At 43.7% G+C, this 287,743-nt stretch overlaps 2 protein-coding genes across 6 annotated transcripts in view; both read right to left on the bottom strand.

Annotated features, from left to right (window-relative positions):
• LOC137377770 (U2 snRNP-associated SURP motif-containing protein-like) overlaps nucleotides 1-5,831 on the bottom strand; it is an 81,989-nt gene extending 76,158 nt beyond the window's left edge. For 2 of the 3 annotated variants that reach the window (XM_068047797.1, XM_068047799.1), the window contains exon 1: nucleotides 5,722-5,831. The gene's annotated coding sequence lies outside the window, so the exon portion shown is untranslated. Of the gene's footprint in view, nucleotides 1-5,710 lie in introns of all 3 variants that reach the window. The other variant, XM_068047798.1, reaches the window with a different exon arrangement.
• A 46,605-nt stretch (nucleotides 5,832-52,436) lies between these two features.
• pls3 (plastin 3 (T isoform)) lies at nucleotides 52,437-205,976 on the bottom strand. Of its 3 annotated transcripts, none has more exons than XM_068047794.1 (16): nucleotides 205,845-205,976; nucleotides 133,696-133,808; nucleotides 131,440-131,603; nucleotides 121,206-121,335; nucleotides 116,134-116,266; nucleotides 110,128-110,209; nucleotides 99,789-99,954; nucleotides 95,801-95,943; nucleotides 93,571-93,663; nucleotides 82,805-83,000; nucleotides 78,651-78,729; nucleotides 55,669-55,783; nucleotides 55,446-55,579; nucleotides 55,034-55,157; nucleotides 54,106-54,230; nucleotides 52,437-53,704 (listed from the first exon to the last, which is right to left on the bottom strand). In XM_068047794.1, the coding sequence occupies exons 2-16, from the start codon at nucleotides 133,760-133,762 to the stop codon at nucleotides 53,572-53,574; spliced, it is 1,884 nt and encodes a 627-aa protein (XP_067903895.1). In that variant the 5' UTR covers nucleotides 133,763-133,808; nucleotides 205,845-205,976; the 3' UTR covers nucleotides 52,437-53,571. The 3 variants fall into 3 exon arrangements, with proteins under 3 accessions (XP_067903895.1, XP_067903896.1, XP_067903897.1); XM_068047795.1 differs by lacking the exon at nucleotides 205,845-205,976 and adding an exon at nucleotides 142,379-142,485; XM_068047796.1 differs by lacking the exon at nucleotides 205,845-205,976 and adding an exon at nucleotides 138,181-138,204.
• Between the last annotated feature and the right edge of the window lie 81,767 nt (nucleotides 205,977-287,743).

Here is a 287,743-nt window from a genome sequence, read left to right as displayed (position 1 = left end):
GTCCACATCTCTTTCCTGGGCCTGCTGCAGTGTTCCTGTGAACATCAACGCACGCTTGAAGAACAGCACCTCAATTTTTGATTAGGTACGCTCCAGCCTACCAGACTGAACATTGAGTTCAATAATTTCAGAGCATGACTGGCCATTTTTTTATTTTATTTTGTTTCATCCTTTTTTTGTTAACCATGTGCCTGCCTACTTTTTTTTTCATTTTGTGCTTTTGGTTAGGGCTGCTCATTATTCTGTCATTAACACTCCCTCTGCACTAATGCTTTGTCTTTTACCACACCATTATCACACTCTTAAAACCTAATACATTTCTAACCTTTGCCAGTTCTGATGAAAGGTCACTGACCTGAAACATTAACTCTGCTTTTCTCTCCACAGATGCTGCCAGACCTGCTGTGTATTTCCAGCACTATCTATTTTTATTTACTGGACAGCCGTCTGGATCAGCTTTACAGGAACTGCAATTCAATGCTAAAACGATCTTTGAAGGGTGGATGGCTTTTACGCTCTTTGTAGTGAATACAGACCATAAGTAGCTAAGTGCTACAGACACGAGACTTATTTTTAAAGAGTCAAATGCCAGCTCACTAACCACATGCCCTTTGTACCTCACCTGTGGCCATTATTCATGGGGTAGAGAAAAGTAGTGGAAAATTGTTTTTTCCAATTCCTAATACAATGGATGCTGAAGCCAAGTGCATCAGCTGCACTACAAACCTAGATGTTAAAGGTAAACCTGAACAAGTTGTATCGATGAAATAACAGAGTTGGAGGGCAGTGCATTTGATGTGTACATGGACTTTCAAGGCTTTTGATAAAGCACGAAATAATAGGCTTGTTAGCAAAATTGATGACCATGGGATTAAAGGGGCAGGGGCTGTGTGAATACAAAATTGGCTAAGGGAGTGAAAACAGAGTGGCAGCTGTTTTTCAGACAGCAGTGAGGTGTACAGTAGTGTCTCCCAGGGCTCAGTGCTGGTACCACTGTACTTTCTGATATATATTAAAGAACAAGGCTTAGTTATATAACTTTAAAGTTTGCAGATAACATGAAACTCAACATGGTTAACAGTAAACAGACTTCAGGAAGAAGCGACTGGCAAAACAGGCAGACACAGCGCAGATAAACTTTAACACAGCAAAGAGTGAAATGATTCATTTTGGTAGGAGGAATGAGAAGCAAGATAAACTAAACGGTACAATTTTATACAAGGTGTTGGAAAGACCCATGGGTGCACATACACAAGTCTTTGAGGGGAGGGGGAAGGGGGGGAGGGGGGGTGAAAAGGGGGGGGTGAAAAGGGGGGGGGGTGAAAAGGGGGGGTGAGAAAAGGGGGGGGGGGAGAAAAGGGGGGGGGGGAGAAAAGGGGGGGGGGGAGAAAAGGGGGGGGGAGAAAAGGGGGGGGGAGAAAAGGGGGGGGGAGAAAAGGGGGGGGAGAAAAGGGGGGGGGAGAAAAGGGGGGGGAGAAAAGGGGGGGGAGAAAAGGGGGGGGGAGAAAAAGGGGGGGGGAGAAAAAGGGGGGGGGAGAAAAAGGGGGGGGGAGAAAAGGGGGGGGGAGAAAAGGGGGGGGAGAAAAGGGGGGGGGAGAAAAGGGGGGGGGAGAAAAGGGGGGGGGAGAAAAGGGGGGGGGAGAAAAGGGGGGGGGAGAAAAGGGGGGGGAGAAAAGGAGGGGGGAGAAAAGGGGGGGGGAGAAAAGGGGGGGAGAAAAGGGGGGGGGGAGAAAAGGGGGGGGGGGAGAAAAGGGGGGGGGAGAAAAGGGGGGGGGGAGAAAAGGGGGGGGGAGAAAAGGGGGGGGAGAAAAGGGGGGGGGGAGAAAAGGGGGGGGAGAAAAGGGGGGGGGAGAAAAGGGGGGGGGAGAAAAGGGGGGGGGAGAAAAGGGGGGGGGAGAAAAGGGGGGGGGAGAAAAGGGGGGGGGAGAAAAGGGGGGGGGGAGAAAAGGGGGGGGGAGAAAAGGGGGGGGGAGAAAAGGGGGGGGGAGAAAAGGGGGGGGGGAGAAAAGGGGGGGGGGGAGAAAAGGGGGGGGGGAGAAAAGGGGGGGGGGAGAAAAGGGGGGGGGGAGAAAAGGGGGGGGGAGAAAAGGGGGGGGGGGAGAAAAGGGGGGGGGGAGAAAAGGGGGGGGGGAGAAAAGGGGGGGGGGAGAAAAGGGGGGGGGAGAAAAGGGGGGGGGAGAAAAGGGGGGGGGAGAAAGGGGGGAGAAAAGGGGGGGAGAAAAGGGGGGGGAGAAAAGGGGGGGGAGAAAAGGGGGGGGGAGAAAAGGGGGGGGGGAGAAAAGGGGGGGGGAGAAAAGGGGGGGGGGAGAAAAGGGGGGGGGGAGAAAAGGGGGGGGGAGAAAAGGGGGGGGGAGAAAAGGGGGGGGGAGAAAAGGGGGGGGGAGAAAAGGGGGGGGGGGAGAAAAGGGGGGGGGAGAAAAGGGGGGGGGGAGAAAAGGGGGGGGAGAAAAGGGGGGGGGAGAAAAGGGGGGGGGAGAAAAGGGGGGGGGAGAAAAGGGGGGGGGAGAAAAGGGGGGGGGAGAAAAGGGGGGGGAGAAAAGGGGGGGGAGAAAAGGGGGGGGAGAAAAGGGGGGGGGAGAAAAGGGGGGGGGGAGAAAAGGGGGGGGGAGAAAAGGGGGGGGGGAGAAAAGGGGGGGGGGAGAAAGGGGGGGGAGAAAAGGGGGGGGGGAGAAAGGGGGGGGGAGAAAAGGGGGGGGGAGAAAGGGGGGGGGAGAAAAGGGGGGGGGGAGAGAAAAGGGGGGGGAGAGAAAAGGGGGGGGGAGAGAAAAGGGGGGGGGGGAGAGAAAAGGGGGGGGGGGAGAGAAAAGGGGGGGGGAGAGAAAAGGGGGGGGAGAAAAGGGGGGGGGAGAAAAGGGGGGGGGGAGAAAAGGGGGGGGGGAGAAAAGGGGGGGGGGAGAAAAGGGGGGGAGAAAGGGGGGGGAGAAAAGGGGGGGGGAGAAAAGGGGGGGGAGAAAAGGGGGGGGGAGAAAAGGGGGGGGGAGAAAAGGGGGGGGGAGAAAAGGGGGGGGAGAAAAGGGGGGGGGGGAGAAAAGGGGGGGGAGAAAAGGGGGGGAGAAAAGGGGGGGGGAGAAAAGGGGGGGGGAGAAAAGGGGGGGGAGAAAGGGGGGGAGAAAAGGGGGGGGAGAAAAGGGGGGGGGAGAAAGGGGGGGAGAAAGGGGGGGGGAGAAAGGGGGGGGAGAAAGGGGGGGGGAGAAAGGGGGTGGGGAGAAAGGGGGTGGGGGTGGGGGAGGGGGAGGGGGTGGGGGAGCGGGTGGGGGAGGGGGTGGGGGAGGGGGTGGGGGAGGGGGTGGGGAGGGGGAGGGGGTGGGGGAGGGGGTGGGGGAGGGGGTGGGGGAGGGGGTGGGAGTGGGGGAGAGTGGGGGTGGGGAGGGGGGAGAGTGGGGGTGGGGAGGGGGGAGAGTGGGGGTGGGGAGGGGGAGAGTGGGGGTGGGGAGGGGGGAGAGTGGGGGTGGGGAGGGGGGAGAGTGGGGGTGGGGAGGGGGGAGAGTGGGGGTGGGGAGGGGGGAGAGTGGGGTGGGGAGGGGGAGAGTGGGGGTGGGAGAGTGGGGGTGGGGAGGGGGGAGAGTGGGGGTGGGGAGGGGGGAGAGTGGGGGTGGGGAGGGGGGAGAGTGGGGGTGGGGAGGGGGGAGAGTGGGGGTGGGGAGGGGGAGAGTGGGGGTGGGGAGGGGGGAGAGTGGGGGTGGGGAGGGGGGAGAGTGGGGGTGGGGAGGGGGGAGAGTGGGGGTGGGGAGGGGGGAGAGTGGGGTGGGGAGGGGGGAGAGTGGGGGTGGGGAGGGGGAGAGTGGGGGTGGGGAGGGGGGAGAGTGGGGTGGGGAGGGGGGAGAGTGGGGGTGGGGAGGGGGGAGAGTGGGGTGGGGAGGGGGAGAGTGGGGGTGGGGAGGGGGGAGAGTGGGGGTGGGGAGAGTGGGGGTGGGGAGGGGGGAGAGTGGGGGTGGGGAGGGGGGTGGGGGGGAGGGGGAGTGGGGGAGGTGGTGGGGGAGGGGGAGGGGTGGGGGTGGGGGTGGGGGTGGGGGAGGGGAGGGGGAGGGGGTGGGGGAGGGGGTGGGGGAGGGGGTGGGGGAGGGGGAGAGTGGGGGTGGGGGTGGGGGAGAGTGGGGGTGGGGAGGGGGGAGAGTGGGGGTGGGGAGGGGGGGAGAGTGGGGGTGGGGAGGGGGGAGAGTGGGGGTGGGGAGGGGGAGAGAGTGGGGTGGGGAGGGGGGAGAGTGGGGGTGGGGAGGGGGAGAGTGGGGGTGGGGAGGGGAGAGTGGGGGTGGGGAGGGGGGAGAGTGGGGGTGGGAGGGGGGAGAGTGGGGGTGGGGAGGGGGGAGAGTGGGGTGGGGAGGGGGGAGAGTGGGGGTGGGGAGAGTGGGGGTGGGGAGGGGGGAGAGTGGGGGTGGGGAGGGGGGAGAGTGGGGTGGGGAGGGGGGAGAGTGGGGGTGGGGAGGGGGGAGAGTGGGGGTGGGGAGGGGGAGAGTGGGGTGGGGAGGGGGAGAGTGGGGGTGGGGAGGGGGAGAGTGGGGGTGGGGAGGGGGGAGAGTGGGGGTGGGGAGGGGGGAGAGTGGGGGTGGGGAGGGGGGAGAGTGGGGGTGGGGAGGGGGGAGAGTGGGGGTGGGGAGGGGGAGAGTGGGGGTGGGGAGGGGGGAGAGTGGGGGTGGGGGGGGGGGAGAGTGGGGGTGGGGGGGGGGAGAGTGGGGTGGGGGGGGAGGGGGGAGAGTGGGGGTGGGGAGGGAGGGGGGGAGTGGGGATGGGGAGGGGGGGAGTGGGGATGGGGGGAGTGGGGATGGGGAGGGAGGGGGGGATGGGGAGGGAGGGGGGGAGTGGGAGGGAGGGGGGGAGTGGGGATGGGGAGGGAGGGGGGAGTGGGGATGGGGAGGGAGGGGGGGAGTGGGGATGGGGAGGGGGGGAGTGGGGATGGGGAGGGGGGGAGTGGGGATGGGGAGGGAGGGGGGGAGTGGGGATGGGGAGGGAGGGGGGGAGTGGGGATGGGGAGGGAGGGGGGGAGTGGGGATGGGGAGGGAGGGGGGGAGTGGGGATGGGGAGGGAGGGGGGGAGTGGGTGGTGGAGAGGGAGGGGGGGAGTGGGTGTGGAGAGGGAGGGGGGAGTGGGTGGTGGAGAGGGGGGAGGGGGGGGTGTGGGTGGTGGAGAGGGGGGAGGGGGGGTGTGGGTGGTGGAGAGGGGGGAGGGGGGGTGTGGGTGGTGGAGAGGGGGGAGGGGGGGTGTGGGTGGTGGAGAGGGGGGAGGGGGTGGCGGAGAGGGAACGGGGGTGTGTGGAGAGGGAACGGGGGTGTGTGGAGGGGGAACGGGGGTGTGTGGAGGGGGAACGGGGGTGTGTGGAGGGGAACGGGGGTGTGTGGAGGGGGAACGGGGGTGTGTGGAGGGGAACGGGGGTGTGTGGAGGGGGAACGGGGGTGTGTGGAGGGGGAGGGATAGAGGAGGGGAGCAGGTCGCAGTCAGTAATTTTGGAGACTTCCCCCTGCCACATCTGGCCCGTGTCGTCCGGCCGCCTGGCTCCCACAGAGCCGGCAGCTGCCACCCAGGCCCTGGCTCAGCTCGTAGGCAGGTGTGGCCCTGCCCTCGGTACTCGGTCGGGCAGGGCCCCTGCGACACCGCTCAGCTTCCCTCCATCAGAAAGGCCCGACACACAGGCTTGTCCGGCACCCGAGCCGGGGCGTCTATACTCTGTCTCCGCAAACCCTGATAACCTAATGTATAAATACAAACGCTCCGCTACCGCTGACTTGCCCTTTCCACGGTGCCGATGGCGGGTCTCCAACTCCGGCCGAGGCCTCAGGCTCTGTCTCCTGAACCGCGCGCACAGGCCCAGCCACAGTAACTGCGCGTCACCCACTGCCCGTACGCATGCGCGGTTAGTGCTAACGCGCCGGGAATTTCAAAAATCCTATCAGAGGCTGGAACTTGGAGCAGAGGGAGAGGGAGACAGGGCATACATTTATATATCGCATTTCACTACATCACAACGTACTAAAGAGCTTCACTGTCAACCAAGTACTTTTGAATTGCAGTCACTGTTGTAATGTAGGAAATGCAATGTCCAGCAGCAAATGACCAGATTACAACAAAAACAAGAAATGCTGGAATCACTCAGCAGGTCTGGCAGCATCTGTGGAAAGAGAAGCAGAGTTAATGTTTCGGGTCAGTGACCCTTCTTCGGAACTGACCAGATTATCTGTCTTGGCGATGTGTGTTGTGGAATAAATGCTGACTAGGAAACTAGTGAGAACTTCATTTCTTTCCTTTGAGTAGTGCCATGTCAGCTTTTACATCTGCCTGAAAGGGCATTCTGGACCTCAGAAGATGGCACCTCCGACAGTGAAGTCCTCACTCTACTTCGTTGAGACATCTACCTGCATTATGTGCTCAAATCTCTGAAGTTGAACAGAAAACAATGTAGTAATTTCATTTTGGCCAATTAATCATTTGTTTACCATTCAAATCTTGTTTTTATCTAGAAAAAAGTTGTAAAACGTTGAACATTTGTTAGTTGTTGGTAGCAATGGTGTCTTTCAGTCAGAAGATTGAAATTCAAGCTCTGCTCCAGCAACCAGAACCTATGATCTGGAATAAAATAAAAATAAAGTACTGCAGATGCTGGAAATCTGAAATAAAAACAAGAATTGCTAGAAATACTCAGCAGGTCTGGCAGCATCTGTGGAGAGAGAAGCAGAGTTAATGTTTCAGGTCAGTGACCCTTCATCAGAATTCTGCTTCTCTCTCCACAGATGCTGCCAGATCTGCTATAATCTGTAATGCTGCTTAAGGTCCAGAATTTCCTGTATTGTTTTAGCATAACTGTGTAAGAGCAGCAATGCATCATTTTTCTCAAGAAAATTTCCACGTAACTGATTTATGCCAGTTTTATGCTGAAACACTGGTACGCATGGGTTTCATAGGAAATAGGTGCAGTAGGCCATTCGGCCCCTCGAGCCTGCTTTTTTTTCCTCGATCTGTTGCACCATTTCTGAGAAATGACTACTGAAACCCACTGACACTCATTTGCATAGCTCCACTCCCCATGCAAAAGACTGAATCATATCACAGAATTGTTACAGCACAGAAGGAAGCCAATTGGCCTGTCATGTCCATACCAGCTCTCTATAACAGCTACTCAGCTAGGCTCACTCCCCTGCCTTTTCCCTTTAGCCCTGCAAACTTTTTCTCTTCAGATAATTATCCAACTCCCTTTCGAAAGCCTCAATTAATTTTAAATACACCGTGTTTTTAGCTCCCGTTGGTGAATCCTTGTTCAGCGCTTTCCAATTATAAAGCAAAGAAACCAGCACAAACAGGCTTACTTAGGTTTAAAGAAAAAAAGTTGAAATTTAATAAACTTAAACTCTAATTCGGTTAACGCCTACGGATACATGACGCACCCACGCAAGCATGCATATGCGTTACTGACATGCATATCGAGACAGAACAGAGCAGAAGAAAAATAAAGTGGAAAAGTTTGAGGCAATATCTGAAGAGTTTTTGTTATGGTTCTTCGAGCTCACTGTAGAGTCCTTGATTGTAGGTAGATCTTGCTTTTCGTTGGGGCCCAGTATTCTTCTTAAACCTTGTTTGCTGTCTTGGGTTTCATGTGGATTCAGAGGCTCGTGAGAAAGAAATGGGAGCAGACAGGAGAGATCTTCTCAGTCCAGGAGCAAACAGACTTTCCAAATTCAAACTGTGGGTACAATTTAGAAAACCCAGGTTGCCAAGCAGGTTAGTCATGTGACTAACTGGTGTGACCATGTCTTGGATTGGATCACCTTAGCAATCTCTGGAATGCTCCTCTTGCACACAATACCTGGTGATCAAGGTCCATTGTTGGTTGAATGTGTCAGGGAATGGTCCTTTGTCCTTGCAATCACTGTCTGTTAATATGCAAATGTCTTTTCCAGCCACAGCTGGTCTGTTTAACAAGTCCTTTCTTCACTCCAGTAACAGGTTAAAATCAATGTTCATGACAAAATTAATGTGCCTCATTCTTGGCAGGTGGGGGCCTGGCATGACAACTGTGTGCCCTAGTTCTAGTCTCCCCCACAATGGGAAACATCCTTTCAGCATCCACCCTGTCAAGTCCCATCAGGATCTTATATGTTTTCAATAAGATCACCTCTCATTTTTCTAAACTCCAATGGATATAGGCCCAACCTGTCCAATCTTTCCTTATAAGATAACCCCTTCATCCCAGGAATCAGCCGAGTGAATCTTCTCTGAACTGCCTCTAATGCATTGATATACTTTCTTAAATAAGGAGACCAAAACTGTACACAGTACTCCAGATATGATCTCACCAATACCGTATAAAACTGTAGCAAAATATTCCTATTTTTATATTCCATTCCCCTTTCAATAAATGACAACATTCCAATTACCTTCCTAATCATTTGCTGTATCTACATACCAACCTTTTGTGATTCATGCACCAGGACACCCAGATCCCTCTGTAACTCAGAGTTCTGTAACCTCTCTCCATTTAAATAATATGCTGCTTTACTATTCGTCCTGCCAAAGTGGATAAGTTCACATTTTCCCACATTATACTCCATTTGCCAAATTTTTGCCCACTCACTTAACCTATCAATATCCCTTTGCAGACTCCTTATGTCCTCTTTACAACTTACTTTCCTACCTATCTTTGTGTCATCAGCAAATTTAGTAACCATACATTCGGTTCCATCATCGAAGTCATTGATATAAATTGTAAATAGTTGAGCCCCAGCACTGATCCCTGTGGCACTCCACTTGTCACATCTTGCAAATCCAAGAATGACCCATTTATGCCGACACTCTGTTTCCTGTTAGCTAACCAATCCTCTATCCATGCTAAAATAAAAGCAAAATACTGTGGATGCCAGAAATCTGAAATAAAAACAGAAAGTGCTGGAAATACACAACAGATCTGGCAGTTTCTGTTGAGAGAGAAGAGTTAACGTTTCAGGTCTGACCTTTCAAAGAACAAAGAACAGTTCAGCACAGGAACAGGCCATTCGGCCCTCCAAGCCTGCACCGATCATGATGCCTGTCTAAACTAAAACCTTCTGCACTTCCAGGGTTCGTATCCCACTATTCCCATCCTATTCATGTATTTGTCAAGATGCCTCTTAAACGTCACTGTCCTACCTGCTTCTACCACCTCCTCCGGCAGCAAGTTCCAGGCACTCACCACCCTCTGTGTAAAAAACTTGTCTCGCACATCCCCTCTGAACTTTGCCCCTCACACCTTAAACCGATGTCCCCTAGTAACTGACTCTTCCACCCTGGGAAAAAGCTTCTGACTATCCACTCTGTCCATGCCACTCAGAACTTTGTAAACCTCTATCAGGTCGCCCCTCCACCTCCGTCATTCCAGTGAAAACAATCTGAGTTTATCCAACCTCTCCTCATAGCTAATACCTCCAGACCAGGCAACATCCTGGTAAATCTCTTCTGTACCCTCTCCAAAGCCTCCACATCCTTCTGGTAGTGTAGCGACCAGAATTGTACGCAATATTCCAAGTGTGGCCTAACTAAGGTTCTGTACAGCTGCAGCATGACTTGCCAATTTTTATTTTCTACGCCCCAAACGATGAAGGCAAGCATGCCGTATGCCTTCTTGACCACCTTATCCACCTGCATTGCCACTTTCAGTGATCTGTGGACCTGTACGCCCAGATCTCGCTGCCTGTCAATACTCCTAAGGGTTCTGCCATTTACTGTATACTTCCCAACTGTATTAGACCTTCCAAAATGCATTACCTCACATTTGTCCGGATTAAACTCCATCTGCCATTTCTCCGCTCAAGTCTCCAACCGATCTATATCCTGCTGTATCCTCTGACAATCCTCATCGGTATCCGCAACTCCACCAACCTTTGTGTCGTCCGCAAATTTACTAATCAGACTAGCTACATTTTCCTCCAAATCATTTATATATACTGCAAACAGCACTGATCCCTGCAGAACACCACTAGTCACAGCCCTCCATTCAGAAAAGCACCCTTCCACTGCTATGCTCTGTCTTCTATGACTGAGCCAGTTCTGTATCCATCTTGCCAGCTCACCTCTGATCCCGTGTGACTTCACCTTTTGTACCAGTCTGCCATGAGGGACCTTGTCAAAGGCTTTACTGAAGTCCATGTAGACAACATCCATTGCCCTTCCTTCATCAATCATCTTCGTCACTTACTCAAAAAACTCGATCAAGTTAGTGAGGCACGACCTCCCCTTCACAAAACCTCCCGAAGAATCCTCTCCAATAATTTCCCTACCACTTTCATCAGACTGTCTCCGGTTCCGACTTATTCCACGTGGATTCCAACTGAAGTTCCATCCTTTATGTTTTGAATCCACCCAGGATTACAGGTATCTCCAAGATATACCACATTCCTTGGACTGCTGGTCTTGCCACACCCTGAGATCCACACTCAGTGCCATGTGCCGCCACATGTACACACTTGACCTCTCTCTCCAAAAGCACCGATTGACCTTGTCTCAAATCTGTCCTGTTCTGCAGTTTCATTTCATCCTTTGTCTTATCCGACGCAATAACAGAAAACTTATTCTCTTCCTTTCAGTGTTAAGGAATGCAAGCTACAGCAGTTCATGTGTTACAGCACCCCTCCAGATCCTTCTTCCCTTCTCCCAATCTTACCCCTTGATGTCTATTCACAATACCCTCTTCCCCTCTCTGACGCTGAACGATCTGTACTCAACAAAGGACTCAGTTTTATCCCCTTACGACCCCACCTCAATGAATTTCACGCTCGGCATGACATTGAGCTCTTCTTCCATTGCCTTCGTCTCCAGGCTCACATCTTTGACCAGGAGTCCTCGCCCTGACCAGCAGACCCATTCACCCACCTCCAGCATTCTCCCTCCACCCTCTGGCCTCTTACCCACTCTTGATCTTTTCATTGAGAACTGTTAGCAAGACATTGGCCATCTCAATTTCTCAGCTCCCCTCACTCACTCTAACCTGTATCCCTCCGGACTTGTTGCACTCCGTTCTCTCAGGTCTAACCCTGGCATTGCTGATAAGGGTGGTGCTGTTGTTGTCTGGCGTACCGACCTCTACCTTGCAGAGGCTGAGCGCCAACTCTCAGACACTTCTTCCTACCTCGTCCCTTCCCATGCAATTGCAGGATATGATACCAGCCCTTTTTATTCTTTTTAAAAAGCAGTTCTGATGAAAGGTCAGAGACATGAAACGTTAACTCTGTTTCTCTCTCCACAGATGCTGCCAGACCTGCTGAGTATTTCCAGCATTTTCTGTTTTTATCTCTATCCATACTAAAAAGAACAAAGAACAAAGAAAATTACAGCACAGGAAACAGGCCCTTCGGCCCTCCAAGCCTGCGCCGATCCAGATCCTCTATCTAAACATGACGCCTATTTTCTAAGGGTCTGTATCTCTTTACTTCCTGCCCATTCATGTATCTGTCTAGATACATCTTAAAAGACGCTTTCGTGCCCGCGTCTACCACCTCCGCTGGCATCGCGTTCCAGGCACCCACCACCCTCTGCGTAAAGAACTTTCCACGCATATCCCCCCTAAACTTTTCCCCTTTCACTTTGAACTCATGACCCCTAGTAATTGAATCCCCCACTCTGGGAAAAAGCTTCTTGCTATCCAACCTGTCTATACCTCTCATGATTTTGTACACCTCAATCAGGTCCCCCCTCAACCTCCGTCTTTCTAATGAAAATAATCCTAATCTACTCAATCTCTCTTCATAGCTAGCGCCCTCCATACCAGGCAACATCCTGGTGAACCTCCTCTGCACCCTCTCCAAAGCATCCACATCATTTTGGTAATGTGGCGACCAGAACTGCACGCAGTATTCCAAATGTGGCCAAACCAAAGTCCTATACAACTGTAACATGACCTGCCAACTCTTGTACTCAATACCCCGTCCGATGAAGGAAAGCAAACCGTATGCCTTCTTGACCACTCTATTGACCTGCGTTGCCACCTTCAGGGAACAATGGACCTGAACACCCAAATCTCTCTGTACATCAATTCTCCCCAGGACTTTTCCATTTACTGTATAGTTCACTCTTGAATTGGATCTTCCAAAATGCATCACCTCGCATTTGCCCTGATTGAACTCCATCTGCCATTTCTCTGCCCAACTCTCCAGTCTATCTATATTCTGCTGTATTCTCTGACAGTCCCCTTCACTATCTTCTACTCCAGCAATCTTAGTGTCGTCTGCAAACTTGCTAATCAGACCACCTATACTTTCCTCCAACATACTAATATGTTATCCTCGACGCCATGAGCTCTTATTTTGCTTCGTAAGATTCGATGTGGCACCTTGTCAAATGCCTTTTGGAAATCTAAGTATAGCATGTCCACAGGTTCCCCATTATCCAGTTGTTTGTTACTTCCTCAAAGAAATCCAATAAATTAGTCAAACATGATTTCCCTTTCGTAAAACCATGTTGACTCTGCCTGATTACATTGAGATTTTCTAAGTGTCCCTCTATAACCTCCTTCATGATAGATTCCAGCATTTTCCCTGTGCCAGATGTTAAGCTAACTGGCCTGTGGTTTCCTGCTTTCTGTCTCTCTCCTTTCTTGAATCGAGGAGTCACATTCACAATTTTCCAATCTGATGGGACCTTTCCAGAATCTAGGGAATTATGGAAAATTAAAACCAATGCATCTACTATCTCAGCAACCACTTCTTTTAAGACCCTAGGATGAAGTACATCAGGACCTGTGGACTTGTCAGCTTTTAGTTCCAATAATGTTTTTCGTACCCTATCCCTGGTGATTGTAATTGTTTAAGTTCCTCCCTCCCTTTCAACTCCTGATTCACAATTATTTCTGGGCTGTTATTTGTATCCACTATAGTGAAGACAGATGCAAAATATCTATTCAGGTTATCTGCCATCTCCTTATTTTCCATTATTAATTCCCCAGACTCACTCTCTAGAGGACCAGCACTCACTTTACTCATTCTTTTCCTTTTTAAATACCTGTAGAAACTCTTACTATCTGTTTTTATATTTCTAGCTAGCTTTCTCTCGTACTCTAATTTCTCCCTTCTATTAACCTTTTAGTCATTCTTTGCTGTTCTTTATATTCTGCCCAATCTTCTGACCTGTCACTCATCTTTGCAGAATTATACACTTTTTCTTTTAATTTGATACTACCTTTAACTTCCTTAGTTAACCACAGATGGAGTGTCCTTCCTTTCAAGTCTTTCTCACTGGAATGTATCTTTTCTGAGTATTCTGAAATATCTGTGGGAAGAACACGGAGCGGAGAGCTGATAAATACAGCCCGAGGATCATGGCCTAGAGCACTTTCCTTTCGGGAGAGCAGCGGAGAGAAGTCCGCGTGCGCTGGAGTTTGAAAACAAAGTGAATAATGACATCATAGGAAAGCTGCAAGGTGATTGATTGGTGAGTAACTGCTGTTAGGGAATAACTCTAAATAGCTGGGTTAGTAGACTACTGTTCGTGTACGTGTGTAAATAGCTTAATAATGAGAAACAAGTGAATCTCTGGTATTTTTTTGAGGAAGGTTTATTTTAACGAGTGAACTGTATTGATTTTTAGTAGGATTCATCAGTACTAGTAAGGTTTTATTAATAATTCTAAACTGTTGTAGTATTGGTAAGTTTTTTTAGCAGTAGCAAAGGGTCAACTAATAAATAAGGGAATGGCAGTGTTGCTTCAATCTTGAGAGTGCACCTCCTGTGCTATGTGGGAGCTCCAGGATGCTTCCCGTATCCTGGAAAACCATTTGTGCAGGAAGTGTCATCAATTGAAGCAGCTTGAGCCCCGTGTTTTGGAGCTTGAGTGGCAGCTAGTGACACTGCGGTGCATTCATGAGGATGAGAGCTACATGGATAGCACGTTTATCGATGTGGTCACTCCAAAGCTTAAGAGTATGCGGGAGAGAGGGAATGGGTGACCACCAGACAGTTAAAAAGAATCAGACAGGTAGTGCAGGAGACCCCTGAGTGCATCTCACTCTCCAACAGGTATTCAGTTCTGAATATTGAGGACAGTGATGCTTCACCTGGGGAGTGTAGCCAGAGCCAAGTCCATGGCACCACGGGTGGCTCAACTGCACAGGTGGGTACAGGGAAGACTGGAAGAGCCATAGTGATAGGTGATTCAATAGTCAGGGCACCAGACAGGGATTTCTGTGGCTGCCAACGTGAATCCAGGATGGTGTGTTGCCTCCCTGGTGCCAGGGTCAAGGATGGCACTGAGCGGCAGCAGAGCATCCTGAAGGGGGAGGGTGAATAGCCAGCAGTCATGGTCCACATCAGAACCAACAACATAGATAGAAAAAGGGATGTGGTCCTGCAGTCAGAATTTAGGGAGCTAGGGAAGAAATTAGCAAGCAGGACCTCAAAAGTAGTAATCTCTGGATTACTCCCAGTGCCAGGAGCAAGTGAGTATAGAAATAGACGGATAAGACAGATGAATGCATGGCTGGAAAGATGGTGCAGGACAGAGGGCTTCAGATTCTTGGGACATTTGTACCGGCTCTGGGGGAGATGGGACCTGTACAGGCTGGATGGGTTGCACCTGAACAAAACCGGGACTGAGTTCCTTGCGGGTCGTTTTGCTAGTGCTGTTGATGAGGGTTTAAACTAGTTTGGCAGGGGTAGACTCAGCTGGGAACAAAATCAGAAATTAAAATGGAAGGCAGAAAAATTAATGCATGAGTTTGGAAGACAGAGGAAACGAGAGTTAGAAAATAAAAAAAGAGTTTGGCAGTGCTTAAGGGTATCTATTTAAATTCAAGGAGTGTAAGAAATAAAGCAGATGAGCTGTGGGCACTGATAGACACGTGGCAGTATATTACAGCTATTACCAAAACATGGCTTGAGGAGGGACAGGAACGGCAGCTCAACGTTCCTGGTTACAGGGTGTTCAGACGCGATAGGGAGGGGGATAAGAAAGGAGGGGGAGTGGCAATTTTGGTCAAGGAAACTATTACAGCTGTGAGGAAGAATGATATGTTGGAAGGTTCATCAAATGAGGCCATACTTCAAGTGCCGTAAGCTGAAGGGCTACGCACCAAATGCTGGAAGGCGGGATTAGAATAGGTGGATCGTTTTTGGCTGGCTCAGACACGATGATCCAAGTGGCCTCTTTCTGTGCCTTGAACTTTCCATGATTCAATGATTCTTTTTCCTTAAATCTCTGCCACTGCATCTCTACCGATATTCCTTAACCTAATTTGCTAGTTTACTTTAGCCAGCTCTGCCTTCATGCCCTCATAATTGCCCTTATTTAAATTTAAACACTAGTCTTAGATTCGGTCTTCGCTCCCTCAAACAGAATGTGAAATTTGGACATATTATGATCGCTGCTACCTCGGGGCACCTTCACAATGAGGTCATTAATTAATCCTGTCTCACTGCACAGTACCAGATCTAGTATTGTCTGCTCTCTGGTTGGCTCTAGTACATGCTGCTACAAGAAACTGTCCCGAAAACACTCTATGAACTCATCATCCAAGTTACCTTTACCAATCTGATTAGTACAATCTATACGTAGATGAAAATCACCCATGATTTTTGTTATACATTTCTCACAAGCCCTCATTATTTCATCCTGTATACCCCGTCCTACAGCATGGTTACTGTTACGGGGCCTATAAACTACTCCCACAGGTGACCTTACCTTTACTATTTCTCATCTTTACCCAAACTGATTCTACATCTTGATCTCCAGAACTAAGGTCATCTCTCTCTATTGTACCAGCGCCATCCTTAATTAACAGAGCTACCCCTCCATCTTTTCCTAGCTTCCTGTCCTTCCTAAATGTCATGTACCCTTGAATATTCAGGTCTCAGTCTTTGTCATCTTGCAGCCATGTCTCTGTAATGGCTATCAGATCACTTGTATTTGTTACTATTTGCACTGTCAATTCATCTGCTTTGTCATGAATATTACGTGCATTCAGATACAGAGCCTTTAGTTCTGTCTTTTTACTATTTTTGTAACCTCTCGTCTTATCTGCTGGTGCACTCCTAGGTTTGTATACTCTGTCCCTTCCTGCCACACTCGTAGCATCATTTCCCTTATTGCTACCTTGCTGTCTTGCCTTGCCTTTTCTACTTAACTTCTCACATTTTCTCAATCCTGATTTCTTGTTTCCACTATATTCCTTCGACAGCACCTTCCAAACCTGCAACCTCTACCATCTAGAAGGACAAGAGAAGCAGATACATGGGAACACCACCACCTGCAAGTTCCCCTCCAAGCCATACAGCATCCTGACTTGAAACTATATTTCCGTTCCTTCACTGTCGCTGGGTCAAAATCCTGGAACTTCCTTCCTAACAACACTGTTGGTGTACCTACATCCAAAGGACTGCAGCAGTTCAAGAAGGCAGCTCACCACTAGCTTCTCAAGGGCAATTAGCGATGGGCAATAAATGCTGGCCTAGCCAGCAATGACCACGAATAAAAAAAAATTAGCTTAAAGCCCTCTCTATCGCCCTAGTTGACCCTCCAGAAGACTGGTCCCAGCACGGTTCAGGTGAAGACCGTCCTAATGGTACAACTCCCACTTTCCCCAGTACTGATGCTAGTGCACCATGAATCAAAACCCATTTCTCCCACACCAATCTTTGAGCCACGTGTTTAATTCTAATCTTATTTACCTATGCCAATTTGCTTGTGGCTCAGGTAATAATCCAGAGATTATTACCCTTGAGATACTGCTTTTTAATTTAGATCCTAGCTGCTCATACTCCCTCAGCAGAACCTCTTTCCTAGTTCTACCAATATCGTTGGTACCTACATGGACCACGAACACTTGATCCTCCCGCTCCCACTGCAAGTTCTTCTCCGGCCCAGAGCAGATCTCCTGAACCCTGGCACTGGGCAGGCAACACAGCCGTCTGGACTCTCGCTCTCGGTTGCAGAGAACTGTATCTATCCCCCTGACTATGCTATCCCCTACTACCACTACATTCCTATTAATTCCCTCCATTTGAATGACTTCCTGTACCATGGTGCCATGCTCAGTTTGCTCATCCACCTTGTAGCCCCTGCTTTCATCCATACATGTCCTTGAGCAGCTAGTGGTGAGCTGCCTTCTTGAACCGCTGCAGTCCTTGGGGTGTAGGTTGCAAGAATCTCAAACCTGTTAGAGAATTGCAAAGGCTGAGGCTCCTCAAATTCTACGTTCTGGGTCCCCATAACTGCCTCACTCACAGTCACACCCTCCTGTCTCTGTTCATGGACCAAATCAGAAGACCCTATCCTAAGGGGTGTGACTGCCTCCTGTTGCAAAGTCTACAGATAACTTTCCTCCTCCCTGATGTGTCGCAGTGTCTGCAGCTCGGCCTCCAGCTTATAAACATTGAGCCCAAGTTCCTGCAGCTGCAGACACTTACTTTTTTTTTCATTTGGGGGATATGGGCATCGCTGGCTATGCCAGCATTTATTGCCCATCCCTAATTGCCCTTGAGAAAGTAGTGGTGAGCTTTCTTCTTGAACTGCTGCAGTCCTTGGGGTGTAGGTACATCCACGGTGATGTTAGGAAGGGAGTTCCAGGATTTTGACCCAGTGACAGTGAAGGTACTGCGATATAGTTCCAGGTCAGGATGGTGTGTGGCTTGGAGGGGAACTTGCAGGTGGTGGTGTTCCCATGTGCCTGCTGCCCTTGTCCTTCTATTTTCTTCTCTCTATATTCTCTATTTTCTTCTCATTTCTTTTTTCCCTTTCCCTCCGAACTTTCTGCATTCAGCCTGGTTCTCACTTGTATTAACAACCCGACATCTGGCATTTTTCTTCTGCTTCATCTTACTCTCTATCTCTTTCATCTTCCAGGGAGCTCTGTCTTTGTTTGTCCTACCTTTCCCCCTTGTGGGAATGTACCTCATCTACGCTTGAACTATCTCCTCTTTAAAAGCAGCCCATTGTTCAACTACAGTTTTGCCTGCCAATCTTTGATTCCAATTTACTTGGGCAAGATCTGTTCTCACCCCATTGAAACTGGCCCTCCCCTAATTAATTATTTTCACTCCAGATTGCTCTTTGTCCTTTTCCATAGCTAACCCAAACCTTATGATACTATGATCACTGTCCCTACATGTGCCCCTACTGACACTTGATCCACTTGTCCCACCTTATTTCCTAGAACCGGATCCAGCAATGCCTCCTTCATCATTGGCCTAGATATATACTGATTTAGAAAATTCTCCTGAACACATGTGAGAAACTCCTCCCCCTCTCTGCCCTTTACACTATTATATAAGTCTATATAAAGATAATTAAAATTGGCCATTATAACTACTCCATAGTTTTTGCAACTCTCTGTAATTTCCTTGCAAATTAGTTCTCCTGTCTCTTTCCCACTAGTTAGAGGTCTGTAGAATAGACCCAGTAACGTAATGGTACCTCTATTGTTGCACACCTCTAACCAAATAGATTCTGTCCTTGACTCTTCTTGGACATCCTCTCTCTCCATCACTGTAATATTATCTTTAATCAACACTGCCACCCCTCCTTCTTTCGTTCCTTCCCTATCTTTCCTGAACACCTTGTATCCAGGGATACTTAGTACCCAGACCCGCCCTTTGTTGAGCCAGGTCTCTGTTATCACTATAAAATCACACTCCCATGTGGCCACCTGCACTTGCAACTCATCAACCTTATGTACCGCACGCTATGTGTTCACATACATGCACTGAAAATCTACTTTAGACCTTATTACATTTTCTCTTACTCTGACCGCACCGAATACCTTAATATTTCTTACTCTACTGCTATCTGTTTCACACAATTCTTTATGCATATTGTATTTCCTCTCCTGGTTCCCAGTCCCCTACCAAATTACTTTAAACACTCCCTAATAGCACTATAAACCACCCCACAAGGACATTGCTCCCGGCTCTTTTCAGGTCCAACCCATCTGATCTGTATTTAAAGAAACTATTCAAAGGGTTCAACAAAAGTACATTCCTTTCAAAAACAAAAACTCATCAAGAAAAACCCATCCGTGGCTCACTCAGGAAGTTAAGGAGAGTATTAGACAAAAAATAGTAGCAAGTCTGAGGACTGGGAGTGTTTTAGAAACCAACAAAGAGCCACCAAAAAGTTGATAAAAAGGGAAAAAATAGAATGAGAGTAAACTAGCTAACAAGATAAAAACAGATTGTGAGAGCTTTTATAAAAACGTAAAAAGGAAGAGAGTAGCTAAAGTCGACGTTAGTCCCTTCGAGGCAGAGACAGGAGAAATCATCATGGGGAATGAGGAAATGGCAGAGGCATTGAACAAATATTTTGTGTCTGTCTTCACAGTAGAAGACACAAGATCCAAACCAGAAATAGGCAGTAATCTAGGGGCTAAAAAGTGTGGAAATTAAGGATTTGTAATCAGCCAAGAAACAGTATTAGAAAAACTTGAAGGACTAAAATCTGACAAGTCCCCCGGACCAGATGGCCTATATTCTAGGGTTCTAAAAGAGATAGCTGCAGAGATAGTGGATGTGCTGGCTATGATTTTCCAGAATTCCTTAGATTTAGGAATGGTCCTGTCAGATTGGAAGTTGGCAAATGTTACACTGATTTTCAAGAAAGGAGGTAGAGAGAAAATAGGAACTACAGGCCCGTTAGCCCAACATCAGTCATTGGGAAAATGCTGGAAACTATTATTAAAGAAGTCTTAACATTGCACTTGGAAAAGCATAGTATGGTTGGAACAAGTTAGCATGGTTTTACTAAAGGGAGATTCTGTTTGACAAATTTATTCGAGTTTTTGAGGATGTAGCTAGAAAGATAGATAATGGGGAACTGGTAGATGTAGTATACCTGGATTTCAAAAGGCATTCAATAAGGTGCCACATAAAAGATTAATAGGCACGATAAGGGCTCATGGTGTTGGGGGTAATATATTTGCGTGGATAAAGGATTGGTTAAGACAGGAAGCAGACAGTAAGCATAAATGGGACATTTTCAAGTTGGCAGGCAGTGAATAGTGGGGTCACAGAGGATCAGTGCTGGGGCCTCAGCTATATACAATCTATATTCCTGACTTGGATGAAGAGACAGAAAGTAATGTATCTAAGTTTGCTGATGATACAAAGCTTGGTGGAAAGGTAAGATGTAGGGAGGATGTAGAGAGGCTGCAGAGATCTAGACAGGTTAAGTGAGTGGGCAACAAGATGGCAAATGGGAAATAGAAAAGCAGAATATTTTTTAAAAGGTGTGAAACTGGTAAGTGTTGATGTTCAGAGAGACTTGTGGATACTTGTACAAAAAATACACAAAGTTAACATGCAGGTGCAGTAGGCTATTAGGAAGGCAAATGGCACGTTGACCATTATTGGAAGGGGATTGGAGTACAGCAATAAAGAAGTCTTACTAAAATTGTACAGGAATTTGTTGAGACCGAACCTAGAATATTGTGTGCAGTTTTGGTCTCCACATTTAAGAAAGGATATACGTGCACTGGAAGAAGTGCAGCGAAGATTTACTAAGATGAGGAGGTTCTCCTATGATGAGAGGCTGACTAAATTGGGCCTATATTCTCTGGAGTTTAGAAGAATGAGAGGTAATCTAATTGAGACATGCAAGATTCTGAAAGGGCTTGATAGGGTGGAAGCTGAGAGATTGCTCCCACTGGTCAGGGAATCTAGAACACGGGGACACAGTCTCAGGATACGGGGCCAATCATTCAGGACTGAGATGAGGAGAAAGTACTACTCTCAAAGGGTTATGAATCTTTGGAGTTCTCTAACCCAGAGGGTTGTGGATGCTGCAACATTGAATATATTTAAGGCTGGGATAGATAGATTTTTGGTCTCACAAGGAATCAAGGGATATGGGGAGTGGGCAGGAAAGTGGAATTGAAGCCCAATATCAGCCATGATCATATTGAATGGCCGAGCAGGCTTGATGGGCCATATGGTCTATTTCTTGTGTTCTTGTATAGGTACCATCTTCCCTAGAACCGATTCCAATGTCCCAGGAATCTAAAGCCCTCTTTCCTGCACCATATCTCAAGTCATGCATACATCCTGTTACGCCAATGTGTTTTGTTGAATGATAGTTTTCTTTGGTCCACTGGCTGGAGATCTGAATTTGTTTTTTTTTAAAAAGACAAGATGCAAGCAAATTCATCCTTTCAGCTTAAGATGATCACTTAATTTGCAATAATGTATCCTACATTGCAATGCTTGTGAGGAGAGAGATGAAATGTTTAATTTCCCAGCAAGAACTAAGACCAATGAAGTTTAAAGGAACTACCGGTTGTCTCAGCAAGAAGAAGAAATACTGCTAGCTGCTATGTTTGAATCACTGAGTGAATGTCATGTGACAAGCCCCTCCCCATCTGTGGTTTTAAGCTGTTTTTTTTCTCTGCAGCAGTGGAGAAGCAACTGGACTCTGACATGAACAGATCCTAAGTGGGGATCCCTCTCTCTCTCTCGCACTCCATTCCAGCTTGAAAGCCTTCAAATCCTGCTTGTTGACTGACTACCTTTGCATACTCCGGCTACAATCATAAACCCTGTAGGAGGAAATCATCCGCATCGCTGTCTCCAAGAGACTCACCGAACTAGTCATCTACCTTTTCAAACTAAAAGCCTCAGGACCACTGAATTCTGCTAGAAGCCAGCCGAATTAGCAAATGCCACAGACTGTATACCTTTTTTTCCAATGGACTCGAACTCAACCAATCTACCTTTCCCCACTCTGTAACGTAATTGTGTATGTGTAAACCTCTAGTTTGTGTGTGAGTGAAAGTTGGCATGTTGTTTATTGTTTTATTGGTTTGGTTTAAGTTAAGTTAACCTCTTTCTTTGTTAAACTTACAAAAACCTGTCCGATTGGTTCTTGTTATGATTATAACAAGTCATTAAACACCTACTGAATCGGCCAGTATATCCATTTAAAAAAAGAATTAAATCCCCTGTTGTGGTCAAACAAAGAGGGCTGGATTTTGTTCTCCCCCAGGTGTCAGGTTCCGTGGTAGGGGAGGCCTGAAGATGGCTCCAGATGAGGCCCTCCACCGATCTCAACGCCATAAGGACTTGGCCCGATCCTCCCATGGGCAGCGAGGCTCCATGGCGGCCCCCCACCGCCGCTGGACGATGGGACGACAATTAACATATTCAAATGAATAAAATTATTATATTAAAATAGGCTTATTTGCGATCTTGATGGCCCTCCACGAACTCTGGCGTGATGTCGAGCTTTTTGAGTGTTATTGCAGTTGCACTCATTCAGACAAGTGGAGAATATTCCATCACTACTGATTTGTGTTTTCTGGATGGGGGACAGGTTTTGGGAGTCAGGAGATGAGTTACTCGCCACAGAACACCCAGCCTCTGACCTACTCTTGGAGCCACTGTATTTATGTGGCGGGTCCAGTTAAGTTTCTGGTCAATAGTGATGCCCAGGACGTGGATGTTGGGGAACTTCAGCAATGGTAATGCCATTGAATATCAAGGGGAGATGATTAGATTCTCACTTGTTGGAGATGGTCATTGCCTGGCACCTGTGTGACACAAATGTTGTCCGGGTCTTGCTGCATGCAGGCACAGACTGCTTCAGTATCTGAGGAGTTGCGAATGGCACAGAACACTGTGCAATCATCAGAAAACATTCCCATTTCTAAGCTTATGATGGAGGGAAGGTCATTGATGAAGCAGCTGAAGATGGTTGGGCCTAGGACACTACTCTGAGGAACTGTTGCAGCAATGTTCTGGGGCTGAGATGATTGGCCTCCAACAACCACAACCATCCTCCTTTGTGCTAGATATGACTCCAACTAGTAGAGAATTTTCCCTGATTCCCATTGACTTGAATTTTGCTAGGGCTCCTTAATGCCATACTCGGTCAAATGCTGCCTTGATGTCAAGGGCAATCACTCTCACCTCACCTCTGGAATTCAGCTCATTTGTCCATATTTGAACCAAGGCTGCATTGAGGTCAGGAGCTGAGTGGCCCTGGCGGAACCCAAACTGAGCATCGGTGAGCAGGTTGTTGCTGAGTAAGTGCTGCTTGATAGCACTGTCAATGACCCCTTCCATCACGTTGCTGTTGACAGTGGACTGGCGGGGCAGTAATTGGGCAGATTGGATTTGTCCTACTTTACGTATACAGGACATACCTGGGCTGTTTTCTACATTGTTGGGTAGATGCCAGTGTTGTATCTGTAATGCAACAGCTTGGCTAAGGTCACGGCTAGTTCAGGAGCACAAGTCTTCAGTACTAAAGCCAGGATGTTGTCAGGACCCATAGCCTTTGCAGTATCCAGTGCCTTCAGTCGTTTCTTCATATCACATGAAATGAATCGAATTATCTGAACACTGGCATCTATGATCTTGGGGAAGTCAGGAGGAGGCCGAGATGGATCATCCATTCGGCATTTCTGGCTGCAGATGGTTGCAAATGCTTCAGCCTTGCCTTTTGCACTGACATGGTGGGCACCCTCATCATAGAGGATGGGGATATTCGTGAGCCTCGTCCTCCAGTTAGTTGTTTAATTGTCCACCATATAAGGTGTTTGGATTTTCAGAAAGCATTGGATGAGGTTATTACTCAAAATGAGGGGTTAGTGGATTGGGGATAATAGCACAGGTTGAGGATTAGCTAAAGGTCAGAAAACACAGAGTACGATCAAATGGGTCATTTTCGGGTTGGCACGCTATAACTAGTGAGGCACCGCAAGGGTCAGTGCTTGGGTCTGACCTATTTACAATCTATAACAATGACTTAGATGAAATGACTAAGTGTAATGTTTGCTGATGATACAAAGTTAGGTGGGATATTTAGCACAAAAAGGCTGCAGTGGGAAAAAAAGGAATATAGTATTGGGCAAGAAGGTGGCTGATGGAGTATAACATGGGGAAATGTGAACTTATTCATTTTGGTAGGGAAAGTCAAAAAACAGAATATTTTTAGATGGTGAGAGACTGGAAAATGTTGGTATTCAGAGGAACCTGGGTGTCCTTGTACACAAAACATAGCGAATTAACATGCAGGTATAAGCAAGCAATTACGAAATCAAATGGTATATCGGCCTTTCTTACAAAAGGATTGGAATATAAAAGAAGGCTTAATGCAATTATAAAGGGCCTTGGGAAGACCACATTTGTAGTACTGTGAGCAGTTTTAGTCTCTGTACTTAGGGAAGGGTATACTTGCCTCCGAGGGAATGCAACAAAGGTTCACTAGACTGATTTCTCGGATGAGGGGATTGTCCTATGAGGAGAGTTTGAGCAGAGTAGGCCTATATTCCCTAGAATTTAGAAGAATGAGAGGTAATCTCATTGAAACATACATTTCTTAAGGGGATTGACAGTGCAGATGCTGGGAGGATGTTTTCCTGATTGAGGAGTCGAGAACTAGGGGGTCACAGTCTCAGTATGAGGGGATGGCCATTTAGGACTGAGTTAAGGAGAAATGTCTAAACTCAAAGGATTGTGAATCTTTGAAATTCTCTACTCCATAGGGCTGTGGATGGTCAGTTGCTGAGTATGTTCAAAACAGAGGTTGTACAGTAATACAGTCATCATGGGGGAATTTCAACGTCAGCCAATAAGGGGAGGTGGTGGCAAAACAGTAATGTCACTGGACTAGTAACCCAGGGGACATGAATTCAAATCCCATCAGGCAGATGAGGAAAAATTGAATTCAATTAATCTGGAATTAAAAAATTAGTCAACCATTGTTGTAAAGATCGACGCAAATGCTTCAGCCTTGTCTTTTGCACTGATGTGCTGGGCTCCTCCATCATTGAGGATGGCGATATTTGTGGAGCCACCTCCTCCAGTTAGTTGTTTAACTTTGATGTGACCCATTGTTTGTGGGATCACTTAGCCCTGTCTGTTGCATGTTGCTTCTGCTGTTTGGCATGCAAGTAGTCCTGTGTTGTAGCTTCACCAGGCTGACACCTCATTTTGAGGTATGTCTGGTGCTGCTCCTGGTATGCCCTCCTGTGCTCTTCATTGAACCAGGGTTAATCCCCGGCTTGATGGCAATGATAGAGTGGGGATATGCCGGGCCATGAGGTTACAGATTGTGGTTGAATACAATTCTGCTGCTGATGATGGACCACAACGCCTCATGGATGCCCAATTTTGAGTTGCTAGATTTGTTCAAAATTTATCCCATTTAGTGGGTGGTGTTGTCACACAACAGGATGGAAGGTATACTCAATGGGACTTCATCTCCACAAGGACTGGGTACTGTCATGGACAGATGCATCTGCAACAGGTAGATTAGTGAGGATGAGGTCAAGCAGATTTCTCTCTCTTTTTCGCTCCCTCACCACCTACCACAGACCCAGTCTAGCAGCTATATCCTTTAGGAGTCTGCTAGCTCGATCAGTAGCGGTGCTATCGAGTCACTCTTGGTGATGGATGTAAAAACCCATCTGGTTCACTAATGTCCTTTAGGGAAGGAAATCTCCTGTCCTTACCTGTTCCAGCCTACATGAGACTGTGGTTGACTCTGAAATGCAAGCCACTCAGTTGTATCAAACCGCTACAAAGCCTAAGAAAAGGAATGAAACTGGACAGACCATCCGGCATCGACCTTGACACTGGAAATAACAAAGGCAAAACCCAGCCCTATCGGCTCTTCAAAGTCCTCCTTACTAACACTGGGGGCTTGTGCCAAAATTGGGAGAGCAGTCCCACAGACTAGTCAAGCAACAGCCTGACATAGTTGGACTTAGGAATCATACCTTACAATGTTCCAGACACCACCATCACCATCCCGGACAGACCCAGAGGTAGCAGTACAGTGGTATACAGTAGGGAGGGAATCACCCTTGGAGTCCTTAACCTTGATTTGGGTCCCCATGAAGTCTCATGGCATCAAGCCAAACATGGGTAAGGAAACCTCCTGCTGATTACCACCTACTGCACCACCCACCCACCTCCCCCCCACCCCCACCACCCCCAGCTGATGAATCAGTGCTTCTCCATGTTGGACACCAATTGGAAGAAGCACTGAGGGTAGCAAGGGCACAGCATGTACTCTGGGTGGGGGACTTCGTCCATCACCAAGAGTGACTCGGTAGTACCACTACTGATCGAGCAAGCAGGCTCCTAAAGGATATAGCTGCTGGACTGGGTCTGTGGTAGGTGGTGAGGGAACCAATAAGAGGGAAAAACCTACTTGACCTCATCCTCACTAATCTACCTGTTACAGATGCATCTGTCCGTGACAGTACACAGTCCTTGTGGAGATGAAGTCCCATTGAGTATACCTTCCATCCTGTTGTGTGGCAACACCACCCACTGTGCTAAATGGGATAAATTTTGAACAAATTTAACAACTCAAAATTGGGCATCCATGAGGCGTTGTGGGCCATCATCAGCAGCAGAATTGTATTCAACCACAATCTGTAACCTCATGGCCTGGCATATCCCCCACTCTACCATTACCATCAAGCCGGGGATTAACCCTGGTTCAATGAAGAGCAGAGGAGGGCATACCAGGAGCAGCACCAGACATACCTCAAAATGAGGTGTCAGCCTGGTGAAGCTACAGCGCAGGGCTACTTGCATGCCAAACAGCAGAAGCAACATGCAACAGACAGGGCTAAGTGATCCCACAAACAATGGGTCACATCAAAGTTAAACAACTAACTGGAGGAGGAGGCTCCACAAATATCGCCATCCTCAATGATGGAGGAGCCCAGCACATCAGTGCAAAAGACAAGGCTGAAGCATTTGCAATGATCTTTAACCAAAAGTGCCGAGTTGATGATCCATCTCGGCCTCCTCCTGAGGTCCCCAGCATCACAGATGCCAGTGTTCAGCCAATCCAATTCACTCCAAGTGATATCAAGAAACCACTGAAGGCACTGGATACTGCAAAGGCTCATGGGACCGCACAACATTCCACCAATAGTACAGAAGACTTGTGCTCCAGAACTAGCCGCACCCCTAGCCAAGCTATTCCAGTACAATACTGGCATCTACCAGGCAATGTGGAAAATTGCCCAGGTATGTCCTGTGCATAAAAAGCAGACAAATCTAACCCAGCTAATTACTGCCCCATCAGTATACTCTTGATCATCAGCAAAGTGATGGAAGGTGTCGTCGACAGTGCTATGAAGCACTTGCTCATAAATAATCTGCTCATGGACACTCAGTTTGGATTCCGCCAAGGCCACTCATTACAGCCTTGGTCCAAACACAGATAAAAGAAATGAGCTCCAATCATCTCAGTCCCAGGACTTCACTGCAAGTGTTCCTCAGGATAGTGTCCGACGCCCAACCATCTTCAGCTGCTTCATCAATGACCTTCCCTCCATTATGAGGTCAGAAGTGGGGATGTTTGCTAATTATTGCACAATGTTCAGCACCATTCGCGACTACGCAGGTGAGGTGAGAGTGAATGCCCTTGACATCAAGGCAGCATTTAACTGCGTATGGCATCAAGGAGCCCCAGGAAAACTGGAGTCAATGGAAATCTGGGGGAAAAAGCTCCGCTGGCTGGAGTCATACTTAGCACAAAGGAAGATGGTTGTGGTTGTTGGAGGTCAATTATCTCAGTCCCAGGACGTCACTGCAAGAGTTCCTCAGGGTCGTGTCCGACACCCAACCTTCTTCAGCTGCTTCATCAATGACCTTCCCTCCATTATGAGGTCAGAAGTGGGGATGTTTGCTGATGATTGCACAATGTTCAGCACCATTTGCAACTTCTCAGATACGGAAGCAGCCTGTGTCCAGATGCAGCAAGTGCTGGATAACATCCAGGCTTGGGTTGATAAGTGGCAAGTTACATTCACGCCACACAAGTGCCAGGCAATGACCGTCTCAAACAAGGGAGAACCTAACCATCTCCCCTTGATGTTTAATGACATTACTATCGCTGAATCCCCCACTCTCAACATCCTGGGGGTTACCATTCACAGAATCACAGATCACAGAATAATACAGTGCAGAAGAGGCCCTTCGACCCATCGAGTCTGCACCGATACATTAAAGACACCTGACCTGTCTACCTAATCCTATTTACCAGCACTTGGCCCATAGCCTTCAATGTTATGACATGCCAAGTGCTCATCCAGGTACTTTTTAAAGGATGTGAGGCAACCCGCCTCTACCACCCTCTGGGTAAAAAAGTTCTTCCTCAAATCCCCCTTAAACCTCCTGCCCCTCACCTTAAACTTGTGTCCCCTCTTAACTGACCCTTCAACTGAGGGGAACAGCTGCTCCCTATCCACCCTGTCCATGCCCCTCATAATCTTGTACACCTCGATCAGGTCACCCCTCAGTCTTCTCTGCTCCAGTGAAAACAACCCAAGCCTAACCAACCTCTCTTCATAGCTTAAATGTTCCATCCCAGGCAACATCCTGGTGAATCGCTTCTGCACCCACTCCAGTGCAATCACATCCTTCCTATAATGTGCCAACCAGAATTGCACATAGTACTCCAGCTGTGGCCTTACCAAAGTTCTATACCAGTCCAACATGACCTCCCTACTTTTGTAATCTATGCCTCGATTGATAAAGGCAAGTGTCCCATATGCCTTTTTCACCACCCTGTTAACCTGCCCTTCTGCCTTCAGAGATCTATGGACAAACACGCCAAGGTCCCTTTGTTCCTCGGAACTTCCCAGTGTCAGGCCATTCATTGAATACTTCCGTGTCACATTACTCCTTCCAAAGTGTATCACCTCATACTTTTCAGGGTTAAATTCCATCTGCCACTTTTCTGCCCATTTGACCATCCTGTCTATATCCTCCTGTAACCCAAGACACTCAACCTCACTGTTAACCACTTGGCCAATCTTTGTGTCATCCGCGAACTTACTGATCCTACCCCTCACATAGTCATCTATGTATTTTATATAAATGACAAACAATAGGGGACCCAGCACAGATCCCTGTGGTACGCCACTGGACACTGGCTTCCAGTCACTAAAACAGCCATCTGTCATCACTCTCTGTCTCCTACAGCTAAGCCAATTTTGAATCCACCTTATCAAGTTTCCCTGTATCCCATGTGCATTTGCTTTCTTGATAAGTCTCCCATGTGGGACCTTGTCAAAGGCTTTGCTGAAATCCATGTAAACTACATCAACTGCACAACCCTCATCTACACACCTGGTCACATGCTCAAAAACCTCAATCAGATTTGTTAGGCATGACCTCCCTCTGACAAAGCCATGCTGACTATTCCTAATCAAATTTTGCCTCTCCAAGTGGAGATAGATTCTCTCCTTCAGAATTTTCTCCAATAGTTTCCCTACCACTGACGTGAGACTCACTGGTCTGTAGTTCCCTGGCTTATCTCTACAATCTTTCTTAAATAGTGGGACCACATTAGCTGCTCTCCAGTCCTCTGGCACCTCCCCCGTGGCCAGAAAGGAATTAAAAATTTGGGTCAGAGCCCCTGCAATCTCCACCCTCACCTCCCACAGCATCCTGGGACACAAATCGCCCGGACCTGGAGATTTGTCCACTTTTAAGCCTTCCAAAACCTCCAATACCTTGTCACTCCCTATGACAGTTCGCTCAAGAACCTCACAGTCTCTCTCTCTGAGTTCCATATCTACATTCTCTTGAGTGAAGACAGATGTGAAGTATTTGTTCAACACCCCACCAATGTCCTCTGGCTCCACCCACAGATTTTCCCCTTGGTCCCCAATGGGTCCTACTCTTTCCCTGGTTATCCTCTTTCCATTGATATACTTATAGAATATCTTGGGATTTTCCCTACTTTTACCAGCCAGAGCTTTCTCATATCCCCTCTTTGCTCTCCTAATTGCTTTCTTAAGCTCCATCCTACACTTTCTGTACTCCACTAATGCTTCCGTTGATTTACTCTCCTTGTATTTGCTAAAAGCATCTCTTTTCCTTCTCATCGTACCCTGAATGTTTCTGGTCATCCGTGGTTCTCCGGGCTTGTTGCTTGTACCTATTACCCTGGAGGGAACATGTTGGGCCTGTACCTTCCCCATTTCCTTTTTGAATGCTCTACTGTAGATTTCCCGACAAGTAACTCTTTCCTGTCTACCTTGGCCAGATCCTGCCTTATTTTACTAAAATTCGCTCTCCCCCAATCCAAAACCTTTTTTTGCAACTTGTCTATTTCTTTCTCCATAACAAGCTTAAATTGTACCATGTTATGGTCGCTATCACCAAAATGTGCTCCCCCACCAACACATTAACCACCTGTCTGGCTTCATCCCCCAGAATTAGGTCCAGCACTGCACCCTCCCTTGTTGGATCCTCTACATATTGAGCTAAAAAGTTCTCCTGTATACATTTTAAGAACTCCACTCCATCTAAGTCCTTAACACGATGACTATCCCAATTAATGTTGGGAAAGTTGAAATCACCTAATATAATTACCCTATTATTTTTACACACCTCTGCGAATTGCACACATATTTGTTCCTCAATTTCCTGCTTACTATCTGGGGGTCTATAATAAACACCTAGCAATGTGGCTGTCCCTTTTTTATTCCTAAACTCTCCCCATAAAGCTTCATTTGATGCCCCCTCCAAGATATCATCTCTCCTTACTGCAGTAACTGACTCCTTAACTAGTATTGCAATGCCCCCTCCTCTGTCTCGCCTGAAGATTCTATATCCCGGGATATTAAGCTGCCAATCCTGCCCCTCCCGCAACCATGTCTCCGTGATGGCTACTATTTCACAATTCCATGTGTCAATCCTTGCCCTTAACTCATCCGTTTTACCTGTAATACTCCTGGCATTAGAGGCCATCCATCCTGGTCTTACTCCCTTGAAACTTACTTCCGCTATATTCCCTCTGACTTGTTTGCTTTCCTGTGTTTAGCTGTGTCCCTATTCTGCTAGGAGTCTGCGTCCCCTCCCCCTGCCAAATTAGTTTAAACTCCTCCCAACAGCACTAGCAAACCCACCAGCAAGGATGTTAATCCCCCTCTGGTTCAGATGTAGACCGTCCCGCTTGTACAGGACCCACCTTCCCCAGAAACGGTCCCAGTGGTCCAGGAATCTAAAACCCTCCCTCCTGCACCAACTCTTAAGCCACGCATTCATCTGTGCTCTTCTCCTATTTCTATACTCGCTAGCATGTAACACTGGGAGTAATCCAGAGATTACAACCCGAGAGGTCCTGCTTTTTAGTCTACTGCCTAACTCCCTGAATTCTTGATGCAAGACCTCATCCCTCTTTCTACCTATGTCATTGGTACCAACATGTACCATGACCTCTGCCTTATCACCCTCCTTCTTCAGGATGCCCTGCAGCCAGAAATTGACCAGAAACTGAACTGGACCAGCTACATGAATGCTGTGGCTACAAGAGCAGGTCAGAAGCTAGGAATTCTTCTGCAGGTAACTCACCTCCAGTCTCCCCAATGCCTGTCCACTATCCACAAGGCACAAGTCAAGAGTGTGATGGAGTGATCTCCACTTGCCTGGATGGCTGCAGAAACAACAATACTCAAGAAGCTCACACCATCCAGGAAAAAGCACCCCACTTGATTGGCACCCCAACCACCACATTCACACCCTTCACCACCGACGCACTGTGGCAGCAGTGTGTACCATCTCTAAGATGCACTGCAGCAACTCACTAAGGCTCCTTAGACAGCTTCTTCCAAACCCACGACCTCTACCAACTAGAAGGACAAGGGCAGCAGATGCATGGGAACACCACCACCTGCAAGGTCACCTCCAAGTTGCACGACATCCTGACTTGGAACTATATTGCCATTCCTTCACTGTCCCTGGGTCAAAATCCTGCAACTCCCTTCCTAACAGCACTGTTGGTGTACCTAAACCCCAAGGACTGCAGCGGTTCAAGAATGCAGCTCACCACCACCTTCTCAAGGGCAATTAGGGATGGGCAATAAATGTTGTCCTAGCCAGCGACACCCACATCCCACGAACAAATAAAACAAAACATATAGACTGGGTGAACCTAATTAGCACTAATGCTGTGGAGGCCAAATTCCTGGAATGTATACAAGATGGTTTTCTGGAACAGTATGTTGAGGAACCAACTAGAGAACAGACTACTTTCGATCTGGTATTGTGCAATGAGAAAGGGCTAATTAATAATCTTGTTGTAAAGGAGCCTCCAGAGAAAAGTGACCGTAATATGATAAAGTAAAATTCTAAGTTTGAAAGTGATGTAGTTCAATCCGAAACTATGATCTTAAATCTAAACAAAGGAAACTACAAAGGTATGAGGGGTAAGTTAACTGTGATAGATTGGGAAAATACATTATAAAGTATGCCAGTAGACAGGCAATGGCTAACACTTAAAGAATTCATCCATGGCTTACAACAAATTTACATTCCTTTGAGGCACAAAAACCCAGCAGAAAAAGTGATCGAAGAGAAATTAAGGTTGTATTAGATCAAATAAAGAGGCTTATAAAGTTGCCAAAAAACGTAGCAAGCCAGAGGATTGGGTGCATTTTAGAATTCAGCAAAGGAGGACCAAGAAACTGACAAAGAAAGGAAAAATATAATACAAAAGTAAATTAGCAAGAAACATAAAAATGTAAATTAACTCACCTCCGGTCTCCCCAATGCCTGTCCACCATCTAAAATGCACAAGTCAGGAGTGTGATGAAACACTCTCCACTTGCCTGGATGGAGTGCAGGCCCAAAAACACTCAATACGCTTACCACCATCCAGAACTAATCAGCCCGCTTGATTGGTACCCCATCCACCACTTTAAACATTCACTCCCTTCACCATTGATGCCATTGGCAGTAGTGTGTACCATCTACAAGATGCACTGCAGCAACTCACCAAGGCTTCTTCGACAGCATTTTCCAAACCCACGACCTCTACCACCTAGAAGGACAAAGGCAGCAGATGCATGGGAACACCACCACGTGCAAGCCACACACTATCTTGACTTGGAACTATATCGCTGTTCCTTCACTGTCACTGGGTCAAAATCCTGGAACTCCCTTCCTAACAGTACTGTGGGTATACCTACACCCAAAGGACTTCAGCGGTTCAAGAAGGCAGCTCACCCCCACTTTCTCAAGGGCAATTAGGGATGGGCAATAAATGCTGGCCTTGCCAGCGATGCCCACTTCCCACGAATGATCAAAAAAAAGCTTCTATAGGTATGTAAAATGAAAAAGATAAATGTGGGCCCATTATAGACAGACAGGGTAATTTATAATGGCAAATAAGGAAATGGCAGAGAAACTAAACAAATACGTTGTGTCTGTCTTCACGAAGGAAGATACAAAAAACCTCCCAGAAATACTAAAGAACCAAGGTACTAGTGAGAATGAGGAACTGAAATAAATTAGTATTAGCAAAAAAGTACTAATGGAGAAATTAATGGGATTGAAAGTTGATTAATCCCCCGGACCTGATGATCTACATCCCAGAGTGTTGAAAAATGTGGCTGTAGAGATAGTGGATGCATTGATGATCATCTTCCAAAATTCTATAGACTCTGGAGTGGTTCCTGAAGATTGGAAGGTGGCAAACGTAACCCCATTATTTAAGAAAGGAGGGAGAGAGAAAACAGGCAACTACAGGCCTGTTGCCTGACGTCAGTGGTCGGGAGAATGCTAGAATCTATTATTAAGGATGTGATAACTGGACACTTAGAAAATAATAGTAGGATTGGGCAAAGTCAATCTGGATTTATGAAAGGGAAATCATGCTTGACAAACCTGTTGGAGTTTTTTGAAGATGTAACTTAGCAGACTAGATAAGGGGGAACCGGTGGATGTGTATTTGGATTTTCAGAAGGCTTTTGAGAAGGTCCCACACAAGAGGTTAGTTTGCAAAATTAGAGCTATTACGGCCAGGTGAGGAGGGGGTCTCAGGCTCCCTCTTGCCCCCTCCTCTTATTTGACCGCAACAGCGTTTATTCCTTTTAAACAGTGGTTGTGCATACGACCTCTGTGAATGTTTTACCTTTTCCTTTTACTGAGATTGTGAAAAAAACAATTGGACAGGTTTTCTTGAGTTTAAACAACAGGTAAGTTTATTATACTTAACACTCTAACCCAATTTAAAAATACTAAAATATACGTACACATTCACACAAGAATCAAACACACACAAATAGATTACAGGAGGGAAAATAGATTTGGTGGTTAGATTAAAATCCAGAATAAATGGAATTTAAATATAGTCTGTAAAGTGGTTGATCCAGTAGTCCTCGGCTGAAGCTGTCTTCTTGAAGTTCTTGGTTGGTCAAAGTGTATTTTGACTGCTTGCTTTGCTCAGGGTTTTCCTGACAGCAGAATCTGTAGTTGGTTCTCATCTGGTTGCTGGCTGTAGCCGTCTGTAGGCTTGGAGGATCTCCCAGTCGCAGATGGTTTTCACTTGATGTTTTCTGGGGAGTGAGAGAGAAGAGAGAGAGTGACGGGGGAGCAGCAGCCTTCTCAGCTTCTGTCCACCCTGTTACACTGTCTGTGTAACAAAACTTCCAGTTTCTTCAGAGATGAACAGACATGTTTCTCTCACTTCCCTTTGTTTTTAATGAGGTCCAAAGTCTAAAACCCAAAACCTCTTAGGTGGGGTTGGCAGTGTTTACCCCTTGGAGGAAAGTCTCCATTGATGAATGCCTCGAGATGGTTTGCAATGTCCCGCTAACGAGGGTGATCTGGCTAATCTACTCAGTTAGCCAAAGCATTGTTCTGCCTGGGCTTCTTGAGACTTTTTGTCTCCACTTCAGTCTCCTGGTATTTCAAATATAAATTGCAGTGGCCATCTTGGCTGCTAGGTTTTTAAAAAGTTAACTTGTAGGATTTATTTCCATTAAGAGTCTAAGGCAAGTTTCCAACCGATTAAATTACTATTTCCCATTTGGCATATAGGGTTTTCCTGACAGAGCACATGAGATTGAGGTTAATATACTGGCATGGATTGAGAATTAGTAGGAATAAATGGGTCATTTTTAGTGGGGTACCGCAAGGATCTGTGCTTGGGCCCCAGCTGTTCACAATATATATATAAATGATTTGAATGTGGGGACCAAATATAATATTTCCAAGTTTGCTGGTGACATAAAACTCGGTGGGAATGTGAGTTGTGAGGAGGATGGAAAAAGACTTCAAGGGGATTTAGACAGGCTATGCAAGTGGGCAAGAACATGGCAGATGGAATATAATGTGGAAAAATGTGAAGTTATCCAGTTTGATAGGAAAAACAAAAATGCAGAGTATTTCTTAAATCGAGAGAGATTAGGAAGTGTTGCTGTCCAAAGGAACCTAGGTGTCCTTGTTCATAAGTCACTGAAAGTTAACATGCAGATGCAGCAAGCAATTAGGAAGGTAAATGGTATGTTGGCCTTTAATTCAAGAAGATTTGGGTATAAAAGTAAAGACGTCTTGCTGCAATTATATAAAACCTTGGTGAGACCTGCAGCATTGTGTGCAGTTTTGGTCTCTCTACCCAAGGAAGGGTATATTTGCTATAGAGGGAGTACAAAGAAGATTCACCAGACTGCTCGCTTAGATGGCAAAATTGTTCTACCGAGGAGAAATTGAGGAGACTGGGCCTTTAGAGTTTTGAAGAATGAGAGGTGATCTCATTGAAGCAGACAAAATTCTTACAGGTCTCAACAGGGTTTCTGCAAGAAGGATGTTGCCCCTAGATGGGGGGTTAGAGTAGTAGAGTTATACAGCGCAGAAACAGGCCCTCCAGCCCATTGTGTCTGTGCCGGCCATCAAGCACCTAACTATTCTAATCCCATTTTCCAGCACATGGCCTGTAGCCTTGTATGCTATGGCGTTTCAAGTGCTCATCTAAATACTTCTTAAATGTTGTGAGGGTTCCCTGCCTCTACCACCTCTTTAGGCAGTGCATTCCAGATTCCAACCACCCTCTGAGTGAAATTTTTTTTCCTTAAATCCCCTCTACACCTCCTGCCCCTTACCTTAAATCTATGCCCCCTGATTATTGACACTTCCGCTAAAGGAAAACGTTTCTTCCTATCTAACCTATCAGAATTTTTCCCCCCCCTCAGCCTTCTCTGCGTTAAGGAAAATAACCCTAGCCTTTTCAGTCTCTCTTCATAGCTGAAATTCTCCAGCCCAGGCAACATCCTGGTGAATCTCCTCTGCACCCTCTCCAGGGCAATCACATCCTTCCTATAGTGTGGTGATCAGAACTGTACACAGTACACCAGCTGTGGCCTAACTAGCATTTTATAAAGCTCCATCATAACCTCCCTGCTCTTATATTCTATGCCTCGGCTAATAAAGTCAAGTATCCCATATAATATAAAAGCAAAATACAGCAGATGCTGGAAACCTGAAATAAAAACAAGAAATGCTGGAAATACTCAGCAGGTCTGGTACCATCTGTGGAGAGAGAATCAGAGTTAACATTTCAGTTCTGAAGAAGGGTCACTGACTATAAACAGCAAGGGTCCCAGAACCGATCCTTGTGGTACACCACTGGTCACAGGTTTCCACTCGCAAAAACAACCATCGACAACTACCCTCTACCTCCTGCCACTAAGTCAGTTTTGGATCCAATTTGCCAAATTGCCCTGGATCCCATGGGCTCTTACCTTCTTGACCAACCTCCCATGCCCGACCTTATCAAAAGCCTTACTGAAGTCCATGTAGACTACATCAACTTCTTTATCCTCAGCAACACATCTAGTCACCTCCTCGAAAAATTCAATCAAGTTAGCTAGACACGATCTACCCCTAACAAAGCCATGCTGACTATCCTTGATTAATCCCTGCCTCTCCAAGTGGAGATTAATCCTATCCCTCAGAATTTTTTCCAATATTTCCCCACCACTGATGTTAGACTCAGCGGCCTGTAATTACCTGGTTTATCCCTGCTACCCTTCTTGAATAATGGTACCACATTCACTGTCCTCCAATCCTCTGGTACCTCTCCTGTGGCCAGAGAGGATTTGAAAATTTGTGTCAGAGCCCCTGCAATCTCCTCCCTTACTTCACATAACAGCTTGGGATACATCTCATCTAGGCCTGGGGATTTATCCACTTTTAAGCCCGCTAAAACTGCTAATACTTCCTCCCTTTCAATGCGAATATGTTCAAGTATATCACAATCCTGCTCCCTGATCTCTATACCTAATCGTCCTTCTCCATTGTGAACTCAGATGCAAAGTAATCATTTAAAACCTCAACTATGTCCACCAGCTCCACACACAGATTGCCACCTTTGGTCCCTAATGGGCCCTACTCTTTCCCTGGTTATAGAAACATAGAAAATAGGAGCAGGAGTAAGCCATTCTGCCCTTCGAGCCTGCTCCGCCAATCATTATGATCATCCAACTCAGTAGCCTGTTCCTGCTTTTATCCTCTTGTCCTTAATATACTTATAAAACGCCTTAGGATTTTCCTTTATCTTGCCCGCCAGTGTTTTCTCATGTCCCCTCTTCGTCCCCTAATTACTTTTTTGAGTACCCCCCTACACTTTCTATACACCTCTAGTGCCTCCACTGTTTTCAGTGCTCTGAATCTGCCATATCCCCGAAATGCTCCCCCACCGATACTTCTACCCCTTGCCCGGCTTCATTCCCTAGGATTAGGTCCAGTACGGCCCCTTCTCTTGTAGGACTTCCTACATACTGGCTCAAAAAGCTCTCCTGCATGAATTTTAAGAATTCTGCCCCCTTTAAGCCTTTTGCACTAAGACTATCCCAGTCGAAATCCCCTACTATTATTACCCTATTATTTTTACACCTCTGAGAGTTGCCTACATATCTGCTCTATCTCTCCCTGACTGTTTGGAGGTTTGTAGTACATTCCCAGCCAAGTGATTGCCCCCTTTTTGTTTTTAGGTTCTACCCATATGGCCTCATTTGAGGAACCTTCTAAAATATCATCCCTCCTTACTGCAGTAATTGACTCCTTGATCAACAGTGCAATGCCGCCTCCTCTTTTATCCCCTCCCGTCTCGCCTGAAGATTCTATACCCTGGAATATTGAGCTGCCAGTCCTGCCCCTCACTCAACCATGTCTCTGTGATAGCAATAATATCACAATCCCATGTGCTAATCATCGCCCTCAATTCATCTGCCGTACTAGTAAGACTCCTTGCATTAAAATAGATGCAATTCAGCCTTGCATTTTCCACTTGTGCCTTAACAGGTCTATATTTGCTCTGCCTTCCAGACTGACTCAGTTTCTCTTTTATACTTGGCTGTGCATCACCCCCTACTGTACCTCCACTCTGTATCCAATTCCCCTGCCAAATTAGTTTAAACCCCTCCCAACAGCACTAGCAAACTTCCCAGCAAGGATGTTGGTCTCATTCCGGTTCAGGTGCAACCCGTCCAACTTGTACAGGTCCCACCTTTGCCAGAAACAGACCCAGTGATCCAGGAAACTAAAACCCTCCCTCCTGCACCATCTCTTCAGCCACGCATTCATTTGCTCTATCCTCCTATTCCTATACACACCAGCACGTGGCACCGGGAGTAATCCAGAGATTACAACCTTTGAGGTCCTGCTTTTTAATCTGTTACCTACCTCCCTAAATTCTTGTGGCAGGACCTCATCCCTCTTTCTACCTAGGTCGTTGGTACCAATGTGTACCACGATCGCTGACTGGTCACCCTCCCCCTTCAGAATGTCCTGCAGCCACTCTGTGACATCCTTGACCCGAGCACCAGGGAGGCAACATACCATCCTGGAGTCATGTTTGCAGCCACACAAATGCCTATCTGTACCCCTTACGATAAAATCCCCCATCACTACAGCTCTTCCACTGCTTTTCCTCCCCTTCTGTGCAGCTGAGCCACCAGTGGTGCCACAGACTTGGCTCTTGCTGCATTCCCCTGAGAAGTTATCTCCTCCAACAGTATCCAAAGTGGAAAATCTGTTAGATAGGGAGATGGACCCAGGGGACTCCTGCACTACCCGTCTAGTTCTTCTACACTGCCTGGCAGTCACCCACTCCCTTTCTGTCTGAACAGTCTTTATCTGTGGTGTGACCACCTCCCTGTACGTGCTATCCACAATGATCTCAGCCTCCCAGATGCTCCACAGTGTCTCCAGTTGCCGCTCCAGATCCAAAATGTGGATTTCGATTAGCTGCAGCTGGAGATACCTCCTTCACACGCGTTCGCCCTGGACACCGTAAGTGTCCCTGACTTCCCACATTGCACAGGAGGAGCAGTCCACGTTACCGAGCTGCCCTGCCATGACTTACCCTTAATTTATCCCCTTAAATTACCCAACAATTAGATTATTTACACTAGGGACCTTGATTCCCTAAAAAAACACTACCTACTATATTAAAAAAAACAGTAGACCTTTCTCTTTACTTTTAGTTACTTACCCAGCTATTTATAGAGTTATTCCCTCACAGCAGTTACTCACCAACCAATCACCTTGCAGCTTTCCTGTGACATCACTGCTCACTTTGTTTTCAAACTCCAGCGCGCCTGGACTGCTCTCCACTCCGCTCCCGGAAAGTAAGTGACTGGGCCTCGATCCTCAGGCTCAATTTATCGGCTCCACTCTTGGCGTTCTCCCCACAGGTCCACTCCTCTCCTGGAAGGTAAGTAACTGGGCCTCAATCCTCAGGCTCAATTTATCGGCTCCACTCTCTGTGTTCTCCCCACAGGTCCATACCTCTCCTGGAAGGTAAGTGACTGTGCCTCGATCTTCGGGCTCAATTTATCGGCTCTGCTCTTGGCGTTCTCCCCACAGGTCCGCTCCCGGAAGGTAAGTGTTGTCTAGAACCAGGGGTTGCAGTCTCAGAATAAGAAGTAGACCATTTAGGACTGAGGTGAGGAGGAATTTCTTTACTCAGAGGGTGGTGAATTCTCTACCCTAGAGGGCTGTGGCGGCTCAGTCATTGAGTATGTTCAAGACAGGTATCGATTGATTTCGAGATATTAAAGATATCAAGGGATAGGGGGATAGTGAGGGAAAACGACTTTGAAGTAGAGGATCAGCCATGATCTAGTTGAATGGTGAAGCAGGCTCGATGAACTGGATGGGCTACTTCTGCTCCTATATCCTATGTTCCACTGTTGATAGATTCATGGATATTAAGGGGATTCTTGGATATGGGGATAGTACAGGATGGTGGAGTTGAGGTAGATCAGCCAGGATCACATTGAATGGCAGAATGGCAAAGTGTATTCGGAAAGGGGGGGTGGGGGTGGGGGAGATCAAAGGTAGCTCAGAGAAAGGGAGGACTCTTCCAAGACCTGGGCAATGGGCAGGACTGGGGCCAACTAGCAGTTTGAGATTAAATAATTTGTCACAGAAGAATTGTGCAAACAGAGGCATAATGTCTCCACTGCCACTTGCAATTGGCAAGACCTCCTACCCTTCTGGTCAATGTGGGATTTTAAGGGGGAAACCTTCCTGCTTTACCTATCTAACACAACTTTCAAGATGACCCAGGCAAAAGGAGAAGCCTCTTTTTCATCCCTGCCCACGCCTCCCGCAGGCCGCGTTACATTCTTGCCTCGCACTGAGCCGCAGTCTGTAAGGATTAACCTATGTGGTTGTGGATAAACTTTTTGCAGGCAGCTAAGAAAAAAAAATTACCTCTGACTGCAGATGTTTGCTTTGCAGCATCCTTGTTGAAGCTGGTCCCACACTTTCTCCCCTTACAATAGGGTATCCGCAATGCTCAGTTTTACAGAATTACAGTATGTGCTGGGAAGGGTTGGCAGACTTTTACATAGAAAAGTTGAGTTAACAGCTATACACACTGCCTGTTTACATATTCTGGATGTCCACATTAAAAAAAATACAAACTCTGATCAGATAGTTCAACTGGTTCTTGTATCTAACACCTCCTGTAGAATACGGATTCTGGTCCCGGAGATGCATCTTCAGTATTTTGCTTATTGTTTTCTTTCCAGGTTCAGTGACAGCTCTCTTCCTCCCTGCATATAGTTTTACCATCGTAGTAGACTGCAAGCTGTCACAACTCTGGAGCAGCACTCCAACTTGTAGTTGATCACAAATCTAATAGAGGATTACTGATACCTGGAATGAGCGGATTGTTTTATGAGGAAAGGTTGGACAGACTGGGCTTGTTTTCACTGGGGTTTAGAAGAGTGAGGGGAGACTCGACTGAAGTATATAAGATCCTGAACGGTCTTGACAAGGTGGATCTGGAAAGGAGGTTTCCTCTTGTGAGGGAGTCCAGAACTAGGGGGCACTGTTTTAGGGGGTCGCCCTTTTAGGACAGCGATTAGGTGAATTTTTTTCTGTCTGAGGGTTGTACAACTTTGGGACGCTGCCTCAGAAGTTGGTGGAGGCGGTGTTATTGAATAATTTTAAGGTGGAGGTAGATTGATTCCCTTTCCTGACAAGAATCTAAGATGATCAGGGATAGATGGGAGTGTGGAATTCGAGACACAAATGGATCAGCCATGATCTTATTGAATGGCAGAGCAGGCTCGATGGGCCGAATGGCCTACTTCTGCTCCTAATTCATATGTTCAGAAAGGTCATTTTTACAGACTCCTTCTGATATCGAAGACAAGAACATTTCTTTTTAATAGCTTGGTCCCGACTTTAATTTCCCTCTTCTAATTTCACCCATATAAAATCGGATGTGGTGGGCTTCACTTTTGAACAAGAATGTTTCTAGATTTTAGGTTCTGCCCTGCCCTAATCAAAATCATAAATAACATCCTCTGGAGAGCTCACAACCTGCAAGCCTCCAATTTTGTTGAGCTCGTTGTGGAGTTCACAATTAGGCTGCAGCTGTCAAAAACAAAGCAGGGAGCTCGTGAATGCATTGCTCAACAGTTTTGAGAAATGCGGGATTAAAACTCAGCTGCTCGACCAGTGGCAGAGTTGCCATCATTGATGCTGAGAGGCTTGCATTTGTGAACAGTGAGAGGTTGGACTCTGGAGAGGGATGTGAGGTTTGCTGGCATCACTTGGGCATCAGAGGTGGCTGGAGGAAGTCCTAGTAAACCAACAAGTGGCAGATGAGGGAGCTGAAATGGGAGACGGCTACTTTGACATTGGACAGAGTAGCGAGCAGCTTCAGCAGAGGCATCCTCCTGGTCAAGAGGAGGCCAGAGGAGCACAGAAAGGAGCTACAAGGGGAAGGCGGCACTACCAAAAACATTGGGTGTACTGCCCAAGAGTCAGCTACCTGAAAACGACAGCACCAATGCCACAGGAGACTGCACCAATCCAGGCAGTTGGTCTCAGACAAGTGTGCTCTGGTCCACTATGACCTGATGCCTCACGGCCCCCACGGCAATTCCCTACCTGCAGCCATCAAGATCACTGAAGCGCTGAATTTTTTATTCATCTGGGTTATTCCAGGGATCAGCTGCAGACCTGGGTGGCATCTGACAGTTAGCAGATCATTACACCATCAGGGCCAGAGGGCAGGGGACTGCATCCATTTTGAGAAAGATGGGCCAATGTAGACACAGAGGACACTGGGCTTTGCTGCCATTGATGGATTCCGTCAGGACCAGGGGTCATTGATTGTACACTTGCTGCCATCAAGGCACCGACAGACCAGACAGCTAGATACCTGCACAGAAAATTCTTCCAATCAACAAATGTCCAGTTGGTCTGTGACCACAGAAAACACATCTTGCAGGTCAGTGCTCGGTTACTGGGCAGCTGTCATGATGCCTTTATCCTTCAAGAGTCCCAGATGCCACACATTTTCAAACCGACATTCAGCCCCCTGGATAACTGTGGGGTGATTAGGGTTATCCCCTGAAGACTTGGCTTCTGATGCCCATCAGCCACAGATGCAGAAAGGTGCTGCAACTAAAGCCATCTACTAACACGTACCTGCATTGAACAGACAATTGGCATCTTGAAGATGCGCTTCCATTACTTTGACCAGTCGGGTGGGGCCCTTCAGTATGAGCCAGCCAGGGTGTCTCGTAGTATGGTCAGCCGCTGTACGCTGCACAACATGACTATGCAAAGAGGCCTGGAACTGATGAAGGAGGAGGACCTGGTACACCACTCTTCTTGGAGAAGGGCGAGGCAGTGGTGTAGTGGTATTATCACTGGACTAGTAACCCAGAGACCCAGGGTATTGATCTGGAGATATGGGTTCAAATCCCACCACAGCAGAAGGTGGAATTTGAATTTAATTAATAAATCTGGAATTAAAAGCTAGTCGAGTCTGGCATAGATAGGGTAGATAGCCAGAGTCTGTTTCCCATGGTAGGGGTGACTAAAACTAGAGGGCATAGATTTAAGGTGAGAGGGAGGAGGTTTAAAGGGGATCAAAGGGGTAAATTTTTCACACAAAGAATAGTGGGTATCTGGAATGAACTGCCTGAGGTGGTGGTGGAGGCAGGAACAGTAGCAACATTTAAGAGGCATCTGGACAGGTACTTGAATGAGCAAGGCATAGAGGGATATGGAATTAATGCAGGCAGGTGGGATTAGTATAGATTGGCATTATGGTCGGCATGGACGCGGTGGGCTGAAGGGCCTGTTTCTATGCTGTACGACTCTATGACTCTAATGATGGTCGATTGTTGTAAAAACCCATCTGGTTCACGAATGTCCTTTAGGGAAGGAAACCTGCTGTCCTTACCTGGTCTGGCCTACATGTGACTCCACAGCAATGTGGTTAACTCTTACATGTCCTCTGAAATGGCCTAGCAAGCCACTCAGTTGTACCTAACCGCTACGAAGTCAATAAAAAGGAATGAAACCGGACGGACCACCCGGCATCGACCGAGGCACCGGAGACTACAACGGCAAACCCAGCCCTATTGACCCTGCAAAGTCCTGCTTACTAACATTTGGGAGCTTGTGCCAAAGTTAGGAGAGGTGTCCCACAGACTAGTCAAGCAACAGCTTGACATAATCATACTCACGGAATCGTACTTTACAGACAACGTCCCAGACACTACAATCACCATTCCCGGGTATGCCCTGTCCCAACGGCAGGACAGACCCACCAGAGGTGGTGGCACAGTGGTATACAGTAGGGAGGGAGTTGCCCTGGGAGTCCTCAACATCGACTCCGGACCATGAAGTCTCATGGCATCAGGTCAAACATGGGCAAGGTAACCTCCTACTGATTACCACCGACCGCCCTTCCTCAGCTGATGAGTCAGTACTCCTCCAAGTTAAACACCACTTGGAGGAAGCACTGAGGGTGGCAAGGGCACAAAATGTACTCTGGGTGGAGGACCTCAATGTCCATCACCAAGAGTGGCTCGGTAGCACCACTACTGACCGAGCTGGCCGACTCCTAAAGGACATAGCTGCTAGACTGGGTCTGCAGCAGGTGGTGGGGGAACCAACACGAGGGAAAAACATACTTGACCTCATCCTCACCAGTCTGCCTGCTGCAGATGCTTCTGTCCATAGTATTGGTAGGAGTGACCACCACACAGTCCTTGTGGAGACGAAGTCCCGCCTTCACATTGAGGATACCGTCCATCGTGTTGTGTGGCACTATCACCGTGTTAAATGGGATAGATTTCGAACAGATCTAGCAATGCAAAACTGGGCATCCATGAGGCGCTGTGGGCCATCAGCAGCAGAATTGTACTCAACCACAATCTATAACCCCATGGCCTGGCATATCCCCCACTCTACCATTACAATCAAGTCAGGAGACCAACCCTGGTTCAATGAAGAGTGCAGGAGGGCATGACAGGAGCAGCACCAGGCATACCTCAAAATGAGGTGTCAACCTGGTGAAGCTACAACCCAGGACTATCTGCATGCCAAACTGCATAAGCAGCATGTAATAGACAGAGCTAAGCGATCCCATAACCAACGGATCAGATCTAAGCTCTGCAGTCCTGCCACATCCAGTCGTGAATGGTGGCGGACAATTAAACAACTAACCGGAGGAGGTGGCTCCACAAATATCCCCATCCTCAATGATGGGGGAGTCCAGCACATCAGTGCGAAAGATAAGGCAGAAGCATTTGCAACAATCTTCAGCCAGAAGTGCCGAGTTGATGATCCACCTCGGCCCCCTCCTGAAGTCCCCAGCACTACAGATGCCAGACTTCAGCCAATTCGATTCACTCCGCGTGATATCAAGAAACGACTGAAGGCACTGGATACTGCAAAAGCTATGGGTCCTGACAATATTCCGGCAATAGTACTGAAGACCCTAGCCAAGCTGTTCCAGTATTGCTACAACATTGGCATCTACCTAGCAATGTGGAAAATTGCCCAGGAATGTCCTGTACACAAAGAGCAGGACAAGTCCAACCCGGCCAATTACCGCCCCATCAGTCTACTCTCAATCATCAATAAAGTGATGGAAGGCGTCATCAACAGTGCCATCAAGCAGCACTTGCTTGGCAATAACCTGTTCAGTGATGCTCAGTTTGGGTTCTGCCACGGCCACTCAGCTCCTGACCTCATTACAGCCTTGGTTCAAACATGGACAAAAGAGCTGAAATCAAGAGGTGATGCGAGAGTGCCTGCCCTTGACATCAAGGCAGCATTTGACCGAGTATGGCATCAAGGAGCCCTAGCAAAACAGGAGTCAATGGGAATCAGGGGGAAAACTTTCTGCTGGTTGGAATCATACCAAGCGCAAAGGAAGATGGTTGTTGGAGGTCAATCATCTGAGCTCCAGGACATCACTGCAGGAGTTCCTCAGGGTAGTGTCCTAGGCCCAACCATCTTCAGCTGCTTTATCAATGACCTTCCTTCAATCATAAGGTCAGGAGTGGGGATGTTGGTTGATGATTGCACAATGTTCATCACCATTCGCAACTGCTCAAATACTGAAGCAGTCTGTGTAGAAATGCAGCACGACCTGGACAATATCCAGGCTTGGGCTGATAAGTGACAAGTAACATTTGCGTCACGCAAGTGCCAGGCAATGACCATCTCCAACAAGAAAGAGTCTAACCATCCCCCCTTGACATTCAATGGCATTACCATCGCTGAATCCCCCACTATCAACATCCTAGGGGCTCCCATTGACCAGAAACTGAACTGGAATAGCCATATAAATACCGTGGCTACAAGAGCAGGTCAGAGGCTAGGAATCCTGCGGCGAGTAATTCACTTCCTGACTCCCCAAAGCCTGTCCACTATCTACAAGGCACAAGTCAGGAGTGTGATCGAATACTCTCCACTTGCCTGGATGGGTGCAGCTCCAACAACACTCAAGAAGCTCGACAGCATCCAGGACAAAGCAGCCCGCTTGATTGGCACACCATCTACAAACATTCACTTCCTCCACCACCGACGCACAGTGGTAGCAGTGTGTACCATCTACAAGATGCACTGCAGCAACACACCAAGGCTCCTTAGACAGCACTTTCCAAACCCGCGACCTCCACCAACTCGAAGGACAAGAGCAGCAGATGCATGAGAATATCACCACCTGCAAGTTCCCGTCCAAGTCGCACACCATCCTGACTTGGAACTTTATCGCCATTCCTTCACTGTTGCTGGGTCAAAATCCTGGAACTCCCTTCCTAACAGCACTGTGGGTGTACCTACCACATGGACTGCAGCGGTTCAAGAAGGCAGTTCACCACCACCTTCTCAAGGGAAATTAGAGATGGGCAATAAATGCTGGCCTGGCCACCGACACCCACATCCCATGAATGAATTAAAAAAAAGAGGAAGAGGAGGACGAAGGTGGTGCTCCAGAGAAGCCTGGTGCCCAGGCATTAGAGGAAGTCCGCTGAAGCTATCCCAGGGCTCGCGGCGATCGGCAGTTTGGCACTGCCGCAATTGCCACACTAATTCAGCAACGTTCACTTGAGTGGCTCCCAGCCCTTATGACAGATAACTCTAACACACCTTGCATCAAAGAGAGAAATTATCCAGCAAACAAACATATGAATAATCCCATTGCCACCCACTTTGATTGAAAATGGGGTCTCCACTGCCAAGAATCTCCCCCAACACAGACCATTGCACTGCAGCAAACACAGCACCCCCCCCCCCCCCCCCGCCCCAAGCCCTTCACTCTTTGGCCCTTTTGACATCAAGCAATAAAAACACACAAGTTTGCTTGTTGGCATAGTCAATAATATAATAAATGAAAAGTCAGTGAACACAAACTCAGAAGTCATTACTCAAATGATCCATAAAGTATATCTAATTACATGGTGTCTTGCATTCACGTCCACTCCTAAAGGGTACTCCTCCTGTGGCTGAGGATGAGGTGGAGTCAGCCTGCTCTCTTGTCTCTGCTCGTGGTTGAGGCTCCCGTCCTTGTCCTGCCAGTGGGGGGCAGCACAGTGGTTAGCACCGCAGCCTCACAGCTCCAGAGACCCGGGTTCGATTCTGGATACTACCTGTGTGGAGTTTGCAAGTTCTCCCTATGACCGTGTGGGTTTTCGCCGGGTGCTCCGGTTTCCTCCCACAGCCAAAGACTTGCAGGTTGATAGGTAAATTGGCCATGGTAAATTGCCCCTAGTGTAGGTAGGTGGTAGGAAAATTGATGGAAGGTGGGGATGTGGTAGGGAATATGGGATTAATGTAGGATTAGTATAAATGGGTGGTTGTTGGTTGGTACAGACTCGGTGGGCCGAAGTGCCTGTTTCAGTGCTGTATCTCTCTATGACCCTTCCATGGTCTGCTGCGCCTGCATCATTGCAGGTACAGCCTCTCTCAGAGAGCCTTATTGCATGGCTAGTTCCTCAACCAGAGGGGCTGAGGAGGTGTCGGTGGCCCCCTCATCAGCCTCTTCAACTGTCTCAGCCTTTTCATGGTTCCCTTGCATGCTGGATGAGGCCATCAACCAGGATGCAGCTGGCATCCACTCCATGCATCCCTGTGTCATCAGTGACACAGAGTGGTCAATGCTAGAGAATATCACTCTATGCATTTCAGCACACTGCCCCTGCAGCTACTCAGAGTGGTGCTCATATGGCTCTCCAAGAGTATGGCCACTCTCTCAGTGGAGGAGCTCATGCGCTCACAACCCTGACATAACAGAGCACATGTGCTGGCTGCATGGACTCCTCCATTGTTTGTCCATGGCTCTGCAATGCCTCGGGGATCTTCAGCATGAGGGAACTCATCCACCTGATGCTCCAGAAAGACCCTCTTTGTGTGTGAGAGACACGTGAGGCTCAGTATCTCCACCCAATGGCTGTGACGTTCCTCTGAAGGAACTGTCTACCCTCCTCCTCCTGCTTATTTGTGAGGTGCAGTTCACCAAGTGCTCCCCATTCTAAGTTAGACTGAGGCCCAACCGAAGTAAGAACTGGTGGACGGTGCTGCTTCAGGGACATCTCTACCTGCCGAGGAGGGCTGGCAATGGCTGAACAGCAAAATCTTGCTCCTCCTCTGCAAACGACCCTGTGAGAAACACAAGGTGGTAGTAATGAGAACTCGGGCTACTGAGCAGGTGCCTCAGCATAACCAACCCAATCCATGACAGTGGTTGTATAGCCACAGTGCACATTGGGCAGGAGTTTCCTCCGTCCCCTTCACATCTAGATTGAGCTATCAAATGACACTGCTCTGGATAACCTCCCATCTCACCACACCCACAGCTTGGTGTGATGGCACCCTCACCATCTCCAGGGCTGCCTCCTCCTTAGGGATCAGTGTGTGGAGCTGTGGCACACGACCACCAGTCTGAGCCATCTCTCTGCAATTATGCACGCTCTTCTACATGAAGAAAGATTTATAAGAAGGCTGCCCTTCCTCACCCAGTCATTGAGTTCTTTTTTTATTCGTTCATGGGATGTGGGCATCGCCGAATAGGCCAGCATTTGTTGCCCATCTCTAATTGCCCTTGAAAAGGTGGTGGTGAGTTGCCGTCTTGAACTGCTGCAGTCCTTAGGGTGTAGGTACACCAACAGTGCTGTTAGGAAGGGAGTTCCAAGATTTTGACCCAATGACAGTGAAGGAAGGGCAATATAATTCTAAGTCAGGATACTGTGTGGCTTGGAGGGGAACTTGCAGGTGGTGGTATTCCCATGCATCTGCTGCCTTTGTCCTTCTAGGTGGTAGACAGAGATCGATAGATTTCTCGATATTCAAGACATCAAGAGATATGGGGATAGTGCGGGAAAATGGTGTTGAGGTAGATACGACCATACGAATTAGAAGCAGAAGTAGGCCATTCAGCCCGTCGAGCCTGCTCCGCCATTCAATAAGATCATTGCTGATCTGTTTTTGTTTCGAATTCCACACTCTCATCTACCCCCGATAACCTTTGATTCCCTTGCCGAACAAGAATCTATCTACCTCCACCTTAAAAATATTCAATGACCCCACCTCCACCACCTTCTCAGGCAGAGAATTCCATAGTCGCACAACCCTCTGAGAAAAAATTTCTCCTAGTCTCTGTCCTAAAAGGGCGACCCCTAATTTTAAAACAGTGCCCCCTAGTTCTGGACTCACCCAAAAGGGGAAACATCCTTTCCACATCCACCTTGTCAAGACCGTTCAGGATCTTATATACTTCAATCAAGTCTCCCCTCACTCTTCTAAGCTCAAGTGAAAACAAACCCAGTCTGTCCAACCTTTCCTCACAAGACAACCTGCTCATATTCCAGGTATCAATCTAGTAAATCTCCTCTGAACCGCCTCCAATGCATTCACATCCTTCCTTAATTAAGGAGACCAAAACTGCACACCGTATTCAAGATTTGGTCTCACCAATGCCGTGTATTAACTGAAGCACAACATCCTTACTTTTATTTTCAACTCCTCTTGTAATAAAGGATAGCATTCCATTAGCCTTCTTTATTACTTGCTGTACCTGCATACTAACCTTTTGTGACTCATGCACTAGAACACCTAGATCCTTCTGTACCTTGGAGTTATTCAGTCGTTCTCCATTGAAGTAATACACTGCTTTTATATTTTTAATGGCATTCTGGCTGCTGACCTTCATGTCCACCTCTGTCCCTGCCGTCTTGGTCTGGCTGGGAGGAATTCTTCTTCCGGATGGAGGGAAGAGCACATCTCTACTCTCAGAGACAGTGTTCGTCAAAGCCTCAAGGGTGGCATTGGAAAAGCATAGGCCCGATCAGGGACTCCTGCCCAGGCCAGCGCTGGCCCGCTGAGCACCCTGCTGCTCTATTCCACCAGGCAACAGCAAACCCACTCATGGCTGCCATTTGCATTTTAAAATCACCCTCCACCTACCTCGAGGCTGTTCCCGGCAGTGCAAATTGGGTGCTGAACTTGCCTATGGGCCAATTAGGACTCTTGCATTTTAAAATAAAAATCGCATTGTGACGTTGATGCGGCACGGGGTCAGGACCCGGAAATGACCTGGCCGTCAAGTTCCCGACCACGGATTGAAAATCCAGCCCAGGGTTAACTGGCTAATGGACCATGCAATGATGTGCACTAAAGCCCGACTAGATGGGCTAATTTGTGGAAGGGCACAACTAACAGTCTACTTCAAACCTAGACGATGAAGGTTAATTGCAGTCAGAAGATTAAGAATTCAAGCTCCACTCCAACCTAGACTGATGCTACTGTACCTGATTGAAGTGGTGCTGCCTGGTGAGAGGCATCATCCTTTATATGAGACACTCAGATGAGCTGTTATCTGCCTGCTGCAGTGGTTCAAGACATTACTAATCTCAAAATTATATTAAACGTGTGAAAAAAATCTAACTGTTTTGGAGCACACATGGATACAATGGTAAAATATTTTTCGCTTTGCCCAAACATAAAAAGGAAAGTAATTAAATTGAACGTTGGTCTAACGTGAGAGTCTGGGGAATTAATAATGGGAAATAAGGAAATGGCAGAAGCATTGAAGAGATATTTTGCGTGTCTTCCCTGTAGAATAACATCCCAGAAATGCTCGTAAATCAAAAGGTGAAAAGGGAGGGAGGAATTTAAAACAATTACAATCACTAGGAAAGGGTACTGAGAAAACTATTAGAACTAAAGGCAGACATGTCCCAGGACTTGATGGCCTGCATCCCAGGATCTTAAAAGAAATAGCTGCTGTGATAGTAGATGCATTGGTTGTAATTTTCCAAAGCTCCCTAGATTCTGGAAAGGTCCTATCAGATTGGAAAATAGTGAATGTAACTCCTCTATTCAAGAAAGGAGGGAGACAGAAAGCAGGAAACTACAGCCAGTTAGCTTAATATCTGTCATAGGGAATATGCTAGAATCTGTTATTTAGGAGCTTACAGTAGGGCACTTAGAAACTCTTCGTGCGATCAGGCAGAGTCAACATGGTTTTATGAAAGGGAAATTGTGTTTGACTAATTTATTAACAGCTCTTTGAGGAATAACAAGCAAGGTGGATAAAGGGGAACCTGTAGATGAGGTGTACTTGGATTTCTAAAAGACATTTGAAAAGGTGCCACATCAAAGGTTACTACACAAAATAAGAGCTCATGGTCTAGGAGGGGAACGTATTAGCACAGATAGAAGACTGGTTAGCCAACAGGAAGCAGAGAGTAGGGATAAATGGGACATTTTCAGGTTGGCAAGCTGTAACTAGTGAGTGCCACAGGGATCAGTGCTGGGGCCTCAATTATTTACAATCTATATCAATGACTTGGATAAATAGATCAAATGTAGGGTTACTAATTTTTCCAATCATACGAAGATAGGTAGGAAAGTAAGTTGTGAAGAGGAGAAAGAGTCTGCAAACGGACATAGATAGGTTAAGTGAGTGGGCAAAAATTTGGCAGATGGAGTATAATGTGGGAAAATGCAAACTGCCGGAATGTCGAGCACCTTGGCGGGCAGATATTGGTTTGTTAGGACCCCATTCCCTCAAAAAATAACTGCACCCAGTGGAGAGGAGGCGTTCATAGTCTGCCTCTATTATCCACATTTATGGGAGGTGCAAGAGAGACGGAGGGGGTGAGAGACCGAGAGGGGAGGAGGAGAGGAAGGGGAGAGAAAGAGATCAAGATCACTACTGGCAGGTGGACATCTATCTGGAATACTCCACATCACTACATCAAGTGTGCAGGCAAAGATTGAGTACTTATGTAAGAACAATGCCAGGTATATCGCAAAATCAGTGTTCAACATAGTGACGAGAAAGTAAGTCAATAAATTATCTTCTCATTTAAAGCTTCCTCACAAAAATGCACGTTCGTTGTTCTTTTGATTAATGGTAAGCTAAATTTTTTAATGCCTTTATTTTTCCAAAATTTTCTCACTGGCCCCCTATATAGGACAAAAATTGTAATGTGGTCCCCCACGCGAAAAGTAGTAGGCCATTTGGTCCCTCGAAACTATTACACTCTGTAATAAGATCACGACTGAACATCTGCATCATCTCCACTTTCCTGCCCTATCCGCAAATCTTTTGATTCCTTTACTGCTCAAGAATCTATCGATCTCAGTCTTGATACGTTCAGCGACTGAGCATCCAAAACCCTCTGGGGTAAAGAATTGCAAAAATTTACAACCCTCTGAATGAAAGATTTTCTAATCTCAGTCCTAACTGGCTAACTCCATAATTCTGAAACTATGACCCCTAGATGAGATACTTTAGGAATGCTTAGGGTCCTAGTGGCTGTCAAGTTTGTGAAATGGACATCAAGTCGGACAATCTTTGAAAATGAACAGACACTGGAGATAAAACCTGCTGGATTATCTGTTGCTTTTCTGCTTAACTTGGAATAGGCAGAATTTTTTACACACTGGGGGGAAAAAAAAACAAAAATCATATACGTATCAAAACTTTTATTTTTGCCAACTTTGCCACCATTTCCATACAATATTAATGAAAGCTTTGCTGAGCAATTAAAAATTTAGGTTAGTAAAATGCTAAATCCCAGGACTTAACACACCTCAAACATCTCCGGAGTTTCCTCTTTGGGAACCCTGTGATGAACCAATGAACCAAAGCACCTCAAAGGTCCTACTTTCCCAACAATTCTGATGCAGTTCTCTAAACACAAGAACTTTGGCACTTTTCTGCATAAAATGATTGCATAATATTTTAAATAAAATGTATTGATCTCTTGTGCAGCTTCTTTGTTTTCTTTAAAAAAGCAAATTTAATAAGATATCAAGATACATAGTAAAATGATTCATAATTATTAGGACTATGGAATGTAATGAAATCTATATCGAGAATGGAGAGTTAAAGGGTTATGTAATCTTTACTAAAAATGAAAATCCACACAGAAAGTGCTTCAACTACATGTGTCAGTCATCACTACTAAATAGAAAAAAAACAAGTGAATGGTTTTGGTCTAGAACCTTCATGGAAACTTTAAAAAAAATGTAACTTTTATACTGAAAATTGTGTTGCAACACTGAAAAGTAGCAATGTTGATAGAATATATACAGTGAACAGTGTACATACATCATGGGAAAAAAATCACACGTTAGTTATATGGAAGGTAACAAAGAGCAGTGATTGTCAATATCTGTAAGTGAGATCTTTAGTTTTCATTCAAAATTTACCACCACCTGATAAACCTCAATTACAATTACCTCAAAACCAAACAGTCGAAAAGCAACTTAAAAAAAGCCCAGAATAATCCATGTCCAACCATAGTATAGGTCCAGTGCTCTAATTAAAAGGGAACAACTTGATGGTGCTGATCTAACGCAGTAGGTCGGATTTTTCTGTGTTTATATATGAATACATTTCATTGTGTACCTTGCTAAATTAATGGATTACCACTTCAGGGAAAAGTAATATATGCAATTCTCTCCTCCCCAAGCACCTTGTTCTAGTCTTGGAAAGCAGAAAAACAAAACTAGTTCTGCCAACAGCATATTTCAACCTGGAAATATCTGAAAGGCCAATCATTTTCTTGTGGTGACATTTGTCATCATTCATCATCTTTTTTTACACTCTCTTCATTCCTCTGCCCATCAAGCAGGCAAAAACAGTCATAACCATCTTAGACTTCACTTCAACCAGGTCCTCTGGAAGGGCGTATACGCGAGCTCCAATCTTTCTAGCCATTGATACAGCATATCTGTTGAGAAAGGCAACACATCACTCCATTGTTTAATTTTCAACTGCATCACTTATTGCACTTAAAACACAGCTCTTATCCATTTGCCAACTAATGCGAGGACACAATAAATAGCTTGCATTTAAGCCACTTAGCACAGCTCATGAAAACTCCAAGTGCAGATACTGCATGTGGAAATTATGCAAGTTTTGCTTTTGCACAGTCAGCCTTTTTTTTTTTAAGTGCTCTGTACGCACTTAGATTGTAAAGTTGTTTATATGGTTTTTTCCGAGTAGTGTGTGCACACTCAACCATTTCCAACAAAAATCTAATTTATACCAAATACATCCACAATCAACTTTATACACGAGATTACAACAGAAACGTTGTCACAAAGTAGCAATCAAATTCAGGCAACATACTTGGCATTTTCTAGCTTATCCTCATCAGAAAGGGCTCCGGTCTTCACCAGCTCATAGTTAATAGAGTCAGGTTGAATAGCATCAATCAAATCCAGTATAGGCAAACTTGAACTCAAATTCTTGTCCTGTGTAAAGTAGTTTTTGCATTAGTTATGAATTATTGCAGTCATTGTCCTTTTGCTGCTACACTGCTATTTTCCCTTGTGCCTCTTTGACACACCACGTGACATTTTTGTACTTTAAAAGTTGCTATATAAATGCAAGTTTTTGTTGTTACATTCATCAAGGAAAACAAAAATTGCATTTATAATACTTTTCCCAAATCAGGACATCCCAATGTACTTTGCAGCTAATGAACCAACTTTTGAAGTAAACTCTTTGTGTAGGCTAACGCAGCAGCCAGTTTTCACACAGCAAGTTCTGTCAAACTCTAACTAAGTTAAATCATAAAATAATCTGTTCTGATTGTGCTGGCTGAAAGATAAATCTTACCAGGACACCATTAGAACGTCTTGCTCTTTGTGGAGTGGAGAGGCAGGAGAGGGTAGAGAGGGAAGAGAAAAACAAAGAAAACAAGAATGCAAGACACATACACACACACAAACAGTGTAGCAGTTGCTGGCTTGTATTACTGTTATTGGTTATTATTAAATATACTTTGTTCCAAATATATGACTGTTTGAAACTTTGTTTGGAGAAAGCTGAATACATTTATCTGATGCTCACACGGGTCTTCACAGCAAGCCCACCACAATGACCTAGGTGTTCACCAACTGAGGTTACTGAATTTGTTTGGAAGCATTTTCCTGCACCTCCTAGCCACTTACTGAGAAGGAATAGCCTGTGAGCAAATCATCTACTCAGCCTCTCAAATAGGGGTTGGTGCATGGAAAGATACAGCAGTGACTTTAAAAAAAAACCTGCTTACCTTAAAACCCTGGATGGTAGTTGACTTGCCTGCTTCTCTCAAGGTCTTATTCACCCAATTGACAATAATATCATCGTTGACTTTCTGGCCATCACCCAGATCTTCAAGAACATTCAGTGTATACCTATGAATACACAATTGTAATTTCAGAACAGTTGAGAAAATAATTAACGCTTAAGCTGAGACTTCCCAACTGCCATTGTTTTAACACAGACAGTAACCTGCATGTTTTAAATAAGTTGGTATTGAAGTATTACCAATTTGAAAATCTGGGTGACAACATATTTAAATATAAAGTCACAATGAAGCCACCCATATCTTACTGGCACATCAACTCATCACAGTGAAATAATTTAATCGTAGGTATGCTGTTGAAAGCCCTTTTAGTGGCATTTTGTAACAGTATTAGTACCTTCTCATCAACTGCCAGACCAAGGCTAAAGTTAGTGTTGAGTTTCCATCATTCAGATCCTTTCCATCAATGCCCACAAGTGAAAACTTTGCTCGACTCTTTCCCAAGTCAACTGCATAATTGCAATTTTCCAGCTAAATAAAAGTAACATGTATTTAGAATAATAAAGCCAGTTAATTTTGCTAAATGTTCTCTTCTGCCATTAGGGCACAAACTCACTTACCTTTTTCATGTTCGCACCTAGTTTGGGAAATGGTGGCTTGTTTACTTTGCTCCAGTCAAATGAGACCTTGATTTTTTCATACAACTGTAATATCACGAGAGCATCCACTAAGTCACTGTAACAACAAAATTCGCACAATATTTCAAAAATGCCAGAACAGGCCTAAAAGGCAAATAAAGCTTTCTAGAATCCATGCGAAAAGTTCTGGCTCAACCAGATCTGTCACCCAATCTCATTGAGGAATCACAACTTAATGCTAAGTTGTCTAGGCTTCTGTTTTGCAGCAGATTTCCCATCCACACAGCCCAATAGCATCCAAGAAACTTTTCCAGCTAAGAGGCTGGGAGGAATCAGCAAGTCAGAAGGGATGCACCCTGCTGTAGAATTCTACATCTACACTTTGTACAGCAGTGAATTAGAAGCAATCCACTCTCCTCAACTGAACTTACAACCAAGAGAGAAATCTACAAACACCTCAGGCCTGCAACCAACGAGAACTTGTCTTCCAAGAGAATTTAATAGGTTTACCATAACTCCTGAAACGTACCCCCACTTAAACCCACTTGCCCCTTTTCCTCCCTATGTCTCTTGTGTGCGCTAATGAATGAGTGAGTAGATGCGGTTACGATAATTTCGGGTTAAGGCGCAATAAGTAATTGATTTTCTGTTTTACACCTACAGCAAACCTGTTGCTGTTTATTTGCCAAATAAAACACAAATGGGTTAAACACTAATAACATAACACACCTGGTGAAGTGAGGTGGAAGTTGAACAGTGGGAATCACCCAAACCCCTCATCACATGACTAACAAATTGGGGGCTCAAAGCCAGGATCTTAACAACCAGAAAAACGAGAGATTTGAAAAACGGAAGGAAAAGTGACCTCTAAAATTGTGGAAAAATAAACAAACAGGTTTTCTTGTATTCTTCTGTTTTTTCTTCACGGAAAAAAGAGATGGCCATATTTAATGCGAAAGAGTTTGTAGAGCAGGGTGAGATATTCCATGATAAGTTAAACAAATTAAGTATTGAAGACTTAAAAAGTTTAGCTACAGAGGTGAGAACTACTTTCAAACAGAAAGCAATGAAACCTGAACTGGTGAAGAGTCTAGCTAACCATTTTAAACTTATCCCTGAACCGGAAGACGACAGCATGGAATCAGAGTCTGAAAAAATAATTCTAGCTAGAATCCAGTTGCAGATGAAAAAGGGAGAGAGATTTTCAAAAAGAAAAAAAAGGAAAGAGCTACAGTTCAAAAGGGAGGAGATGCAGTTTCAGGGGGAAAGAGATGCAAAGAGAGGAAGCAGACAGAAAGTTTGAGCTCGAAAGGCTAAAGGCACAAGGTGCGCACACTGCCAGCCACTCAAAACTTATCCCCAATTTAGAGCAAAACATTGATCTACTGAGACACTCAAGACTAGTGCCAAAATTTGAGGAGGAGGTGAAGACAGATTTTATCTCCCAGAAGAATTCTGGACTCTCCTCTAACAAGGCCAGTTCGTGGGTAGGGCTCGTGAAGCTTTTTCCCTGTTATCAGAAGAAAGTTCTTCTGACTACGAACAAACTAAAACTGCAATTCTAAATGCATATAAGCTATACCTGAAGCATATAGACAGAAATTCAGGCACACCAGGAACAGACCCGCACAAACATACATGGAGTTCCAAAGGATTAGACATATGGTTTTTGATTGCTGGATACGATCCCTCATGAAAATTTGAGAGAAGTGATGTTGCTGGAAGAATTTAAAAATAGCATCCCAGTTAGTATAAGGACCCACATCGAAGAACAAAGAGACACAAGGGTAAAAGAAACAGTAAAAAATAGCTGACGATTATCAGTTAATTCACAAATCCCTAACTCAGAATAAATTTGTGTCAAGCAGCTCTTCCAAGCTAGGGAGAGCAGCGATGTAGAGGAAGCAGAAATGGGCTCGAAAGAAAAGGAGTGTAGGAAATGAAAACCAGATCAATCTCTAAATTTAAAAAGGAACTTAGGTGATAAACCAGTAGGGGTCCGCTTGACATGTTTCCAGTGTGGCAAATCTGGACATGTCCAGGCAAATTGTTGAAAAGCCAAAAAAACAAAAGGAAGTGCTGCAGTCGAGCCCATGTCTGTGGCTATGTAAGTGGTAAGCCTGTGTTGTAATATAACTCAAGAGTAGAGCACTTTCCAGAACTTCTAACAAAAAGGAAAATTGACTCCTTTTGTGTCCCAGGCACCAGACAAAGGTATCAGGCATACCGGTTGTTTTCAAACTATACTGGCAGCCAAATTTATGGAAATGCCACTTGAAAGCAGAACAAATACTACAGTATAGGTAAAAGGGCTTACTGGCAAATGCTCGAAGGTTCCTTTAGTTAACGTTTATCTACAGAGTAAGTTGGCCACTGGGTTAGAGACAGTTGGGATCATGCTGAGCTTACCCTTATGGGGTGTAGACCTATTGCTTGGCAATGGCTTGGCAGTTCTGGACCCTCTGGGTGCAATACAGTCCATGAGGTGGGAGAAACAGGGGAAGAAACAAAACTCTGTACAGCTGCAGAGGGCTGAGAAAGTCCCAAAAATCCCATTGGGGAGTGAGGGTGGGGTGGGCAATGGAGCCAGAAGAATTTAAAGTGGCCAAGAGAGAGCCAGGAAAATTTAAATGAGCCAAAATAAAAGCAGCAAAGTATGAAGGAAAAGCACCAGATATACAGTTGGCCGAAACCTTCTTTAAAGATTTAAATAGGGATGAGGTAGTTCCCAAACAGGAAAGCCAAGAGTGAGGGAGATGCCTCACCTAGTTAAAGTGCCACAGGGGAGTGCAGTGGAAGCTGGACAATCACCTGTGAGCGGTAGTGTCCCAGAGAACATGGACAGATTAGGGAAAATCTATCTCTGAAGTAACAGGAAAAGGGAAGGTAAAATACCCTAAAGTAAACAATACTTGTGAAAATTGTAAGAAAACTAAAAGTGAGGTCAACGTGGTTCTACCCGCTGAAGAAGCAAACGATCAGATTCTGAATCTAAAGCTAATCTAACCCAACAATTTAGATTCAGAACTCAGAAAGAACAAGGGGCAGGAGCAAATCCCAGATGCTTCGTAGGGGTTAAAAAAACAAATTATCACCCACTATCACCCTAGAAATAAGAACTATCAATGTGCCAGAACCTGAATTGTTAACCCATGTGTTGGGGGAAACAGCAGTCAAGGGGTTAAAAGCTTGTACGGGCAGGAAAACTTGCCACCAGCAGTAACAGAAATTTGCATACTAAAAGCTTCACCACAACCACATTTTTATTGAGATTAGGGTTCCCAAAGTACTACATACTGGTGCTAGAGAAACTCTAACCCCATTTGACAAGTCATAACCAAATGAAATGCATTTTTTTTTTGAAATGGTACCTCATCCAAAGGAAGGGTGATGAAAAAAAATCAAAATTTGAACATGAAATGACGGTTACAAGCAATGCCAGCTGCAGCTGTTGCAAGATTGAGAAGTGAATGAAATGAAAGTGTGTTAGTCTGACCCTATATCTTCTTCCTAAAAACAAAAAACAAAAAATGAAATCCAAAGAACTTCATTCTTGCCCCCTTTTGTGGGAGGTGTCACACGTACAAGAAGTGCGACAATGAAAAATTACAGACGAGATCTGGGGAGTTATAAAAATTAACTGTCTTTTAAAAAAATAGAACTTTCTTACAAAAAGTGAACAATTGGCTCCAAAATGGCCACCAAAGGTGAAACGACATGGCATTTGCATATTCAAACTGTCTGACAGGGACAAAGGAATATTTTCAAAAGTAAGAGTCAATTGCAGCCATTCTGAAATATTCCCGAATTGAATAGGTTCTTCTGAAACAAAGAAACATCATAAACACATTTTTTCTTTTTTCTTTGGCCTCCTTGTCTCGAGAGACAATGGGTAAGCACCTGGAGGTGGTCAGTGCTTTGTGAAGCAGTGCCTGGAGTGGCTATAAAGGCCAGTTCTAGAGTGACAGACTCTTCTACAGGTGCTGCAGATAAAATTGGTTGTCAGGGCTGTTATGCAGCTGGCTCTCCCCTTGCGCTTCTGTCTTTTTTCCTGCCAACTGCTAAGTCTCTTCGACTCGCCACTCTTAAGTCCCACCTTTATGGCTGTCCGCCAGCTCTGGCGATCACTGGCAACTGACTTCCATGACTTGTGATCAATGTCACAGGACTTCATGTCGCGCTTGCAGACGTCTCTAAAGCGGAGACATGGACAGCCGGTGGGTCTGATACCAGTGACGAGCTCGCTGTACAATGTGTCCTTGGGGATCCTGCCATCTTTCATGCGGCTCACATGGCCAAGCCATCTCAAGCGCTGCTGGCTCAGTAGGGTGTATATGCTGGGAATGTTAGCTGCCTCGAGGACTTCTGTGTTGGAGGTACGGTCCTACCACCTGATGCCAAGGATTCTCCGGAGGCAGCGTAGATGGAATGAATTGAGATGTCGCTCTTGGCTGACATACGTTGTCCAGGCCTCGCTGCCGTAGAGCAAGGTACTGAGGACACAGGCTTGATAGACTTGTGTGTTCCGTGTCAGTGTGCCATTTTCCCATACTCTCTTGGCCAGTCTGGACATAGCAGCGGACGCCTTTCCCATGCGCTTGTTGATTTCTGCATCGAGAGACAGGTTACTGGTGATAGTTGAGCCGAGGTAGGTGAACTCTTGAACCACTTCCAGAGCGTGGTCGCCGATATTGATGGATGATGCATTTCTGACGTCCCGGCCCATGATGTTCGTTTTCTTGAGGCCGATGGTTAGGACAAATTCGTTGCAGGCAGTTGCAATCCTGTCGATGAGTCTCTGCAGACACGCTTCTGTGTGGGATGTTAATGCAGCATCGTCAGCAAAGAGGAGTTCCCTGATGAGGACCTTCCGTACTTTGGTCTTCGCTCCAAGACGGGCAAGGTTGAACAACCTGCCATCTGATCTTGTGTGAAGGAAAATTCCTTCTTCTGAAGACTTGAACGCATGTGAGAGCAGCAGGGAGAAGAAGATCCCAAACAGTGTAGGTGCGAGAACACAGCCCTGTTTCACACCACTCAGAATAGGAAAGGGGTCTGATGAGGCGTCGCTATGCTGAATTGTGCCTTTCAGATGGTCATGGAATGAGGTGATGATACTTCGTAGCTTTGGTGGACATCCGATCTTTGCTAGTAGTCTGAAGAGACGTCAGCCGACGAGGTCAAAGGCTTTGGTGAGATCAATGAAAGCAATGTAGAGGGGCATTTCTCCTGTAGCTGGCGAAGGGAGAACAGCATGTCAATGGTGGATCTCTCTGCCCGAAAGCCACATTGTGCCTCAGGGTAGACATGCTCAGCCAGCTTCTGGAGCCTGTTTAAAACGACGCGAGCAAAGACTTTCCCCACTATGCTGAGCAGGGAGATTCCACGGTAGTTGTTGCAGTCACCGCGGTCACCCTTATTCTTAGAGGGTGATGATATTGGCATCGCACATGTCCTGTGGCACTGCTCCCTCATCCCAGCACAGGCAAAGCAGTTTGTGGAGTGCTGAAAGTATAGCAGGCTTGGCACACTTGATTACTTCAGGGGTAATGCCGTCCATCCCAGGGGCTTTTGCACTGGCTAGAGAATCGATGGTATCACTGAGTTCCGATTTTGTTGGCTGTTTGTCAAGCTCATCCATGACTGGCAGAGACTGGGCTGCATTGAGGGCGGTCTCAGTGACAACATTTTCACTGGAGTACAGTTCCAGGAAGTGCTCCACCCAGCGGTCCATTTGCTTGCGTTGGTCAGTGATTGTGTCCCCTGATTTAGACTTGAGGGGGGCGATATTCTTGATGGTTGGCCCAAAAGCTCTCTTAATGCCATCATACATTCCTCTGATATTTCCGATATTGGAGGCCAGCTGAATACGACTGCATAGGTGTTGCCAGTAGTCATTTGCGCAGCGCCTGGCTGTTCTTTGTGCAGCGCTTCTGGCTACTTTAAGTGCTACGGATGTTATCTCGCTGGGGGCTTTCTTGTAGTTCAACAGTGCAATGCGCTTAGCGGCTATGACAGGTTCCAGCTCTTCAAAGTGAGATTGAAACCAGTCTGCATTCTGCTTCACACGTTTGCCATAGGTGGTCCTTGCTGAGGCATAGATGGCGCCTCTGATGTGGGCTCACATGGTCTCTGCATCCCCTGTAGGAGTGTTTTGAAGGGCTTTTTCAAGTGAATTTAGAAACTTATGTAACAGCTGTGGATAAGAAATTCTGTTAGTGTTGATGCGCGGGCGGCCCTTCTGCTTGGAGTGATGCAGCTTCTTTGGTTTGAGTCTAACGTTGTTGCACACCAGGGAGTGCGTGTGATTTGAACGCTGTTTAAAGAGGCTCGCCTTGTAGCGATGAGGTCCAGCTGGTGCCAACGACGTGATCTTGGGTGCCTGCAAGAAACCTGATGACAGGGTTTAGTATGAAAGAACGGGTTGCTGATGCGGAGGTTGTGATAGGTACACAACTCCAGCAGTCTCTGTCCATTCTCATTCATCCTTCCAACGCCATAGCACCCAAGGCAGGAGGGCCATGAGTCATGGTCGGCCCCAACCCTGGGGTTAAAGTCCCCCAGCAGGAACAAATTTTCAGTATTGGGAATGTGACGAATGATATTATGGAGTTCCTCATAGAACTGGTCTTTAACTTCAGGTGGGGAGCAGAGTGTTGGAGCATAGACACTGCGTAGGTTTACTGGACCAGAGGCGGTGAGCTGTCGGATGGACAGTATGCGTTCCGAGCCATTTGAAAGTGGCTCTATCATGCTGAGCAAAGAGTTTCTGATGGCGAAGCCCACTCCATGCTGTCTTGGTTCTTCAGGATCCTTCCCCTGCCAGAAGATGATGTAGTCTTGCTCGCTTAGAGATCCGCTCGCAGGGAGGCGTGTCTCCTGAAGTGTCCACTTTCAGTCTACTGAGCTCGTTGTTAATGACGGCGGTCTTCCGAGAATTGTTGATTTGTGTAAGGATAACCGGATTATTCTCATCTTAAACCCATCAAGAGACACTACTGAATTGAATGGTTTCCTCTGAAACAAAGAAGGTATGAAGTAGCCATATCCTAGGCCATTGTCGATCACTACAGCGAAGAAAATACCTGTCTTCCAGCAGAGGCAAGATGTAACACATCTTTACCTTAAAAGGCAGCAGAGAGAGAATGAGCGAGACAGATCCAAGAAGCTTTTCCAGCTAACAAGATGGGAGGAATCCAGCAAGCTAGAAGGGATATGCCCTGCTGTAGAATCCTACATCTACACATTTTACACCAGTGAATTAGAAGTAATCCATTGTCTTCAACTGAACTTTCAACCAAGAGAAATTTACAAATATCTCAGGCCTACAACCAACACCAGCTTGACTTCCGAGAGAATTCAACAGGTTTACCATTAACCTCACCACCACCCCCCGCAAAACCTACCCCCACTTAAACCCACTTACCTCATTATCTGTCTCTTGTTTGTGCGTTTGTGCGCAAATTAAGTGAGTGAGTGGATGTGGTTTCGATAATTTTGGGTTAAGGCATATTGATCAATAAATAATTGATTTTCCATTTTAAACTACAAGAAAACCTGTCGCTGTCTGTTTATTTGACAAATAAAACACAATGGGGTTAAACCCGAATACCAAAACACACTTGCTGCAGTCAGGTGGGAGTTGAACAGTGGGAACCACCCAAAATCTGAAATAAAAACAAGAAATGCTGGAAATACTCAGCAGGTCTGGCAACATCTGTGGAGAGACAAGCAGAGTTAACATTTCGGGTCAGTGACCCTTCTTCGGAACTGACCCTTCCGAAGAAGGGTCACTGACCCGAAACGTTAACTCTGCTTCTCTTTCCACAGATGCTGCCAGACCTGCTGAGTATTTCCAACATTTCTTGTTTTTATTTCTTTTATAAGCAGGCTATTTTGTAACCGTTACAGTTACACTCGAGCTGGTCCAAAGTCTCAGCTACAAGAGGCCACCTCTAGTTTTATATTTGCTTGGCTTAGTTCAAATTGGGGGACTTGATTTCTGAGCTATGCTATTTTCAGGAGGCCAAAAGCCTGAATTACATTACCCATCATACATCAATGCACTACCCATTCAGCAGACTTAGGGCTGGACTATATTAGCTCGTTGCACATCGCGGCAGTGTGCTTTGAAGTCGGCAGCCTTCTGAAACAGAAACTCCCATGATATTTCACGCGGAGGCTCATTTAAAAGGAGGCGGCGGAGCAGCCACCTCTGATGATGTAAAGGGGGCAGCCTGTCCGGCCCCAGCAATGGCATCCGGCACCACTGCACAGGCAACAGCGCCATTTTTAAAGGGCTTCAAGCCGTGAGCAAAAATTTGAATTTTTAAAGAGAAAAGATTGTTAATTGTTTAAAAATATTTCAAAAGCTAGAGGCCCTTTCCCAACACCCCCAGCCACAATGGTTGTTTTATAGGCCAATATGACAAACAATAAATTTATTCCCACCTCGAACTTCTCCCCAACCTCGTCACAGTTGCCCTTCAACCCCTTCCCACCATCCCCACAGCCAATAAAAACGAAAAGGTTTTCCCTGCTCCCCCCACTGCCCTGATAATTTTAGTCCTCCCCCCTCCCCACCAGTGTCCCGTCCCGGAACTCCACACGCAAGTTGCGACTGGTGGCCGTAAAATCTGTGTGGGATGGCTGCCGGGACAAGTTAAGTTAATTAGCATCTTAATTAATTTTAATATTTAAATGAAGACCCCGGGGGGGGGGGGGGGGGGGGCGCACCGAGGCCTCACCACAGCCGGGTAAAAGGTGGCAGGGCCTTCTCTGCGTTGGGAGTCGTGGTGGGCTGCTCTTGCAAGTATTTTAGAATCATAGAAATCATAGAAAGTTTAAGGCACGGAAAGAGGCTATTTGGCCCATCATGTCTGTGCTGGCCGAAAGCGATCCACTTATTCTAATCTCACTTTCCAGCATTTGGTCCGCAGCCCTGCGGTTTACAGCACTTGAGCTGCATATCCAGACTCCTTTTAAATGAGTCTCTCTGCCTCAACTACCCTTTAAGGCAGTGAGTTCCAGACTATCACCACTCTCTGGGTGAAAACATTTTTCCTCATCTCCCCTTTAATTTTTCTACCAATCACTTTAAATCTATGCCCCATTGTCACTGACCTCTCTGTTAAGGTGAATAGACCCTTCACCCCCACTCTATCTTGGCCCTTCAAAATTTTGTACATTTCCATCAGATCTCCCCCCAGCCTTCTGTATTCCAAGGAGAACAACCCTATCCTATCTTTCCTCATAGCTGCATTTTTCCAGTCCTGGCAACATCCTCATACATCTCCTCTGTACCCTCTCCAGTGCAATTACATCCTTTCTGTAAATGAGGTGACCAGAACTGCACACAGTACTCAAGTTGTGGCCTTAGCAATGAGTTATACAGTTCCAGCATAACCTTCCTACTCTTACATTCTATACCTCAGCTAATAGAGGAAAGGATTCCATATGCCTTCTTAACCACCTTATCGACCTGTCCTGCTACCTTCAGGGATCTGTGGACATTCACTCCAAGGTCCCTTACTTCCTCTACACTTCTCAGTATTTTCCTATTAATCATGTATTCCTTTGCCTTGTTTGTCCTCCCCAAATGCATCATCTCACACTTCTCTGGTTTGAAATCCATTTCCCACTTTTCTGCCGCCCATCTACCAGACCATCAAATATCTTCCTACAGCTATCCTCCTCGCTATCTACCACACGGTCAATCTGTGTGTTGTCCACAAACTTCTTGATCATGCCTCCTACATTTACATCCAAATCATCAATATATGGCACAAAAAGCAGGGGATCCAGTACTGAGCTCTGTGGAACACCACTTGAACACGACTGGAAACAGCCCTCCAGTCGTTAAAACAGCCATCAACAATTCCTCTTTATTTCCTGCCACTGAGCCAATTTTGTATCCACCTTGCTGTATTTCCCTGGATCCCATGGGATTTTATTTTTTTAATCAGTCTGCCATGTGGGACCTTGTCAAAAGCCTTGCTAACGTCCATGTAGACCACATCAACTGCACTACCCACATCTATCTTCCTTGTTACTTCTTCAACAAATTCGATCAAGTTGGTCAAACAAGATCTTCCCTTAACAAATCCATGCTGACTCTTCTTGATTAACCTGTGCCTTTCTAAGTGACAGTTTATCCTGTCTCTCAGAATAGATTCCAATAATTTGCCCGTTACTGAGGTTAGACTGACTGGCCTATAATCATTCGGTCTATCCTTTGTTCCCTTTTTAAGCAGAGGTACAACGTTAGCAATTCTCCAATCCTCCAGCACCACAACAGTATCCAGTGAGGACTGGAAAATGCTGGTCAGACCCTCTGCTATTCCCTCTTTTGCTTCTTTTAACAGCCTAGGATACATTTCATCCAGCCCTGGTGATTTATCAACTTTCAAGGATGCTAATCCCATTAATACTTCCTCTCTCCCCATGTTTATCACATCCAATACTTCACACTTGTCCTCCTTAACTACAATATCTGCATCGTTCCCCTCTTTTGTGAAGACCGATGCAAAGTATTCATTAAGAACCATACCAAAATATCTTCCACTCCTACACATAGGTTACCTTTTTGTTCTTTTATGGGCCCTACTCTTTCCTCAGTTATCCTCTTACTTTAATGTATTGATAAAACATCTTTGCATTCACCTTGATTTTGCTTGCCAATATTCTTTCATGCCCTCTCTTTGCTTTCCTAATTTCATTTTTGATTTCACCCCTCCACTTTCTTTACCCCTCTCGGCTTTCTGTAGTATTGAGTTCTCTGTGTCGGACATATGCTTTCCTTTTCTGCCTTATCTTACCCAGTAGGCTCCTTGACATCCATGGGGCTCTTGATTTGACCGCCTCACCCTTTTTCTTTGTGGGAACATGTTTACCCTGAACCCCTTGAATCTCCCCTTTGAATGCCTCCCACTGTTCTTACACTGATTTCCCTTCAAGTAGCTGTTTCCAGTCCACTTTCGCTAAATCACTGCTCAGTTTAGTAAAATTGGCCTTGCCCCAATTGAGAACTCTAACTCATGCCCTGTCATTTTCCATAATTATGTTAAAACTGACTGAATTATGATCACTATCACCAAAATGCTCTCCCACTGCCACCCCTTCCACCTGTCCATCTTCATTTCTTAAAAATAAGTGTAAAACTGCACCCTCTCTTGATGGACTTGCTGCATACTGGGAAAAAAAGTTCTCCTGAATGCAACTCAAGAATTCTGCTTCCTGAATTCCTTTCACACTAAAACTATCTCAGTTAATATTGGGGTAATTAAAATCCACTACCAATACTGCCCTATGGTTCTTGCACTTCAGAGATTTGCGTACATACCTGCTCTTCTAACTCTCTGACTGTTTGGGGGTCTATAGTACACTCCCAGCAGTGTGATTGCCCCTTTATTGCTCCTTAGCTCAATCCATATGGCCTCATTTGATGAACCTTTCAACATATCATCCCTCCTCACAGCTGTAATAGTTTCCTTGACCAAAATTGCCACTCCCCTCTCCTTTCTTATCCTCCTCCCTATTGTGTTTGAACACCCTGTAACCAGGAACGTTGAACTGCCATTCCTGTCCCTCCTTAAGCCATGTTTCGGTAATAGCTGTGATATCATACTGTCACGCGTCTACTTGTACCCTCAGCTCATCTGCTTTATTGGCTATACTCCTTGCATTGAAATAGATACTCTTGAGGACGGCCAAACTCTTTGTTTTAAATTTCCTAACCCTTGTTCCCTCTGTCTTCGAGACTCATCCACTAATTTTCTGCCTGCCATTTTAATTTCTGATTTTGTCCCAGCTGAGTCTACCCGCAGGTCCCCAACCCCCAGCCAAACTAGTTTAAACCCTCCCCAACAACGCTAGCAAAACGTCCCGCAAAGAACTCAGTCCCGGTTCTGTTCAGGTACAACCCATCCGGCCTGTACAGGTCCCATCTCTCCCAGAGCCGGTTCCAATGTCCTAGGAATCTGAAACCCTCCAGTCTGCACCATCTTTCCAGCCATGCATTCATCTGTCTTATCCTTCTATTTCTATACTCACTTGCTCCTGGCACTGGGAGTAATCCAGAGATTACTACTTTTGAGGTCCTGCTTGCTAATTTCTTCCCTAGCTCCCTAAATTCTGACTGCAGGACCACATCCCTCTTTCTATCTATGTCGTTGGTTCCGATGTGGACCACGACTGCTGGTTGTTCACCCTCCCCCTTCAGGATGCTCTGCCGCCACACAGTGCCATCCTTGACCCTGACACCAGGGAAGCAACACACCATCCTGGATTCACTTCTGCAGCCACAGAAACGCATGTATGTTCCCCTGATTATTGAATCACCTATCACTATGGCTCTTCCAGTCTTCCCTGTACCCCCCCCCCCCCCCTGCAGCTGAGCCACCCGTGGTGCCATGGACTTGGCTCTGGCTGCACTCCCCGGGTGAAGCAACACTTTCCTCAGTATTCAGAACTGAACACCTGTTGGAGAGTGAGATGCACACAGGGGTCTCCTGCACTACCTGCCTGATTCTTTTTGACTATCTGGTCATCACTCATTCCCTCTCTCCCTGCATACTGTTAAGCTGTGCGATGAACACATTTATAAATGTGCAATCCACATAGCTCTCATCCTGATGAATGCACCACAATGTTGCCAGCTGCCACGCAAGTTCCAAAACCCAGAGCTCAAGCTGCTTTAATTGACGATACTTCCTGCACAAATGGTTCTCCAGGATACGGGAAGCATCCTGGAGCTCCCACATAGCACAGGAGGTGCACTCTCGCGGTTGAAGCAACCCTGCCATTCCTTTATTAGCTGACCCTTTGCCACTACTTAAAAAAAACCTTACCAATACTACAACACCTTAGAATTAATAAAAAATTACTAGTACTGATAAATCGTACTAAAAATCAATCATTCATTAAAGTAAGCCTTACTCAAAAAAAACCGCTATTCACTTGTTCCTTATTATTAAGCTATTTACACACACACCCGCACAGTAGTGTACTAACCCAACTATTTACTGGTACTCCCTACCAGCAGTTACTCGCCAACCAACAACCTTGCAGCTTTCCTGTGACGTCACTGTTCACTTTGTTTCCAAACTCCAGCGCGCCTGGATTCTTGTTCCGGAAGGTAAGTGCTCTAGGCCGCGAACCTCATGTTCTATTTATCCGCTCCCCGCTGCGTGTTCTTCCCGCCGTCTGCTCCTCTCCTCTGATTACCCAGCGGGGGCCCCCCCCCCAACCACGAACCCCGACTTTGAGGGGCTGGTAAAATTCAGCCCTTAGTATCTGAACTACATTTACGTTATAGATCAAAAAAGATTCTAGCTTTGCATCAGCCCAGCATAACTTGTATACTAATAGGACTGAACTTTGTTAACAGGACATCATATTGAACCTTAGGCAAGATTGTAATGGCTTTTCCAATGCTAGTATTTAAAATGCACCTTAACTGAATGCTCATGTCTCAAACAGTCCAATCATGGATGAATCTGAAACATCGTTTCAATAAGGACAGAACTGTCAAGGGCTGAGGGGAAATGTGACACTTTACTTCTTAAAATGCAACTCCAAAACACAAAGAATAGTTTTCGCTCACTGCAGCATTTATTTCAGCTTGTTGATTGCAATGCAAAAAAAAAGTACCTTTAACTGAAAATTGAGGTTTGCCTGTCACAGTAGCACGAAGTCCAACTCGACAGAGTACTGCTGTGACAGAGTATGTAACTGGGGATTTTGGCAAGTGAGGGATTTGGCGCAGTGAGGAGAGAGATGCTGTTCTAGTCTTTTACAAAAGAAGTAGTGGTCTGAGTGAGGGAGCAGGAGACAGATAACTGGCAGCAGCAACGGCAGCTGATAAATCAGAGCGGGGTAAGAAAGGACCTTCCACGGCGTTTTCCAGAAAAAGCAGGGAGTGCCATCAGAGGATAGCTGGTAGGTGATTGGTTGGAGATTTTTAAAGGGTTTTTCTCCTCTCTAATCTAGGGTAGTTGTTTAAACTACCATTGGGAAACTAAAATGTATTGTATTAAATTTACAGCTTAGATTAATTAGTAGAATCCGAAACTGGTGTAAGTATAAGAGTAACTGAGTAAAAGTACTAGCAAAGAGCAGAACTAGAGCCATTTTAATTAAAATTAGTAGTTTTTACAATGTATTAACTAGATTATAAAAGAGGAATTAGATATTTTTCTTAGACCATGGATGGGCAGCTAAGACTTGTTGCTTGCAATTCCTGCACCATGTGGGAACTTCAGAGGACTTCACCTCTTGGGAAACCACGGTTGTGGGAATGTCTCCAGCTGCTTGAGCAAAAGCTCAGGATTTTCAAGCTTGAGGGGCAACTGCAGTCACTTCGGAGCGTTAGGGAGGATGAGTTTCCTGGATTGTATGTTTCAGGAGGTGGTCATCCCAAAGGCAGAGAGAGTTCAGAATAGTAGATGAGTGGCCATCCAGAAGAGTAGGAAGAGGGAGTAAGTACAAGAGTCTTTGGGGTGTCTGCCACTCTCAAACTCAGCATTGGAGACTGCTGGGAGTGATGACACCTTGAAGGAGTGCAATCCAGACCATGGCGCCAATGGGTAAGGGACTGTACATGAGGGAACAGCAAAGAGTAGAAATGCAGTTGTTATAAGAGATTCCATAGTTAGGGGGAAAGACCGGCATCACTGAGTCCTTTATGGTGTGTTGCCTCCTTGGTGCCAGGATAAAGGAAATCACAGATCGGGTGCAGAATATTCTGCAGATAGGAGTGAGCCAGATACACATCAGTACCAATGACAGAGACAGCAGGTATTGAGGTCCTACAGTCAGATTTTCAAGAGCGAGGGAGGAAGTTGAAAAGTAGGACCTCGAAAGTTATAATCTATGGATTACTCCCAGCGCCACCAGCTAGCAAGAGTAGAAATAGGAAGGTAGGGAGAATCAATGCATGGCCCGAGACATGGTGCAGGAGGGAGGATTTCAGATTCTTGGGTCATTGGGATCAGTTCTGGGGCAGGAGAAACCTACTCAAAAGGGATGGGTTGTACCTCATCAGGACTGAGACCAATTTGCTCACAGGGAAGTTGATTAGTGTGGTTAGGGAGGATTTAAACTAAATTGGCAGGGGGATAGGCACCAGCATATACAAGTAGAAAAGAGGAATAAGGTGCATAAAGGAGTGAGAGTGTTGGATAGTACTAGAGAAGGAAGTGGCACCATATTAGATAGGAGCATATTAAGGAGGACTATGAGGAATACAAAGACAGGTGTAAAATGCATGTATGTAAACGCACAACGCGTGGTGAATAAGGCTGGTGAGATCCAGGCACAAATAGCTGTGTACCAATATGATATAGTGGCAATAACAGAAACGTGGCTTAAAATGGTGAGGACTGGGCGCTTGAACATTCAAGGATACAAAGTATTCAGAAAAGGTACAGAAGGAAAAAATGGAGGTGGGGTGGCAATACTGATTAGGGAGGACATTGCAGTGTTGTAGGGGGAAAAGACAGAATCTATTTGGTTAGGGTTGAGAAGCAAAAAGGATATCATGTTACTGTGAGTATTCTATAGGCATCCAAATAGTCAAGGAGAGATAGAGGAGCAAATTGGCAGGGAGATGACAGATATGCAACAACTATAGCATGGTGATATTGGGGAACTTTAATTAGCAAATATCGATCAGGATAATGTTAGAGTAAAGGGAAAGGAGGGGAGGAATTTCTGAAAAGTGTTCAGGAGAACTTCCTTGCCCAGTATGTTCTCAGTCCAACTAGGAAGGAGGCATTACTGGATCTGCTGCTGGGGAATGAGGCAGGCCAAGTGGGACCATGTGTCTGTGGGGGAACACTTGGGTCAGACTGATCCTTGTATCATAAGGTTTAGATCAGCATTGGAGAAAAGCAAGTACCAGTCTAAAGTAGAACTTCTAAATTGGAAAAAGGGCTAACTGCAATGGGATGAGGGGGAATCTAGCCTGGATAAAATGAAAAAAAAAAAATCGAGAGAAAAAGCTGTAATGGAGCAATGGGGCAATCTACAAGGAGATGTTTCAGGTACAGGCTAGGTGCATTCCAATAAGGGCAAAAGGTAAGGGAACAAAAACTAGGGCTCCTTGGATGACAGGGGATATAGAGAATATGATGAAATAAAAAAAGATGGTGCATGATGCACGTCAGGTAAGTTCTTCAAATGAGAGCCAGGCCAACTACAATAAGTTGAGAGGCGAAGTGAAGAGAATATGAGAATAGAAGGGCAGTTAACTAAAAGGGAACCCAAAAATCTTGTACCGGCATATAAATAGTAAGTGGGTAGTATCACGCCATTGCGCTTTGTTAAATGATAATTTTCTTCCATCCACTGACTGGAGATCTGAATTTACATTTTTTTTGAAAAAGAAATTTAAAAAGCAACAGATAAAGCATGACTTTGCTAGCAGCTTAAAATGCCATCTAATTTGCAACACTGTATCCTACATTGCAAGGCCTGTGAGGTGCAGACAAAATGTCTGCTCATCCCAGCAAGAACCAAGACCCTGGAAGTTTAAGGGAAATACCTGTTTTTTAAAGAAAAGAAACACTGCTATCATGTTTGAATCACTGGGTGACTGTCATGTAACAAGCCCATCCCCATCTGTGGTTTAAAGCCGGTGTTTCTCTGCCGCAGCAAGGAGAAGCTTCTGGACTCTGACACATGCAAACCAAAGTGGCGGGGTGGGGGGGGGGGGGGGGGAGGGGGGGGGGGGGTCCCTCTCTCTCTCCATTTCAGATTACAAGCTTCGAACTCTGCCTGTTGACTAATCACCTTTGCATACTCTGCCTACAATCAGAAACCCCATTGGAAGAAATCATCCACATCACTGTCTCCAAGAGACCCACTGAACCAGTCACCTAACTCATCAAACTAAAAGCCCCAGGACCACCGAATTCAACTAGAAGCCAGCCCAATCACCAAACCCCACAGACTGTATTACCCCTTTTTCTATGGACTCTAACTCAACCAATCTACCCTACCCACTCTGTAACCCATTTGTATGTGTATAAACCTTGTGTGTGTGTGTGTGTGTGTGTGTGTGTGTGTGTGCGTGTGTGTGCGTGCGTGTGCGAGAGAGAGAGAGAAAATTGGCAAGTAGTTTATTATTTTCATTAGTTCGGTTTAGGTACAATAAAGTTAACTTCCTTCTTTGTTAAACTCAAGAAAACCAGTCCGATTGATTACATACTTGCTATGATCATAACAAGAACCAAACACGTATTGAATTGGCCAGTACATCTACTTAAAGAAAGAATTAAACCTGTTGTGGTCAACAGTAACAGTAGCAGTGACCGTAACAGTAGTAAGAGGTGGAGTGGGTCCTATTAGAGATGAAGAGGGTGAGGCACAAACAAGGCTAGAATACTTAATGAGTACTTTGTATCAGTGTTCACTAAGAAAGAGGATGCTGACAAAATATCGGGAGAAGCCGAGATGGTAGAGGTAACGGATGGGTTGAAAATTGATGTGCAGCATGTACTGGAAATGTTGGGTATGAATAGAGTGGATAAACCGCCTGGTCCAGATGGGTTGCATCCCAAGTTACTAAAGGAAGTGGGTGTGGAGATAGAGGAAGGACTTCCCATAATATCCCAAACTTTGTTAGATATGGGGAAGATGCCAGAGGACTGAGAGTGGCAAATGTGGCATCCTTTGTCAAGGGTGTAAGGATATTCCTAATAACTACAGGCCAGTCAGTTTAACATCTGTGGTGGGTAAGGTTTTAGAAACAATAATCAGGGGGGAGTAAAAACAACAGGCACTTGGAGATGTTTGAGTTGAGTAAGGAGAGGCAACACAGATTTGTAAAAGGCAGATCGTGTTCGACTAATATAATTGATTTTTTTTTGATGAAGTAACAGGGCGAAGATTGATGTAACCAACATAAAAGGTTGTTTACCAAAATTGAGGCTTATGGAATAGGAGGGTCAGTGTCAGCTTGGATAAAAAATTGGTTTAAGGACAGCAAACAGCGAGTCATGGTAAATAGTTGTTTTTCAGACTGGAGGATGGTAGATGGTGGTGTTCCCCAAGGTTTAGGGCTAGGACCACTCCTTTATTGATATACATAAATCACTTGGATATTGAAAATAGGGTAAAATTTCAAAATGTTCCCATGATACCAAACTTGGAGGTGTGGAGTGAGAATGCTACCAATCAACTGTAACAAAACTAGCAGAATGAGCAAATGGGTGGCAGATGGAGTTTCATACAAAGTGGAGAGAGGAGATGCATTTTGACAAAAGGGATAGGGAGTGGCAATATAGACGAAATGGTACAGTTCTAAAGAATGCACAGGATCAGAGGGACCTGGGGATTCATGCGCATAGATCTTTAAAGCTAACAGGACATATTGAGAGTGTAGTTAGCAAAACATATGGTATCTTGGGCTTCATAAATAGAGGTATTGAGTATAAAAGCAGGTAAGTTATGCTGAACATTTATAAAGCTCTGGTTAGGCCATAACTGGAGCAATGCATCCAGTTCTGGTCCCCACACTTTAGGAAGGATGCAAGGGTCCTCAAGTGGGTGCAAAGGAGATTTACCAGAATGGTTCCAGGGATGAGGGAAATTAGCTACAAGGTTAGATTGGAGGAACAAAGGAGCAGGAGGAGTAGGCCATTCAGCCCATCGATCCTGCTACACCAATTAGATCATGGCTGATCATCTACCTCAATGCCATTTTCCCACACTATCCCCATATTCCTTGATCTCATTAGCAACCAGGTATCTATCAATTTCTGTCTTGAACATGCTCAATGATTGAGCTTCCACAGCCCTCTGAGGTAGAGAATTCCACAGATTCACCACACTGAGTGAAGAAATTCCTCCTCATCTCTGTGTTAAATGGCCTGTCCCTTATTCCGAGACTATGTCCCCTGCTTCTAGGCTCATCAGCCAGGGGAAACATCCTATCTAGATCCACCATCACACCCTGTAAGAATTTTGCAAGTTTCAATGAGATCACCTCTCATTCTTCAAAACTATAGAGAATACAGGCCCAGTATCCTCGATCTCTCCTAGGACAATCCCGCCATCTAGGAATTAGTCTGGTGAACCTCCATTGCACTCCCTCTATGGAGACCAGAACTGCACATGATACTCCAGGTGCAGTCTCACCAAAGCTCTATACAATTGCTGCAAGACTTCTCTACTCCTGTGCTCAAAAGCCCTTGTGATGAAGACCAACAAGCCACTTTCCTTCTGAATTGCTTGCTGCACCTGCATGCTAGCTTTTAGTGACACACGAACAAGGGCACCCAGGTCCCTTTGGACAGCAACACTTCCAAACCTCTCACCACTTAATAAATACTCTGTCTTTCAGGTTTTCCTACCAAAGTGGATAACTTCACAATATATTCCATGTTCTTGCCCATTCACTTAGCCTGTCCAAGTCCCCTTGAAGCCTCCTTGCATCCTCCTCACTAAACCCACCATTTTTTGAGCTCCCCCCTTAGTGAATCCTTGTTCACTAACTTCCAATGATAAGGCAAAGAAACTACCAAACAGGTTTTCTTAGGTTTAAAGAAAAAAGGCTGAACTTTATTAAACTTAAACTCTAATTCGGTTAATGCCTACGGATATGCGACACGCACACGCTAGCAGGCATACGCGATACACGTGCAGAGAGAGACAGAAGAGAGAATAAAGTGGAAAGGTTTGAGGCAATATCTGAAGATGGTTTTGGTTACTCTTCGAGCTCACTGTAGAGTGCTTGACTGTAGGTAGGTCTTGCTTTTTGTTGGGGCCCAGTATTCTTAAACCTTGTTCGATGTAGGAGACTTTACTCTCTTACGGTTCATGTGTCCTCAGTGGGTCCAGAGGCTTGTGAGAAAGAGATGGGAGCAGACAGGAGAGGTTTTCTCACTCCAGGAGCAAACAGTCTTTCTCAGTTCAAAAAACCCTGCACCAGCCAGTTAGTCATGTGACCAGCTGGTTTAACCAGTCCTGGCTTTTGTGGATTGTTTCACCTTAGTAGTCTCTGGAATGCTCTTCTTTACACCTCCAATGTCTGGTGATCAAAATCCATCATGGGTTGATTGCGTCAGGGAATGGTCCTTTTGTCTCCACAAGCACTGTCTGTTAGCATGCAAATGTTTTTCAGCTAAGTGTCTGGCAGCCCTTGTAACAGGCCTTCTCTTCTCAGCAAATTTAAAATCACTGTTCATATCACAAAATTAATATGCCTCATTCTTGGCAGGTGGGGGCTGATGAAACTTCATTCCCACCTAGTTTTGTGTCATCAGCATATCTGGAAATATTGCATTTGGTCTCACCATCCAAATCACTTATATAGATTGTGAACAGCCGTGGCCCCAGCAATGATCCTTGTGGTACCCCACTAGCAACAGCCTGCCATCCTGAGAATGACCCATTTATTCCTACTCTCTTTTCTTTCCGTTAACCAATTCTCAATCCATACCAGGGGCTCTAATTTTGTTTACCAACCTCCTGGGTGGGACCTTATCAAAAGCCTTCTGCAAACCCAAATACACCACATTCACTGGTTCTCCTTTATCTATGCTACAAATAACATTCTCAAAAAACTCCAACAGATTTTTCAAACATGATTTCCCTTTCATAAATCCATGTTGACTCTACCCAATCATATCATGATTTTCTAAGTGTCTAGTTATCACATCCTTTGTAATAGATTCTAACATTTTCCCTACCACGGACGTCAAACTAGCAGGTCTGTCATTCTCTATTTTCTCTCTCCCTCCTTTCTTAAATAGTGGGCTTCTATTTGCTACTTTCCAGTCTGCAGGAGCCTTTCTAGAATCTGTAGAATTTTGAAAGATAACCACCAATGCATCCACTATCCCTATAGCCACCTCCTTCAACTCTCTGGGATGTAGCTCATTTGGTCCAGCGGATTTATTAACCTGCAATCCAGTTAATTTTTTGAATACTAACTCTTTATTAATACTAATTTCTTTCAGTTCCTCATTTTTATAAGTCCTTTGGTTCTCTAGTATTTCTGGGAGATTTTCTGTATCTGCCTCCATGAAGCCAGACACAAAGTAATTGTTTGGTTTTTCTCATTTCCCGATTCTCCATTATAAATTCTCCTATCTCCGCCTGTGTTGGGACCCACATTTGTCCTTGCTAATCTTTTCCCTTTCACATACGTAAAGAAGCTTTTATAGTCCACCTTTATGTTTCGCACTAGCTTGCATTCATATTCTCTTTTCCCTTTCTTTATCAGTTTCTTGGTCATCTTTTGCTAGATTCTAAATTGCTCCCAATCCTCGAGCTTACCAATTTTTCTGGCAACCTTATAAGCCACTTCCTTTGATCTAATGCAATCTTTAACTTCTTTTGTTAGCCACGGTTGATTCATCTTTCCTGTTGGGTTTTTGTGTCTTAGAGGAATATATATTTGTTGTAGACCATGCAATACTCTTTTAAATACTAGCCATTGCCTGTCTACTGTAAAATCTTTTTGTGTATTTTCCCAATCCACCATAGCTCACTTGCCCCTCATACCTTCATAGTTTCCTTTGTTCAGATTTAAGACCCTAGTTTCAGAATGAGCTATATCACTTTCAAACTTACTTCAAAATTCTATCATATTATGGTCACTATTTCCCAAAGGTCCTTTACAGCAAGGTTACTAATTAGCCCTTTCTCATTACATAATACTAAATCTAAAATAGCCTGATCCTTCGTTGGTTCTTCAACATGCTACTCCAGAAACTCATCTAGTACACACTCCAGGAATTTATCCTCCCACAGCATTAGTGATTAGGTTTACCCAGTCTATATGTAAATTAATGTCACCCAATATTACTGTATTACCCATGTTACATGCACCTCCAATTTCCTGATTAATACCATGCCCAACACTACCACTATTGTTTGGTGGCCTATAAACAACTCCCACCAATAAACAGCTTCCCCTTGCTGTTCCTTAGATCCACCAAAATTGATTCTACATCTTGATCCTGGAGAAGCTGGTGTTGTTCTCCTTGGAGCAAAGGAGATTGAAGATTTGATAGAGGTGAACAAGATTCTGACAGTTTTGGATAGGGTAGATAAAGAAAAGCTATTCCCATTAGCTGATGATACAAGGACTAGGTGACACAGATTTCAAGTTTTGGGCAAGAGATGCAGGGGGTACATGGTGAAGAACTTTTTTTTTTATAAACACAGTGACTGGCAACAACCTGGAACTCGTTGCCTAGGAGGGCGGTGGAAGCAGAGATGATGAATGATTTCAATAGGCAATTGGATGGACACTAGAGGGAAATAAACTTACTGGGCTGCATGGATACAGCCAGGTTATAGGACTGATTGGATTGCTCTATAGAGAGCTGGCATGAACTTGATTGGCTGAATGGCTTCCTTCTGTGCCATTATAACTCTCTTACTCTGACATATCAGATGCCACACATGGTGAAACAAGCAAATTTTATTCACATTTCTTCCAAAAAAAATTAAGTCTCTGTTGTTCTTTTTCTGACCGTCGCAAGAAGCTGAGTATTTGCTAATCCACAGAGGTACCACTCCAGTGCATGAGGTGACCCTCGAATTGACCTCAGATCAGTCCAAAAGCAATTAGTCTCTATTGCCCTCTAATGAGAAGCAATGCTGGGGAGAGGTTGGGGGTAGAGGACTCTGACTAGCCAGCAGCAGCACAGAATATCTTTTGATCCTCCTGCCCCACCGAAAGGAGTTTATTTCCTGGCTGCTTCCTGAGCAGGCTGGCCTGGTCTCAAAAAGGCCCTGGGCAAAATGTGTGGAATCAGAGTAGGAATGGGGCAGTACGTTCATCACTCCAATTTTAGTATTACTGTTCCCGCTCGGCAGAGTTAAAATTGATCCCATTCACTCTGATTTTAACTCTTGTAATTGATAGTTGAACCCAACCATTAAACCAAAACTACATTAGTCATCTCTTCATTTTTGGACAATTCTACGGTGAAAATATTTGCACTTACCTGTACAGATGGTTCACTGCTGGATTTACACCTTGTGAGTTCATCCAGTTACGGAAGGTTCTTTCTTCACGAGTTTCACCTGAAATACAAAAAGGTGTACGTCTTTTAGGTAAAGAAAAATGTTGCCAAGAAATTCATCATTTCCATTTGAGCAATACTAAGATAACATTCCCCATGACCACCCCCAGCACCATTTGTGGAAATTTTAATGTAACTGTATGCTTGAAGAAATACAATGAAGCCTTCAAGTTTCTTACTAGTAGACCTCCTGTGGCAGGATTAGTCTGGAAGCAGTCACAATGTTCCTCTGCTAAAATGGAATAATCCCTTTAAAGCTGCTCCTCATGCACTTGCTGTGTGGAAATTAGTTTTAAAAAAAGCAAACGCAGGTCATCGTAGCTGCTTCTTAAACTCTTGTGGTCAAATACAGGGTAATGGTAAACATCTGGCCCAGAATGATCCAGCAAGAAATGCCTGTTTTTTGCTGTTTGTTTTAAAATTAAAAAAAATGTATTTATAACTTTCTATGTGGTTCTGTGAACTTGGTTGAACATGTTGCAGAATATTGAGTGCAGATCAGATGTAAAGTTTTTAGATAATAGATAAGAACAAATGCTTATCAACTGGACCACTGATCAATTTTCCTTCCTCCAACATATTAGGCACCTCCATGCCACAACCTGATTTTTCAAGTTTTGACATACACTCAGACCTTTCACAATTCTCCACAATCTAGCTGATAAAATTTCATTTTTGTTTCCAGAATGTGGACAATGTCAAGAAAACTGCATTTTTTTTTTTACCCACCCTAGGTGCTCGGCGAAGAGTGGTGGGCCTTCTACTTGAAGCGTTGTAACCCTTGCAAAGATTGCACTCAGATTCATATTAGGTTAACTTGTTCAAGGAACATACCAATCAAGGGGCAGCAACATAAAAGTGTCCGTGATTTGAAGATGATGCCTTTTCCCTGACATTGCCACTTGTTGTTCTCGGTGATAAAAGTCATAAAGCCTAGAGATGCTATCAAGGACATCAATCTTACAGCCAGTTGTAATAGACTATGGTCAGTGTTCATGTGGCTGGTCCAGTTAGGCTTCTGGTCAATGTTGTCCTCCAAAATGTTGATGGTGGGGGCCTTGGCAATTGTGGAGACCTGAAGGTCAGTGGTGATGTGGTTGGGCTTTTTTTTTTATTGTTGCAGATGATCAATGTTTGGCACTTGCATAGCGGAAATGCTACTTGCCATTTCTCAAACCAAGCCAAAATGTTGTCCAAATCCTGCTGTAGGCCAGAATGAGCTTCTTCATTAACAGAGAAGTTAATGTCAAATTGTGAACAAACAGCCCCACTCCTAACCTTATGGTTGAGGAAGGCTCATTACTGAAGCATCTGAAGTTGGTTGGGCTGAGGACATTTTTAAGGAACACTTCCAGCTATATCCTGGGGCTGTAATGACTGGCCTCTGACAACTACAACCATTTTCTTTTGTTTCAGCTATGGCCCTTGCCATTGGGGGCTGTTCTCATTAGCCTTGGTTTTATTATGGCTGTTTAATGCCATATTCAGTCAAATGTTGCCTTGATGTCAAGGACACTCAATTTCACCTCCACCTCTGGCTTTCAGCTCTCGGGTTTATGTTTGGATCAATGCTGCGACTTGTAGGTATCTGAACGTGACTGGAGATATTCTTCCTCCCTTTGAGGAAGCAGCTGCTACTACTCAAGGGATCTCCTGACAATACGGCAAGTGACTGGAAACTTGCTTTGAACCTTCCGGCGTAAATCCAGACAAACAATGTTAACTCTCCCAGTGGGAAATTGAAAGGCTTGGAATTGGCCACCCATTTACATCATGCCTGACTTTATTGCCCACTGATTTCAAAGGAAAATAAAATTGGGTCGAATGTAAAACAGATGAACCATCCAAATCTGTCCATTTTCCACTGGCTGGTTAGGTTCAAACTATTCCTCAAATTCCACTATTTTTGAGGCACTGGGGTAACAAATTTATCTAAGTTATGACTCAACAGCCTTAAAATTACCTTGTATACAGAGAATCACGGAATTGTTACAGCAGGAGGCCATTAAGCCCATCATATCTGTACCAGCTCTCCAAATGAACAATTCACTTAGTGCCATTCCCCTGCCTTCTCTCCATAACCCTGCACATTCTTCTTTTTCAGAAAGCAGTCTAATTCCCTTTTGAATGTCTCGATTGAACCTGCCTATACCACACGCTCAGGCAGCGCATTCCAGACCTGAACCACTCACTGTGTGAAAAAGTTATTCCTAATGTCACTTTTGCTTCTCTTACCCATTAACTTAAATCTGTGCCCTCTCGTTCTTGATCCGTTCACAAGTGGGAACAGTTTCTCTCTATCTGCTCTGTCCAGACCCCTCATGATTTTGGAAACCTCTATCAAATCACATCTCAGCCTTCTCTTCTCCAAGGAAAACAGTCCTAACATCTCTAATCTACCTTCATAACTGAAATTCCTCATCCCTAGAACCATTCTCATGAATCTTTTCTGTACTCTCTCCGATGCCCTTACATCTTTCTTAAAGTGCGGCACCCAAAACTGGGCACAATACTCTAACGGAGGCCGAGCTCGTGTCTTATATAAGTTTAACATAACCTCCTTCCTATACCCCTATTAATAAAGCCCACGATACTGTATGCTTGGTTAACCTCTCTCTCAACCTGTCCTACCACCTTCAATAACTTATGCACATATACCCCAGGTCCCTCTGCTCTTGCACTCCCTTTAGAATTGTACCCTTTATTTTATATTGGCTTTCCATGTTCTTCCTACCAAAATAAATCCCATCACATTTCTCCGCATTGAACTTCATCTGCCATTTGTGCACCCATTCCACCAACTTGTCTATGTCCTTTTGAAGTTCTACACTATCCTAACAGTTCACAACTGTTCCAAGTTTTGTATCATCTGCAAATTTTGAAATTGTGCCCTGTACACCAAGGTCTAAATCATTAATATATCAGGAAGAGCAAGGGTCCCAACACTGACCTCTGGGGAACTCCACTACAAACCTTCCTCCAGCCCAAAAACCATCCATTAATCACTACTCTCTTGTTTCCTGTTACTTAGCCAATTTCTTATCCAGGTTGCTACTGTCCCTTTTATTCCATGAGCTATAATTTTGCTCACAAGTCTGTTGTGTGGAACTGTATCAAATGCCTTTTGAAAGTCCATGTACACCACATCAACAGCATTGCCCTCATCAACCCTCTCTGTTCATTCCTCAAAAAACTCCAACAAGTTAGTTAAAGATGATTTTCCCTGAAGAAATCTGTGCTGACTTTCCTTAATTAACTCACATTTGTCCAAGTGACTATTCATTTGATCCCGAATTATTGTTTCTAGAAGTTTCACCACTAACGAAGTTAAACTGACTGGTCTGTAGTTGCTGGGGTTATCTTTACATCTTTTTTTGAACAAGGGTGTAACATTTGCAATTCTCTAGTCCTCTGGCACCACGCCTGAGTAGGGAAAACTGGAAAATTATGGCCAGTGCCTCCGCAATTTCCACTCTTACTTCCTTCAATATCTCTGGATGCATCTCATCGGGCCCTGGTGCTTTGTTAACTTTAAGTATAGACAGCTTATCTAATACCTCCTCCTTACCAATTTTAAATCTTTCTAGTGTCTGGATTACCTCCTCTTTCACCATTGCCTGGGTAGCATCTTCTTCCATGGTAAAGACAGCTGCTAAGTATTCATTTAATACCTCAGCTACTCCCCTTGCCTCCATGAGTAAATTCCCCTTTTATTCCCTAATTGGCCCTACTCCACCTTTTACCACCCTTTTATTATTTATGCACCTATAGAAGACTTTGGGATTCCCTTTTATGTTAGCTGCCAGTCTCTTTTCATACTCTCTGTGCTTCTCTTAATTGCCTTTTCACTTCCCCTCTGAACCTTCTATGTCCAGCCTGGTTCTCCATTGTATTATCTACCTGACATCTGTCATAAGCACACTTTTCCTTCTTCATCTTCATCTCTATCTCTGTAGAATAATCAAAATTCCCATAATTTTTTAAAAAAAATTAATAATCTCCCGAGGTCTCAGAGATGTCAACACTGAGTTCATTCATTTTCTAGAAATGCACGAAATTCATCTTTGTAGTTTTACCTTCCAGCAGACTCCAATCGATGTCTTGATCTACAGGCTTCTTAAGTGCTGGATATTTGTTGAACAGATTCGCTACAAAGGCCAAGTTCAGTTTAGGGTTCCCTTGGACAACATCTGCTGGGGTGACAAACTGTCTGCAGCCCAGTTTGTCTGCCTCCTGCAACATGTGCTCAGCCCGCTTCAGGTCATCTTTCTCCTACAGGAATTAAAACAGCAACGTAAGTAACAATAGTGAGTCTTCCACATATCAGTATTTATCATTTATCAATCTGATAATCTTAAAATAACACATTAGGACCACCTTCAAAGTTTATATATTTTTTCTGTGGCATTACTCATTAGTTTAGGCTGTTGAAAAGGATGGGTGATGCATATTGCCATGGAAAAGACTTGGAGTGAAGTATATAACAGTTTGTCCCAGAAAGAGTAAAGTGCATTTGAATGATCCCTGGGAAATAAGTAAATAGCATTTCTGTTATTTAATAAATTTAGATAAATAACTTGGGTCACTTTACAGATGCAAAGTAAGAAATCTCATACTAATTAGGCGCAGGAGTAGGTCACTCGGCCCCTTAAGCCTAATCCGCCATTCAATAAGATCATGGCTGATCTGATTGCAACCTCGACTCCACATTCCCGCCTACCCCCAATAACCTTTCACTCCATTGCTTATCAAGAATCTAGCTACCTCTCGCCTTAAAATATTTAAAGACTCTGCATCCATTGCCCTTTGAGGAAAAGATTTCCAAAGACTCACGGGTCTCAGAGAAAAAATTTCTCTGCATCTGTCTTGAATGGGTGACCCCTTATTTTTTTTTTTTTTTAAAGACAGTGACCCCTAGTTCTAGATTCTCCCACAAGGGGAAAATGTCCTTTCCACATCCACCCTGTCAAGACCCCTCAGGATCTTTTATGCTTCAGTCAAGTCACCTCTTACTCTTCTAAACTCCAGTGGATACAGGCCTAGCCTGTCCGACCTTTCCTTATAAGAAAACTTGCCCATTCCAGGTATTAGTTGAGTAAACCTTCTCTGAACTGCTTCCAACGCATTTACATCCTTCTTTAAATAAGGAGACCAATACTGTACACAATACTCCAGATGTGGTCTCACCAATGCCCTGTATAACTGAAGCATAACCTCCCTACTTTTGTATTCAATTTCCCTTACAATAAACAATAACATTCTATTAGCTTTCCTAATTACTTTCTGAACCTGCATGCTATTACAACTGAGGCGGGAGGAGTGCACTGTTTATTCTAGTCCCACTTCTCCACAGGACACAACATATAAAGTCATAGAGACATAGAGAGATACAGCACTGAAACAGGCCCTTCGGCCCACCGAGTCTGTGCCGACCATCAACCACCCATTTATACTAATCCTACATTAATCCCACATTCCCTACCACATCCCCACAATTCTCCTACCACCTACCTACACTAGGGGCAATTTACAATGGTCAATTTACCTATCAACCTGCAAGTCTTTGGCTGTGGGAGGAAACCGGAGCACCCGGCAGAAACCCATGCGGTCACAGGGAGAACTTGCAAACTCCGCACAGGCAGTACCCAGAATTGAACCCGGGTTGCTGGAGCTGTGAGGCTGCGGTGCTAACCACTGCACCACTGTGCTGCCCAAAATATATTTTAAAATTTTCCCACTTACTGATACAGTCAATCATATACTCTATTTTTCCCAGATTAGAACACACTAACCAGGTTTCTTTAATGAACAAAATTATTAGTTTATTATAAAACAAGTTTTAACTAGTAATGACGTAAAACATAACCTCCCTACTTTTGTATTCAATTCCCCTTGCAATAAACAATATCACTCACGGAACCTGCTATACTAACTTTTTGCAATTCATGCATGAGGACACACAGATCCCTTCGCAGCTCAGAGCTCTGCAATCTATCACCATTAAGGTAACTTATTTTTTTATTCTTCCCACCAAAATGGACAATTTCACCTTTTCCCACATTATACTCCATTTGCCAGATCTTTGCCCACTCACTTAACCTGTCTACATCCCTTTGTAGCCTCCTTCTGTCCTCTTCACAATTTACTTTCCTACCTATCTTTGTCATCAGCAAATTTAGCAACCATACCTTCAGTCCCTTCATCTAAGTACATAACTTGTAAAAAGTTGAGACCCCAGCACTGATCCCTGCAGCGCACCACTCATTACATCTTGTCAACCAGAAAATGACTCATTTATACCTACACTCTGTTTCCTGTTAGCTAGCCAATTTTCTATCCACCCCAATATGTTACCCCCTACACCATGAGCTTTTATTTTCCACAATAACCTTTGATGTGGACCTGATCAAATCCTTCTGGAAATCCAAGTACAATACATCCACCGGTTCCCTTTTATCCACAGCACATGAAACTGCCTCAAAGAACTCCAATAAATTGGTTAAACATGATTTCCCTTTCACAAAACCATGTTGACTCTGCCTGATTACCTTGAATTTTTCTAAATGCCCTGCTATAACGTCTTTAATAATTAGCTTCTAGCATTTTCCACAAAACAGATGTTAAACTAACTGGCCTGTAGTTTCCTGCTTTCTGTCTCCCTCCCTTTTTGAATAAAGGAGTGGCTATTTTCTAATCTAACGGAACCTTCCCCGGATCAGGGAATTTTGGAAAATTAAAACCAATGCTTTAACTATCTCACTAGCCACTTCTTTTAGGACCCTAGGATGAAGTCCATTAGGACCCGTGGACTTGTCAGCCCGCAGTTCAAGCAATTTGCACAGTACCACTTCCCTGGTGATTGAATTAGTTCCTCCCTTCCATTTATGCCTATGATCTGTTTCCTGTTAGCCAGCCTGATTTACAGCTATTTCTGGGATGTTACTTGTAACCTCTGTCGTGAAGACTAATGCAAAATACCTGTTCAATTCATCTGCCATTTTCTTATTTTCTCTTATTAATTTTTGTTTTTGTTTTTGTGGGATGTGGGCGCCACTGGCTAGGCCAGCATTTATTGCCCATCTCTAATTGCGCTTGAACTGAGTGGCTTGCTACACCATTTCAGAGGACACATTTAAGAGTCAACCACATTGCTGTAGGTCTGGAGTCATATGTAGACCAGATCAGGTAAGGATGGCAGATTTCCTCCCCTAAAGGACATTAGTGAACCAGATGGGTTTTTAACAACAAATAGACAATGGTTTCATGGTCACCATAGACTAGCTTTTAATTCCGAATTATTTTATTAATTGAATTCAAATTTCACCATCTGCCACGATGGGATTCGAATCCATGTCCCTGGAGCATCAGCCTGGGCTATGGATTATTAATCTAGTGACATTACCACTACACCACCGCCTCCGCAGACTCATCTTCTCTAGGACCAACACTCACTTTGTTAACATTTTTCTTTTTAAAATATCTATAAAATCTCTTACTGTTTTTATATTTCTAGCTAGCTTTCTCTAGTACTCTATTTCTCCCTCGTCATCAATCTTTTAGTTAATCTTTGCTGTTTTACATTCTGTCCAATCTTCTGACCTGCCATCCATCTTTGCGCAATTATACACTTTTTCTTTAAGTTTGATACTATCTTTAACCTTTTCAGTTAACCAAGGATGGTGGGTCCACCCCTTGGAATTTTTCTCTCGTTGGAATGTATCTATTCTGTGTATTCTGAAATATCCCCTTAAATGTCTGCCACTGCACCTCTGTTGACCTATTCCTTAACCTAATTTGCCAGTTCACTTCAGCTAGCTCTGCTTTCATGCCCTCATAATTGCCGTTATTTAAGTTTAAAATACCAGTCTTAGACCCATTCTTCTCTCCCTCAAACTGAATGTAAAATTCAATCATATTACAATCGCTGCTACCTAGCAGCGTCTTCACTATGAGGTCATCAATTAATCCCATCTCATTGCATAATACCAGATCTAGTATAGCCTGCTCTCCAATTGGCTCCAGAACGGCTATTCTAAGAAACTAACCCAAAAGCAATCTATGAATTCATCTAGGCTACCTTTGCCCATCTGATTTTTCCAGTCTAGATGTAGATTAAAATCCCCCCTGATTATCGCCATACCTTTCTGACAAGCTCCCATTATTTATTCCTTTATTCTGTCCTACCATGTGGTTACTCTTAGGGGGCCTGTACAACGCTACCATGAGTGGCTTCTTGCCTTTATCATTTCTCATCTCTACCAACCTGCTTCTACATCCTGGTTTCCTGAACTTAGGTCATCCCTCTGTAATGTGCTAATACCATCATTAAGTCACACAGCCACCTCTCCACCTTTTCCTAGCTTCCTGTCCTTCCTAAATGTCATGTACTCTTCAATATTCAGGTCCCAATCTAGGTCATCCTGCAGCCATATCTTTGTAATGGCTTTCAAATTGTACTCATTTATTTCTATTTGCGCTATCAGTTCATCTGTTTTGTTTCAAATGCTATTTGCATTCAGATAGAGCCTTTAAGTTTTGTCCTTTTATTATTTTTGTAACGTCTAGCCTTGACTGATTTACTTATATTTGTAGTCTTTATCCCTTCCTGTCGCCGTCTTTTGATCATTTCCCATATTAATACTTTTCTCTCTTGCCTTGTCTCTACTCTTTGATTTATCACATCTTCCCAAATTTGATACCTTGCCCCCACTCTTTAGTTTAAAACCCTCTCTACTTTCCTAGTTATGCAGCTCGACACTGGTCTCAACACAGTTCAGATGTAGACTGTCCCAATGGTACAGCTCCCATTTTCACCAGTACTGCTGCCAGTGTCCCATGAACCAGAACCCACTTCTACCACACCAGTCTTTGAGCTACGCATTCATTTCTCTAATCTTATTTGCCCTATGCCAATTTGCACGAGGCTCAGTTAATAATCCAGAGATTATTATCTTTGAGGTTCTGCTTCTTATATTTTGTGCCTAGCTTCTCATACTGACTATGCAGAACCACCTTCCTTGTCCTGCCTATGTCATTGGTACCTATATGGACCACAATGACTGGATCCTCCCCAGCCCTGAGCAGATGTCCCAAACCCTGGCATCAGGCAGGCAACACATCCTTCTGGACTCTCGCTCTTTGCTGCAGAGAGCAGTGCCAATCTCCTTCACTATACTGTCCCCTGCTACAACTACATTCCTTTTTGCTCCCCCCCCCCACCCCCGCCACTTGAATGGCTTCCTATACCACAGTGCCACGGTCAGTTAGCTCTTCCACCCTGCAGCCACCACTCTTACCTAAACAAGCTGGAAGAACCTCAAACCTGTTGATCAATTGCAAAGGCTGAGGCTCCTGCACTCCTGTCCTTTGGTCCCCTTACCTGCCTCAGCTGCAACCACACTCTCCTGTCCCTGACCAAATCAGAAGACACTATATCCTAAGGGATGTGCCACCTCCTGGTACAAAGTGTCCAGGTAACATTCCCTCCCTCCCTGATGTGTCTGCAGCTCAGCCTCCAGCTCAAGGATTCTGCGCCAAAGCTTCTCAAGCCTCAAACACTTACTGCAGATGTGTTTGCCCTGGATCACACTGGCATCCAGGAACTCCCACATGCTGTGGACATAACACATCACCGGTCCGGTCATCCTTAATTTGTTTTAATTAACTACTTAATTATTCTATTCAATTATTTATTTTCCTTTTTTATGTATTTTATTAACCTTACCACCAGCTCCCGTACTATTTTAAACCTTAGGATTAGAATAGACCTTAACCACTTACTAGATACTCAGGAAACAGCTGGCCTTTTCCCCTGTAGTCGAGTAAGAACCAAATCCTATGGGGAGAAAGTTAGAAAAAGCAAAGGAGTACCTCCTTCCCCCCTCACCCAACTCCCTCAACTCACCAAACTCCTAGTACTCTGTTCAAGTCGCACTGAGATACCTGTATTTATATGTTCTGAAACTAAAGGGAATAACTGAGCCCCAGGTCATCTCTGAAGAAGTATGTGGCATCTACCCTTTAGTTTTACTGACCATTGGTTTAGGTAATGGTTTTTAAAATACTGACATCAAGAAATATGAGAAAAATTAAAATCAACTACTTTGCATCTGATTCTTTACTAAATAAATAAATGTTTACAGTCAAAAGTTTTTATTCAGAACTTCCCCATAAATTTGAATAATAGTCCGTTCAGAACTAGCTACTGTTTGCACCAACTATGTAGTTTCTGATTTCCAAGTATAATCTGTTATGCATTAAAAAGGCTAAGTGATCACGATATTGTAATGACCTTGTGTCGTTAGGTGGTGCCACGAGCACAACGTTATGCTGCCAACTGTTATGTGACTATCCACTGAACTCAAATTCTTAATGTAAATTTTAATTGTGGTACTTAATATTCACCACACAATGGCACTGTGGCATTTCCCAGAGAACAGCAGGCATTCACAAAGGCATTGGGCCAGATCTTGCTAAAATAAATAAGTGTTAGCACACACCATTAAATAATGTGAAAATCAACAGCCGGGGATTAAGAGATACAGTATGAATTACAAATCTCCATAAATTGATCAATTTACATCTCTATGCTATTTGCTTTGCACAAACAGCATTTCAGCCTTTCCCCGCCCTGTTAAGAACTTGCTGTACTTGCACATTAATTACCCGTTAAACTTGCTGCACAAAGTTAAGCTTGGAAATTAACACCCAAAGAACCTTTTTAGCTGAGTGATAATTTTTTAAAAATTCGTCCTTGGGATGGGAGTGTCGCTGGCTTATCTTCTCATGTAAGCTATGTACCAAAGCAAACTGCACACAAAGTTTGCATTTGCTGCCCATCCCTAATTGCCCGAGAAGCAGTGGTGAGCCACCTTCTTGAACCACTGCAGTTCACGTGATGTAGGTGCCCCACAGTGCTTTTATGTACGGAGTTCCAGGATTTTGACCCAGCGACAGTGAAAGAATGGCAATATAGCCTTGACGAGTCGCTGTAGTGCATCTTGTAGATGGCATACATTGCTGCCACTATGTGGCAGTACAAAGGAGTGAATGTTTAAGGTGGTGAATGGCCTGCTGATCAAGCAGGTTGCTTTGTCTTGGATGGAGGTGGATCTTTTGAGTATTTTTGGAGCTGAACTCATATAGGCAAGTGGAGAGTATTCCATCACTCCTGACCTGTGCTTCGTAGATGGTCAACGGGCTTTGGGGAGTCAAGTAGTGAGTTATTCGCCACAGAATTCCCAGCTTCTGACCTGCCTTGGTAGCCACAGTATTTATATGGCTGCTCCAGTTAAGTTTCTGGTTAATGGGAACCCCCAGAATGTTAATGGTAGTGCTAGAATATAGGGTGTCTAGAGTATTTTGATAAGCTCTCCCAAGAGGAGATGGGTGAGACTGTTCATCGCAAGAGTTTGAGTTAAAACATTCCACATTGGACAAAATGATGTGGAGCTATTGACCTGGATTTTGCAGTTGTAAAGATGGCAAACACTATTACGACTGTGAAACTGACAACAACTTCCAGCATCCGCACATGCACAGTCGAACACTGAAATCCAGAAGCTGCTATCAGTGATTCCGACTCCTCAACAGGGTGCACTGTTGAAGTTGCTGCAGATGGAAATCTTTAGAAATCAATTGAATTGACAAGAACTTCCTTTTTTTTTAATACTCGTATCTTGCTGTAAAACCCCTGAAAAAGTTATGGCTTGTGAAATGAGATGTAACTGGGTTTTTAAATGGCATACTTACTGCTGTCATAATTACTGATTAATACCTCCGGCCCTGAAAAATCACTTAATATTTTTGGAATGTCTAATTTCTAAATAAAAATTCCATAGGCTATAAGTTTTTTTAAAACTTTATGATATTTCAGCTTCTACATTAATCCCATGCATATGTCCCAATCTTTATTTCACTCTTTGTAAAATGATTAAAAAGTGAAGGATAATCAGTGCATTTTACTTGGTTTGCTGTCTGCGGGAATTCTTCAATGTGATTCGCTGCTTAGCTTACTTGATAACATCACTGTTGCTGGATGCTGGAGAGCACCTATAGTTGACGCCGGATTCAAATTAACAGAGATTGCTAGATCTCTGTGAGCAGCTTCCTTTGAGGCCAGTGGCGAGCACCATCACTTCGTTGCTGACTGCAAAATCCAGGCCATCACGGTCTTTCTTCATGTCATCTATCCATCTGTCAAGGGTCACTGTGCCAACACAGTGATGAAAGGTGACCAACTGCTGGCTCTCTTTCTTCCAGCTCTGACATTTCCTGGCTCCCGTCACAATGCAGGAATTACATCACTTCCAATGGCTTCTCCTTCTCTGTGCGGCTGTGCCCCAGGAATCTATCCTTAGTCCTCTTATCCTCATTTATATCCTAACTATTTATATCAGAAAGCATGAGGTCAGATTCCACAAATATGCTTGTGGCACCTAATTCCAACTCTCTACTCTCCTATCTTGACCCTAATGGGGAGACAGGGAGGGTGCAAGAAAAGCTTGATGAGGCTGGAGAGGGAGGGAGGGGGCTTGGTTGGAGTGTGGAGAGAAAGGCGGCAGCAATCAGCAGGGAGGGAATGATTCATCAGGCCGGGGGAGGGGGAGCCGAGAGGCTGCTGATTGTGGCAGGGGCTAGAGTGTGACCAGGATTGGCAGTTGGGAACCCAAAGACTTCCTTGAATAGTCAAGAGTGTCAGGCGAACCCCGCCCACCCCTCCCCCCCGAGACTGAGGCACACATGATTTCACCACATGAACATTAAAACTTAAAATTGCAAGCCCCTGACTGGAAATAAATTTGCATTGTAACCGACAGTGTTGCAACAATGGGGACCCAGTCATTGCTTCCCCAATACACAGAAGTGGTCAGACCAATTTTTTGGTCACATGACTGATTGATGGAGGTTTTGAATTTGAACTTCCAACAGAGGATTTGAACTCAAAAGCGCGTGCTCCCGGTTGGAACAGAACTGCCTCTCCAGTCCTGTCTGCCTCCATCTCTTTCCCATGGAACTGAATCTTGTGAAAACACGGGAAACTCAAAGAAAGAAAAATCTCCTACGTGAACAAGGTTTAAGAAGAACACTGGGCCCCGATGAACAGCAAGACTAACTATAACCAAGTGAGCTCGAAGCACAGTAAACAAGAAACTCTTCTGATATTGCCTCAAACCCCACTCTACTATATTTTCCTCTCCTCTTTTCTGGCCCTATTTGCATGTATATCACGTGTGTATGCTAGCATGGGCGCGTCATATATTCGTAGGCATCAACTGTATTAAGACTTTAAATCTAAGTTTTAATAAATTTCACTTTTCTCCTTAAACCGGAGAAAACCTGGTGTGTTGGTTTCTTTGCCTTATAATTAGAAAGCTGTGAACAAGGATTCACACAAGGGGGAGCTCAAAACACTGTTTAAAATATAAAACCCTGTTACTATAAGACCAGGTAAAGACAGCAAAAGACCCCTAGACACGTTTCTCACCTGTTCGTAACAGGAGGAGTACTCCTGCTCTCCTCCCCACAGGGCATGCTGTGAAAATAGTTTATCTTCTCACGTAAGCTATGTACCAAAGCAAACGGCACACAAAGTCTGCATATATGTTCTATGTTCTATAGGAGAATGATGGGGTATAGATTAAATTGTCCTTGACAGAGGACAAAGGATCGGCACAACATTGTGGGCCGAAGGGCCTGTTCTGTGCTGTATGTTCTATGTTCTATATGACATTCAGCAGAAATGGACTTATTACCAGACCAAAAGCTATGGCGTGTCAAAATCACACCTGCCAATCAATCATCATTAAAATATCCTGGTCTTTGTACCTCTCCCAAGTTCATTCTCAATCTTATAAATGGAGCAACAGAAATGAGTTTTACAACTTTCTCACTGCGTTCTTTTAAAGTGAGGCCATGCAGCACAAATAAGAAGTTTGTGAAAGACTGTCAAATGTGGTTTCACAAGCTTTAAAATTGTGTGGGAGAATTAGCTGGACAAGTTGATGGCTCTGACACAAGTAATGTTAAAATGCTCAAGCATACAGCTAACCACTTATATGGTCATTTCATCTTTCTATGGAGACCCATTTCGGGAATGCTTGCTCCACTGGGAACCATTCCACTATTGGCCTCAGGCACATCTTCATAGGAAGCCCAATCGATCAGCATTAGGCCGGTTTCTGATTGTAAATGATTATGCATCTGAGCTTCAAATGTTCAGAGTCAGCTGAGTTTTGAGCTTGTATGTACTCAGCTCATTTCTATGGGAAGAACTATCCTGTTTCAAGTTGATTTCCATCCAGGACTGGAATACTGATCACAGGCGACGTTCCTCATTTCCCCTCAGTACGGCAGCTCTCTGTAGAGAGGGGAACCTCACTCAGCGTGGGGTACAAAGCCCTGCTTACATGATTATTCTACGCTGCTTAAAAAAAATTGAAGAAACATTTTCTTCTGCATATTAACTTCATAAAAACAATGATCTCAACAGTTTTTATAGCAAAGTTTTATTTCAATTTGTTCATGGTATCTGGGTGTTAAAAATTCAGATGTTATCATGTGAACTCAGAGGTTCTAATTGTTTAATCAGTACACAAACCTTCTAAGACGACAGAATGCCTTAAATCTTTGCACAAGTACTGTACTCCAAGGACTCTTCGTCCAAGTCAGATCAACAAAACACTAATTAGTAAATTGTAGATTTGTTTAATTGAGTGCATAATTATGCAGTTTACAATGCAATTTAATTACTGTAATAAAATTTATGGAAGTGTCATCAGCTCTTTGTGAATTATTTTTCATTTGTTCAGTGTGTTACTATAAAGAAACGCTTGGTACTTACATTTAAGCCCCACATTTTGATGTCAATACATCGTTCTTCTTCCTTGCCTTTTGGTGAAATCTGATTCAGAAGATGATAGTAGGCCCTTGAATCCTAAAAACAAACAAAATACATCAAATACAAAGACTGTGCTCACAAAAATAGATATACTGAAATAGAAATGGCATAATTTAAAGTGATGCCATTTATTGAATCATGAAAAGTAGCTACAAAAGAGTTTGCATATATTCAGAGCCAATCATGTCCTCAGGACATTCCAAAGCGCTGCACCATCATTGAAGTACTTTTAAGTCTAGTCACTGTTTCAGTGTAGGAAAAGCAGCAGTCAATTTGCACACAGGCTCCCACAAAGAGCAATGTGAGCAACCGTTTCCAGTGGCAAAAGGGTCGATAACCAAAGGGCACAGATTTACGGTGATTAGCAAAAGAACTAGTGGCGACAATGAGGAAAAACCTGTTTACACAGCGAGGAACCAGATAATTTGTTTTATTGATACTGGATGCCAGTTGAAGGATAATTGTCTTTTTTTTAAAATTTGTTCATGGGATGTTCATTTGGCCAAGACACCAGAGAGAACGCCCATGCACTTCTTAGGGCAGTGACATGGGATCTTTCAAGTCCACGAGAAGGCAGACAGGACTTCGATTAAATGTCTCATCCAAAAGACTCCCTCAGTACTGCAATTAAGCATTAGAACAGATTATGTCCTCAAGTCTCTGGAGAGGAACTTCAACTCACAACCACTGAGCCAAGGCAGATTCCTCTCAATTGAGGATGTCAAATTAAAATTTTCTGGGGATGAAAGAAGACAATGTAGGTAAAAATTAGGCCAAAGCTGTGACCGAGTTGAGGTCCCTATAATCAGAGTAGCCAAATGATCGTAAATCCAGAGAAAACATTTAAAGCAACGATTTACAACCAGCATCATTTTTACTTATCATAAGGTGGTGCTGTCTTCTTTGCAAATCTAATCAAAGAACTCTGCAAACATGACAACAACTGCAAATGGTTTATCATTAAAGCAAAGACGTCCCTGCTGATATTGATATAATCATAAAATGTAGGTAACGGTTAATAATTCACTGATACATTAGCAAGAAAAACACTCATTAATGGTCGACTCAGTCAGATAGTGGAGGCAAAACTCAATGATTTTGTGGTGTAGATCGCAGGCCCTGTGATGGGATGTGGAAGGGTGGGGGCATGGTGGGGTGGAGAAATTGCAGAAGGTTTTGATAGGGTAGTGTTTCCGTTGGCTGGAGGACACAGAATAAGGTAACTTTCAAAAAGAACCAGAAGGCAAATGAGAATTTTTTTCAAATAACGCATTGGTAATTTGCTAGTTATCTTTCATCTGTGTCCTCTGGTTACTGGCCCTCCTGCCAATGGAAACAGTTTCTTCCCATCTACCCAATCAAAACTGTACAACTATTGATTACCAGAGGCCTTGGAGAAATAGTGCAGATTACATGTACATGGTGGCACAGCAGATGTTAAGAGGTGCTGCTAGGAGAGAAAAAAGTAAACCTAAACATTGGGACTTGGTGCTATCTTAATAATGTAAATTGAGAATGACATCTAATCTGCAAACTGCCTGTGCATTTTACCCAAGTGTCTAAGCATCATTAAATGCTGACGAATTTCCTATGTGTAACAAAATTGCAAGCTTGTTTACAAAGAACAAGTTTACTACATATTGTACGTGATGAGCGCTTCCCACATTTGCATCTGCAATTCTTGAACCATTCTCTCTACATGTTTCTCCAAACAGGATAACCATCTTACTTCTCCCCCCTGCCCCTCTCATTCACCAGCCAAACATCATTAAATGAGTTGCATCATTTTACTGACCACACGGTGGCACTGCTTTTCTTCTAAATCTGGTCAGAGAACTCTGCAAACATGACAACAACCGCAAAAGGTTCGACGTTTAATCAAAGGTATTTGTACAATAATCATAGAATTTAGATATGATGGTTACTAATTTGTTGCCACATCAGCAAGAAAAATAAGTTCTTCTCTTGTAAATTCTACACCCCAAATAATTACTTCAGGCAAATTTACAGTAATATTCAGATTAGCACCTGCATCTTACACAAAAACATCAAGTTTTAACATTTGAAATTGGTGATCACAATCGGCATACAATTAAACCCAGAATGGAATCATTTCCCATAATCTACAGCAGGAATGCTTTGCACTTATACATCATTTCAAAGGTGCAAGTACCTTGATATCTGAGTGGAAGTTGTTGATTTTCTGGTAGCCTGCATTCTCCAAATGGTAATTAGCCCATCGTAACAGCAGCTCTTCTGGAGACAGTTTCATCAGATCCTCCAGACTCTCTCCATCACGGAGCAAAGCAACCAGCGCTAAGGAAGCAGATTCCAATTAATCAAAGACTCATCTCCAACAACCATTTTTCATGGTTTTATATGGGGGCCAAATATTGACGTATAAACTCAATGTTGCAACGGAGGCGATTTTCTACTTCAACGCCTGGGAACATAGGGATTGCTAGCAGTGTTCCCTCTTAATTTTCCTTTGTGTGAGTCGCCTGTTTGTTGCAATGCATGGTCCCTTTAAGATTGCTACATGGCCACACACACTCACACTTTAAAGGGAATGTTGGTTGTGCACAGCCTGTTTGTTGGCTGTGCAGTACGTTCGGATTACAGTGCGATCTCACACCCACCAGCTTACAGGAAACTTTGATTGCTAAAAAAAAAAGACCAAGGCCCATCTTTTTCACTTTCAACCTTGCCGATTGGCGGTCACGATACAATAATGAAGGAATTAACGACTGATCATAGCAATCTATTTTTATCAAATAGTCCACAACAGACCCAGACACGAGGTGAGGAAATATCCAATGGTGGAGTGTTTGGGGAGACCTGGCCAATAACTTGGAAGAGTGGAGCACATGTTCTTTAAAGAACCTGCCCGACTTCAATTCCATTTAATTTTGGAGGGGTTCTATGGGCAATCTGCCAGGTCACCCCCCAGGTAGCCACATTGAAAATTCCCCCAAATATGTTTACTCACTACAATTCATATCTTATTGTTCCTTCTCATACATCAGGCTTTAGTCACCTGCACTGAAGGCAATTAACTTCTTCTGAACAGTAAATTCTGTATCACAGCACTCTTTCATCTGAAAGATTTTCAAATTGGGATCTTTTGAGCTGATTTTGGAGAAACCAGAGATTAGATTTCTGTCCTTGGCTTATTTACTGGCAATTTATTTCTACTGCTGTTCACTAATTAGAAATGCTCTTTGCAGTGGTATCACTGTTTTACTTTGGGCTACTGACACTGTGGACCAGATCTTGAACTCCTCCGGAAGGTGGGTTTCATGGTGGTGGTGGTGGAGCCGGAGAATCAGAGCCATACCGCGCGCCACTGAACACAACGCTGGGATTCCCAGTTCCGATTCTCCTGAGGGTGGGATAGGCTGACGGCAACCTTCCTGGCCAGAGACCAATTGAGGCCCTTATGTGGCCCGTTAACAGGCCCCCCAGAAACAACTGCACCCCTCGGGAACCTCTCCCCCAGGACCAAACCCCACTCTGGAGCCTTCCACACTGGCCCCGGCGACCACGTCTCACCTAGCTGTGTTCTGGGATTCCACCGCGAGGCCTGGGTCCGAGGTCTCTGTAGTACTGGCAGTGGTCACCACTCCCGGTGTCACTGCCAATATTGGTGAGCTGCCGGCCCTCTGATTGGTGGGCAGCTCTTGGAGGCAGGATTTCTGTCTCTATAAAGTCTTCCCGCCTCTTAAATCTTTGACCCCAAAAGACTAGAGCATCACTCCGGGCAGGGGGGGGGTGTGGGGGGCTGAAAAAATGCAAAGGCTGAGATCCCCCCACCTTTTTGGCCAAGTGCCAAGAGCCCCACCTGCTGCACAAAACCCAGCCCTTTTTTTTTTAAAGTTAGAGCCGAGAAGCCCAAAGAACATGTCACTATTTGCAGGAGGTGCTTCACATTGACAAGTCTCAAAATCAGCACTTTAATCTGAGCAATGCACTTTTAGTCAATTTTTCAGCCTTCTTAATTTTTGAATGAGGACATAATTTAAGACCTAACCTAGCACCTTGTCCAAACTCCACATATTGAAGTAAAGTAAATAATAAGGTGGCTGACAAAAATGCATTGGCAGCAAAAATATTCTGATCATTCAATAGTGCTGGATCATTAATAAAATGACAGCTGCATAGATCAGAAGTGAACAGATTTAATAATCATTTCAGATTCACATTAAGACTCAATTTGTACAACACTGAACTATCATTACACCAATCACAACTGAATTAATGTTACTGGCAGCTTAACCATGGCCTCGCCCCATTTCTAACCTCCTCCCTGTAACCCTCTTAGATACCTGTGCTCCTCCAATTCTGGCCTCTTGTGCATTCCTGATTTTAATCACTCCATCAATGCCCATGATTTCAGCTGCCTCAGCCCCAAGCTCTGGAATTCCCTCCCTACCTTTCGTTCCTCCTATAAGTTGTTCCTTAAAATCTACTGCCATGACCAAGCTTTTGGTCATCTATCCTAAAATCTCCTTATGTGGCTTAGTGTCAAATTTTGTTTGTTAACGTTCCGTGAAGTACCTTGGGACATTTTACTACATTAAAGACGCTATAGAAATGCAAGCTGTTGTTGTTGCAAACAGGTTTCTTTTGAGCTTGCAGCTGACATTCCAGGTCTTTGCTGCAGTGAGTCTCAGTCACGTTTATGGAAAAACTAATATTTTAAATCAAATAAAAAATCATACAGCCCAAGAAAAATGCAAGTCAAGTTTCAAAAAGCTAAATAACTGAAGTTACATCCATCATTACAAAATAGGATCTTATAGCATTCAACATTGTGACAGAAATAATTCACAATCAAGGTTCTCCATTGTGAAACAACTAATACCACTGTGAGTAATCATAGGAATATAGGAGCAGGAGTAGGCCATTCACCCCATCGAGCCTTTTCTGCCATTCAGTACGATCATGGCTGATCATCCACTTCAATGCCTTTTTCCCACACTATCCCCATATCCCTTATGTCATTGGTATTTAGAAATCTGTCAATCTCTGCTTTAAATATACTCAATGCTTCCACAGCCCTCTGGGGTAGAGAATTCCAAAGATTCACAACCCTCTGAGTAAAGAAATTTCTCATCTCTGTCCGAAGTGGCTTCCCTCTTATTTTGAAATTGTGTCCCCTGGTTCTAGACTCCTTAACCAGGGCAAACATCTTAGCTGCATCTATCCTGTCTACCCCTTCAACGAGGTTTCAATGAGATCATCTCTCATTCTTCGAAACTCTAGAGAATACAGGCCCAGTTTCCCCAATCTCTCTTCATGGGACAGTCCTGCTATCCCGGGAACAAGTCTGGTGAACCTTTGTTGCACTCCCTCTATGGCAATAATATCGTTCCTAAGGTCAGGGGACTGCTCTGCCATTCAATATGATCATGCTTGATCTTGGGCTTCAACTCCACTTTCCCGCCCACTCCCCATCACTAATGGAGGAGTAATTAGTAACTGTTCCATCTGCTGCATGGTGAAACTCCATTGACTGTAATATAGAGAGAGAAGCACCAGATATAGCTGCATGTCCAAGTGTCTGGTTGGACAATATAGAAACATTAAAACTGCCCCAATAAAATAAAAACAAACGTAAAAGTTATTTTGTTCTGTTAGCACTATAACCCCCCTCATTTCCAACACATGCTGATGACCTCTATAACTGAGTGACCATTGTAGTTGCTTTTTCTACACTGACTCCTGAACATGGAAGCCTGAATGGACTCAGTGTTGGAGCCCCAGCTCTAATACCAAGATCAATTCCAATTAACCCCTAGTTATGATGAATGAAATACAAAATTCTCAATTGGAAGGGGTGTTGTTCATTTGAATTAGTTTATCTGCTTGGTCTCACTCCCAGGTCTTACAATAGTCAGTTTACATCATGTATCATGACTGACACCCATTCTCTGCTCCAGACTTCCCCAGAACTAAATGGCATTGGAGATGATTATTAAAAAATATCACCACCTACATATTGGGGACGGCTCAGTTAAAATGTTTCAACTTCTTATTTGCAGATCATTTATGTAGGAAACAAGATGCATTTTAAAATTATCTTGCGGCTTAAGTTGATACCCATTGTTGGACTATGAACTCAAACCAACTGCCGCTTTAATGTACTAGTTGGTTCTTACCTTCATTTTTACTGAGTTCGATGTCAGCAAACAGTCCAATCTTGATAATCTGCCAAAGAAGTCCCAAGACCAAATGCGGTTTCCCTTCTCTCAAGTCTTGGGCACCAATATTGACAACATGGCAGCCAATGGCAGAGGCTGAGTTCAAAGCAAGATTCAGGTTTTCCTATGTAAATGGAAATGTTCAGATATCTTATCAGACTGTACATTAAATTCAGAACACAGTTTAGTGTTTGACTGTTCCAAAGTTAAAAGTGGCACAGAGGTGCACACCTGTGCAGTACAGCAGGACACAAGTTTTTGCTCACAAACTCCAAAACCATCCTGGCCCGATTCCAGTTTCATTGCTATGGACAGGAGCCAAGTGGAGGACAGGTCCTAGTTTTAGAAACCACCAAAGAGCCTGAACAGAACCAAAGGGTTGGGAGACGTTTGAAAAGATCCTCAACGTCACAGTTGGTGACTAAGAACATAAAAATAGGAGAGGTAGACCATACGACCGTCGAACCTGCTCCACTATTCAATATGATCATGGCTGATCTTGGACTTCAACTCCTGCCTGCTCCCCGTAGTCCTCGATTCCCTGAGACACCAAAAAACTGTCCATCTTAGTCTTAAATATATTTAATAATGGCACATTCAAAACCTTTTGGGGTAGAAAATTCTAAAGATTCACAGTGAATGAAGAAATTTCTCATCTCAATCCTAAATGATCGACCCCTTTTCCTGAAACTATGCCCCCTTGTTCTAGATTCTGCAGCCAGTGGAAATAACTTAATATCTATCCTGTAAACCCTCTTCATAATCTTGCAAGTTTCAACAAGATCACCTCTCATTCTTATAAACTCACAAATATAGGCCCAATTTACTCTCATCACAGCACAACCCTCACATCACAGGGACTAATCTAGTGAATCTTTGCTGTACTGCCTCCAATGCAACTATATCGTTCCTTTGATATGAAGACCAAAATTGCACAGTGTTCCAGGTGTGGTCTCACCAAAGCCTCATACAATTGTAGCAAGACTTCCTTATTCTTGTACTCCACACCCCTTGCAATAAAGGTCAACATATCATTTGCTTTCCTAATTGCTTACTGTACCTGCATGCTATCTTTTTGTGTTCCTTACACGAGTGCACCCAAGTCGCTCCGAACATCAACATTTACAAGTTTCATGCCTTTTAAAAAATATTCTGCTTTGCTATCCTTAAAACCAAAGTGAATAACCTCACACTTCCCGACATTGTAGTCCATCTGCCACTTTGTTGCCCACTCACTTAACCTGTCTGTATCTTTGCAGCCTGTGTTCTCAAAGCTTGAATTAACCATCTAGCTTTGTATTGTCAGCAAACTTAGATACATTAATCTCTGTCTCTTCATCTAAGTCATTAAGATAGATCATAAATAGCTGAGGTCCCAGCACTGATCCCTGCAGCACTCCACAAGTCACAACCCGCCAACTTGAAAATGCCCCATTTATACCTGCTCTCTGCTTCCTGTCGGTTAACCAATTCTCTACCTATACTATTATATCACTGTCAACTCCATGAGCCCTTATCTTGTGTATTAACCTTTTGTGTGGCACTTTGTTGAATGTCTTTTGGAAATCCAAGTATGCTACATCTACTGATTCCCCTTTATCTACTCTATTAGTTACATCCTTAAAATCTCTAATAAATTGGTCAAACAGGATTTCTCTTTTGTAAAACCATGCTGACTTGTTCGAATCATACTATGCTTTAAGTGCACTGTTCAGACTTCCTAAATAATAGATTCAAGCAATTTCCTGATGACTGATGTCAGGCTAGCTGGCCTGTAATTCCCAGTTTTCTCTATCCCTCCTTTCTTGAAGAGTGGTGTTACATTTACTAACTTCCAATCTGCAGGGACTGTTCCAGAATCTAGGGGATTTTGGAAAATCACAGCCAGTGCATCCCCTATCTCTGCAGCTCTGATGAATGCCATCAGTTCTGGGAGATTTGTAGGATTTTAGTCCCTTCGAGTTTCTCCAGTACTTTTTCTCTCCTGATATTAGTTACCTTAATTTCTTCACTCCTATTAGCCCCTAGGTTACCCTCTATTTCTGGTATGTAACCGGTCTTCTACTGTGAAGACACAAAATAATTGTTCAATGTTGCTGCCATTTTCTCAATCCCCATCATAATTTCTCCTGTCTCTGCTTCTAACAGACCAATGTTTACTTCAGCCACTCTCTTCCTTTTTATAATACTTGTAAAAGCTCTTACAATCTGTTTTAATATTCCTCGCTATTTTACTCATATTTTTTCCCCTTATCAACTTTTTGGTGGCCTTTTGCTGGTTTTGAAAACATTCCCAATCCTTAGACATACTATTTTTTGCAACATTATAAGCCTTTTCTTTTAATCAAACATCCTTAACCTCCTCATTAAGTCATGAATGGATCTTACTCAGAGTTTTTGTTTTTGAATGGACTGTGTTTTTGTTGAACATTGTGAATTGTTTCTTTAAATGTTTCCAACTGCGTATTTACCATCATACCGTTTAGTCTATTTACCCAATCAACCTTAGCCAGCTCTCCCCTCATACCTACGTAACTGGCTTTGTTGAAGATTCTTGTTTGTGATTGGAGTATGTCATTTTCAAACTTAGTGTGGAACTCAATTGTATGGCGATCACTATTTGCCAGTGGATCTTTTACTATGATAGCACTAATTAACCCTGCCTCATTGACAATACTAGATCTAAAACAGCTTTATTCCGGGTTGGTTCCACACATATTGCTCCAGGACATCATCACAAAAGCATTCTACAAACTCATCTTCCATATAAACATAGGAGCAGGAGTAGGCCATTCGGCCCATTGAGCCTGCCCCACCATTCAATATGATCATGGCTGAACATCCACTTCAATGCCTTTTTCCCCACACTACCCTCATATCCCCTTATGTCATTTGGATATAGAAATTTGTCAATCTCTGCTTTAAACATACTCAATGACTGAGCTTCCACAGTCCTCTGGGGTACAGAATTCCAAAGATTCACAACCCTCTGAGTAAAGAAATATCTTCTCATATCTGTCCTAAGTGGCTTCTCCTGTATTTTGAAATTGTGTCCCCTGGTTCTAGACTCCCCAACCAGGGGAAACATCTTACCTGCATCTACCCTGTCTATCTCTTTAAGTAGGTTTCAATGAGATCACCTCTCATTCTTCGAAACTCAAGAGAATACAAGCCCAGTTTCCCCAATCTCTCTTCACGGGACAGTCCCGCCATCCTGGGAACAAGTCTGGTGAACCTTCATTGCACTCCCTCTAATGCAATAATATCCTTCCTAAGGTAAGGGGACCAAAACTGCACACAGTACTCCAGGTACGATCTAACCAAGGTTCTATACAATTGAAGCACGACTTCAATACTCCTGCACTCAAATCCTCTTGTAATAAAGGCTAACATGCCATTTGCCTTCTAAATTGCTTGCTGCACCTGCATGTTAGCTTTCAGTGACTTACTGAGAAGGACACCCAGGTCCTTTTGTACATCTACACTTTCTAATCTCTTACCATTTACGAAATACTCTGCATATCTATTCCTCCTGCCTAAGTGGATAACCTCACATTTTTCCACATTATATTCCATCTGCCACGTTCTTGCCCACTCACTAAGTCTGTCTAAATCCCCTTGAAGCCACTGTGCATCTTCCTCACAACACACATTCCCACCTAGGTTTGTGTCATCGGCAAACTTGGAAATACTACATTTGGTCCCCACATCCAAATCATTGGTATATATGGTGAACAGCTGCGCCCCAAGCACTAATCACTGCGGTGCCCCACAAGTCACAGCCTGCCAATGCGAGAATGACCCGTTTATTCCTACTCTCTGCTTTCTGCCCCTTAACTAATCCTTAATCCATGCCAATATATTACCTCCTATCCCATGTACTTTAATTTTGCTAACCAACCTCCTGTGAGGGTCTTTATCAAAAGCCTTCTAAAAATCCAAGTGTACCATGTCCACTGACTCCCCTTTATCAATTCTGTTAGTAACATCCTCATAAAACTCCAACAGGTTCATCAAACATGATTTCCCATTCATAAATCCACGTTGATCAAGCCCAATCAGATCATTATCATCCAAGTGTCCATTCATCACATCCTTTAGAATAGATTCTAGCATTTTCCCAATAACTGATGTAAGGCTAACAGGTCTGTAATTCCCTGTCTTCTCCCTCCCTCTCTTAAATAGTGGGGTGACATTTGTGACCTTCCAATCTGCAGGAACTGCTCCAGAATCTATAGAATTTTGGAAGATCACCACCAATGCATCCACTACCTCCATAGCTACCTCTTTCAACACTCTGGGATGTAGAATATCAGGTCCTGGGGACTTATCAACCTTCAGCCCCATTAATTTCTCCAATACAACCTTCTTACTAATACTAATTTCCTTCAATTCCTCATTCTCCTTAATCTCAGATTTCTAATTCTGGGAGGTTTCTTGCATCTTCCTCAGTAAAGACAGACATAACGTAATCAATTAGCTTCTCTGCCATTTCTCTGTTCCCCATTATAAATTCTCCTGACTCTGCCTGTAATGGACCACATTTGTCTTAGCTAAACGTTTCCTTTTTATACACCTATAGAAGTTTTTATAATCTGTTTTGATATTTTTTGCTAGCTGACATTTATATTCTATTCTACCTTTATGTTTCTTTGTCCTCCCAATCCTCAGGTTTACTACTACTTCTGGCAACTTTATAGGCCTTTTCTTTTAATCTTATACAATCCTCAACTTCCTTTCTTATCCACGGTTGTCTGCCTTCACTTTTGGTTTTTTTTTGTGCCTTGCAGGAATGTATAGTTGCTGTAAACTATATAATATGTAGAACCATAGAAAAGCTATGGCTCAGAAGGAGGCCATTCAACCCGTGCGTCTGCGCCGCTGAAAAATCTAGCCACCCAATCTAATCCCACCTTCCAGTACAGGGTAGATGCAGTAAGGATGTTCCCGATGGTGGGGGAGTGTAGAACCAGGGGTCATAGTCTAAGGATACGGGGTAAACTTTTCAGGATTGAGATGAGGAGAAATTTCTTCACCCAGAGAGTGGTGAGCCTGTGGAATTCGCTACCACAGAAAGCAGTTGAGGCCAAAACATTGTAAGTTTTCAAGAAGGAGTTAGATATAGCTCTTGGAGCGAAAGGGATCAAAGGAAATGGGGGAAAGCGGGAACAGGTTACTGAGTTGGATGATCAGCCATGATCATAATGAATAGCGGAGCCGAATGGCCTACTCCTGCTCCTATTTGCTATGTTACCTGATATGTACCCTTGCAAGTTACAGCACTTCAGGTGCATGTCGAGGTAACTTTTAAATGAGTTGAGGGTTTCTACCTCCAACACCATTCCTGGCAGTGAATTCTAGACACCCACCACCCTCTGGGTGAAAAAGCTTTTCCTCATGTCCCCTATAATCCTTCTACCAATAACCTTAAATCTGTGCCCCCTGGTAACTGACCTCTCCGTCAGGGGGAACAGATCCTTCCTGTCTACTCTATCTAGGCCCCTCAATTTTGTATACCTCAATTAATTCACCCCTCAGCCTCCTCCATTACAAGGAAAACAACATTAGCCGATCCAATCTTTCCTCATAGCTGCTACATTCAAGCCTTGGCAACATTCTTGTAAATCTCCTCTGTACTCTCTCCAGAGCAATTATGTCCTTCCTGCAAATGTGGTGACCAGAACTATACGCAGTACTCCGGCTGTGGCCTAACCAGCGTTTTATACAGTACCAGCATTACATCCCTGCTTTTGTATTCTATACCTCGGCCAATAAAGGAAAGCATTTTATATGCCTTCTTCACCACTATCTACCTGTCCTGCCACCTTCAGGGACCTTTGGACATACATTCCAAGGTCTCTCACTTCTTCTACCCCTCTCAATATCCTCCCAATTATTGTGTATTCCCTTTGCTTTGTTTTCCCTTCCCTAATGCATTACCTCACACTTCTCTGGATTGAATTCCATTTGCCACTTTTCCGCCCACTCAACCAAACCATTGATATCTTTCTGGAGTCTACAGCTATCCTCTTCACTATAAACCTTTTATGTTATCAGCAAATTTCCCAATCATGCTTCCTATATTTAAGTCCAAATCATTAATATATACCACAAACAGCAAGGGTCCTAGCACTGAGCCCTGTGGAACACCACTGGAAACCGCTTTCCATTCACAAAAACATCCACTGACTACTACCCTTTGTTTCCTGTCACTGAGCCAATTTTGGATCCAACCTGCCACATTCCCTTGTATCCCATGGGCTTTCATTTTTCTGAAAAGTCTGCCCTGTGGGATCTTGTCAAATGCCTTACTAAAATCCACGTAGACCACATCCACTGCACTACTCTCAACAATCCTCCTTGCTACTTCCTCAAAAAACTCAGTCAAGTTATTAAGACATGACCTTCCCTTAACAAATACATGCTGACTATCCCTAGTGCCTTTCTCAGTGGCAGTTTATCCTATCCCTCAGAAATGATTCTAATAATTTACCCACCACCGAGGTCAGACGGACTGGCCTATAATTATTTGGCCTCAACCCTTTTTAAACAACGGAATAACATTCACAGACCTCCAATCCTCTGGTACCTTGCCCGCATCCAGTAAGGATTTGAAGATGATCCACAGCGCATCCGCTATTTCCTCCCTGGCTTCCTTTAACAACCTGGGATGCAATCCATCCGGCCCTGGCAATTTATCCACTTTCAAGGATGTCAGACTCTCGAGTACTTCCTCTCTCATTATGCTCATCATATCTAATATTTCACACTCCTCTTTTACTACAACGTCTACATCATCCCTCTCCTTTGTGAAGACAGAGACATAAAACTCATTAAGAACCCTGCACACATCTGCATCCACGTGCAAGTTCCTTTGTACATCTCTGATAGGCCCTACCCTTTCCTTAGTTATCCTCTTGCTCTTACCATACTGATAAAACATCTTTGGGTTCTCCTTGTTTTTAACTGCCAATAGTTTTTCATGTCCTCTCATTGCTTTTCTAATTTCCTTTTTTACGTCACCCTGCACTTTCTATACACCTCGCGGCTTTCTAAAGTATGAAGTTTTTTGTGATCGTCCATAAGCCTTATCTTTAAAGTCTTTAAAGACTATCCATTGCCTATGTATTGTCATACCTTTTAATGTCTTTTCCCAATCCACCTCATCCAATTTGCCCCTCTTATCTTTATAATTTCCTTTGTTCAAATTTAACACCCTGGCTTCAGATTGAACTACTTCACTTTCAGACATAGAATTTTACATCATCATATTAACGTCATTCATCCCTAAAGGTTCTTTTAGAACAAGATTAGTTAGCCATTTCTCATTACATAATACTAGATCTAAAACAGCTTGTTCTCTAGTCGGTTCCTCAACAAACCGCTCTAGAAAACCATCGCTAACACACTCCAGAAACTCATCCTCCGTAGCATTAGTGCTCATTAGGCTTACCCAGTCTATATGCAGATTGAAGTCACCTATGATTACTGTATTACCCATGCTACATGCTTCTCTAATCTCCTGTTTGATGCCATACCCCACACTACCACTACTAGATCACCTCTGCCAATTTGATTGGCCTTGTCTACATGCATGACCTGGGCAGCCTGCAATTAGATAGTTTTTATCTTCAGATCAATACTAGTTGCTGATAATTCACCCACTCAAGACTGCCTCCCAACAAAATGACCCACAACTTAGTTACTACATAGCATAGAGAATAGCCTTCCTGAAATTGTTATCCAATGCTTTGTTCTTGCAGTGCTCAAATCACACTGGGATATAGTTCCAGGAACGACAGTCATCCAGTAACTTGTCCTAACTATTTGTATATAGGAGACACAAGATCCATATAGGGTGCATAAGATCCAAGTTCTTAGAGCATCCCTTACAAGACCATCTAACACATCACCTAAAACACCAAACAGAATTGTTGACAGTGCCAACCTTGCTTCACTTGGCTTCATTCCATGGATCTAGGAGCTGGAGAACACATCTAGGATAAAATCCGAGATTTAGTCATGCTCTCCCATACCTTCCAGCTTCAAGAAGGCTGCATGGGGTGCTAGGTAGCCTGTGATAAACAGTGAAGGGGTGTTTCTTTCAAGCTGCATTTTCTACAGCAGTGTACTCCTGATCAAGCAGGATTATAATAAAATTTTATGTGCATCATACTCTGATAGATTGTGCAGCTTACTGAAAAACTTGCACATATATAGCCTCTTTTAACATAGAAAAACGTCACAAAGCGCTGCACAGGAACGTAACTAAAATAAAATCTGACACCGAGCCAAAGCAGATGATATTAGGAGGGGTGGCTAAAGCTTTCTCTGAGAAAATACAGGACCCCTCACTTTATTAATAGAGTAATAGAAGCAAGGAAGTTAGGCTGACCCTTTATACAACACCAGTTAGGGCCCAGACTATTATGTTCCATTCTGGGCACCACACTTTAGGGCAGATGTCAAGTTCTTAACAAGGAAGGATGATTTACGAGAAGGATACCAGGAATGGGGAATTTCAGTTATGTGGAAATACTGGAAAAGCAGGGGTTGTCCTCCTTAAAGCGGAGACGATTATTAGAGATGTTCCGTCAAGAATTGTTTTGGCAGAGTAAATAAGAAGCAAGTGTTTCCAGTGGCAGAAGGGTCAATAACCAGAGGACAAAGATTTAAGCTGATTGGCAATAGAACAAGAGGCATGAGAAAACATTTTTTTGTTGTTACACAGTGGGTCATTGTGATCTGGAAAGGTGATGGAAGCATCTTCAATAGGAATATGCAAAAGGCAATTGGATAAATACGTGAAGTAAAAAAATGTACAAGGCTATAGATTAACAGTGGGGGAGTGGGATTAATTGGAGAGCTCCACCACAGCGTTGGCACAGGCACGATGGGTTGAACGGCCTCCTTGTGAGCTGTAACATTTCTGATTCCATGATTCTAAGGAGCATCTTAAAGGAGGAGAGACAGAAAGGTTTGAAGAGGGAATTCCAGAGCTTCGGGTTTAGACAACTGAAAGCACAGCCACCAATGGTGGGGTGAAAGAAGTGGGGGATGCACAGGTGGCCAGAATTGAAGGAAGAGTTTTTGGAGTGTTGTAGGGCCAGATGTGGTTACAGAGATAAGATGGGATGATTATGGTTCCAGTGGATAAAAGCCTTTAAGAATGACATTTCATGGCAGCTGCACAATTCTTGTCTTGACACAGCAAGCTTTATTAAAATAGTTGTGCCTCCCCGACTGGACAGGCATCAATCCCAAGCAGAATATTCTCTCAGGACTTTGACACCATAATATTAGTACAAGCAACAGTTGATCTAAAGACTGTTTCAGCACTGTCTAAAGGAACGAAGCCCATGGACTCCAGCAACCGGAGGGAAACTGGCTTTCCGAAAAATGAGTCAGGCGTTTCCATCTTCTTTCAAATGAGGAAAAGGGAAGTGGACAATGGAAGGGGTTCTCAATCCAGAAACTCACTCCAGCCCCAGGGTGGGGGTGTGGACAGAGTGCAATCCTACCATACCTTATCAGACATGTATAATTTGAGGATAGACTGCTCAGTTGAGCATCCAGCATAGGCACACCTATTACAACATCCTCCCTCTATCTGAGGAAGGCACAAGATTGGAGATGGGGTAGGTAATGAGAGCATGGGAAGAGACAGAGCCCCCTACAATTGAACATGTGGTTGCAGATCTTGATGAATGCTTTGGTGAGTGTTGTCCATGTTCATTCAGATCGAACTAGGTCACAGCAGGCTATTACTAAAAGTGACAATTAATTATCAAAAGTGCAAGCATTTGCAAATTAAACTCCAAAAATCTATAGAACAGGCTGATTAGAACTTTATCTGGTGTGATGACAGAATAATCAGAATCTTACAGCGTTGATTCATCCATTCATTCAGGCCATTCATCCCATCATGCTTGTGCCAGCTCTTTGAAAGAACTATCCAATTAGTCTCATAATTGGAATCTCATTGATTCTACTGCTGATGAGAAAAAGAACCAAGTGTCCCCACCCAGACAAGGCTTTGTCTGCAGCAAAATGGACAAAGATCTGATTGACCAGTGAGAGAACCCCCTGACGTTACCATGTCCCAGGTGATTCTGTTACCTACCTCCCTCCGAAAAACAAGGAAACCAATTTCCATCTGTAAATGGAAGCTGAAAAAACTGGGAAGAATTGATTTTTCTCATAAAGAAGTAATGTGTTGCCAGAATACCATCACACTACAAACACAGCATTCATGTGTGGCTGAGATTATTTAACATGACAACCATTAATCTGTTACCTGAATAGTAAATGCTGTGAGCTTTTTCTTGTTGATAGTTCTTTCGTCAATTGTATCAGGCACAGAGAGGTTGATCATTTTGCTGGAAGTGAAACAGGAGATCATTAATATCAGATCACATTTCCCAACATCTGACCTCTAAACAATACTGCAATTTGCAGTAGCTGGCAGAGGCAGTCGCACATGGTCGTAATGCATAATGTTTATGTCAACAAATTCGAATTTTCAAAACCACCCTACATATCTTGACACACATCACTTCAGTTCCATCAGTTCATCTGAAGTATTCACTTGTATTTGAACTTCTATAGTTGGTGAGAAGCTCTGATGCTGAAAACAATAAAAACTTTGTCACTTGTGGGCTCGCACTAGAAAGAAAGTGACCACAAAAGCTTCCTTTGCTTTAAAATACATTTACTAATCTCCTCCAGGGAAGGGAACTTACCAGCCCTTTTCAGTCTAGCCTACATATGACTCCAGTCTTATAATTCGTGTGGACTCTTAATGAACCTCTGAATTGGCCTAGCTGTCCATTCAGTTCTGACGGCACCTTGCTGCTGAAAAGGCCCACCATAACCTGCACAGGGCAATAAACAGAAATGTGCACATCTCGAGGACAAGTAAGTAATTTGTCATGCTAGGCCCCCACCTGCCAAGAATGAGGTACATTAATTTTGTTATCAACATTTCTCACCTGGTCGTAACAAATTTTTAAAAAAATGCTCATCTTAATTCAGATTGAAAGTGTGTTTTCCAAATTTAATTAGTGCATTCTCAAGGGCTACGATCACAATTCTGCAGCAGTTTACACAAGTCTCTCAATAACAGGCTTACTAACAATCAGAACCAAGCTGGTCAAATTATAATTGTCAATGACGATTGCAGTATTTGAACAAATCTAAGCTGCTCTCTATCATTATCAAGCATTTCACTAGGCTACAAAGTTCATTTTACTTTGCAGGTTTGTCAACACATTGGATAAATATGCTGCTACAGGTCCCAATGTTGCAATATTTACTGTGATAACTACTTTGATCAGATTCTGCATCTGTCTGAAAAATCTGCTGCAATCTTGGCAGTGAGCATGAATCAAAAAATCATTGAAGGTAAAACATTCTCTGCTGCATCATTTTAAGTATTTTCAGCAAATTACCCCAGGTATACATATTTCCATATATTGAGGCATATAAATGCCGATTTTTGTACAATAATTTTACCAAATCTTATGTCCCACTTGGGATACTAAACACTTAACTCTCAAAGCATTCTAAACTGTCCATAGCCAATCAGGAACTCAAATCAAAAATTGGATCAATTATTTAGATAGGTTAGTTCGGACCAGGGGTCAGAATTTCAAATTATGCAAAGTCCAGAATTAGGTTAGATGTCAGGAGGTGGTTCTTTTCTCAGAATAGTGAACCTCAGGATCAGGCTGTCAGCTGGTGCGGTGGGCACTGATTCACTGAATACCTTCAAGTGAGAGCTGAACCTGTTTTTGGCTGGGACACTCAAACCAAAACCAACATAAATTACACATGAAGCAGACAGATCACGTATCTGATAGAACGTATCTGATATTGACCAACAGAGATAGGTCTCTCAGTTTCCCTGGGCAGTTCACCCATCATATACAACAACAATTCCAGTCACACAGTTCTTCACAACTCTGAAGTTCCTCAGCCAGATTTTCAGCTCCTTTCTTCAAGGATTTGGCCGCTGTTCTTCCGACAGCAGTTCCCGCTCAATCTGAGCTCCATGGCTGTGGTCTTCACCACAAGGTGCACTTACATACATACAAACATATGAATTAGGAGGAGTGCACCATATGGCCCCCAAGCCTGCTCAACCATTTAAGACCATGACTGATCTGACTGTGGCCTCAACTCTAGTTTCCTGTGTACCTGCTATAACCTTTGACTTCCTTGTCAATCAAGAATCTATCTAGCTCAGCCTTAAAAACATTCAATGACCCAGCCTCCACTGCTCTCTGGGGTGGGGGAGAAAAATTCTCCTCATCTCTGTCTTAAATGAGAGACCCCTAAATTTTAAACTGTGTCCCCTAGTTCTCGTCTCTCCCATAAAGGGAAACATTCTTTCAGCATCCACCTGTCAAGTCCCCTCAGGATCTTCAATGTTGCAATAAAACACCTCTCATTCTTCTAAACTCCAATGGACCAACCTGTTCAACCTTTCTTTATAAGACAACCCTTCATCCCAGGAATCAGTCGAGTGAATCTTCTCTGAACTGCTTCTAATGCAATTATATTCTTTAAGTGAGACCAAAACTGTACGCAGATGTGGTCTCACCAATGCCCTAAACAACTGTAGCAAAACTTCCCTGCTTTTATATTCCATTCCTCTTGAAATAAACGACAACATTCCATTTGCCTTCCTAATTACTTGCTGTACCTGCATACTAACATTTGTCAATCATACACCAGGACATCCAGATCCCTCTGTGCCACAGAGTTTTGCAACCTCTGTCCATTTAAATATACTGCTTTTCTATTCTACCTGCCAAGCGGATAAGTTCACATTTTCCCACATTATACTCCATATGCCAAATTTTTGCCCGCTCACTTAATCTCTATCCCTTTACAGACTCTTTATGTCCTCTTCACAACTTACTCTCCTACCTATTTGTGTCATAACACAAGAATTAGGAGTAGACCATAAGGACCATCAAGCCAGCTCTGCCATTCAAAACGATCATGGCTGATCTTAAGATTCAACTCCAATTTCCCACCCACTCGCCACATCCCTTGATTGCCTGAGACACCAAAAATCTGTCTATCCCAGCCATAAATGTATTCAATGATGGAGCATCCACAACCATCTGAGGATAGAGAATTCCAAAGATTCACAACCCTTTGAGTGAAGTAATTTCTCCTCATCTCAGTCCTGAATGATTGATCCCTTATATTGAGACTGTGCCCCCATGTTTTAGTTTCCCCGACTAGCGTAAATAATCTCAGTGTCTCCTCTATCCAGCCCCTTTAGAATCTTGTGTTTCAATGAAGTCACCTCTCATTCTTCTAAACTCCAGAGAATACAGGCCCAATTTACTTAGTCTCTCATCATAGGACAACCCCCTCATCCCAAGGACCAACCTAATGAACCTGTGCGGTATCTCCTCCAATGCAAGTATATCCTTTCTTAAATGTGAAGACCAAAACTGCACACAGTATTCCAGATGTGGTCTCACCAAAATCCTGTACAATTGTAGCAATATTTCCTTATTCCTGTACTCCAATCCCCTTGCAATAAAGGTTAACATACCATTTGCCTTCCTAATTGCTTGCTGTACCTGCATGTTAACTTGCTGCATTCCTTGTAAAAGCACACCCAAGCCTTTTTGAACACTGACACGTACAAGTGTCACACCTTTTAAAAGTATTCTACTTTTCCATTCTTACGACCAAAGTGCATAACTTCACACTTTTCTACATTATACTTCATCTACCGTCTTGTTGCCCACTCACGTAAACTGTCTATATCTCTTTGAAGCCTCTCTGCATCCTCCCCACAGCTTACCTTTCCACCTACCTTTGTATCAGCAAACTTAGATACATTACTCTCCCTTCATCCAAGTCATTATAGATTGTAAATAGCTGAGGCCCCAGCACTGATACCTGCAGCACTCCACTATTTACTGCCTGCCAACGTGAAAATGCCCTATTTATTGTTGTTTCCCGTCCATGAACCAATCCTCTATCCATGCAAATATATTACCCCCAACTCCATGAACCCTTATCTTGCCAATTCATCTTTTGCGTGGCACCTTATCAAATGCCTTTTGGAAATCCAGGTATACTACATCTACTGGTTCCCTTTATCTACCCTACTAGTTACATCCTCAAAAAACTAATAAATTTGTCAAACAGGATTTCCCTTTAGTAAAACCATGTTCTAATCATACTTTTCTTTTTAAAGTGCATCATTAAGACTTCCTTAATAATAGATTCCAGCCATCATGTCGTCAGCATATTTAGCAACCCTACATTTGATATTTCATTCAAGTCATTGATATACATTGTAAATAGTTGAGGCCCCAGCACTGATCCCTGTGGCAGTCCACTAGTTACAAGTTTGCCAACCCGAAAATGCCCCATTTATCCTGGCTCTTGACTTCCTGTTAGCTAACCAATCCTCTATCCATGCTAATATGTTACCCCCTACATCATGAGCTCTTATTTTGTGTAGTAACCTTTGATGTAACACCTTTTGGAAATCCAAGTACACATCTACAGGTTTCCCTTTATCCACATTGCTTGTTACCTCCTCATACAACTCTAATAAATTAATCAAACATGATTTCCCTTTCACAAAACCGTGACGAATCTGCCTGGTCACATTAAGAGGTTCCAAGTCCTCTGCTATAACCTCTAGGTGCTCCCTCGCAGGACCCTGAAGGTAAGTGAAGTCTCCAGAACCTCCTCAGTTCTACTCACAGCAGTCTTGATGGCATGGAAGTACTAGTCTTCCTTTTATCTAAGTCCTTCAATGACAACCTGTGCACTGTATGGCCGGGTCCGGTCAGTCGGCTACTTTTAGGTAACAGAAACAGCTTCTGGATTCAGTCTTCATTTTCTTCTGCTTGCTGCCAATCCACTCCTGCCTGATCTGCCTTATCTAGGGGGGGGGGGGGGGGGGGGCGGGATGGTGGTGGTGGGTGGTGTGGAAAACTCCATCTCCTTATATCTGTTTCTAACCAGTGTCAGTTTCCTCAGAAACCTGAAGTTGTTTTTCCATATTCTTTTTCAGTTCTAGCTCCCCTCTCACTTCGGGTCTTTATAAAACAAAACAAGCTTTGCAACCACGGATTCCATCACAAGTAACAAGTTTTGAAAGGCAATTAGGTATATAAGTGAAAAGATTTCGGGGCTATGGGGAATGGGCAGAGGAGTGGGACTAATTGGATAGTTCTTTTAAAGAGCTGACATAGGCACAGTAAGCCAAATGACAATCTTCTATGCAGTATGATTCTATGAACAGACATTAAGTGAATGTGTTGTTGGGAAGGATTTGAAGCTCAATGGCAATTTTTTTTTTTAAAACAGCAAGCAAGCTACAGTGGAGACTGAACAGGGTTGGGTCACTACTGTGCCAAATGGCATAGTAAACTACAAAGTTAACTCAACCTGAAAAGTAAAGCTTCCTTTCAAGTAGCCCAAAGCTACAAAAATAAATTCAATGCTTTTCTGGTGTGGAAGACAAACAGACCTGCTGCCAGCAATGGCTGAATAAGAACTAAAGAGAACTAAAGACCCCCTGTGCAGAGTTGGGGGTAATTACCTGACTGCCTAGGTTACAGCTTCTTTACATGGATGTTACCTGTGGGATTAATTTCTTTTGTTAATGTCACAACGAACAAAACATACTGTGAAACCAAATGCCAATAGCAGATTAAACATTTACACTCATCAATTCCCTTAATCTTCCTACACTAATTATACCAGTGGAGTTCCAATGCAAGAAATTCTACCTATTCAATTACCTTTGTGCTTGTATCGTAAACAATTGCCAAATTCCACATTTTAATCAAGGAACTTAGGCTGTTTTAAGCAGCCGTGCATAGCAAAAGTAGTTATTTTAAAAATATATACTTATGATTCAAAAACTTTCCCAAAGCAATAATCGAGTGAAATATTAAAGGTTTGGTGAGCAGAGTGGGATTAAACTAAGTGGCTGATGGACGAAAGCATCAGTGCTGACTTGATCCATCCAATTGTAACATTCTCCAATTTCTAGGGCTTCTCAAGGTAAATGGGAACAAGTACAGTTGAGACAAAAAGGTAAGGAAAATAAGCTGGGAAAAATATTCATTATGTGCACAACAATGAACAATGGGTAAAATAGCCTAGAGTTATTCCATACTTTGTGTTATCAAACAAAACCTAAAAAGTTCAGCAGTCGCCAGAGGCACACTGGGTTACTCTTGACAAAATAAAGCAATAATAAATTAATTGTACTAACTGCATTACTAATAGAAATAATAAGACTCACCAGAGTACAATGCCATTATCAACAGCTTTAAACAAAGCATTTGTATTGGGATCCATAGGCAACATACTGTGACAATCAGGATCACTTTCCAAGGCTTTATTTATCCAGTTAACAAACGCATACTTCTCTTCCTCTAATCATGTAAAAAAAAAGTTCACAGATCAATTTGAGATATTTCACAGTGCCATATATGATACTAAACTTAATGTTTTAAAATATCAGCTGAGCAAGCAATTAGATATTAAAATTCACTTATCTGGTGAGAAAGCTGCATGTCATGAAAACAGAACATGAAAACTTCTTGGGCTTCTCAACATTAAATGGGTGTGTTAACGTGCTTAACTTGGAAATGCTTTTTTTTTAAACTTTCATGAGGCAAAGAGGAGAAAGATGGTGGAAGCGTTGGATGTTTGTATTCACCAACAAGAGAGATGTCAGAAATGTATGGGAAACACTTTGACACCCAGTGTTGGCATCAATTATTTCCCAGTTTACAGCTGAGCCAAAAGCACAGGAAGGCAATTACCTAACCTGTAGCACAACCCCTGAATGGCACCCCTACAAATGCAGGTTTCCCTACCGCCAACAGCCACCTCATGACCCGAGCAAGGCTGCAATTAGGCAACTCAGTCCTGTGGGCCCACATCATTAGGAACTGAGCGACTGTCTGTTCAGCCTGACTAGGATTCAATTTTATTGGGCTGAATTTTCTCGGTTGGGTCGCGATCCCGATGTCAGTCATTGTCTAGCACTTGAGTGGTGTGAATGTTACTCGATTCAAATGCAGGAAAAATTCTTCCAGTATTCCAATAACGAGATGTCTGTTCAAGGAGAGGTGAAAACATTAAAAGACCCAATGGAACTTGAAATTGATCATGAACGCAAGATGATAAATGTCCTGACTGACATTTCCTCGTAGTATTCACAAGTTGGGACATGAACATGTGCGCTTGCTTATATATATAAAAAAGTTGCAAGTCATAACTTAAGACTTCAACATAAATTAGCTGAAAGTCCTAAACAAGCCGAAAGGCCTTAAAATTAATAAACCTCTAGGGGTAGTGACAGTTATTCCAGTGTTGCGAAGGAACTAGTGAGGAGACTTTTGAGGCACTGACAACTATTATGAGTGAGACACTGGGGAGGTACAGTCAATTGGAAACAGGCTAATGTGTTTTTTGAACATGGGCACCAGTCACAGGCAGCTACATGGTCTTATGTAAAATGATGGAATCGATCATCAGGAATAACGTTGAGGATTGTCTGAATAACAGCGACCAGTAAACAGCAGTCAACATGGGTTGAGAAGGTAAAGGTTCTGCCTGACCAAACTCCTCCAAGGAATGACATCAGGAGGTTCTCTTTTGCACAGAGAGTGATTAACATTTGGAACTGATTTCCAATCAGAATGCTTGGGGCAAAAACAGTAACTCACCGAGGCTTCTTAGGCAGCACCTACCAAACCTACAACCTCTACCACCTAGAAGAACAAGGGCAGCAGGCAAATGGGAACATCACAAACTCTCAGTTTCCCTGCAGGCACATGCCATCCTAACTTGGGCACAAATCCTAGAATTCCCTACCTCACAGCACTGTGGGTGCACCTTCACTACACAGACTATAACAGTTCAGGAAGGTGGCTCACCACCAGCTTCTCAAAGGAAATTAGAGATGGGCAATAAATCCTTGCCTTTCCACTGACACTCGTACCCCATGAATGAATTACAAAAAAAAAGCACTTATGCCCAACTGAACTAGTTCCAAACACTGCCTTAAATCAAGTATATTTTGGCACATTTGGTTGCATCACTGTTATCCAGCTTGCAATACATATTCCAATATCTAACTTTCTTAACCAAATAAATAGCAATAAGGATTAATTATAAGGGAAGGCGTAGTTTATGTTCAATTAGATTTAGTAAAGGGTTTTGTAGGGTTTCAAAAAAGCTGAGCCAGACAGATTAACTATTTATAAATATTACATTTTCTTTTCTTCAGGTACTGTAATTTTGGAACAAAGAAGAGGGCTAATGAATGTAGGAAGCAAAGAGAACATTTTAAAACAGCTCACTATTCTCCTGTTCCACTGGAAATCAGCTGACTGATTGCAGCAATTAATGGTTGGACTTTTGTACATCAGCAGAGATTTACTAGCATGGTACCAGAAATAAAGGACTTCAGTTACTTGGAGAGACTAGGTATGCTGGGATTGGTCTCCTTAGTGCAAAGAATGTTAAGGAAAGATTTAATAGTGTTCAAAATCATGAAGGGATTTGATAGAATAACTGAGAAGGAACTGTTTGCAGTGGCAGAAAGGTTAGTAAGCAGAAGACAGAGTTTTAAGGTAATTGGGCAAAAAAAGAGCCAGAGGTAAGATGAGGAGAAAATATTTTTACACAGCGACTTATAATTAAGCATGTACTGCCTAAAGGGATGGTGGAAGCAGATTGTTACAGACAAGCAAGAAATGATAAGGGTGGTTTCCCTTTTCACCTCTCAACTGACTGCAGATAGTTTTTTTTATATTAGTTTGTGGGATGTGGGCGTCACAGGCTAGGCCAGCATTTATTGCCCATCCCTAATTGCCCTCAAACTGGCCAGGCCATTTCAGAGGGCATTTTTAAGGGTCAACCAAGAATTGTGTTTTAACCCTTCAGCACTTTAATGGTTAATAAAACAGACAAAAGGCAGGTTTTCTGGTAGGTTTAAAGAAAATGTTTACTAAACAATAACCCGAAAATTTGCAACACACAGAGCACGCGAAGATGATATGCATTTAGGTCTGGTGTTCTTTGGGAGGAAAATTTAAACAATGCAGGCCTGCTCTTCCTTTTCTCCTGGTTCACTGGAGTCAAGCTTTGCAGAGTTTCAGTTGGACGGATGCTTGGCTGTAGAATTCTTCTGTTAAATCACAGTTACAGTCCGATGACAAAGATCCTATTTCAATCTCTCAGACGGACAAAGGTCACCTTTTCATCTCTGCCTCTGCGCAGTTTTTTTTAAAGATAGTATTCAGCAGGGTCTTCTTCTTGGCAGGAACAGATCTCGCTCAGCCTCCTGGCTTTCAGTCTCTGTTCTGCCTTCTGCACAGAAGTCTTTTTCTTAAACCCTTATCAGGCGAAGGTTTTTGTCAGGTGACCAAAGTTGCTCTCCCCTAGTGTCTTCATACAATGTCTCTGAATGTGTGTGGCCATTGTTAGACAATCGTGTTTGAATGTTGCTCATCTTCATAACTTTGTGTTTAGTCACACCTATTATCCTGAGTTTGGGTCTGGAGCCTCCAGGTCTGCAAAGGCCATTGTTAGTCCAACTGGTTGAAAAAGATAGCTATGACACTGAGTGGGGCCATTAGCATGTCTACTGCTTTCTTCAAAGTCTGGTCCAGATGTGATGATGGGTTCAGTCTCCAGCAGTCACCATGTATATTCGCAGTCCCGGACCTCTTACTCCATTTTGTCTTGTTGCAAATGTGTGTCCATTTTTGGGAGGTTAGTTCATCAGCTTATAGTTCATAATTGCTCCTTGCATGAGAGTGACAAGATTTAGTAACAACTTTCAAAATTGGATAAACACTTGAAGAGGAAAACTTTGCAAGACTGTGGAAAAAGAGCAGGGGAGTGGGACTAATTGGATAGTCTTTCAAAGAGCTGGCACAGAATGAATGAATAGGCTAAGGAACATTAGCTTATATACGTTTTTATTTCAACCATCACATATAAATGAACAAGCAAACAGCCAATCCAAGAACAACCACTGAGACACTGCTCTTTGAAAAGCCTGATGATGTACATTGAATATTTGGTCTTGTCACCCCCATCCCCATAAGTTAAGTCTTGGTTTGGAATCATACCTCAATTCTTGAGTATGTTTCTAACAGGGAGAACCAAAAGCTAGGTAGGTAACCAGCTTTTACTGAAGGCTAATTTTAGTACAAAGAATGAGGAATAATAACTAACATTAACAATAAAATTAAGTGAGTGTTATATTCAAGAAAGCCAGTTGGTGAATGATAGGACTGGAGCCCATCTTTACAATCATACATCTCATAACACAACCACACCCCAGTTTCAGTAGCTGTCTCTTTATATCTGCTCAAGAGAAACCCCAATTAATACCCGCCACTTATATATGTAATTAAACACAACTGATATACAATTGCCTCAGTACTTTGCTCTATGGCAGCGAGGCCTGGACAACGTATGTCAGCCAAGAGCGATGTCCCAATTCATTCCATCTTCGCTGCCTCCGGAGAATCCTTGGCATCAGGTGACAGGACTGTATCTCCAACACAGAAGTCCTCGAGGTGGCCAACATCCCCAGCTTATACACACTACTGAGTCAGCGGCACTTGAGATGACTTGGCCATGTGAGCCGCATGGAAGATGGCAGGATCCACAAAGACACATTGTATAGCGAGCTCGCCACTGGCATCAGACTCACCGGCCGTTCATGTTTCCGCTTTAAAGACGTCTGCAAACACGACATGAAGTCCTGTGACATTGATCACAAGTCATGGGAGTCAGTTGCCAGCAATTGCCAGAGCTGGTGGGCAGCCATAAAGGCAGGGCTAAAGTGTGGCGAGTCGAAGAGACTTAGCAGTTGGCAGGAAAAAAGACAGAAGCGCAAGCGGAGAGCCAACTGTTTAACAGCCGCGACAAACAACTTTTTCTGCAGCACCTGTGGAAAAGTCTGTCACTCTAATATTGGCCTTTATAGCCACTCCAGGCGCTGTTCCACAAACCACTGACCACCTCCAGGCGCTTACCCATTGTCTCTCGAGACAAGGAGGCCAAAGAAGAAGATATACAATTAACAGTGAGTTGGTGGAATTACAGCAAGTGCAGTTCAATGAAAAAAGAGAGATATTTCTAGATGAAAAAAGATCTATACATACAGCAGCACTGACAGTGGGGTGAACAAAGGGATTTGGGGTCCAGATACATGCCATTCATTGTGCAAAAAATTATTTTAAAAAAGTATTATTTCTTCACTCATTCTCAGGATGTGGGTGTCTCAGTAAAAATAGCCAGTCCCTTTTTGCATGAGCAGCAATATATCTGAGTAAAAGTTACCTGAATAAGAATGCTGGGTTCCTTCACTGGACTGAAGAGATGTTCCACCAATAGCACAGATGCCCTCCCTCCTGTTAATGGCCATTCTGAACGTTTTAGCAACATGGCTACTTTTCAAATCTTGAACAATCTGTGAATTAAACAGTTACATGAGAGTATTTCAGTTTAACTGAATGCTATGATTCATGGTCTTGAACGTGATTCGCCTAGCATCCATTTAAAATGTTTCACTTGTGGCAGAAGTACAATTGTATACTAAATGGCATGTCATGACAACATAATAATCAATATATCTGTGTCAGGATAATTTCACTCGACTCAGCTGATTCTTGTTTTAAGTTAATAAAGTGATAGACAAATAGATTTGGTGCCCATTATTTTAATTAGCGACAAATTTCCAATCTGAATTACAGCATTGCTGAAGTTTTCTACATTCACCCAACCATTAATCAACTTGTCTGTAAACCAGCTCAATCACAGACAGTCTCAATGGCCAGCAAGAAATGCATACCTCAAGAAAAAGAATCCTCTTAAAAGATTTTTGTGGCTCAATCATTCAACTTTTTTATTCTTTCACGGGATGGGAGTGTCACTGGCAAGGCCAACATTTGTTGCCCATCACTCATTGCCCTTGAGAAGGTGGTGGTGAGCAGCCTTCTTGAACCACTGCAGTCCATCTGGTGTAGGTACATGCACAGTGCTGTTAGGAAGGGAGTTCCAGGATTTTGACCCAGTGACAGTGAAGGAACAGTCATATAGGTCCCAGTCAGGATGATGTGTGACTTAGAGGGAAACTTTCAGATTGTGGTGTTCCCATGCATTTGCTCCCCTTGTCCTTCTAGGTGGTAGAGGTCATGGGTTTGGAAGGTACTGTAGAAGAAGTCTTGGCGAGTTGCTGCAGTGCATCTTGTATATGGTGTACACTATTACCACTACAATGAAGGGAGTGAATCTTTAATGTGGTGGATGGGGTGCTGATCAAGCAGGCTGCTTTGTCTTGGATGGGGTTCTGCTTCCCGAGTGTTGTTGGAACTGCACTAAGCCAGGCAAGTGGAGAGTATTTCATCACACTCCTGACTTGTGCCTTGTAGATGGTGGACAGACTTTGGGGAGTCAGGAGGTGGGCTACTCGCCACAGAATTCCCAGCCTCTGACCTGCTCTTGCAGCCACAGTATTTGTATGGTTGGTCCAGTTAAGTTTCTGGTCAATGGTAATCCCCAGGATGTTGATGGTGGGAGACTCAGCAATGGTAATGTCGTTGAATGTCAAGAGGGCAGATAGTTAGATTCTCTATTGCTGGAGATGGTCATTGCCTGGCACTTGTGTGGCACGATTATTACTTGCCACTTATCAGCCAATTATGCAGCTAAACCTCTAGCAGAAGCTTACAACAAATTACAAAGTATGAAAAAACCAGATTGGAAATATTTTACACAAATATTACACAGAAATGGATGCAAAGCTAATAACGTCTTAACTTCAATAAAAGAAACATTTACTTATTTCCGATTCTTGTGTATTGTGCGTGACTTGTTCCTGCTCTGATGCATTAACAGAAGCATTTGCGCATGTTAAACAGCCTGTGTTTATACAAACACTTGCCAAAGAAAGCTTTGTGCCAAAATTAAAAGGTAAACAGTACTTTGAAATTATGTAACACCACCACATCAATGCAATTTCAGTACCTGTAATGGTATCCATCTAACCTGTTACAATAACAGAATGACAACTCCCAGGACACAGATATAAAATTTGGATACAAGTGTAATAGTGAGTTCATACTTCTCAAAATTGTGACAGAAATCACACCTGACAAATGGAAACATATTAATTTTGTCATTTGGAATACTGATTGAAACTTCTACTGGGCATTGCAAATAACTTTAAAATGCAGAACTGAACAGTTCAAAAATGGCTGCACATTTGCATTCTGAGAAGACAGAGCCTGGTTGAAAGACTGAAGGAAATTAATTAGTCTCGCTAAAACAATGGGAGTGCTCCCTGATCCAATTAGCGAGATTGGTTTTGCCAATCGGGGTAATCAAAAGCCATCGACACCCCTTTGACTTTGAACGAGCCATACATCCCCCTACCGAGTATGTCTGATGGACTCTGAAGTTCAAAGACCCCTCTAGAAGTTGCTGTTTCAAACAAAGGTCACATGACATACCTGCTGGTAACACCGAGTTTTTTGAATTGTGCTTCAGGTTGAACTAAAGACTACAAATGGACTGGCAGAGAAAGATCTCTCTCGCTCTAGCAAAGTCCCAGGGAAATCACGGTGGCAGCTTTTAATCTTCAAGACTGTAGAACTTTACAGATGACCACTAAAAAGACAGTTGAAACCTGCCTTCAGCCTTCTGGTACCAAAGAAGCAAGCCTGAAATTGTGCACGTGAACGCAGTGAGGACACCCAGACTTTAACTTCAATCGAGGACATTACATCAAGGACACTAAAGACAGTATCTGTATTCCATTTACGGTCAACTCTACTTCAACCTCCCAATTCTTTCTTCCCCTCTGTATCTATGTGTATGTGTGTATACCTCTTGCGTGCATGTGAACGTGGACACGTCGCATATTTTAGTAATTTTAAGCGGGTTAGAGTGATAAGGTTAATAAACTTACATCTTTCTTGTTTAAATCCGAGACCTGTCTGATTGATTCATTTGCAATTGTAATGAAAGTGCAGTGAGCAAGGGCTCACTGAGGTCGTAAGCTAAAATCACTGTGCTTAAAAAGATAAACCCAGTTACAGCCAAGCCAGAGAAGGGGCAAGTGGGGTGCCTGAGGCCCTGTCCTCACCTGGTTTTAACAAAATCCACAGTTTTATTACAGCAAACTCCAATGACTGAGTTTTTGTGTTTCTCTGCCCTTTACTCTTTCAGTAAGCCCAATGCTCTTGCTTGGAGTTTAGTTTGCCATTTAATAGTTTTACTAACCTCAACTGGAATCTGACATTCTCAAGTTCATAGGAACTGTCCATACTACAGGACATCTTTGTGGATCAGAAAGCAAACATGAACATGTGCACTCAATCATTTCTACCACTGGTTTATCCTCCAGTTCGATATCCCTCTATCCCACCAGCCACCACCTAAGCCCCCAACATCGAGCACTGCTGAAAATTAACACTCACTGCACACAGTCACCCACTTGACATTCTTTTCCAATACCTCAAATTAATGGCACCCAATCTTGACATCGTCTGATCAGTTCCTTCATTTATCTTATTTTCAAGCATTACAGTGCCCTGCTTTGACCATTAATGTCAACTGGAAAGTTTTGCAAGTATATTATATATACTAGTCATTCTCAAAAAGAACAAAAATTGGATGATGAACAAGTAGACTCGTGATAAATAATGCTGGATGTCCGCATCTTCCTTCCAATAGAGTGCGAAGTGAAACAAGACAGCCTTCTTCTCAAATGCTAACCTACCCAATGAGCCTTTTGTTTCACAAAGACAAAGACCATGTTAGCATTTGGTTTGTATAATATTTCAGCTGTCAGCGGCTGGATTGCATTTTTTGGGGCTAGCCATCTGCTAAGTCACCACAGATTGCACACCGCATACTACCAGCTGCCATCTGTTATCACTCTTCCATTCAGGTTTTATTAAAATTAAACCAGTGCTTCTCTGCACCTAATATGTGTGATTTCATCTCATGGTCCAGCCTTGCAAGTACATCGGTTTCAGATGTGAGGATCTTGCACAGAAAAACAACTGCCCAGCAGATTCAGTATCTGAAGACCAATGTTGTCCAACAGATGGCCCGCAGGCCAGAATCTGTCCCACCAAAGGTTTCCATCGGGCCCTCATATGTATTTCAGAGATGGGAAATTTCCCATTGTCTTCTTCTACCAGATCGACTTTTAAAAAAAAAAGCAAGGCAAATGGTGGGGGGAGAGTGGGGGGGGGGGGGTGCAGGAGCGGGGACACAGGCGGAGACACAGAGCGAGAGGGAGCGCGAGAGCAAGAGAGAGATAGATAGAGAGTGATCATTCCTGACAGATGGGCATCTGTCTGTAATACTCCACATTGCTACAAAAAGTCTGCAGGAAAACACTGACTACTTGTGCAAGCAAGAAGATACCTGGTATTTCACTAAATCAGTGTCCAACATAGTGGCAAGAAAGTCAGTCAATAAATTAATCTTCTCATTTAAATCTTCTTTACAAGAATGCACATTTATTTTGATTATTAAGATAAATTTTTAATGCTTCTGTCTTTCCAAAATTGTCTCACCAGCCCACTATGTAAGACACAAATTGTAATGTGCCCCCCACCCCCAACACGAAAAGGTTGGATAACCCTGCATTAGAAGGACAAATGGTAGGTGTAATGCAGGTCCAGCATTTCACATCAACGAAATACTGAGGCGATGAGCCCAATAACAAGAAATCCAAGGGATATGACACAGTACATCAAAGCCATTGATGCAAAGATATTAAAAGGTGCACACTACATAAATGGGACATGTCACATATTAAGACCCTCCTGATCCTTTGAATTGAAAAATCACCATTATTTAAGAAAGGTGGGAAAGGGGGAAAAAAAGGAAAATTATAGATCTGTTAGTCCAAAGTCAGTTGTGGGGAAGTTACTAGAATATGTTGTTAAGGACACAGTGACAGCACTTTGACAAATATGAACTGATCAGAGAGCTAATATGGTTTTGAAACAGTTAGGTCACGTCTGGTTAACTTGGTTGTACATTTGAAGAGATTACTAACATGGTAGATAAGGGAGTGCCAATGAATGTTATTTACATAAACTTCCAGGCGACATTCGATACAAGTTCCACACAAGAGACAGTTAGCAAAAACAAAATCACTTTCAATTGGAGGTAATCTATTAACATGGGCATGGAATTGTTTAGGGGGCTAGGAGAAAAAATAGTTGGGATAATTGTAATGTATTCCAATTGGCAGGATATGACTCGTGAAGTAGGGGGCACAGTTTAAAATTGAGGGGTCTCCCACTTAAGACAGAGATGAGAAGGCATCTCTTCTCTCAGAGGGTCATTAATCTTGGAAATTCTCTTCCCCACACAGCAGTGGAGGTTGGGTCATTAACTATATTCAAGGCTGAATTAAACAGATTTTTGATCTACAAGGGAGTCAAGGGTTACAGGGGACTGGCAACAAAGTGGAGTTGAGGCCATGAGCAGATCAGCCATGATCTTATTGAGTGCCAGAGCAGGCTCAAGGGGCTGAATTGCTGACCTCAGCTCCTATTTCTTATGATCTTATGTGTCCCCCAGGGATCTGTAATGGGGTCTCAACTATTAACCATACTTAACAATGACTTAAATGAGGGAATAGAGAGCCATATATGCAAGTTTGTTGATGGCATTGAGTAAGGTGGCACAGTACACAGTGTAGATGGGAGCAGAAAGTTGCAAAGGGACGTTGATAGATTAAGTAAGCAAAAACTGTGGCAGATGGATTCAATGTGGGAAATTGTGAGGTCATCCACTGATGGAAGCCATCAACCATGTTGCAGCTCAAAGCTAGAAAGTAACTCACCTCAGACTAAAAGCTAAATGAAATTATTCTTCGCTAATCTACACAGATTTGGGTGTTGACTACTGGCACAAGGAGCTTCAGTTTGGATAGAGAATGAGATCATTTGAACTTTGCAGTCTTGCACTTATCCAATGCTGACCTCAATGAACGAGTCCACTTTAATCAAGTCTGAGGCAACATTACTCATTTATTACCTCATTAAATAAAAGGCAGCGAGGAGCCTCAGAACCACTGGGAATTAACACAAGTAATAACCACCCCAGTTTTTCTGGTCAATCAGATTTCTAAACACTTTTGAGCATATTTTATCAGTTCCTTGATTTTCATCGGATATGCAGTGAAGTCAGGGGTAGGAAAAAAATACCAATAGTGACTGCCTGAAAGTTTGGCTGGAATTTAGATATCTACATTTTCTTGACAAGCTCATTGGAGTAGTACAAACACAATGACGTTTAGCGATGAGCAAGCTTGAGAACCGGAAATCCAGAGACTCGCGTCATAGGAAGGGAAAACCATGTGTGCGAGAGCATGAGATACCATGAAATACTGCTTTCCAAACGGTGCTCAAAGGAATTTCATGGTCATGTTGGAAGAAAGAAGTGGGAAAGATGTTCCATCACTCACTGTCAGTGCCAAGTACAGTCAGATGAAGGATCGAGTCCTGATACTTTGCTCCAATAATAAACCTTAACCCAACCTCATGCATTACTGCACAAGTACACAGACTGCCATTTCTACTTCTTTTGCCAACTTAGTGCCAAATTACAGATAATTTTAATCCACAAATCCATGCTCACAAAGAACAGTTTTGAAACTGCTCAAACTCATTTCCTCTCCAGCCAACAGAGGAGACTCATCATTGCATCCGTACGGACTCAAAAGAAGCTTGACTTTAAGATGTGAATTGACATGGTGCCAGCTTACAGTGCCACCCAGCTTCCGACCAGTCGGTGTGAAAAGGAAATAGCCGAATTTCCTCTATTTGTAAGTTACTGATGTTGGCACATGAACCAGGATATGTGGGTAATAAATGATAAATGCTTTAGTGCTGCAGGATTATTAAACTGTATTTAGAAACAATATAACTTGCAGGGAGATGGAAAATTGCATGCAAGTGCCTCTTTAAGTTCACTATTACAATCTGCATTTGGGACTTTCCTGCCCTTCTTTAGAGTAGATACTAAAACTTCTGTTTTTTAAATTACTTTCTTAGGTAAGTCTTAGCTTCTTATGCTTTAAAGAGCATCTTCACTGGCCCTGATAGAGGCACGCTCCTAACAGCAAGCCAAGGACATTTAAGAAAAATCTCATCAGTATATTGCTTTAGTTACAGGGTCTACCCTGAGCCCCCATAGGACCTTAGTTACATATTTGAAAAGTGGTGGAGCATCGTGCCATCAGATCTCATTTTAGACTTAAACAGTAAGTGGAAATATTGCTCAAAATATGCAGTGAATGTCTAACTGACAGCAAGACTGACTGTACCCACCTCTCTATGAAAGCTTCAACTGACTGGACACAATCCAACTCAGATGGATGCCCAGCTTTTTAAATATCTTGAAAAACAATTAACGGGGGCTCCTGGGTTTAAATAACTATTAGAAAGCTTGAGTGTAGAGTGAGTTGCACAACAGTTGCAGCTGCTTTGAAAACTCCATAACATCGAAATTCCTGGTGGGACACATCACTACACAGAGAAATCTCCCACCTAAATGCAAAGCTCACAAACCCAGCAAAGAGAAATTTATATTCAATTTTTTTTTTAGTTTAAATGCACTACAAGAAATAATGAATTTAAATAAATCTGATTCAACTTTGGATGGTGACACAGACCTGATATTTTGATTCCTTGGGGAATTTTCCAGGCATCTTTCAGTAACCACGGTACCAATGATTTCAACTGAACTTTTCAGCAAAGTGTGTGTTGACAGGCAGCAACAGCTCTTCACACCTCTTGGATAGGTGATTTGCATACTATATCTGAGCATGAAGCATCACTGAGTTATCTTCACAAAATAAAAAGGGCATCTAGGACACTAGGTTAAAGGGCTAAACCTGCAAGGCCTAGGAAAGAGTACAGGCGCAAAGCAAGGGACTGTGGAAATCTTCAGACATCAAAAATCTCCTGTCTCGCCTTATGAGTGAAGACGGAACAGTATCCAACTCGTTTTAGATTGACCCTAGAAATCAGCAGCAACTGATGTTCCATTTTCTCTGAGACTTGGATGTGCTCTTCCAATGAGCTGGAATCCAAGGTTTCTCTCCATTGAGTAACAAACCAAAGCATCTAACAAATCTGAATGATCCTCTTGCAATGAGTTAATCTGGACCTTGATGCTTAGTTTACCATGGGCTGTATACTATGGAAATCATATGATGTTCACAGACAGCAATCAAGGGCTGCCTCACGGAGGTGGAACACAATATTTGCTGTCTATCTTTTAAAGAACATTATAGTAGAGACGGATCCCTGCTTGGATGACAATCTATTCATTTACAATGTGAAGGTCAAATGAACAATGAACAATACAGATGACCTTTTGCATAATAAAAGGGTTAAGGCATCCACATTAAATTGGGTATTAACGTCCAAAATTTTATTAATTCCCACTTCACAGATTTCCATTCAAAACTGAATTAATAGATTGCACTGCTCAGCCATTGTGGTCACCCATTAGGAAGGCAGGCAGATCTGCCTCTATAAAGTGTGTTGTGTTTCAAATGGCCCAGAGCGTTTTACAGTGAACCAGCAGCCTTGAAAATGCTGATGATTTTTGTTGCGTGGGCAAACAAATTAAACTTTTTTGACAAGAGATCCCAGCAATGTCACAAGTAATTTTATACAATACCTTTAAGTATCTACAGAACCTAAATATATGTTAAAAATATTATGCATGCACTTCCTATCCAACTTTCAATCCTCACTATTTTTGAGCAATTTTATGCTACATTTAACACTGAAACTGCCTACGTAAACATTTAGGCCCAGAAAGTGGATTGTACAGTGTCTGTTTTTTGGATAGAAAAATGGACAGTAAAGGTTCCATTATGCTGAATTGGTTAGGACACTCCAAGAGTTGTCAACTAGTGCTAGGCCTATTGCCTATGCAAATTCCAGGCCCCTTTGGGAATTAGCCAGCTTTTGCTGGTCAAAAGTAGCTGAACTAGTGGTTCTTAAAAGGCTGTGCTTTGATTCTATGGACTGCTGGAGACTGCCACCAATAAAAACAAATAATTTGATTATGGAGCCTGGAGGAACAGGAGTGTTCCACATTGAAACGGTGAGTCACTTCCAGCCACAGCCTGACAGCACTCCACCCACTTCCTCACCTCACCCCCAATCTGCTCCCCTCCTCCACACACCACCAAAACCTCCCTCCCCATACTTACATAGGCCCAGTATCAACATCCTCCTCTTTGTCACCATTGCATTGCCTCCTGGGATGTGATGAGCAGCCCCAGCACATTGGTCGGTTGCGTTCTGATGATGCAAGAGGACCAATTTCGCGTGGTCCTGTTGCACAGCAGTTTTGCGGTCGAGATCGCTGTTGCGTTTATGCAAGCGATTGGACCAAATCCAATTTTTAGGCCTTAGAGTGGAAATCTGTAAACAATTGCCTTTAACAGTGCAGTTGCAGGCTCTGGCCTGGAAGTGGTGATCCAAACAAAGTTTCTGCTGCTTCTCTTCCAACTGATACTAATTAAATGACTATGGGCAAACTTGCTAGTTTGACTGAAATGTACAGCAGCGGGGTCAGTAACCTTTAGCTATCCTTGAAAAACACAGCGGAAGTAAAAGGATACAACAATCTTCGTGAGGCGAAACAAGAGGAAAGAGAAAGATTCCTCACCCCACTCAGCACCGGCATAAAACATTTGATAATCACACTTCTCTGCAACCAAGCACAATCCAAGCATTCCATAAACATGTTGGAACTGGATGTAAACATGCAAGTAATGCTTAAAATGGAGCAGTCATGAACCACAAACATGCAAAAGTGCTAAGAAGAAAATAAGACTTCCTACACAACCAAGAAAATCTAAACAAAGAGGGCTCAAAGAAATGACAGTGCAAAAGAAAATGTGAAGAGATCACATACAAGTACCACATACAAGTATAAAACCTACTGAAAAAACAAAGATAGATTGATAAGAATGTCGTTGTACCTTAAATATCTTAAATTATACACAACAGCAGTTTCATATTCTACAAATTTTCAAGCTTTTATCACTTTCAGCTAACGGTAACAGTTACTATTAATTTCAAATTTAAATTTTGTTTTCGGTTCATGAAAAAAATTACATATAATGAAAAGGAGGAATTTGAAATTGTCTCTGTTTATCAAGTTTGCTGGCATATTTACAGCACATGGTGAATAAATAAATCATATTACCAACAAACAGACCACACTCGTACTCCAGGACTCTCTACTAACTTGCTAAATCACATTGCTCTGTAGCTGAGCACAAATATTCTGAGAATATCAAAGCAATGGCAATTAATAGTTGCCAAGTTGCTAATTATGGAATCTTAGCTCTCGACTTGTTTTGTACGTGCTGTGGAGGCATTCACGGTTGGATTCGTTACTGTCTCATGTGGAGGACACAGAATATCAGAAGGCTGGGGACCAGTGATGCTAAGTTTCATTGGGCTACGACAGCTTCCTATGTAGAATGAGCTCACAGCACAAGGAAACTTACAGAAACAAACTCGTTGAAGCTGATCCTGCAATCTTTGTCTTTGTCCCCTTCAGTCATGAGGTTCTCAACGATTTCTCTTATTTTGTAGCCAGGCAACGAAACATTGGCTTCGCGGAAAAGTTCATGGAGTTCGGAGTCATTAATGTAGCCATTGCTGTTGAGATCTAGCCAGATAACAAAAGTTATTTTTAATTAAAAATAAATCTGGAGCAATGACAAATAATGGCTGCAAATTAGAAAAGCATAAACCTGCTAAATTTCAATCTTTGAATGCGTCTAACAAATTCCATCTCTCTACCTGTAACTTAGGTTAAAAGAAATCTTAATAGTGTTTTACATTTGCACATACAAGCCTTGTTGGTCTGTAAGTATGCTTGCACCAAAAAGGGAAAGGTACATCTCAGTGTAGAACATATGACGTGAGACACACTCAGCACATTCTCATATCATGATGCATTCACACCACTTTTTTTTTCTGTCTACACGCCACTTATAACTGCCAAAAACAATCTTTGCTCCATTTCATTAAACTTCAAGAACTTTATACGGTGTCAGCTGAAATTGATGGCCCAAGATTGGCAACTCTGCATTAATCATCTTGTAAGATTCAAAATTGAAGTTGGCTCAAAAAGTGCAGTCAATGTACAAACTCTAAATCAAGTACAGAAAAACCATGCGTCAGAGGCCCACATTAAACCTTAAAAAATAGGCACTATGGAAATTTTCCACCCTTTTAAGTTACATTAGTAACAATCAATAGTGATTTCTTTTGGCCTTGGAGGTTCAACTACTGACATAATTGACAGAGTTTAACCCGAGATTCTCCTTCACGGAAAGCTTTGAGGTTGAAGTGTGTGGTCAATTTTCAAGAGGCTACTACCACTATTATGCATTGGGTGGGGAGAAAATAAGTACAAGTTTAACTAAAGTAAGCTTTGTTGATGCAACAAACTCAAATTTGTGCTGCTTAATTAAAAATAAGCTATATTTGTCATATATATCAGACGTATGTACTTTGAGTCTTTTTTTCCAAATCAATAATTGCTGACCAATATACACACAATATAATCCTAAATCACTAACCACAAATTATACAAGTCCAACTCCTGTCTGATAAGGAATCACTGTACATTTGCTCATACAATTAAACTGGAAACAAGTGCATCGGTAGCAAGGTGGATAATTTGAAGACCAAGCAAACACAGTTTGCAACTCAGGTTATGTGACATGTGCAAATGCAAATATATCTAATTATCTAATGGATCTGGATCGCTCCTCATTCCAAAATTATCTCCATATGAATGTAAGTAAATATAAAATCAGACAAATCAAATCATAAGCCCTGGTTCTATTCAATAAAAAATCCCCAACACTTATAAATGGGGACAGTGTAGTGGGAAAAAAGTATCAGTGAGATAGATAGGCTGGGAGTCTTTGAAGTATGACTTGAGACAACAAATTGCACTCGTAATGGAGAAATAAACTGAAGAGCCACAAACTTTTCCAAAGCAGAGAGACGCTCCCAAGTTCTGAAACCAGCTGCAGCAAAGCCAATTGCATGTGTGCATGTAGGCATGTGAATACATTTGCAAATGAGCAGGAGTATGCAAACGTATGCGAGCATGAATCAGCATGAAAAGACGTTTTACTGGCTGATGCTGACAGCGAGAACAATGTCCTTCCCCCACAAAACTCTGCCAAGCAAGAAGAAGGGAACTGTTGATGCACACTAACCTGTACTCTGAGTCTAGGCACACAGTGCGCACAATAACGATGAAATATACTAGCTAAAATGATGTGTGGCCACACTGAAATCACTGAATGGCAAGGATACAACAAATTCATACATTTTATTTGGTGGTGGTGGTTGGGGAAGGGGGGGGGGGGCGGGAAAAGGGGTTTGTTGAGTGTTGATTTTATGCAATAGACACAAAATCCAGGTGCTGACATGCAAAGATGAAGTGAGATGAACAATTCTGAAAAAAAAAGAGAAATTTGTTTTGAAGTTTATAGTGTGAGGAGCCAAACAAGTGATTGGTCTTCACTGTTTAAGCAGCTTAAGGTGGAAATTTCACAGGCCCACCACTATTCTTCACTAAAATTCATGATAGCTCAACAATCGATTAGAAGTGCCAGTTTGTAACTGGTATATAGAACCTGAGAGAACCATAGCTAGACTCTCAATGTGTAGGTTACTGAACATAGTTGGCATTGTACAGTTGGTCAAGAGGCAGCAACAACCCAAGAACTACTCACCAACTTTTTCAAAAGCCTCTTTGAGCTCTTCTAGCTCTTCCTTGGCAATGTGTGTTACAGTATCCATTTCTTTTACCACGTATATAACCCAACCTCAGGTCGCTGATTCAAAGCTGGAGGAGAAAAGACGAAAAATCCTTAATACAAGACCATGAACACCAAAATTATCCTTGGTTTGTTATGCCTTGTGAAGCAATGCGGTGTGTGAGAACTTACTAACAATCTCTTGCTATGTCTAATACAGAACATTTCCAATCTACAAAAAAAACAAATCAGAGGAACAGAAAATATATTCTAATCAACTTCAGACTCACATTTAATAAATAAAAACCAATCTGACCACTAATTAATCCAAAAGTGGAAGAACAACTGACCACCAATTGTCTTAGTAAGGTACAACCATTACAGGTGAAGTTACAGACAGCTATAATTTCTCAGAATGACACATCATGTGTTACACAGTATAGTGCACCTCTCATATTGGAACAGCATATCCTATCTCCCATAAACAGTGGCACAGAAGTTCTACTCAAAAAAACGTAAACGTTATTCCATTGGCACTGCATTCTTCCTGATGCAGCATCTATCTCACTGCTGGAACAATGCTCTGAACTAGGCTCTATTCCTGTCCCTTACACACCAACTGAGAGATTCCAAACTGGTGCCTGTGACAAAACCTATTCCATGCCTCAAACAGTTATATGAAAAACTCAGACACAGAAATGTTTTCCCACCAAAATGCTTTATACTTCTGAATAATACAAATTCCACACAGGCAGTAACAAAGCAAATGCAACAACTACTGGGTCTGAGGGTCATGTCAAGTCTCCTTCCACCTGTTCCATTTTGAAGCTTACCCAAATGGCCCACTGAGTTTACAGTTACCCCTGTCCAAAATGTGCCAACGTTTGGGTGACCTCTGATCATTTGGTTTCACTGCAGCAAGAGGAGAAATGATGAAATTGCATTGCTATTCTTTGTAAGCAAGTTTGAAGCTTAGGAACCATACCTTTTTTTCAGCCTCCTGTATGATCAGGATTTCTGACAATCTCTTACAAAAGCTTCCAAATTCCCATGATGTCAGAAAGTTAATTCGAAACGTGTACACTTCTTGAACTTCCACAGGGCTGGCTGTGACCACTATACCCGATTTCTCACCTAAACCCAAGGCTGCCATAAGTCTACCTATTCACCATTAAAGGTAATAGCTAACAAACTATGACTGGGCTGAGGGGGATGGCGAAATTAATTCTATATTGCCAATTCTGAAGTTCCAAAATAATTACAGTGTGACAGAGAGTCGCATTACAAAATGTACGTCGAATGATGCCTAATCACAAAGAGGTTTTCAAAAAACCCACAGACACTGTGCACCAGTCCTTCAGAACTGCTTCCACTGGAAGATACAACATGATCCTGCTGCAAATGGGTCCAAATGTGCTTTTGTTTGGAATGCTGGTTGCATTTGGAGATCAAAAACACATCCACCCCACCACCCTCTTATACACACACGTCATAGCTGTGACTTTGACACAAACACCTGACCTCCCCATTGTGAAAATTATACTGATAACCTGTATAGTTGGGCTGACACCTCAATCAGTAAACAGAACAAAATTGCAGCAAACAGATAATATACATTTCAGACATTTATTTTCTACTTGCAGATGCAAAGAGCTAGTAATAGTTTAATCAGGAGTGGCCTCAATCTGCTCACTCTAGATGACCTAGGAGAAAGAAAATAAACACTCAAAGGCAAGAACATTCACAGATTTGAGGTCTTGTGAAAGAACGAGTTCGAGTAGAGACTATGTAATGAATCTCAATTTCTGTGCAGCAGTTATGCAGAGGGGAGGAACAGCACATCGGATAAGTTATTTGCAACTAGGGAGAAAGCAGAGGAAAGTTCAAAGGAACACTGACCACAGAAAGATGAGAGAATCATGTTTAAGAATGTGAGAGAATTGTTAGAAAAGCCTCCCGAGAGATCTCAGGGAACTATTGAGCATGGACTCAAACACTTATAAGATATTCAAGCCACTGACAAATGATTAACATGGTTCAAGAGTCGACTTGGGAAGGTATTTTGAAAACCATACTAGCAATGATGGATTAAGTCAGCACCTTGAGATAATGTAAAATTTAGGACTTTAACAGCAGCTTCTACAACACTAAAGAAATGAGGCAAGAACAATAGGTGGTGGTTAGAGGGTACGAGGTCTCACCTTCATTCGAGAGAAGGTGAGCACTTGCTAAATGTGGTGTTGAAGAGTAAGAGCAGGCATGAGCTAAGTATGGAGGCACACATTGCAAGGATGGTGAGAGGGGCATCCGGACTTGGGATCTATTGAAGTCAAGACGGGGGAAGATCAGACAGATCTGGTGGGGATAAAATCTTGCTGGTCGTAATGCTACAGCAGAACAGATCAATGAAATGAAAGTCTTCACAATTAGAGTTGAAGGAGGAGTGATATAAAAAAGGTCAGCTGTCTCTAGGAGAACAACCCTCTGTAGGTTATCTGCTTATTGGCAAAGAAAACTTATATGTCAGCTATGTAAAGAGGTCAGTGCCTACTAGTGGGGTCTGTTTAAGGGGACAGCCCACAAAACTGGCAAGACAGGTGAAAACAGTCAGTGAAACAATAAATTAGACACCTGGAAACAAGGCACTGGTATTATTCATACTCGACATCAGAGTCTACAACGTAACAGATGCAAGGGGGCTTGACAGGAGGATTCACAAGTTATGCAAGAGTAGGAGCAGCTACTAAAGGGGCAGCAGTTGACACTTATACAGATTGTAAATCTACCATCGCCAATACTAAACAGAGACTACAAACAGTGAAATTGGTTTGAGATCCTTCAGACTGACGGTGTGGAGTTTACAAGTTCTCCCTGTGTCTGCGTGGGTTTCCTCCGGGTGCTCCGGTTTCCTCCCACATGCCAAAGACTTGCAGGTTGATAGGTAAATTGGCCATTATAAATTGCCCCTAGTATAGGTAGGTGGTAGGGAAATATAGGGACAGATGGGGATGTGGTAGGAATATGGAATTAGTATAGGATTAGTATAAATGGGTGGTTGATGGTCGGCACAGACTCGGTGGGCCGAAGGGCCTGTTTCAGTGCTGTATCTCTAAATAAAATAAAAAATAAAAAAACAATTACGCAAACATTTTGAGGCAGAAGGAAGCCAGGTACAAGTGAACTGGCAGTATCAGAGCTGATTGAGGAGGAAGAACGAGAAAGGAGATGTTCCATATCGGCCTGAATAACTGCAGCTTAACGAATGGATCAGGAGAGAAAAAGTAGAAGAGAATTTTCAAAATAGGCCTTAAACATTCACCTCTGATTATTACTTAAAAAAAAGGATCTGCACAAGTAGCTGAAAAGAGCTGCATGCAAATCTCAGAGGACTCAAAAAATAAACGGGAGTGCTGCTTCAATTAAATCAGTTGAACTTTAAATCAAAATTTCAAAAGTGTTACGGCCACGTGGTGAGGGGTGTGGGTGGTTCCCACTGTTCAACTCCCTCCTGACAGCAGCAAGTGTTTTTTGTTATTAAGGTTTAACCCCTTTGTGTTTTGTCAAATGAACAGACAGAGACAGATTTTCTTGTAGGTTTATAACAGAAGATTAATTATTTACTGAGCAATATGCCTTATCAAGAAATTGTCGCAACTGCACACATGCGACAGATAGAGGGGAAAAGGGGCAAGTGGTTTATAAATGAAAACAAGAGAGAATCTAACCATCTCCCCTTGATGTTCAATGGCATTACCATCGCTGAATCCCCCACTAACAACATCCTGGGAGTTACCATTGACCAGAAACTGAACTCAACCAGCTACATAAATGCTGTGGCTACAACAGCATGTGAGAGGCTGGGTATTTTGCAGCGAATAACTCACCTCCTGACTCCCCAAAGCCTATCCACCATCTACAAGGCACAAGTCAATAGTGTGATGGAATACTCTCCACTTGCCTGGACGGGTACAGCACCAACACTCAAGAAGCTCGACACCATCCAGGACAAAGCAGCCCGCTTGATTGGCACCCCATCCACCACCTTCAACATTCACTCCCTTCATCACCAACACAGTGGCAGCAGTGTGTACCATCTACACGATGCACTGCAGCAACTCGCCAACGCGCCTTCAACAGAACCTTCTAAACCCACAACCTCTAGCACCTAGAAGAACAAGGGCAGCAGACGCATGGGAACACCACCACCTGCATGTTCCCCTCCAAGCCACACGCTATGCTGACTTGGAACAATATCGCCGTTCCTTCACTGTTGCTGGGTCAAAATCCTAGAACTCCCTTCCTAACAACACTGTAGGTGTACTTATACAAGAACTGCAGCAGTTCAAGACAGCAGCTCACCAACACGTTCTCAATTAGTGATGGACAATAAATGCTGGTCTAACCCACATCCCCTGTACAAATAAAAAAAAAGCAAGTAAGGTTTTGGGGTTCACGGTGAACCTGTTGTATTCCCTCAGAAGTCAAGTTCACGTTGATTGCAGGCCTGAGGCGGTTTCTCTCTTGGTGGAAAGTTCAGTTTGAAGACAGAGGATCACTTTCAATTCACTTCCAACTTGTGCAGCAATGTAGAATTCATAGCAGGGCACCTCCATTCTGGCTTGCTGGATTTTCTCCCCAGCTCGTAGCTGAACAAGCTTCTTGGTGATGCTTCTTTCTGGGTTTCTCCCTCTCTCAGGCTGCCTTTTTCAGGTAAACGTTTGGCGTATCATATTCTGCTAGGAGATGCTTTGGTCTCTCCCCCTGGTGATCACACAAGGATGAGAATAATCTGATTATGTTTCCACTTCATAACTTCTTTGTTTCAGTCGAACACATTCAATTCAGGATGGGTGTAATTGACACCTCTCAACCTAGTTCGGCATCCTTTGTTCTAAATAGACAATGTGGCAATGTTCGAATACACATGCGGCCATCTTTTGCAGCGTTGCTCATTTTTAAAAAAAAAGATAAGTCCATTTTTATAACTCAAGTTTGAGTTTGTATTTTGTCATCGTCGCACTTCTTGTAAGCATGACATAAGTTACTTTTTTTTTAATTGGGCAAGATTTGAGAAGAGGGTCCTTTCCCCTTCCCCACACTCCCCAATGTAAATGTTCGACCAAGCCACATGGTTGAAGGGGTGGTGTCATGGTTTGATTCCCAATGTTGAGCTTGTTCTAAATGGTGCAGAAGAATTGGAAATGGGAGGATGGGAAGGAAGAGCAATTTAGTCCTAGGTTGCGTTTCTGATCATTTCCCATTATTTCACCAAATCCTACCCTTCCTTTCTAGATAGGTAGGTACACATGCATGGGTGTCAGGTGGATCAGACAGAGCTGGGATGGTAGTTAGCCTTTCGATACCCACTCATCTAATATCAAAGAAGAAAAATAACCACTCAGGCAAGGGCAACTGGCACCTTTGAAACTACACAGCAGCATAAGCACACAAAGTCTGAACTAAACAATGCTGCTGGTGATCACAACCCATTATTAATGTTGATGTACCAGAGGTCAACTTCAGGAATGCAGTTTATGTGCACGCACTGCTGGCTCTCTGCATCTGGGATTTTATGCTGAGGCAGAAGTCAAAGCAAAAAAAAGTCTGGAGGTCAGCAGTGTGTGTACACAAACAGTGCTACTCCACTGTACAAAAAGCATAATGTTCATGGGAAAGAGGTCTTAACTCACAATTCTTTATCGGTTAGCTGTACACAAAAAATAACTAGTAAACCTCCTATGGCATTGCTTGCAGATTATCTAGGCCAAAAAAGCAGATTCTGATGTTCACCACTGTCTTGCTACATCTGAAACATGGCCAACAATTCACCATCACTAATTTCTAAAAGTAAACCTCCTGACCTGCTGCCAATGTACAAAACATGCTTGAAGATGCAAGTAACTTTGTTCTTTCCTCTTAAGTTAAAATGTTCTTTTTCTCTACCTCCCGATATTTATTTGCAAACACGAGAAAAACTCAAGATTTAAACGTTATGGCATCAAGCGCTTTGCCAGTCGAATGTTCAAATCAATTGGTCATTGAGTAAGCCCTCGTGTTTCGCCTCACCCTCCCCACTTCCAAAATATGGTGTTCATTCGATGGTGGTTTTTTTTGCATGGGTAGCTACAAGTTTCACTTTTAGCACTGTGCCCTCCTGGAGTTTAGTTTTTGACTTTTCCTTTCATCAATTACTATAATAAAGTCACATTTACTGAAGTAATAGATCACTAACAAATGCAGGTAAAATTATTACAAACTCACCTGAAAAAAAAAAAGGCCTTACAAATACAATTCTTATACTCCTATTTATTGAACACTTTACAAATTTTGCTCAGGGTGCAAATCATTTTTGTTTGCTCCTCCCTTCTCAAGCCTCTGATTCCCAGTTACTAACTTTCTAAAATATAATTTTTCTCCATCCCCCAGGATGGATTCCCACAATCTGCTTTAGATCCATGTATGTTAGAGATATTAAATTATTTTGCATCAGTTTTCATAATTGATAGTGGAATTGAGAATGTAGGCATTCTAAACCGGAGGCGACCTATACAGCATACAGGGTAGATTGATATTAGAGCGATATCTTCATGAGAAGGAATTATTTCCACTGGAGCAGAGAATGCTAAAAGGAGACTTAAACAGTCCTTTAAAATTATGCATGGCTTGAATAGGTTAATAGAAAAAGGCTGTTTCCTCTGCTTGTGGGTTGGTAATAAAGGGTCATCAATTGCGAATAGGCAATAAGAGACAAGGTGCAACACTGCAGAGGGAACATTTAAAAAAAAAAGTCAATTTTTATAACTCTTCACTTTGAGTTTGTATTTTGTCATCGTCGCACTTCTTGTAAGCGTAACACAAGTTACTTTTTTTTTTAATTGAGTAAGATTTGAGAACAGTGTCCTTTCCCCTCCCCCACACTCCCCACTGCCTGATGGGTAAATGCACCACCACTCTCTCAATGTCTCCAATAACATCTTAAAAAAAAAGAGGAATTTGATTGCTCAATTTTTCTGCTAAGAATTCACTCATGTGGTAGTTGCTCCTTCCTTTTGATTCATTTGCATTTAGTCAATCAGGTACTGGCCTCTTCGATAAGTGACTCCTTACCCAAGGGCCATGCCGCCCTTTCAGGTATGACTACTTTGGCCACAATCTCTGCTGTTTGACGTGATAAATGCAAAGGTTTGTATTTACAAAGCCCGAGTGCACTGATGTCATGAAGAATGTATTCAGTTCAATGGTAAAATGGGATCACCAGTAATCTGATCAGATCAAGCTTCACCTTCTCACTTCAGCCCTGTGAGTTAATTCATCTCATTCACAATCTCAGGCTAAACACCTCAACCAAACAAGTTTCCTAAATGAGATCATGAACACACCCTCTTTCAACAAAGAGAAATAGCAGAAATTTAAAAATAAAGGAAGTTAATTTTCTTGCCCTGTTGAAAGAATGTAAGAAACTGACTGATGGGGAAACTCACTAACTAAAGTGAATCCTGTGGTTGAACATCCTTATGGGGAAAAGGCAGGGGAGTGGGACTAACTGAGTAGCTCTTGGAGAGCCAGCATGAACATGAAAGGCCGAAGGGCCTCCGGCTGTGCTGTAAACATTCTATGATTCTAATTGTATGTGAAATGTAGAACACAAGATTGCTCATTTTTACTTATATCTAACTTTTAAAAAACTCCAATCCAAACTCATTCCCTTGCAGACAGTGCAAACCAAGTCTTGCATAATTCCCTTCCCTCAACCATTCCACTTCCACACAATGCTCCTTCAGCTTGGAGTATTAAACCAAAGGTGCCAGCAATACAAGTGCCGAAATCCCCCCACCTTTCTTTTACATGGTTGCTGTCTACAATATTGCACTTAGATCAGAATGAGCAGGCACACCAGCAGATCAGTTATGCCACTTCACCTGGTCTTATATCACTGACTCCCCAAGCAGGTGAAATAACCTTTCCCTATTCACCCCATTAAAACCCTTCATGCTCAGCTAGACTTCCCCCCCCTCCCCATCACCTGCACCACCCCCCCCCCCCCCCCCACCCCAACCCCCTGCCCCAAATGCACTGTGTGTGGGAATTCCTGCAAAGAACCTCTGTCTTAAATTCTGACTGACTCAGCTACAGAAAGACAACAGCACAGTTACAGCAAAAAACGTTGAAAAGAATTGCTTAAGGCAAGAAAATACTGAAAAATTGATACTTGATGGGACTCTCAGTTTGAACACAAACGCCACATGATCCAGCACTAACCCAAGCATTCTGGCTCTGTCCCCAGCATAGAAGGTATCCCTCAGCACTTTAAAATAAAAGTAATCTTCAGCTTTAAGACTGCACAAGTCTATGTGGAATAATTTACAGCTTTGAAATTTAGAAACAGAATCCTGCTTAAAAGGGTTTTTATTTCTCAAAGTGAGACCTAGTTTAATAAAACAATAAACATCATAAAGATAAATATTTCTGAATATTATGCCAGACAAAGTGAGGCATCATCTCAAACTTGGTTAATTACTCTACAAGACTACGAGTACCGGAAGAAACTACAGACAAAAAAAAATAATCAGGAAAAAAGGTCAAGTTCTCTAATGCTTTGAAAAATCAGTCAACACTTCACTGAAAACACTCAACTATTTAATCACCTAATTTAACTTACCTGGGCTCTTCTTTGTAACAAAAAGCGAATTAACTTTTCTAAAAACAGCCTCCTGTGTAAAGTAACAGCTGGTAGAATACTCTTCCACACCCAACTGGCTCATTGTACAACATTCCTAACTGCTGTGCACAGAACATTAAATAGCATGCCACAACATACCTAGGGTGTTAGAAACAAGCACTTTTTGTTGCACAACCATTTCAAAGAGGAGATCTCTTCCATTTTAATGCTTTGAGCTAGCTACATAAACTAGAACTTTATATTTACTATATATAATCAGGCACTAAGCTAATTTTCTCCCCAACACCATCATCCCAACCCCCTTCTTGGAGATGTTGATTCCTTGCTAGGATACAGTTCCATCACTGCCATGTACCTGTCAATGTAGTCATTGCACAGATGTAGCCCACACCCTGAGCATAAGATGACTATTGAACTCTGGAGGGCATCACAGCCAAACCTATCATAAGCTATCTTTTTTTTTGTTTCAGAAGATAGTTTTCGATCACAAGGTTCCCTTTAGCATGTTTCACTTCATCTGTCCAGGATACCTACTCCACTATCTTCCCATTATAGTCCAGTCATTTGCTAAATGAACTTGTGTTCTGGCCTCAATCATTCTTTCTGACAACTCATTTCAACCTTTGATTACTCTCATTGTGAAGAATCATTTCCTTATGTTCAAGGCGACCTTTCATAGAATCACAGAAAGTTTAAAGCACAGAAAGAGGCCACTTGGCCCATCGTGTCTGTGCCAGCTGAAAGACGATCCACCTATTCGAATCCCACCTTCCAGCATTTGGTCCGAAGCCCTGCAGTTTACGGCACTTGAGGTGCATATCTAGACTCCTTTTGAATGAGTTGAGGGTCTCTGCCTCAACTACACTATCAGGCAGTGAGTTCCAGCCCATCACCACCCTCTGGGTGAAATAGTTTTTCCTCATCTCCCCTCTAATTTTTCTACCAATCACTTTAAATCTATGCCCCCTTGCCACTGACTTCTCTGCTAAGGTGAATAGACTCTTCACCTCCACTCTATCCAGGCCCCTCAAAATTTTGTACATTTCCATCAGATCTCCCCTCAGCCTTCTCTGTTCCAAGGAGAACAACCCCAGCCTATCCAATCTTTCCTCAAAGCTGCATTTTTCCAGTCCTGGCAACATCCTCGTAAATCTCCTCTGTATCCTCTCTAGTGCAAGTACATCCCTTCTGTAATGAGGTGACCAGAACTGCACGCAGTACTCAAGTTGTGGCCCAACCAATGAGTTATACAGTTACAGCATAACCTCCCTGCTCTTATATTCTACACCTCGGCTAATAAAGGAACGGATTCCATATGCCTTCTTAACCACCTTATCGACCTGTTCTGCTACCTTCACGGATCTGTGGACATTCACTCCAAGGTCCCTCACTTCCTCTACACTTCTCAGTATTTTCGCATTAATCATGTATTCCTTTGCCTTGTTTGACCTCCCCAAAATACATCACCTCACACTTCTCCAAGTTGAACTCCATTTGCCACTTTTCTGTCCATCTGACCAGACCATCAATATCATCCTGCAGCCTACAGCTATCTTCCTCGCTATCTACCACACGGCCAATCTTTGTGTCGTCTGCAAATTTCTTGTGCATGCCCCCTACATTTACATCCAAATCGTTAATGTACACCACAAAATGTAGGAGACCCAGTACTGAGCCCTGCGGAACACCACTGGAAACAGCCCTCCAGTTGCTAAAGCAGCCGTCAACAATTACCCTTTATTTCCTGCCACTGAGCCAATTTTGTATCCACCTTGCTGCATTTCCCTGGATCCCATGGAATTTTTTTTTAAATCAGTCTGCCATGTGGGACTTTGTCAATAGCCTTGCTAAAATCCATGTAGACCACATCAACTGCACTATCCTCATCTATCTTCCTTGTTACCTCTTCAAAAAATTCAATCAAGTTGGTCAAACAGCATCTTTCCTTAACAAATCCATGCTGACTATCCTTGATTAACCTGTGCCTTTCTAAGTGACAGTTTATACTGTCTCTCAGAATAGATTCCAATAATTTTCCTACTACTGAGGTTGGACTGACTGGCCTGTAATTATTCAGTCTATCCTTTGCTCCCTTTTTAAACAGAGGTACAATGTTAGCAGTTCTCCAATTCTCCAGCACCACACCTGTATCCAGTGAGGATTGGAAAATGATGGTCAGACCCTCTGCTATTTCCTCTCTTGCTTCTTTTAACAGCCTAGGATACATTTCATCCAGCCCAGGTGATTTATCAACTTTCAAGGATGCTAATCCCATTAATACTTCCTCTCTCCCTATGTTTATCACATCCAATACTTCACACTCTTCCTCAACCCTGAGCTACATTAGCTGCATGGTTCCCCTCTTTTGTGAAGACAGAAGCAAAGTATTCATTAAGGACCATACCAATATCTTCCACTTCTACACATAGGTTACCTTTTTGTTCTTTTATGGCCCCCTACTCTCTCCTCTTACTCTTAATGTATTGATAAAGCATCTTTGCATTCACCTTGATTTTGCTTGCCAATATTCTTTCATGCCCTCCCTTTGCTGTCCTAATTTCATTTTTGATTTCACCTCCACTTTCTATACCCCTCTCGGCTTCCTGTAGTGTTGAGTTGTTGAGTTCTCTGTGTCGGACATAAGCTTTCCTTTTCTGCCTTATCTTGCCCAGTAAGCTCCTTGACATCCATGGGGCTCTAGATTTGGCCGCCTCACCCTTTTTCTTTGTGGGAACATGTTTACCCTGAACCCCTTGAATCTCCCCTTTGAATGCCTCCCACTGTTGACACTGATTTATCTTCTAGCCGTTTCCAGTCCACTTTCGCTAAATCACTCCTCAGTTTAGTAAAATTGGCCTTGCCCCAATTGAGAACTCTAACTCCTTTAGTTTAGTTATACAGCACTGAAACAGGCCCTTCTGCCCACCGAGTCTGTGCCGACCATCAACCACCCATTTACACTAATTCCATATTCCTACCACATCCCCCCCCACCTGTCCCTATATTTCCCTACCACCTACCTAAACTAGGGGCAATTTATAATGGCCAATTTACCTATCAACCTGCAAGTCTTTGGCATGTGGGAGGAAACCGGAGCACCCGGAGGAAACCCACGCAGACACAGGGAGAACTTGCAAACTCCACACAGGCAGTACCCAGAATTGAACCCGGGTCACTTGAGCTGTGAGGCTGTGGTGCTAACCACTGCGCCACTGTTCTGTCATTTCCCATAATTATATTAAAACTGACTGAATTATGATCACTACCACCAAAATGCTCTCCCACTGCCACTCCTTCTTTGCCTTCTTGTTCTGTCATGTCAGAGAGTGATGTATTGGGTTTGCTTTCTCTATTCCATTCAACATCATTCTTCTCTGCCAAGTTTCCCGAGAGATGTTTCTTCATGGTTGAAGACCCTCTCATAAGCCCCACTTTCAGCATGAGTAGTAGTTCGCCAGGGTTCCCGCTCTCAATTATCCGCCCCCCACATCATCCCATCCTATTCCAGGGGTTTTGAGTACCTAGCACAACCCGCCTGAGATTAGATAACTTAGTACAGATGGGATTTGAACTCGAGTCTTTCTGATCTGTATGACTCAGATACTCATTGAAGATGTTTAAGCACATCGCTGCTGTTGGCCCCTACAACATACTAAATAAAATGTTGCTATTTCTCAGTACAAGTAAAATGCAAATTACTGCAGGAAATAGAAAATGGAAAACAAAATCCTTGATAAGCAAGGGGGTGAAAGGTTATTGGGAGTAAGCGGGAATGCGGAGTTGAAATTACACTCAAATCGGCAATGATCTTGGTGAATGTCAGAGCACGCTCAAGGGGCCGAGTGGCCTACTCCTGCTTCATATGTTTGTACGAGGAGGCCAGTAAAATCAGCATCTGTAGAGAGGACAGCATGTGTTTCAGATGCACAATCTTCATTGGGATGGTATTTGGTGAATGTCTTTCAAAGTAAAGATACACTGCCACTCTGCATAGGCTCATCTGAAGAATGGTAACTTTGGTGTGAAGTATCAGAGATGTCCAAGGCCCAAGGAATAGCAGCCTGGTGAGAGTCTGTGCCTTCTGAAGTACGAGTGAAAATCGGCCTCTGATATTAGACTGCACTTGAAAATGTTCACGGCGATGAGATCGCCCTCCCTTGAGATAGGGACACTTGGCTTCAGTCTTTGACCCCTGCCAAAAACTCCATTCCCTAGCCAACATCTTCCCTCTTGGCAATTGTCTGGGGCTGAACCAGACTGTTCACAACCTTGGCATCATACCTGATCCCAAGATGAGCTTCCGACCACATATCTGCGCCATCACTAAGATTGCTTTTCCACTTCCATGACATTGCCTGGCTTCAACCTTGCCTCAGCTCATCTACTGCTGAAACCCTCATGTATGCCTTTGTTCCCTCTAGATTTGACAATTCCAATGTACTTCTTGTTGTATGATTGCCTTTACAAGTGATGTCCCTCCAAGATCTTAGTTGAGCCAAGTACCAGGATGCAGTCATGTGACTCGGAGCCAGTGTCACTATAACAGTAACACGTAGAGGCAGGTCCTGTAAATAGCTTTGTACTGTATAATAATTAAGCTGTTAATAAACCTGAGAGATGTTCAACCAACTGGACTCCATGCATCTCATTTATGTTGCATCAGACAACATAAAAAGAACTCATTGTATGGTGGCAAGGAGATAGAACAGGATGAGGAACTCATATCTCTTTGTTCCTTGTTGTTATAAGGGGTGACTATAATGCTCTGCTTCATTGGCCATTTAAGCAAAAGGTCACCTTCATGCTTCTGGGCCAGAACAACCAGTAACGTTTAATTAATGCCTTTCGTCCAGATGTTAATTCCTCCTCATTTCAAAGGCCAGTGAATGAGATGAATATTGCCAGTGGCTGTCCTACACTTTTCCCCACAGTCCAAACTTGACTCTGCTAAACAGGCCTATGTGAAAAATGATATCTTGCTCATTAAATGTATTATAGATGCTGCCACTTAACTGTGGGAGAAGTGGAACCCTGCACAAATTAGTTTGCACTATTACTGCTTTATCTTATGTTCCTGGAAAATATTTTGCTGAAATTATGCCAGGTACTGCAGCACATTTTTTTCGTTTAAAATAAAAAGTAGCAAATATAGGAAAATATCCCCGTAAGCATCTGTTAACAGCGAGCTGCATGATTTGTCCTGATTTAATAAGCGACCTCTTGTTCATGGTGCAGCGAAATATGTAAATATTTCCTTCAATTTTGGAAATGAGAAATCAAGATAATTGGATTTCAGAATCATACATCTACAACTGTTGTGCGTTTTCAGTGGTGCTGGAGAGGGAAGACATGTATTTCACATTATGAGCTCTTGTTGCTTTTTGCTTGAATGTGAAGACAATTGGGATCTGGGAGGGGTTCATCACTTTGATTGTCCTCAAGCTATATAAGACGGAGCATTGAACAACAGGCTACAAATCAATCACTGCGATCGGATCAGTCATTGTCCCAACAGTTCAGGAATTGTAAGCACTTCGAGGTGCTTACAAAGTTGATTTTTTTTTTAAAAGGCAATGTTTAAAAAAAAACAGGGAAAACCCAATCATTATCTCAGGCTGATTGATTGTGTTCTAAGGCTTTCCCATGCAAATCAAGGCAGCACCATTACAGGAGCTGCCCAACAGCAAAAAGCATGGGAATTCTCCATTCAGACAGGCTGCAGCTAAAGCTTAAAAAAAATTATCAAACCACTCAAACATGAAGACCTTTCATTCACTCAGCCAAAGTTTAAAAAAAAAGCATTAGAAACGACTCAACCATGAAGAACCGCCTATTGAACGGCTGCATAAACAAACTCTAGCACAGAAAAAAAAACACTTGAAACGCCAAATGCACAACTGTGTAAACAGACATACTAGAGTGCTGGAATTTGGATAAATAGACAAGCACTGCTACTTGCTCCGGTCAATCAAAGCAGCCAAAAGATTTTTTTTTTTAAAAAGGGAAAGCTGTACAGAGTCATGGAGCAAGTCTTAAAGCACGTTTTGAAAGAACAGCAGACAGCAGAAAGATGGATACCAAATTTCCCAGCATGAACTGGAAAGCTTTGGATATCCTATCCAAGTTCCAACTGTTCAAAGAATGTTGTTATGCTTAACAGACCAATTGATTGCAGAACCAGAAAAACAGGCTGTAAAAATACTCATAGTAATTTGAAATGAGGGATTACACAGAATCAGCACCTCTGGATTATCTGAAGAGGACCAGAAAAATCCTGGAAAGATATGGAAAGTGTTAGAAGAGCAGCTCTGAGCAAGAGTAAATTTTCAAATTCACTGCCTGGAACTGATGTCCTATAGGCAACAACCAGAGGAATCAATAGACCAGTTCGTAGGCAGATGCTATAGTAAGAGCAACAAAGGTGGTTTCTCAGGAACTGAGATCGGATAATGCAGCTGGTGATTATATCAACACACATTGACGCATTTCAGAAAGACCTCTTGGGAAAAAAGGTCAGAGCACAGATGCACTGCTGGAAGATGGCAGGAAATATGAAGCCATTGTAGACGGACAACGGCACCTGCAAGCACTAGGTGCAGCCAACAGCATCACCATCATAACCAGGTTGCAAAGAGCAAGCAAGCTGTATGGTTGGTCCCACTCACGGCAAAGTTGCCCTGCATTTCAAGACCTGTGCAAGACATCCAGTGCAAAAGGACACTGGGCCCGCCCATGCAAGAGGGCGAAGACAAACAGATGACAGGCGCAGAAACAGGGCAACAGCAGCAAGGAGAGCTCCAGAGACAGACCCAAGACAAGAGTCAGAGAGAAGTAATTCTCAGTCAGAAAACGATCGGACGTTTCATATTGTGAACCTGACACACCATGTTGAAGAAGTCAAACAACTAGAAGCTTAACATCATGTGCCCAAAGAAAGCTGGCAAACATACACTCAGGGTCAAGATCAACACCGACGCTAGTGCAAATATCCTACCAGTCTGAATCCTGAAACATATATACTGGATTTGTTGGAAATCAATGATAGACCGACAACTGCCAAGAATATTTGCATACAATGGGTCACCCATCTCGTGCAGTGGCACACTGACAATGCAATGCAGATATAGCAAGTCGGCATGGAAACCACAAACATTCTACTTAGTAGACATGAGCGGACCAGCAACGGCAGGATTATCAGCATGCAAGGACCTCAACATCATAACATCCACAAGAGCATTGCAAAGGAGAAATCTCCAAGGACCGGAACCCGCTCACAGATTCTAGCCAGCATCAAAACTGTGCAGTCTGGAAACCCAGCAACAGCACAATTATGCCACGCCTTCACTTTTGCTCTCCAGAGAAACACCAGCACCACAATGAGCCAGAACAGACAGGTATCGCCATGAGGCCAAGTACCCTTTCCCCAATAAGTCCTCAACCTTGAGCCCCAAGCCTTCAGATGAAGAGGGTAAGGAGAGACGAAGGAGGCGCAATGTCCTGAAGAGGCAGAGGAGGAATGAGTTGAAGCATTGTCTATTGGCTCTTCGAGATGAGGTGCCGGAACTTTCCAAGAATGACAAGGCCCAAAAGTGGTCATCCTGAGAAAAGCAACAGAGTATGATAGCAGACCAAAGGCAGAGCAAAAGAAACTGAATGTAGAGAGGGAGAAACTTCAGAAAGAACAGCAAAATATGAGACACAAATTCCTTGACCAAGAGTTGGCAAACCACCGAGACAATATATGGACGTTTGAGCCTCTATATTTGTAAAATTTCACAATCTCTACCCAATGTAAATAATTTTGATGTTATCTAATCTGGTGTTTTATTTTTTAGCATACCAGACTTATCTGGAAAGAAGGGGGATGTTGTATGATTGCCTTTACGAGTGATGTTTCTTTAAGATCTTAGTATGCTAATGAGCCAAGTACCAGGACGCAGTCATGTGAATCAGAGCCAGAGTCACTATAACTAACACCCAGGGGCAGGTCCTATAAATAGTTAGCTCTGTACTGTATAATAGTTAGCTGTTAATAAACCTGTTTGGCATCTTCAGCCAACAGGACTCCACGCATCTCATTTATGTTGCATCAGACAACGTGAAAAGAACTCATTACACTTCTGGCTGACCTATCTTCCATCCCCTGTAAACTTGAAGTCATTCAAAACTCTACTGCCAGTGTCCTAATTCGCAACAAGGTCTGTTCACCAATACGCCTGTGCTTCATGACCTACACTGGCTTTCAGTTAAGCAATGCCTCAATTTTAAAATTTTCGTGGTCATTTTCAAATCTCTCCATAGCCTCGCCACCACCCCTGCAACAGCCCCACATCTGTAACCTCCTCCAGTCCTTCAACCATCGAAGATATCTGTGCTTCTCCAATTCTGGCCTCTTGCGAACCCTCAATTTTAATCGCTCCACCGTTGGCCATTCCTTCAGCTGCCCAGGCCCTAAGCTCTTGAGTTCCCTCCCTAAACTTCTCCACCTCACTACCTCTCTTTCTTCCTTTAAGACACTTCTTGAACTTTACCTCTTTGCTCAAGCTCTTAGTCATTTAATATCTCCTTATGGGGCTCAGGGCCAAACTTTGCTTGATAATTCTTAGGTGAAGCACCTTGGGATGTTTTACTATATTAAAAGCATTATATAAATATTGTTATGAGTGCTTCTATATTTTTAAGTATTTTTTTGAGGACTCATGTATTTTAGAGCTGGACAGTTGTTTATTTTAGGAAAACTGAAAAGACTCCATGGATACGTTTTTAAACCAGCGTTACTGAGGGGTTCTGGCTTTGGAAAGAGTTACTGAAAGGCACCGGTTTTCAAATAATTACCCAGCAGGGGTTGTTTTTGACTGGGAGAAGATGTTTGCAGAGAAGTGACAGGTCAAGATTTAAAGAGGTCAGGAGCCTAGTCTCTTATGACATTGTTTATGGTTTCTCCTTGGACAGAGAGTTGAGATATGGACAATGGTTTTAAAAAGACAGTTGGAGAAAACCTGCCAAGAAGAATAAACCACCCCAACTCAGTCTGTTCCAGCAGTTTGGAAAAAGCCTGCCAGTTTTCTATCTCTCGAGGAGCTGAAAAGCAAGTCTAAGAAGCATTCTGAAACCTCTGTTGCTGCATTTCCTGGATGCCTTCCCAAATTCATCTTCAACGTCGCCTGAAAAGAACTGTTCCAGGAAGATCCCAGTGATAGCCATCTATACGCATTTGGGACGCCAAACCAAAACAAAGGACACCTTTCTATATCTTCTCTTTCTTCAAGAATTAGCAAGTATTGAACCCAAGTGTTCTTTAATCTGTTTTTTTTATTGCAATAGAACTCTAAAACACAAATCCCTTTATTTTTCCTTTAACTGGTGTATGTGAGCGCATATGTGAGAGAGTGTGAGGGACTAAGGTAAAAAGGGAACTTTAGATTTTATTCTATGTGTTTATACTTTACTTCATTACTGGTTAAGACTTGTTGCATAATAAACTGATCAATTTGTTGTTTATTGAAGAAACCTGGTTGGTGTGTTTTATTCTGGGATAAAAATAGAGTCTATGAGCAACTGTATCGGTAAGTGGGAAAAAAGTTTAAATCTATGATGTGACCTGTGGCGAAGTGGAAATAGAACAAACAGTGCACTCCTCCCGCCTCAGTCATAACATATAATTGGGGGCTTCTCGCAGGTTATCCAATGTCGACGACGTGCAATTGCAAGAGGGGTAATAATAGACAAGATAAAAAGAAAAAAATACACAGGTTTCTCATGCAGTAGATTAAAGTTTACTCTATTAGAATGTCTCTATCAGTTGCTGCGACTTTTCTGCGGAAGGAGGATGTAACCCTGAGTGATTTGAGACACTTAACCAAGGTTAAATGAAAAGATTTGGCAGAACTGTTGGTGTTAAGAGTTAAAACCAGGAGCTAAGAAAGCAGACATAACTGAAGTAATAGCATAACATTTGTAATTGGAAGAAAGCAAACAAGAGGATAGTGCAGTTGAAATAGCTAAAATTCGGTTACAGATGAGGCAGCTTGAACTTGACAAAGAAAACGAAAAAGCAATAGAAATAAGAAAACGAACAGGAAAAAGAATTGACAATGAAAATACTTGAACTAGAATTTCAAGGAGAAAGATAAAGAGAAGGAAGGGAATTCGAAGTTAAAAACCTGGAACGAAGACAATAAAGGTAGCCTTGACTTCAAGGAAAGTTCTGGTGAGGGAAGATCTGACTCCAGCCCAGGACCCAGCGGAGACCCATTTCAATTTATGCAACACCTCCCCAAGTTTGAGGAAAGAGACATAGAGGCATTTTTCATTACTTTTGAAAAAGACAGCCAAATAGATGAAGTGGCCGAAGGAAAGCTGGGCACTGCTTATGCAAAGCAGGCTGATGGGCAGAGCTCATGACGTTTATGCCATGCTTTCCGAGGAGGCTTCTGCAGATGTGATGGCAAAAAAGGCCGTTCTCGCTGCGTATGAGTTAGTCCCTGAAACTTACAGACAGAAATTTCGGAACTTCCGGAGATTGCCTGGGCAGACTTATATAGAATTTGAGAGGATAAAGCAAATTAATTTTGATTGTTGGATATGGGCACTAAAAGTAGAGGCCACATATGAGAATCTTAGGGAACTAATTCTCCTGGAATTCAAAAATTCACTCCCTCTGTTGGTAAGAACCTATGTAGAGAACCAAAAGGCTTCAACAGACAGACAGGCAGCAGAAATTGCTGATGATTACAAGCCCAATCCCTTTGTCCACCCCCCACAAACCCGAGAAGGATAGAAGGTGGGAGGACGAAAGGAAAACAAGCAGCTGGGACAGGAGAGGACAGCTGGGAACACCTCGGGATCTCCTCCTCTGGCCAGAAAGGAAGATTCAGAGGGTGGAAATGAGGTCCACAAGCTGAAATGTTACCATTGTCTCAAGGTGGGTGGGACATGTTCATGCAGAATGCTGAAAGTTGCGGGACAAACCCATGGGAAGGCCAATGCAGAGACAGGGGCCCTGACCAAGAGTACAGCAGATCAGGCTGTAGCTCTGAATGCAGCTGTAAGGCTAAAAACAAAAAACACTGAGTGGAGGGGTTGTGAATAAGATACCTGAGAGTTATAGGGAATTCTCGGCAAAAGGAAAAGTAACTTCTAAGAGCGAAGTCCAAAGTACGGAAAGTCATCATCAGGAACTCCTCTTTGCTGACGATGCTGCTTTAACATCTCACACTGAAGAGTGCCTACAGAGTCTCATCGACAGGTTTGCGGCTGCCTGCAATGAATTCGGCCTAACCATCAGCCTCAAGAAAACGAACATCATGGGGCAGGACGTCAGAAATGCTCCATCCATCAATATTGGCGACCACGCTCTGGAAGTGGTTCAAGAGTTCACCTACCTAGGCTCAACTATCACCAGTAACCTGTCTCTAGATGCAGAAATCAACAAGCGCATGGGTAAGGCTTCCACTGCTATGTCCAGACTGGCCAAGAGAGTGTGGGAAAATGGCGCACTGACACGGAACACAAAAGTCCGAGTGTATCAAGCCTGTGTCCTCAGTACCTTGCTCTATGGCAGCAAGGCCTGGACAACGTATGCCAGCCAAGAGCGACGTCTCAATTCATTCCATCTTCGCTGCCTCCGGAGAATACTTGGCATCAGCTGGCAGGACCATATCTCCAACACAGAAGTCCTCGAGGCGGCCAACACCCCCAGCTTGTACACACTACTGAGTCAGCGGCTTGAGATGGCTTGGCCATGTGAGCTGCATGGAAGATGGCAGGATCCCCAAAGACACACTGTACAGCGAGCTCGCCACTGGTATCAGACCCATCGGCCGTCCACGTCTCCGCTTTAAAGACGTCTGCAAACGCGACATGAAATCCTGTGACATTGATCACAAGTCGTGGGAGTCAGTTGCCAGCAATCGCCAGAGCTGGCGGGCAGCCATAAAGACAGGGCTAAAATGTGGCGAGTCGAAGAGACTTAGTAGTTGGCAGGAAAAAAGACAGAAGCGCAAGGAGGGAGCCAACTGTGCAACAGCCCCGACAAACAAATTTCTCTGCAGCACCTGTGGAAGAGCCTGTCACTCTAGAATTGGCCTTTCTAGCCACTCCAGGCGCTGCTTCACAAACCACTGACCACCTCCAGGCGCGTATCCATTGTCTCTCGAGATAAGGAGGCCCAAAAGAAGAAAAAGAAAGAAAAGAAGAGGCAGGTAAACCTATTGTTATACTTAAAGATACAGGAACCACTGAAACTTTTTTTCTAAGGCATAACTTTTCCACCAGAAAGCGCACTGAATGCCAAGGTTTTAGTGAATGGTACTGGCGGGGAGTATATACTCTGTATCTTTGTATCGGGTGCACCTAGAGTGTGACCTAATGTCTGGGATGGTAACTGTAGGAGATGTCCATAGTTTCCCAGTAGGCAGAATTGACCTACTTCTGGGGAATGATTTGGCCGGAGCGAAGGTCGCAGCTTCCGCAGTAGTCACGGAAAAAACAAGCGAAGTCAAAGAAACAGAACAGTTGCAGAAAAAGGTTCCAGGAATGTTTCCTTCATGTGTAGTGACCCGAGCAATGGCTAAACAAGTTCCATTGTTGGAGGTCAAATTGGCACCACAGTCAGTTAGTCGAATATCTTCTTTCTTTGGGGTTTTGGATAATCTGAAGGAAATGTTCAGTAAGTCTTCTCTGATCAAGGTTCAGCAAGCCGATCCAGAGTTAAATAAAGTGGCACAATTGGCTCTCACTGAAGCCAAGACAAAAGGAGTTCCATAACACTATTATATTAACGATGAGATTCTGTTCAGCAAGTGGAGACCTCCTCACAGACCTGCGGATGAAGAATGGACGGTATTTCATCGGATGGCAGAGCTCTGAGATGCAGAGGGATCTGGGTGTCCTAGTGCATGAATCGCAAAAGGTTAGTATGCAGGCACAGCATGTAATTAGGAAAGCTAATAGAATGTTATCGCGAGAGGAATTGAATACAAAAGTAGGGAGGTTATGTTTCAGCCATACAGGGCATTGGTGAGATCACATCTGGAGTACTGTGTACAGTACTGGTCACCTTATTTAAGGAAGGATGTAAATGCGTTGGAGGCAGTAGAGGTTACTAGACTAATACCTGGAATGGGCGGGCTGTCTTATGAGGAAAGATTGGACAGGCTAGGCTTGGATCGCTGGAATTTAGAAGAGTAAGAGGCGACTTCATTGAAACATATAAGATCCTGAGGGGTCTCGACAGGGTGGATGTGGAAAGGATGTTTCCCCTTGTGGGAGAATCTAGAACTAAGGGTCACTGTTTAAAAATAAGGGGAGACCCATTTAAGACAGAGATGAGAAGAAATTTCTTCTCTCAGAGGGTTGAGTGTCTTTGGAATTCTCTTCCTCAAAAGGCGGTGGAAGCAGAGTCTTTGAATATTTTTAAGGCAGAGGTAGATAGATTCTTGATAAGCAAGAGGGTGGAAGGTTATCAGGGGTAGGTGGAAATGTGGAGTAATCAGTTCAACCGTGAACTTATTGAATGGCGGAGCAGGCTCCAAGGGCCGAGTGGCCTACTCCTGCTCCTAATTTGTATGTGCATATTGTGATACTGCCAAGGTATTTCTGGGAACTATTAAGGATAGCACATGAAATTCCTATAGTGGGACATGTGGGGTTCTGGAAGACCCAATCAAGTATAGGTCGAGACTTTTACTGGCCAGGTCTGTCCCAGGACATGGTGCAGTTTGTAAACTGTGCAATATGTGCCAGAGTGTGGGAAAATGATTGGGATAAAGGACTAGAATTGCTTTTGTTTACAACTCTGGATTCACCTAATGAGTCTACCGGTTATAGTCATTTTGAATTTGTTTATGGATACGAGATAAGAGGTCCTCTAAAACTAATTAAAGAAAGAGGTTTAGAACAAAGGAACGAATCTTCTGTGCTAGATTATGTAACCGTGTTTCAGAAACTGGTCAGAGAGCTTGCAAAGTGGCTCAGGAACACCTTAAAGCTTCCCAAAAAAGCCATGAAGAAATGGACAGACAAGCATGCCAAAACCCGAACATTTGAACCAGGGGATGAGGTGTTAGTATTACTGCCTTTACAGGGTGAACCGTTAAAAGCATGGTTCAGTGGTCCATATAAGGTGGTCAAGAGAATTGGGAAATTAAATTATTTGATCGACACCCCTGAAAAAGAATCGGCTGTGACATATCAATATGTTGAAACAATATCATCGCTGAGAGGCAGATAAGCAAGCACAGGTATGTCAGGTAGTAGGGATGGAGAAGGTTGAAAGGGATAATGAGAATGAGGCACAAGGAGGCCTAGACAATTCTCAAATTGAACCTCCTACTATCTGGTTAGCTAGTCTGAATTATTAGGGAGATTGGACACTATGTTCTGCATCTAAATATGAAAGCAAAGAGAGGACCCAACAAGGCTACTCACAGCATTTAAAAAAAAAAAAGAGTCTGTAGTGACACACTAAAGACCTGCCAAAATTAGACATATTAATTTATCAGGATTATCAGGTTATCAGGATTTTGTGTCTGAAAGGAGAGTAACCCCACGCCCCTCAAGTGCGGCAAGCAAACCCATAGCAATCCTCAGGGATACAAAGGCCACTAGATCCCTTTTGCTGGGAAAATGCCTGATCTTTCCCCCAGAGAGTGCAGTAAATACCAGATTGGTGGTAAATGGTATTGAAGGGCAGTGTACAACTGTACCTTTACGTTGGGTGCATTTGGAGTGCGACCTGGTTTCAGGACCGGTGACTGCAGGGATTGTCCCTAGTTTGCCTGCGGACAGGGTTGACCTGCTCCTAGGTAATGATCTGGTGGGTGCACAGCTGATAGCTTCGCCCGTAGTGAAAGAGAGACTGCAGAAGGTCAGAGATACAAGGCAGTGGCGGGAGACAGTCTCCTGCAGGTGTAATGATTAACGCCATGATCGAACCAGCTCCCCCAGAGGAGATTGAATTGGCACTGCAGGCAGATGACCATGAGGTCTGTCTGTCTGACACTTTCTTTGGAAAGTTCGAGGACCCAGGGAATAAATTAAATTAATCTTCCCTTGCTGAGGCGCAGTGAGCCAACCCAGTATTGAGAGAGTTAGCACAGGTTGCCCAGACTGAAATTGAAGCAGTGGGAGTCCCTGATTGTTACTATTTAAAGAATGAGGTACTGATGAGGAAATGGAGTTCTGCTCACAGACCTGAGGACAAAGAGTGGACAGTGGGTCACCAGGCAGTGGCGCTGCAGAGATACTGGAGAGAAATATTAAGGATGGCCCATGAGATTACAGTGGCTGCACATGTTGGCATACGAAAAACCAAAGCCTGCATAAGACAGTAGTTTGACTGGCCAAAACTCCACAAAGATGTGGTGAAGTACTGTAGGAATTGCCACATGCCAGGTTGATGGGAAACCCCAACCTACAGTGAAACCTGCACCATAAGTCCTGTATCGTTTTTTGGGAAATCCTCCAGCAGAGGGCTGGTGAATTGTAAGGGACCCTGCCGAGAACAAAAGGGGACAGGCAGGCTCAAGGCTGGCAAAAGGTGAAAGAGGATAGAGAAAAAAGGGACAAAGGAGGACAGGTTATAGGCGATCCGAGAGGATTCCCAGATGTCAACCCCTGCTGTCCAGTCAGCCAACCCCAAAATGTTGGAAAACGTAGACCTCCACATCCTCCTATGTAAATACAGACATCAGAGACAACCCACCAGAGATGCTAACAGCATTTACAGAAACCCATAGAGACAAAGGAAGTCCTCAAGAGGGCAGAAAACAGTGAGGGTGATGCCTCACGTAGTCGAAGTGTGGCAGGGGAGTGCAGTGGAATCTGGACAAATAGCTGCAAGCAGGAGTGTCCCAGAGGACAAACGGAAGATTAGCAAAGAGTCCGCCCCCACAGTCAGGGGAAAAGGGAACCAACCATCTCCTTAGATGAAAATCCCTTGCATGACTCATCAAAGCACAGAGTTCAAAGTGGATCCACCCACAGCCGACTCCCATGTGCAGAACTCCACAACATGGCTAATTGCATCTAACCCTCCCACTGCAGACCCCAACAGGAACAAAGACACCCTCGACAGTCATGGAAATGTGCAAACTGAAAAGCTTCCTCAAAAATCACGTATTTATCAGGATGCTAAAAAGGGCAGTTTAAAGCAGCAGTGCTACCAGGAAAAGACAGGCTGTAACCATCTTTCGGATTTATTAATGAATGAGAATGAATGAGAGAAATGCATATGTACGTTCATGTACTTTCTTTTTTTTTTATATATAATGAAATGCTCTTCTAAAATTGCATTTCATTCCGCTGGATGTGGAGGTTTCATGAAAACCACACCTGCCAAAATGAGACATTAATCTTGTGATATGGAACACTAATTTTAAACTGTTACTGGACTGAAAAAATAGTTTGGTTCGAAAGACCACTGAAACATGACTGCTGGTTTTGCACTCTAGAAGACAGTTGACAAAAAAAGAGACAATGGGAACTGCTCACTGATTCAATTAACAGAGATTGGTCTGGGCAACATGGTTTCCACATCTTGTCTGTGTAAGAGACAGCACTACATCCACCCCACCCCCCACCGAGAGCTGAAATCTACAAACCACTGGAGCGGTTGTTCCAAATAAGGGGTTAGTCACATGAATAATCTGCCAGCCAACTTGAAGTTTTGAATTGTGCTCACAGTACAGTTGGAAAACAGACTGTAATTTGAAGACATCTTCTTTGCCTATCTTTGGCCTCCTTGTCTCGAGAGACAATGGGTAAGCGCCTGGAGGTGGTCAGTGGTTTGTGCAGCAGCGCCTGGAGTGGCTATAAAGGCCAATTTTAGAGTGACAGACTCTTCCACAGGTGCTGTAGATAAAATTGGTTGTCGGGGCTGTTACACAGTTGGCTCTCTCCTTACGCTTCTGTCTTTTGTCCTGCCAACTGCTAAGTCTCTGACTCGCCACGCTTTAGCCCCGCCTTTATGGTTGCCCGCCAGCTCTGGCGATTGCTGGCAACTGACTCGCACGACTTGTGATCAATGTCACAGGATTTCATGTCGCGTTTGCAGACGTCTTTAAAGCGGAGACGTGGACGGCCGGTGGGTCTGATACCAGTGGCGAGCTCGCTGTACAGTGTGTCTTTGGGGATCCTGCCATCTTCCATGTGGCTCACATGGCCAAGCCATCTCAAGCCGCTGACTCAGTAGTGTGTACAAGCTGGGGGTGTTGGCCACCTCGAGGACTTCTGTGTTGGAGATACGGTCCTGCCAGCTGATGCCAAGTATTCTCCGGAGGCAGCGAAGATGGAATGAATTGAGACGTCGCTCTTGGCTGGCATACGTTGTCCAGGCCTCGCTGCCATAGAGCAAGATACTAAGGACACAGGCCTGATACACTCGGACTTTTGTGTTCCGTGTCAGTGCGCCATTTTCCCACACTCTCTTGGCCAGTCTGGACATAGCAGTGGAAGCCTTACCCATGCGCTTGTTGATTTCTGCATCTAGAGATAGGTTACTGGTGATAGTTGAGCCTAGGCTAGGTCTCTAAAACGGAGCCATGGACAGCTGGTGGGTCTGGTACCAGTGACGAGCTCGCTGTACAATGTGTCCTTGGGGATCCTGCCATCTCCATGCGGCTCACATGGCCAAGCCATCTCAGGCACCGCTGGCTTCGTAGGGTGTATATGCTGGAGAATTTGAAGACAACAGAGAAGGAAAGTCTCTCCCCCTCTCTCTTTCATGAGGTTCCAGGGGGATCCACTGAAGCCACTCAAACCTCGAAAGAAGAATCCTGTGGCTAAACAAGTTTGAAAGTGTGCACTAGGCCCCAATGTGAACTGCAAGACAACTGTTATCCAAGCCTTTACATCAAACCCAAAAGCTAGTAACTGAACTCCAGCTAATACTTTAAACCTTTCCCCTCTGTCTCTATTTGCCTGTGCTTATCACATATGGAGGCTAGCGTGGTTGCGTCGCGTATTTTTAGTAGTTTTAACTGAATTAGAGATTTAAGGTTAATAGATTTAAACAAGAAGGGTGGAAAGTTATGAAAACCTGTCTAATTGTGATGGCAAAGAAATCAACCAGAGAACGGTAAACAAGGATACACTGAGGCGAAGCTTAAAACATGGTGTTTTAAAAGTTAAACCCTGTTACGGCCAAACCCGGCAAAGGCGGAGAGGAAACCCCTAGACGCCTTTGTCACTTGGTCATAAAAGTAGGGATAAGCCAGGATGTACAACCTTAGCCACACATGATGTGGATGTAGGGAAATCCTTTCCTATAAAACAGCATCCTTACCATTAAAGTCCAAAGAAAAAGTCCCAGGTAAAAGCAGAAATCCAATACATATTGGAAAACCATCCAATTGAACCCAGTCAAAGCAGCTGGAGTTTAGTGCCTAAACCTGATGGTTCAACTAGACTCTGTATAGACTACAGAAAAGTTAATGCTGTATCAAAGAGACTCATACCCAATTCCTTGCTTGTAAGACTGTATTGACAGGGTTGGTAGGGCCATGTTTCATACAAAATTAGATTTGTTAAAGTAACTTGCCAGTATCCCTTTAACATCCCAAGCTAAAGAAATATCAACCTTTGTCACACCAGCTAGTCTTTTCCAATGCCGAATGATTCAATTTGGGCTCAAACAAAAATGCCCCAGCAACCTTTCAGAGACTCATGAACCAAGTGGTAGCCTGTGTTCCTAACTGTGAAGTTTACCTTGATGATGTGCTGGTATACAGTGACACTTGGAAGGACCACTTGGAACAACTAGAAGCTCTGTTTAGAAAATTACCATCAGCTGATTTAGTAATAAACCTTGCCAAAAGTGAATTTGTGAAAGTCAGAATGACCTACTTCGGGCATATAGTAGGGCAAGGGCAAGTGTTGCCAAGAACAGCAAAAGTACAAGCATTGGTGGAGTTCCCTACCCCTAAGACTAAGTGAGAAATCCTGCAGGTTTTGGGGGAATGCGTGGTTTCTACCGAAAGTTTGTACCAAATTCAGCTCCACTGACAAATTTGCTATAGAAAAAGAAAACAAATGTAGAGTGGTCAGGGGAGTGCCAAGTATATTTTGAGAGGCTGAAAGCCATTTTGATTAATGAACCAGTGTTGGCTGCTCCGAATTTCAATAACCCCTTCGAGGTATCAATTGATATTAGTGACCTGGGGGTCGGTGCAGTCCTGCTAAAAGACAATGAATCAGGCATAGAAAGGCCAGTGGGATACTTTTCCAAAAAGCTAAAATGACATCAAGAAAGATATACAACAGTGGAAAAGAAATTCTAGGTTTATTATTGGCTCCAATGCATTTTGAAGTCTATGTCCGCCACGACTACAGAGACATACTGGTATATTCTGGTCACAACACCCCAGCCTTTGTGGAAAAATTCAAAAACCAGAATGCCAGCCTATTCCGATGGAGTTTACTATTGCAGCCTGATCACTTAAGTATTTTGCCTCCAATGTGGATAATCATGTAATTGCACATGCTTGATCTAGAAACTAACTGATTTGAATTATCTGAATGCAAAGATGGTACAAAGCAAAACTGTATTAGCTACAGGTAAAGAGTGAATGAGTATGGTTATGAAAACCCGTTTTAAAATTTTTTTGTCTTTTTTTTCACACTTTGTAATGAAACGCATTTTAAAATGGCATTTCATTCCTCCAATGGTGGAGGTTTTACAAGTGCCACTATATTTTTAAGTTTTTTTTTTTGAGGACTCATGTATTTTAGAGCTGCACATTAGTTTATTTTAGGAAAACAAACTACTCCACGGATGGGTTTTTACCAACATCACTGAGGGGTCTGGCTTTGAAAACAGTCAGTTACTGGAAGGCACCGGTTTTCAAATAATTACCCAGCAGGGGTTGTTTTTGACTTCGGGAAGATATTTACAGAGAAGTGACAGGTCAAGATTTATAGAGATCAGGAGACTTGTCTTCTGTGGCATTGTTTATGGTTTCACTTTGGACAGTGAGTTGGGATATGGACAATGGTTTTAAAAAGACAGTTGGAGAAAAATTGGCAAGAAGAACAAACCATCCCAACTCAGCCTGTTCCAGTAGCTTGGAAAAAGCCTGCCAGTTTTGCATCTCTCAATGAGCTGAAAAGCAAGTCTAAGAAACATTCTGAAACTGTGGCTGCATTCCTCCTGCAAGGTTGTGTCTGAAACCTCTGTTGCTGCATTTCCTGGAAGCCTACCCAAATTGATCTTCAATGTCGCCTAAAAACAACTGTTCTAGAAGATCCCAGTGACAACTGTCTATATGTATTTGGGAAGCCAAACCAAAACAAAGGACATCTTTCCATATCTTCACTTTCTTCAAGAATTCGCAAGTAACAAAGCTCTAAAATGCAAATTGTTAAGCGGTATATGTAGAACCATAAAAAAATTATGGCACAGAAGGAGACCATCATGTCCGTGTCGACCGAGAAGAAAAAAAAAGTAGAATCTAGCCACCCAATCTAATCCCTGCCAGCACCTGGTCCATAACCTTGCAGCTTGCAGCACTTCAGGTACCTTTTAAAAGAACTGAGGGTTTCTGCCTCCACCACCGTTTCTGGCAGTGAATTCCAGACATCCACCACCGTCTGGTGAAAACGTTTTTCCTCGTGTCCCCTTTAATCTTTCTACCAATTACCTTAAATCTGTGCCCCCTGGTAGGGGGTAACAGGTCCTTCCTCTCTACTCTATCTAGGCCCCTCATTATTTTGTACACCTCAATTAAGTCATCCCTCAGCCTCCTCTGTTCTAAGGAAAACAACTCTAGCTAATCCAATCTTTCCTCATAGCTGCAACTTTCAAGCCCTGGCTACATTCTTGTAAATCTCCTCTGTACTCTCTCCAGACCAATTATGTCCTTTCTGTAATATGGTGACCAGAAGTGTACACAATACTCCAGCCAAGGCCTAACCAGCATTTTGTACAGTTCCAGCATTACATCCCTGCTTTTGAATTCTATACCTTGACCAATAAAGGAAAGCATTCCATATGCCTTCTTCACCACTCTATCCACCTGTCCTGCCATCCTTCAGGGACCTGTGGACATACAGTCCAAGGTCTCTCACTTCTTCAAACCCTCTCGATCTTCCCATTTATTGTGTATTCCCTCGCTTTATTTGCCCTCCTCAAACGCATTACCTCACACTTATCTGGATTGAATTCCATTTGCCACCTTTCCACCCACTCAACTAATCCATTGATATCAATCTGAAGTCTGCAGCTATCCTCTTCATTATCAAATACATGACCAATTTTTGTGTTATCAGCAAATTTCCCAATCATGCCTCCTATATTCAAGTCCAAATCATTAATATAGACCACAAACAGCAAGGGACCCAACACTGAGCCCTGTGGAATGCCACTGGAAACAGCTTTCCATTCACAAAAACATCCGTCGACCACTACCCTTTGTTTCCTATCCCTGAGCCAATTCCTGTCCTTTAGCCAAAGTGTGTGTGTGTACGAGGGGCTAAGGTAAAAAGGGAACTTTAATATTTCCATCTGTGTGTTTATGCTTTATTTCATTACTGGTCAAGACTGGTTTTATAATAAAGCGATAATTTTGTTGTTTATTAAAGAAACCTGGTTGGTGGGTTTTATTCTGGGATTAAAAATAGAGATTCTGTGTTTGACCGTATTGGTAAGTGGGAAAAAAATTAAATATATATTGTGACCTGTGCAGAAGTGGAACTAGAACAAACAGTGCACTCCTCCCACCTTGGTCATAACAATACACGTTGCTGTTGTTGGCTTTTCCCGCTTGGATGATGTGCCTATAACAGGGAAGTCACATGGATAGGCACCTGCTATCGTGATAAAGATAAGGAAAGTCAATCAGCCATCCATGCAGAAAAAACCTACACTCCACTCCCTCCAAAATCACAGCATCCAACATTTTGAGATGAATCCAGGGCTTTTGCCTTCCACAGCCTCTAAGATGCAACAGTTTGGGACATGTTGCTAACGTGTTCAATGTTACAAGAACACAAAACACCAATATAAATTGTTTCACATTTTTATAAGCCTTGTAAAACAGTTAAAGCTGCAGCCCTGCATAGTGACGATTTTCAAAATCTTAAGAGCATCCCTGAAAGCAATACAAGGACCAAAGTCTCGAAATATATTAATGGGCACAAGTTACTTCCAGTGATGCAGGGAAAAAAATTAACAGAGCCAGACTTTCTCAAGCAAGCTCATCCGGTGGTTAACACAAACCACTTAAACTTTAAAGAACACAAGAAAATCAATATTTATCTGGTTTTTCTAATGTGTTTCAAATCACATTTGACTTTGCATTAAAGCTTTTAGTACAAGCCACAATAATGGCTCATGCAGGTTTGTCAATTTTCAGGTCATTTCCTGTACGAAAGATCATCCTTGATACAGAGCACATATTAACATGGGGTACAATACTGACAGCATTGACCCCGGCCCTGGCATTCATAGGGCAATGTACTCCTTACAGTTTTATCAGGTTGTGCCAAGGCACTTTACGGCTACTTAGGTACTTTTAAGAGCAACCTGTTGTAATGTCGGGTGGCTGCAAATCCTTCCGGCACCATTTGGTGTCAGACGACCAATGGCCATTTTTGAGTGAGGTTCTAGAGGACAGTTGCTGCTCATGTTAGCAAACTCCATTAGGAGGTCTTCAAGAGGGCAAACTGGAGGAATACAAGAACACAAGAAATAGGAACAGGAGCAGACCATATGGCCCATCGAGTCTGCTCTGGCATTCAAAACAATCATAGCTGATTTTAGGTTTCAATTCCACTTGAACTTGTCCCATTTAACGTGGGATGCAATGGATTAGGTAGGTGATGTGGTCCGGCAGACACCCTTTTCCCTCCAAGAATAAATAAAGCCACTTCTAATTAGCAATGTTACATAGAAAGACCCTAAGACGGCAGTGTGGGGAATGGAACAAAATGTCACACTGGTGTAATAAGGGGCACTGTTCTGAGGTTGGGAGTGCAGCATGTTGTTGGGGTAGTGTATTGGGAGCTTTTACAGATGGTCTGCCTGGGAGTGCTTGGTGTCGACACGAGGCGCAGGATTTTGGTTTATAAGCATCCTTGAGGAAGAGCTTTTTGCGCCCTACAAGCCATCTGGCCCCAGCTACCTCACCATACAGAAGGTCCTTGGGCATGCAACAGTCTTCCATCCTACGGACCTATCCAATCCACCGACGCTGCCTCTGTTTGATAAGTGCCGCCTTTGAGAGGACTGCCAAATTTGTGATTTTGTCCTGCCAGGATGTACCATAATGTGCCAGAGACAGTGAAGATAGAAATTATTGAGCTCCTTTAACTGGTAGCTGTATGTCACTCAAGTTTCACAGCCATACAGCAAGGTGCTGAGAACACAAGCCTTATAAATCACCACTTTGGTCCTAAGGGTCAGCTTGGTGTTATCCCATGCGTGTTTCACGAGTAGGCCAAAGGTGGCAACTGCTTTCCCTATGCATGTAACGAGCTCTACATCAAAAGGACAAATTGTCCATCATCATGGACCCAAGATAGCAGAAATTGCTAACCACTTCCAGTGCAGTGTTATTTAGTGTGATCAGGGCAGAGATGCAACACTTTGTTCCATGATCACAGTTTTCTTGACTCAAGGACTGTCCCTCCCATGCCTGTAATTTGTATGAGCGTACCCCACAATATACTGCCGGACAAAAATTGCACTGCATTAGCTGAACTAAAAACTCATCTATCTCAACATGTGGAACCAATTTGTTCCAATTCCTTTTGTCACGAACCAATCTAAAACTGTACATCCAAAGAGCAAGAGGATTAAAGGCGAACAATTGGAAAGTTCTGGATGTCTACAGCACAATAGCACTGCTTGTGATGCCAGCTCACAAGCAACAAATGTTTGAGCAAATGTTTTCTGATGACAGTTTTTGTCAACAGCACATCTACTTTTCCACGATGGAACAAAAATCAACAGAACTAAAGAAAGGTTGATGGCAAACATAAATACTGGAGAGTCTGGTTACTGTGCATGTCACAGTGTTTGCCTAAAATCTGGCTGAGCATTAAAAATAAAAATGCCAATTTAAGATCACAGGCAATTTGGTCTCTCTTGATTTATTCATCCTGATCAGAACACACCCCCATTGCAGCATTTAATTGTTTCTTAAATAATTTTGGAGGTTTTGACTCCACTGCTTTATGTGGAATACTTTGATAAATCTTTGTGAAGAATTTCCTGAAAAGATAGAAAGAAAGATGGAAATTATATTTATACAGTACTTTTCATGACCTCAGGACATCACATAATACTTCACAGTCGCTGAAATACCTAGAGTGTAATCACTTTTGTCATGTTGGGGAATGCTGTAGCTAATTTACACAGTGCAGGTTTCCACAAACAGCAATGAGTTAAATAACTTGGTAATTTTTTTTTTAAGTGATAGCATGATGGTTGAGGGATACCGGGGGAAGTCCCACCCCACTCTTCTTTGAATAGATCTTTTACATCCACCTGAGAAACAGCAGGTGGTGCTTTTGATATCGGCAGTTCCAACAGTGTTGCACCCCATCAATGCTGCACTGAAGTGTCAGCCTGGTTTATGTGCTCAAGCCTCAAGTGGGGCTTAAACCCACAACCTCCTGACTCCAGGTGAAAGTGATATTACCTATAGCTGTCACAAAGGCTTGAGAAAACGGATATAATTTTGTAATGGAAACTCTTCTAAAAGAGATTATTGAATCAATCCAAAATCTACAAGATTTAACAGAACAATCTTTGCAAATACTGAGCAGTGCAATCATTTTAAACAAATACCATAAAACAAATATCACTCCTAAACTTAGCCATCTCACTCCTCTGAAACCTGATTGTCTTTCCCTACTCTCCCAATTTCTTTTAAAATGTCTTCCTTACTTTTCAGGGTCCCTTCAATGGCTTTTAAAAACATCCCATTGAAGATGGAGAGGCAAACACAGCAGCGATTCCATTGGACATTATCCATTCTCCGTGTGGGGCTAGGGAAATGAGGTCAGGCAGCTGCAGATCGGATTAGAGCAGCAGTTGGGGCTTTGAAGAGCAGGGCCCTGCAATGACTACTTGGTTTCTGTTCTGCAACCAGAATATCCATGGGAATAGAAACATGGCACAAAGCCAAAGTTGAAAACCTTACGGCTATTACTACGTTTTTGGTTTCAAATTTTGAAAAATGTTTGAAACTGATGACTATGTCATCAGACCTTGTTGCTACATACAGCCTGACTGGCACTGAGGTGTAACAACAACACAAATTTATTCATCGGAATACATATAGTAACACAGAAACAGGCCATTCGGCCCAACTAGCCTGTCTGGAGGATACACACAGACACTCCAGGCCTAGGTGTGAACACATATTACCCAATATGTCAGAGCATCAGATCACTCAGGGACTGTTAACTTCTCTGCTGAGAATAGTGACAAAGTTAACTATCTTGTCACTTTATTGTGTGAGGAGCAATACGAAACAAACATTTCCAGAAAACTGCATTCTTTTCCTTCACATATTTCATGAAAAATAAACCAATTTGTTGGTTTATGATCAGCCTCATCTCACGACAGTGCTCTTCAATCTGCCTTTAAATGAAGCAGGAAAGTGTATGTGCGAGATTACATTGCAAAGGGTCAAGATCCTAGGCTCATGCTGTTGTCTAACCAGTCATTGGGCAGTAAAGGCACTGTGCAGATCGTAGAAGACGGGAGGTCCGCACTTATGGGAGTGACCACTGATGACGAATTAGAAAAGAGTATCTACTGTAGCTACGGTTAAATTTGTATCGACATGCACTCTGGAAAGATTCAAAATAGGTGGTGATCCCAAATCTATGAGCCACTTAACAGAGCTGTTTACATCTGAGCAGGATCCAAGTTTATTAACCAGTTCAAAGTAAGCAAAACACTTGAAATACAATGGCTCAGTCTTTTAACTTTTAAAACCACAAAGCTTACACAAGGCACAGGAATTCATTAACTGGCTAAACAATGCATTTAATTACAAATTTGGGTTCAAATAATCAGTTCCACACCCTCAGTCACAGCCTAAATAGTAATCATGTGGATATTTCTAAATATACAGGCCTTGGTACCTGCTCCCCAATTAAAGTCAGTTCAACTCTGTAAGCCTCTCTTTACAACATAAAAAGCCCAAGTCTTACATCATCCTCATCACTTTTCCTGAACCCTCCCTAATGCACCAATGTCTTTCAGGAAGGCACTTGGCCTTCAAGAATCCCAAAACTGCACACAGTATTCTAAATGTGTATGGAATAATTTATCTATGATCAGATCCATTTGTTTTTATTTGAAATCAAAACTTGTCATTACATCATCAGCAAGGCCACTAATCTGCAATTTTCCAGGGTAAAAAAAAATGGAATGAACTACACAACAAAATCCCTCCCTCCAAAAACTTAAAAAATCCATCAAAATCTTGTACCTCCCATCAGCCCACCCCCCTCATGTAATAATAGAACCGAATTCAGTCACCAGGAACACTCAAGAAGCTCAACACCATCCTGGACAAAGCAGCCTGCTTGATTGACATCCTGTTACGTCATCTTGTTGTTTTCTGGTTCCCAGATGTTAGCAATAACCATACTTTAAGGCTTGGAATGGCTGGAGCTCTTCGTGTTTAATACAGTTCACCATGGTGCCTGGTACGGTCTGGCAAGACTGGTTTTGTGTTACATATCCCATGACTCTCCAGTGCAGCGGTGAATGTGGCCCCATTGGAACACTTACACATAACAACTAGTTCCTAGCACCTTACAGATAGTATAATATATAAGACACCCCATCACCCCATACACCACCTTCAACATTCATTCCCCCCACCATCAATGCACAGTGGATGCAGTGTGTACCATATACAAGATGCACTGCAGCAACTCACCATGCCTCCTTCGACAGCACCTTTCAAACATGTGACCTCTTCCACCTATAAAGGCAGCAGATGCATGGGAATACCACTACTTGCAAGTTACCCTCCAAGTCACACAGCATCCTGACTTGGGAATAGATCACCGTTCCTTCTCTCTAGCTGGATCAAAATCCTGAACTCACTCCCTAACAGCACTGTGGGTGTAGCTACACCAGATGGACAGCAGTGGTTCAAGAAGACAGCTCACCACCACCTTCTCAAGGGCAATTATGGATGGGCAACAAATGATGGCCTTGCCAGCGATGCCCACATTCCATGAAAGAATTTTAAGAAACCTTAAACCAGTGGAGTTATTATAAATAGGCAAAATTTCAGAATGTGATCATTAAATTCTGGATAAAAATCCAGAAATCTGATGCAACAAACTGGATTTGACTTAGTCATGGTAAAACACTGCACTTGATTATCAGCTTTGCTAAAAAATAACTGCATGCTGACTGGAAACTTTGAGTGAATGGTCACTAATTACCTCCAAATCCTTTTCTTTACCTAATGGACAACCCATCACTATCACATTTTCCATATATTAAAAATGTAACAGACAATTCTTAGTCCATGTGATTTATTGCAATAGATTCCCTTGAATTATATCAGTACCTATTACACAACATCAATATTGTGTTCTAGTACTTTTCATATTGCACTATATACCTTTTATTCATTGTGTGAGAGTAGCTACAGAGCTAGACCCAAACTCTGTTCCAGTGCTGCTTTCCTGAATCCCATACCTATGGCACATGGAAATATCCAGTAAATAAACAGATCAAAAGTCTGAATGAGAGGATGCCAACAATAACACCATGACATACTGGCCACCTTAATTTGTTGGAACCTCAAGAATTAAGTTTCATCAATTCTCTATATGGAGTGTCAACCTCCATGCCCCAGTATCATCCAAGGCCTGGATGAAGGATTCAGTCAGAAATATTGATAAATTCTTGCTCTTTGCACTGGAGTGACAAGGTATGTTATAACAATCACAAAATAGTAAATTCAGTTAAAAACATTAACAAAAATGCCAGACCTCCAAACCCAATTCAGGACCAGTTATATTACCTGCTGGGTCTTGGGCGAACATCAAGAGCACTAGCCATGTTGTAGTTGGGCACTTCTCAAACCGCTTTTGAACTGGATAGGGTCAGTGTGTCTCCAATCTTCAACCATGACAGAGGCAAGTGCCCTTGCAGACAAATACAAACTGTGACTCATATCGATGAACTATACCCACTAACTAAATGATCTGGTGGTCTGTGCACTTGGAATGTTGGTGACGGCAATGTTCCAATGATGGCTGGAATTATATGCCTGGTCCACACGCACTTCATTAACAGTGGTTGAGGGGAAGCACATACGCTGACCAGGTGGTACAAACTATCCACAGTACGCAAACAGTCCAACTGCCTCATAACACCAACCAGTGAAGACACGATGTGCAAACGTATACAGGAAGGAGACAAATACACAATAACTTTACGATGTGACACATCAGGCACAGATAGAGGGTTAGGTCTTTTTGGCTGTCGGTTTAACTAAATTCGACACTTTTGACTTGCCTTCATCTTGCACCCAGCTACAGGGAGTCTTGGTTTATGGGCAGTCAGTGCAGAATTTGTGCTTTTCGCCGCTCTCGCAACCAAAGTGACCTTTAGAATCGCAGAGATCATTGACTCTCTGCCATTTCAATTTAAGACACTTTCTTCACTGCCACGAACTTGAGTTTTAGCAACTATTCTACTCAACCAACAACCCATTTGTTATTCAAGTAAAACGGAATTTAGTACCCAGTGAGGGGTGTGGTGGTTCCCACTGTTCAATTCCCAACCGACTGCAGCAAGTTTTTTTTTGTTATTAGGGGTCAACCCTCGTGTTTTATTTGTCAAATAAACAGTGACAGGTTTTCTTGTTGGTTTAAAGCAGTGAATTAATTATTTATTGAGCAATACACCTTGTCCTGAAATTGTCACAACTGCATCCACTCACATGAGCCCACACACACACACACAGAAAAAATGGAGAGAGGAGAAAAGGGGTAAGTGGCTTTCAAGTGAGATAGAATTTCAGGGCTCACGGTAAACCTGTTGAATTCTCTCAGAAGTCAATTTCTCGTTGGCTGCAGGCCTGAGACGTTTGTAGGTTTTTCTCCTGGTGGAAAGTTCAGTTTGAAGACAGAGGATCACTTGCAATTCGCTGCTGCATTGGTTGGAAATGTAGAATTCACAGCAGGGCACCTCCCTTCTGGCTTGCTGGATTTTCTCCCAGCTCTTATCTAGACAAGCTTCTTGGTGAGACTTCTTTCTGGGTGTCTTTCTCTCGCTGGCTGCCGTTGTAAGGTAAAAGTTTGTCACATCATATTCTGCTAGGAGACACTTTGGTCTCTTCCCCTGGGATTATACAATGGCCCAGGATGAGAATAATCTGATTATGATGTTTCCACTTCATATCTTTGTTTCAGTCGAACACATTCAATTCAGGAATGTTTCAGGATGAGTGTAATTGACACCTCTCAACCTACTTTGGCATCCTTTGTTCTAAACAGACAGTGTGGCAATGTTCGAATTCACATGTGGCCATCTTTTGCAGCATAGTTCATTTTTTTTAAAAAGTCAATTTTTATAATTCTTCAGTGAGTTTGTATTTTTGCAGTGTCGCACCTCTCGTAAGCGTGACAACAGTGTTCCAACATTACTAGCCACTTCTTCCTGCTGCTTCTAAACATGTCCTATTAACATGGAGCACAAATTGTCAAGCAGAATTTGATGAAATGAAACCTTAACGTTTCCTTCTTGGTCTAATTTCTGCCCATCAACAACATTGTTTTGTGTCTGTAGCTGTGGCAAGTTAATTTTCTTAAGCCATCTCTACAATGCTCAATTATGGTCATCTACTCCATCAACCTCCTCATATCCATAAGACATAAATCCCTTGTATAGCTTTGCAACCTCTCCAGCCCAAGGTCCTGGTGTCCACATACCCAAATCACAAAGCTAGTGCACTGGTACAAAAATTTCAAATTGGCGAATGGAATGTTGGATCTTTAAAGTGGTAGGGATTCAATTGGGTAGATAAAAGGAAACCATTTCCTCTGTTGGAGGAATCCACAAGAGGGTATAATCATACTTGGAGATGCTGTGGTGTAGTGATAAGTCACTGAGCTGGTAAATCAGAGGCTCAGACTAATACCATGGGGATACAGGTTCAAATCCCACCACGGCAGCTGGCAGAAATTAAATTAATTAATAAAAAATCTGGAATCGAAAGCTTGTCTCAGGAATGATGCATGAAAACGATCGATTGTCATAAAAACCCATCTGGTTTGCTAATGTCCTTTAGGGAAGGAAATCTGCTGTCCTTACCTGGTCTGGCCTACATGTGACTCCAGACCCACAGCAATGTGGCTGACTCTTAACTGCCCTGTGAAGGGCAATTAGGAATGGGCAACAAATGCTGGCCTTGCCAGCGATGCCCACATCCCATGAAATAATTTTTTTTAAACTTTAAAATTCGAACAAGGCCACTTGGAAAAGAAATCAGGGAGCAATTTTTCACAGAGGATAGTAGAAATCTCTCCCCCTCTCCACAGATTTCTATTAATTAGGTATGAGTATCAAGGGCTATGCATGAAAAGCAGGTAAATGGAGTTGAACAGTTCCTTTCAGTCTGGAGGATGGAATATCGTGGGGTTCCCTGGAGGTCAGTATTCGGACCACTACTTTTCTTGATCTATATTAACGACCTAAACTTTGTAGATGACAATATTTGTGAACTATGACGAGGGTAATGATAGACAGGCTGGCGGAACAGGCAGACAAGTGACAGATGAAATTTAATGCAGAGAAGTGTGAAGTGATAGGATAAAATAAAGCATACAATGCTGAAGGGGACGCAAGAGCAGAGGGTCCTGGGGGTATATGTGCACAACTCAATGAAGGTGGCTGGGCAGGTTGAGGAAGTGGTTAATAAGGCATATAGGATCATGGTCTTTATAAATAGAGGCATGGAGTAGAACAGAAAGCAAGGAAGTTATGGTGAGCCTTTATAAAACACTGGTTTGGCCTCTATTGGAGCAGTGTGTCCAATTCTGGGCACCACACTTTACGAAGGATGTAAAGGCATTGGAGAGGGTGCAGAAAAGATTTACAAGAAGGGTTCCAGGGATGAGGAACTTCAGTTACGTGGATGGATTGGAGGCACTGGGGATGTTCTCCTTTGGAGAAGAGAAGGTTGAGAGGAGATTTGACAGAGGTGCTCAAAATCATGAGGAGTCTGGATAAAGTAGATAGGGAGAAACTGTTCCCATTTGCAGAAAGATCGAGAACCAGAGGACACCAATTTAAGGTGATTGTCAAAAGAACCAGAGGCTGCATGAAAAACTTTTTTTGCGCAGTGAGAATTACGATCTGGAATGCACTGCCAGAGTGTGTGTTGGAGGCAGATGCAGTTGTGGCTTTCAAAATGGAATTGAATAATTGCCTGAACAGGAAAGATTTGCAGGGCTACAGAGCAAAGGGGAGTGGGACTAGCTGAGTTGCTCTTGCAGAGAGCAGGCATGGACACGATGGGCTGAATGGCCTCTGTCTGTGCTCTAACGATTCTATGATTCCATTCTATTCTATGAATCATACCAAGTACAACATGCCATTCGACAAGGAGTGAGATCATGCAGTGGCATTACCAAGAGATAACTGCTCGTGACCATTTCGAGTTTACTTAAATACAGAAATAAAGCTGCTGCCAAAGAATCCTTAATATTTTTGCTTGACCTGGAAGTCCTTTAAAAAAAAGTTATTCAAACCACAAAATATACACATGGCTCACTTGCCAAATTTGTCCTGAACAATTAAGGTTGAAACACTGATTTTTTTAAAGCAGCTTAAGTAACAAATCAATTGGGCTGCCTGGAGCTACACTGATCAGCAAAATTAATCTCAGCTATGGCTAATCTACAACCTAGGCATAAATAGTTTTCCTTCATAAAAAGGCCAAATATAATACCGCTTAAAAAGAGACTTGAGATTATTATGATTAATTAGAAAGATGATTAACACTAACACTACTGAGAGTGGCAAGGGTACAGAATTTACACTGAGTGGGGGACTTCAATGTCCATCGTCAAGAATGGCTCAGTAGCACCAAGGCCTGAAGGACATATCTGCCATACTGGGCCTGCGACAGGTGATATGGGAATCAACAGAGGGAAAAACCTACTTAACCTTGTCCTCACCAATCTACCTGTCACGGACACATCTGTCTATGACAGTATTGGTAGGAGTGACCATCGCACAGTCCTTGTGGAGACAAAGTCCCATCTTCACACGAAGAACACCATCCATCATGTTGCATGGCAACACCACCGTGCTGAATGGGATGAATTCAGAACAGATCTTGCAGCTCAAAACTGGAGAATCATGAGGCGCTGTGGACCATCAGCAGCAGCAGAATTGTTTTGAACCATAATACATACCAACATACGAATTAGGAGCAGGAGTAGGCCACTCGGCCCCTCGAGCCTGCTCCGTCATTCAATAAAATCATGGCTGATCTGATTGCAACCGCGACTTCACATTCGCGCCTACCGCTGATAACCTTTCACCCCTTGCTTATCTGTCACCTCATGGCTCAGCATATCCCTCACTCCACCATTAACCATCAAGCCAGGGGACCAACCCTGGTTCCACGAGGAGAGAGAGCATGCCAGCAGCAGCACTAGGCAGACCTAAAAATAAGCTGCCAACCTGGTGAAGCTACAATACAGGACTATGTGCACGCTAAACAGCAGAAGCAGCATGCTACAGATGGAGCGACGCGATCCCACAACAAGGTCAAAGCTCTGCAATCCTGCCACATCCAGTTGTGAATGATGGTGGACAATTAAACAACTAACCAGAGGAGGAGACTCCACAAACATCCCCAATCTCAATGATGGTGGAGCCCAGCTCGTCAGTGCAAAAGCCAAGTCTGAAGTGTTTGCAACCATCTTCAGCCAGAAGTGCCGAGTGAATGATCCATCTCAGCCTCCTCCTCAGGTCCCCAGCATCAGATGCCAGTCATCAGACAATTCAATGCACTCCACGTGATATCAAGATATGGCTGAAGGCACGGGATACAGCAAAGGCTATGGCCCTGACAACATCCCTAATATACTACCGAAGGCTTGTGCCCCAGAACTAGCCGTGCTCCCAGCCAAGCTGTTCCAGTACAGCTACAACACAATCCGATCTGGCCAATTATCGCTCCATCAGTCTACTCTCATTTATCAGCAAATCGAGGAAGGGGTCATCAACAGTTCTACCAACTGGCACTTACTCAGCAATAACCTGCTCACCAATGCTCAGTTTGGGTTCTGTCATGGCCACCAAGCTCCAATATGGACAAAAAAAAAAGAGCTGAATTCCAGACGTGAGGCAAGAGTAACTGCCCTTGACATCAAGGCAGCATTTGGACGAGTGCGGCAGCAAGGAGCTCTCGCAAAACTGGAGTCAATGGGAATCAGGGGGAAAACTCTCCACTGGCTGGAGTCATACCTAGCACAAAGCAAGATGGTTGAGGGTGTTGGAGGCCAAATATCTAAGCCCCAGAATGTTGCTGCAGGAGTTACTCAGGATAAAGTCCTAGGCCCAACCATCTTAATCAGCTTCATCAATGACCTACCCTTCAAGATAAGGTCAGAAATGGGGATGTTCGTTGATGATTACACAGTGTCCAGTACTTTTCACAACTCCTCAGCTACTGAAGCAGTCCATGCCTGCATGCAGCAAGACCAGGACAACAATCAGGTTTGGGCTGATAACTAGCAAGTTACATTCACGCCACACAAGTGCCAGGCAATGACCATCTCCAACAATACAGAATCTAACCATCTTTCCTTGACATTCAACTGCATTACCATCACTAAATCCCCCACCAACAACATCCTGGAGGTCAACATTTACCAGAGACTTAACTGGACCAGTCATGCAAATACTGTGGTGACAAGAGCAGCAGAGGCTGGGAATTCTGCGGTGTCATGCAGGCCCCCACATGCCAAGCATGAGGCACATTAATGTTGCCACATGGACATTAAACTTAAAATTGTTGCTGGGAAGAAAAGAGGGGCCTATCACAAGGAATTTCCAGGCCCCTCAACAGAAAGACATTTTTTCATACTAGCAGACAGTGTTGAAACAAAGGAACCAGTCCCTGCTTCTCCAATACACAGATGACCTGGTCAGACCAGTTTAGTCACATGACTAACTGGCTGTTGTAGAGTTTTGAACTGAGAGTTTTAAATTGGCCATAGAGAATTTGAACTCAAAGTTGTTTGGCTCCTGGACTGAAAAGACCTCTTGTGGCTGGCTCGCCACAGCCTCTCCTGTCTGCTTCCATCTCTCTCACATAACTGAAACTCACTGAAGACACATGAACCCAAAGAGAGAAAGGTCTCCTACAGTGAACAAGGTTTAAGAATAATAGAGCCTCAGCGAAAAGCAATTATCATCAAGCAAGGACTCTACAGTGAGCTCGAAGCACAGTAACAAGAAACTCTTCAGATATTACCTCAAACCTCTCCACTTTATCTTTCTTCTGCTCTTTTCTGTCTCTATTTGCACATGCGTATCGCATATGCATGCTAGCATGGGGCGCGGCGTATATCCATAGGCGTTAACTGAATTAGAGTTTAAGTTTTAATACATTTCACTTTTCTTCTGTAAACCTAAGAAAGCCTGTTTGTACTCATTTCTTTGCCTCATAATTGGAAAGCGGTGAGCAAGGATTCACCAAGGGGGAGCACACCTGGTCCTAACAGTAACAGCACACCTCCTGACTCCCCAGAGCCTGTCCACCATCTGCAAGGCACAAGTCAGGAGTGTGATGGAATACTCTCCACTTGCCTGGATAAATGCAACTGTAACAACACGCAAGAAACACGACATCACCCAGGACAAAGCAACCTGTTTGACTGGCACCCCATCCACCACCTTAAACATTCACTCCCTCCATCACCGACGCACAGAGGCTGCAGTGTGTACCATATACAAGATGTACTCCAGTAACTTGCCAAGTCTCCTATGACAGCACCTTGCAAACCCATGAACTCTACCACCTAGAAGAACAAGGGCTGCAGACTCATGGGAACACCACGACCTGCACACATCATCCCGACTTGGAAATACATCACCTTTCCTTCACTATTTCTGGGTCAAGATCCTCAAATTCCTGCCCCAGCAACACTGAGCAAACTTACACCAGATGGACTGCAGTGGTTCAAAATGGCAATCATCACCACCTTCTCAAGGGCAATATGGGATGGGCAATAAATGCTGGCCTTGCCAGAGACACTCACATCCATGAATGAATACTTTAAAAACTACTGTTTTGATTCTAATTGGATCATGAGTGTGGAATGCAACCTGTCAGGATTGAACAGGTTTGGTCAGGCAATAACCTCCAAAGTTTTGTTGGATTATCACCAGGTCAGAAAGAAATTTGAAACTAAAACAGAAAATACTAGAAATGCTCAGCAGGTCAGGCAGCATCTGTGGACAGAAAAACAGTTAACTTTTCAGGTCTGCGATCTTTCATCAGAACAGGCAAAAGTTAGAAATGTAATAGTTTTGAGCAAGTGAAAGACAGGGGGATTGAGGAAAGAGTAACAAAAGGGAAGGTCTGTGATAGGGTGGAGGGCAGGAGAGATGAAATTACAAAAGGCTTCATGGTACAAAGACAAGCAAAGAAACAAAATATGTGTCTGGATGAGGTGTAAATGGCAGTATAGCAGCAGCCTGAACACAAAGTAAAGGGAATAAGAAAGAAGGAAAGTGGGGGGGGGGGGGGGGGAGAAGAGAAAGAAAAATCAGCAAAAAAAAAGAAAATGGGGGCAGAGGTTATGATCTAAAATTATTTAACTCAAAGTTGAGTCCAGAAGACTGTAAAGTGCCCAAATGATGAGGCACTGTTCCTCGAGTGTGCATTGAGCTTCATTGGAATGCTGCAGCAGGCCAAGGACAGAAAGGTCAGAGTTGGAGCAAGGTGGAGAATTGAAATGACAAGTGACAGGAAGCTCAGGGTCGCGCTTGTGAAATGAACTGAGGTGTTCCGCAAAGCGGATACCCAATCTGCATTTTGTCTCCTCAATGTAGAGACCACCTTGTTGCAGGAAGAAATTTAATTTACCTTACTCGCCCCACACTTTGGATTTCACCATCTGGCAACATGTATAACCTTCATTGGAAGAAAAGGCTGGATGCTACTCCCTCCACATTTACTCTCATCACAATTTGAACTGTTGTGAAACATCACTTCTTAAGATGCTCCCTTTTAGAAATGTTAGCGATTTGACTAGGAGGAATTTCATGCAATTTATAAAGACTTGCATTATGTAGTTACTTTCACAACCTCAGGATATCTCAAAACACTTTACAGCCAATGAAGCACACAAAGTATAGTCACTACTGGAATATAGGAAACGCAGCAGCCAATTTGTGCACAAGATCCTGCAAATAGCAACATAATCGTAGTTATGGGGTAAATATTGGCCAGGACACTGGGGCAAAAATTCCTGCCCTCTTTTGAAAGAGTGACATTTTATATCCACTCGAGAGGACAGACGTTGCCTCGGTTTAACATTCCACCTGAAAGATGGCACCTCTGACCAGTGCAGCACTCCCTCAGTACTACACTGACGCGGCTACCTACATTTTGTGCTCAAGTCTCTGCAATGGGACTTGAATTCACAACCTTCTGACTCAGACAAGAGAGCTACCGACTTGACTGAGCCACCGCTGACACCAGTAAGGTATTGCTATTCAACTCAAGAAATGTTAAATCCACAACCTACAGCTTTTGGGGATGTGAATATTGTTACGGAATTTCCATTTTTGTGTTAAAATGTGGGCATCAAGATTGTTAAAGAAAAGGATTACATGGACATTGAAACATCTGGAGACAGCTGAACTTTATGGATGCTTTAAAAAGAGGAAGGTCAACAAGAGGTTCTTGGTTTTGACCGGTAAACAAATACCGGAAAACAGGTGATTTCAAGTAAGCACCACAGAGGGGCTGACTTAAGAGCAATCCTTTGTTGTGACAAGACAGAATTTATGACTAGCATCAGACTTGCCTGGAAAAGTAGTTTCATTTTGAACTGTTAAAAGCCAGTGGGTTTGGACTAAAGCAGACAATTGGAATTTGAGATGGACCTGCCAGGAATTCAGAAGAAAGCTATTACCGCTCCTTGAAGAATCCTGCTATTGAAAAGCAAAAGCCTGTATGAAGTGGTACTCTTGCCTCCTGCATTTTTAAGAAACCCTGAATATTTGCAGAAATCTTGCATCTTCAAATGAACTTTGCAAGCAATATGTTGGAACTAAAACTCTGTTGCTGCACACTTGATGGAAGACCTCCGAAGTGAAGCCTTCTGTAGTTGAATTAACTTGAATGCCTACCCAAACAGACTGTTCATCAACCACACCTGGAAAATTCGTAGTGGCAGCCAACTATTCGAATTTGGGACACCTCGCCAGAACAAAGGACTTCCATCTCTTCTTTTCAGCAAAAGTTTTTTTTTTATTCCTTCTATTTCTTTAACAGCTGTAAACAAACATCCCTTTTTTCCCAGTTAACCTGTTTTTGGATGTTTGAGTGCGTGCGTGAGGGCGAGGATATAAAAAAAAACGGGGCTTTAATATTTCAATTTGCGTATATATTTACTTCATTATTGGTTAAGATGTGGTTTTAAAATAAACGGATAATTTTTTTGTTTATTAAAGAAACCTAGTTGGTGTGCTTTATTCTGGGGACAAATAGAATATTTAATTGGTTGTTTTGATAAGTGGGAAAATTTATTGATATGCTGTGACCTGTGGAGAAGTGGGACTGAATTAACAGTGCACTCCTCCCACCTCAGTTGTAACAATATGCAATTCAGAATATAAGGGATTTGATGTTGATGAAGAAATGGCATTTCCTGCATACAACAGCCTGAGGCAATTAAAGTAATGCCAGCAAACATTCACACATGATATTAGAATGCTTCCCTTTCACTAGCACATCAGGAGATTGGTAAAACACACTATAGAGGAGTCGTGGGTGTCAAGATTCCGGATTCAGGGTGGTAGGTTTGATTGGCAGCCCAACCCAAACTATACCCAGGCCAGGTGAGCTGGTAGTGGGTCAAGGATTAAGCCTTGTTCAGCTAAGAATGGGCACAGAGATAGTCAAGGAAGGTCTAGTAATGGGATCAGTCACAGGAAAGTGACAACCAGTTTCAGGGAAATTACTTGGCAGTAAAGTGTACTTAGCCCATTTACAGGGATAACGTGGTGTGCTTTGTTACTTTCTATATTATGGTGAGGAGCATTACAAAGCAAGTTAAAATTAACATTACTCTGCTGACGCATTGCGTGCAAAGTAAAGTTAACCTGTTGGTTTACAATTGGCCTATCTCACTAGAGTGATTTTCAATCTGCCTTTGGAAAGAAAAGAGAAATGCATGCAAGAGCAATTGAGAGCTTACATTATACAGCAAATAAACTTAAAAATGATCAAAGCAGAGCTGACACAACAGCAAATACACATATATTCTGCTTACTGTAGTGTTTGATTGATCTGAGTTTGATGGTTTTGGTCTGTGTTCACTGGTTTGAATGCTTAGGCCTCCGGGTGGAACGAGAGGGACCAGAAGCTTCCATAAATCAGACAGTTTGAATCTGCTCTCATAGCTACAGGCTGCTGTCAAGACATGTGCTAAAATCTGCAAGACCTTTTATTGTAAATGTTAATGTGCTTTAAATAAACCAGTTGGTTATTTAACGCAGTGTGATATCTGCATTGCTCAGAGTTAAATCAGATATCGAAATTAAATCCAGTAATTCAGGGTAACCATAACACTTACCACTATAGGAAAGTTCCACTTTCTGGGGTCATCTCTGTCCCATCTCTACCCGATTTGCATAACTAATTGAACAATAGCGCATGGGAAGGACTTTATCTTTTAAATGCTCTTTGACTACACAAATATTATTTGGATCTTGTAGCAGGGGTTCCCTACTGTTTCAAATTCATCAGAATCACTGTGTACCAAGGAGTTCAAATTTAGGCAGTTTCTGTTAGAACAAAAGAACCAAAATTCATCTGGCTTGCGTTTCAAAAATTATACAGAATATGAAGCGTTTTTTGAACTTTTGTCAAAGGCAAGTCTGGGGAAGTGCTTATGTGCATCATATTACCAGTAATTTGAAAATATAATCCAATGTGCAGCACTGGTGCTGCTTCACTTTACTCTATAATCACCCAGATCGGAGTTCCTCTCTGTCTTTTGAGAAGGCTGAAGCAATACTTTCTAAGGTGCAGTGAGAGACCAGTAGCTGCAATTCAGGCTTCAATCAGGCAGCATCTTACTACACTGTCTGGGTGAAACTCTTCAGCACTTTTTAAACACCTGGCACTAGAACCAACACTCTTCACTGCATTAACTAGAAGTGATGAGAGACTGCTTACTCATTCAGGTCAGAACTTACACCACATAATTAGTGTTGGCATGAAGCGGATGCTAACAGTGTACCACTAAAATAAAAGCAAAATACTGCGGATGCTGGAAATCTGAAATAAAAACAAGAAATGCTAGAGATACTCAGCAGGTCTGGCAACATCTTTGGAGAGAGAAGCAGAGTTAACGTTTCGGGTCAGTGACCCTTCTTCGGAACTGGCAAATATTAGAAATGTCAAAGGTTATAAGCAAGTGAAGCAGGGGTGGGGCAAGAGATAACAAAGGAGAACGTGTAGATTGGACAAGGCCGGATTAGCTGACTAAAAGGTCATGGAGCAAAGGGAAACAATAGGTTAATGGTGTGTTGAAAGAAAAAGCATTGGTACAGATAGGGTGTTAACGGACTGAAGCTTGAACAACAGCAAGCACAAACATGAAAAAAAAAAGTGGATAAGCAAACTGAACAAACTAAGATGAAATAAAATAAACATACAAAAAAAATGTAAAAAAATGTAAAAAAGAAAAAAATAACTAAAAATAAAAGTAAAATGGGGGGCTGTCATGCTCTGAAATTATTGAACTCAATGTTCAATCTGGCAGGCTGTAGTGTGCCTAATCAGTAAATGAGATGCTGTTTCTCGAACTGGCGTTGATGTTCACTGGAACACTGCAGCAAGCCCAAGATGCGAGCATGAGAGCAGGGGGGAGTGTTGAAATGGCAAGCAACCGGAAGCTCAGGGTCATGCTTGCAGACTGGGCGGAGGTGTTCCTCAAAGCGGTCACCCAGTCTGCATTTGGTCTCCCCAATGTAGAGGTGACCACATTGTGAGCAGCGAATACAGTATACTACATTGAAAGAAGTACAAGTAAATCGCTGCTTCCCCTGAAAGGAGTGTTTGGGGCCAGGGATAGTGAGGAGAGAGGAGGTAAATGGGCAGGTATTACACCTCCTGCGATTGCAGGGGAAGGTGCCATGGGAAGGGGACGAGGTGGTGCTGGTAATGGAGGAGTGGCCCAGGGTGTCGTGGAGGGAATAATCCATTAAGAATGCTGACAGGGGAAAGGAGGGGAAGATGTGTTTGGTAATGGCATCACACTGGAGGTGGCGGAAATGGCAGAGGATGATCCTTTGGATATGGAGGCTGATGGGCTAACAGTGCACCATACTGCACCCTTAAAACATTTGGAACTAGAGAAACCAACTAGTTAATTATAGCCGTGGAATTTCTTTTTATTCATTCCTGGGATGTGGGTATCGCTAGCTAGGCCAGCATTTATTGCCCATCCCCAATTGCCCTCGGGAAGATGGTAGTGAGCTGCCTTCTTGAACCGCTGCAGTCCATGTGGGGTAGGCACACCCACAGTGCTGTTAGGAAGGGAGTTCAAGGATTTTGACCCAGCAACAGCAATATAGTTCCAAGTCAGGATGGTGTGTGGCTTGGAGGGAAACTTGCAGGTGGTGGTGTTGCCACACATTTGCTGCCCTTGTCCTTCTAGGTGGTAGAGATCGCGGGTTTGGAAGATTCAGTCTAAGGAGCCTTGGTGCATTGCTGCAGTGCATCGTGTAGATGGTACACACTGCTGCCACTGTGCGTCGGTGGTGGAGGGAGTGAATGTTTGTAGATGGGGTGCTAATCAAGCAGGCTGCTTTGTCCTGGATGGTGTTGAGTCTCTTGAGTGTTGTTGGAGCAGCACCCATCCAGGCAAGTGGAGAGTATTCCATCACACTCCTGAATTGTGCCCTGTAGATGGTGGACAGGCTTTGGGGAGTCAGGAGGTGAGCTACTCGCCACAGGATTCCTAGCCTCTGATCTGCTCTTATAGCCATGGTATTTATATGACTACTCCAGTTAAGTTTCTGATCAATGGTAACCCCCAGAATGTTGACAGTGGGGAATTCAGCTATTTCATGGGGAGATGGTTAGATTCTCTCGTGTTGGAGATGGTCATTGCCTGGCACTTGTGTGGCGCAAATGTTACTTGCCACTTGTGTGGCGCAAATGTTACTTGCCACTTATCAGCCCAAGCCTGGATATTGTCCAAGTCTTGCTGCATTTCTGCATGGACTGCTTCAATATCTGAGTCGTGAATGGCGCTGAACATTGTGCAATCATCAGTGAACATAAAAGCATTAGCAAAGTCTGTGCTACTTTCAACTCTAATTTATAACTGACAAGCTTCTAAACAAGACTAGAGAACAGGTTCTCAGTAATTGCTAATAAATTGGCTCATGCTATCTCTATAACAATTACTGCACATCCACATTCTCCCAATCCTACGCCAAACATTTCTGAGACGACCATTGCCTAGGGGTACTTCTAGTACGACTTTTCCTTCAGCACAAGGACAATGCCAACCACTAATTTTGAAGACTTACTCATTCTTGCCTTACTGAAATACTGCAGCATACAGAATTATAAATTTTCACTTACAGCTTCCCCAATGATCAGCAACCATGCCACTTAGTACCGCACGGAACTACACAGAGCAGGAAAGTCTCAGTTGTCATTCCTGGTCTTGGCCGAATCATCTATACTGAGGCAGTAGTTGGGCCACGACAAATGATTTTAGCATCCCAACTCTACATCAAGGTAATAACTTCACCCAGGATTCCCATTTGGCAGTCAGGAGTACTATCAGCCTTGGTTATGATCAAGGAAATCGAACTATGACTCTCACTGCCCAGGCCGCCATTTGGAGGAGTGGAGTGCAGATTCACCAGAATGATACTGGGGATTAGAGAGTTAAATTATGTGTACAAGTTGCATAAATTTGGCTTATGTTCTGTTAAGTGTAAAAGTTTGAAGGGTGATCTGATTGAGGTGTATAAAATGTTAAATGTCAGACAGGATAGATACAGAAAATATTTCCTCAGGTGGGGAAATCTATAACAAGGGAGTATAATCTTAAAATTAGATCTAGGCCGTTTAGGAGAGAAATCAGGAGGCAGTTCTTCACACAAAGGATACTGGAAATCATGAATTCTCTCCCTCAAAAGGCTGTGGATGCTGGGTCAATTGGAGCTTTCAAGACAGATTTTTGTTCGCCAAGGGCGTCTAGGGGCATGGAACAAAGATGAGTAAAAGGAGTTGAGGTATAGATCAGCCATGATCTAATTGAATGATGGAGCCAATTCAAGGCACTCGCCTACTCCTATTCCCATGAATAGCCATTAGGCCAGGGTACCAGAGAGTTTCCAGCACCTACAGACATCATGCCAGAGGGCTGCAACTTCATGAAGGATAATAGAGAAAAATCATAGAAATTACAGCACTGGGGGCAGGGGGTGTGGGTAGGGGGAATGCCTATTTCCTACCTGGGCCAGTGCTGTCTTTAAGTGGAGCAGTCTTCCGGAGTTCCATTTTCTGCTGCAGACTTTATAGACCAGAGTTAAGATTTTAATCCGGCTCTATGACATGCAGTTTTAAAATGTGCATCAACCTATTCATCTGAAAGTGGGTTGTTGAAATCCTACTCTTGCTGCAAGTCACATATGATCAATTTTATTGATGAATGTGGAAAAAATAGGTATTTCTTTTTAGCTCAATCCTCAAAATGGCTTTTGCAAATGTATGCTGGACAATGGCTCCTATATCTTGTCTCATTTCCTCTGATGAATATGTTATTCGGTCATTTGGGAACACTATCAAGCACAGCAGTTGTAAACCATGTCTCATCTACAACAAGATAGCTTCGTGTATCTCTCCTGCTCAATGGAAGGTCAGAGTGAACAGGTTAGCTTGGAGTGAAGAACGTTTCTTGCGGGGTGTGACTGTTTCAGCCAGAAAGTGGTCAATCATGTGAGGGCAACACACATATAATGTTCAGCCCCTGTCCCCAACAGAGCTGACTCTGAACAACATTTATCCAACTGGCATCAATGGGAAATATGATACCAGGTTTTCAGCTGTTGTCACACAGTGCAAAACATTATTACAAAGGCAGGCTGCAGGAGGTAACAGGTGCATGTGCACTTTTTAGACAGGATCCCATGTTTCCAGTGGAATACTAGAACAGAGGAGTATTTGGCCAAGGAACACACCATAGGTAATGGATGAGTACAGCTCCAACAACATCCAGTACAAAGCAACCCGTTTGGTCAGCTCCCCATCCACCAGCTTAAACGTTCACTCCCTCCACCACTGGTGCACCATGGCTGCAGTGTGCACCATCTACAAGATGCATTGCAGCAATCCACCAAGGCTCCTTCCACAAACCCGTGACCTCTACCATCTAGAAGGACAAGAGCAGCAGGCACATGGGAATACGACCAGCTCAAAGTTCCTTTCCAAGTCCTACACCATCCTAATTTGGAACTATGTCACTGTTCCTTCCTCATCACTGGGTCAATATCCTGGAACTCCCTCGCTAACAGCACTGTGGGTGTACCTACACCACATGGACTGTAGTAGTTCACAGAGGTGACTCACCACCACCGTCTCAAGGGTAATTAGGGATGGGCAGTAAGTGCTGGCCAAGCCAGCGATGCCCACATCCCGTGAATGAATTTTTTAAAACTACATACTGCCAGCATCGCCTCTACGTCTTGGGCATGAAGCATATAAATAAAAAGCCAAGTAAGTTAAAACAGTTGATCACAAACCATTACAAAATCATCCATTGCTGGAAATAAAAATCATGCATCACCAGGCTTTTCAATCGGAAACAATCTAATTAGGATTAACCCTACAAAAGCACTTTTCAAACACAAGCAGCCATCAGCATGCTTCTGATGTCAATGAGAAGTCAATCTGAGATGCTTAACTTAAATAATGGACAAGATTGCTTTTACAGATACATGAACCCATCAATTTTGAAGTGACTAGGTAAAAGCTAGCTAACTAGTACAACAGATGTACAGTCAGTACACACCTCTGCAGGTAGGAAAGGCTACATAATTCCAAGACAGACTGCATTTGGTAGGGATCTTCAGTTAAGCATTTGTATACTTCTCTTCAGAAAAATCTGCAAGGAACAGCAATCAAAAGAACTTGACTGGTGGGTCTGAGTTTAGCCCTTTCATAAACTTGTTCAAACCTCCTCGGATATATTTGCACTGACTGCATCAACTCACTTTTACTGCCGGTATATATAAATGACTGTCCATGAAAAGACATTAAACAGAAGCCTCAGCTTCCTCTTAGGTGGACATACAAAATCCCATGACAGTATTTAGAAGGACTCTCCGGTGTGCTGGCCAATATTTATCCTTTAACCAATATCACAAATAAGGTTTATCTGGTCATTATTGCATTGCTGTTTATAGGACCTTGTGTGTAACTTGGCTGCCACGTTTCCTACATTACAACAGTGACTACACTTCAAAAGTGGTTGTAAATTGCTTTGGGACATTCTGAGGTCATGAAAGGCACTATACAAATACAAGTCTTTCTTTTAGACATACATGTATACCAGATTAGTCTCTGCTGAAGGGTCTGGCATGAATAAACTTACTTGTCCTCCAAAGTGTCAGCCTCAAAACCCACTTCAAGTCTGCATCAAGCAATGCCCTCTGGAAGACAAGTTAGCCAAAATTGCACCAATACTCCAAATATTGCCTCACCAATGCTCTACATAACGTAAGAATATCTTGCTCGCAGAGAGAGTTAAAAATGGAGATACAAACTGCAGCTTCTGAAGCAAAATACATTGATAGAAAAATGCAGTGAGGGACTGAATGGTCCATTACCCCTCTGAATCACGATAGTCTCGGTTGCTGCAACCTGCCACAAAGATACACAGAGGAGGAGTGGGAGAGTTCTTAGCAAAATGAACAGAGCCTCAGTATGAGCTGACTTTATGTGTTTACCTTCTACATACAAGCTTCTGGTAATAGCACTGGAAAAAGTTTCCAAAATACAACATGATGGCAGATCACAGTCTAATGATAAAATCAAAAATCAGCCAGCTCATATCCAGCAAGTGCTCAAACAACTTATGTTAATGAAACTCAGGCTAGAATGGAATACATTTGGCTGAGACACTGCTGGCCCTGAACCAGAATGCCCACCAATAAATAGCTTCATTTTTTAACCAATTACCTCCACAGTGCTGAATATCAGGAATTCAGTTTATGAGTTTTTAATCATGTAACTGAAGGTTTGCATCCAAGATCATCTAATGCTGAAACTATTCAGCAACAGTCCTAAGGGAGACCTTGCAGCACTTACACTGGCTCCATCACTCTTCAAACTAGATCTGTGGTACTTAATTACCTGGCAGAACACTGAAAATTACTGCAGTTCACAAAAAAACAACAGACAAAATACAGTGATGGTTTAAAAGAACATAAAGTACTGCATTTTCAAATGGGAAGGTTTCATTTTCTTTCAAAGATGATGTGTGAATTATAATCTCCAAGTGAATTACTTGTACTACAGGAATATACACCACGTATCCTATTCAGCGGACAGAACCCATACAGGGTTCATACAGATTTACTAAATCCTCTGCATTATAAACAATTATAAAGATAAGTTGGGGAGTGGTGGGGGGGAGGCTAGCATATCCACATCACATCTGAAGGAAATCTTTTACCTGTAAATAGTTAACGCTATGTAAACTCGTATACTGCTATTGATCAGATGTAGGCCAATAGTGTCAAAAGTCAACTATCCCATCTTCTATGTCATCATTATCCAACTTATAAAGTAACTGCAGCAGAGACTGAACTCTGCAACAGATGTGGACATTTTCTCATTTTATTAAAGTGAAAGGATAAAGGAAAATAACTTCCATTTATAATTATGCCTCATCATGACTTCAGGCTGTCCTCATAATCTTACTTACTTACCATGATTAGGTAGAGTCAGTACGGTTATACGAAAGGGAAATAATGTTAGCCAAATCTGTTAGAGTATTTGAGGGTGTAACTAATAAGGTAGATGAGGGTGAAATCAGTGGATGTAGTATATTTAGATTTTGAGGAGGCATTCAATAAGGTGTCACACAAGAAACTGTAGCACAAGATTAGGGCTCGTGAGATTGGAGGGTATTCTGTTAGAAGGGACTGGGGATTGGACAGAAAACACAAAGTAGGAATAAACAGGTCATTTTTGGAATACAGGATGTAATGAATCCCACAATGATCAGTGCTTGAGCCCCAATTTACAATCTGTATCAATGACTTAGATGAGGGGACTGATTGTAATATATCCAAGATTGTTGCTGATACAAAGCTAGGTGGCAAAGTGAGGAGGATACAAAGAGGCTATGGAGCTATGAGACTGATTATAGATATTCAACTTCAGCTACTACCTTCTTATCCAATGTGGGGAAATGTGAGGTTATTTACTTTGGTAGAAAAAATAATACATTTTTTTGTTTAAATGGAGAGAAACGACTAAATGCTAACTTACAGAGGGATTTGGGTCGCCTTGTACCTGAAACACAAAGTTAACATGCAGCTACAACATGCAATTAGGAAGGCAAATGGTATGTTAGCCTTTATCGTAAGGGGATTCGAATCCAAGAGTAAGGAAATCTTGCTGAAATTACCTAGAGCTTTGATGAGACCATACCTGGAGTACAGTGTACAGCTTTGGTGTTCTAAACTAAGAAAGTATACACCAGCCTTAGGAAGGATGCAACAAAGCTTCACAGGATTGATTCCAGGGATGAACGCACTTCTCTATGAGGAGAGATTGAGTAGAATGGGTTTATATTCTCTGGAGTTTAGAAGAAAGAGCGAATTCATAGAAACACTCAAAATTCTTAGAGGGCTTGACAGGTTAGATGCTGAAAGACTACTTTCCCTGGGAGAGTCCAGAACTAGGGGGGTCATAATGTAAGGATAAGGGTCAGCCATTTCAGGCTGATGAGAAATTTCTTCAGTCAGAGGGTTGTGAATCTTTGCAATTCTCTACCCCAGAGGACTGCAGATGCTCAGTCATCAGTATATTCAAGACTGAAACAGATAGATTTTTTGGCACAACGGGAAATTGGGATAGGGTGGGAAAGTGAGTTGATGTTGAGGTTCAGCCATGATTTTACTGAATGGTGGAGCAGGCTTGATGGGTAATATGGACTACTCCTCCTCCTATTTCTCATCTTTTATTCAGTGCAAGGACTGTTACGGAGGCAAACACGATAGTCAGTTTGCATTCAGCAAAGTCCCATTGGCCACTGAACATGTTTTTGGTTTGTTTAGGAAAAGAACAGCATATGCCAAGACACCAGGAGAATTTCTTGATCTTCTTTGAATAGTGTTGTGGCATTGCTAGTGTCCACATGAGCAAGTCCCATTCAAATGATGACACGCCCAACTATACAACATAACTTCAGTGCTGTATCGAGTGTCAGTCTAGATTACCGGCACAAGTCTTGGAGTGAGGTTTGACTGCAGTACCTTCTGACTCAAAAGGCAAGTGCGCTACTAATTGAGCCAAGCTGACATTTGGGTTCAAATATGCCAAATAGGTTCCAATCATCCCAGTTTGATAGTGTGGCCTGCAAGGACCCGAAAAGATAATTCAGAAACATCAACATCACAACGCACCTGGAATGCGCTCTATCACCAGCAACAAATACAAATACATTTTCCATGGGAACCTCTCCCTATCTCCATCACTGCTTTTTAATAAATTGATAGGCTTTTGATTATTTGCATTGAACATCCAAGCATGTCAAATTATTCCAAGGTTGTGGAGACTTCTCTCGCTAGTATGCAGTAACTTTTCACTATAGGGAAAACAAACCCAAGCATACTGCCCTCTCCCTTCCCCAGATCATATTACACAAGCTCACATTTCAAAGTGCATTGAGCCCCAAGGTAAAACAATGTGTTTTTAAATTCATTCATAGGATGTGACCCTTGCTGGCATTTATTGCCCATCCCTAATTGCCTTCAAGAAGGTGGTAGTGATCCACTTTGTCAAGAAAACACAATAGGCCAAATGAGGAATTTTAATTCATCGGTTGGAAACTTATATTAAACTGTTAATGCAAAAAATCCTACAGTTAACTTTAAGAAAAGTTGGCTGCCAGGCTGGTCACCGCAATTTGCATTTGAACACCTTACACATTCCAAAGCCTCCAACTAGAGTCACATGTCTGATGAGCCTGTACCCAAAACAATGGCTTGCTCTAGTGACTAAATTATCTAAGATTGCTTTCATTAGCACAGTACTCAAGGCAATCCCTGACACATTGACTTTGAAAGAGCAAACCCCTCCAAGTGTAAATATTGGCATCGGGAGGCCTGAGGAAATGGAAACTCTTAACCTTGAATCTCATTAGAAGGTTCCAGCCAATTTACTGAGGCAGTCATGTGACCATCTGTCCATCTTTGTGAAAGCTGGGATTTTCTCTTGGACAAAGACAGACAAAACAAAGACTGAAACTGTGCAGGAGCAGAAAGGCTGCATCCCACTCTCTCTCTCCAGATAGCATCACAAGTTTGAAAACTGTCTGCGACTGCGGACCCTCCAAGTTGACAGATACCAGGGGAAGAGAGCCACCTACAAGTCTGCCTTCAAGAAAACCCTGAGCCAAGTGGGCCAGCCACAAAGTGCACTTCGACCAGCCAGTGACTTCAAGAATACAACAGAATCATCCAACCTCACAGTGTATTAATTTTTACTTATTTATTCTGGACTCTAATCCCACCACAAAGCTACTTCTCACTCTAATCTATTTGTGTGTGTGAGATTCTCATGTGCGTGAATGCGTAGCACTTTTATTATTTTATTTAGATCGAGTTTAGATTTAGAAGTATAATAAACTCACCTCTTTCTTGTTTAAACCCAAGAAAACATGTCCAATTGGTTCTTTCACGATCACAACAAAGGTGAAAGGTAAAACACCCAGAGATGGTAAGCACATCCACTGTTTTAAAAAGGAATAAACCCTGTTGCGGTCAAATAAGAGGAAGGACTAGTGGGGACCCTGACACCCTCCTCACCTGGCCGTAACAGAAATTTGGGGGCTCGGCCGGGCTCGTAACCCAACGACAAACAAGAAATTGGAAGTGGGAAACCAAATTGATCCCTATCAAAATTTTAAAAACTTCAATACAGGTTTTCTTGTGGTTTTCGCTACTAGTGTACTAACATGTCCACAGTCGAGGCCAGTACCTTCCTAAGCCAAAGTGAAATAGCTTGGGACAGGTTAAATACCCTATCTATTGAACAGTTGAGGAATGTAGCTGGGCAGTTATAAATTACTATCCGTCCAATGGCTAGGAGACCTGAAATCGTAAAATTTGTGGCTAACTATTTTGCACTTGAAACTGAAGAACAGGAGACAGGCTTAGAGTCAGATACAGACAGGGTAATGCTAGCTAAGATACAACTAGAATAGAGGGGAGTAGAATTAGAATGCCAGAGAGAAAAAGAACAGAGAGTGCCAAGAAAGGGAAAAAGGGAAGAAAGGGAAATAGAAACAGATTTCCAGAAGGAGGAGGAAAGGGAGTTAAGGCAGCTCGAACAAATTGGGGGGGGGGGGGGGGAAAGAGGGGGAGAGAAAGAGACCCAATACACCCAGTGAAGGCAGGGCTAGTGAGCGAGCTACCCCTAGCTCAGGGCCAACTGCTGAGCTCTCAAAGTTCTCCCAGCTGATACCAAAGTTCAATGAGGGGGATGTGGAAGCATTGTTCGATTCTTTTGAAAAGCTTACAAAACAGCTGAAATGGCCGGCCGACAGCTGGACACTCTTATTACAAAGCAAACTGACAGGAAAACCCATGAGGTTTATCCAGTGTTGCCAGATGAGAGTTCATCAGACTATGAGATGACTGAAAATGCTACACTGAGCACATATGAGCTAGTACTGGAAGCGTACCGCCAGAAATTCCAAACCCTCCGAAAGCAACCTGGACAAACTTACCTTGAGTTTGAAAGAGTTAAGCAGTTTGCTTTTGACCACTGGATATCTGCGACGGGTAGATTGGTGAGGACAAGGTCAAGTAGGTTTTTCCGTTGTGTTAGTTCTCTCCCCTTCTGTCACAGGCCCCAGTTTGGCAGCTATGTCCTTCAGGTGCTACTGAGCCCATTCTGGTGTTGGACATTGAAGTCTCCCCCACAGTGTACATTCTGTGCCCTAGCTACCCTCAGTGCTTCTTCAACATGGAGGAATACTAATACATCAGCTGAGGAAAGGTGGTAGATGGCAATCAGCATGAGGTTTCCTTGCCCATGTTCGACCTGATGCATGAGACTTCATGGGGTCCTGAGTCAATGTTGAGTACTCCCAGGGTCACCTGATCATATACCACTGTGCCACCACTAGTTTGTCTGTCCTGCTCGTGGGACAGGACATACCCAGAGATGGTGATGGAGGAGTCTGATATATTGGCTGTAAGGTATGATTTTGTGAATATGACTACGTCAGGCTGTTGTCTGACTCATCTGCAGGACAGCTCTCCCAATTTTGGCACAAGTTCCCAGATGTTATTGAGGAGGGCCTTGCAGGCTCAACTGGGTTGTGTATGCCTTTGTCATGTATGAATCAGGTCAATGCTGGTCCCAGGTTTATAGCTTTCGTAGCAAATTGATACTGGGTGGCTTGCTAGGCTATTTCAGAGGAGATGTTAAGAGTCAAGCACATTGCTATAGGTTCTTTGTGGTCACAAAATGGCTCTATTCATGCCCAGTTACAGGTAACCTCACAAAACCTGACCCAAGGCAGGTCCTAAAATGCACTGTCAGGCCAGAATATAAGAAGTCCTTTGTCAAAACTGCTCTACACCCGAGCTGCAATTGGTTTCAGCTGGGACACATACAAATAATACTTTTCAAAAAACAAGACAGAAGTGCTCATTCTATTACTTCCATCAAATGTACTTGCCAAAATGTTTCCTCCTAGCCCCCTAAAAAGTACCCTTCAGCACTCAACTGGACTGCTACTTTCTGACTGTTCAAATGTATTTCAGTATGTGATAAGTACTGATTTTGTTGCCACAGTCATAGCTTTACCTCAAGTCAACATTGAATCTTAAAAATAAACACTCTATCAAAACACGTGTAAATAAGATTCCAATTTAAGTCACCTCCCATGTTAAGGAAATACATGTTTGAGTGTCCAAGCAAAACTTACATTTGAATTTTCAGATCCATTTTACCCATAGAGCTCTACAATTTCTGGTGCTGCATCCAGAGCACTCTGGAGAAGAGACAGAATGCAAGACCATACTGCTAGAAGCAACAAATATTTGAAAATTCTTTTACCACAAAATCGTCACGTTGCAAGACAGAAGCTGCTCCAGGTGTGAATAGCTCTTCAAGACACTGGAATTTTTTGTGTCAGATCTTAAGTCTAGTTGAAATCCACACCAGCTCATGTATTGCCCTACATTCAGTTGAGGAACCCAAAGGGAAATTCAAATTATTTACACAAGGCTTCCTTTCAAATATCCCAGAGTCAAATTTCAAGGCAGCTCCTTTAATTATACTTGCACGTTGTGCGACAAGGAATAAGCCGTGGTCTGTCATAAGACATATTACATTCCCATTTAATCTCGATTTGTAAATATTATGGACTTTTCATGAAACAGGGTGGGGTTTGGAGGGAGGAGAACTGCTGCTCAGAAGCAATGGTCAAGCTTTTAGCTCAATTTGGGCTTGAGCACAAAAATCAAGGCTGACACTCCAGTGTAGTACTGAGAGAGTGCTGCACTGTCAGAGGTGCTGTCTTTTGGATGAGACATTAAACCAAGGCCCCATCTGCCTGCTCGGGCACACGTAAAAAATTTCGCGGCACTATTTTGAAGAAGAGCAGGGGGGTTATCCCTGGTGTTCTGACCAATATTTATCCCTCAATCAACATCACAAAGACAGATTATCTGGTCATTATAACATTTTGTGAGTTTGCTGTGCGCAACTTGGCTGCCATGTTTCCTACATTACAACAGTAGTTACACTTCAAAAAGTATTTAATTGGCTGTAAAATGCTTTGAAACCTCTGGTGGTCCTGAAAAGTGCTATTTTTTCATTCCTTCACGGCCAACCCCTTTAGTCTCAGTATCAATTTTTTGCAGGATAAATGTCCTTACCAAATTGCTTCAACCAATTCCTAAAACAGAAGCTGTGCACTTATTTCATTGCTGTTTTGGGAGCTTACTGTGCATAAATTAGGTAACACTTTCCCTACATTATAACGGTGATTAAAATTCAAAAGTACATAATTGACTGTAAAGTGTTGCGGGATGTCCTGAGATTGTGAAAGGCACAATATAAATGCAATTTTTTTTCTTTTTCATTATATTTGGAGGTATTAAAATGCATTTTATATCTTAGTTTCTAGTTGTGGTACCTTCACTACTGGCTGAGGAGATTATAGAACAAAGAACAAAGAAAGTTACAGTACAGGAGCAGGCCCTTCGGCCCTCCAAGCCTGCGCCGATCCAGATCCTCTATCTAAACCTGTCGCCTATTTTCTAAGGGTCTGTATCTCTTTGCTTCCTGCCCATTCATGTATCTATCTAGATACATCTTAAAAGACGCTATCGTGTTCGCATCTACCACCTCCGCTGGCAACGCGTTCCAGGCACCCACCACCCTCTGCGTAAATAACTTTCCACGCATATCCCCCCTAAACTTTTCCCCTCTCACTTTGAACTCGTGATCCCTAGTAATTGAATCCCCCACTCTGGGAAAAAGCTTCTTGCTATCCATCCTGTCTATACCTCTCATGATTTTGTACACCTCAATCAGGTCCCCCCTCAACCTCCGTCTTTCTAATGAAAATAATCCTAATCTACTCAACCTCTCTTCATAGCTAGTGCCCTCCATACCAGGCAACATCCTGGTGAACCTCCTCTGCACCCTCTCCAAAGCATCTACATCCTTTTGGTAATGTGGCGACCGGAACTGCACGCAGTATTTCAAATGTGGCCGAACCAAAGTCTTATACAACTGTAACATGACCTGCCAACCCTTGTACTCAATACCCCGTCCGATGAAGGAAAGCATGCCGTATGCCTTCTTGACCACTCTATTGACCTGCGTTGCCACCTTCAGGGAACAATGGGCCTGAACACCCAAATCTCTCTGTACATCAATTTTCCCCAGGACTTTTCCATTTACTGTATAGTTCACTCTTGAATTGGATCTTCCAAAACGCATCACCTCGCATTTGCCCTGATTGAACTCCATCTGCCATTTCTCTGCCCAACTCTCCAGTCTATCTATATTCTGCTGTATTCTCTGACAGTCCCCTTCACTATCTGCTACTCCACCAATCTTAGTGTCGTCTGCAAACTTGCTAATCAGACCACCTATACTTTCCTCCAAATCATTTATGTATATCACAAACAACAGTGGTCCCAGCACGGATCCCTGTGGAACACCACTGGTCACACGTCTCCATTTTGAGAAACTCCCTTCCACTGCTACTCTCTGTCTCCTGTTGCCCAGCCAGTTCTTTATCCATCTAGCTCGTACACCCTGGACCCCATGCGACTTCACTTTCTCCATCAGCCTACCATGGGGAACCTTATCAAACGCCTTACTGAAGTCCATGTATATGACATCTATAGCCCTTCCCTCAATCAACTTTGTCACTTCCTCAAAGAATTCTATTAAGTTGGTAAGACATGACCTTCCCTGCACAAAACCATGTTGCCTATCACTGATAAGCCCATTTTCTTCCAAATGGGAATAGATCCTATCCCTCAGTATCTTCTCCAGCAGCTTCCCTACCACTGACGTCAGGCTCACCGGTCTATAATTACCTGGATTTTCCTTGCTACCCTTCTTAAACAAGGGGACAACATTAGCAATTCTCCAGTCCTCCGGGACCTCACCCGTGTTTAAGGATGCTGCAAAGATATCTGTTAAGGTCCCAGCTATTTCCTCTCTCACTTCCCTCAGTAACCTGGGATAGATCCCATCCGGACCTGGGGACTTGTCCACCTTAATGCCTTTTAGAATACCCATCACTTCCTCCCTCCTTATGCCGACTTGACCTAGAGTAATCAAACATCTATCCCTAACCTCAACATCCGTCATGTCCCTCTCCTCGGTGAATACCGATGCAAAGTACTCGTTTAGAATCTCACCCATTTTCTCTGACTCCACGCATAACTTTCCTCCTTTGTCCTTGAGTGGGCCAATCCTTTCTCTAGTTACCCTCTTACTCCTTATATATGAATAAAAGGCTTTGGGATTTTCCTTAACCCTGTTTGCTAAAGATATTTCATGACCCCTTTTAGCCCTCTTAAATCCTCGTTTCAGATTGGTCCTACATTCCCGATATACTTTCAAAGCTTCGTCTTTCTTCAGCCTTCTAGACCTTATGTATGCTTCCTTTTTCCTCTTAGCTAGTCTCACAATTTCACCTGTCATCCATGGTTCCCTAATCTTGCCATTTCTATCCCTCATTTTCACAGGAACATGTCTCTCCTGCACGCTAATCAACCTCTCTTTAAAAGCCTCCCACATATCAAATGTGTATTTACCTTCAAACAGCTGCTCCCAATCTACATTCCCCAGCTCCTGCCGAATTTTGGTATAGTTGGCCTTCCCCCAATTTAGCACTCTTCCTTTAGGACCACTCTCGTCTTTGTCCATGAGTATTCTAAAACTTACGGAATTGTGATCACTATTCCCAAAGTAGCCCCCTACTGAAACTTCAACCACCTGGCCGGGCTCATTTCCCAACACCAGGTCCAGTATGGACCCTTCCCGAGTTGGACTATTTACATACTGCTCTAGAAAACCCTCCTGGATGCTCCTTACAAATTCTGCTCCATCTAGACCTCTAACACGAAGTGAATCCCAGTCAATGTTGGGAAAATTAAAATCTCCTATCACCACCACCCTGTTGCTCCTATATCTTTCCATAATCTGTTTACATATTTGTACCTCTATCTCACGCTCGCTGTTGGGAGGCCTGTAGTACAGCCCCAACATTGTTACCACATCCTCCCTATTTCTGAGTTCTGCCCATATTGCCTCACAGCTCGAGTCCTCCATAGTGCCCTCCTTCAGCACAGCTGTGATATCCTCCTTGACCAGTAATGAAACTCCTCCACCCCTTTTACCTCCCTCTCTATCCCGCCTGAAGCATCGATATCCTGGGATATTTAGTTGCCAATCATGCCCTTCCCTCAACCAAGTCTCAGTAATAGCAATATCATCATACTCCCAGGTACTAATCCAAGCCCTAAGTTCATCTGCCTTACCTACTACACTTCTTGCATTAAAACAAATGCACCTCAGACCACCAGTCCCTTTGCTTTCATCATCTGCTCCCTGCCTACTCTTTCCCTTAGTCACTCTGACTTCATTATCTAGTTCCTTACAGGCTTTAGTTACTACCTCCTTACTGTCCACTGACCTCCTCATTTGGTTCCCATCCCCCTGCCACATTAGTTTAAACCCTCCCCAACAGCGTTAGCAAAAGCACCCCCAAGGACATTGGTTCCAGTCCGGCCCAGGTGTAGACCGTCCAATTTGTAACAGTCCCACCTCCTCCAGAACCAACCAAGAAGATGAACAACATCTTGAGGTTGCGAGAGGCGCCACATAAATACAAGTCTTTCATTGGCTCTGCTTCGTTCTCCCCAATACCCTGCTGGAAACTGGAAATTCAGTGAGGGAACTATGGCAGTGAAAGGGTATCCAGCAACTGCACCTACACACACATCGTCAATTCAAACAGCTTGTCGTAAGAACAATGAAGGAGTTTTGCCTTCAGCGATATGTCGTAGATTCCTTAGTCATAAGGAGTAAAAAAAAAAGCTGCATACAGAATCATATCCCAAGCTGAGCTTAATACAAACGTTCCAAAATTCATCTGCGATCTGTTAAACCTGAGGCAGCTGCCATCCAATTTTTGAAGAATAGAGTATCTGTTTTGTTCCATTATTTGTACAGTTATTTTCAAAACGTCATCAACAGTTCCTCAAATCTAGGAAGCCCCAGTAACCCATTTTAGGGATATTTTGCCTCCATTTCGGCATTAACTGTGACTCAGTGGTGGCACTCGTGTCTGAATCAGCAGGCTGTGAGCTCAAGTCCCAATTCCGAGACTCAAGTACAAAATCTAGGTTAACACTCCAATGCAGTACTGAGGGAGTGCTGCAGTGTCAGAGGTGCCACCTTTTGGATGCAACATTAAACTGAGGTCCTGTCTACCCTCTCAGGTGGACCTAAAAGATCTAATGGCGTTATTCAAAGAAGAGCAGGGGTGAGAGTTCTCCTCTTCTGGCCAAATCTAACCCTCAACCATATTATTAAAACAGATGATCTGGTCATTTATCTTGCTGCTGTTTGTGGGATCTTGCTGTGCACATATTGGTTGCTACATTTTCCACATTACAACAGTGATTATGTTTCAGAAGTACGTCACTGGTTGTAAAGCATTTTGGGACATCCTGAGGTGGGGGTCTTTTATTTGACCACGGAGCCCTCACAGCTGAGCCTGGTCACGTTCTCTGGTGATAATATGTGTACTGTCCAGCAGAAGACACTGCTGCCTTCCCTTTCTCTCGCAATCGTACAGCCCAAGACCAATTTTAACACTCTTACTGCCATCGCAGCTAGGATCATCTAATTCTGCACAAACTGGGACTTTGGAACTGGAACCTTCTCATCTGCATAATGAAAGTACACAGCTACATTTTTAAAAAGAAATTGGAAGAATGTCTTCATTTGGTCAGACATCTACCGGAGAAACTTGAACTATTGCTTCCTGGAATCCATTGGACAGTCCGGATTACTTATAATTTGGTATAAGATGGTTCACGTCAGTGTTCAATCTAACCTTCAGCCGAGCTACTCACCCCATTTCTTCATCATCACAAAGACCACCTACTTTGACCACTGTAATATCAGCTGCAACCCTCATCCATATCTTCGTCACCTCAAGACTCAACTGTTCTGATGCTCTCTCTCCCGGCCAGCCTCCCATCCTTCCCCTTCTAAACTTCAACACATTCAAAGCTCTGCGGTCCGTAACTTCTCCCATACCTCTTGCAACAGATTCCATTCATTCATCACTCATCCTCTTGATCCAAAGTGTCACCCAGTCCCTCAATACCTCAAATTTTAAATTCCCATTCCTACCCTTCATGGCTTCGTCCTTCCCTATCTTGATAACTTCCACCCCTGATAATCTCTGGAATTCTCTGTTCCTCTGACTCTGATCTTCTCTTCACCCACAATCAATGGCCATGCTTTCAGCCCCTGAGGCACCATGCACTGGAATTCTTTCTACCTCTCTTCCTTTAAGGTCCTACTTCAAACCTTTCTCTCAGACCAAATTATTGACCATTCCTCCTAAAATCTCATTTGGCTCTGCGTCCATTTTGTTTTGATTACACAAGTACCGGAAGTTCCTTGAGAAGTTTTTCTGCCTAAGCAGTGCTATATAAAAAACACACATTCTTGTTTGTTAGCAGTCCGAACACTGTCACATCAACCCAAAACAGCCCAGAAAAGTGAGAAGAAGGGTGTAGTCTGAACACAGCATTAGTCACTGCTAAAAACTGCAAGTTTAAAATTTTAAACCACAGTTGTGACACAGAAAATGGAACTTGTATAATTTATACATTTTTTGAAATATACGTCCAATGTAACATTTATAATCTGAAGCCTAATTGGAGGATGATAAAGAAGTAGCTACTTCTTAGAAACAGTCCTACTTGAAGCGTACTGCCTGAGTTAAAGTCTGGTTTGGGTATAAAATTAAAACCCGAACCAGGCCCCAAGTCCTTTAATTTTTTTAAATGCCCAACCCGAAAATAACAAACATTAATGAAACAGAAAAAAATTGTAGATTAAAACAAAAACAGTATAGTCCAGCCCGACCCAACCCAAGCCCGAATGCTGGACACAGAATACACACCCCACCCGAACCCAACACATGCAGTCGGGTTTGGTCCGGGTAGCCAGGCTTTAGCCTGAGCAGCAAACTGAACTAAATGTATAGAGTTACAGATTAACTGCTACATATGTTTAAACAAAAGCCCCCTTTCATCCCTCTGTCTAGTAGCTAAGCTAGTCAACTGGAAGTGTACAGCACACAAACAAAATTGGAGTAGCAACTGTTTCATAATGTACTTATTTACTATCAGGCAATGAGTGGATTTAATCCTGACTTCTCATTATCAAAGTAGCAAAACTCACGGACAACAGTTATAAATAAACAAATTAAATGCAACTTTAATACTTTAAAAGTTTAGAGGTTTTCCCACTTGTACAACACAACGCAATTTAATCGACTGCACCATCATTAGGCAAACATCAAAATACAACAGGACCGAACCTTTTGGTATTTAAAGAACAGTAGCGTATATCACCCCATATAACAGGCCATACTGTGATTTTAGAGAATCAGAATACACCTAGTACATCAGACCCAATGGAATGCAATGCAGCTTCGCCCTACAATCCACAGAGTAGAACATAAAATTGCAGCGTCACCAAATACATCACATCTAATTAGCATAGCAGCACTATGCGACAATGTACGGGATCCAACTGCACATATTTAATGCTATCTAATCTATTACAGGAAAGAAAGACTTTTCAAATACAAACTGTTCTAATTTTACATGTGGTAGATAGCTCCAATTATTAATTCAATTTGCATGCAGCACATTAAATCAAGTAGAGCTGAGTTCTATGAACACTCAAAACAAATTTACATTAGCAGGTTCAGAGGACACCATTCAAAACCTGTGAGGTCACGACCTCAGGTCTTCAATGCTCAGCACAATGCCAACATTAAGTTGGTTGGTTTTGATTGTGTGGCTGACAGAGGTCATGATCCAGTTTGGTGTTTTAAGCTTTTTAATCAGACAATGCTACTAAGTACCATGGGCAGAGCTCTCGTCTGACTGAGAAGGTCGTGGATTCAAATCCCACTCCAGAGGCTTAGACAAAAAAATTAGACTGATACTCCAGTGCAGTACTGAGGGAGTGCTGCACTGTCGGAGAGGCCACCTTTCAGATGAGACCAAAGAACCATCTCCCTTTTCAAGTGCACGGAAAAGTTTCTATTGCACTATTGAAAGAGGAGCAGGTGAGCCTTGTTGAATATTTGCCCTTCAAACAACATCACGAAAACAGATAATCTGGCCATTTATCTCTGCTGTATGTGGGACTTCACTGAGTGCAAACTGGCTGCTGAATTTCCCCACAACACTGACTACACTTCAAAAGGACTTCCTCAGTTTTTTAAAAATGTATTTTGTTTCAATGGATGAAGCCAAAGTGTCCACCAGAACGGCTCACATGTAGGAATAGGAGCAGCTGATGACAAAGAATTAAAGAAGATTTTCAAACAAGCCAATCTGTCAGTCATTAAAATTAGATTAAGTTTTTGAAACCTGTTACTCAACCGTAACTTGGTTATTCATTCAAATGTCATCTTATGATGCCAATGCCAAAAATTTCATAACTGATTTTAATAAGCAGCCACACCTTCAAGGTGTACATTTAAATAGGGCAGTCACTGAAGTGCGTCAATTCCACCTCTCCCCTTTACTCCACCCACAACAATAAAGCAGAGATTTTTTATACATAAAGAAGCAACTTAAACAGTTGCTGTGCGATTGGAACTGCAATACACAACATCTACAGCAATAGTCCACACCATTCCTCTCCACTGCCTTTCCCTGGGGTCCATCCCAATGCCCAAGTCTCTCACAGTGCTGCTCTGACATGTCCTCACATAAGAATAACTCTTGCAATGGTTTCTTCTGCCATATCCACAGACTGACCGCCAGGGTATCACAATATTCCATCCTGACCCTCTCTACTTCCTAATCTGTGTTGTCACTCAACAACATCCATAACGACAGGGGCAGCTTCTATATATGTGTGTGATACCCAGAGCTACCTCTCTACAATCCTAGATTCTGCACCAGTCCACCATCAATTTGTGGATTGACAATTACTTCCTGTAGTTTAACACCTTAGATCTCAATTTCATTCTGCTTACAAATTGTTTGCTCAGACTGAACCCAACAGTGCCCAACCTCAGCATCCTCTTCTACCCCCAAGACCAGATCTGTGCTGTCAGAAATCCTACATGATGTTCAGTCATGGGCGAGCTTTAATATCTGCCAATTGAATATGAGGACAAGATGCAGACATTGTTTTGGCCCTGCAAAAGGTTTGTGCACTTGCTAGTGGCTCCATCCCCCTCCCTGGCTGCTCACTTAGGCTGAACCAATCTTGGATCAATGCAGAAATTGACCTTTATCCCAACCCCTCACTGTCATCACATCATCTGCTCCATCCCTCCACAGCCAAACTCTTCTGGCACCTCTATATTCGTCCAATGCAATGTCAGCTGTGGCTCAGTTCGTAGCACTTGCACCTGAGTCACAAGATTCAAGTCCCGCTCCAGGGCTTGAGCACAAAAATCTAGGCTGACACTCCAGTGCAGTACTGCGGCAGCGCTGCACTGTCGGAGGTGCCGTCTTTTGGATGAGATGTTGAACCAAGGTCCCATCTTCTTGCTCAGGTGGATGTAAAAGATACCATGGCACTACTCCAAAGAAGAGCAGGGGAGTTATCCCCAGTGTCCTGGCCAATATTTAATCAAACAATATCACAAAAAGCAGATCAAGTCATTATCACATTGCATACTGGCTGCTGCATTTCCCAAAACTGTGATGACACTTCAAAAAGTACTTAATTAGCTGTAAAGCGCTTTGAGACGTCAGGTGGTCATGAAAGGTGCTATATAAATGCTAGTCTTTCTTTCTTTTCCAAAGCTCTCCATTTCTTCACATACTTGAACTTGTCCAGAATGCAGCCACTCAACCTGCATCACACTAAGTCCTAACCATCTCTGCTAACTCCTGCCCAGGTCTGACTCCCACCTGTTGGAAGCACCTTGTGGACATTTTTCTATGCAAATGGTGTTATATAAACACAATCTGTTGTTAAACACTGGGTTAAGCCGAACTACAAGAATGCAGCAATGAAAATTTAATTATACAAGAACCTTTTCGATACATGGAAAATTTGTTGTAGTTACCATCACATTTCTCTTAAACAAGATATTCAAACCTCTTCCCCAATATATTTTAAAATCATATTTATATAGCTCTTTTCCACAACTTTTAGGGCATCCCCAAATACTTCATACACAATTACTTTGAAACAAAGTCCTTGTTGCTATGCATTATGGCTGCCCACCCTCCAGAATTGCCTTGGAGTCTCCAGGATTTAAAGATTAATCCCCCAGACACTGCAGCAAGCAACCCAGGGGAGAAAAAAAATACAGGAGAATTAAGAAATGTTGGTTTTCCTTTTCCATTTTCTTTGAATGCTTTTGTTTGAGTTATAAAAACACTAGACATGGAGAAAAACAGCTGTTTGACTGATACTCGAGAATCATCCAATCAGGTAATGAAGAACCTATTCGCAATACAAATTGGCATGGGACTGGCACTGCAAATATGGGCATATTGTGTGGGGGGGGGGTGAAGTGGGAACATGGGGCAGAGAACTTAGAGGCAGGAAGTTATATGATGAAAACTCACCAGGATATGTTCAAATTTGGAAACCCTGTGCAAGGTCCCCCACAAACTGATTACTGAACAACTGGTTAATTTGGGAGCAGTGATTCAGGAAGGAATGTTCACCAGGGCATCAAATTCACTGTTCAAGAATAAGATAATGTTTGAATATTGCCACAAGATCTTTAACAGGCAGAACCTCAATTTAACATCTCATCCAAAGCACATCACCTCTGCTAATGCAGCACTCCCTCACAGCACTGAAGTGTCAGCCTAGATTATGTGCTTAAGCCCTAAAGTGGGATGTGAACCATGACCTTCTGTCCCAGAGACAAGAGGGCAACCCACTGATCCAAAGTAACACCTATTTACCCCCCTTGTTATCCCAGTTTGTCATCTCCTCCCCACTATCTCCATCAAGCAATGGCAGATGCTCTTCATGTTATGTCAATACTGTTACAGCCTGCATTCTCCCCCATGGATACCCTCAAACAAAACACCCTGCTACAAAACATCCAACAGCAGTTTACACGGTAGCAATTTATCAAAGAAAATGAGGCTGTGGGATACAATAATGTTTAAATAATTCTTTCAGCACAGTAACTCTCCTAAGAATTCCGAGAGAAACCAGTTCCATCAGAGACTGTACCATTCAAAAACAGCATTACTTAAAAAGCTGAGTAATGGTCTGGCCTGCCTCACTTGTTTTCCCAAATTCAAATACTACAGTCCACCAACAGTCATTTCCCTCGAGAGGTATACTTAAGTTCTACACGAAGCACCACAGACACACACACACAGTTTAAGAATTAATGCCCCATTGGCAGGATCCACCCTCAATTCTCCCTATACTGTGACTAATGGGTTTGAATTGGTAGTTGAGAATCTGAGCAGCAGAAGGAATCTCAACCATTTCCTCTGTAATCACGAGCTTAACTCACTACGTTTAAATACCCAACAATTACATTGCATTACTGGCAGCAAGAACAGCAATCCAACTTTAAAACAAAAGGTATAGCAGGCGCCGCCTTCACAGATCCCAAATTAGCAAAAACAAACAATTGATAAAAACACTTGATATAAAATTTGAGAGTGTTTATTTTAAGCAGGGCGGGAGGAATGAATCCCAAGTCTGAGTGAAGATTCTTGATCCCGATTATTACTCAACATCCAGTTTGTTTTTCAACTTTAAAAAAAAGTTTAAAATCAGAACGTTTTGTTTTCAGTTCAGTGAGACTGACATACTCGGCTGCTGTACGTGGCAGACAAGATATTGATCAGAGGCGCCTTAAACACTCACTCCTGACAGTGACGGAAAGCAAACTCGACTTTTGCAAGCAACACATCTCAAACTATTCCAGCGCATTTTCAAAGTCGGGGACTGGCCATTTTCCCAGCACTTTGAGGTAGTGAGTTACAGACACACACACAGAGGTTTCTCATCAAACCTGGCTGCATCCCGCGCTCTTCATCATGTCCCTTGTGAGGCCCCCTCCATCCCCAACTCCTCACTCACTCACACAGCCTCCGGCTCAGCACCGGGACCCTCGGCAGAGGTGACAGACCCCGGGCTGCTAACACCCGCCCTCACGCTAAGGAAACCTCGATACTTACAACTTCAAGGAACTTTCTCTGTCTACAACCCGCGACTTCTCGCTGCCAGTCCGCAGGGTGAGAACACCGCACCGACCCGCGGAGATTCAGATACTTCGTGCGCTGCCCGGGGCCAAGCAGGAACAGGTTACCCCGCCTCCCAGCGGCGCTGATTGGGCAGCGGCCACCAGGCGCACCAATCGCCCGGCGGGATTCCCACAGTGCTGATGGTTGATTGGTCGGTCGGGCTGTCCATCAGGGTGGTGCTGTTACCTGAGGGAGAGTCCATGCTCGTGGGTCAGTGAGTGAGCTGGGCGAAGATGGGGAGCCCAGAGCACAGCTCACACCCCATCCCAACCACCCACTTACTTTTTGCCTCTTACTTGAACCCTGAAGGGAAACACTATTGCCCCACTGTCATTAAACAAAAAGATCTAACAAAAGTGCCCCCTTTTTAAGAGGGGGCACAACTAATAAAACACCACATCATAATAAGACGAAACTTAGCATTTGAAATGATTATGTTGCCACCCCTGTCAACCACACACTTCAGTCCCTGTGGTGTCCACTGGTCACAGAAGGCCTCAAGCATTCTAGCATACACCCCACATTCCTTCTGCAGGCCACCTAGGCACAGACAAAGCCACAGGAGAGGCAAGCATCACTTTGTTTTTACTTTTTCCTAATTTTGGAGATCTTCAAAGTTCTATTCACACTCCAGTGGCAAATCTGTTGCTAACCTTCTATAATAGCATGCAAAAAGAACCTTCACGACCCCAAGTTGGAAATGAACTGAAAACAGAAAATGCTGGAAATACTCAGCAGGTCAGGCAGCATCAGTGCAGAGAGGAACAGTGTTAATGTTTCAGGTCAATAACCTTCTTTCATCGGACCTGAAACGTTTATGCTGTTTCTCGCTCCAAAGATTTTGCCTGACCTGCTGGATATTTGCATCATTTTCTGATTTTACTTCAGATTTCCAACATCTGCAGTGTTTTGCTTTGGTAAATGAACTGCCTTTGTCTCCATCAACTTGCTTAAACATCAGTTTGCTCTTTTAACTGCTCAATGGTTCAATCGTGCCCTTTTCCCACAGGATGGATAGAGATGAGGAAGGCCATCCAGAAGGAATTTGGTTTCCACACCACAGCATTGAATTTAAATGATTCCAGGGATCATCCAACTACATCACCCCAGTAATCAACAACTCACATTTGCATAACATCTTTACTATGATTAAAAAGGCCCAAGGCACTTAACATGGAAGAGATTGGAAGAAAGACTAGCATTTCTATCATGCCTTTCTTGACCTCAGGACATCCCAAAGCACTTTACAGCCAATGAAGTACCTTGAATGTGTAGTCACTATTATAATGTGGGAAACACAGCAGCCAATTCACAGACAGCGAGGTCCCACAAACAGCAATGAGATAATGACCAGATAATCTGTTTTAGTGACATTGATTAAGGTACAGTGGCAGCAGTGTGTACCATCTACAAGATGCACTGCAGCAACTCACCAAGGCTCCTTTGACGCCACCTTCCAAACCCGCAACCTCTACCAGCTAGAAGGACAAGGGCAGCAGATGGATGGGAACACCACCGCCTGCAAGTTCCCCTCCAAGACACACACCATCCTGACTTCGAACCATATTGCCATTCCTTCACTGTTGCTGGGTCAAAATCCTGGAATTCCCTTCCTAACAGCGCTGTTGGTGTACCTACACCCCAAGGACTGCAGTGGTTCAAGAAGGCAGCTCACCACCACCTTCTGAAGGGCAATTAGAGATGGGCAATAAATGCTGACCTAGCCAGCGACACCCACATCCCACAAACGAAAAAAAAAAATGTTGCCCTGGACATAAGAGAGATCTCCCCTGATCTTCTATTACATCCACCTGAGAGGGCAGATAGTACCTCAATTAATATCTCATCTGAAATACAGTGCCTCTGTCAGTGCATTTTTCTGAGTACTACACTAGAGTGTTAGCTGAGATTTTGTACTCAAGTTGCGTGGGGCGAGATTTGAATCCACAACCTACTGACTCAGTGCTATCACTGTGCCACAGCTGTGGCTGCTTATTGCCTACTGGGGAAAAATTGTCATGATATCATTCCTACAGTGGTGCTCCACAGTAATTGGACCTGTTGAGCAAATAATCCAGATAACAGTCTTAAAACTTGAACAACTCCACCTTTAACTATTTCTACACCCAGCTTCAAATACATGTTATGTTTTTCACATTGCTTTGATTTTTTTTGTTGCTTTGGATATTTTTAACTTTTGTTTATCAGACTCCTCCTGATGTACCAAAGATCTTGCTTTCACTTGCCTAGCTATCCAGATGAATGAATCTACAGAAGCTATCTGACCAAACAATCTCTTTCAGAAAGCGACAGACTCATTTATATGAGAAAGGCAGGCCTATAAATACCTTGAAAAGAATGAATGGGACCAAGTAAATTGAAATACCTGTGTTTCATTTGTTATGACCAGGTGAGAAAGGGGTCTCAGGCTCCCCCTTTTGCCCCTTCTCTAGTTTGATCACAACAGGGTTTATCCTTTTTACACAGTGATTGAACTTACCACCTCAGTGAGCACTTGCTCCTGTTCCTCTAATATAATTGCACAATGAACCAATCAGACAGGCTTTCTTGAGTTTAAACAAGAAATATATAAGTTTATTATTCTTAACATTCTAAATCGGTTATAAATGACTAAAATACGCTACACACACATTCACACAAGAGCTACACGCATGCACAAATAGATTACAGAGGGAAAAATAGAGTTGGGTGATTGGAGTAAAGTCTGTAATAAATGGACTTTAAATACTGAAATCAGTCCCCGAGTCCTTAGTTGAAATTGTAGTCCTGAAGTTCTCGCTGGGCCACGTGCACAGTTCAGGCTTGCTTTTCAGGGCTCCGTAGGGGTTTGATCCTTGTCCCCTAGGTGTTAGTTGTGGTTTCCTGTAGACTTGGCTTTACCAGTTGCAGCCAGGTCTTCTCTAGATCTGTACTGGAGAGAGAGAGAAAGAGAGAGAGCTGCTCTGTGGATGGCTTCCCTGTTACTGTCTTCTTGCTGACTGACAAAGCTCAGCCTTAACAGAACTGCACAGCAATCACATGACATTTCTGAAACCTCTCTGTTAGGTTAATGAGGCCCTTCTGAAATCTTCTCTGAGATTCAAGGTGCCACACCTTAAGCTGTTAAGTCACATTTGGAGGGGGCTGGCTCCTTCAAAGTCAATGGGTGTCAATGGCTCTTGCCAACCGTGTTGACAAAGCTATTTCAGGTAATTTAATCAGAGAGCACCCCATTGTTCTGGCTTGGTTGAATCAGTCATGTTGTCTCTCGTCTAATCCTTTGGTGTTTCAAATGTAAATTTCCATGGCCATCTTGGCTGCCAGGTTACTCTTTGTAAAATAAGTTATTTGTAAGAATTTCCAGCAGAAGTCGAAGGCAAGGTTCCAACTGATGTAATTAATATTTTCCCATTTGGCATTTGGGTTTTCATGACACATTTAAAAACAAACTGACAATCAAACACATATTTGAAACAAAAACCTGAAAGAGGTTTATATTTAAGTTGCTTGACCCTTCTCTCAGTCTTGGACAAATTGACAATTGTATTGAGTGAAGCTGAAATGTGATTGTCAAGGTAGCTGGTTTTTAACCTCTTATATGCCAAAAAAGAAATAAGGAAGGCAGTACCAAGCTAAATCTTAGGCAAAATGCTTCATTTTGTCATATCTATGTTAAACAGATTTTCTTTCCTTGTGCAATCAATATTTAATTTTTTCTGCCATTAACCTAGCCACTGACACATTTTTATTAAATTAATAGGCTATGAAGCACTTTAGGATATCTTGAGGACGCAAGAAGTTATTTTGTATTTTCCTGGCTACCTCCTCGGACTCAAATACCCTCCTAGTTTGATATAGTTAGCAAATTTGGTCAGTTTTCATTCTTCTTAATTCAAGGCATTTGTGCAATATTAAAAAAAAAGCAGTTCCAACACCGATCCAGGGCTACTTCACTCAGCACTTGCCCCATCTGGGATCACTCCCATAACCTCCTAGCATTTAGCCAGTCATATTTCTTATCGCAAATCCTCACCACTGAAAGATTAAATAGTGATTTCTTATGTGAATTTTGTCAAAATGTTCTTGGACACCTAGGTACAGTAGCAGAGCCAGTGCAGGTCAGGGAAAAGGGTTATGCCCCCCACCCACATCGTTTTGCCGTTAGTCAATGCAACTTTGGAGGACCACCACCATTTTCAAGGAACCTGTTATTTGTATTCAGCTTTCAGTTTTAGCCTATAGATCTGTGCAATTTCGGGCTCGTGCTCCAGACTAGGTAGATTGGCAATTCCCAGTTTCCAGCTCAGTCCAGTTCCTGCTAAGTTGCCCATATCTCCAATTCAAGAACACCCCTCTCGCAATCGGCCAACACTAGCTCCGACACTGTCAAGATACACCAGACCACTGGGCCCTGCTATCCATTTAGCATATAATCTCCTGAATACTTGGAGCTACAGTACATTCCTAAATAAACAAACTGTAGTGAACACAGCAAATGAATTTAATCAAGAAGTATTCCTGGATTTTTCTTTCAATTATCTAGCTGATTAACTGAGGCATGAGTTACTTTACAGTGACAGTGTCCCTTGCCAAAATGTTATTATTCACATCTCCCATCAGATATATTGTAATAATGTCAACATTTTTGTGTTCTATTATGGACAGTTGGGAGATGGTGTGGGTGACTTCCACTTTGCACCTCTCTGACCGCAATAGTTTTTTTAAAAAATGTGTTTTAATCCATGAATGTTTTAAGGGTCAAATAACCAGACAAGTGACAGATTTCCTTGTAGGTTTAAAAAGAAAGATGACTATTTATTAAACAATACCAAAATATGTTCGCAGCCTCACCCACTTACACAGGTACACACAAGCACACACACAAGAACCGATGGAGATTAGAGGATAGCATGCATTTAAGTCCGATTGTTGTAAAAAGAGTTCACTTTGAAATCATCTTGTTCTTCCGGGAGGAATTTTTAACAGTTTTGTAGGCCTGATGTTTCCTTTTTTGATTCATTGAAGTACTGCAGATTCCTTTGTTTAAGACTCAGTCAAAGTCAACGGACAATCTTGTTAAAATTTCTCAAATGGGGATTTTTCAAGGTCACCTTTTCCAGTCTCTGCCTCGGTGATTTAAAGGTGTTACAAGCAAGGTCCTCTTCTTGGCTGGACTGGACTTCTCAGCTGTTGGCTTTCTCTCCCTTTGTCTTTCAGAGAAATCTCTTTTTTTTAAGAAAGAAACTTATCAGGTTTGGTTTCGATCAGGTGACCATGGATGGTCTGCCCTGGTGTGTTTATCCAATGTCTTTGAATGCCTGGCCATCGTTACACAATTAAGTTTGAATGTGGCTTATCTTGATAAAGTGATGTTATTTCCCACCTATTATCTTCACTTTGCATCCGGAGTCACCCTGTCTGTGAAGGTCTTTGTCAACCCAATTCTTGAAGATAGGAGCCATTTAGCAATGAATGGCCTCTTTAGCATTTTAATGTGCTTTCCCCATGACTAGTCCAGCCATGATGATGTCTTTGTTTCCAACAGTCACTATGTTTATTTCAAGTACAGGAGGGGGTCACCTGATCTCTTACTCTATCTTGTCTGCAGCAAAATATGTCCATTTTTTGGAGTTGAATTCACCAGTTCATTTTTATGATTCATAATTGCTCCAGTTCACTTTAGTTTATAACTGTTCCTTTTGTGAGCGTGACATAAAACATCTCCTAATGTTTCTTGCCTATTGGAAAAGATTGCCTGTTTTATATTGAACAAAAACAACAACTGAAGGACATAATGGCAAGTTTGTAATGCAGAATGTCTAAAGATCTGATTCTACTATAGTTGCTCAAGGCTCCTGTTATGTCTTGGGGTTCGCAGAGCTTCTTAGTTAATTATACTTTTGACACAAATACTGGAACTTGCCTCTAGTATATTTTCTCACATCTCTCCATCTGTGGTGGAATGATACAATGGGTTGGATTTTATGTTGGGTGGACGGGAGCTGGCCACTGACGTAAAAGTTGATGGCGAACCCGCTTCCACCTAGCCTGGGGATCTGTCCCACATTTTATGGGTCCCCAGGCTTTTTTAATAGTTCTGAGGCGGGACTTCCACCTGCTTAAGGGAGGAAGTCCCGCCTCATTGAGCTGATGGCCAATCAGTGGGCGGACAGGTCTTAGTCCCAGCAGCACCATCGGGTTTGGTGGCTACTGCTGGGACTGCAGCCCAGCCGACGGCAGATGAAGAAAAGGAGCCAGGATTTCCGGTGAGTTTTGGTTGCATCGCCGGGGGTAATCAGTCGGGTCCTGGCGAAGCAAGGATGGTCATTTGTGGGGAAGGTGGGGGGGGGGGTGCGTGTTGGGTTCTGGGAGTGGTTAGGGAAGTGGGGGCGGCCCTCAATCCTGTGCCCGATTTTCAGGGCCCACCCCTGGGGTGCTGAGAGGCTGCCAGCTTTTACCTGGCGGCCTTTCCCAGCTCCAGGATGCCCGCTTGCCATGCGTAAAATCTGTGTGGAGGCGGGCGAAGGCCCTTAAGTGACCATTAATTGGCAACTTAAGAACCTTGATGGCCTGGGGCGGGCAGCCCGTTTTTTGCCACCCCCCTTGCCCTATGTAAAGTGGGGCGGAGGCAGGAGCGGCTCAGGAAGGCCTCCCAAAGTCTCCCGCTCCATTTTACGCTACCTCCACCCCACCCCCCTCACCCCCCCAGCCTCCATGTGGCTCGTTGGGGTGGCGTAAAATTCTGGCCAATGTGTGTTTGGTACACAGTTTGTCATGTAGTAGTGAGTGATGTGACATTCTGGAAATATATATACAAATATGCTTGAACAATATAGTTCCTAAGTCATTTTGGATAATACAACAGTATAATAGTTGGTTGATGGTATCTCTAAACTAATAGCTCCAGTGTTGTGAAAACTGTCCAGGTCATACCATGCTGTGACTCGCTCAGCAGTTGGAACAACATGGTATATGACCACTCACATTAGTGGCAGGCTTGGCTCTGTGGGACTCCAAGTCAAAAAGTTCTGGGTTCAAGACCCCCTCCAGAGATTTATACCCATAATCTAGACTGACACTTCAGTGCAATACTGAGGGAGTACTTTTGGAGTCTATTCATTTATATGTGGAGTTCTTAAAATGCATTTTTCATCTTAATTTCCTGCCCCAATACCTTCACTACTGGCTGAGAAGATGAAGCACTGACCAAGAGCCTCAACTGCTTTCTGTGGTAGCGAATTCCACAGGCTCACCACTCTCTGGGTGAAGTAATTTCTAATCATCTCAGTCCTAAAAGGTTTACCTCATATCCTTAGACAATGACCCCTGGTTCTGGACTCCCCCACCATCGCAAACATCCTTCCTGCATCTACCCTGTCAAGTCCTATTAGAACTTTTAGGTTTCTATGAGATCCCACCTCACTCTTCTGAACTCCAGTGAATATAATCCTAACCTACTCAATCTCTCCTCATACGTCAGTCCCGCCATCCCGGGAATCAGTCTAGTAAACCTTTGCTGCAAGAACATATAGCAAGAACATCCTTCCTCAGATAAGGAGACCAAAACTGCACACAATATTCCAGGTGTGGCCTCACCAAGGCCCTGTATAATTGCAGCAAGACATCCCTGTTCCTGTACTCGAATCTTCTTGCTATGAAGGCCAACATACCATTTGCCTTTTTTACCGCCTGTTGCACCTGCATGCTTACCTTCAGCAACTGGTGTATGAGAATATCCAGGTCTCGTTGCATATTCCCCTCTCTCAGTTTGTAGCCGTTCAGATAATAATCTGCCTTCCTGTTTTTCCCTCACATTTATCCACATTATACTGCATCTGCCATGCATTTGCCTACTCACTCAACTTGTCCAAATCACCCTGAAGCCTCTCTACATCCTCCCCACAACTCACCCTCCCACTCAGTTTTGTGTCATCTGCAAATTTGGAGATATTACATTTAGTTCCCTCATCTAAATCATTCATATATATTGTAAATAGCTGGGGTCCGAGCACTGATCCCTGCGGTACCGCACTAGTCACTGCCTGCCATTCGGAAAAAGACCCGTTTATTCCGACTCTTGTTTCCTGTCTGCCAAGCAATTTTCTATGCATTGCAATACATTACCCCCAATCCCATGCGCTTTAATTTTTCATGCAATCTCTTATGTGGAGCTTTGTCAAAAGCCTTCTGAAAATCCAAATGAACCACATTCACTGGCTCCTCATCAACTCTACTAGTTACATCCTTGAAGAATTCTAGTAGATTTGTCAAGCATGATTTCCCTTTCGTTAATCCATGCTGACTCTGTCTGATTCTACCACTGTTCTCCAAGTGCTCTGCTGTAAAATCTTTGATAATGGACTCTAGAATTTTCCCCACTACTGACGTCAGGCTGACTGGTCTATAATTCCCTGCTTTCTCTCTACCTCCCTTTTTAAATAGTGGAGTTACATTAGCTACTCTCCAATCTGTAGGAACTGTTCCAGAGTCTATAGAATCTTGGAAGATGATCACCAATGCATCCACTATTTCTAGGGCCACTTCCTTAAGTAGTCTGGGATGTAGATTATCAGGCCCTGGGGATTTATCGGCCTTCAATCCCATCAATTTCCCCAACACCATTTCTCTACTAATACTGATTTCCTTCAGTTCCTCCCTCTAACTAAGCCCTGTGTTCCCCAACATTTCTGGTATGATATTTGTGTCCTGCTTTGTGAAGACAGAACCAAAGTACGCATTTAGTCGGTCAGCCATTTCTTTGTTCCCCATAATAAATTCCCCTGTTTCTGACTGTAAGGGACCTACATTGGTCTTCACCAAACTTTTTCTCTTCACATACCTATAGAAACTTTTACAGTCAGTTTTTATGTTCCACGCAAGCTTGCTCTCGTACTCTATTTTCCCCTTCTTAATCAATCCCTTGGTCCTCCTCTGCTGAATTCTAAACTGCTCCCAATCCTCAGGTATGTTGTTTTTTCTGGCGAATTTGGATGCCTCTTCCTTGGATCTAATGCTATCTCTAATTTCCCTTGTTAGCCATGGTTTGGCTACCTTTCCCATTTTACTTTTCTGCCTGACAGGAATAAACAATTGTTGCAGTTCATCCACGCGCTCTTTGAATGTTTGCCATTGTTTATCCACCGTCATCCCTTTAAGTAACGTTTCCCAATCCATCATAGTCAACTTGCACCTCATACCTTCATAGTTTCCTTTATTAAGATTCAGGATCCTAGTCTCAGAATCAACTACGTCACTCTCCATCTTGATGAAGAATTCTATCATATTATGGTCGGTCGTCCCCAGGGGATCTCGCACCACTAGATTGTCAATGATTCCTCTCTCATTACACAATGCCCAGTATAGGATGGCCTGCTCTCTATTTGGTTCCTCAATGTATTGGTCCAGAAAACCATCCCATAAACACTCCATGAATTTCTCCTCCACAGCATTGTGACTAATTTGATTTGCCCAATTTATATGCAGATTAAAGTCACCCATAATTACAGATGTTCCTTTATCGCATGCATCTTTAATTTCCTGTTTAATGCCATTCCCAACATCACCACTACAGTTTGGGGGTCTATAATACAACCTCCACTAATGTTTTTTGCCCCTTAGTGTTTCTCAACTCTACGCATACAGATTCCACATCGTCAGAGCTAATATCCTATATGTATAGCTGTTACCGGAAGTGTTTGCATACAATGTAAAGTGTGCCACAAAATGACTATAGACAGTTCATTAAACTCTGACTTTAAGTATGGACATTTCCTTTTGTACATAACCCTTACAAAACAATCTCCATATACAAGTCTATCATTTATAGTGATCCTGCCAGATGAGCTACCTACATGATCCCCTCAACACCTCATCTGCCCCTGACCCCGTTGTCCCATCCCTTCAAGATCCCATTCACCCCTTGTGACGCTCCCAGATATTATCACATCTGAACTGTCAATAGGAAAAACATCCAGCAAGATCACAAGAATAGAGATCCATTTTTGCAAAGAGCCCAAGATAAACTAGGACTAATGAAATGATTAACAATTTGAGTCATCCAACTACACTAGGATAGCAAATCCAGCTTTCCTACTTGTTTTACTCATTGTTGATAAATCTACTATAAGCACAAGGCTGGTTCTTTTCAAAAATATAAAATCATTCATTTTGCAGTGAAGATCAAAGCAATGGTGCATCTAATTAACAGGATCAGTCCCGTCCATGTTAAAGATATAATGCTGCTTGAAAATTGCATTGACCATATTTGAATGGCCTTCACATTCCAAAAAAAAAGTTGATCTAATGAATAGAGACAATAAGGGATATTTTATTCTTTATTGTGCCAGAAGAATTGACATTCTCCAGGTACAGTGAAAAAGCATAAGGGGCGGAGACTCCGCACCAGACCCCACCCATGCATCCCAAGATCTCCTAGCTGGTGTGAGTGGATCTGTACCTACAATAGGAACATGTACCACATTCTCATTTTAATAAGGAAGTGAAGGGATGTTTCCATGTACTTGAAAAAGTTGGATGTTTCAGCATATTGGCATAGGGCAAGTATCTGTCCTTGGGATTTCCATGGCAGGAAAAGTACTAGATCCACTATTATGACTGACGTTGTGACCTGAGGCATGCTGTACCTTTTGAATGCTCAACAGGTGCTCAGAGAGGGTTGAACTTCACCATCCTGTCCCCATCAATTGCTAGTGGACCTTCTCAGACAAAATATGGGCAGCATGCATTTGAGAATTGCTGCCTACATATCATGGCTTTCAAAAGGCAACCCGTGGTTAAAACTTAAGGGATTTAGAAGAAATTGTATAATCAACAAACTAGAACACAGCATATATCTTTTTGGAAAGGAAATTCTTCGCCTGAAGGTCTGAAGAGGAGCCATTGCAGGAGATTCTTTGGCTATGATTGGATAGGTAAGAGTAGAACCAGGCAAGGGCAGTCCCACTCAGCTGGACAACAAAGGAGAGGCATAGGAGGAGGATGGTGTGATCAATCATGTCAAAGGCTGCAGCAATATCAAGAAGAAAGAAGAGGTATACCTCGCTACATCACAGTTGTATAGGGTGTCATTTGTGTTTGTGGCAGGGTGGAAAATTTTGGAAGGGTTCAAACACAAAATTGCAAGAAAGATGGGCACGGATTTGAGAGTTGACAACACGTTCAAGGTCTTTAGAGAAGGGAATGTTGAAAATGGGGCAGCAGTTTGCATGGACAAAGGGGTCAAAGGTGGGCTTTTTAATGAAATGATGACAACAGATTTGAAGGCAAGGGGGACAGTACCTGAGGCGAGGTAACCATTAACAACATCAGTTAACATGGAGGCCAAGAAGGGAAGTTAGGTGGGTAGCAGTTTAGTAGGAATAGGATCAAGAGAGAAAGAAGTGAGTCTCATTAGCAAGATGAACTCAGAGATGCACAGTGGCGCAGTGGTTAGCACTGCAGCCTCACAGCTCCAGCGACCCGGGTTCAATTCTGGGTACTGCCTGTGTGGAGTTTGCAAGTTCTCCCTGTGTCTGCGTGGGTTTTCTCCGGGTGCTCCGGTTTCCTCCCACAAGCCAAAAAGACTTGCAGGTTGGTAGGTAAATTGGCCATTATAAATTGCCCCTAGTATAGGTAGATGGTAGGGAAATATAGGGACAGGTGGGGATGTGGTAGGAATATGGGATTAGTGTAGGATTAGTATATATATGGGTGGTTGATGGTCGGCACAGACTCGGTGGGCCGAAGGGCCTGTTTCAGTGCTGTACCTCTAAAACTAAAAACTAAAGCATGAGGTGAGATGAAAGAGGAGCTAGAGAAAGATGAGAGTTCAGGTTTAGAGTGCACCCCCCCCCCCCCACCACACCATCAATGTGCCTCACAACCAATGAATGATTTTATTTGAAGTGTAGTCACTATTGTTTTGTCCAAGAGAATGAGATAGCTTTGCCCCCAAGCCGGGTTATGATTCAACATGGGCAGATATAAAATTTATAACTGCTGAAATTACCAACTGAAATAACTAAAGGCCAAGATACTTGAGAATTTCCATTGTGCAGTTTTTTCAAACTCTTCACCTTGTTACTTCAGATGTGAGCAAAAAGGCAGTAAGCTGAATATTTATAACTCAAACAAAGCTTCACCTGCTTATTCATAGAGTAAATCTTTTAAGAGAAAAAGGATCTTTAAAAAAGTTTTTCAAAAATCCATTGTACAACACAAGGATTTAATCCAACTTGCAAAATCTCTTCTCATAAAGTAAATGTTATGAACTTGAGCAAGTTTTAGTTTGGAACCATGTATATAATTTTGCTGAATTTATTTTGCAATTACTTATTCACCTCAATATTCATTTTGCATTGTCAAAGTTTAAAAGTGGGTGAACTGCATAACAGGACAAGTGAAGACAACTGAGCTTGAGAGCAGTGAATTCTCCACTTGAAGTGCCAGTATTTCTATGGCATGTCTGCACAAGCTATTCAAAAATGTGTTGTTCTGTTTTAAACTAGGATACTTTTACCAAAAAATTGTTTGCATTAAAGTTGCTTTGAAGGGACAATGTTGCAAAGTTCCTTACCGAATATAATAGACACAAAAACTTAGAACATAGTTATCAGATGGGGCTTTCTGCAATTTTATATGACATTTCCCTGTCCACTATTTTAATTTAGGTGTTAACTTGTTGAGTCGGAGACGAAGGAATGTCACATTAGTGCATTAAGTGCTGATGCACTTACGTCACCAGCAGACATTTTTGGCTATCATCTGGTTCTCTGTTATTACCAAAGCTCAGCCTCTTTTCTCTAGAAAAGAGAAGACTGAGGAATGATTTAATGGAGATCTTTAATATTTATGGAAGGATTTGATAGGTAGATCCAGAGCAGATGGCCGTAATTTTACGGCCCCCAAACGAGTGGGCTGGTGGCGGGGTGGGGGGGAACGTAAAATTGAATGGGATTTGAGGGGTGGTGGGGGGGAGTGCTCTTCCCGACCCCTGCCCACCTCCCCTGCAATTTTACACAGGGTGGTGGCAGCAAGAAACGGCCTGCCCGCCCCAGGCCAATCAAAGCCCTTAAGTGGCCAATTAACTGTCACTTAAGGGCCTCCTCCTGCCGCCACGGGTATATTACCATCGGCGGACAGATGGCAAAAGCCTCAAGAAACCTGCCTGGTAAAGCCAAACCATCTTCCTGCGGGCTGGGGGGGGGGGTGCTCTCCTGATCCGGCCCCCAAAGCCCCAATGGTCTCCAACGCACAACACTCCCCCCACACCACTAACTGATGCCACCTTGCCTCGCCGGGGGTCAGCCAATTGTCCCTGGCGAGGCCCTAAAAATCTACCATCCTTTACCTTGCTTGCGATGTCTAGGTTTAGAACCAGCAGTGGCCCCTGCTCCCGGTGGTGCTGCTCGGACTAAGAGCTGCTGGCCTGCTGATTGGCCGGCAGCTCCATTAGGTGGGATTTCCTGCCTCAAGGAGGTGGAAGTCCCATCCAAGACCAATTAATGGCCTGGGGAAATAAAAATCCCGGCCTGGCTCCCTAGGCCCGCCTGAGGCAGGCTCACCCCCAAATATTCGGCCAGTGGGCGGGGTCTCCGCCCAACGAAAAATTCCGGCCGATGTTTCCACTTGTGGGGGGATTCCAAAACTAGGGGTCATAAATATAAACTAGTGACTCATAAATCCAATAAGGAATTCAAGAAAAACTTCTTTACCCAGGGAGTGTTTAAAATGTGGAATTTGCTACCACAAGCAGTAGTTGATATGAATAGCATAGATACATTTAAAGGGAAGCTGGATAAGTAGATGAGGAGAAAGGAATAGAAGGTTTTGCTGATGGGATTAGATAACATAGGGTGGCAAGAGGCTTCTGTGGAGCAGAAACACCAACAAAGACCTATTGGGCTGAATGGCCTGTTTCTGTGCTGTAAATTCGATGTATCCACTATGAAACCACTTGAATTAAAACCACTTAATTAAATGTGCCTTCATCTGCCTGGAAACAGCTCTAGAATTCCTTTCCTAAACGTTTCCACCTCTCCTCCTTTAAGAAGCTCCTTAAAACCTCTCCCTTTGAACAAGCTTGGTGTTAATTGTTGCCAGATAATGCTCCTGTGATGTGCCTTTGGGACATTTTACTAAAGACACTATATAAATGCACGTTGTTCTTGTTAAAACATTTTAATTCCTTTCTTTTCTATTCCGTTGAATATTCGCCCTTTCTTTTAATTGTTAAAGTTTCTCATCCTTTGGTACAAATAATCTGATTTACTTATCTGGTCTGCTTGGTTGCCAGGGTATTGTTTTGTACAGAGGATGAGTGATAAATGAGGTACTGAAGGATGATTAATGTATAAAGCAGTGCCCCTCCCCTGTTTCACAAGTGTTTAATTATTTACAGTGGAGTTAGGATCACAAGATGCAGATTTTATAACAGAATGGGGAGTCTGCTGAGATATATTTCACTTTCATTATTTTAGCGGGGGGAAAATGTTACAGTAACATAACTGACTTAAATGTGATCAGAGAAAGAGCTAAGAAATATTCATGGAGATAAGCATCTGAGGAGAGATTAGCTGATACCATATGATGGGCTCAGTTAATTTTTAGAGAATGTAAACCACTCCTCACTTTCGTTGTTGATCTAGCAAAGCTTCAAAATAATTATTTAAATGTATATGTATAATACTTCCAATTAACCCCAGGTGTGTATATCCATGGCTGCTGCATGTACCATCTACAAGATACACTTCAGAAATTCTACGAGGCTCCTTCGACAGCACCTCAGATACCCACGACCTGTACTAGCTGGAGGGATGAACACAGCAGGCGCGGAGGAACACTGCCAGCTGCAAGTTCCCCTTCATGTCACACATCATCCTGACTTGGAAATATATCACCTTTTTCCTTCATCATTGTTGGGTCAAAATTCTCGAACTCTCTACCTAACAGGACTGTGGGTGTACCTACACCACATGGGCTACAGTGGTTCAAGAATGCGCCCCCTTCTCATGCGCAATTAGGGGTGGGCAATAAATGCTGGTCTTGCCAGCGATGCCTGCACCTCACAAATGAATTTTGAAAAATAATTGTGTGGAACAATACTTAGTTATATAGAAATTTTAACATAATAAAACGTCCCAGGGTGCTTTCACAGAGGCATTATGAAACAACATTGGACACTGGCATCAAATATAACACTGAGGTTGCGAACAATCTGGTTCAGCCTCTGACAGTTCCCACGTGGCGAGATGGACTCGATGGGTGAGAGAGCGGAGTTTGTGGTCTGAGTGAAGTCGATAGTTTCAGTTTTCCCAATATTTAATAGGAAGAAACTTCTGCTCATCCATTACTGGATGTTGAACAACTAGTCTGACAATTTAGAGACAGCAGAGGAGTCAAGAGAGGTCGTGATGAGGTAAAGCTGGGTGTCCTCAGCATACATGTGGAAACTGAAGCTGTGCTTTTGGATGATGCTGCCGAGGGGCAGCAGATAGATGAGAGATAGGAGGGAGTCAAGGATAGATCCTTGGGGAACACTAAAAGTAACGATGCAGGAATGAGAAGAGAAGCCACTGACAGCAAACCTGGTTATGATTAGACAAATAAGAATGCAAACGGGTAAGTACAGTCCCACCCAGCTGGACAATGGTGGAAAGGCGTTGGAGGAGGCTGGTGTCGTCAACTGTGTCGAAGGCTGCGTACAGGCCAAGAAGGACGAGAAGGGATAGTTTACCTTTGTCACACTCAACATAGGATGTAATTTGTGACTTTGATGAGAGCCACTTTAGTACTGTGGAAGTGGGGGGGAATCCCGATTGGAGGAATTCAAACATGGAGTTCCGGGAAAGATGGGCACAGATTTGGGAGGCGAAAACACGCTCAAGGACTTTGGAAAGGAAAGGGAGGTTGGAGTTGGGGCAGTAGTTTGCAAGGACGATGGGAGTCAAAGTTTGTTTTTTTGAAGAGAGGGGTGATGACGGCAGATTTAAAGGAGAGAGGGACATGCAACGAACAGAGAGAACCCTGAACAATATCGGCTAACGTGGGGAACAGGAGGAGTAGTTGGTTGGTCAGCAGTTTAGTGGAAAGAGAGTCGAGGGAACAGGAGGAGGATTTTGGACAAGGTGAGCTCGGAGAGGGCATGAGGAGAGATAGGAGAGAAACTAGAGAAAGATACGTGTTCAGGGCAGGGACAGGGGTGAGCCTTAGAGGAAGTTCAGCCGGCTAGGCTAGGGAAGGGAGGGAAGTGGTATTTCCAGGTTTGCTGATAACATAAAACTGGGTGGGAGTATAGGTTGTGGGGAGGATGCAGGGAGGTTTCAAGGGGACTTGAACAGGCTAAGTGAATGGGCAAGAACCTGTCAGATGGAAAATAATGCGAATAAGTATGAAGTTATCCACTTTGGTAGAAAAAAACAGAAAGACAGAGCACTTATTAAATGGTGAGAGGTTGGGAAGTGTTGATGACTAAAGGGACCTGGGTGTCCTTGTCCATTAGTCACTAAAAGCTAGTATGCAGGTGCAGCAAGCAATTCGGAAGGCAAATGGTTTGTTGGCCTTCAATGCAAGGGGACTTGGGTACAGGAGTAAAGATGTATTGCTGCAATCGTATAGAGCCTTGGTGAGACCGGACCTGGATTATTGTCTTGACAGTTTTGGTTTCCTTATCTAAGGAAGGATATACTTGCCATGGAGGGAGTGCAACGGAGGCTCACCAGACTAATCCCTGGGATGGTGGGATTGTCTTATGAGGAGAGATTGCAGAAACTGGGCCTGTATTCTCTAGAGTTTCGAAGAATGAGCGGTGATCTCATTGAAACTTACAAAATTCTTACAGGGTGTGACAGGGTGGATGCAGATAGGATGTTTCCTCTGGTTGGTGAGTCTAGAACCAGGGGACATAGTCTCAGAATAAGAGACAGGCCATTTAAGACTGAGATGAGGAGGAATTTCTTCACTCAGAGAGTGGTGAATCTGTGGAATTCTCTACCCTAGAGGGCTGTGGAAGTTCAATGTTGAGCATGTTCAAGACAGAAATCAATAGATTTCTGAATACTAACCATATCAAGGAATATGGAGATAGTGGGGAAAAATGGCGTAGAGGCAGATGATCAGCTATGATCTGTTTGAATGGTGGAGCAGGCTCAATGGGCTGAATAGCCTACTGCTGCTCCTATTTCCTATGATTCTATATTCCTAATGGCAGAGGCAGGTGATCAGGTGGTCTCAATCATGGTGAGAAAGATGTCAATGAGCACCTTGCACTTATTGTTGGAGGTGGGGGTGCAAGAGACAGGGGAGAGGGGTTTAAGAAGATGGTTTCCAATAAAACAAAGAAGCTGTGGTTTACCTTTGCATTCCAAGATCATCCTGGAATAGTGAGCAGTTTTTGCAGTTGAGAGCAGGACTCAATAGTGCTCTATGTGGTCCAGCCAGCTCTGGTGCTGAATGGCTAAACCAGTTGTCTGCTCTCTACTTTCAAGTCTACATTCCTTGGATGTAAGAGAGTGGAGATGAGGCCGTATTGGGGGAGTGGCCAAGGTGAGAGAGAGTAATGGTTCCATCAGAGGCTAGGGCATCAATGGTGGAAATGTAGGGGTCCTTTTGTGTTTGTTGTGGGCATTGAGTTGGCTTGGGACCAACACATTAACCATATGCTATTTTCATGGATTTACCCTCAATGCATACAATCCTACACCTACCTTGGAGATGTCATGGTGTCAGGGGCAGACACAATAGTGAGCTATTTTTCATTAGTGCATGCAGAACGTACTGCTGCTTGTCATTATGTTCGATGCTCATTGTAAAGGGTTTCAATTCACAAATCAACATTATTATATGGGATAAGATTTATCTGGGACTGTAAGGTTGCTTTGAAATCCAGATAACTACTTTTATGTTCATATTTAAAATGTTTAAAAGGAGAAATTATATTTTGCTTGAAAGGCAAAATTACAATATAGTCTAGAATGCCAGAAAATGCACCAAATAACTCCAGATGTTCTGGGGTTAGTGTCAAGTCACAGTGTCAGCCTAAGCTCAATGGTAGCACTCTTACCTCTGTGTTAGAAAGTTGCGGGCTGTAGTCCCACTTCAGGAAGTTAACTATAAAAGTTAACTATAAAGGTTGACCCTAGAGCTGGAATTGTCAGCACTCTAAGGTTGGCCCGCCACCAGGACGGAAAGTGATTTGCGTATTCGGGTGGCAGGACCCTGGGTAGCATTTTACCAGCAGTAGTACATTAAGAGGCCACTGCTGGGACTGCCATCCAATTGAGGTTGGTGGCCTGCCTCTCAGAGCTGCTGGTCCAATCAGAGGGCCAGCGGCTTGGCAGCCTCAGTAGCGCCACCAATAGAGGTAGCCGTTGCTGAGGCTGCAAAAAGAAGAGGGTGCCTTAACATGGAGGTCAGGTAAGTGTTTGATTTAACATAAAAACAGAAAGTGTTGGAAACACTCAGCAGGCCTGGCAGTATCTGTGGAGAGAGAAACAGAGTTAACTTTTCAGGTCAGTGACCTTTCATCAGAACTGACAAAAGTTAGAAATGTAATAGGTTTCAAGCAAATAAAGCAGGGAGGGGGAAAAGAGAACAAAAAGGAAGGTGTGTGATAGGACAGAGGGCCAGAGAGATTAACTGACAAGGAGGTCATGGGGCAAAGGCAAAGAGAGTGTGCTAATGGTATGGTAAAAGACAAAGGGAGTGTTAATGACAGAATAATGAACAGCCCTAGCCAAACATGAAAAAACCAGTAGGCAGGCATGTGGTAAAACACAAAAAATAGATGGAACAAAATAAAATAAAGTTTAAAAAAAAAGGGCCAGTCATGCTCTGAAATTATTGAACTCAGTGTTCAGCCTGGTAGCGTGCCTAATCGGCAAATGAGGTGCTGTACCTCGAGCTTGCGTTGAGGTTCACTGGAACAGTGCAGCAGGCCCAGGGCAGAGATGTGGGCATGAGAGCAGGGAGTGTGTTGAAAAAGCAAGCGACAGAAAGCTTGGGATAATGTTTTCGGACTGATCAGAGGTGTCCTGAGTTTGGTCTCCCCAATGTAGAGGAGACCACATTGTGAACAGTGAATACAGTATACTAAATTGAAAGAAGTACAAGTAAATTGCTGCTTTACCTCGAAGGGGTGTTTGGTGCCTTGGATAGTGAGGAGAGAGGAGGTAAAAGGACAGATATTGCATCTCCTGCAATTGCATGGGAAGGTGCTGTGGGAAGAGGTGTTGAGGGTAATGGAAGAGTGAACCAGGGTGTCGCAGAGGGAATGATCCCTTCATAATGCTGACTGGGGAGGGGAAGATGCGTTTGGTAGTGGCATCACGCTAGAGGTGGCGGAAATGGCGGAGGATCATCCTTGGATGTGGAGGCTGGTGGGGTGGAAAGTGAGGACAAGGGGAACCCTGTCACGGTTCAGGGGGGAAGGGGAAGGAGCGAGGGCAGAAGTGTGGGAAATGGGTTGGACACAGTTGAGGGCCCTGTCAACCACAGTGGGGGGGAATTCTCAGTTGAGGATAAAGAAAGACATATCAGAAGCGCTGTTATGGAAAGTTGCATCGCCGAACAGATGTGTCAGAGACGGAGAAACCGGGAGAATGGAATGGAGTTCTTACAAGAAGCAGGGTGTGAGAAAGTGTATTTGAGGTATCTGTGGGAGTTGGTGGGCTTATAATGAATATTAGTGGACAGTCTATCCCCAGAGATGGAGACAGAGAAGTCGAGGAAGGGAAGGGAAGTGTCAGAGATAAACCGTGTAAAGGTGAGAGAAGGGTAGAAATTGGAAGCAAAGTTGATGAGGTTTTCCAGTTTGAGGCGAGAGCAGGAAATGGCACAGATACAGTCATCAATGCACTGGAAAAAAGAGTTGGGGGAGGGGGCCTGAGTAGGGCTGGAACCAGGAATGTTCGACATACCCCACAAAAAGTATAGCATAACTAAGACCCATGCAGGTACCCATAGCAACACCTTTTATTGAGTGGAGTTGAAGGGCAAGTTGTTCCATGTGAGAACAAGTTCAGCCAGGCAGAGGAGGGTGGTGGTGAATGGGGACTGGTTGGGCCTCTGTTCAAGGAAGAAGTGGAGAGCCCTCAGACTATCCTGATGGGGGATGGAGATGTAGAGAGATTGGACGTCCATAGTGAAGAGGAGACGGTTAGGGCCAGGAAATTGGAAATTGTCAAAATTACATAGGGCATCAGAAGAGTCACGGATGTAGGTGGGAAGAGACTGGACCAGTGGAGAAAAGATAGAGTCAAGATAGGAAGAAATAAGTTCAGTGGGACAGGAACAGGTTGAAATGATGGGTCTCCCAGGACAGTCCTGTTTGTAGATTTTTGGAAGGAGGTAGAAGTGGGCTGTCCAGGGATGCAGGACTATGAGGTTGGAAGCTGTAGAGGGAAGATCTCAGGAGGACATGAGGTCAGTGACAATCCTGTAGACAGTAGCTTGATGTTCGGCGGTGTGGTCATGGTCCAGGGGGTTGTAGGAAGAAATGTTTGAGAGTTGGCACTCAGCCTCTGCAAGGCAGTGGTTGGTATGCCAGACAACAACAGCACCACCCATGTCAGCAGGTTTGATCATAATATTGGGGTTAGACCTGAGAGAACGGAGTGCAACAAGTTCGGAGTGAGACAGATGAGAGTGAGTGAGGTGGGTGGAGAAATTGAGTCGGCCGATGTCTTGCCGACAGTTCTCAATGAAAAGATCAAGAGCGGGTAAGAGGCCAGAGGGAGGGGCCCAGGTGGAAGGAGAATGCTGGAGGTGGGTGAATGGGTCTGCCGGTCCTGGCCAAAGAGTGACCCCGGAGGCGCAGTTGACGGAAGAAGAGCTCAACGTCATGCCGAGCGTGAAGTTCATTGAGGTGGGGGCATAAGGGGATAAAACTGAGTCCTTTGTTTTCCTTCCCTTTTGTTCTCTTTTCCCCCATCCCCGCTTTATTTGCTGAAAACCTATTACATTTCTAACCTTTGCTAGTTCTGATGAAAAATCACTGACTGAAGCATTAACACTGTTTCTCTCTCCACAGCTGCTGCCAGAGCTGCTGAGTATTTCCAGCACGTTCCAAGTTTTATTTCAGATTTCCAACATCTGCAGTATTTTGCTTTTATTTAAATATTTTGTTTAACGTGATGGGGCCAAGCAGGCAGGCCCCAGTGATCGGAGGGTTGAACCCTCCAGCAGCAGCAGCATTTGAGCTGTAGGGGCGGCCATTGACGCCGGGGGACCACTCGTGAGCCATGGCGCAGCCATTAAGGAAAGCCGGCCCCAGCCCTGGGAGACCCACTGGGAGGCCGCCACGGTTTACCAAGCAGTCTCCCCATATGGCGGGGGCCTGCCCCAATGCTGGTAAAATGCCAGTGGGGTGGGAAGTGGCCCTGATTTGGCCTGTTAATTGGTTTAATTGGCCACCCGCCTCGCGTCGGCAGGTGGCCATGCTACTTCCACCGTTCAGAATATCCCATGGCAGTGGGAAGATGTTGGGCTCCACTCCCAATGCTTCCACCACTACTTTTCAAGGCCTCCCGCCTCCTAGCCCGTCGTCAGAGGACTGGTAAAGTCTAGCCCTGCAGTGTACTTCTCAGGGAGTGCAGCAGTGTTTAATGGTCCTGTCTTTTGGATGAGACGTTAAAGTAAGATTCCATCTGCTCTTTCAGGTGAATACAAAAGTGCAAAAGATCCTATGGCGCTATTCAAGATAGAGCAGGGGTGCCCATCCTGGTGTCCTGGGCAATGTCTATTCTTCATCCAACATCACAAAAACAGGAGATCCAATTTCTCTTTGTGGCAGCTTCCTGTCAACAAATTAGCTACCGTGTTTCTGACTACACTTCAGTAAAGTACTTAATTGACTTTAAAGTGCTTTAGGACATCCTGAAGTTGCAAGAGACTATGGCCGGGATTTTGAGTACCGTGGCATTTCCGATGGCGGAACCAGAAGTTGGCGGAACTTCCGCTTCTGCCCATTTTCCCATTTCACATGCAGTTTTACATGCAAATTAAAGGTGTGGCGATGGGCACAGGAGACATGCTATCATGTGGCAGGGATGGACCTTCATTGGTGGAACCTGCCATCACTCTGTGAAGCACCATGAGCCACACGTCAATAAATAATTCTGTATTGCAAGCCACAAGGATCAGCAGCCTTCGGAGGCATATGCTGATTGTGGCAACAGAATAAACTTACTATAATTTAGTCTTGGTTTACCTTCATTTTCTGTTTGCACCCAAGCACCAGCTCCCTCTCTTAATTTATTTTGGCTTGATCAACCAACATTATGTCAGCCAGCAGGCAGCAGCCCACCCCACAGTTCAGTGATGCCTCGCTGCAGTTTCTCCTCCAAGCAGTCAGGAAAAGGTGGGAGGTCATCTTTCCTGCCAATGGCATCAGAAGACCTTCCGACCTGACCAAGGCGGCCTGAATGGAGGTGGCAGAGGAGGTGTCGAACCATGGGGTGACACGGCGAACCTGTGTACTGTGTCGGAAACATGTAAATGACCTGCTCAGATTGACTAGAGTAAGTGACGTTCCCGAAGCTGGTATAAAATTTTTATTTATTTGATTTATTTAGAGATACAGCACTGAAACAGGCCCTTCGCCCCACCGAGTCTGTGCCGACCAACAACCACCCATTTATACTAATCCTACATTAATCCCATATTCCCTACCATTCTCCTACCACCTACCTACATGGATGCAGAAGATGTTGGCAGGGTTCTTAATGAGCTTTTGTCTCTGTCTTCACAAAGGAGAAGGATGTTGCAGACATTGTAGTAAAAGAGGAGGAGTGGGAAATATTGGATACGATAAGCAAAATGAGAGAGGAAGTACTAAAGGGACTGACATCCTTGAAAGTGGATCAATCGCCAGAGCCAGATGGATTACATCCCAGGTTGTTAAAGGAAGTTGGGAAGGAAATAACGGATGCGCTGAGGATCATCTTCAAATCCTCACTGGGTACGGACAAGGTGCCAGAGGATTGGAGGTCTGCAAACGTTGTACTATTGTTTAAAAAGGGTGCGAGGGATAAGCCAAATTATTATAGTCTGGTCAGTCTGACCTCGGTGGTGGGTAAATTAATAGAATCAATTCTGAGAGAAAGGATAAACTGCCACTTAGAAAGGCACAGATTAATCAAGGATAGTCAGCATGGATTTGTTAAGGGAAGGTCATGTCTCACTAACTTGATTGAATTTATTGAGGAAATGACAAGGAGGATTGATGAGGGTATTGCAGTGGATGTGGTCTACATGGATTTTAATAAGGCATTTGACAAGGTCCCACATGGCAGACTGGTTAGAAAAATGAAAGCCCATGGAATACAAGGGAATGTGGCAGGTTGGATCCAAAATTGGCTCAGTGACAGGAAGCAAAGAGTAGTAGTCGACGGATGTTTTTGCGAATGGAAAGTGGTTTCCAGTGGCGTTCCACAGGGCTCAGTGTTGGGTCCCTTGCTGTTTATGGTATATATTAATAATTTGGACTTAAATGTGGGAGGTATGACTGGGAAATTTGGTGATGACACAAAAATTAGTCATGTAGTTGATAATGAAGAGGATAGCTGTAGACTCCAGAATGATATCAGTGTTTTGAGTGGATGGAAAAGTGGCAAATGGAATTCAATCCAGAGAAGTGTGAAGTAATGCATTTGGGGAGGGCAAATAAAGCAAGGGAATACACAATAAACAGGATGATATTAAGAGGGGTAGAAGAAGTGAGAGACCTTGGAGTACATGTCCACAGGTCCCTGAAGGTGACAGGACAGGTTGATAGAGTGGTGAAGAAGGCATATGGAATGCTTTCCTTTATTGGTCGAGGTATAAAATACAAAAGCAGGGATGTAATGCTGGAACTGTATAAAACGCTGGTTAGGCCACAGCTGGAGTATTGCATACAGTTCTGGTCACCACATTACAGAAAGGACATAATTGCTGTGTAGAGAGTACAGAGGAGATTTACAAGAATGTAGCCAGGGCTTGAAAGTTGCAGCTATGAGGAAAGATTGGATTAGCTAGGATTGGTTTCCTTAGAACAGAGGAAGCTGAGGGGTGACTTAATTGAGGTGTAAAAAATTATGAGGGGCTTAGATAGAGTAGACAGGAAGGACCTGTTTCCCCTAGCAGAGCGGTCAATTCCCAGGGGGCACAGATTTAAGGTAATTGGTAGAAGGATTAGAGGGGACATGAGGAAAAACATTTTCACCCAGAGGGTGGTGAGTGTCTGGAGTTCACTGCGAGGAATGGTGGGGGAGGCAGAAACCCTCAACTCTTTTAAAAGGTACCTGGACATGCACCTGAAGTGCTGTAACCTGCAAGGCTATGGACAGGTGCTGGAAGGTAGGATTAGATTGGGTGGTCAGTTTTTTCCGCCGAATCAGACACGATGGGCTGAATGGCCTCCTTCTATGCTGTAATTTTTCTATGGTTCTATGTGAGTATATTTTGGGAATTTTTTTTTTCTCCTCCTAACGTTCCTTTATTAAGTGCCTCAATGTTGGCTGAAATGTGCAAATATGATGTTCTCCCTGATGTCCCTTACATGTCTCTCCATGGCCCTTATATTGATAAAGGCATCATTTGCATTGTTATCCTCCTCCTCATCTGAGTAGGACTGCTGTTCCTCATATTCCTCCGCATGAAAAATTTGACTGCATATAATTGCCAGGTTGTGCAATGCACAGCAGACAATGATTATTTGTGAGACCCTCTGTAGCGCGTACTGAAGAGCTCCTCTAGACTGGTCAAGGCAACAAAAGCGCCTTTTCACAATGCCAATTGTGTGTTCGATGATGGCTCTGGTAGATGAGTGAGCGACATTGTACTTCTCTTCAGCAACGCTTTGGGGATGACACATTGGTGTCATCAACCATGTCCAAAGTGGGTAACCCTTGTCACCCAGGATCCCGCCATCAACTTCAGCTAGTTGGTCAAAAATTCCTGGCAGCTGGGAGTTCTGCAAAATGTATGAACCCTGACAGCTCCCTGGGAAATGAGTGCAAACCTGCATGATTCTTTTCCTGTAGTTGCTAACCAGTTGTATGTTCAAAGAGTGGAAGCCTTTGTGATTCACAAGTAAAACAGGCTGCTGCCAGGGAGCTCTAATGGCCACATGAGTGCAGTCGATCACCTCTTGCACTCTCGGGAACCCAGTGATGGCGCCGAAGGCCACAGACTTTGTTGCCTGGCTGTCCTTGTCTACAGGTAAGTGGATGAAATCATTGGCCAGATGAAATAGGGCATTGAGCACCTCTTTGATGCATCAATGGGTTGCAGACTGTGAAATGCCACATATGTCACCCATGATTCCCGGGAAGGCACCACTAGCAAAATAATTGAGGGCAAGTGGCATGGGATTCCCACCAAACCCAAGCAGCTGCAGGATCCTAGACATTTCCATGATCATTTCATGTGACATTCTTAGGCGTCTCTGGCATTACCTCTCTGACATCGGAAGGTAATTTGTCCTTGTCCTGAGGATGTGATGACGTGCAAGCGCCTGCCTTCAATAATGCCTTTCCTGGATGGCATCATTCTGAGCAGCCTTACCTTCTTGTTCTGCCTGCTACTGGTGTTCAGACATCGTGCACTGAGGGAAAAGAGACCTCTTCAGTCGCTCCCCCAGCTCTTCTTCCCTTGGTAGGAGACAAATTGGGTGTATGAGACCCATGTCTTTGCAGCTTTTCAAATAATGAAATGAACAGAACATTCCAATTCAGCATTCTGTTACCAGTTAGCTAAACCACCCAGGCAATGAGCAGATCACTTTTATTGCAGCTAGCAGGAATTGCAGCCACCATCATTGGTCTCCTCCCACTCAACTTACAATCTTTGAGTGGCCACGGGGTTTGCATTATCCTTCAAGAAAATGGTGCATGTATAATTCAAGGCAAGTTTCCTCACCTTCCAACATTCTCCTTCCCACCTTCCAGCCTGCACCCATCATTCTTGACTGACCCAATGTAACCTTACAACTTTCCTCTGTTACCATTGAAACTCCACTCATTACCTTGGACCAGATTATAACCAATTTATAACCAATATATACCTCCCCCGTTCCAACTCCCGTTACTATCCAACTGCCGACTCTCACACTTGATCCTCCTCAAATCCACCTTGATGTTACTGCTGACTCACGCTCCCCTCCCTATGATGTTGTAGCATACCCTACCCTAAGTTTTGACTATACCCCTATGAAATCCAATTGCCCTCTGTGACTGTGACCATTCCCTATGCCAGCCAGCACCCAGAATTCGCCCCACAGGACCCCGATGTATACAGCACTCATCCCTCCCTTTAGGCCCCTCATCTATTGACTGTAATGCTCAAATCAATCCACCGCCTCTGCAACCACCCATATCCAGCTTCAGCGCAATAACAACAGCTACACACACTGGATGTTCCCCTCCTCCCTCTCCTGTTCCTCCATGCACTCGACAACCCCACCCTGTCCTGCCTGAGTATCCTCCCCTGCTCCTCCATGCACCCCCCCACCTCATGCCTTCACTGTCATCCCCTGAGAAGAATTGCCATTGTTGGTGCCGAGCCTGGAGCTAAACATCCATTCCAATGTTGGCTTTCCTTGTGCCACTAAGTTCAAGACATGAAACCACTGACCTGAGACACAACTGCACAAAGCCACATTTAAACGAACGTGAACCGGGTGGAATGGGCATACCGCTCGCCGATAACTTAATCTGGCAGGTAGGACTTAATCTGAACTAAGTGTAGGGTAATAAGTATTCACAGTATGGAAATACATTGTTATGACTGACAGCTCAAGTCAAAGCCCCCAATTGAGTATACAATTCTGATTGTGGTGGGAGAAATGCACTGTTGATTCAGTCCCATCTCTCCACAGATCACCTAACATATCATTTTAAATTTTATGAATTAAAGAAAGACCCAGCCAAATTGTACCGTAAATCAGCATCCTTACAGATTAACGCCCCTGTTGAAGTGGACTCTTCCAGCATGTAACAGTCTAAGGTTGCTTGAAGTCCTCACAACCGTCCGATGGGGAAATAAATTGTTCTTCAACAGCAGAACAGTCCGTAGTCTAGTTCAGCAGTTGAATTGGTGCTCTTCTTTTCTGGTGATTACAGTTCAGTAATTAAAGGAATTGGTTATTTTTTTAAGAAATTAATCTGGCTTGACATCAGAATTCTGAAAGTATAATAAATCAGGTTTAAATAAACCAAGAGAGAGCTCTCTTTTCCTTCAGTATATGCTGGCTGACAGTTTGTGTCTGTCTCTGTTAACTGTGTCTTGAAAGCCAGTTTTTCAACTAGTTTCAAATGTCAATCAGCAACAACATATCTCTCGATCCTCAGTGAATGGCTATATCCTGGGGCAACCAGAATGCACTCTTTGAATCATAGTCTCTGTGTGGCTGTATCTCAGGGCAATGAGAATGCATTCTTTGACTCAGTGTCTGGAGTTTGTTGCCTTAAAGCTGTACCGCTTCTTTTCCAGCCTTAAAGGCATACTGCATTCTTCCCAGAAAGAAAACTACAGGATCATAACATCTCTGCCCCCGGCAGAATGAAACCCCATTCCTGGAATGCATTTTATTACAATGTGAAAAAAATACAAATTGAAAAAAAAGCTAACACATTTTCCCCCACATTTATAGATATACATTTTCTCAAAAATGTTAAGATTTCAGCAATAAGTTCCACCAGAACATTTGTGGCTTTAAATTTGCAAAAAGGTTGTTCCAATTAACCCATTTCAAATTTACAAGGATTGTCTTGCAGTTGTTTCATGTTTGCCTTCCAAGTGTCTCTGTTTTCCATCACCTCGGCCAGGAGCACTGAACACTACTGCGTTAACAATTCTCTGAGAAGTTTCTCGAGTACCCCTTAACCTATGTGGCATCACAAGGAAAAGCCTGTCCTTGTAACAGAAGCTGATTTTTTCTTACCCTGGGGTGTCACAGAAACTTGACAGTATCCCTCCAACACATCTGTCTCTTTAAGACACATGGTGTTGCCCATTCTGTCCTTACAATCCTTTAAATAGGAATTTGGGTAGGAGACTGCCTTCTTTACCACAGTGACTTTTCTAGAGTCTTTGTAAGTTTGAGCCGACCCACCAGGTTTAGACTTCACGACCATCTGCGAATTCCAGCTGTCCTGACTAGGTTCAACTAAGCTGCCCTTCAGCATGCATTATACCTCTGCTTCCACTTGGGCCTGTCTGTCAGGACCAAAGCGACAAGGATGTTGTTTTAAAGGGATGGTTCCCCCTATACCCACATCATATGTGGCTAAGGTTGTACATCCTGGCTTATCCCTACAAACTTTTTGAAACGTTGTGAATACCCTGGTTAGGACTTCACACTGTTTTGCTTCTAACTGTAAAAGACTATTGTTTAATTTTCCTAGCCATTCTGTACTCACTAATCAGATAGGTGGAGGTTCAATCTGAGAATTTCCTAGGCCTGCTTCTGCCTCATCCTCACTATCCTTTTCCTTTTCAACAATCCCGATTACCTGAAATACTGTACTGGCTTATCCTCCTCCCTGTGGTAATATTGTTTGAACGTATTAATGTGACACAACGGCGATCAGTGGTGTCAACTTACCCACTCTTTTGATCACTCTGTATGGGCCACTGAACCGTGCTTTTAATGGTTCGTCTTGTGATGGTAACAACACTAATACTTCATCCCCTGGTTTAATGGTAGGTTGTGGTTTTCCCACCATTTGACAGCTGTGGCATGCCCTACAAAATTGTCTCACATTCTTTGGCCAGTAATAATGTTTGCTCATGTGTGATTTGGTCTTCCAAATTCCCCTATGTTCTGCAAAAGGAATGTCATGTGCTCACCTAAATAATCCTTGTCAATATTTAGATGGTACCACTATCTGTTCAACAACTGTCCAGTCTTCGTTGGCAGGTCTTTGAGGCGGTCTCGATTTCCTCCTCAAAACCTCGTTTGCTATATAATAGCCTTCCAGAACTCCTTTCACATCAGCTTCTGCCAGAGCCATCTGTGCTATTCGGTATATCTCTGGATCAGCTTGCTGTGCTGCAATGATAGACGATCTGTTAAACAACTCATTTGGATTATCTAAATCCCAAAATAAGGTTTTAGATACTTGGCTATTTATTGATGGTGCCAGTTTTACCTCTGACAATGGATCCTGTTTAGCCATTACTCAGGTAACTACACATGCAGGAAATATTCCCAGAACTTGTTCCTGTAATTGCTCCGTTTCCTTAGTTTCACTAGGTTCCTCTGTAACTATAGGAGAAACTGATACTGATCCAGCCAAATCATTTCCTAGGAGTAGATGAGTTCCCTTTACTGGTAAACTGTGGACAACACCTACAGTTACTATCCCAGATATTAAGTCACTCTCTAGGCATACTTTATACAAAGGTACGGGTATATACTCCCCGCCAATTCCATTAACTAAAACTTTAGCATTCAAGGCACTCTCTGGTGGAAACCTCACATCTTTTCCCAGCATGAGTGTTTGGGTTGCTCCTGTGTCCCTGAGTATAATGATAGGTTTTCCTGCCTCACTTACAGGATACGGAGTTATTCTCACCTTTGACAAAAATTCATTATAACTCTCAGGTAGTTTATTCTTAACCTGTACACTCCTTTTAGTTTTAGTATCTGGTTTCACATTCACAGCTGTCGTTAACGCTATAGCCTGATCTGCTATACTCTCAGACAGAGTCTTTTCCTCTGAACTAACTTTGCGTATCCCAACAAGTCTTATGGGTTTACCACACAATTTCCAGCATTCTGAATGAAGATGACCCGTTTTGTTGCAATGATAACACTTTGGCTTGCCAACCTCACTTCTACCCACAGCACCTTCCTCTCTGACCTCAGGAGATGATCCTGGGTCAATCCCAGCTGTTCCTTCTTGTCCCTGGCTAATCTCCTTCCTTTCACTCTCCCACTTTCTATCTTTCTCGTGGATGACGGACAAAATAGGTTGGATTATTCACAAGCTCAAAATCATCAGCAATTTCTGCTGCTTGCCTAGCTTTCAAACCTTTCAGGTTATCTATGAGTTCTCACTACTGAAGGAATGGAGTTTTTAAACTCTTCTAAGAGAATCAATTTTCAAAGGTTCTCATATGTTTAATACCCATATCCAACGGTCAAAATTAATGTGCTTCACCCTCTCAAATTCTAAATATGTCTGCCCAGCCAAACTCTGTAAGTTCCTAAACTTCTGATGATAAGCTTCAGGGACTAATTCATATTCAGTGAGAATAGCCTTTTTTGCCATCTCATAATCTGCAGAAGCCTCTTCAGGAAGCATGGCATAAGCTTCATGAACTCTGCCTACCAGCCTGCCCTGAATCAGCAGTGACCAGTTTTTTTTTGGCCATTTAATCTGTTTGGCTATTTTTTCAAAAGATATGAAAAATGCCTCTTCGTCCCTTTCCTCAAATTTAGGAAGAGCCTGTATAAATTTAAACAACTTTCCACTGGGTCCTGATCTAAATTCAGAATCTTCCTGACCTGAATTTTCCCTGGATTTAAGACTACCCTTTTGTCTTATTTCCATCTCTTTTAACTTAAATTCCCTCTCTTTCTCCCTTTCCTCTTTCTGGAATTCAAGTTTAAGTCTTTCCAATGCTATTGCTGTTTCTCTTGTTCAAGTTTTCTTATTGCTATTACTTTTTCTTTTTCCTTTTCCATTTTTTCCAATTCAAGTTTTCTTAATACTTTTTCTGCCTCAAGTTTTTTCTAATTGAATCCTAGCCAAGACCACTGCATTGCTCTCAGACCTACTACCTTCTTGTCTCTCGTATTCCCTTTTCTGTTCCTCGTATTCCCCTTCATCTTCATCATCAGCATCATCTTCTACTAATTCCAGATGTTTGGCTATTATGTCAATTATCTCTGCTTTTTTGGCACCTGATTTCAATTCCAACCCTAATTTCGCTGCCAATTCTTTTAATTAGTTCTTAGTTAAATTTATCAAGTCACTCAGCGAAACATTCTGCTTTCTCAAAAACTCTGCTACAACCACTAATGTCTTTACAATGGTATAGTCTGTGCCTTATTATACAAGAGACCAGTTTTAAAAAATTTCTTTGTAATTGGTGTTAGATTTAGATCCCAACAATTGAGTTTCCAATTGCTATGATCCCAAATGCGAGAGAAATAAATATGATGCCAAATGCAGGACACCAATTTAAATATGTTATCCCAGAGATGAGTAATTAATATGATTCCAAATGCGAGCCCTCCAAATTAGTCTAATTCTGATCCCAGACATGAGCCACTGAATTAAGTATGATTCAGTCTCGAGCAAGCCCCACATTAATATGTTACAACCAACTGCTCAAGTCAAAGCCCCCAATCAAATTATACGATTCTGATTGTGGTGGGAGAAACGCACTGTTGATTCAGTTCCATCCCTCCACAGATCGCCTGACATATCATTTTAAATTTTCCAAATTAAAGAAAGACCCAGCCAAATTGTACCAGCTATTAACCCCTGAATGAGGCTAACCAAACCAGGTGTCTTTAGATCAACAAATTAACTGTTTAATTAGAAAAATTAAATTCTTAAACACTAGTATGACATAAACAACATTTAAAATAGAAAAAAATTAGTGTCCTTGCAGATTTACACTGCTGCTGAAGTGGACTGTTCCAGCATGTAACAGTCTCAGGTTGCTTGAAGTCCTCACACGTCCGATGGGGGGGAAAAATGGTTCTTCAACAGTAGAACAGTCTGTAGTCTAGTTCAGCAGTTGAATTGATGCTCTTCTTTTCCGGCAATGAATTTCAACAAGTATAGTTCAGTAGTTAAAGGAATTAGTTATTTTTTTTAAAGAAATTAATCTGGCTTGACATCAGAATTTTGAGAGTATAATACATAGGGTATTAAATAAACCAAGAGAGAGCTCTCTTTTCCTTCAGTATATGCTGGCTGACAGTCTGTGTCTGTCTCTGTTAACTGTGTCTCAAAAGCCAGTTTTGCAACTAGTTTCAAATGTCAATCGGCAACAATGTATCTCTCGATCCTCAGTCTCGAGTGACTGTATCCTGGGGCAACCAGAATGCACTCTTTGAATCACAGTCTCTGAGTTGCTGTATCCCATGGCAACGAGAATGCATTCTTTGACACAGTCTCAAGAACTTGTTGCCTAAAAGCAGTAAGGCTCCTTTTCTAGCCTTAAAGGCACACCACATTCCTCCCGGAAAAATACTACAGGATCATAACAACATGCAAAGCTGCAATCCGCCACCATGTGGGGGGATCCCCCGACCACCACAAATGCGCCACTGACTTAATTACAAGGAAAAAATCCACTGTTGGAAATCCGAAAAAACAACTCGTGCCTAATTAAATCACTCCACACGTCACCAAAGCTGCTCTTGCAGGGCCCATAAAATTCTGCCCTATATATATATGCAAATCTTTCATTTAGAAAATAAACCTCAAACCTTCGCCACTCACATCTCCTTTCAATAAGTTCTAAATGCACCAGAGCTGCAAATTGTGCACTTCAGTGCTTTTTCTCCTGCTTTAAAAATGATGGAAAGTTGGATATACCTGTCCCTCACATTATGACCAACCTTTGTCTGACTGCATTTTCACTCTAACTCCTTGTTTTCAGCTGTTATATGGTTTGTGCTTGGGGATGTTTTTGCTCTGCCACCTATTTTTAGAGTTATCTCAGTTTTCTATTGCCAGCTTTCTAAGTTGGTATATATGAATATGTATGAATATAGGAACAGGAGTAGGCCATTCAGCCCATTGAACCTGTCTGCCATTCAATTAGATCATGGCTGATCATTATCTTAACTCCATCTACCAACCTTGGTTCCATAACCCTTAATAGCCTTGTCTAACAAAAAAACAATCCAAATTTTCAACTGACCTATGATCAACAGCTCTTTGGAAGGGAGAGTTCCTTTGTTTGAAGAAATGCTTCCAGGCATCACGCCTGAACGGCCCAGCTCGAATGTTAAGATTATGTCCCCTTGTTCTGGACTCCCCACCAGAGGATATAGTTTCTCTCTATCTACCTTATCAAATTCCGGAATCATGGCCAGCACTACATTGCTGACAGAGGCTACGCAAAACCCAAATTATAGCCACACATTTTCTCTTGTGCACAGAGGTAGCCTGAAATCAAAACTTGAACAGAAAGTCCTACACTCTACCGATGATTAAAATACAAAAGAAGAGGAAGTTTAAAACGAATTTTGATTATATCAGCATTTTCCCCTCCCCTACAAGTATTGTCTCGAATCGGAAGCTAATTCTGTACCTAATTGATGAATTAGGTTCCACTCTATTAACCTCCTTTTATCTTTTCCATGGTTGCCACGGTGATGGAGAATACAATTGCCAAGGACAGTGGAGCAAACGAGTTTAGGCATCGCTCACCTGCATAGAACTTCCCAGTTTCTGTTGGAGCAAAAATAAAACTAATTTCTTCAAAATTTTAACTTCTCTTTCAAACTGCACGTTTGGCTCCTACAACAACAACTTGCATTTATATAGCACCTTTAATGTAATAAAAAGACCCAAGGTGCTTCATAGGTTGGTAAATCAGCCAAAACCATGCTATCCTGCATTGGGTGTTTTTTCTTTGTTTGTTTTTACCTTCAACTGACAAGTGGGACATTAACACTGCCCCACATCTCACTGTCGTTTGTAGGATCTGGCTGTGTACAAATATCAGCCGCATTGATGCATATAACAGGAGATTTGAAGCATACATAAAGGGCAAAAGGAATAGAAGGATATGGCAGAAGGTAGGGAAAAGATACTTGGAGTGGGAGGAGGCTCGTTTGGAGTATATACACCAGCATTGACCAGCTGGGCTGAATGGACTGCTTCTATCCTGTAGATTCTATACAATTCCGTCAGGTTGTGATGACCCCACAGTTGAATACCCCACAACACTCACTCTGCAGCTCTATTCAGGAAGACAAGCCACTAGGGTGTGAAAAAGGTCTGTCAGCACCTTTAGAACTGTACCCCAACACTCTCAGGGGAAGGAGGGAGAAAACTCGGCCAGCATGGAGGAATTATCTGCCTTTTTTTGAATTTCAATTAATGAGACACACATCAGTGCATCGACAGGGGATAATAGTCAGGGAAAGGAGGGATATGTTCATCTAATAGTGCACAGGCAAAGTCTGTGAGTGGTGAAAGGAGGTTTAATTACTGAAGACAATGCAAGGCTATAACTTACACAGCCAACAAAAAGGTCATTACATCATCGTATGAAGGTTAAGTTGTTATTGGAAGATGTCCAACAAAATTGTTTGCTGTGGATGGATCATGTGGTATTATGTATGGGGCAGTGTTTGTATTACACAGCAGCTGAGAACAGGTGGATATCGATTCCTTTTGCAGATAAACAGAAGGAGTGAATCGTACAGCTCACTGAATGGAGATGATGGACAATTATTATGTTTGTGTTCTATCTTCAAACTTCTGACAACAACAAACTGTTAGAAGGGCTTCCTTCAGAGATTGATTAGTTCTGGCTGCATCCATGAAATTATGTAAGAGCCATTCCACGAAATCTCCCTACTTTCCATTTATCATAGATAGGTTTTAGTAACGATTTACTGCTCCCATATTATCATGATCTTTTCACATTTTTCATGATGTTAAGTACAAAAGTTTAAGACAATTTCCTGATTTACAGAGGAAGAGGGGAGAGGTTGTCAGACTGACCAACAGCCCATTGCCAATGATCTACCAGAACCAGTCGTTATGGCTAATTTATACCATATCTTCGCCTTTGATGTTGCTTCAAGTTGTGTCTTACAGAAAGAAAGAAAAAAGTATTTAATATAGCACATTTTCAAACCATCATCCACTCAAGGATTTCAAAGCTAATGAGCTACTTTTGAAGTGCAGCAGATAACTTGTGTACAGCAAGATCCCAGATGAATGAGCAGCTGGTCTGTTTCTGTTGGTGTTGGTTGGGGGAGTAATGCTGGCTAGTACATCAGATGAAGTCCATGCTATTCTTCAAGCAGATCCAATGGGATCTTGTACTCCCACCTGAGCAGGCTGGTGGGTCTTGGTTTAACAGCCTGACCACAAGCTGGCACTTCTGACAATGCAGCACTCCATCAGTACTGCACTGGATTCTTAGGCCAGATTTTGTGTTCATATCCTGGAACGAGGCTTGAATCTTTAACCTCCTGAACTCAGCTGACTATTTCCCCTGATAAAGGGAATCAAGAGCAAGAGGACATGATATTTAATTTTTAAGTGCTGGGCCATTTAAGAAGAGTTATGACCAGGTGCGGATGGGGTCTCAAGCTCCCCTTTTGCCCCTTTCCTGGTTTGGCTGAAAAAGGGTTTATTTTTTAAAACAATGTTTTTAGCTTAACACCTAAGTGAGTTCTTGCTCACTGCTCTCTAATTGTAATTGTAAATGAAACAACCAGACAGGTTTTCTCAGGTTTAAACAAGGAAGATGTAAGTTTATTAATCTTATTCCTCTAACTCATTTAAAATTACTAAACTCTGCAATGCAACCATGCCAGCATGCATACGAGACAAACACACACACAAATAGATACAGAGGGGGAGAAAGAATTAAAAGGGGAGGTTTAAGTAGGGTTGGCAATAAATAGAAATCAGTTACTGTCTTTTGGTTTGGATGTAAAGTCTTTGGTTGGAGTTGAGGTCTTGCAGTTCTTGCACATTTCTTGCTGTGCACATTTTCAAACTTGCTTCTTTGGTACTAGAAGGCTGAAGAGGTCCTCTATCTTGAGGCTTAAGCTGCTTCCGTGGGCCCCTGGGACTTTGATTGAGAACAAGAGAGAGAGGGGGAGAGAGCTTCCTTCTCGTTGGTCTTCAAATTGCAGTCTGTTACCTTTCTGTGAGGCACAATTCAAACAGTTCCCAGTCTGGCCAGCAACTAAGTCATGTGATCAGCTCTTTGTTTGAAACAGTATCTTCTGTGAGGGTTGTTGATTCTCAAGGTTCTTCAGTCACACTCAGTGGTGTGTGGAGCTCTGGCTCTTACACAGACAAAGAAGGTTGATTATTATGATTGCCCAGACCAATCTTGTTAATTGAATCAGTGAGCATCTCCATTGTCTGTCTGTGCAATTGTCTCTCAGAATGCAAATGTGCAGCCATGTTTAAACTGTCCAGCTGTGTGTCTTTTTTTTTTAAAACAAGTTCTGTGCAATGTCCAGTAAAAGGGTTCAAACAGTGTTCCATCTGACAAAATTAGTATGTTTCTATTTGGCAGGTGTGGTTTCCATCACAAGGGAAATAGGGAAGCAGTTTTTCACACAGAGGATAGTAGAAATCTGGAATACTCTGCCCCAAAAGGCTACGGATGCTGGGGCAATTTGAACTTTCAGGACTGAAATAGATAGATGCTTGTGAAGTAAGCATTACAAGGGAATTGGAATGAACGCGAACAAATGGAGTTGAGTACAGATCAGTCATGATCTAATTGAATGGATGAACAGACTCGAGGGGCTGAATGGTGTACTCCTGTTCCTACACTGGTTCAGCTTCAACTGGATTATTGTGTCCAATTCTGAGGACCATACTTTAGGAAGGATGTGAAGGCATTGGAGAGGTTGTAGAAAAGATTTAAGACAATGGTTCCAGGGATGAGAGACTTCGGTTACTTGGATAGATTGGAGAAGCTGAGGCTGTTCTCCTTAGAGAAGAGAAGATTAAGAGGAGATTTGATAGAGGTGTTCAAAATCATGAGGGGTCTGGAAAGAGTAGAAAGGGAGAAACTGTTTCCATTGGCAGAAGGGTCAAGAACCAGTAGACACTGATTTAAGGTGATTGGCAAAAGAGCTAGAGGTGATATGAGGAAAAATATTTTTACGTAGTGAGTGGTTAGGATCTGGAATACACTGCCTGAGAGTGTGGTGGTGGCAGACTTGATCGTGGATTTCAAAAGGGGATTGGATATTTATCTGAAGAGAAAATATTTGCAGGGTTACAGGGAAAGAGCAAGGGAGTGCGACGAGCTGAGTTGACCTCACAGAGATGTGGCATGGACCCCAATGGGCCGAATGGCTTCCTTCTGTGTTGTAACCATTCTATGATTCTGTCATTCTATTATTAAGGAAAAAACAAATACATTTACATTATACAAGTTTTGGTTTTCTTTTTTCTGCTTTAGGAAAATAATGAAAAAAACACTGACCAAGAACAAACCCTGCTTTTCCTCCATTCTGAATATTATCCTCCATTCACCAATTTTCTTTCCCCTGCCTTTTTCCTCGATGAACTGACACTTGGCTGCAATAATAATTCACAGGCCTCCAGCTGCCCTCTGGTACTGAGCTCAAGTCATATGTGAAACTTGATGATGTCAGCAAGTTACTGGTTGACAGGGTCGTCAACCGTGTCCGACCCATTTCCCGCACTTCTGCCCTCACCCATTCCCCTCCCTGCCAGAATCGTGACAGAGTTCCCCTTGTCCTCACTTTCCACCCCACCGGCCTCCACATCCAAAGGATCATCTTCCGCCATTTCCGCCACCTCCAGTGTGATGCCACATCTGCAAACACATCTGCCATTCACTTCTCCTGTCAGCATTATTAAGGGATCGTTCCCTCCACGACACCCTGGTCCACTCCTCCATCCCTTTCCCATGCAATCGCAGGAGGTGTAATACCTGCCCTTTACCTCCTCTCACCTCACCATCCAAGGCCCCAAACACTCCTTCCAGGTGAAGCAGCGATTTTCTTGTACTTCTTTCAATGTAGTATACTGTATTCGCTACTCACAATGTGGTCTCCTCTAAACTGGGGAGACCAAACGCAGACTGAGTGACTGCTTTGCGGAACATCTCCGCTCAGTCCAAAAGCATGACCCCGAGCTTCCGGTCACTTGCCATTTCAATACCCACCCCCCCACCCCCCATTCTCATGCCCATATTTCTGTCCTTGGCCTGCTGCAATGTTCCAGTGAACATCAACGCAAGCTCAAGGAGCAGCACCTGATCTTTCGATTAGGCACTCTACAGCCTTGCGGAATCAACTTTGAGTTCAACAATTTCAGAGCATGACCAGCCTTTTTTATATTTTTCTATTTTTAAAAATTATTTTATTTTATTTTTTAACCATGTACCGGTTTTTTTCATGTAGATAGAGTTGTTCATTACTCTGCCATTAATACTCTCTCTAATGCTGTCTTTTACCACAAGCATTAACACGCGCATTGCCTTTGTCCCATGAGAGCTTTTTAATTTAATCTCTCCTGCTGTCTGCCCGATCACACACCTCCCCTTTTGTTCTCTTCCCCACCATCCCCCCCCCCACCTCTCCCCCCTCACCTTTCACTTGCTTAAAACCTAATTCTTTTCTAACCTTTGCCAGTTCTGATGAAAGGTCACTGACCTGAAACGTTAGCTCTGCTTCTCTCTCCACAGATGCTGGCTGACCAGCTGAATATTTCCAGCACCTTCTGTTTTTATTTCAGATTTCTGGCATCTTTTCTGGCAGTATTTTGCTTTTACTCTTTGATGGGTGGCAGAATCATAGCTTTGTCCAGTCTTGTCCTGTCCCGCACATGAAGATAATGGAATCCTTAATCAATGATTTAAATGGAAAAACATCTGGAAACAGAAAATATAAAGCATAAGCAGTATGGATTCTAAAAGGAAAGGTCATGCTTGGCTAACCTTATTGAATTCCTTGAAGAAGTAACAGAAAGGGTAGATAAGGGTAATTCAGTAAACACAATATATTTGGATTTCCAAAAAGCCTTCAATAAAGGTACAACATAGTCAACTTATGCCTCAGATCACAACATGTGGAGCTGGCTACAAAACAGAAAACAAAGAGTAGGCATTAAAGTTAGATTCTTGGATTGGCAAAAGGTAGGAAATGATGTTCCACAGATGCTCAACATTTATATAAATGGTTTGGAGTAAGGAATAGGAAGTACAATTTCAATATTTGCAGATGACACCAAACTGGTGTGTGTAGTTAATGTAAAGAACAACTGAGACACAATACGGGAAGACATTAATAAACTTACAGAATAGACACGTAATTGGCAAATGAATTTCAATATAAATAAGTGTGAGGTGGTACATTTCAGTAGGCAGAATAAGGAGGTCACATACTCCTTGGAAAATAAGTGCCTCAATAGGATAGAGGAACAGAGGGATCTGGGGTGCAGATACATAGGTCACTAAAATAGTGATGCAATTTAATAAGGCCATAAAAAAGCAAAGCACCGAGGTTCATTTCTAGAGGGATAGAATTGAAAAACTTGTAAATCTGTGAACAGTTCTGAACTTCATATCACAAGAAGTACATAGAGCACTGGAGAAGGTGCAAAAAAGATCTACTAGGATGTTACCTAACTGACTGGTTGTACCTATCAGGAAAGAATGAACAGGCTGGAACTCTTTTCTCTCGAAAAAAGGAGACTGAGGGGAGACCGGATAGAGGTCTTTAAGATTGTGAAAGAGTTTAATAGGGCGGACGTAGAGAAGATGTTTCCACTTATGGTGGAGAACAGAACCTACAGGCCATAAATATAAGACAATTACTAATTTATCCAATGGGGAATTCATGAAAAACTTCTTTGCCCAGAGAATGGTTAGAATGTGGAACTTGGTAACCCAAGGAGTAGTTGAAGTGACTAGCGTAGATATATTTAAGGAGAATTCAGATAAACACATGAGGAGAAAGGAATAGTCAAATATGTTAACGGGGTTGGATGAAGAGAAATGGGAAGAGGTTCATGTGCAGCATGAACACTGGCACAGACCTGTTGGGTCAAATGGCCAGCTTCTTTGTTGTAAATACTTTGTAGTACTTTGTAATTCTTTCCTGTTGTGCCTCAGCAGAGTGAAACCCAGCCCTCACAGGCTATATAGCTGCTTTTATATTGTGGGATGCCTAGGCAGACTGCAGCAAACCCTTAGTAAACTTCTGAGATTCTCTAAAGCCCATTAGAGGGCTCAGCACTTGATTTAAGCAGCTTATATCCTCATCTGGCAATATGGCTACAGAAAGAGGAACTGTCAGGCCACAGGTGCTTCCACTGCTCTTTCTGGACTGCAAAGGCTTTCAAACTGGGGTCTGGGGAAGCCATGAGGGAATCCCTGAAGTCATCAGATTTCTGAGTTTGCCACTTGCATGTTTAGCACAGTATTATTGCTTTCCCTGTCCTGATACAAGACAGATCTTTAGCAATGATAGCTGACACTGACTGTCAGAAGTTAGAAGGGGAAGGGAAGGGGTTTCCTAGGAACATGTTAATATCTGCAAAGGGAGGAGTTGGGGGGTGGGGGGTTGCACAGCAAGACTTGAAAGGCACCAATTTATCGAGAGAAGCATAACATTCCTCGTAGAAATGCTAACCTTAAAAGTGTGAACTCTTGACATTTCCAGCTGTGATGCTTCAGTCAGCGGCAAGAAAAGCTTCCCTTGATGCTCGACGCTGCCTGCAAACCTAGAGGCCAACAGCCATCTGGAACTGGTCGTCACTCACTTTAATTAGGACATGTTAAATGATTTACCTGACACTGTGTTCATCTGTCATAGAAAACGAACTGATTTGCTTTTCAAAGAATGGCTTGGTATGTGCATTGAGTTAGCAGACTAACTTTTCACCTCTGGAACTTGGGTTCCAATCCAATCTAAAATGGTGAGGAGAAAGTCTCGTCTCTCTGCTGACTGTAAGGGATTCAGGCCAAATAAATCTGAACAGCGTCAAAACTGCCCAAGGATTGGCTGTTTTACTAAAAGAGAGCAGTCGGAAAAGTAAAAGTAAAATAGAGTTGTCCTTGCATGGTTGAAGCTGTTGTTACGTCAGAGTAGAGGGATCTTTGCACTGTCACACCTGAAATGGGAATTCATGATGCTAAAACTAGGTGCCCAAAATGGAAATGTTTTATATCTTGCACTGAGGACTGCAAGTGATTCATCAAAAACAAAATCATTAAAAACAAAATATTTAAGAACTATATTTTAGAAATATCTACCTATTTAAACTAATGTATCTATATATAGATGTAAACTTATTGAGTCCAGCACATGCCTATTACCTGTCTGAGTGCCAGGGCAGGAGTAGGAAACTTACAAGCAGCTGCCAATCTACTGAAACTTCCCTCCGTAATTAGCCTCAAATTGATCTCAAGGTGTGCCTATTTCGAATACATTCCCCACAGGCAGTACCTGAGTATTAGTCTTAAAGAGACAGGCCAGGTTAAACACAGCAGCTGAAAGTCACATCCCTGCTCCAGATCCCAGACTTCTTTTGGGCCTCCTTATCTCGAGAGACAATGGATACGCGCCTGGAGGTGGTCAGTGGTGTGTGGAGCATCGCCTGGAGTGGCTATAAAGGCCAATTCTGGAGTGACAGGCTCTTCCACAGGTGCTGCAGAGAAATTTGTTTGTTGGGGCTGTTGCACAGTTGGCTCTCCCCTTGCGCCTCTGTCTTTTTTCCTGCCAACTACTAAGTCTCTTCGACTCGCCACAATTTAGCCCTGTCTTTATGGCTGCCCACCAGCTCTGGCGAATGCTGGCAACTGACTCCCACGACTTGTGATCAATGTCACACGATTTCATGTCGCGTTTGCAGACGTCTTTATAACGGAGACATGGACGGCCGGTGGGTCTGATACCAGTGGCGAGCTCGCTGTACAATGTGTCTTTGGGGATCCTGCCATCTTCCATGCGGCTCACATGGCCAAGCCATCTCAAGCGCCGCTGACTCAGTAGTGTGTATAAGCTGGGGATGTTGGCCGCTTCAAGGACTTCTGTGTTGGAGATATAGTCCTGCCACCTGATGCCAAGTATTCTCCGAAGGCAGCGAAGATGGAATGAATTGAGACGTCGCTCTTGGCTGGCATACGTTGTCCAGGCCTCGCTGCCGTAGAGCAAGGTACTGAGGACACAGGCCTGATACACTCGGACTTTTGTGTTCCGTGTCAGTGCGCCATTTTCCCACACTCTCTTGGCCAGTCTGAACATAGCAGTGGAAGCCTTACCCATGCGCTTGTTGATTTCTGCATCTAGAGACAGGTTACTGGTGATAGTTGAGCCTAGGTAGGTGAACTCTTGAACCACTTCCAGAGCGTGGTCGCCAATATTGATGGATGGAGCATTTCTGACATCCTGCCCCATGATGTTCGTTTTCTTGAGGCTGATGGTTAGGCCAAATTCATTGCAGGCAGACGCAAACCTGTCGATGAGACTCTGCAGGCATTCTTCAGTGTGAGATGTTAAAGCAGCATTGTCAGCAAAGAGGAGTTCTCTGATGAGGACTTTCCGTACTTTGGACTTCGCTCTTAGACGGGCAAGGTTGAACAACCTGCCCCCTGATCTTGTGTGGAGGAAAATTCCTTCTTCAGAGGATTTGAACGCATGTGAAAGCAGCAGGGAGAAGAAAATCCCAAAAAGTGTGGGTGCGAGAACACAGCCCTGTTTCACACCACTCAGGATAGGAAAGGGCTCTGATGAGGAGCCACCATGTTGAATTGTGCCTTTCATATTGTCATGGAATGAGGTGATGATACTTAGTAGCTTTGGTGGACATCCGATCTTTTCTAGTAGTCTGAAGAGACCACGTCTGCTGACGAGGTCAAAGGCTTTGGTGAGATCAATGAAAGCAATGTAGAGAGGCATCTGTTGTTCACGGCATTTCTCCTGTATCTGACGAAGGGAGAACAGCATGTCAATAGTCGATCTCTCTGCACGAAAGCCACACTGTGCCTCAGGGTAGACGCGCTCGGCCAGCTTCTGGAGCCTGTTCAGAGTGACTCGAGCAAAGACTTTCCCCACTATGCTGAGCAGGGAGATTCCACGGTAGTTGTTGCAGTCACCGCGGTCACCTTTGTTTTTATAGAGGGTGATGATGTTGGCATCGCGCATGTCCTGGGGTACTGCTCACTCGTCCCAGCACAGGCATAGCAGTTCATGTAGTGCTGAGAGTATAGCAGGCTTGGCACTCTTGATTATTTCAGGGGTAATGCTGTCCTTCCCAGGGGCTTTTCCGCTGGCTAGGGAATCAATGGCATCACTAAGTTCCGATTTGGTTGGCTGTATGTCCAGCTCATCCATGACTGGTAGAGGCTGGGCTGCATTGAGGGCAGTCTCAGTGACAGCATTCTCCCTGGAGTACAGTTCTAGGTAGTGCTCAACCCAGCGGTCCATCTGTTTGCGTTGGTCAGTGATTATGTCCCCCGATTTAGATTTGAGGGGGGTGATCTTCTTGATGGTTGGTCCAAGAGCTCTCTTCATGCCATCATACATTCCTCTGATGTTTCCGGTGTCTGAGGCCAGCTGAATATGACTGCATAGGTGTTGCCAGTAGTCGTTTGCGCAACGCCTAGCTGTTCTTTGTGCAGTACTTCTGGCTGCTTTAAGTGCTGCGGATGTTAAATCGCTGGGGGCTTTCTTGTAGTTCAAAAGTGCAATGCGCTTAGCGCAGATCCCAGACTATTCATACATAAATTATGGGAAATCAACTAGTTGTGCAAAAAAACATAAAGTGACCAAAATATCATATGGGTGGCAATGTTTAGGATTTGTTTCATTAAAGATGTAGACTTCACTTCAATGTACTGCTTGTGGGACATTGTTTCTTTTGGTTTACAAATCATGAACATATTTTCCTTCACAGTTTAGAGATTTTTAGATGAAATACCAGAAATGAGAATCTAGTTAACATATTTCATCATGGATGATTGGAGCAAAAAGGCATGTAAAACTTTGAATGAAGTAAAACTAAACTTTTCTGAAAACGGAATAATGAACAGTGCTTCAACGTGGCAAGTATAAATAGTGCAGCTGAGACACTGATTTTTTTTTTAGAGATACAGCACTGAAACAGGCCCTTTGGCCCACTGAGTCTGTGCTGACCAACAACCACCCATTTATACTAATCCTACATTAATCCCATATTCCCTACCACATCCCCACCATTCTCCTACAACCTATCTACACTAGGGGCAATTTATAATGGCCAATTTACCTATCAACCTGCAAGTCTTTGGCTGTGGGAGGAAACCGGAGCACCCAGCAGAAACCCACACAGTCACAGAGAGAACTTGCAAATTCAGCACAAGCAGTACCCAGAACTGAACCCAGGTTGCTGGAGCTGTGAGGCTGCAGTGCTAACCACTGCGCCACTGTGCCGCCCCATTTATCAGGAATTTATAGGGAATCCCAGTAAACAATTTTTATGATGGTCAGACACTGTCACCGCCCCATTTAAGCCTGGATTCCCTAGGGCCTAAATATCATGGCTTGAGAGACAGCCACGAGTTCAGTCAAACGTCTTTTTTTTTTGCAGTCTAAGTGAATTACTAGGTCTGCAATATTTAAAACATGAAAAGATAGCCTTGATTGGATGCATTTGTTTAAAACGTTCAAAGAAAAAAATGCATATGTTGTTGGTGTAATTTACAGCACTCAACACCAACTGGATAGTGAGTGAACATTCCAATCCCAGAAACAAAATAGGGAGTCAAAATTGACAGGAATGGTAAAAGTTCAAAATCCTGCATCCTGTATTATTGTTCTATTAGCCGAATGAGGTAATCATGGCGAGTCTTGGAGTCACAGGAAGGACTGGATCCTTGCCCAGATATTCTATCATATCCTGCAATATAAATGCATTGAACAATGTTTTTACAGGAAGATGCAATATCATGTGCTGGCCGTACATAATGAGATGGCAAGCTATAAATAGACAATATGAATCACTGGGGAGTTGTGTCTGGTTTTCCTCCTGCATTCATAGATGTGGGGAGGGAAAGAGAATGGGAAATACTTCAATTTTCACTCAGTGCTACTTATACCACAAATGTGGTGACTTGTGCTGAGGAGAAAATGATTCTGATATCAAGCGTTGCTGTTTTATGTGCCGTTTTGTACTTAGCTAAAGTACTGGGGAGCTGAGCATTTTCCACTCTTGGCATGTGGGACTGAATTTTGTGCTCACGACATGGGTCCCGATGCTGGGTCAGAAAGCCAGGGCAAACCTGCCTTGGCCGTTTGGGGGAACCCTGCCGCATTTTCCGGCGCTCAGGCAATTAAATGCCGGGAGCGGTGGCCACTGTTGGATTGCAGCAGGCCCGGAATAGTCAGCATAGAGGAGGTCCCGGAAAGAAGGTGAGTTTATAGGGAAGGGGCCAGTCAGGCAGCCCCCAGCAGGGGGTTGGTTGTGAGGGCATAGGGGTCTTCCAAAGGGCAAGGCCCTTGTTGTTGGGGGGCCCTCCGTAGGGCACAGGATGCCTGATCAGGAGGGCACCACCTCTCCCGAACTCGCAGGGAGGCTGTCAGCTTTAAATGGGTGGTCTCCCCAAGTGACAGAGGCCCCCTCCCCGCCATTGGTAAAATACCAGCAGTGGCGGGAAGAGGCCCATACGCAGTTCTTAATTGGCCACTTAAAGGCCTCTGGGCAAGAAGACTGTCTTCAGTCTTACCCGCCCCTGGTAAAATTCCATGGCATTGGGAAGGCAACGGGCACTCCACCTCCCCCCACCATCTTCCCTCACCATTTTACACATCCTCTGCCTTTCAGCCCATCCCTGGCTGGTATAATCCAGCCCATGGCATCAGCAGAAAGAATCTCTCAGTCAACTGCATGAAGCAGACAGAGATTACAGATCAGCTCCAAACAATGCACCCTAAAGGGAAAGAGAAACCTTTTGTCCAAACTACCTCTTTATTTTATAGTGATGGTCAGACACTATGGGCTGGATTTTCAGCAGCCACTGGGGCCAGGATTGGAAGCAAGAAGGGGCAAGAAAAATAGCCCCGCCGGCCGGTGTTACTGGTTCCCCAGCTCCATCCCACCCCTAGGCCATTTTCCCAGATGGGGATCAGGGCTGACAGGGATACCTGCCCACATGCAGCGGGTAGCCGATCAAGCTCATGAAGAGCCTTATTGCGCAACATTAAAGGAGACCGACTGGAAGATAAAAACTCAGCAAGAAAGATCTATCCGTGGCTCACTCAGGAAGTTAAGGATAGTGTCCGACTGAAAGAAGAGACTGAAAATATTGCAAAGGATGGCAGCAAGTCTGAGGATTGGGAGTGTTTTGTAAACCAGCAAAGGGCAACCAAAAAGTTGATAAAAAGGCAAAAAATAGAATGAGAGTAAACTAGCCAGGAATATAAAAACAGATTGTAAGAGCATTTACAAGTATTATAAAAAGGAAGAGAGTAGTTGAATTAAACATTGGTCCCTTAGAAGCAGAGACAGGAGAAATTATAATTGGGAATGAGAAAATGGCAGAGACACGCAGCAACACTGAGAACCCCACATCATCTCTTCTCCAGGACCCGCCAAATCTAGTGCCAATCAAGCACATAAGTGGACAGCAGTGGGCCTTCCTTGGGATCAAGAACTCTGGTGCTGGAAGTCCTGCCCTCAGAGAGCTGTCGGCCAATTGGAGGCCAGCAGCTCTTCCACTGAGCAGCGTCACCTTTTGAGGTGTTGAGCAACAATCTGAGGCCCAGGTGCGGCATTGGACCCAGAACAAAGGTAGGTCAGGGTTGGAGGGCTCTCATGGGGTGGAGGTCATGGGGGAGGGGAGTGTAGGAGGGTCGCTAGAAAGGGCAGGGGGGTGGCTCTCAGCGGACCCCCCCTTCCCTATGCCAGATCCCTCATTCAGGAACTAAGCAACTTTTAGCGAGGGCCAACCACCTCCCAACTCCTGCCAGAGCCAGGAGGAAACTCGCACGGTTTTTTGTGCCATGCTTACCATGTGGCAGCAGGGCTGCCCACTGCACAGCTAATTGCAGCGACAGTGGAATGAGGCCCTTAATTGGGGATTAATTGTCCAGTTAAGGCCCTCAATTGGCGGCGGGGCTGGAAGGCCATTCACAGGCTTTCCCGCCTCAAACTTATTTTTGGCGGAGGCAGGAAGGTGGCAGGAACCCTGCCCCCCCACTACCGTCCCACCCGATTTTATGCTCTCCCCTCCTCCAAACCTGCCACAGGGGAAAGCATACAATTCCACCTTTGTGTCTGTCTTCACAATAGAAGATACATGTTACATACCAGAAATAAAGGATAACCAAGGGGCTAAAACTGTGAGGAAATTAAGGTAATTAATATCAGTCGAGAAAAAGTATTGGAGAAATCCCCAGGACCTGATGGCCTACATCCTGGGATTCTGAAAGAAACAGCTGCAGACATAGTGGATGGGTTGGCTATGACTTTCCAAAATTCCCTGGACTTTGGAACGGTCCCAGTGGATTGGAAGTTAGCAAATGTAACAAAGCTATTCAAGAAAGGAGGGAGAGAGGAGACAGGGAACTACAAGCCACATTGCCTGACATCAGACATCGGGAAAGTGCTGGAATCTATTATTAAGGATATCTTAACAATGCCCTTCGAAAATGATAGCATGATCAGGTATAGTCAGCATGGTTTTACAAAAGGAAAATCATGTTTGACAAATTTATTACAGTTTTTTGAGGATATAGCTAGCTGGGTAGATAAAGGGGAACCAGTAGATGTGGTATACCCGGATTTTCATAAGGCATTTGATAAGGTGACACGCAAAAGGTTAATAGCAAGATAAGGGCTCATGGAGTTGGGGGTAATATATTAGCATGGATAGAGGATTGGTTAATGGACAGGAAGCAAAGAGTAGGCAATAATGGGGCATTTTCAAGTTGGCAGGCTGTGACTAGTGGAGTGCTGCAAGGATCAGTGCTGAGGCCACAGTTATTTACGCTCTATATTAATGACTTAGATGAAGAGACAGAGAGTAATGTATCTAAGTTTGCTGATGATACAAAGGTAGGTGGAAATGCAAGCTGTGAGGAGGACACAGAGAGCTGCAAAGAGATATGGACAGACTAAATGAGTGAGCAACAAGGTGGCAGATAGAGTATAATGCAGGGAAGTGTGAAGTTATTCACTTTGGTCATAAGAATAGAAAAACACAATATTTTTTAAAAGCTGTGAAACTTGTAGATGTTGATGTTCAGAGTGACTTGGGTGTGCTTGTAAAAGGAACACAGAAAATTAGCATGCAGGTACAGCAAGCAATTTGGAAAGCAAATGGCATATTGGCCTTTATTGCAAGGGATTGGAGTACAAGAATAAAGAGGTTTTGCTACAATTGTACAGGACTATGGGGAGACCACATCTGGAATACCGTGTGAAGTTTTGGTCTTCATATTTAAGGAAGGATGTACTTGCATTGGAGGCAGTACAGAAAAGTTCACTAGATTAGTCCCTGGAATGAGAGGGTTGTCCTATGATGAGAGGCTGAGCAAATTGGGTCTATATTCTCTGGAGTTCACAAGAATGAGAGGTGATCTTATTGAAACTTACAAAATTCTGAAGGGGCTTGACAGGGTAGATACTGAGAGGTTGTTTCCGCTGGCTGGGCAATCTAGAACACAGGGCACAGTCTCAGGATAAGTGGACAAGCAATTAGGAATGAGATGAGGAGAAATTTCTTCACTCAAAGTGTTGTGAATCTTTGGAATTCTCTACTCCAGAGGGTTGTGGATGTTTCATCATTGAATATATTTAAGGCTGAGATAGATTTCTGGTTTCTTAGGGAATCAAGGGATATAGGGAGTGGGCGAAAAAGTGGAGTTGCAGTCCAAGATCAGCCATGAACATATTAAATGGCGGAGCAGGCTCGACAGGCCACATGCTTTACTCTTGATACTCCTGTTCCTATTTCTTATATTCTTAAATAACATCTGCACCACACAAGTGTCAAGCAATGACCATCTCCAATGAGGGAGAACCTAACCACCTCCCCACAACATTCAATAGCATACAGTTGCCAAATCCTTCACCATTCAACATCCTTGGGGGGGAGGGGGGTGCAGAAGTGGGGAGCAGTTGTCAACATTGATCAGAGTCTCAACTGGACAAGCCACATAAATACTGTGAGTACAAGAGCAATTCAGAGGTTGAATATTCTGCAGTGAGTAACTCACCTCCTGATTCCCCAAAACCTATCCACCATCTATAAGGCACAAGTCAGGAGTTTGATGAAATACTCTCCACTTGCCTGGATAGGTGCAGCTTCAACAACACTCAAGAAGCTCTACACCATCCAGGACAAAGCAGCCCGCTTGATCAGCACTCTATCCACCCTTAAATATCCACTCCCTCCACCACCAGTGCACTGTGACTGCACTGTGTACTATCTATGCACTGCAGCAACTTTGACAGCACCTCCTAAACCCACGGCCTCTACCACTTAGGTGGACAAAGGCAGCAGGTGCATGGGAACTAAAGGCTAGCTTGGGTATAAAATTAAAACCCGACCCGGGCCCGACCTGACCATAGCCAACCCAAACCCGACCTGGGCCCGAGTCCTTTCATTTTTTTTCGTTCCCGACCTCATCCGATACAAATATTGTTCATCTGTTCCGGCAGCAGGCTATTCCTGTAGATGGAATTGTGGGGAATCATGGGTAAGCCTGATCTCATGACATCCTGGAAGCGGCATTGTCCAACCTGACCCGACCCAAATGCGAATGCTGGACTTGGAATATAAACCCGACCCAACCCGAACCCGACACATGTAGTCGGGTCTTGTCGGGTTCTGGTCGGGTAGCCAGGCTTTATTGGGAACACCACCACCTGCAAGTTCCCCTTCAAGTCATATACCATCTTGACTTGGAAATATATCATCGTTCTTTCACTGTCACTGGGTCAAAATCCTGGAACTCCCTTCCTAACAGCACTGTTGGTGTACCCACACCACATGGACTGCAAAGGTTCAAGAGGGCGGTTCACTACCAACTTCTCAAGGGCAATTGGGGATGGGCAATAAATGCTGGCCCCATATCCTGAGAGTGAATTTTTAGAAATAAAGAATAGCAAAATCTCTCAGTTTCTGATGTGATTCCAACAGATCTGAAAGGGCCCAGATTACAGAAGATATTCGAACAAACCAAAAATTTAGTCCCAAGCTAAATGTCATAATTTACTGTTTAGTATTGCAGCTCCTGCAGTTAACACTGGGGCAGTGGTATTTTATGATAAATTTATCAGTGCTACTAGCCATGTTTGAACTGTCACTTGGTAGGAAACTTGGAAGTAATGGTGAGCTCTTACCCTTCTTGGCTGGGAAATTCACAGGAGAGAGAGGTGTTCTCAAAGTTGACTTGATGGGTTGCTGCAGTGCATTGTGTAGATTGTATTTACTGCAGCCTAACTGTACCAATGATGAAGTTACTGAGTCTAGTGGTAGGAACGCCAATCTAGCAAAATACTTCATCCTGGATAGTGTGGAGCTTCTTGAGTATTGTTATGGCTGTATCCATCAGACCAGTGGAGTATTCCTGACTTGAGCTTTGTAGATGGTGGAGAGGCTTTGAGGGGTCAAGGGATGAGCCATCCATCGCAGCCTCTGCCCTGCTCTTGTAGCCATTGTTAATATGGTTAGTCCAGTTTAGCTTTTAGTCAATGGTGGCCTCCAACTTATTGATGGTGGGGGAACTCGCTGATGATTGGGCCATTGAAGGTCAGAGGGAGATGGCTGGGCTTGCTCTTGTTCAAGATGGTCATTTTCTGGCACTTGTTTAGCACAATTGCTGCCTGTCACTTGCCAGCTCAAGTTTGCACCTTGTCCAATTCCTAGTGCGGGATGGCTTCATTATCAGAGCAGTTTTGAATGGAACTTTAAGATGTCCAGAAGAAGAATGTGAAAGCAGCGGTCATCTTACCTGCCACAGATGCAGCAAATATAACGAGAACTTTTTGATTTGAATTTAATATACAATGTTTCTCATTATGAAACCTCTAGCTGACTGCTTCAAAAAGTGCAGTGGCAGTCAGAAGGCTGTGGGTTCAATTACCACTCCAGAGAGCTGAGGATAAAATCTCAGCTGACACTCCAGTGCAGTACTGAGAGAGGGGCCGTCTTTTGGATGAGTCATTAACCAAAGGCCCGGTCTGCTCTCTCCAGTAGATGTAAAAGATTGCATGGCACTATTTTGAAGACGATCAGGGGAATTCTGCCCAATGTTCTGATCGATATTTATCCTGCAATCAGCATCACTAAAAAACAGATTATTTGTTCATTATTGCAGTATTGTTTGTGGGACCATGTTGTTCATAAATCCACTGCTGCATTTCCTACCTTACAAAAGTGACTACACTTCAAAAATATTTCATTGGTTGTAAAATGTTCTGGAAAATCCTGAGGTCATGTAAGGTGCGATATAAAGTCAAATGTCAGAAGTTGGAAGGTTTTTATTGAAACTGGCACCAATGGGTGCTTATTTTAATACTGACATGTTTGAAAAACCACAAGAGCTACATTGAAAAGCACCCTCAGCTACAAAACACCCACTTGAATGCATATTTCAGCTGAAAACTGACCAAGTTATGTCACGGCCAACTAGCCACCACCTGCAGAATGGGAAACATTGCTCGTTTGTTACTACAGCCACAGAAAATAGGTAGAACTGTGGAATCAGATCTGCAAAACCTTACTGAAAAATTGTGGAATACCGCATGACAGAAACAAGATTTAAATTAAAGCTCCGTTCTTTTACTTCTCAATGTCTATGCTCGCATTACCACTGGGCTTCCAATGTGTGCAGTCAGCAACAGCCCAAGCTGAGCCTCTTGGGATTTGCTATAGGAAGATCTGCCACTGACCTCAGTAAATCTGTCAGCTTTTTGTATTATTGTATTGCATTAAGAAAAAAGGATAAAGGCGAGTTGTAATCATAACCAGTCTCAACAAGCTAGAAAAAACTCTCAGCCAAGTCTAAATGCAATGGAATGGACAACAACTTGCATTTATATGGCACCTTTAATGTAGTATAGTGTCCCAAGGGGCTTCACAGGAGAGTTATCAGACCAAGTGAGCAGTCCCTCAGCTGCAAAATAAAATGGAACTCAGCAGTGGACTGGAATCCCATTGTTTCATTTTGAAATTGATTCTAAACGGGAAAAAGATGTTAGTCCAGATTTTGCTGAAGGGAGAGATCACAAAGGAGAAGTCACAGGGGAGAGATCACAAGGGAGTAATCACAGGGAGAAATTACGGGGAAGAGATCATAAGGGAGAGATCTCAAGGGAGAGATCACAGGGGAGAGATCACAGGGGAGAGAACACAAGGGAGAAATCACATGGGAGAAATCACAAGGGAGAAAGCACAGGGGAGCGATCACAGGGGATAGATCACAAGGGAGTTATCACAGGAGTGAGATCGCGGGAGAAATCACAGGGGAGAAATCATGGGAGAGATCACAGGGGAGCAAACCCAGGGGAGAAATCACAGGGGAGAAATCCCAGCGGAGAAATCACAGGGGAGCCATCACAGGGGAGAGATCACAAGGGAGAAATCACAGGGGAGAGATCACAGGGGAGCAAACCCAGGGGAGAAATCACAGGGGAGAGTTCACAGGGGAGAGATGATAGGGGAGAGATCACAGGGGAGAGCTCACAAGGGAGAAATCACAAGGGAGAGGTCACAGGAGAGAGATTACAGGGGAGAGATCACAAGGGAGCAATCACAGGGGAGAAATCCCAGGGGAGAAATCACAGGGGAGCGATCACAGGGGAGAGATCACAAGGGTGAAATCACAGGGGAGAGATCACAGGGGAGAGATGACAGGGTGTTGAGATCACAGGGTAGAGATCACAAGGGAGAAATCACAAGGGTGAGATCACAGGGGAGAGATTACAAGGGAGAAATTACAGGGGAGAAATCACAGGGGAGAGATCACAGGGGAGAGATCAGAGGGGAAAGATCACAGGGGAGAAATCAGAGGGGAAATATCACAGGGGAGAAATCACAGGGGAGCGATCACAGGGGAGAGATCACAAGGGAGATATCACAAGGGAAAGATCACAAGGGAGAGGTCACAATGGAGAAATCACAGTGGAGAAATCACAGAGGAGCAATCACAGGGGATATATCAAAAGGGAGAAATCACAGAGGAGAAATCACAAGGGAGAGATCACAAGGGAAAAATCACATGGGAGATATCACAGGGAAGAGATCACTAGGGAGAGATCACAATGGAGAATTCACAGGAGAGAGATTACAGGGGAGAAATCACAAGGGAGAAATCACAGGGGGGAGATTACAGGGGAGAGATCACCAGGGAGAAATCATAGGGGAGATATCAAAAGGGAGAAATCACAGGGGAGAAATCACAGGGGTGAGATCACAGGGGAGAGATCACAAGGGAGAAATCACTGGTATCCTAGCAAATATTTATCGTTCAATCAACATCACAAAAAACAGATTATCTGGTCATTATCACATTGCTGTTTGTGATGGTTTTCCGTGTGAAAATTGGCTGCGTTTCCGATATTACAATAGTGACTAGACTTCAAAAAGTACTTTATTGGTTGTAAAGCACTTTGAGATGTCCAGTGGTCATAAAAGGCACTATAAAAATGCAAGTCTTTCTTTTCTGTTTGATCTTTCCCCTTGATATCTCATTCCATTATCTCTCACCTAAATCTCCCCTCTCTGGGGTTTCACCCCATGATCTCTCTCGATGATCTCTGCCAGCAATCTCTCCTGACGATCTCTCGCCATGAACTCTCTCACCATCTCTCCCTATGATCTCTCCCTGCCCTGCGATCTAACTCGCAATCTCTCCCACAAGCTCTCCTCTGCAGTCTCTCCCCACAGTCTCTCACCATGACCTTTCTCAATGACCTCTTCTTGTGATTTCTCCCTGCGATTTCTCCCTGTGATTTCTCACCTTGTGATCATCTCTCTGATCTCTCCCACTGTGATTTTTCCCTGAGATCTCTCCACTGTGATCTCTCCTTGTGACCTTACCCAGCAATCTCTCCTTGTGATCTCTCCCTCTGTGAACACTCCCTCATGATCTCTTCCCCGTGATCTCTCCCACTGCGATCTCTCCCCCTGTGATCTCTCCCCCTGTGATCTCTCCCCTGTGAAATCTCCCCCTTGTGATCCTCCCCTGTGATTTCTCCCCTGTGATCTCTCCCCATGATTTCTCACGTGTTCTCTCCCCTGTATCTCTTGCCTGTGATCTCTCCCCTGTGATCTCTCCCCTGTGATTTCTCCCTTGTGATCTCTCCCTTGTGATCTCACCCCTGTGATCTCTCCCCTGTGATTTCTCCCTTGTGATCTCTCCCCTGTGATCTCTCCCCTGTGATCTCTCCCCTGTGATTTCTCCCTTGTAATCTCACCCCTGTAATCTCTCCCCTGTGATTTCTCCTTTGTGATCTCTCCCTTGTGATCTTTCCCCTGTGATATCTCCCATGTGACCTCTCCCCTGTAATTGCTCCCCTGCGATTTCTCCCCTGTGATCATTCCCCTGTAATTTCTCCCCTGTGATCTCTCCCCTGCGATTTCTCCCTATGATTTCTCCCCTGTGATTTCTCCCATGTGATCTCTTCCCTGTGAACTCTCTCCTGTGATTTCTCTCTTCTGATCCCTCCCCTGTGATCTCTCCCCTGTGATTTCTCCCCTGTGATCTCTTCCCTGTGAACTCTCTCCTGTGATTTCTCTCTTCTGATCCCTCCCCTGTGATCTCTCCCCTGTGATTTCTCCCCTGTGATCTCTTCCCTGTGAACTCTCTCCTGTGATTTCTCTCTTCTGATCCCTCCCCTGTGATCTCTCCCCTGTGATTTCTCCCCTGGAATTTCTACCCTGTGATTTCTCCCATGATCTCGCCCCTGTGATTTCTTCCTTGTGATCTATCCCCTGTGATCACTCCCCTGTGATCTCTCCCCTGTGATCTCTCCCCTGCGACTTCTCCCCTGTGATCATTCCCTTGTGATTTCTCCCCTGTGATTTCTCCCCTGTGAACTCACCCCTGTGATTTCTCCCCTGTGATCTCGACCCTGTGATTTCTCCCTTTGATTTCCCCCTTTTGATATCTCCCCTGTGATTTCTCCCTTGTTATCTCTCCCCTGTGATCTCTCCCCTGTGATCCTTCCCCTGTGACCTCTCCCCTGTGATCATTCCCTTGTGATTTCTCCCCTGTGATTTCTCCCCTGTGATCTCTCCCCTGTGATTTCTCCCTTTGATTTCTCCCTTTTGATATGTCCCCTGTGATTTCTCCCTTGTTATCTCTCCCCTGTGATCTCTCCCCTGTGATCTTTCCCTTGTGAACTGCCCCCTGTGATTTCTCCCTTGTGATCTCTCCCTTGTGATCTATTCCCTGTGAACTCTCCCCTGTGATCTCTCCCCTGTGGTCTCTCCTCTGTGACCTCTCCACTGTGATTTCTCCCTTGTGATATCTTCCCTGAGATTTCCTCCCTGTGATTTCTCCCCTGTGATCTCTCCCCTGTGATTTCTCCCTTTGATTTCTCCCTTTTGATATGTCCCCTGTGATTTCTCCCTTGTTATCTCTCCCCTGTGATCTTTCCCTTGTGAACTGCCCCCTGTGATTTCTCCCTTGTGATCTCTCCCTTGTGATCTATTCCCTGTGAACTCTCCCCTGTGATCTCTCCCCTGTGGTCTCTCCTCTGTGACCTCTCCACTGTGATTTCTCCCTTGTGATATCTTCCCTGAGATTTCCTCCCTGTGATTTCTCCCCTGTGCTTTTTCCATTGTGATCTCTCCCTTGTGATATCTCCCCTGTGAACTCTTGCCTGTGATTTCTCCCTTTCGATAAGTCCCCTCTGATTTCTCCCTTGTGATCTCTCCCCTGTGATCTCTCCCCATGTCATCTCTCCCCTGTCATCTCTCCCCTGTGATTTCTCCCTTGTGATCTCTTCCCTGTGAACTCCCCTGTGATTTCTCCCTTGTGATCTCTTCCCTGTGAACTCTCCCCTGTGATTTCTCTCTTCTGATCTCTCCCCTGTGAATTCCCCCTTGTGATCTATCCCCTGTGATTTCTCCCTTGTGATCTCTTCCCTGTGAACTCCCCTGTGATTTCTCCCATGTGATCTCTCCCCTGTGATCACTCCCCTGTGATTTTTCCCTTGGAATTTCTCCCCTATGATTTCTCCCCTGTGATTTCTCCCTTGTGATCTATCTCCTGTTGTCGCTCCCCTGTGATTTCTCCCTTGTGATCTTCCCTTGTCATCGTGCCCCTGTGATTTCTCCCGTCTGATTTCTCCCTTGTTATCTTTCCCCTATGATTTTTCCCCTGTGAGTTCTCCCTTGCGATCTAACCCCTGTGATTTCCCCCCTGTGATTACTCCTATGTGATTTCTCCCTTGTGATCTCTTCTCTGTGATCTCTCCCCTGTCATCTCTCCCCAGTCATCTCTCCCTTGCGATCTCTCCCTTGAGATCTCTCCCTTGTGATCTCTCCCCTGTGATCTGTCCATTGTGATTTCTCCCTTGTGATCCCTCCCCTGTGATCACTCCCAGCTGATTTCTCCCCTGGGATCTCTCCCCTCTGATTTCTCCCTGTGATCTATCGCCTGTGATCTCTGCCCTGTGATTTCTCCCTTGCAATTTCTCCCCTGAGATTTCCTCCCTGTGATTTCTGCCCTGTGAAATCTCCCTTGTGACCTCTTGCTTGTGATCTCTTCCCTGTGATCTCTTCCCTGTGATCTCTCCCCCCGTGATCTCTCCCCTGTGATTCCTCCCCTGTGATTTCTCACCTGTGATTTCTCCCTTTTGATATCTCCCCTGTGATTTCTCCCTTGTGATCTCTCCTCTGTGATCTCTCCCCTGTGATTTCTCCCATGTGATTCTCCCCTCTGATCGCTGCCCTGTGATTTATCCCGTGATCATTCCCCTGTGATTTCTCCCCTGTGATTTCTGCCCTGTGATCTCTCCCCTATGATTTCTCCCTGTGATTGCTCCCTTTTGACCTCTCCACTGTGATCTCTTGCCTGTGATCTCTCCCCTGTGATTTCTTCCTGTGATTTCTCCCCTGAGATTTTCTCCCTGTGATGTCTCCCCTCTAAGTTCTCCCTTGTGATCTCTCCCCTGTGATCTCTCCCCTGTGATTTCTCCCTTTCGATATTTCCCCTCTGATTTCTCCCCTGTGATTTCCCCTGTGATTTCTCCCTTGTGATCCCGCCCCTGTGATCACTCCCAGCTAATTTTTCCCCTGGGATCTCTCCCTTGAGATCTCTGCCCTGTGATTTCCTCCTTGTGATCTATTCCCTGTGATCTCTCCCCTGTGGTCTGTCCCCCTGTGATCTCTCCCCAGTCATCTCTCCCCTGTGATCTCTCCATTGAGATCTCTGCCTTGTGATCTCTCCCCTGTGATTTATCCCTTGCAATCTGTCCCCTGTGATCGCACCCTTGTGATCGCTCCCTTGTGAACTGTCCCCTGTGATTTCTCCCTTGTGATCTCTCCCTTGAGATCTCTGCCCTGTGATTCCCCCATGTGATCTATTCCCTGTGATCTCTTCATTGTGATCTCTCCCCTGTGATCTCTTCCCTGTGACCTCTCCCCTGTGATTTCTCCCTTGTGATATCTCCCCTGAGATTTCCTCCCTGTGATTTCTCCCCTGTGCTTTCTCCATTGTGAGCACTCCCTTGTGATATCTCCCCTGTGATCTCTCGCCTGTGATTTCTCCCTTTCGAAAACTCCCCTCTGATTTCTCCCCTGTGATCTCTCCCTTGTGATCTCTCCCCTGTGATCTCTCCCCCTGTCATCTCTCCCCTGTGATCTCTCCCCTGTGATTTCTCCCTTGTGATCTATCCCCTGTGATCTCTCCCCTGTGATTTCTCCCTTGTGATCTCTCCCATGTGATCTCTCCCCTGTGATTTCCTGCCTTGTGATCTCTCCCCTGTGATCTCTTCCCTGTGATTTTTCGCCTGTGATTTCTCCCTTGTGTTCTCTCCCTTGTGACTTCTCCTTTGTGGTATCTCCCCTGTGATTTCTCCCCTGTGATCTCTCCCCTGTCATTTCTGCCCTGTGACCACTGCCCTGTGATTCTCCCCTGTGATCACTCCCTTGTGATTTCTCCCCAGTGATTTCTCCCCGTAACATCTTCCTTGTGATCTCACCCCTGTAATCTCGCCCACTAAGAACTCTGCCCCATGATCGTTCCCCTGTGATTTTTCCCTTGTGATCTCTCCCCTGTGATGTCTCCATTGTAATTTCTACCCTGTGATCTCTCCCCAGTGATCTCTCCCCTGTGATTTCTCCCCTGTGATTACTCCCTTGTGATCTATCCCCTGTGATTGCTCCCCTGTGAACCCTCCCCTGTGATTTCTCCGTTGCGATGTCACTCCTGTGATCTCTCCCCTGTGATTTCTCCCTTGTGATCTCTCCCCTGTCATCTCTCTCCTGTCATCTCTCCCCTGTACTTTCTCCTCTGTGATCTCTCCCCTGTGATCTCTCGCCTGTGAACTCCCCTTGTGATTTCTCCCTTGTGATCACTCCACTGTGATTTCTCCCCTGTGATCACTCCTCTGTGAGCTCTCCCCTGTGATATCTCCCCTGTGATATCTCTCCTGTGATATCTCCCATGTGATTTCTCCCCTCTGATCTCTCCCCTGTGATCTCTTCCCTGTGATCTCTCCCCTGTGATCTCTTCGCTGTGACCTCTCCCTGTGATTTCTCCCTTGTGATCTCTACCCTGTGATCTCTCCCCTGTGATAACTTCCCTGTGATTTCTCCCCTGTGATTTCTCCCTTGTGATCTCTACCCTGTGATCTCTCCCCTGTGATATCTCCCCTTTGATTTCTCCCTTGTGATCTCTCGATTCGAATTTCTCCCCTATGATCTCTCCCCTGTGATTTCTCCCCTGTGATCTCTCCCCTGTGATCTCTTCCCTGTGAACTCTCCCCTGTGATCTCTTCACTGTGACCTCTCCCTGTGATTTCTCCCTTGTGATCTCTACCTTGTGATCTCTCCCCTGTGATAACTTCCCTGTGATTTCTCCCCTGTGATTTCTCCCTTGTGATCTCTACACTGTGATCTCTTCCCTGTAATCTCTCCCCTCTGATTTCTCCCTTGTGATCTCTTGATTCTGATTTCTCCCCTGTGATCTCTCCCCTGTGATTTCTCCCCTGTGATCGCTCCCTCGTGATTTCTCCCCATTAATTTTTCCCCGTGATCTCACCCCTATAATCTCGTCCACTATGAACTCTCCCCATGATCGTTCCCCTGTGATTTTTCACCTGTGATCTCTCCCCTGTGATGTCTCCATTGTACTCTCTGCCCTGTGATCTCTGCCCTGTGATCTCTCCCATGTGATCTCTCCCCTGTGATTTCTCCCCTGTGATTTCTCCCTTGTGATCTATCCCCTGTGATCGCTCCCCTGTGAACCCTCCCCTGTGATTTCTACCTTGTGATCCCTCCCCTGTGATTTCTCCCCTGTGATTTCTCCATTGCGATCTCTCCCCTGTGATCTCTCCCCTGTGATTTCTCCCTTGTCCTCTCTCCCCTTTGATCTCTTCCCTGTGATCTCTCCCCTGTGATTTCTCCCAAGTGATCTCACCACCGTGATTTCTCCATTGTGATCTCTCCCTTGTGATCTCGTCCCTGTGATCTCTCCCCTATGATCTCACCCCCGTGATCTCTCCCCTGTGATTTCTCCCCTGTGATCGCTCCCATGATGTCTCCCTTGTGATCTCTACCCCGTGATCTCTTCCCTGTGATCTCTCCCCTGTGAATTCCTGCCTTGTGATCTCTCCCCTGTGATCTCTCCCCTGTGATTTCTCCCCTATGAACTCTCCCCTGTGATCTCTCCCCTGTGATCTCTCCCCTGTGATCTCTCCCCTGTGATTTCTCCCTTGTGATCTCTCAATTCGGATTTCTCTCCTGTGACTTCTCCCTAGTGATTTCTCCCCTGTGATCTCTACCCTGTAATGTCTCCCGTGTGATCTCTCCCCTGTGATTTCCCCCTTGTGATCACTCCCAAATGATTTCTCCCCAGTGATTTCTCCCCTGTGATTTCTTCCTTTTGATCTCCCCCCATAATTACAGCCACTATGAACTCTCCCCCGTGATCACTCCCATGTGATCTCACCTCTGTGATGACTCCATTGTGATTTCTACCCTGTGATTTCTCCCCTGTGATTTCTTCCCTGTGATTTCTCCCTTGTGATCTATCCCCTGTGATCACTCCCGTGAACCCTCCCTGTGATTTCTCCCTTGTGATCTCTCCCCTGTGATTTCCCCCCTGTGATTTCCCCCTTGTGATGTCTTCCCTGTGATCTCCCACCTTTGATCTCTCCCTTCTGATCTCTCCCCTGTGATTTCTCCATTGTGATCTCTCCCCTGTGATCTCTTCCCTGTGACCTCTCCTCTGTTATTCTCTCCTGTGAACTCTCCCCTGTGATTTCTCCCTTGTGATCTCTCCCGTTTTTTCTCCCCTGTGATTTCCTTTGTGATATATCACCTGTGATCACTCCCCTGTGATCACTCCCCTGTGATCTCTCCCCTGTGATCACTCCCCTGTGATCTCTCCCCTGTGATCACTCCCCTGTGATCTTTCCCCTGTGATCTCTCCCCTGTGATTTGTCGCCTGTGATCTCTCCCCTGTGATTTCTCCCCTGCGATCTCTCCCCTGTGATTTACTCCTTGTGATCTCTCCTCTGTGAACCCTCCCCTGTGATTTCTCCCCTGTGATTTCCTTTGTGAAATATCACCTGTGATCTCTCCCCTGTGATCACTCCCCTGTGATCACTCCCCTGTGATCTCTCCCCTGTGATCACTCCCCTGTGATCTTTCCCCTGTGATTTCTCCCCTGTGAGCGCTCCCCTGTGATTTCTCCCCTGTGATTTAATCCTTGTGATCTCTCCTCTGTGAACTCTCCCCTGTGAATTCCCTTGTGATCTCTCCCCTGTGATCACTCCCCTGTGATTTCTCACCTGTGATCTCTTACCTGTGATCTTTCGATTCTGAGCTCTCCCCTGTGATTTCTCCCCTGTGATCACTCCCCTGTGATCTTTCCCCTGTGATTTCTCCCCTGTGATCGCTCCCCTGTGATTTCTCCCCTGTGATTTAATCCTTGTGATCTCTCCTCTGTGAACTCTCCCCTGTGATTTCCCTTGTGATCTCTCCCCTGTGATCACTCCCCTGTGATCACTCCCCTGTGATTTCTCCCCTGTGATCTCTTACCTGTGATCTTTCGATTCTGAGCTCTCCCCTGTGATTTCTCCCCTGTGATCTCTCCCCTGTGATTATTCCCCGTGATCTCTTTCCTGTGATCTCTCGATTTTGATCTCTCCCCTGTGGCCTAGCAGGTGGCTCATCACTACCTTCTCAAGGGCAATTAGGGATGGGCAACAAATGCTGGCCTTGCCAGTGATGCCCGCATCCCATGAAAGAATGAAAAAGAAAGCAATGTTTGTGTGATGTTCGCTGTAGCTCAGCAGGTAGCACTCTCTTCTTTGAGTTAGAAAGCTGCAGATCAGCTCGCACTCGATTGTATTGTAAACCGCTGTTGTCACGTAAATCATGAATCAACACTAAACTATAGCATGTGGCTCTTTTGGAAGTCACTGCAGATACTTGTTGGGAAACAGAGTCCCCGACACTTATGGGGAGGAAGCGGGTGGGTGGGATGGGGGGGATCCCAGATATGTGTGAATGCAATGCAGAGGGCTTGCCGAATTAGGGTATGTAACTAGGAAAGATCGGGGGTTATTGTGGGGTATGGTTGGGGGGGTTGGGGGGGGCGGCTTTCGGACCAGCAATTGGGAGGGAGAAAAGGAGGGAGAGATCACAGGGCAGTAGGCTCGGGATCATGGGATTGGACAGAAGGGGTCAGCTGATCGCAGCAAATGATTTGCTTGAGGGGCCAGGGAGAGCACTTGAAAAAGCTCTTACCCCCTTAATCTCCATCTCCATTTCACTGTTGGGTTTCCGAAGCCCTGGGAAGCCTAGCTGGTCAACATTAAATTGAAATCAGTCCCCCAATTGTACCGGGGGAACCTGATTTAAAGATTATAATGAAGTGTCATGCCTCTCGTGAGTGGAACACAGACACACCACGCAATCCACCACCGTGAAAATGGGTCGAAGATGCAAACGCAGTGGGTTGGGGTCAAGTTATGCGATTTAAAATTTTTATCTGCCCCCAACCGTCTCCGGGCCATCGTGGGGGTGGGAGGGAAGTGGGGTTAAAACTCCCCCCAGAGTGTTTGCCGCAGCAGGATTCATGGCCTCAGAGATCAATACACATATGACTGACTGATTGTTCCGGATTGTTCTGAGAGCTCAGTCACTGTACGCCTTCCTAATGTGAAAAATACACCTGGAAACTACTGCTGGTGATGTGAGGAGATGAATATTTAATGGATTCCTATGTCACGCCACTGCCTGTTATTTGAGTGGAGGCTCAGGCCTGCAGTTTCCTGGAAGGTTTCTATTTAAGAGCTCCCCCGCCCAAAGGAAATTCACATACCGCAAATTAGGCCGAAACAAATGGCATGCTTGAATTTCCTAAATCATTTCAAAACCCCACTTGGTTCATTAACATAGCTCCAGCCCCATGCAGAAGACCACATCACGCACGTCTCCTGCATTTATGTCAGTTCTGAACAGGCACAGGTTTGCACCCAAAATTAACAAGATTTGAAATCACTTAATTACAGTGTTTCTGTTACTTTTTTATATTTATCCTTATTGAAATCTGCATTGCATTTTTTAATATCTTTGAATGTTTTTTATGGCATCGGAATTCATTACATTTAAATGATAAATTTTAATTACATTTTCTCTTTGCTTAATGAGCACAGTGATGGCTTGACGGCTTCAGAATTTGATTTTTATAAAATCAGTAAGATAAAGAATGGATTAAGGCAGGAAGGTGGCGTCCGTTCTATGCTTTCATCGGGCCCTGATTGTTTATGCTGTTTTCCACTTGATTTACACTTTTTTTTACTTTGGGATGGGTGCTAATAAAATTTTGGTGTAAGTTGGTGTCTGTAAGATTTGCGTAATTTTAACATTAGCATGCATATTGTGGCCCAAATTAATCCAGCATCCATGTCAAAGCAGTGGACAGAGGCACATTACACTACATTGGCCAGCATAAGCAGTGAAAATACAGATTGCAATCTCTGAATAAGAAAACTGCAATTTGTAGCAGAGTGCAGGGGACAAAATGTCCAAATATGGACAACTTTTCCTTCCTGACAAACACGTCTGCTGTGAGAACAGACATCTGGTGGGCATGTGTCCAATGGAAAGAATAGTTAAATGATAGGTGTGAACTTCTGCTGATCCAAATCTAAACCAAGCTGAAATTTACCAAAAATGGTTCTTCTAATGAGCAGTAAATTGAGTTCTTTTTTAACGTTCATGTAGTTGCATTAGCAACTTTGAGGCAACACAGTAAATGTGCAAGCTTGAAGCTGTAATGTGACTTTGGCCTTGAAGAAATTACTGGTCTGATTGCATGCCGATTTGAACTAAATTTACTTTGTTTTAAACATTATCACTGAAGGACAGGTCATTGAAATGCAAACATAGTGGTGGCAATAGCACTGGCGATAACTCCATTGCACAATCAGATTAAAGTGTTGTTGACAGCATTTTCTGCACACTAAGCTCAGATAACACATAGCATTTCAGTTAAATAGGCCGGGGAATAACATTAGTGGCAAGGAGGCAAAAATAGTATTTGGAATGAGAGAACGATTGAAATACCAGCATTCCACTGATTGTGAGATGGAGCTGTCTGAAAGGATTGTGTTTCAGACAAAATATCAGCCCCTCACCCAGAGTGATTAAAGGCAGTCATAACAAGCACAAATAACACAGCCTCTCAAATGGAACCTCAGGTTTAAAATATTGTGTTGCATAAAAGGAAGAGTTAAGTAGGAATTAACTCAAATTAAATGGGTGCAGAAGAGCCCTATCTGCTCTGTTGGGTGGATGCTAAAAGATCCCATGGCACTATTTGTTGTATATCACTGTTGCGATATTGTATGTTGTTGGTAGCATTGTTATAGTGTTCTTCACAAAGATCTCAGAATTCTATTTAGACTCTCCATGAGGATCTCTAGCTATCACTTCTAATGGTGCTTCTAGCTCCTTCCAATACTGCCCATGTGACTATTACCACATCATCACTACAGTGGGAGGGGTTACTCTCACTGTCTCAATCATTAACCCTTTCAGACCCTTATACTACATCTCCCCCCAAGTCTCCGACATCACCTACTCAATCTGTCAGGAAGTTTCACGACTCTCCCTGATCGTGTTCTTTTTGGACTTGGAAGATCAGTAGTCTTCCATGTAAGTCTTGCTTGATGACTTGGATGGCCTTTACCAATGTTTGTTGTATACTATTGTCTCTGAGTTTCTTTATCATTATCTGGTTCCTCCAGATATATGACTGGTTGCTATTTTTGAGGTATAGGGATAAGGTTTCTCTTATTTCTGCATATAGTACCGTTGGAAGTATGCACTATGTGAGATCTCGGATGAACTTCATCTCTCCAGACCACGCTACCTTCACATCCGAGATCTCGTATCCATACCTTCTCACCATCTTTTAACCTTGACAGGTTTCTTGTACAAAATTGCTTATTACAATTGCAAGCTTGTTGGTTCGTGTAAGACTTCTCTTTGTCTTTAACTTTTTTGTAGTTTTGTATGTCTATCCCAGGGAGTAGTTTTCTAGGTAAAATGGGAAGTTGAGTTTTTAACTTCCTGCCCATCAACAGCTCTGAAGGTGAAAGCTCACATAACAATGAAATAGCGCGATAATTCAATAATGCAGTTGGAAGATCATCATTCTTCTTCCACAACGATTTAATATTTCGCACTCCTCTCTCTGCTTCATCATTCACTTCAGGGAAACAAGGGGAACTTGTAAGATGTTCTGTGATGAAACATAGGTATAATAGGCTTAATTAGATATAATTTAGATATAATTAATACATTATACCTTTTAGAATTAAAGATTGAATAAATGGTTAGTTTTCAAGACTCACTGAAATTCCCCTTTAAGAAGGTTAAAAAGAGTTAAAAAATCCATTCCTAGGTCTTCCAAGGTCTCTGCTACAATGGAATTAGAACATTACACACATTGAAACATCCTATGTGCAGTCAGTACTGATGGCTATGAACCTAATTAGTTTATAGTATTAATGATATAGACAGACTGACAAGGTAGCATAAAAAGACAATTACAGATGATAAATTACAACATGAAATGGTACTTACAAAAACAAATGCCAAGTAAACTCAATTACAAACATTTTGACCAGATAAAAGCTCACAACTTCAAGAGAAGGGAATTTCCAGCAAATACATTAAGTGGGGATGGTAGCTAATGATATTACCATATATGGATCTCAAAAGCAGGAAAAACACACACAGAAAGGTAACACTGACATTCCAAAAGATGAGATGAAAGATTAGAAACAGTATAAACATAAGAGTTTTGAATCAAAAAAAGAGAGGTATTGAATTCCTCTTCAATGCTTCTCAACCTATGGTACTTGGAAAATATAAGGTAAAAGTTTACTTTAAATTTTGATGGATATTCTAAGATGTTTTGCTGTAACATTGTCAAGATTAAATTTTGGATTCTATTTTAGAAATAAGGTTATGTTTTACATCTCTTAATAATCTTTGATATTGTAGCATACTTAGCCACTTAAAATGTATTACATATTCAACTCTTTAATAAATATATAAAAGTTAATAAATTGTCTCAAGTAGCATTCTATATACAACTACAAGAACCCCCTCTCTGTGTCTCCTTATGTGGGGAGATACTTATTGAAGAGAGTTTCCCAGACCCTTATAATATCTGGGATATTTATAACTTAGCTATAATTATTTTAAAACTAGGCTATCCGAAAGATAGTAATATTATCTGTTACTTTTCTTTCTTTGAGGGAAGATTAGTTCTGCTCTTTAGACCCAAACAAATGTCTGTAGGAATCTGTCTGATCTGAACTTAAGGGAGACTTGTAGGGATGTACACTTGATTTGGTTTAGTCCCGATAAGGGGTTAAAGTCATAAATCACTTCAGTTCGAATCCCCACTTCCTCACAAATCATGTGAAGTACTCATTTGCAAACTCTGAGTCCATTGTCTGACACTACCTCGTCAGGAATACCACGTGTTGCAAAAATCTCCTGTGAAGCTCTAATAGCAGATTCTGTTGTTGTTGAGAAAAATCTTTTCACTTCTATCCATCATGAAAAATAATTGATCACTATGATGTAAGATTTTCCATTTTACATAAATAAATCCATTCCTAGACGTTCCCATGGTCTGGTTGGAAATTGTGCAGTTATCAGAGGTTCCCTCCATTCTGGTCTGTGTATCGCACATCTCTAACAATTCAAGATCATATTCTCGAGGTTTTTTAATATTCTTGGCCACCAAACAGATGATTGAGTGCAAGCTCTACATTTTGTAATTCCCATCTGGCCTTGATGAATTCTTGCCAAGATATCTGATCGAATTGACATCGAAATGACTAGTCTGTCATTATACACCAACAAATTATCGACGATTGTGAAGTGTCTCCTGAATTCAAAGAAAATTTTCATTACTTTCACATTAGGATGTTCCTGTGGCCAACCTTTTGCACAATATTAGCATACCCGTACACATTGCTCATCCTGCTTTGCAGCATGATGAATTTCTTGAAGTTTCTGTGTACTTGCTGGTCATTGCGGCACTGTGTACTGTGAATATGATTCTATCTCTTCGACCACATTTAAAATCCTGTTCTATCAGATGGTCAACAGTTGCTTTCGACAATGCTTCTGCGGAAGTTTGCATTTTCCCTTGCACCATCTCGTAGGTATATCTCATCAGCCTCATTCAGAATTTCTGAATTCTTGCAGGCATCCTTGCAATTTCCTTCTCCTCCAGTAAGGAAACCAGGGGTTTGTGGTCTGTCTCAACAACCACTTTCAGGCCTATAATCTAATCTGAAAACTTCTCACAAGCCCAAGTGACTGCGAATGCTTCTTTTTCAATGACACCATACCTTGTCTGTCTCAGGCAAAGCTCTGGGTGCATAATAGATTGGTCTTCGACATCCATTTGGCTGTTCTTGAAAGAGGACTGCATCAACCCTATAGATGAGGCATCTGCTGCGATTATAGTTGGAAATGAAGGGCTGTAGTGTGCTGATATCTCTGGTGAAATTAGCAACTCCTTAATTCTTTGAAATGCCTGCTCTTGATGTACGTGCCAACACCAGACTTGATCTTTCTTTAAAATTTGTTTTAATAATTCTGTTACCTGCGCCAAATTGGGTAAAAATTTTGCCAACTGATTCACCATTCCAAGGAAGATGTTGGCCTGAAGTTGGGATTGGGAATTCACTAATGGTTCTTGTCCTTTGTGGGTCTGCCATTATGTCATTACTACTCACAATATGGCCGAAGAAATGAATACATGTTTTCGAGAATTCACACATATCATTAAGTGTCGGCTCTTCTTCTCAAAGACGATTTAGAACTGCTTTGATTCTCTGGTCATGTTCTTCAACTGATTCCCCATGGACCAGAATGTCGTCCATGTGACAAATCACCCCTTTTAGTCCTCGTAGAATATTGGACATAGACCTTGAGAAGATTTCAGGTACAATTGTGATACTGAATGGTAAGCGATTGAAACAAAATCTTCTGAATGGTGTGATGAATGTTGTAAGTAATCTTGACTTCTCATCTAACAGAAGTTGCCAAAACCCTCTGTTTGCATCAGGTTTTGCAAACGTTATGATTTTTGATAGGTTTGCCAAGCTTTCATCCACCAAAGACATAGGATAGATTTCCCTTACCACAGCTTTCTTAAGCTGTGTTAAGTACGCCCAGAAGCTGATTTTTGGCCTGTAACAATCGCGGAACACCACTCTGTTGGCTTTGTGACTGGAGAAATGACTCCCATCTTGTTCATTTCTTCCAACTGATGCTGAACTTGATTCATCAATGTGTGTGGTATCTTCCTTGGCGTAAAGATGCATACCAGTCTGGCATCTTCTTTCAATGTTATACTATACTCAGTCTTCAGTCTTTCTAGACCTGAAAATAGTTTTGGAAAATCTGCTTGAAAGCGACTGTTGGACTCTGGCTGTTTAATTTGCTCCACTCTTTCAAGTAGATGTAGGTCTAAGCACAGCCTTCTACTTAACACTGAAAATTCTTGATTTTTCAAAACATACAAGGTTTCCTTTATCTTCCTTCCTTTATATTGGAGTGTGTCTTGCAGCTTTCCTTTGACCTTCAGTTAAATCCCTCCAGGACCTTGAGTGTCTGATGGTTGTAAGGAATGTCTTGTCTCCCATGGCTCTTGATCTGACAGAACTGTGACATTTGCACCTGTGTCCAATTTAAAATTCATAATATGCTCATGGACATAAATGTCTGCCATCCAGAATGCCTGATTGGGGTTGTTAATTTCCCCTAGGACGTCTCCTGTCTTTTCTTCCAATACGGATTGGTACAATTCATTCACAGCACTATGTGTGAAAGCTTTTTGTTTGGCATTTTCATGAGAAGAGGTCTTGCTCTGGCACATTTTTCCATAATGGCCTGACCTCTTGCACTTAAAACATTCCGCTTTACTAGCAAGACACTGATCATGTCTGTGAGTCTTTCTGGCTCCACAACGCTGACAAGGTTTCCCGGTGTCTTGCACCTTCCCCCCTGTGTTTACCTTCTTCTCCACAGTGCATTTTCCCTTCTTGGGCTTGAGGAACTGTACTATCGTCAGACTCTTTCCATTCCAAGGCGTCTCTTCAGCCCTCAAAGTGCCTCTATTTTGTCTTCTGACTTCTGCCTGGCGTTAATCTGATTCGCTTTCTCCAGAGTGAGGTCCTCTTTTGACTGTAAAAGATCTGATAAAGATTCGTTAGCTATTCCCACTACTATACAGTCTCTAATCAATTAGGACTATAGTACTCCGTACTCCCATCCTTCAGCCAATCTATACAAATCATTAATGAAAGCTTCCACTGATTCGCCCAGCTCTGGATCCTAATATTGAACTTCACCCTATCTAGAATCTTATTGGTTCTTAACTGAAAATAATTATCAAAAGCTTGTAACACATCTTCAACACATTATCTGAAGCTTCATTGATACCTTGTCTCATAATAACATCATCAGCTATTTCACCTATAGAGTTTAGTAAAGTATTTACTTGCTCCACTTCAGATTATTATGTAGTTGTGAAGAAGCTATTCTGAATCTTAAAAATCTTTTCCTCCAGATTGTTCAGTTTTGAATTTGGTTGGGCCCTTCTGAATTTTGGAAGCTTTCGGGCATTGTATGTTTTGAATCCATCCTGTACTAAACTCTTTAGGGTATTCACTGCTTATTTTTACATTTCGTTGTCTTAATGGAGGTGTTGGTGCTGCACCTGGAGGTTACTCACTCTTTTTTGGGAGTTCCCACGCTTTCTTAAGATTTCCCGCTCTTTTTGGGTTTGTACTGTGCTTTCCCTCATGGTGCGCTCGAGTAATGCCCTCACCAGGGATTGAATTTTTTTCCCCCACATCTTCCCTTCTTGCCTGCCCACTGCATCTTTCATATAAATGTACTTTTGTACAAGGTTCCCCCCTTTCCCTGACCATCGCTTGGTACTGTGACTCACGGCCCAATCATCGGACCCAGTTTGTCCTCACACACCACCACACTTCTGTGGTGCAGCCTGAATGCCTGTGCGGCTGACTCACCGACTCTCCATGCCTTTCTCTGTCTATGGAACAGCTCTGGAGCTCTTTGCGGCCTCTCACAAGATCTGCTATCTTTTGGCACTTCTTGTACCAGGTTAGACTTTGCCAATCTTCTGGGTGTGTTCACCATTTACCAAGTGTACAGCACCTGCCGCTGATCACCATGTTGTACATTGCTGTTGCGATATTGTATATTGCTGGTAGCATTGTTATAATGTTCTTCACAAACGTCTCAGAGTCTCTGGCTAGCTGAACATCAACTCTATTTATATTTACATTCTATGTACACTCTCCATGAGGATCGCTAGCAAGCACTTCTAATGGTGCTTCTACCTCCTTCCAAGCCTACTGCCCATGTGACTATTACTACGTCATCACTACAGTGGGAGGGGTTACTCTCACTGTTTCAGACCCTTGTACTGTTTCTGTGCTGTAACAATTCTGTGAATTCTGTGATTCTATTCACAGAACAGGGAAGCTTCTCTTGCACATCCTAGCCAACATTTATCACTCAACCAACACCAAAATTAAAGGATCTGACCATTTATTTCATTATTTTTTGTGGGAGCTTGCTGTGCAGAAATTAGCTGCCACATTTCCTACATTACAACAGTGTCTACACTTCAAAAATACTTCATTGCCTGTAAAGCACTGTGGGACAAAGTAATCAAAATGGCTAATGGAATGTTGGCCTTTATCTCAAAGAGACTAGAATGAAAAAGGGAGGAAGTGACGCTTCAGTTGCACACAGCTTTAATCAGACCCCATCTGCTGTACTGCAGATTTGGGCACTGCATATCAGGAAGGATGTATTGGCCTTGGAGTGGGTACAGCGCACATTCACTGGAATGATCGCATGGCTTAAAGAGTTAAATAATGAGGACAAGTTGCAAAAACCTGGCCTGTATTCTCCACATCACATGGGCCACTGCTAACCATCACTTGCCATATCCACTTTCCAATTTCTAACCCCTTCCACTCCCACTAAGGCTCTCGACAGACACCACAGTTGGACAAGCTTACTTTCCCGCCATCCCTGCCCCCACATCCTACAACCGGCCAGCTGCTTCGGGTTCCTGGCTGGTGCCCACAGCTCACTGGTACTGTCCAATTGGGGTCAGAAAGCCAAGGTGCTGTGGTCTCACTGCTGACCTCATTAAACAGTGTCACTGCATTGCATTTGTGCCTCAATTTGGGCACGATCCAATTTCTGGGCTATTATCTCCACTCAGTGTCTGCACTACCTTCAGCACAGGGAGTGAAGTAGTTTCACTATCAATCACCAAACTTCCCTCAGCCATTGGGAAGATGTCACGCACACGCAAGGAGCAATTCTGAACTATTAAAAAATGAACTGATGAATTAACCTCCAAAAATGGACACACTTTTGCTACAAGACAAAACGGAGTAAGAGGTGACCTCTCCTGTACTGTGAATATACATAGTGACTGCTGGAAACTGAACCCATCATCATGTCTGGACCAGCCTTGAAGAGAGCATTAGAAATGCTAATGGCCCCGTTCAATGTTAATGGCTACCTTTTTCAACCAGTTGGACTAACAATAACCTTTGCAAACCAAGGGCTGAATTTGATTCTCCCGCTGCCAGGAGCAGCAGCGGCAAAAAAATGGCAGCCCGCACATGCAAGCCGCGCACTGCCATGCTGCTGCGATCTACCGTACAGCGGCTCAAGACAGTCACATGGAGGGGGCGGGCTCTCCAACGCCGGCGATGACGTCAGCTACCTGTGAGCAGGCGCTGGCACCATTTATAAAGGGCAGCCAGCCCTGTCGAGTCATTTAATTTTTAAAGGGCTATCCCCTCCCCAATGTACTGCCGATAAATCTATCGCCCCTTCTCCACCAATAATTAAATTCAATATTTGCCCTTCCCCCCCCCGAAAAGACTTAACTTCAACACTTGACCTTTCCCTCTGCCAAACTGATCAAAGTGCAGAAGTCTCCCCTTCACACCCTCCACTACACTAGCAATTTGTATTAAAGCTCATTGCCCCCCCCCCCCCCCTCAAACATCCATTGCACAAAAGAAATCATACGTTCCCCCTTCCCCGCCACGATGGTGCCTGCTTTCCCTGGTCGGGAAAGTGAAGGCACAAGTGCTGGCCGCTGCTCGGAAGATCGCGGCCCGACGGTAAGATCGCTGTTGATTTTATTTAAATGTATTCATTTCATTAATTTAAATATGTTAATCCGGGTCCTGTTGCCCAGCAGCGAGGGGACGGCCACGGATCCTCACCACCACTGGGAAGATCGGGCCTGGCACTCCCAGCGTCGGGCTCCTTGGTAGGCCACTGCCAGAACAATCTTCTGCCGCCCACCCCCCGCCACGGAGCTCGACTTCAGAGCACAGTAAAATCCCAACCCTGGAATCTCCAGATCCAAACTCAGGATAATAGTTGTGACCAAACACCACTTTAACAAGATGAGCAACAGTCAAACACCATTGTCAAACAATGATCACACGTTTAGAGACATTGGCTGGGATCTTGTGGAAGCAGCGGGGCACCCGGCGCCCGACCAGAAAGGTGGGGAGAGCCCGCCTTGGCCTTTCCACACTCCCCCGGTGCAATCCTCCGTTGTTCTGGAGGAGAAGCTTCCGGCGCCGGGATCTCTGCCCCTTTAAGATGGGGATCCTGTCTCCAAGAGCTACTGGCCAATCAGAGGGCTGTCAGCTCAGCAGTATATGCAGAGCCATCAGGAGTAGTGGCCACTGCTGGTACTGCAGAGGCCTTGGACCCAGGCCCAGCACTGGAACTCCAGATCTCAGCGGTGAGGCAGGATCTCTGTGGCCAAGTCCAGAAGGCATAGCAAGCACGGGTGGGGAGGTGGACGTGAAGTTCAGGGGAAGGGGGATCCATGGAGGTGGAAGTTTTCCTGGCAGGGGCCCTCTGCCACAGATTGCCCATGAGGAGGGACCCCTCCCCCCACAAGCCCGCAGGCAGTACACCTTGTTTTACAAGGCACTCTCCCATGTGCCGGAGGCACACCCCACCACTGGTTAGATCCCAGCAGCACTGAGAAGAGGCCCTTAATTGGCCAGACTTGGACCTCAGGACGGGAAGGCTATTGTCAGCCTATCCTGTCCCCAGCAAAATCGTTTGATGACGTGGCAGCGACGGGTCCTCCACACCCACCACCCCTCCTGATTCTATGGGCCCCCCGCCTCTGACCCTGGCTCAGGGACTCCCATAAAATCCGGCCCATTTTATGAAATCACCAGGGAAGAGCAACTTTGGTCACCTGACAGAAACCATCCTGACAAGGTTTTTAAAAAGAAGAGACTTTTCAGTGCAGAAAGCCAGAGCAGAGACAGAAAGTTAGCAGCCCGGAGGCTAAGATCTATTCCAGCCACGAAGAAGACCCTGCTGAATAGCATCTTTTAAAACTACCTAGAGGCAGGGATAAAAAGGTGGCCTTTGAAAACTCCCCAACGGAGAGAGTGAAACCGGATCTTCATCATCGAACTATAACTGAGATTTAACCAAAGAAGCTGCAGTCAAGCATCCGTCCACCTGAAACTCTCCAAAACTTGATTCCAGTGAACCAGGAGAAAAGGAAGAACAGGTCTGCATCATTTAAATTTTCCTCCCAGGAAAACAAACAGGGTTTCACAATGATCTCTTTTAAAAAAAACACCAGACCTGAATGCATGCTAACTTTTAATCTTTATCTTTTCACGTATGTGTGCATGTGTGTGCGTGTATCCATGGATGAAGTTGCAAATTTTTGTGTTTTTGTTGAATAAACATTTAGCTTTCTTCAAACCTATGAGAAAACCTGTAATTTGTCTCTTTATTGATCATTACAATGCTCAAGGGGTTAAAACATAAAACACTGTGGTCAGTTGAGAGGTGAAACGGGAAACCACCACTATCAACCGTATCAGAGAGGTTAGAGTAAAAAGAAATAATGGGCCTGAATTTCGTCAAAACTTACAAAGCCAGTGTAAGTAGGACATTATATTAATTTTCAGTGTACAAGATTAAGGAAGTTTAGGTGCATCATGAAAATGGGTGTACGTGACAGTACAATAGACCTGAATTTCCTCAAGCCATTATACTGATTTGGCAAAACCTCCACTCTCTCTTTCTCATTATCTATGTCCCATCCTATTTAGAGGACCAGAGAATGTAAATTTTTTGCATTTACACCTATCTAAACATAAACTATGCCCAAAATTCAAGATGCAGCACACCTGGGCATGTGAAGAGCCTTCTGAGGTTTTCCTTGAAAAATGAAGCCTGAAAATGCCATTAATGTGTTTACTGTGCTACCAACAGTGAGGAAACAGAGAAAATTTTGCCCATGATGTCTTTTTCAAATAACTTAACAGAAATATATTTCCAGTGAGCTTATCTATTAGTTTTCTACAAATTGTCATCTACTTCTTTGAAGATTCATTGAATGATGTCCGATGTGCAATGGAATACCAGTCTCACTTACAACCAGATGGATGGATATTAAAGAAAGTTGAATATATTTCTTTTAGGGATGATGTGGGGATTAGAAACCATCGAAACCATAGAAAAGTTATGGCACAGAAAGAAGGCATTCAGCCGATCGAGACTGCACCAGCTGAAAAAACTATCCACCCATTCAATCCCACCTTCCAGCACCTGGTCTGTAGCCTTGCAGGTTACAGCATTTCGGGTGCAGGTCCAGGTACCTTTTAAATGAGCTGAGGGTTTCTGCCTCCACTACCGATTTGGGCAATGAATTCCAGACACCCACCACTCTCGAGGTGAAAAGATTTTCCCTCAAGTCTCCTATAATCCTTCTACCAATCACCTTAAATCTGTGCCCCCTGGTAATTGAACGCTCCGCTAGGGGAAAGAGGTCCTTCCTGTCTACTCTATCTAGGCCCATCATAACTTTGTACACATCAATTAAGTAACCCCTCAGCCTCCTCTGTTCTAAGGAAAACAACCGTAGCCGATCCAATCTTTCCTCATAGCTGCAACTTTCAAGCCCTAGCAACATTCTTGTAAATCTCCTCTGTACTCTCTCCAGAGCAATTATGTGCTTCCTGTAATGCAGTGACCAGAAATGTACGCAATACTCCAGCTGTGGCCTAACCAGCGTTTAATACATTTCCAGCATTACATCCCTGCTTTTGTATTCTATACCTCGGCCAATAAAGGAAAGCATTCCATATGCATTCTTCGCCACTTTATCTACCTGCCCTGCCACCTTCAGGGACCTGTGGACATGCACTCCAAGGTCTCTCACTTCCTCTACCTCTGTCAGTACCCTCCCATTTATTGTGTATTCCCTTGCTTTGTTTGCCCTCTCCAAATGCATTACCTTACACTTCTCCAGATTGAATTCCATTTGCCACTTTTCCGCCCTCTCAACCAAGTCATTGATATCATTCTGGACTCTACAGCTATCCTCTTCACTGTCAATTACACGGCCAATTTTTGTGTCATCTGCAAATTTCCCAATCATGCCTCCCACATTTAAGTCCATATCATTAATATATACCACAAACAGGAAGGGCCCCAACACTGAGCCCTGTGAAATGCCACTGGAAACAACCTTCCATTTGCAAAAACATCTGTCGACCATTACCCTTTGTTTCCTGTCACTGAGCCAATTTTGGATCCAGCTCGCCACATTCCCCTGTATCCCACGGGCTTTTACTTTTCTGTCCAGTCTGCCTTGTGGGACCTTGTCAAATGCCTTACGAAAATCCATGTCGACAACATCGACTGCACTACCCTCATCAATCCTCCTCAAAAAATTCAATTAAGTTAGTAAGACATGGCCTTCCCTTAACAAATTCATGCCGACTGTCCCTGATTAATCCGTGCCTTTCAAAGTGACAGTTTATTCTGCTCAGAATCGATTCTAATAATTTGCGCACAACCAAGGTCAGACTGACCGGCCTATAATTATTTGGCCTATCCCTCGCACCCTTTTTAAACAATGGTGTAACAGTCACAGACCTCCAATCCTCTGGTACCTCACCTATATCTAGTGAGGATCTGAAAATGATCCTCAGAGCATCTGCTATTTGCTCCCTAGCTTCCTTTAACAGCCTGGGATACAATCCATCTGGCCCTGGGATTATTCTGGTGATACTGGCATTGCTCGGAGCCTATATGATGATGAGTGTATTTTTATGTTAACAGGAACATAACACTGAGTTAAGCTTTCCCCTTCATTCTGCATGTGCTCAGTTACACTTATTGGATAACCTTTAATCCTGTCTCGTATATTACAGGAATTTGGTTTTACTTTTGTTCTTGGTACTTCTTGTATCTTGAGTGAAACGGTTGCTGAGCTGATGGCATTGAATGCAACTCAGCCCAAAAATAATGAAATGAAGTAGTTTGGATCCTTGCATCGACTCCCATCTGTTTTTGTCCTTACACTAGTGCAATGGTAAATACGCACCATTTGGCTAAGTGCATTCACTGCCTTATCATCTAAAGAATTGTGATTATAGTAAAGACAAATTTGTTTTAGAGTGCAATTTAGAGCTGGTAATAGCCTGTTATTATGCATTCAGTTACATTGGATTTCTGTCTTGTGCATGCTTTGTGATTGCTTATCCAGCTCAATAACTTCCAAATAATTTCAATGAAACTGAACACTATTATCCTGCTTATATGCTGTGCCATGTGGTAAAATTTTATTCCAGTTTGTGCAAGCTCTCCAGGCAAATGCACATAGCTGTGGAACTGTTTGCTAATTTAGCATCCAACTTTTCTCTCAAATATTATATTATCCTGCTGATAAAAATAGGGACATAGGAGTAGACTACTCAGCCCCTCGAACCTGTTCCATCCTTCAACTAAGTCATGAATGATCTATACATCAGCTCTATTTTCCCACCTTTGCTCCATATCCCACACCCCTACCTAATAAAAATTTGGGTCTTGCTGAAAACTGAGACATTTTGTTGAAGCTTTTCTTTGTGCACTCATCAGGACAATTCACAAGAATACCAATCTAAGGGACAGCAATAAATTTATACTGTATGAGAAGAGAGTGCTGATTGGTTGTCAAGTGGATTGGTAGGAAAATTGTCATGTAGAAATCATGGAGGAATGCCTCTACCAAGCAGAGTCCACTTGCCAACCAATTAGCACTCTCTTCTCATACAGTATAAATTTGTTGCTTTCCCTCACATTGGTATCCTTGCGAATTGTCCTCGTGAGTAAAAGATGAAAAGCTTTGACAAAATGTCTCTATTTTCAGCAATGCTCAAGTTCTGTACTACTAAATGACTATTAATAAAAATTTATCTATCTCAAATCTTGAGGATTTCAATTGATCCCATTTGACCTATTGAATTGTTTTAACATTTTAAACATCTTGATTTAAACACACGATGGATGAAATAGCTTCTAATGATCTTTACATATTCCTCCGAAGCTTTGTGACAGAACGTTGACTTTCATTCAACATTAAAAGTGGTTTCTTCTGGCCCATTTCTGTTGGTTTCTGGCAGCTTTTACTTTCCGGCTTGTTACAACCGAGGTAGGAGGAGTGCACTGTTTATTCTAGTTCCACTTCTCCATGGGTCACAACATACTTTTAAATTTTTTCCCACTTACCAATACGGTCAATCATAGACTCTATTTTTATGCCAGAATAAAACACAACAACTAGGTTTCTTTCAGAAATAACAAAATTATCATTTTTATAAAGCAACTCTTAACCAGTAATGAAGTAAAGCATAAACGCACAGATTGAAATATCAAAGTTCCCTTTTTACCTTACCCTTCACATTCACACATGCACATACACCAGTTAACCAGAAAAATAAAGGGATTTTTATTTTTAGAGCTCTATTACAGATAAAAACTACCACTTGGGCTGAATACTTGCTCATTCTTGAAGAAATAGCAGATGAGGTGTGTTGTGTTCCAAAACTGGCATACAGTCTGGCCTCTGAGTACACATAAACAGGTCACTGGGATCTTTTAGAACAGTTCTTTTCAAGTGGCGTTGAGAATTAATTTAGCAAAGACAGGAGATGCGATGAGTTAGCACAGTGGACTTCTCAGGGTCTTTTAGAGAGGTGCTGGAAAGCTGACCTGAGTTGTGGTCTTCTCTCCTTGGGAATTCTCTTCTCTCTGTGGAAGTTCTCTCCCTTTTTATACAGTTCAACCCTAACTCAAAACAATTCAAAAGCGAAACCAACAACAGGAGGTCAAACTTTTGACCTCCATCAATCTTGACCTGTCACTTCTTTGTAAACAACTTCTCCAGGTGGCCAAAGTTCTCTGTTGTTTATTGAGCTAGAAGTCAGGTGGTTTCCCAGAAAGGCTTGTTGTATTTGCTGGATGTCAGGTAGTTTCCTGGAAAGGCTTGTTTTCCTCATAAGACCTCTCAGTGCCCCTTTGAAAAATCATTTCCAGGGACTGTTTTTCAAAGTCAAGTGACCTTTACATGACCCCCTTTGAAAACCCCAAAGTGAATCCTCAAAAAATATATTTAACAAAACACAGAGGTACTTTTGTAACAGGCTGTATGTTAATATTATTGACAGAAAATTATGGTACAAATATCTGCCTGCAATAGCAGAGTAGGAAAGGGCAGAAATTTTGGCCGAACTTGCCAATTGGTTCTTTTGAAAATTCCAGGTCCAGGGTCTGATTTTCAAATTCCAGAGAAATACGGACACGTTACCTGCCGATATCTGTCCATCGATTTCGACAAATAAGTCAGATTCTGCTTGAAGGGATTCTACACATGGGATTTCTGGATTTTAAGCAACGTTTAGTGGATGAAATCTGCTTACAATTTAAATAATTGGTTCATGGTGATTCAGTAAATCAGATTTCTTTTCATGACATGGGATTTTGGAATTATCCAGGAATTTCATTGTGTATTTTGGGCATCACATTCTATGATTGGTTCAACATGCTGTCAAAATTCCAACCCTTGGTTACTGTCAGTTAAGAAAAGCCCGGTTAAAAGCTGTGCTGAGATCCAGAAACATTGGGCGGGATTTCAACTGACTCAAAACCCATCCACTGGCACAGAGTTAAAATCGGACCCATTGTTTGTTTTGGGTCTTTTCTCCTGCTATTGGAGTCTCACTAGACCTTCACTCTTAAGGGAACTGTATTGCACTAGACATGGGTGATTTGGTTTCATAAGTTGCTGAAATATTTGGACAGAGTTAACAAGATCACAATCACTTGACTCTAGCCTGAAATAGCCATACTCGTCTTTTGATGTTCAACTGGAAACTGCAATGTGGTGTATCATTGGAACCTGTTCTGTCCCACATCACTCCCCCATCCATTCGCTGTAATGCTCTGGGAAGTCCAACAAAACAAGGAAAAAGAAGTCTCCCCATTGACCAGGAACTCAATTATGTCCTTTTACATCGTTTGAAGTTGCGAACACCCTTTTGAACCCATGCGCCTAACCTTTAACAATGCAACTTCAACACTAATAAAGCTTGGAAAGTTGAATGGAGTTCACAATAAGTCACAAATGAAGACCTAGGGCTGGATTTTACGGCAGGCGGAGGGGAGCTGGCCACCGTCGTAAAGGTTGGTGACGAACCCGCTTCTGCCTAGCCTGAGGATCCGTCCCACATTTTACGGGTCCCCAGGCTCCGAGGCAGGACTTCCACCCGCTTGAGGAAGTCCCGTCTCATTGAGCTGTCGGCCAATCATCGGACCAGCAGCTCTTAGTCCCAGCAGTGCCACCAGGAGCGGTGGCCACTGCTGAGACTGCAGCCCAGCTGAGGACATGGAGCCAGGAGTGCAGGTAAGTTTAGGTTGCCTTGCCGGGGGTAATCGGTCATACCCCGACGAGGCAAGGGTGGTCATTTGGGGGGAAGGGGAGTGTGTTGGTTCCTGGGGGTGGTTGGGGAAGCGGGGGTGGCCCTCAATTGGAAACCCTGTGCCCGCTTGTCAGGGCCCACCCCTGGGGCACTGAGAGGCCGCCAGCTTTCACCAGGTGGCCTTTCTCGGCTCCAGGACGCCCGCATGCCACAAGTAAAATCCCCGTGGAGGTGGGCGAAGGCCCTTAAGTGGCTGTTAATTAGCAACAAGGGCCTTAATTGGCTTGGGGCGGACGCCCCGTTTCTTCCCCGCCCCCCCCCCACCCTACGTCAGGTGGGGCGGAGGCGGGAGCGGGTCAGGAAGGCCTCCTGGAGCCTCCTGCTCCATTTTATGTCACCCCCCCCCCTCCACCATCTGGCTCGCTGGGGTGGCGTAAAATTCCGGCCCTCATGAAAGACCTGACATGGCTGATCCTGGGCTTTGATCTTCTGCGAAGTGCATGGGGATTCCTAAACCACATCCATATAAACCATTGAAGAAGTGGATACTTGATGTACAAATGGAAAATTAAGAATTCTCTGGTATGTCATTGTGGTCACCCAGAATAGACCATGGAACACATAACAACTCAATGCCCAATTCACAAATACAAAGGAGGCTTCACAGTAATACGCTTCCCTACTCCTGACACAATTCATAGAATCATAAAATCATAGAAGGTTTAAAGCACAGAAAGAGGCCACTTGGCCCATCGTGTCTGCAGGCTGAAAAATGATCCACCTATTCTAATCTCACTTTCCAGCATTTGGTCCATAGCCCTGCAGATTACGGCACTTGAGATGCATATCCAGACTCATTTTGAATGAGTTGAGGGTCTCTGCCTCAACTATCCTTTCAGGCAATGAGTTCCAGACCCCCACCACCCTCTGGAAGGAAAATGTTTTCCTCATCTCCCCTCTAATTTTTCTACCAATCACTTTAAATCTATGCCCCTGGTCACTGCCCTCTCTGCTAAGGTGAATAGACCCTTCACCTTCACTGTATCCAGGCCCCTTAACATTTTATACATTTCAATCAGATCTCCCCTCAGCCTTCTAAGTTCAAAGGAGAACAACCCCAATCTATCCAATCTTTCCTCATAGCTGTATTTTTCCAGTCCTGGCAACATCCTCGTAAATCTCCTCTGTAACGCTCAAGTGCAATTACATCCTTTCAGTAATGAGGTGACCAGAACTGCACACGGTACTCAAGATGTGGCCTAACCAATAAGTTATACAGTTCCAGCATAACCACCCTGCTCTTATATTCAATACCTCGGCTAATAAAGGAGATTATCTGCCTCAACCAGCTGAATGTAAAATTATAGTTATTGCTCTACATCTTTCTCAGCCAGAAGAAATAGGATTCTTCACAAGCTGTAAGTGAACATTTCACATCAGTTCCTCTCTGTTGCAAGGAATACTCCAACACATTATTGAGGCTGAACTGAACCTAATGGGAGTTCAATTTACAGCAATCAACAACTTGCTTTCTTATCACATGACATAATGAAACTAAAACGCCGCAAGGCACCTCCTCACAGGTAGGCATAAGGTCACCTAATTTATCAATATCCCTTTGTAGTTTTATGCTTCTGTCTACACTGCTTACAATGCTGCCTATCTTTGCGTCATCAGCAAATTTGGATATGTGCTTTCTGTACCATCATCTAAATCATTAATAAATACAATGAATATTTGAGGCTCCAACACAGATCCTTACGGGACACCACTAGTCACATGCTGCCAATTAGAGTACCTGTCCATTATCCCTACTCTCTGTCTCCTACCACTCAGCCAATATCCCAACCAGGTCAATAATTTGCCGTCAGTTCCGTGAGCTTCAACTTTAGCTAACGGTCTCTTATAAGGAACTTTATCAAATGCCTGCTGGAAGTCCATATAAATGACATCCATAGACATTCTCCTGTTCACTACTTTAGTCATCTCTTCAAAAATACAACCAGGTTCATTAGGCATGGTCTACCCTTTAAAAATACACACTGGTTCTTTCTGATCAGCTGAAAATTTCAAGGTGTTCAGTTACCCTATCCTTAATTACAGACTCTAGCAATTCCCTGACAGCAAATGTTAGGCGAACAGGTCTTTAATTCTGTGTTTTCTCTCTGTCAACTTTCTTAAATAGCAGAGTGACGTGCACTATTTTCCAATCTAAAGGAATGGTTCCTGAATCAAGAGGACTTTGGAAGATTATAGGTGGGACATCTGCAATGTTCTCACATCTTTTAAGACCCTGGGATAGAACCCATCTGGTGACATTATTTTCTTCACTACTGCTACCAACGATAGGTGGAAGAGATGGGGAGATGCACAAAAGTATGGAGTTAGGAGAATGAGTGTTTTGGGGAATATTGGCCTGAAGAAGATTGCAGAGATAAGGGTGGGCCAAAATCAGAAGCAATTTCTAAAGGTTGTCAAGGACTCTTGACATATTGCTTTGAGGGTCAGGAAGCCAACTTAGGATCGGCATGCTGGGTGAGTGGAAGTGAGCCAAGGACAGGATGTAACGTGCATTTAAACTGAAGCTTTCGATTCACTATGGGTAGCTCCAGCATAAAT

The sequence above is a fragment of the Heterodontus francisci genome, chromosome 15 (assembly GCF_036365525.1).
Source record: "Heterodontus francisci isolate sHetFra1 chromosome 15, sHetFra1.hap1, whole genome shotgun sequence".
In the NCBI taxonomy this organism is placed as follows: Eukaryota; Metazoa; Chordata; class Chondrichthyes; order Heterodontiformes; family Heterodontidae; genus Heterodontus; species Heterodontus francisci.
The sequence above is the reverse complement of the archived record's forward strand: the minus strand, read 5'-3'. Positions and strand labels throughout refer to the sequence as shown.

Bases quoted from the DNA above. Each gene is read 5' to 3' on its own strand.
- pls3 (XM_068047794.1), bottom strand. From the start codon at position 133,762: ATGGATACTGTAACACACATTGCCAAGGAAGAGCTAGAAGAGCTCAAA. The intron at 83,001-93,570 runs GTAAGTACCAAG...TAATTCCTGTAG, and splicing joins TCAAAATGTGGGGCTTAAAT to GAGAAAGATGACCTGAAGCG. The intron at 55,784-78,650 runs GTAAGTGCAAAT...TTGTTGTTACAG, and splicing joins GCAGTGAACCATCTGTACAG to TGACTTAGTGGATGCTCTCG.